The sequence below is a fragment of the Argiope bruennichi genome, chromosome 5 (assembly GCF_947563725.1).
Source record: "Argiope bruennichi chromosome 5, qqArgBrue1.1, whole genome shotgun sequence".
Lineage (NCBI taxonomy): Eukaryota > Metazoa > Arthropoda > Arachnida > Araneae > Araneidae > Argiope > Argiope bruennichi.
This window is the reverse complement of record NC_079155.1, coordinates 48,080,811-48,369,168: the sequence shown is the minus strand read 5'-3', so window position 1 is coordinate 48,369,168 and position 288,358 is coordinate 48,080,811. Positions and strand designations below refer to the sequence as shown.

Here is a 288,358-nt window from a genome sequence, read left to right as displayed (position 1 = left end):
ATGTATCGCTTCATTTTAAAGATTATCTTTACTGCTAAACTTATTTTATTTCAATTCTTATTTATAAGTTATAAAAGTGTCTTTTAAAATTTTATGCTCAAAAATAAGATTATAAAATTTCAAAATAGTTTTTTAATCGATGCATTCAATCTTTACAGTAAATAGAATTTGCTGTAAATTAAAAAAATATTAAATACTTTTTAGTTTCTCTCTTTATAATTTATCAGAATTTTCTTCTATTTCTGAAACAGATTATCTCTCATACAGCTTAAATTTAATTCCTCTTCATGACCGAAATAATCTAGGTTTTATTTGGAAATATTTGTAAGCGAATAATTAATTTCTTCATTGATTTAGATTTTCAGACAAAATTCCAATTAAATAGAACTTTAGACGAAATTCTGTTATTTATTAATGCAGACGATGTTTTCAATGCTTTCATAGCATTTCATGCAAGAAAAAATGTTGACTTCTTTTTTGATTTCGGGAAATTCTTTTTATCAGAACGAAGATCATCTACTTCATTCTCCTAATTACAGTGACTCCCAAAAGTGTTCGTACACTAAAGAAATTTGCAGAAATTGTTTTCTATACTTCTTAATAAAGCATTTTATTAGTTGGTTTTTTTTAATTAGCATCTTTAAGAAGTTCTTAATAAAGCTGAACAAATATTTTTATAAAAAATCAAGTAGTATTGTTCTAAAAAATAAATAAATAAAAAATGTCACAAAATTATAACACAAAAGTCTTCGTATATCAAAACCTTATTTATTTAAATTCATCATAAAAATATCTTTTGCGGCTTATTTTTCTTCTAATTGAAAAATACACTAAAATTGTTTGATTTCAGTATTTGATATCACAATTATTTATTCTATTTACTTTATTCTTAGATATGACGCGCATTCGTAAAGAAACGAGTTTAGACGTACGAAAATTAATTATATTTCATTTTAAAGCTGGAAATCAATTAGAGGCATTGCAACTATAACTAATCTACCTCATTCAACGGTGCAAAGCATAATAAAACGTTACAGAGAGGGAAAAAGGATTGCAAACAAGCCTCGTAATGGTCGCCCTCAAATTCTGTCAGCTAGAAGTCAAAGAAATATTGTGAGTAAATTTCTAAAAAATCCACGTTTGAGTGCAATAAAGTTTACTTCACAATATAATGAATCAAATGGAACTTCTATTTCCTGTGAAACTATTCGTAGAATTCTTTGGAATGCTGGTATGCATGGCCGCTCTGCACGAAGAAAATTCTTTGTAAGTCAGAAGAACAGAATTGATAGGCTTAAATTTGCCAAATCTATGATAAACCAGCCAGAGAGCTATTGGAATCGTGTCTTATTTGCAGATGAAAGTAAGTTTAACATCTTTGGATCGGATGGGAGTATCATTGTATGAAGAAAAAAAAAAAAAGAACTTTATACCAAGAATTTAGTTGGAACTGTAAAACATGGCGGTGGAGGTGTCATGGTTTGGGGGTGTATGTCAGCGGCTGGAGTAGGCAATTTAGTATTCATTGATGGTATAATGGATCATAGAGTTTATATAAATATTCTCAATAATAATTTAAAAGTGTCAGCACAAAAATTGGGCATTTTAAACAACTTTGTGTATTACCAAGACAACGATCTTAAGCACACGGCCATGAATGTTCGTCTTTTTTGCCTCTATCATTGCCCTTAAACCCTTAAAACACCAGCTCAATCACCGAATTTAAACCCTATAGAACATATTTGGAAAGAATTAGAGATGCGAATAAGAAGTCACGAGATTAAATCGAAAATTCAACTGAAAGCAGTTATGGTCGAAGAATGGAACAAGATCGGTGCAGAAGTAACCGACCGTTTAGTTAAATCTATGCCCAAACGTTTAAAAGCTGTTATCTATCTATATCTATATTTATAATAAAGCTCAGTGTGTGTGTGTGTTGGCGCTCTACAGGCCAGACCGTTTGACATACAGCTACCAAATTTGGTACATGTATACCTTGGAGGTTGGAAATGTGCACCTGGGGTTTCTTTTTTCGAATTTTTAATTAGAATTTTAATTTTTAATTAAAAACTAATTTTCCCGCCAAAAAAATCTTCCATTTTCCCCACCGCCAACTTTTCCGCCAAAAAAATCTTCCATTATCCCCAGCGCCAAACGAGAAAGGCTTCAGTTTTTTTTTTTCTCCCAACAGTAATGAGGCTAGGGTTAAAATTTTTCAGGCGGATTATTTCAATCGGTTCTGTTTATTTTCTTAATGTTTGATGCATTTAAAATTAAACATTGTTAATGAATCAATCTTTCAGATTCATTCTGAAGTACTTTTGAATTAAAATAAAACAGAATAAAGGAAATTAAAAATTTCTAATCCGCATAGCGTTACCCCAACTGGCGTAGAAAAAATCACGTATTTGCGTTACGTAACCGGCGAAGAAAATTCACGCATGCGCATTCTGTTCTGATTGTTGCCATGACAACGTTATCAATGGATGATACAAATTATTTTTGGGTTAGTTGCATGCTTTTGTAAGTAAATTGTATTTATGTTAGTTATATTGTATTTTTTGTATATGCTTATAGTTTTAAGTACATCGTTTTTTAAGTAGTTTTTTTAAAACCTGTTTTCAACCGTTTATTTTAAACGATTGGTTTTATTTTCTTAGTGTTTGATGCATTTAAATTTAAACATTGTTAATTAATCGATCTGCTCATAATGAATCTAAGAAAATTTTTTGACCAACTCTTGAGATATTACATAAATTAAAAAAGATATTCTTTAGTGCCCATAAAGTTTAAACGCTGAGTGACTCTATTTTCAGTAATCAGATTATAAAAAAATGCTTTGTTTCAGTAAAAAATATTATTATATTAATTGAAGATAAATTCTTTCCACTTTAATTTAAAGCATAAATTCTACGGGTGCTAACAGAAAATGAGAGAGATACATATTACGTTATGACTGAAGGCCTTTATAATATTATGAATGAATTATATGATAATCAAAATTTGAAGTTTTAAAATATTTTGATGAAGAAGCTATTAAAGTAGAAATTGCATAAAATATTTAATTATCAAAATTTTAACGAACATTAAGATTGGCGAACCGGCTGGTCGCCAAAGGCGGCTAGTACTTATAATAAAGCTCAATGTGTGTGTGTGTGTGTGTGTTGGCGCTCTACAGGCCAGACCGTTTGACCTACAGCTATCATATTTGGTACATGTATACCTTAGAGGTCGGGAATGTGCACCTGGGGTCCCTTTTTTTAAAATTTTAATTAGAATTTTAATTATTAATTAAAAACTAACTTTCCCGCCAAAAAAATCTTCCATTTTCCCCACCGCCAAATGAGTAAGGCTTCAGATTTTTTTTTCTCCCAAAAGTAATGAGGCTAGGGTTAATATTATTCGCCGGATTATTTCAAACGATTCTGTTTATTTTCTTAATGTTTTATGCATTTAAAATGAAACATTGTTAATTCATCCATGTTTCAGATTCATTCTGAAGTACTTTTGAATTAAAATAACACAGAATAAAGGAGATTAAAAAATGTATAATCTGCATAGCGTTACCCCAACTGGCGTAGAAAAATTCACGCATTTGCGTTACCGTAAAAGGCGAAGAAAATTCACGCATGCGCACTGTGTTCTGATTGTTGGCATGGCAACCATTATCAACGGACAATTTAAATTACTTTTAGGTTAGTTGTATGCTTTTGTAAGTAAATTGTATTTATGTTAGTTATATATTTTTTGTATATGCTTATAGTTTTAAGTACATCGTTTTTTAAGTAGTTTTTTTTAACCTGTTTTCAATGATTTAAATTATTTTTAGGTTAGTTGCATGCTTTTGTAATTAAATTGTGTTTATGTTAGTTATATATTTTTTTGTATATGCTTATAGTTTTAAGTATATCGTTTTTTAAGTAGTTTTTTTAAACCTGTTTTAGACCGATTATTTTAAAGGATTCATTTTATTTTCTTAGTGTTGATGCATTTAAAATGAAACATTGTTAATGAATCGATCTGTTCATGATGAATCCGAGAAAATTTTGTTGACAAATTCTTGAGATATTACATAAATTAAGAAAGATATTCTTTAGTGCCCATAAAGTTTAAACGCTCAGTGACTCTGTTATCAGTATTATATTATTTAAAAAAATGCTTTGTTTCAGTAAAAAATATTATGATATTAATTGCAGATTACTCATTTACACTTTAATCTATACTTATAATAAAGCTCAATGTGTGTGTGTGTGTGTGTGTGTGTGTTGGCGCTCTACAGGCCAGACCATTTGACATACAGCTACCAAATTTGGTACATGTATACCTTGGAGGTCGGGAATGTGCACCTGGGGTTTTTTTTCGAATTTTTAATTAGAATTTTAATTATTAATTAAAAACTAACTTTCCCGCCTCAAAAATCTTCCATTATCCCCAGCGCCAAACGAGAAAGGCTTCAGTTTTATTTTCTCCTAACAGTAATGAGGCTAGGGTTAAAATTTTTCGGCGGATTATTTCAATCGGTTCTGTTTATTTTCTTAATGTTTTATGCATTTAAAATGAAACATTGTTAATTCATCCATGTTTCAGATTCATTCTGAAGTACTTTTGAATTAAAATAACACAGAATAAAGGAAGTTAAAAATTTCTAATCCGCATAGCGTTACCCCAACTGGCGTAGAAAAAATCACGTATTTGCGTTACGTAACCGGCGAAGAAAATTCACGCATGCGCATTCTGTTCTGATTGTTGCCATGGCAACGTTATCAATGGATGATTTAAATTATTTTTGGGTTAGTTGCATGCTTTTGTAAGTAAATTGTATTTATGTTAGTTATATATTTTTTGTATATGCTTATAGTTTTAAGTACATCGTTTTTTAAGTAGTTTTTTTTAACCTGTTTTCAACCGTTTATTTTAAACGATTCGTTTTATTTTCTTAGTGTTTGATGCATTTAAATTTAAACATTGTTAATCAATCGATCTGCTCATAATGAATCTAAGAAAATTTTGTTGACCAACTCTTGAGATTTTACATAAATTTAAAAAGATATTCTTTAGTGCCCATAAAGTTTAAACGCTGAGTGACTCTATTTTCAGTAATCAGATTATAAAAAAATGCTTTGTTTCAGTAAAAAATATTATTATATTAATTGAAGATAAATTCTTTCCACTTTAATTTAAAGCATAAATTCTACGGGTGCTAACAGAAAATGAGAGAGATACATATTACGTTATGACTGAAGGCCTTTATAATATTATGAATGAATTATATGATAATCAAAATTTGAAGTTTTAAAATATTTTGATGAAGAAGCTATTAAAGTAGAAATTGCATAAAATATTTAATTATTAAAATTTTAACGAACATTAAGATTGGCGAACCGGCTGGTCGCCAAAGGCGGCTAGTAAAGAATAAAGGATATCCTACTAAATACTAAACATTTAGAAAAATTTAGAAAATTTCATATTTAGTGATGTTTTTTTAAAGTGTATGATCACTTTTGTGTCCTATTTTTGTGCAATTTTATTTATTGTCATTTTAAAAAAAATAATTTGCATCGTAATTAAAATTTATTCTTCACTGCTTTATTAAGAACTGTAAAAATATGCTATGAAAAAATTTTCATGTAAAAATAAGAATATATAATGGTAAATAATGAGATTTTTAATTGATTCTTGTTGGTGTACGAACACTTTTGGGAGCCACTGTATATTTGTTTGAAATAATGGTGAACTTTGAAACTCGAACGAATAAAGTTTTGCTTTTATTATGTATTCAGAACAACTGACAAATCAAAATGTTTAACAAGCTTTTAACAATTTACTAAATGCTTTCACTCGGGCAATTATTTAGTTTCTCCATTAACGTACTACAGATTAATTTATTCAATTAAAGTTTTTTATTGGTTTTAGGCTGCAGATGTTTGGAATTTTTCGAAAAATATTCGTGAGAAAGCTTCTTTACGAATTGATTTTCTAAGTAATTAAAGGATGTTATATTTAAAATAATATTGCACTTTAACAAAAACAGAAAATGTTATTAAATAAATTAAACATTAAAGAATATGAAAATATGAGCTGAAATTCTTAAATAAGAAGGTAAAATTACAAAAAAAGAAACAAAACTAAATGATGATTTTAAACACCAAACGATTTCTTCACTATGATGTGACGATGCAATTTTTCACGAACATCTGTCTCTTTAATTTTATCTAGTGAATATGAATGAAGTTTATCCTTTAACTACAATATGTCAGGAATTTTCAATACATTTCGTATTTGTTAGTCCAATAAATTTAATTACTTTTTTATCCAAAAAAAATATGCAAGCAAGTAATTAATTTCTTAATTATCAGAGAAATCCGCGAGGCACAATTCAGAAATATTTGTTATAACCTTTCTTGTTCTTATTTCATGGAAGAACAAAATAAAATGTTGACTTCAACTTTCAATTTCATGTGTTCTATTTTTCAAAATAAAAAGCTTGATCATTTGTTAATCCTGTAATTATTCTATCCTCAAATAACCTCAATTCTCGATGGAATACGACTCAGCGGAAATTAATTATTAGAATCTTTATTTAGATAATGTGAAAAATAAAACATGTTTCGGGCAATTTGCTAAATGCTTCTACTTAAGCAGTTAATTAGCTTTCCCCTTAATGTTCTAGGAATTCATTTGCATTAATTGAGATATCTAATGGCGTATTAAAGAGATATGATTATGTATATAAGAAAAATTACGAAATATTTCTTGCAACATTTTAATTGGATTTTTTTCTGTCATTTTAAGACTAAACAGCTAAGTAAGACTTAAGACTAAATCATTTTAGATTTTCAAGAGTAAAAAAGATTAAATAGACTATGGCAATTGTTTATTAAAGAAAAAGATAAAGAATTATTGCTCATGCCAAAATATAAAAACGACACTAGAAAGACATGTATAACTTAAATTATATTTTTGGAAAGAATGCATCAGATAAAGAATGCGTTATTAAAGGTGATTAACTAGTCTCCTCATTATTTATGTCTTCCCACTGTTGGCACCACCAACATCTAGTTTCTTGGAAAAGACAACATGAGGATTATGTAATTTTATTTCTGAATCAAAAGTGTCAATAATTTAATAAATAATAAGCATTTTATAAAATATTGGATTTTTAATAAATGTCATTACCTTCAGTTTTTTTTTTTTTTTTTTTTGTCATCTTTGTCATTTAATATAATAACGATGTTTCGAATATTATTTTGAGTAAATAATTGTTTCCTAAGCTTCATCTACAAAAATTAAGATTTTTAACAGTGTTTCCGACTCTTGTTACAGACACAAATATTTTGTAATTCAAGCGGTTGATATGTTAAAGTAAATAACTAGTTTGAAAAGTCAATTTTTAGCTAAAATATTAGATATGGTTTTATTCGACTTTTGAATTTTCAAGACAGTTAACTATATGAAACCGTCCGAATTTTGTTTCTGTGGTCGTTATTCGAGAAGATTTTATATTTGCATAAATTACATTTTACATTCATCTTTATATTTCCATAAATATTTTAATACTGTTTTACTTAAATATTACTTACATCTTTGTTGCACTCATTAAGTCTGTAAATATAATTTTCTGAAATTCTAAATTTTGATACAATTATTTTACATGTGCTTTATAAATTCAAATACAACGTATATTTTTATTAAAATTAGAAACAATAATTTCTCAACATATTTAAGTTCCTGCAATACAGAATAAGTAATCTAGTTCTTTTTTAAGAGATATTTTATTTATTTAAATGCTTTATAATGAGACAAAAATTGACAAAAATCGTATTATTTATTAATCAAACCCAAGTATTTAGAGAATAAATCCAAATTTGGTTTATTTCTTACGTTAGAAACTAAGCAATGTATTTCTTATATCATTTGCAATCCTCTTACGCTGTTTTCATAACGCTCAAAACTAGAATATTTTGACTTTATACTTTTCTATAATAAAAAAAAAAAAATTCTTCTCTTTTTTTTTTTTAATTTTTTAATTTTAACTGTTACATTTTATTTCATAAATTTTTCTTTCTGTCATTTTTATGAAAAAATTCAAATATATAAAATTTTTACAAATTCTTCTTGAACGAAAATATTATATTTTACTTAGTTGATATTTTTCAGCAAAAATCCAACGCCACTGCTTTGAATCTTATAAATAAATGACGCGAAAAATTTATGTAAAATTCAACCGTAAGAATTCAATGCAGAAACTCATTTATTAATCTACAAAAAGTGAAAGTGATTAAAAAAAAGTGAAAAGTGATTAAAAATGATTGAAAAAGTGATTAAAAATCTTTAAAATATTTTTTTTCCTTTATATTGAAGAATTCGTATTGAAACAAAGAAAAACAAATTCAGCAAAACTATATTATAAAAAAAGAAAGAAAATATTCTTTCAAATTCTACATTCCTTTAAAATAAAAAAAAGAAAAGAAAATATTTCAAATATCTTTCAAAACTTCGACACAGAAATATAATTTCAAAGATGTAAATTCCCTTACATCTGAGCTATTAAATACAGTTTTAAACTTTTTATACTATTTTAAGATTGAATTATATTTCTCTACTCGTCGAAAGAGGGGAAAAGTGGTAAGAAAAGGAAACAAGAAAAACTTATAAAATTTTATTTCAGTCTCTTCATGTCCTCGGAGTTTTCGTCAAATTACCCCCTTTTGAACTCCGCCATTATCTTTTAAAGGGATGGAAAATTTCATCTTTATTTTCTTGTTTGTATTTGGTCTAATACTCCAATTAACGGTCAATAATTTTGTCATTAGATAGTCCTTTGCATTTCATTGAAAAGAAGCGGAAGTTTTAGAACTCATGTTGCCTACTTTTCCATGAAGTCATTCTTTTCTTCGAAAAACGAATGGAAATGGGTTACAGGCACGTTCTTCATGCCAAGATGATGTTGAAGTTTTTAAATTTTTTCATGTACTTTAGAGAATGTCAGTCAATTGTTGTGATTTTTTTGAATGGAGATTATCACATTTTTGTTGCAAGTTGATTTGTGGCTTGTCCTTCTTATACGAGAGGTCGATATCTAAATTGTCTCACCTCGTATAGGACACCTTCGCTTTACTCACCGTCATCTTCTTTTTGATGAGAGACAACCAATTTGTCCCGAATGTCGCTTTGATTTTATAGTTGTACATATTTTGGTTGGATGCAGTTCGTTTAATACCCATTGTCATTATTATTTTAATTCATTGTCTATCGATATTCAAGACTTGGTGGGTGAAAAACACCACCCGAATATTTTTAACGTTTTAAAATCTATTTGTTTTTATAATCGGATCTAATATATTTTACATTTGTTTTCAATTGTCCATTGATTTCGAAGTTGTTATATTTTTCATTTTATTTTGTATCATAATATTTTATGTACTTTCTTTTTTTCTTTGTTCAATTGTTTTGATATTTTAGTAAAAATTTGTATCTTCTGGTCTTAGATTTTACCATTTAATTGAATTTAAATTTGGCTTTTGCGCCAATAAGCAACAACAATAACAAGCTCGTGGAATTTAATATTGAAAGCACAACATGCTATAATAAAGTATTAATCCAGAGGTGATAGTAAAGATCGGCCATGGTTCTCTCGCTCCACAGGTTGATATTCTGCCAAATTTTGCATACCGGGTTCCAAGATGGCCCCCCAGATAGCATTGGCTGGAGGGAAAAGAGAGATACGGGGTGTAAAGAAGCTAGGGGAGACAGGAGAGAACGCCATGTCCAGTTGGCTTGTGATTGTTGATGGTTAAGAAAATATTTCTTAAATTACCAAAGCTGTGCATTTCACAACAATTAACCCATGTTCATAATGTAAATTTATGTAATTAAAACTATAGCCTAGAATCTGGCACTTGGCTTTTATTAATGCCGACAGGCAGTTGGCCACATATACCTCAAATGACAAATTAACAGAACGGTCAACCTGCACCGTCGGAAAACGCGGGAACTCGTCATAGCTGGACGGGAAAAACTTTACTGTGATGAATTTGTGTTATCTGTTATTCAATATGTGACGGACCCTATTAAATAAAATGCTATGCTTTAAATATTCATATTTGATGCGAAGTGCGAACTACAGCATAAAAAGCTGGCATAAATTTAATAAATACCCTTAAAAGAAACACATGGCTGTCACCCCTCCTCTTCTTTCCACCTGCAGTGAGGAGAGCTTTGGCTGCTTGCTTAAGGATGACCATTCGCAGTGTCTCCATGCTATTTAAATCCGACATTACTATGCAAAACCAGTCACTTCGTCAATACAGAAACGGTTCATGATTGGTGTGGCGTAGAAGAAAAGGTTAAATATGAGACCCTCCCAAAACTCCATCACTCTGCACTATTTCAAAAGAGTGATCAGTGAATTGGTGATGTAGGCGAGGCTTCAAGTTCGTGGAGGACAACGAAGTTGTGATATACTCTAGCAAGCCGTTCATCTAGAAATCTCGATGTGAACTGTTATGAAGTTCTCCTAATTAATTGGTCTAAGTAGATGGCATAAAAAACGGAAAGAGTCGGGTAACCATTAAGTGAAGTAGATAAAAGGCGAAGGATACAAACTGCGGATAAACGCCATCAACAGTTTAGAGAAATATTAATCATCACTGGAAGATAGCATAAAGATCATGCGCAGATGCATAAGCCGAGAGTGTAAGAAGAAGAAAACACATCAGATATTCGAATGCAAAACAAATTTCTGTCTTCAAAACTACGATAAAGTACCTCTGATGATAGACCATCATCAAGTTGTGTGATTATCCATTTCTTGAACTCCAAGTTATTTCATTATTTTTATTTGTGGTACATCATAGTATTATTCAAAAGAATTGCAGTGTTACGGATTATTAAAACTGGCTTTGTAAATAACAATAGGAAGAAAAATTATAGAAGAAAGATTAAAGTTTTATTAGAGAAAGTTATTATTTCTATATACGACTTTCTTTAGTCAACATCAACGTGGCAACTCCTTTCGCTATCATATAATAACTTAAATAAACCCTGTATAGTACACACCTACGACTGTTTTGAATAGCCATGTATGGTATTGTGGTGAAAGTTATAAGCCAGTTAACAGCTACGCTACACGGGCAATTGATTTTGTATTGTGGTAATGTTACTGGACTACGAACCACAAGGTCCTGGGTTCTATCCTCCCTCATTCCAATCCGCAGCATTGATGACCTCGGACAATGAACCTACGTACCTCTGTTGTGGCACCATCTACCCACAGCAACCCAAAGTCATCAGACTCACTTGTCGCAACAACAAAAAAAAAAAGGCTGCAGCAACACAAAGTCGCCAGACTCACTTGACGCATCAATTACACCCGCTCGCCAGAATGCGTGGCGCTACTCAAATGGGTACAGGCGCATTAGAATCTACAGCTAATATATCACCACTCAACAGTCTCACCTTCGACTCACTGGAGGGAGAGTTTGTGGTGAAAGCTTATAAGTCAGTTAATAGCTACGCTACATGGGAAAGTGCTTTTGAATTGTGGTCATGTTACTGGGCAGCGAACCACAAGATCCCAGGTTCTATCCTCGCGCATCACAATCCGCCACAGTATTTACTTGTAACATTCATCCAGTATGAAATACATATTCGAGATTATATGAAGTATAACCAGCACTTTAATTACAGCATTTTAATGTATCTCAAGCAAGAATAAATGTTGTTGTTCGTTACACACCTTCGAAGTTTCACTGTAAAGAGAAACCAGTAATATTACTGAAAGGAAAAGACATAATTAGATGATACGTCAAAACATGAAATATTATTTGAATAATCCATGGTGTGAGATATTAAAATTTTAAGGCTTCCTTTTATTTGAACACTTTTTGGTAGAAGGAAAGAAGTAAACATAGAGGAAGTAAATGAAATTCTAGCCAATGAGAGTGGCTCCCAGAAGAATTTTCGCATACACTCCAATAAAGGTATTTGCACATTATGAACTACTAGCATTGGCGAGCAATGTTTACTAAAAAGCTTAAAAGTATGCAATATTGGGGTGTTTTTTTGGCGAATAATTATTGAGATGTGTCTAATATAAAAGTACCAGAAAACAGAATATACATTTTGTACGCCTTCTTCTTACCAACTAAAACCAAAATTTGACTCAGTACCAAAACTATGATGACAAATTCACATACCGAATTTCTTATATTTAAATCATTGCGCGTTTGACTTACCACATTTAAATGCTTTGTGAAAATATAGATTAATAGAGGTCAACCTTAGACAAATGTAGTTTAAAATTTACATAAATATTTACACTTTAATAGCTATTACTGCAAATCGAATTTCATTTACTTAAATTGTTAAATTTTTGAATTAACGAATTTATATACTAATGAAAATACATACCGACAGAAGGTCAACATCTCGACCGATTTGGCTTCAAATTATACATATTTTCATTCTAGATATTAGATATGTGGGCTAAATATCATAAACTATCTAGTTTTTTTTTTATTTTTTAGTTATTGTACTAATTAATAACCGAACAGCCAATTGATAAATTCTTAATGGATTTCATTCATAATTTTAAAGAAATCTACATATTTGATGTAAAAACCCCATAACAAATTCCATCTTTTAGCTTAACCCTTCAAAGGACCATTTTTTTTTTTTAGTCATATTATGTTAAAATATCTTTAGGCTTGAAATTAGAATTAGAAAAGGGATTCATTTAGCTTATTAGATAAATTTAATTTGATTAATTAATTAATTTGGTTAATTAATAATTAAGTAGCAAATCAAGACATATCATTTTGTCTGAGATAAAGAACTGAAACATCTAAGTTTCTGACTTACTAAAAAAATTTATCGGAACTTATGCCAACCTACATAATTTCATACAAAGATTAATAAATTTGGTGGGAAGCATACTTTCCACGTCCCTATAAAGGGTTAAAGTGTTTTGAAATTGTCATATTCACAAATATATATAATTTCGAAAATATATTTTTCGGATTCAGTACAATCTTGAGGTCGAATTTTTTGCCATTTACAGAGTTCTCTTTCTGTGTACTTCAAATACAGGAAGTAAAATTTATTATTTCATTCATTTCCAATACAACTTCATATTTCCTCCTTAAACTAATCCTCTTATTCATTTCTTTATTCTCAGAATAATTATCTATCTCTACTCGTTTGCTTAGGTGATCCATTGCTCAAAATCAACAGTCACTGCTTTCACCAAAAAATTATATTTTATATCGCCATTGAAAGACTCACAATAATTTCCTTCGAATTTTTGTTTTTGATTTAAATCATCCATCCCTTTCTAAAAGAGGAAAGTAAAAAGTGGTTTGAAGAAAAATGAAATTTGTGACCCAGAATGTCATTTTCCCAGATGTCTGCATAAACTTCGTTCAGACAATATCTGCTGCTGCTCAGGTGATCTTCAAGATATTCTAATTATTCTATTTCAGTACTCTAGAAGTAATCAGCAAATAACTTCGCTATGTAAATCTAGTTTCCAATATTGTTATGGATCGCTCAGGGACAGGAAAATTCAATAATAATGTTTTCACAATGTACTATTTTTAACTTAACTTTATATTTTTGTTATCATCGTCTATTGAATTATGAAAAGTAATTTTATTAAATTTTATTGTTTTTTTTATATATTTAATCTAAAAGCCATCAAAAATTTATTTTTCTATTATTGAAGAATAGTGGCTTTCATATTTTCATTATGAAAAGAATTTCATACATGCACAGCACAGACTTTTAATTTTCTTTTTTATATGCTGACAATAAATGAAACCTCAGCATCAAAGGAGAATTACTTGGAGACTGAAAAAATTAAATTGCGTGTACGCCGGTGTGTGTGTGATCTGTATGGAAATGAAATATGAAATACCTCTCTGTAACCTATGAGGCTACCTCATCTTTGATCATCAGTTTCAATTCTTGCATGTATTCTTAAAAGTAGTGTAAGTGTTATTCTGCATCAGATTATTTCACCTTATTGTACATATTCACTAACGGCAGAAATCCTGATTGCTGAAATTTTGCAATCAAGTTTCAGGATTTAAATTCGATTATAGTGATGACCATATTTGGAATCCCTTAGGGCTTGATGGATCGCATTGTCATATTGGGATAATTATCCTAAATTCCCATCCATACGACCGAATAGATGGAATATCTTTTCATAAACCATTCTTCAGTTAGAGTTATTGGAGCTATAACAAGTGAAATCTTACTATCATAAGAAATTATTTCCTATAACAAATTGATCTGACTCTGCATGTTTTTATTGCAACTCTTTTAAAGTATCTCCTTATCTTATTCACTCATAAATAGCATAGAGACGAAAAAAGTTTTAGATGTGAACACATCTGCTGTCCATTCAGATCTCCGATCTTTTTTTGGATCTTGTGAATCACTAGCCACAAGGTACCTGATAGCACAAAGTTGAAACGAAGGATCTTAATTGTTCGCAGTGCTGTTGTTTCTTATGGCACTTGCCATGAACAAGCCCGCTGTTTACGAAGACAACGATTTTAAGCCGGTGGTGGAGCGTCTCTTGTTTTCATAGTAGCGCCATCTAGGGCCAAGAGAACGACTTAGCTACAAGCATATCACAACCCTTTTTACGGAGGAGACTTCATTCACGCATTTCATTTACAGACCGTAACTTAGACCTGAACCAGAGAACGATCATCCCTCATCCAGTACCCCCAGTGGTATTACTCTCGACGTGGAGGACTTTGTGACCACGACAGATTTATACGTGCGTCAGGCACCAAGCACGCGGAAAATCGTCGGCCGTCGGGGTTCGAACTCGCAACCTAAGACACGAGGACCCAACGTACTACCAACCAAGCTATCCCGGCCCTTGTTCTCAATTTGCTACCAGAATTTATTGCTCTGTTAAAAACTTTATTATTCTTACATTATTGCAAACTTGAAACAATAGTTATTATTATTTCAAAACAATTGCGTTACTTCGGTCCATTTTTTTTTTTTTCCTTATTTGATGTAAGCAACAACATTTTCTGTTTTATTTCGATTGAAATTATTTATTTGTGCATAACATTATCTCTATCTTCTTCGATTCATCAATGAAATTTTGGACATTTTGCTTCAAATTTTAGATAATTTTAACACCGTGTGTTAAAAATGCATGTGTGACATGCGAAATAGTTTAATACTCATACAATTTGACATCTAATATTAAATGCGTTTTTGTTGCTTGTGGAGCTTAAACCTTAATCTTTTATTCAAATAGTACAGAGAAACCTTCAAGTGTAGTCTCTCCAAAACTTTCTCGTACTTCTCTAATGAAGGTATTTTTTTTTTCTTCTTCTTTCACATAAAATTTCGAATTTTGGGAAAGGCTGCAAATGCCTTGCGTGACATTGGAGAAAAAAATAGTTTCAAAATATTGTCCTCTGGTGCCAATTTTGACACCATTCAGTGGCAATTTTGACACCATTTTACCTCTGGTGTCAATTTTTTACTAAATCTATCGTGTAGTGGCATTTCTAGTGATTAATCCCTAGTCTACGGTTAAACAAATTTGTATATTAACCCCACTTTTTTTTTAACCGATTGACACCAAAATTTAACATTGGACTACAACTGTAGTTCCAAGATCACATACCGAGTTTAAATCATTAACTCTTCGCGTTATTGTGTTTATATACATAAAAATTAGAGACCAATTAACAGTCAATCCTTTAATAGATTTGGTTCAAAATTTCGTAAGAATCTACTCGAAAAATGCTAAACCTATGAACCAAATTTTATCTATTTAGCTCTCCACGTTTAATAGTTATCTCATTCACTTGTACTCAGACATTCGAGTATGCATGGGCCGAGGTGGCATGGTGATAAGATCTCGACTTCGGAACCAGAGGGTTTCAGGTTCGAGACCCGATTCCACCAAAGAACCGTCTTGTAAGGGGGTCTGGTGCACGTTAAACGTCCAGGCCAAACGTCTTACCCCTGGTGTGGAGAGCGGTGTGCCAGCTCTCGTGTCTCCTCGTCATCTGACCGCGGTTCACAATCACGAGGTCCGTCTCAAAATTGCCCTAGTGTTGCTTTAAAATGAGATGCTAATATAACGAAATAAAATTCGGGTATGCATAGTTCCGCTCAATGGATTTCGTTCAAAATTTTATAGGAATATATAAATTTAGTTTAAAGGCCATATTTTATCCGTCTTGATCAAAGTGATTTTGAGATCGCATTCACAGATAGACAACATAATTCCAATAGACATCAGAAGTGCAAAATTTCAAGTTAGAATTTTTTTACAATTACAATTCCTCCTTTGTTTTAAATTTCTTACACACGAAAAAAATAATATCATGAATTGAGCATTAGCTACTACAGGCTATTTTTGACATCATTCAGATCTCTAACATTAGAAATTTATTTTCCCCCATTATATATTTAGTTTCTTCACAAAAGAAAAGTAACTTTAGCATTCCATTTGTAAGGTTTTCATAAAAGGAAAAAAATATTATTATTCATGAATCTTCTAGTAAAATAATGTAATGCTGATATAAAAATAAATAAATTTGAAAAATCGAACATTCGTTCTGGCATAGAACAATTTTTGTCGAAAAAGATTTTAACGTTTATTTCTGAAATCGTGAATAACGTCGTATTCTTGTTCATTTTTATTCTTATTCTTAGTTTTTATGGCGACTCAAATAAAAGAATAAAAGAAAAAGAATGTTTTTATAGGATTATGTTATGCAATCCATAAGATAATAAAAGTCTTTTTCAGTTTTCTTTTTGAAAAACGTAGAAATATATATATAAAAAAGAATTTTCCAACAAGTCTTTCTATTTTATTTTAGTAATTCGCATTTAGAATTTTTTTTTCTGAATATGCAGTGTATATTTTGCTCTAAATTTGCAACATAAAGAAGCAAATGGTAAGTTTTATATTCATTTTTGACAAAAAAAAATTATGTTCTATTTCCTTTGGAATCCCAGTTTGCTTAGAAATTTTCGCCAGATCTAAATAGTACAATAGAAAAATTTTTAACCGCAAAGTTTGACGTCATCGTTATCTTTTAAAGATCTGCAAATATGTTCTCTGTATATATTGTTCTTTGTCAAATATTTAAGAAAAAACTTTCCTTTCATTGGAAAAATATATTGTTTCTCTTAGTCTATATAATTTATGGTTAAATATTGTCATTTCGCAATAAGTAAACGACGTATCAGATTAGTAAATTTTTATCAAATATGAGTACAACATCATAAATTGATAGTTTTGAAATTTAAATGTACCTAAGTCATATCACTGATTCTCCGATCCAACCGAAGGCACACGGATAAATAATACTGAATGACCGAACCGCCGCAACAGCAACACTGACAGGAACTGTGGTTTAGTCCTAAGGGCCTTCACCGGCCACGGTACAACCCTTCCAGAAGGAAGAACGTCTCTTCATCGATGGGAGGAGCTAGACCCCCACCTTTATGTGTACCCTCCAAGGTGGCGAGATCCAATCACCATGTCGGAAGCACCTCATCTCATTTCGAGGTGTCCCCCGGGTGGTATATACCTAAGAATAAGAGAACTACATATGTAGTAAAAGATTTGAATAGAAAAGAAAATTACGATTATTCAAATAACAGCATGTTCCAACAAGTGTAATTTCAAAAGCTATTAATAAATAAATAATTTTGCATAATCATCATAACTTGATTACACATAAGAATTCAATTTTCCAGCTTCGAATCAGGTTTCAAAATAATTACAAATTCGTATTGCAGATTAATTAGCTATGCACTAACTTTTTAAGTTAACCTAAATTAACAAAAACATCCTAATACATAAGAGAAATGAATTTAATAAAATTTTTAGTTGATATTTTCTCGTTTTATTTTCACATAGCAAAGATTATAGCGTAAGAATTATTTTAAATAATTAAATTATCGAAAATCTATATCAAATAAATTCTGCAAATACATCTAAATAAATATTTACCTGCATTTTAAAGCTCTGCAATGATGAAAAATACTGATATTATATTACAAATACTTTAATTTTACGGTACACTGTATTTTAACTAGATTTAAAATAATAAAAGGAATACCACTCCATTTAAATATAGGCAAGAATAAATAATGTTAAGAATATATAACTAATACGTTATTAGTCGAATAATGTAGAATGACTTTGACTTTTGAAAAATAAAGTACATATCTATTTGTACTAAGTACAAAAATGTGTGTGTCTGTGGGGGGGGGGGGCTTTACAAGTCAAATCCTTTGACTTAAAGCTATCAAAATTGGCATATATACCTTGAAAGGTAAGAATGTATACCATGGAGCGATTTTTTTTTTTTGAAATTTTAATTGGAATTAAAAATTTAGCTGATTTTTGGCGTTTTTCCGCGATAATTTTGAAAAATATTATTGCTTTTAGATGAATTTTTCACGGTTTTAGAATTTAAGAAATTATTTTTATAATCATGAAAATTTAGTTCTTAGAATTCATCTTGAATTTTGACAAATTTCAACAAATATTTTATGCCGAATTTCCAACAATAGATTACATTGTTATCCAGAAATGATAATTGTTTTAATGTGTTTTATGAAACATTTAATGGCAAGAATTTTTTTTTTCAATTGTTAAAAACTGAACGGGAAAGTTTTTGCTTAATATCAGCGTACTTTGCAAAAATAAAAGTACTATTGCAGTACAGCGAATACTAGAAGATACATGAACATAGAGCATACATGAAATAGAATGCATATCTAATAAACATTGCAGTTGTTGCTACCATACACGTTCTACATGTTCTGAATTTGATGCTTGTACAGAAATTTTTGGGAATTAAAACGCAAAATCAAAAGTTAGGTGTGTAGTTTTGTCAAACTAAATAAAAAGTTCATTATTTGTTTCATACTTGAGTATCCTCTTAGCCGATGCAGTTCGAAAGAACTGCACCGTTGCCCAGGGAACACCACGTGGAGGAGTAATTGCATTTATATTTTTAATAAGGATATGATGTTATGAGATTGATTTCCATTAGAAACTTTCACGTAAAAATAAGCAAAACTCAATCAAGACAATTAAAATAGAAGAGCTATAATGTCAGACAATTAGATGGAATCAAGGAAACGAAGTTGTATCCAATTTATTTATTTGAAATAAAATATAACCAATATTCCCGGTGAACTAACTAGTCGCCTGAGGCGACTAGTAGTGAGTAAGCACAAATATTACACAATAATAGTATAAAAATGTACACAGATAATGAGATCTTGCATTGCAGATTCTACATTCCCAGGCATATTCTTGAATAAGACATTTATTGTTTGAACTTAAATAAACTATTCTCATCCTGCACCAAACTTGTAATCTGCTCCCCAAATCTCTCTGCTACATGCAACAATATCCCCGAGTGAACCCTGGAGGGGTCAGGGAGCTCGTTAAATCCGGATACGTCTAGGCTGACGATGACGGAAGACCTGCCCGGACTCTTTCAAGGTCGCTGATGAAGTTCAACTATCCGGCAATGAATATGCGGGTCAAACATCCCTGTTGCTTCTCAGCCGGAGGGGTTAATGATGACGCTTCTCCGCTTTAATCCGGGAATGAAAGTGAAGGCTTTGTTGATTCTTGAGCACGATGAAGAGGCTGTAATAGAGGAAATGTTGATGCTAACGAATGTGGTTAAGTTTGCTTAATATCTGGTGACATTGTTATTATTTTCCGGAGTCGAGACTTATTCGTTGGGTCAAACGAGAGTAGAGGGAGGTTAGAATTGTTCCGGGAAAATGTAATGTAAACAATCTGCAGTCGCATCTGAATTGTTACAATTTATTAAGAGTGTTCGATGTGCTCGTTATAGATTAATATTAAACTTAATCGTCATAGAATAATAATAAACAATAATAATTATTATAATATAAAAATATTATAAGTATATTATTTACAAGCAGGGGTTTTAGATCAGTTGGTATCCAGAGAATATTAATTTTGTTTAATTTCTACTAAATCTTTTATGCATAACTTGTTGATTATAATCTGTCTATAAAGTTTTTTAAGCGATAAATTTTGAAAACCCATAATGCCATGTTATTTTAATATCTTTATACATATTCCCATGGTCTTATAGACGCATTGTCTTCTGCTGTAATGTAACTTCAGATCTTATTTCTCATTACTTCATGTTTCTTTACATTATTAACACATTTTTCCCAATTGACTTCACATTTTTTGCTCCCATGCTCCAATGAAATCGTATCTTTCTGGTTAATCCATTTCTAATTGCACATTGTCCTTTGCTGTAATGTAGCTTCATTTTCTGATTTCTCATTACTTCACATTTCTTCATATTTCCATTTATTTCACATTTGTGTACATTTTAATTTACTTCACATTTTGACACATTTCCCCCACTTTTTTTGTTAGTATGACAACATGGTGTTGTTGAAATCTTCAGTTCTAGTTAATCTATTTCAAATTGCGCATTTTCTTTTCCTGTTACGTAACTTCAGTTTTTGAAAGATAGCAACAGATAATAAGCAGAATCTTTTTTCCTTCGCCTACAACAGCGAAAGAAATTCAAGCTATTAAATATTTGATGGTACAGTGAAAGCGGAATACAGAAATACTGTTCGTCAATGGATTCTGAAACAACCACATTTCGACTATTCCATCTCATTAGGGGGGTGAGACGCGAAACGATGAGCACATTTCCTGTATTCACCTTTGACTTTGGATTTCCCTCATTAAATACTTTTTAGTTCAATTTTTTTTCACGTATATGTGAGTGTTGTGTTATTTCTGACAGCATTTTATTTTAACACAAAATTTCGTATTGATATGGCTAGTTCAAAAGGTAAAAAATGCTTCAGGAGTGGTATGAAGAACATTTTACATAATATCATCAAAAATTGTGACCAAGAAGCAAAAAAACGAGGAATTAAAATAGTGCCGACAAAATTTAATAACATATAAAAAAGAAGCGATTTAAAATAAAAAAGATCATCAAAAGATTTTGTAAAAAATAATTACCAAATTTTAAGAACAGCAAATTTTTATTTATTCTTTATAATTTAATGTTTATGCCTCTTACATTAAATAAAAATTGTTCTGAAATATTTTACTGTGTATTAATACCTTCTTCCTTCTGAATTACTAATTATCTATAATGGTTTACGTTTCATAAAACCGCGAGTCTTGATTGTTAAATGTAAACATCTCCTCCTTTCATCTTTCCTCTCACCCCTACTTTGTCGAATTAAACCCATCCTAACGCATGCGCAAAAGCGCGGAGGGTTTTACAATCCGTTGGAAAACAGTATTTGTGAATTTCTAAAATGTTACTCAACGTTTTTGATCTACATATCATTAGAATATGTAGTTAAATATTTGCGAGTTGATTATTTTTTCACTTTATACATTGTCTCATTTTTTTCTGTTTACTTCTATTATTCAATTACTCAAAAATAATTACTTGTAAATATTTAACAAAAAATATTTATTTGTAAATATTTTTAGTTACATATATTAATGATTCTGTATTTGCTGATCAAATTATCTGACATTACAAACTGAAATCAACATCTTTTTAAATAAAAAGGAAAGATTTTCATCAAAAGTCAAATACATGTAGTTATTTTCTGCAAAGAGAGCTTTTTTAACTACTTTTAGACTTAAACGAATTGGTATATTTCAGAAATAATTTTCAGCTCAATATTTTTGAAAATTATTACTAATTAAACGTATTCTAAATTATATAATGATTGAATAATAAATAATTAACATTTAATTGAAAATATTATAAATATACTATGGCCCCAAATGTGTTCAGATTAATTTTTTATGTTTTTGAAGCATCTTTTGTAAATTAAAATCTATATATTATTCAATAATATCCGTCCTTTGCAACCAATTACTTCTCATGAATTTAATGGCTTCTAAAAGTTTCAATTAAGTATTTTATGTAACTTGACCCTTGTTATGATCTTTTTTATGCGTAAACAATTTAAAGTAAAAAAAAAAATCAGATTCTAGTATTTTGGAGATGAAAGTTTTAGCCATAAACAGTATTGAAAATATGTTTATTTTGAAAGTGGTGCAAGTCCATCTTAGATTGAAATTATTTTTGACGGAATATATTACGGCAAAATTTAACTCCGATTGCTATATGGTGAAGCAAATGTGGCCGTTTGATATCATGTCTGAAATCTAGGGTGTTTCTATCTATCTATCTTTGATAATGAAAATCGGTGGTTGTACAGTGTTTCATAAATAACATAAATAATAAAAAGTATATCTTAATTTTCTGTATCAATAATAATAATATTATTATCGATAATATTATATTCGATAATAATAATATTAAAAATAATATTAATAATATTATAACTATATTATAGTTAAACAATTCACGATTTCTCCATCGGTATTTTTATTTCTTTTTAAAACCGCTTTCTCCAGAGATTGGGTTGAAAATAAATATCCGCGTTTCATTTCATGTATTAAACATTTATTATATTTTCGACAATTTCGTATTATTTTATAATAATCCTGAGGAATATACAAGAAACTGGTTTTCCGGATTGCCAGTACTACCACTCCAAAATCACGATCGTTCCGAAAATTGAATGTACTGATAACAAATATTTGTGATCAACGATATTTATTTCATTGTCACTGGACTCATCAATCGGTGTTGGAAGTAAACATATTATTATTGATACACAAAATTAAGAAATACTTTTTGTTATTTATGAAACGCTGTACAACCTTCGATTTTCATTATCAAAGATAGATTGATAGAAACGCCCTAGATTTCAGACACGATATCAAACGGCCACATTTGCTTCACCATACAGCAATTGGAGCTAAATTTTGCCGTAATATATTCGGTCAAAAATAATTTCAATCTAAGATAGATTTGCACCGCTTTCAAAATAAACATATTTTCAATACTGTTGACAGCTGAAACTTCCATCTCCAAAATACTAGAATCTGATTTTTTTTTTTTACTTTAAATTGTCTACGCATAAATAGATCAAAACAAGGTTTATCTATAACTTGCAATGTCTAAATATTTTTTTAAAATGAACTTACCCCACTTTCAAAATAAAGGGCTCATATGGATCTAATTAGATGCAGACTTGATGTAGCCTAATTAGATGCTGTTCTATTTAGATTCGGATACAATTAGATGCAGGTCTAATGTGGGCCTTATTAGATGTAGATTTGAATATATCTAGTTATTTACAGCGTAAAATAGATGCAGATGTAATTAGATGCAGATCTATTTAGATGCGGGTCTAATAAGATGCAGTGTTATTTAGATGCGGATATCATGCGCGCTTAATTAGATGCCTGACTGATGCTGGCCTAATTAGATGCAGACCAGATTCCGATCTAATTAGATGCGAACCTGATGCAATTTAGATATGGATCTAAGTAGATGTAGATCTGATGGGGGCCTAAATAGATGCAGACTAGATGAAGGCCTAATTAGATGCAGTTCTGATTAGATGCGGATCTAATTAGATGATAGATCTGATGCAGGCCTAATTAGATGCAGATCTAAATAGATCTAGTTACATGCAGTTCTAATTACATGCAGGTTTGATTCGGGCCTAATGAGATGCCGAGCTGATTCAGATTTAAATAGATGCAGTTCTATTTAGATGCGGGTCTAATTAGATGCACACGTTATACAGATCTGATAAGGTTCGGGCCTGATTAGATGCAGGTCTGATGTGGGTCTAATTAGATGCAGACCTGGTTCAGATCTAATTAGACGCAGATTTATTTAGAGACGGGCCTTATTATATGCGGATCTGATGCCGGCCTAATTAGAAGCAGGATTTATGAGGGCCTAATTAGAAGCAGGATTTATGAGGGCCTAATTAGATGCACACCTAATGCAGATCTATTTAGATATGGATCATATTAGATGCAGACCTCATACGTGCCTAATAAGATGCAGACTTGCTGCAAGCCTAATTAGATGCAGTTCTATTTAGATGCGATTCTAATTAGACTCAGATATAATTAGATGTAGTTACATATAGTTCAAATTTGATGCAGATCTAATTAGATGCATGTTTGATGCGGGCCTATTTAATTGCAAACCTGATTCAGATCTAAATAGATGCAGGCCTAATTAGATGCAATTCTATTTAGAAGAGGATATAAATTGATGCAGATCTGATGCGGGCTTTATTAGATGCAGATTTAGATATACCTAGTTACTGGCAGGTCTAAATAGATGCAGATGTAATTAGATGCAGGTCTGATGAGGTCTTAATTAGATGGAGACCTGATTGATATATAATTAGTTGCAAATCTATTTAGATGTGGGCCTTACTAGATGCAGTTCTATTTTGTTGCATATGTGATGCGGGCCTAATTAGATGCAGATCTGATCAGAGATGTACACTTGATGCTGTATTATTATCGAAACACAAAATTAAGATATACTTTCTATTATTTATGAAACACTGTACAACCACCGATTTTCATTATCAAAGTTAGATGGCTAGAAACACCCTAGATTTCAGACATGATATCAAACGGAAATATTGGCTTCACGATACATCAACCGGAGCTAAATTTTACGGAGCTAATACGGATCTATTTAGATATGGATCTAACACATGCAGATCTGAAGCCGGCCAAATTAGATGCAGACTTGATGCAGGCCTAATTAGATGCAATTCTATTTAGAAGCGGATCTAATTCGATGCAGATCTGATACGGGCCTTATTAGATGCAGATTTAAATATATCTAGTTACTTCCAGGTCTAAAAAGATGCATATGTAATTAGATGCAGGATTTATGCTGGCCTAATTAGATGCATACCTGATTCCGATCTAAATAGATACAAACCTCACGCAAATTTATTTATGGATCTAATTAGATGTAGATCTGATGTGGGCCTAATTAGATGCAGTTCTATTTAGATGCGGGTCTAATAAGATGCAGTGTTATTTAGATGCGGATATCATGCGCGCTTAATTAGATGCCTGACTGATGCTGGCCTAATTAGATGCAGACCAGATTCCGATCTAATTAGATGCGAACCTGATGCAATTTAGATATGGATCTAAGTAGATGTAGATCTGATGGGGGCCTAAATAGATGCAGACTAGATGAAGGCCTAATTAGATGCAGTTCTGATTAGATGCGGATCTAATTAGATGATAGATCTGATGCAGGCCTAATTAGATGCAGATCTAAATAGATCTAGTTACATGCAGTTCTAATTACATGCAGGTTTGATTCGGGCCTAATGAGATGCCGAGCTGATTCAGATTTAAATAGATGCAGTTCTATTTAGATGCGGGTCTAATTAGATGCACACGTTATACAGATCTGATAAGGTTCGGGCCTGATTAGATGCAGGTCTGATGTGGGTCTAATTAGATGCAGACCTGGTTCAGATCTAATTAGACGCAGATTTATTTAGAGACGGGCCTTATTATATGCGGATCTGATGCCGGCCTAATTAGAAGCAGGATTTATGAGGGCCTAATTAGATGCACACCTAATGCAGATCTATTTAGATATGGATCATATTAGATGCAGACCTCATACGTGCCTAATAAGATGCAGACTTGCTGCAGGCCTAATTAGATGCAGTTCTATTTAGATGCGATTCTAATTAGACTCAGATATAATTAGATGTAGTTACATATAGTTCAAATTTGATGCAGATCTAATTAGATGCATGTTTGATGCGGGCCTATTTAATTGCAAACCTGATTCAGATCTAAATAGATGCAGGCCTAATTAGATGCAATTCTATTTAGAAGAGGATATAAATTGATGCAGATCTGATGCGGGCTTTATTAGATGCAGATTTAGATATACCTAGTTACTGGCAGGTCTAAATAGATGCAGATGTAATTAGATGCAGGTCTGATGAGGTCTTAATTAGATGGAGACCTGATTGATATATAATTAGTTGCAAATCTATTTAGATGTGGGCCTTACTAGTTGCAGTTCTATTTTGTTGCATATGTGATGCGGGCCTAATTAGATGCAGATCTGATCAGAGATGCACACTTGATGCTGTATTATTATCGAAACACAAAATTAAGATATACTTTTTATTATTTATGAAACACTGTACAACCACCGATTTTCATTATCAAAGTTAGATGGCTAGAAACACCCTAGATTTCAGACATGATATCAAACGGAAATATTGGCCTCACGATACATCAACCGGAGCTAAATTTTACGGAGCTAATACGGATCTATTTAGATATGGATCTAACACATGCAGATCTGAAGCCGGCCAAATTAGATGCAGACTTGATGCAGGCCTAATTAGATGCAGACTTGATGCAGGCCTAATTAGATGCAATTCTATTTAGAAGCGGATCTAATTCGATGCAGATCTGATACGGGCCTTATTAGATGCAGATTTAAATATATCTAGTTACTTCCAGGTCTTAAAAGATGCATATGTAATTAGATGCAGGATTTATGCTGGCCTAATTAGATGCATACCTGATTCCGATCTAAATAGATACAAACCTCACGCAAATTTATTTATGGATTTAATTAGATGTAGATCTGATGTGGGCCTAATTAGATGCAGTTCTATTTAGATGCGGGTCTAATAAGATGCAGTGTTATTTAGATGCGGATATCATGCGCGCTTAATTAGATGCCTGACTGATGCTGGCCTAATTAGATGCAGACCAGATTCCGATCTAATTAGATGCGAAACTGATGCAATTTAGATATGGATCTAAGTAGATGTAGATCTGATGGGGGCCTAAATAGATGCAGACTAGATGAAGGCCTAATTAGATGCAGTTCTGATTAGATGCGGATCTAATTAGATGATAGATCTGATGCAGGCCTAATTAGATGCAGATCTAAATAGATCTAGTTACATGCAGTTCTAATTACATGCAGGTTTGATTCGGGCCTAATGAGATGCCGAGCTGATTCAGATTTAAATAGATGCAGTTCTATTTAGATGCGGGTCTAATTAGATGCACACGTTATACAGATCTGATAAGGTTCGGGCCTGATTAGATGCAGGTCTGATGTGGGTCTAATTAGATGCAGACCTGGTTCAGATCTAATTAGACGCAGATTTATTTAGAGACGGGCCTTATTATATGCGGATCTGATGCCGGCCTAATTAGAAGCAGGATTTATGAGGGCCTAATTAGATGCACACCTAATGCAGATCTATTTAGATATGGATCATATTAGATGCAGACCTCATACGTGCCTAATAAGATGCAGACTTGCTGCAGGCCTAATTAGATGCAGTTCTATTTAGATGCGATTCTAATTAGACTCAGATATAATTAGATGTAGTTACATATAGTTCAAATTTGATGCAGATCTAATTAGATGCATGTTTGATGCGGGCCTATTTAATTGCAAACCTGATTCAGATCTAAATAGATGCAGGCCTAATTAGATGCAATTCTATTTAGAAGAGGATATAAATTGATGCAGATCTGATGCGGGCTTTATTAGATGCAGATTTAGATATACCTAGTTACTGGCAGGTCTAAATAGATGCAGATGTAATTAGATGCAGGTCTGATGAGGTCTTAATTAGATGGAGACCTGATTGATATATAATTAGTTGCAAATCTATTTAGATGTGGGCCTTACTAGTTGCAGTTCTATTTTGTTGCATATGTGATGCGGGCCTAATTAGATGCAGATCTGATCAGAGATGCACACTTGATGCTGTATTATTATCGAAACACAAAATTAAGATATACTTTTTATTATTTATGAAACACTGTACAACCACCGATTTTCATTATCAAAGTTAGATGGCTAGAAACACCCTAGATTTCAGACATGATATCAAACGGAAATATTGGCCTCACGATACATCAACCGGAGCTAAATTTTACGGAGCTAATACGGATCTATTTAGATATGGATCTAACACATGCAGATCTGAAGCCGGCCAAATTAGATGCAGACTTGATGCAGGCCTAATTAGATGCAATTCTATTTAGAAGCGGATCTAATTCGATGCAGATCTGATACGGGCCTTATTAGATGCAGATTTAAATATATCTAGTTACTTCCAGGTCTTAAAAGATGCATATGTAATTAGATGCAGGATTTATGCTGGCCTAATTAGATGCATACCTGATTCCGATCTAAATAGATACAAACCTCACGCAAATTTATTTATGGATTTAATTAGATGTAGATCTGATGTGGGCCTAATTAGATGCAGTTCTATTTAGATGCGGGTCTAATAAGATGCAGTGTTATTTAGATGCGGATATCATGCGCGCTTAATTAGATGCCTGACTGATGCTGGCCTAATTAGATGCAGACCAGATTCCGATCTAATTAGATGCGAACCTGATGCAATTTAGATATGGATCTAAGTAGATGTAGATCTGATGGGGGCCTAAATAGATGCAGACTAGATGAAGGCCTAATTAGATGCAGTTCTGATTAGATGCGGATCTAATTAGATGATAGATCTGATGCAGGCCTAATTAGATGCAGATCTAAATAGATCTAGTTACATGCAGTTCTAATTACATGCAGGTTTGATTCGGGCCTAATGAGATGCCGAGCTGATTCAGATTTAAATAGATGCAGTTCTATTTAGATGCGGGTCTAATTAGATGCACACGTTATACAGATCTGATAAGGTTCGGGCCTGATTAGATGCAGGTCTGATGTGGGTCTAATTAGATGCAGACCTGGTTCAGATCTAATTAGACGCAGATTTATTTAGAGACGGGCCTTATTATATGCGGATCTGATGCCGGCCTAATTAGAAGCAGGATTTATGAGGGCCTAATTAGATGCACACCTAATGCAGATCTATTTAGATATGGATCATATTAGATGCAGACCTCATACGTGCCTAATAAGATGCAGACTTGCTGCAGGCCTAATTAGATGCAGTTCTATTTAGATGCGATTCTAATTAGACTCAGATATAATTAGATGTAGTTACATATAGTTCAAATTTGATGCAGATCTAATTAGATGCATGTTTGATGCGGGCCTATTTAATTGCAAACCTGATTCAGATCTAAATAGATGCAGGCCTAATTAGATGCAATTCTATTTAGAAGAGGATATAAATTGATGCAGATCTGATGCGGGCTTTATTAGATGCAGATTTAGATATACCTAGTTACTGGCAGGTCTAAATAGATGCAGATGTAATTAGATGCAGGTCTGATGAGGTCTTAATTAGTTGGAGACCTGATTGATATATAATTAGTTGCAAATCTATTTAGATGTGGGCCTTACTAGTTGCAGTTCTATTTTGTTGCATATGTGATGCGGGCCTAATTAGATGCAGATCTGATCAGAGATGCACACTTGATGCTGTATTATTATCGAAACACAAAATTAAGATATACTTTTTATTATTTATGAAACACTGTACAACCACCGATTTTCATTATCAAAGTTAGATGGCTAGAAACACCCTAGATTTCAGACATGATATCAAACGGAAATATTGGCCTCACGATACATCAACCGGAGCTAAATTTTACGGAGCTAATACGGATCTATTTAGATATGGATCTAACACATGCAGATCTGAAGCCGGCCAAATTAGATGCAGACTTGATGCAGGCCTAATTAGATGCAATTCTATTTAGAAGCGGATCTAATTCGATGCAGATCTGATACGGGCCTTATTAGATGCAGATTTAAATATATCTAGTTACTTCCAGGTCTTAAAAGATGCATATGTAATTAGATGCAGGATTTATGCTGGCCTAATTAGATGCATACCTGATTCCGATCTAAATAGATACAAACCTCACGCAAATTTATTTATGGATTTAATTAGATGTAGATCTGATGTGGGCCTAATTAGATGCAGTTCTATTTAGATGCGGGCCTAATAAGATGCAGTGTTATTTCGATGCGGATATCATACGCGCTTAATTAGATGCAAACCTGATGCTGATTTAGATATGCATCTAATTAGATGTAGATCTGATGTGGGCTTAATTAGATGCAGACTAGATGCAGGCCTAATTAGATGCAGTTCTATTTAGATGCGAATCTAATTTAGATGATAGATATGATGCAGGCCTAATTAGATGATAGATCTGACGCCGGACTAATTAGATGCAGATCTAAATAGGTCTAGTTACATGCAGTTCTAATTAGATGCAGATCTAATAATATGCAGGTCTGATTCGGGCCTAATCAGATGCGGAGCTGATTCAGATCTAAATAAATCCAGTTCTATTTAGATGAGGATCTAATTAGATGCAGACGTGATACAGATCTGATTAAGTTCTGGCCTAATTAGATGCAGGTTTGATGTGGGTCTAATTAGATGCAGATCTCATTCAGATCTAATTAGATGCAGATTTATTTAGAGACGGGTCTTATTATATGCGGATCTGATGCCGGCCTAATTAGAAGCAGGTTTTATTAGGACCTAATTAAATGTACACCTAATGCAGATTATTTACATATGGATCATAATAGATGCAGATCTCGTACGTGGCTAATAAGATGCAGACTTGCTGCAGGCCTAATTAGATTCAGTTCTATTTAGATGCGAATCTAATTAGACTCAGATATAATTAGATGTAGTTAAATGCTGTTAAAATTTGATGCAGATTTAATTAGATGCATATCCAATGCGGGCCTATTTAATTGCAAACCTGATTCAGATCTAAATACATGATGGAATAATTAGATGCAGTACCATTTAGAAGAGGATATAATTTGATGCAGATATGATGCAATCCTAATTAGTGGCAGATCTAATTTGATCTATTTACTTGCAGTTCTGATGGGGACCTAATTAGATACAGACCTGATCCAGATCTAATTAGATGCACACCTAATGCAGATCTATTTAGATATGGATTTAACAAATGCAGATCTGAAGCAGGCCAAGTTAGATGCAGACTTGATGCAGGCTTAATTAGATGCAGTTCTATTTAGAAGCGGATCTAATTCGATGCAGATCTGATGCGGGCCTTATTAGATGCAGATTTAAATATATCTAGTTACTTACAGGTCTAAATAGATGCATATGTAATTAGGTGCAGGACTGATGCTGGGGCAATTAGATGCATACCTGATTCCGATCTAATCAGATGCAAACTTGATCTGATCCGATAATGATTCCGATCTAACTTCACGCAGATTTATTTATGGATCTAATTAGATGTAGATCTGATGTGGGCCTAATTAGATGCAGGCCTAATTAGATGCAGTTCTATTTAGATGCGAATCTAGTTAGATGATAGATCTGATGCATCTAATTAGATGCAGATTTAAATATATCTAGTTACTTGCAGGTCTAAATAGATGCAGATGTAATTAGATGCAGTACTTATGCTGGCCTAATTAGATGCATACCTGATTCCGATCTAAATAGATGCAAACCTCACTCAGCTTTATTTATGGATCTAATTAGATGTAGATCTGATGTGGGCCTAATTAGATGCAGACTAGATGAATTTCTATTTTGATTTGGGCCTAATAAGATGCAGTGTTATTTAGATGCGGGTATTATGCGCGCTTAATTAGATGCAGGACTGATGTTAGCCTAATTAGATGCAGACCTTATTCCGATTTAATTAGATACAAACCTGATGCAGATTTAGATATGAATCTAATTAGATGTAGATCTGATGTGGTCCTAATAAGATGCAGTTCTATTTAGATGCGAATCTAGTTTGATGATAGATCTGATGCAGGCCCAATTAGATGCAGTTCTAAATAGATTTAGTTACATGCAGTTCTAATTAGATGCAGATCTAAAAATATGCAGGTCTGATTCGGGACTAATCAGATGCAGAGCTGATACAGATCTAAATAAATGCAGTTCTATTTAGATGCGGATCAAATTAGATGCAGACGTGATTCAGATCTGATTTGGTTCGGGCCTAATTAGATGCAGGTCTGATGCGGGTCTAATTAGATGCAGATCTCATTCAGATCTAATTAGATGCAGATTTATTTAGAGACGGCCTTATTATATGTGGATCTGATGCCGGCCTAATTAAAAGCAGGTTTTAAGAGAGCCTAAATAGATGCACACCTAATGCAGATCTATTTAGATATGGATCATATTAGATGCAGACCTCATTCGTGCCTAATAAGATGCAGACTTGCTGAAGGCCTAATTAGATGCAGTTCTATTTAGATGCGATTCTAACTAGACTGAGATGTAATTAGATGTAGTTACATGCAGTTCAAATTTGATGCAGATCTAAGTAGATGCATGTCTGATGCGGGTTATTTAATTGCAAACCTGATTCAGATCTAAATAGATGCAGTTCTATTTAAAAGAGGATCTAATTTGATGCAGATATGATGCAAGCCTGATTAGTTGCAGATCTAATTTTATCTATTTACTTGCAGCTCTGATCAGACGCAATTCAGGTAGGGACCTAATTAGATACGGACCTGATCCGGATCTAATTAGATGCACACCTGATGCAGATTATTTAGATATGGATCTTACAAATGTAGATTTGAAGCAGGCCAAGTTAGATGCATACTTGATGCAGGCCTAATTAGATGCAGTTCTATTTAGCAGCGGATCTAATTCGATGCAGATCTGATGCGAGCCATATTACATGCAGATTTAAATATATCCAGTTACTTGCAGGTCTTAATATATGCAGATGCAATTAGATGCAGGACTTATACTGGTCTAATTAGATGCATACCTGATTCTGATCTAAATAGATGCAAACGTGACGCAGATTTATTTATGGCTCTAATTAGATGTAGATCTGATGGGGGGGGGGGCTAAATATGTGCAGGACTGATGCTGGCCTAATTAGATGTAGACCTGATTCCGATCTAATTAGATGCGAACCTGATGCAGATTTAGATAATGATCTGTTTAGATCTACATCTAGTGTTACTTCAAAAATTTCGAAATACAAAAAAATACTTCAAAAATCTTCCTCCAATAGCGAATCTGAGCATTCTTCCTTGTGGTGCACCTTCGATCATACTAAATTTTCTATGCTGATATAACGCAGTTTTTTTTAATTCAAATTCTAGAGATTTTTCTCATTTTCTCGCTCCACTACAATACTCGCTTAGTCGCACTTTTGAGAGTTCTAGTGCGCAGTGTTCCAGGCAATGGAACACCCCAAAAATCGAAATGATAAGTAGAATCATCACGAAATTCAATCTATGTACGCCTATAAATCTAAATATTTTATGAATAATTTATTTTGTTTGAGTTTAAAATAGAAAGGGTAGTGCCTGGCACGGGTTAAAAGTCTGCACAGCACATATATACACACATTCATCTTTATTATTAGTGATTGAGAAAATGATGGTGATTGAGATAAAGACATAAAATTATCCTCAACTATGCCAAAAATTGCTCGTGGTAAAAAGAATGTTGCAAGTATTACTACAGAACTTTCAAGTATGACTTTAGATACGAAATTATAACGAAGGAAGAGAATTGCATAAAAGAACTGAGTGGGGAAAACAGCTGAATTTAAATAATACAGCAAAAACATAATTACTGAAATAATAGTTACAGAAATTTTATATACAATTATAAACCAGACGAAAGCATGGATATATTTTTAAACAATAAAATAATATTAAAGTTTTTCAGCTAACAAAGTTTTGAAGAATTATTAATTTTGAAGGTAGTCGCTATTGGTGAAAGCTTACTAAACTCTTAAAATGGCTTTCTTATATCTTCTAGGATCATAAGCAGGCAAGATAAATATGAAAAGATAAAATATTAGACATTTAATATCTATAATCTCTATAAAAAAATTTTTTATTTTGAGCAAGAAATGAAAAAAAAAAACGATTACAAAAAAAGAGAAATAAATAAAATGTTATTTCATTCCTACCAAAATCCTGAAAAATATCGTCGACTTAGAGATATTTTTCATTTCGAGTAATGAAAAAGAAATATAATAAGCGAAAAACTTTTCAAACATGAACTCTTTCGTCATTTTAAAGTTTCTTCTCTTTCATTTTCTTTTTCAATGTAAAAGAATGAAAATCAAGATTTTATTGCTTCTCGTAGATGAAGAATCTTAAATTCAGTCTTCTAAATTTATCAAAACAATTCTTTTTTTATCCCATTGCTTTATTTATAGAGATTTAATACACATTCGCAAAGAAAATATAGAAATAAAAACATTTTTATTTGCACCTGCATTTTAACAAAGGATTTGTAATAACAAATATTCATCCATTTGTGCATCTTGAAATCGCTTTTCTCTAAAAGAGTCCCTAATTTCACCATTTCATAGACAAGCTGCCAGAGTTGTCGCCCCAAAACTTTCTCGCATATACTCTATTAAAATTATTATACCACAGTACACCTTGCATGGATTTAGCTTACATATTATGAAATATTTATATTTGGCATAAATTTAGTATTTTTGGCGTGAATCCTTGGCGAGTCATTTTACGATTAAGACCTAGTACGCGGTTACTAACATTCGAAAATCGAATCAGTATTTTAGATGCGCTTATCAGAATCGATCAAAACAAACATTTCTTAAAAAATTATACTTATAGAACCAAAATTTTATACCAAATTTAATATATTTAATTCATTGCGTTTTTGAATTATTGCGTTTAGACGTTTCTGAAAGTACAGACCGACAGACGGTCAACCCTTCATTGTATTTGCCTGAACATTTCTTAGGTGTCTACACTTAAATGTTAAATATGTACGACGAATCTTATCCATCTAGCTCTCTTCATTTTATAGTTATCGTGTTAACTTATATTCGAACAACTGGACAGACAATTTTCCTCTAAGTGGATTTTGCTCAAAATCTGCAAATTTGGTGTAGAAAATGTATCAAATTTCATCCGTCTAGCACAAAGCGTTTTTGAGTTATCTTTGTCACAGACAAATATTTTCCGGAAACGGGTGTTTTGAATTCAAGAAGGTGTGAAACGTGTAGATTCGTCAAGCTCTCGACTTTGAAGTTTTCGACGATTACCATATTTCCTCTATACTACGTATACGAGAACGTTGTAGTTTCTAGTGGCACTTGTCATAATGCAATCCTAGTGACTTTAAAAGTCAGCGATTTTATGCCAAGGCTGCGTTTCTTGTTTTTTCAGTAGCGTCATCTAGGGCCAAGAGTACGACTTAGCTACACAACCTTCATGGACTTCATTCATGCATTTCATTCACTTATCCACAGATCACAGTTTCGATCTGAATCAGAGAACGATCACCCCTGATCAGTACCCCCCAGTGGTATTACTCTCGACATGGTGGCCTTTGTGACCACGACAGATTTATACGTGCGCCAGCTACCACACACACACACTCAGAGAGTCTTCGGCCGGCGAAGTTCGAACTCGCAACCGAAAGGACACAAATCCAACGCCCTACCAACCAGGTTATCCGTGAAACTGGATAAAGGGATAAGTCACTGGAATATCTGATTACTTTTATATTGCGATTTTTCAAATATTTGAAATTTTGTGGCGTAGTGCAATTATTATTGATTCTAATTAAAATAACGCAAATGAATTGTACACAAATCATGGATTTGCTGCATTCTGTGCATTCCTGCTCTCAAAACCAAAGAAAGCATTTTCAGGTTTGGCAATAAAATATTAGACAACTTCTTATCAGTTTTATCTTAACATAAGAAAAGCCATTGAGGTTATGCTTATTTGTAAATTAACTACCTGCTTCTAAATGATTGCGCAGATTTCAAATAAACTTTATACACTTAAAGTCAAAAGAAAGAATGCTGACAATTTTTCGAAAAGCAAAAGTTAATTAGGATCAATTAAATAAGAATTAATCAAAAAATTTTTCTTGCAGTAACTTCGAGAAAAATAATTCTACAAGAAATATTTCAAAACCTTTTCAATGATATCAAATCGTTTTATAAGTAATTGTTTCTTAAATCTTTATTAATTCATTCAAACTTTAACGCAGACGATTTGAAATATGTCAACAATAAAATTCTGATTCTACTCTATCATCATTTCTAGTTCATTTCTCTTTCATATCTTCTGGAAATTCTTTTTACTAATTTAAAAGTTATTTAACAATGCCTTAAAAAATCGAAAGAAAAAATTGACTTACCTTTCATCTTCAAGCAATTATAGATAATTTAATCCCAAGAGACGTCAATTAAGTGGTACCGTATAATAAAAGGATTATATGTATCATAACAATTTATACAGACTTACTTTTTACATGCAAAATATTATATATGAAAGTCTTTTAACTCCAAGCAATGTCTGGTATATCAGCAAGTAGAGAAAGTTAAATAAAAAAATGCTCAAAAGTTTTCGAAAGACTTCATTACCTTTCATTTCGAGCTAATACAAAATTGCAAACGTTCACGGCGGAATATCAGGAGCTATTAAGTTTTTTCTGAATAGCTTCTTATGCAGTGTAGATATAAAAGATTTTATGTAGAACAGAATCTTGCAGAATTCGGGTATGTCTACCGCGTAAGAGGATTTGCGCATTGCATAAAATGAAAATTTAATGAATTTTTGCTCTGCCATGTGTCAGATTTACAACTACGAGTATTGCTGGTGAGGTGTATAAGTATACGAAAAATCTCCATGCTTTAGATTTTTCTGTATTCCAAAAACATAATTTTGAGTTTCTATCTTTGAACACGATAATTCAAAAATTTTTTGAGCTATAGCAATGGAATTTGAACTATTTCCTCAAAACGTCACTCCCACAGTCAAACATGGAGTAATTTCAGTCCTTGTATCTGTAAAAGGTGAGGGAAATTGAGCTTGTATCCATGTATATCCATATCGAATGAAATTTATGAACATATCAAAGAAAAATTTAAAAAGTGCATAAAGGCTGAGTTTAGAAAATCAAAGTTTATTTCAATATTAGGAATTAAATTTATTTTTCAGCAAGTTAATTACCTCAAAAGTACAAATGAAATTATAAAGTTTTGTTCTTATACAATTGTAAAATGTAATGCATTTAATCCCCAAAACAAATGTTATTAAAATTTTGTTACCTGAATTTTAAAAAAATCTGTTAATAATCTCCATATTTAGGAATAAAGAACGTTTAGAAACTGTACTGCGAAAAGAAAGGGCAAAAATAACCCCTCAGGTAATTTAAATTCTGTTTAACTCGAAGTCTCGTCATCGTTTAGAAACTATTTTCAAAACAAAAATATATACTACAAAATATAAATTCATATTATTTTTTTTACATAAATGAATTAAACTAGCTCCATATTCTATTTTGTGACTATGAAATTTGTAGCTATGATATAAAGTTTATGTTAACAAACCTTGTTCATACTTATAGATTTTTAAATGTTTTTAATAGATTTTTTTTTACTATTCTATTATCTCTTATGAATGGAATTTATTATAACATTTTAGCGAATGGTTTCAATGAAAAAAAAGTAGTGCATATTCAGTTTTGAGAACTACCATATAGTGACTAAAACGGACAAATACAAATTGATTAAAGGATTATGTTCCAAGATAAGATTATGATTCTAAAAAAAGATACCGCTTAAACTTGAGATTTCGTAACTATAAATGCTTTACTTTCAAAAAATAATTTTAAATTCGCAATATATTTTTAAAATAAATTACATTTCCACCCAAATATTTATTACATTTTATTAAACAATTGCATTCATTATTTTCAATAATTATTTTGGAATTAAAATAATTCCAATAATCTAAACATAAAAAGTAATCCTCAAAGAAGATTTTTTTTACTATTCTATTATCTCTTATGAATGGAATTTATTATAACATTTTAGCGAATGGTTTCAATGAAAAAAAAGTAGTGCATATTCAGTTTTGAGAACTACCATATAGTGACTAAAACGGACAAATACAAATTGATTAAAGGATTATGTTCCAAGATAAGATTATGATTCTAAAAAAAGATACCGCTTAAACTTGAGATTTCGTAACTATAAATGCTTTACTTTCAAAAAATAATTTTAAATTCGCAATATATTTTTAAAATAAATTACATTTCCACCCAAATATTTATTACATTTTATTAAACAATTGCATTCATTATTTTCAATAATTATTTTGGAATTAAAATAATTCCAATAATCTAAACATAAAAAGTAATCCTCAAAGAAGATTTTTTTTACTATTCTATTATCTCTTATGAATGGAATTTATTATAACATTTTAGCGAATGGTTTCAATGAAAAAAAAGTAGTGCATATTCAGTTTTGAGAACTACCATATAGTGACTAAAACGGACAAATACAAATTGATTAAAGGATTATGTTCCAAGATAAGATTATGATTCTAAAAAAAGATACCGCTTAAACTTGAGATTTCGTAACTATAAATGCTTTACTTTCAAAAAATAATTTTAAATTCGCAATATATTTTTAAAATAAATTACATTTCCACCCAAATATTTATTACATTTTATTAAACAATTGCATTCATTATTTTCAATAATTATTTTGGAATTAAAATAATTCCAATAATCTAAACATAAAAAGTAATCCTCAAAGAAATTTAATTCATGAGAATTTATCAAAGTATTTAACTTTATAACAAGAAAAAAATTGAAAAATGGTTCATAAAATAAATGTGTGATTAAGTGGGAATTTTTTTCGTATATAAAATTCCTAATAATTAGATTAAAAGGGATTGCGATTTTACTTTATACCAGTTAATTAAGTATTCATAAATGAGAGGCTTAAAAATATTATGTTTTTTCTGATATGGACTGATTACCTACATTAAGTTCAAAGAACTTTAATTTTTATCTTCAGGATTTTAGGAATATGCGCGAGAATTAAATTTGAATAATGATGGTATGAAAGAATAATTCTTTGTTGGCATTAACTTTCACTTAATTCTTAAATTAAATAATTATTTAGAAGAATTAAGAAAAGTATTCTGAATAATATACCTATATGCATATCCTTAACTGAGTGTGTGATACTTGATGCGCATTTACTTTTTTTAGAATTCCGTTATTTTTTTTACTTCTTAGAATTGAACATATTTTGAATTACTAATTCAACACTTCAGAACAAATTTACATTTCTTGGATAGCCACGATAAGACTTAATTAAGTACTTAAATATTTTAAATATAAATATTTTATTTTAAGTTCAAATAATTAAAATCTTATTTTCGAAGAACTACAATTTAATCCTATTTTAATTATACTAATAAAAGATTTTATGATAAATATTTAATTAGAAATGCATAATAAAAATGCAAATACCACTAATCATCTGTATTCCTGTATTTATTAATGTAGAATAATTACAAGTTTTTGCTCTAAAACAAAGTTTTGACTCTTCAAGCCGAAAAAAAAAACAATATTAGAATTTTTGTTTTTGATGTTATTGATATTTCAGTTCTACGTACTGTTTTAAAAGCAGATCAATGATAATTTATATCATTTCTTTATTCGCTCACTGAAAAATCAAATTTAAATTGGACGTTTCACGTCCAATTTAAATTTAATTCACGTTTTAAATTGGAAATATCTACAAACGGATAGTTATTTTCTGTATTAGCAGAGAACTCCATCAGGAATTCTATGATTTAGTGAAATCCATTAACGCAGACGATATTATCTGCACTTTTAATTGTAAAATTGCTGTTAACTTCAACTTTGACTTTGTAGTCATTTACTTTGCGAAACAAAGAAGTACAACATTTATTATTCATGTAATTATTTTAAAAGTGTGCTTTGAATCCCTCTGGTACAAGGTTCACTTTAGATTGATTAACGAAATTAACAGCAAAAGACATTTCGCATATTTTTTAACAGCTTGGTAATTGCTGTTATTTAAATCGATTGTGTAGCTTGTCTGCCAATGAAAGAAAAAATGAATTATTTGTATGAAAATATTAGAAATCCGGTGATACTAAAAAGAAGAATCACTTTAATAAATTGAAATAATGGTGATGAATACCATAAAATACAAAAGCCCTGTCATAAAAAAAACTAAAAAGCATCATAAGTATGATTACAATTCTTAATTATTTAAGAATATTTCAAATCTTTGCATTCAACTCACAATTTCACCATCTTTGTTTTAAATACCAAATTTTTGATAAAAACAATATTTTTTTCCTTTTTTATATGCTGAAAAAAGTGCATTTTAGTGAAGAAGTGCAGGGATTAATTGCCAAATAATTCTCCAAGAGTAAAACGATAAATTCAGAATTCCAAAAATACGTACTTTTTTATTATTATTTAGACAAAACCGCTATTTGGTCCTGTTGGCAGATGATATTTACGTAATTAATTCTACGTATTCAAGTAAAATGTCATAAATAAAATTTAGAAAAACAACATTGGTAAAATGATATTTTTAAAATAAACAAATTTCAGTTTTGTTTTTAAAGTCAATTTAATAGTCCAATAAACAATCGTTGTACTTTTAAAATAAATATTTTTTTTTACTATTTCGAATTTGAGTTTTATACATAAAATTATTGTTTATAATGCAATTCAAGTATAAAATTGTAATGGCTCCTTTCAATTTTAATCTCAAATTTCACTTATTACCTTTCCTAATTAAAATATATTAATTGAAAACTAGGCAGATATTTGTGTTGCTTTTTTCCTACTTCAATTACAGCATTTATTACTTTTTTAAAATGTCAAGATCTGATTCAGTTTTCTTCTGCCCTAAAGATAAAAGGGCTAAAATTAATTACATTTTTAATTGAAAATACTCGCAAGCGAGTAATTTATATCTTCATTACTCTAGAATCCCACTAGGAATTCTATTATTTAGAGAAATTCATTAACGCAAACGATGTTTTTAATAAAAAAATAAAGCAATAAACAAACTGTTAACTTCAACCTTGAATCTGGCCTTTTCAATCTTTTTTTTAAAATGAAGAACGGCAACATCAGTTATTCCTGTAATTATTTTTCGAAGAGACAAAAGTGAACTCCAAATCTCGATGGAATAAGTTTCGATTTAGACTAATTAGGCGATTCTAATAGAATTGACAATACGAAGCGATTAACATGTTTTTAACAATTTGCTAAATGCTCCCACATAGACAATTATTCACCTTCTGCGTTAACGAACTAGGAATTAATTTTCCTAATTGAAATTCTAATAGTTCTGAGAATCCAGATAAAAAGAAATTCCGGAATATATGCATTGAAAGTGTTCTTAACAACTTTTGATTCTCTCAGTGATTCAAAACCTCTTATATTAGTGTAAGGAAAAATTTGATACTGTAAATTAAAACAGAATTAAATTCTCAACATATCAACTTGAAACATTGGAAGATGATAATATATAAAGTGTAATCAAATAGTTAAATTCATATAGCATTGATTTTCGGCTATAAAAATGGTTTAAAGAATTGTATTTTATGCTATTTCAGAGAATAAATGTATTACTGAACAAATTAAGAAATCTAAATTTTATCAGCTCTCTAATCCATTAAATAATATGTAGTAAAGTATTCATGACGTTTAAAAACACCAGCATGAGTCTTCTTGAAATTTTCTCGTATGCTATGTATACTTCTATGTTATTAACCATATACTATTTATACTGTAATGCATTTAATAGCTATGAAATAACTTAGAATGTGATTTGTCGATTAACAGCAGGCAGAAAATCAAATGCATATTTTAGAGCCTTTTCTCCGACCAAAAATCAAAATATGCCACAGAACTTAATTCTAGTCACAAAATCACATATAAAATTTCATATATTTAAGTCAATCCATTTTACATTATCGCTTTTACTTGCTTGTGAAAGTATATACAGAGAGACGGTCGGCAACTTTACAGATTCGGTTCCAGATTTGAAGTATATCAACACTGTAAATGCTAAATCTCTGTTCTAAATCTTATTCATTTCGTTCTGTAATGTCTTGATCTAGACTGATAAAATAATGAAGCAGAATTTCCAGACAATTCTTTGTTTTACAGCCCTATATATACAAAAGAACAACTTGTTCTAATCTTGGTAAAATAAATAGTTATTTACACCTGTAGTAGGAGACACAACAGTCGAAGTAGAAGGTTTTTCTTGAAACTCGGTTCTCCATCAATACGGAGAAACAACACCACGGGGAACTAACAGGGTGTTAGTCAACACGACCACTCCAGGGGCAGTTCTTGGACTCCGAACTCGTGGGCGTAATCCAACAGTCTGCCTGCAACTCGTTTCTTCTCTTCTCCTAAAAAAAATCTCCGCACTTTATTTCGGTGACAATCTCCGCCTCTTAATTTACATTGATCATTGGAGCTCTCTTTCGGCCAATCGAGGTTCAGCAATATGCTCTCTCAGCGGCGCCAGTCGGTCCTGGGAAGGTCCTTTGTGTGATCCACCTTTCATAACTGACTGTTCTGGAACACGGAGTTATCATAGTCCTTTCACAATGAGAAACATTTAGCATCCAGATGTTTGGACACCCCTTTCTCTTTGAAGGTACTCTCAATATCTCTTGGACGAGGAATCCCCATATGTGGTCTTTCACTGTAATCGCTAATGAACAGATGCGAATACACCCAGGTTGAAAGATCCACCATCTGGCTATGTCGAAGAGTTTAGTAAGTAACAGTGACGACACAGCTGGTTGTAAATATCTTATCAGTACTGGGAAACGGGGAATGTTACAGTTCTCTTCATTTTGTAGTAGGTAAATAAATAAGGTGAAAAAAGCAATTTTGAAAATTTTTTAGAATTATGGAAAACTTTGCACAGTTATTAAATTGGTATCACTAATAAGAACAACTTTTTAGATTTTGGAACAATAAACAACCACAAAATTTTAACTTTTTGTGTATTTAATATTTTTATAAATTATCGGAAAGAAGGCAAATTTTATCTTGATTTTCAATCAATTAAAACCTTTATCAAAATTTCAAAGATAAATTGCTCCAAAACATGCAACTTATTCGTTAGCTATAGTTGAAACGGTCTAGTCTGTAGAACGCCGGCACACACATACATTCGTCTTTATTAATAGAGATTGCCTGAAATTATTTTGTAGTTATTTGAATCGAAGGACTGTGATGAAAAAAACATATATTGAATTAGAACAAATTTATGCTATATTTTTGACAGTTTTTGTTCTGATAAAGAAATAAATCAACAGACTTATATTTCAGTTCTTTAAAGTTTCGGTTTCTTCCCTGTAGTTTTGTGGAATAAGAGAAAATAATATTTGCCACCAATTATATAAAATAAATAATATGAAACAAAATAAAATTGCACATAACCTTCAATATGATATTTTGGAAACTCGAAATGAAAAAATATATCATTACCATCTTTCTCTTTTTACATTTATTTTGATGAAAAAGCTTAAATAAGCATAGAAATAGAGAAACAAATAGTTCAGAAATGTCTTTATAGTATTATGTAGCGGAATTCAGTGGGAAGAAAAAATGGCAACTGTCTTGTTTTATGTCGGCATTAGTTACTTTTATAAGAGAGTGTGTATTGTAAAAAACAGCTTTTCATGCTAGCTAAATATTCCATTTGTATAACTTCATAGAAATAGTTACCTAATGTTTCATGTTTTTATCGTACAAAGATAGCTCTTTCTTTCCAAGAAAGCGGAAGAATATAGTATGTATACGTTTGTTTTAAGCCAGCTGATTTATATTTATGCCTTAGAATATTCTCAAGAATTTAAATTCTCCAAAAAAAAAAAAAATGTTTGATTTATTTGTTTATACCTAACTCTTTCTTCCTACATGTGTAATGTTTTATTCAGTTACGTTTCAGATAAAAACTACCATATTTCATTCAAGGTTTAAAGGCTTATAGGCAGGATACTATTTGTAAATTATGTTATTCATCATGTGACATGCATGATAGAAAATTAATCCCAACCTTTCCACAAGACATGTTTCTAAACATAGAATTACCAAACTTGCTAATTTCTAGGGTTCATTAGTTGTCCACTAAGAAAAAGTTATTCTAAATTTTATCTAAATTGTTGATTAAAATTAATAAAAGTAATAAAATTCTTCCTCAGCAATTTCAGAACATATTATTGGGCATAATTTTTACTCCACTTTAAAATATAGGAAGTTAATTTTCCAATCATATCAATTTTGTTATCAATCAATTCTTTTCCAAGATTTTAATAAATTTTTAAAATATTTTTAATTAGCTCGATATTTTCAAATAGTTTTAAAATTCAATAATTTTTATTCTATTAATCTTAGCTTTTCATAAGAATTCAAACATATTAACATACTTGAATTTTGTTTTACTATACAAAATTTTAAGACTTCCACTTTATCGCCATATGTACAAAGAAATTCGCAAATTCCTAAAAACATTAACGAATGTCCAGTATATGACTAAAAACTTTTTTTTTTGTTTTATTTCTTTTGACGATATTGAATTTTGACAGTGAAAACATATTCACTTCTGCTCCCGCATCCATTTTATATGGTACTTTCGATTTATCAATGAATTATATTTCATTTCCATAACTCCATTAACAATCGAATCTAATTTCATTATTTAATTAGCATTTGTACTATGTTTTAGTAGACGTAGAGCATTTTCTAAATGCCTAAATCGTATTACACAGCGAACATTTAGTTTTATTTCTGATTTATCTTTTTTTTTCCATCTCCATGATTAACGATGTTTTTCTTTTCGCGGTCGTTTATGGTAGAAGTAATGTTTGAATTTCTTTTTCCCTTCGAATTAATGGCAGATGTTTCGCGGTGACTCATAATTTGAATTTCTTTATTGTCATATTCTTCTGCTCGGCAGTATTGCAGCGCTTTGTGCACTCTCGTATCAGAGTCAATTAAAAGTTTTACTTTAATAGTAATATCTTTTATATCAGAAATCAAAAGGTTTCTCATTAGGTTCTCTTCTTTCATTTCAAAAGCGCAATTTTTTCTTAGACTTTTAAATTAGTGACAAAATAATCAACAATATCGTTTTTCCTTATAACGTAAGTAAAGACTTTGAATCTGTCAATAACAGTATTTTTCTTAGGTGGGAAATAATCGTCAAAACTTTTTATTCGTACATCGAATTTTTCTGAGTCCGCAGTACTTAAAAACAAAAATGCCAAGATATCCTTCGCCCATTAGGCTTAACAACAAATCTACTTTTAGCCTTTTCGATTTGTTTAGTTTTCCGAAGTTTCTAAATATATCAAGAATATACAGTGGCTCAAAAAATTGAGAGTACACCTTACGTTTATTTGATAAATGCGACTTTCAATATAAATAACACATTACCGGGAAGTGCAAACTTGTTTTTATTTTTACACATAACAAATGGTTTAATTTAGAGTAAAAATAAAGAAAAATCAACAAAAAATTTCTAAATTGAAAAGTTTCAGAAGCATTTTAAATAAACATACGCAGAATTTTGCCTCAAAAAATTGAGAATACACCAATGAAATTTTTGTAATATCACGCATAGAAACAAAGTATCACTATTAAATTGCATGTCTTTTGGCTCTTATAATGGTCTTTAAACGTCATGGTACCGATTCGACCCATTTTTGGTGGTATCTGAAGATATTTTACCCCATTCGTCTTGCACCACTTGTTTTAAATGGGTTTTGTTTCTAATTTTGTATTTTTGAACCACTTTTTCGAGTATGACCCGCAAATATTCAATGGCATTGATGTCAGGGTACTGTGGTGGTGTGTGTAACTGTTGCTTACAATGAAAAAGACATCATATTTTGACGTTACGTGCATTCTGTTTTGGGTCGTTGTCCTGCTGGAAAATGGAATTTCCATCTAAACCCAAATTTTTAACACTTTCCTTTAGATTGCTGCTACCATATGGTTCATCCAACTTGTTGCAGAAACTTTTCAAATCATAGACAGAAGTGTAAGTGCTGAAACTGTGGTCAATGCCATTAAACAAGCTGGATATAAAAGTAGCATTGTTAGAGAGAAACCGTTCATCAGCTTGCAAATTTAGAAAAAGCAATTGAAGTTTGCAAAAACTCATCAATTGAAGACCAATAACCTTTGGAAGAAATCTATATTTAGCAATGAAAGAAACCTCAACATTTTTGACAGTGACAACCATCTTACTGTATGGAGAAATCCTAATACTGCTTTGTATCCAAAAATTTACGTCCTACAGTTAAACACGATGGTGATTCCATGGTGATTTGAGGTTATATGGCTTCATCCGGGGTAGGAAATTTAATTTTTATAGATGGCATTATAAATGATACGGTTTACTTGGATATACTTCGCAGAAATCTAAAGGAAAGTGCTAAAAATTTGGGTTTAGATGGAAATTTCATTTTCCAGTAAGACAACGACCCAAAACAGAGTACACGTAACTTCAAAATATGGTGTCTTTTTCATTGTAAATAGCAGTTACACACACCACCACAGTACCCCGACATCAATACTATTGAATATTCGTGGGCCATATTCGAAAAAGGGGTTCAAAAACACAAAATTAGAAACAAAACCCATTTAAAACAAGTGGTGCAAGAAGAATGGGTAAAATATCTTTAAATACCACCAAAAATTGGTCGAATCGGTACCATGACGTTTAGAGGCCATTATAAGAGCCAAAAGACATGCAATTTAATAGTGACACTTTATTTCTATACGTGATATTGCAAAAATTTCATTGGTGTATTCTCAATTTTTTGAGGCAAAATTCTATGTATGTTTATTTAAAATGCTTCTGAAAATATTCAATTTAGAAATTTTTCGTTGATTTTTCTTTATTTTTACTCTAAATTAAACCATTTGTTATGTGTAAAAATAAAATCATGTTTGCATTTCCCGGTAATGTGTTATTTATATTGAAAGTCGGATTTATGAAGTAAAAGTAAGGTGTACTCTCAATTTTTTGAGCCACTGTATATTTTTTTTCAATTTCTTCCAATTTTCCTCTAAATTACTTTCTAACTTAAAGGTTGAAGGTATTGGCTTCCATCTTAATATATATAGGAAAATTGCCTTTACAGAATAATCTGTGTTAATTCCAAAGCTAAATTAACTTCAATATTTAATTTAGTGCCACCATGTAGCATATTGTCTTCTACTTGAGATATTAACACTTAACGCACCACACTTCATCTCTAGAGCTCATATCCCCCTCTCCCTTTTCAGTTTGGTATAGATGTATATGAACTTTATTCAAAAAGAGAAACGAAAAACTGCAATCAAATGGAAAGAAACATATAAATGACAAAATACGAATAATATAACATAAAAAAAATCGGTATAAACTAGAATGATAAATATTTCGAGTACAATAAAACTGGATGAATGAACATGATAATGTACAGCATGGATGAAAAAATAAAACAGTTATAAAAGTTGGTAATTGTGGGCTCTTTAAAATTAACATTAGGACCACATCTCTAGACGAAGAACGCGGTTTATTCTCAAAAAAAATTTCAGTTATGCCAGACATTAGGTATAAAGCAGTTAATAAATCTACTGTTCTGTTACTCGATACACTTTTTAAAATCCTTTTATCTCTTTGCCTTTGCTTTTAATTCACATTCAATGAAAATATTACTTGTAATTATGTAAATATTTATCTCTCTCTTCCTGAATGTTTGGTTAAGTCTTAGTGCCAGAGCACTTTAAATATTTATCTTGCGCGGATCCCAAATAAATGCGTTATTTGACTACAAAATTTGGCAACATCTACAGCAATGAATGAACAGCATTGTATCCGTTTCCAAACGAAAATCAAACAATTACGATTTGATCTATACCTTTCTTCAATTAGTTAAGAATCACAATGTGCTTTGAAAAATCGTTTGGGACAGTCTCTTAAGTTTTCGAAAAAATATTTCGTTGCAACAAACAGCATTATTTTAATAAAGTAATAAAAATGAAACTAAAAATAAAGTTCTAAATTTAATAACAAAAAATACAATTGCAGACGATATTGTTTTGTAATTCCATCTGCTAATAATAAGCATATTTTTACATTCTCGCATAAAACGTTTACAACTACATAGCTTTCAACAGTTGATTTGATATGTCAAAATCATTATTGTTAAAATTTTTTATCTTGTAAGTTCCTCAAATTTTACACATAAATACAAAAAAAAAATTTATGAAATAATTATTTTAATATTTAATTTTAATTCAATAAAAAGCATGAAAATAATTTCTTCCTCAATAACATTGTGTATAAAGGAATATAAAAAATAATAAATATTAAAATATTTTCAAAGGACGCACTCTAACAGTGGATTAAAAAGTTGAAAGTAACTTTTTAATTAAGAATCTGAAAAATCAAAATAAAAAAAACATTAAAAAGCGAAAGTTCAAAACAATAAAATAAAAATATTCTCGATTAATAAAGAAAAAATATTAACTATTTCATTAAAAAATTCGATTACATTATAAAGATAATTAAAATTCTAATAAATTTAGTATATTTCTATTGGCGCCTCATATTATTATTATTTTACCTTCTGAACTCCGAAATGTTGATAAAAAATTAAAACTTCTTTCTGTTTTATAGCACACTGATATAACTATAAATTTTTGAACAATTTATTTACATTTTTTTTTTTATCTCGTTCTTTTTGGTAATTTCTAAGAAAATAAATATAAATTGTTCGCAAACACTTAAAATTTCTCTAAAACTTTTCCATCAGTTTCGATCTAAGACTTTAATCCTATTTTATGATTTCATTTTATTTTCAGACTCATTGGTAGTAACTAAAAAGAATAAAGTAAAGTGGGGGTAAAGGAAACGCAGGGATAAATTCCAAAATAAATGGAAGTTTCCTCAATTCATCTTCTTCATATCCTCGCATTTTTCATTAAATTATCTCTTTTTAGTTCTCTCCGATCCTTTTGGGGGGAAACATTTTAGTTTGCTTCCTTATTGTTTTATCAGGTCTGCTGATCAAAATTCACGGTCAATACTTTTATTATAAAATATTCCTTTCAATTCTTCTAGAAATCTTAGAGAGTTTTCTTCGGTTTCTTGTTTTTCAGTCTCCACTTCAATTAATTCTTTCCTTTAGAAAATGGGGTCGTCCAAGTTAGCTTTGAACGATTGAATTTCCAACCTTGAAGGCATATCTTTCATGCTTGTGTTAGATGTTTGTTCTGATGGCATTTTCCGTTGCCATCAGACAATGTTGAAGAATTTTCCACTGTTTTGTCAGAATATTCAAGAAGCAGTCAAAGAATTTATTTTTCTCGCTCAAGAACATCTGTATTTTTTACGTTGCCAGTATGAGAGAGAGAAAATGATAAAGCAGATGTTATTATTATTACTGATGCCAAAAGATGAATTTAATTGTAAAGTACTTTTATGAGATATTTGATTTTTACTGACTGAAAAATTTCAACTAAATTATAGTTCCTTAAAATATTAATCATAATATATTTTTAAAGAATTTATTCTCTAACATTTTCTCATTCTATTTTCTTTTTCATTATATAGCAGAATTTTACCAACATGTCTTCTAAGACATTTTATATTTATAAATAGAGAAAATGCTATGATAATAAATATTCTGTTAATTGTGAAATTAAACTTTTGCCAAATGTATTAAGTTAAATATAACACGTTAAAATATTTTTAAACCCCAAAAATCGGCTGATGTCCTCAAACTCCAAATCAGATGGTATATTTTTGTTGTAATGTATTATCGTAATGTAAATTAAAGCCATTATGGTTACGTATGCATGTTCAGCATTTCTTTCTAAGCAACTGAAACCAACAAATTTTGTGCACTTAATATAAAAGTTAAAAAAATCAATTAGTCACAACTTAATAAAAATTTTACTTTTTACCATTTTGAACTATTCTATCGCTATTTTTTTTTTTCATTTCTCTTTTATTTTAATACATGTGTTTTGATCATAATTTTATTGATTCAGAAGCTATAATTTAATTCTTAAAAACAACTCTGAGTTTCAAATGAAAGCAAAAACAAACTTTTGAGAACAAATTAGGTAAATGTTCGATTATAGCAGCTGCGTCATTCTGTTAGGAACCGCGCAAAAGCATCACGAGCAGAGGAATAGGAAGACCTAAGAGAGCATAGTCTGCAGCAAATGTGATATTTTAAAAATTAACAAATTATTGAATAATTACAGACGATTTTGAGCAAAATTTGTATAACTGATTTAACTAATTTAAAAAAGAAGTAAATTATTAGTGATTTTTAAAAACTGTTTGCTTTTACTGATAGTCTAATCTTGATTTAAAAATTTCAGATGCTAAAATGATTTTGTATATTAAATGTGTTTTTTTTTTCAAAAGTCACTCTTATGTTAAAAAAATTTTTCAAAGGATTTTCATCCTGAGCAATGCTGGATATATCAACCAGTATTGGACAATGTTTTGTAAAGTCAACCCTAATTATTGTTCTGAATATTATGACAAAATCTCATTCGTCTGATTATTTAGTTCTCTAATAAAAAAGATGACAACACACTGATCTAGATAATCTACATTAGTGGATTTTAGTAATTAGTCCAACAAATATTGCATAAAAGTTATAACATTCTTGTTGACAATTTTAATGTATTGGAGTAGAAGATAGCTAAATGGACTCGACGATCTGTGGCATTTTATAAACATAATACAAGTTTTAATTTGTAATAATTGAAATGATCAGACTGAGATATTCTGAATATCATATAAGAAGTTTGAATTTAGGAAGAACTGTTCTCTCGCTCTTTATGTCTACTTATATACATATAACATATATTATTTCACATTCTATTTCCACTTTTAATGTTGACTTACAAATTATATATACGTGTGAGTGCGTATAATATAAATATTCTAATAATTAAGTAAGTATATAAAACTTAGGAACCCTGCAATTACACTTCGTAATATCATTCTACTTTTTTATGTTTCATAAAATTTGCATTTTTTTCTAATTGCTTCGGTCTGCTGCTCTTTTTAGAGAAGAACACAATGCCTGTTGCCTTTAAAATCGATGATGTCAGTAGAAAAACTTAGACTATTCTTAATTGACCCGCATTAATTTCAGTTACCTGATGAATTATTAATAGGCTTTTGTTGCGATTTGTTATTTTTTGTTTCTTTCTCTAACATTGCTTTATGTTATATATAACACAAAGAAATGGCAATAATAAATAAATAACTGCTTCTGGTGCATAGAGATTATAAATATGCCGTTATATAAGTAGACAGAAGAATCAACGTCAACTAGAATTAAAAATTAATCACTGAAATCATTAGATAAAGCAAGATAATAAAAACTTATTATTTAAAAAAGTACCTATTTATAACTTATATTAACATCTCATTAGCAGATTGTTTACATATACATAGTTACAAACTTCCGAGTCTATTATTTAAACAGCAAGGGGTATAGATATAAACCTTTATATGCATACCATGATGATAATGATAAAAATTGGCAAATAAATTATAGAAAAACACTATATTTAGAAAATTCAGAAAAAAGGCTAGTAAAATATTCCTAAGGAAAGAAAATATTACTACTTTGAACTAATATAATCTAGTTATGTGGGCGGGTTTCTAATTAGGAAGAGTAGGCAATTGCATAGGACATCAAGATTGAAAGGTAGGAGGGGCGCAAGCAGGTAGTTAACCCTTTCGGGACGGGAGACCTGTATCCTAAACGCGTACGCTAGGAGCTTACGCGAAAGGAATCATTCCCACAGGACGGGGATTTTACGTCGCTAAGCCTAACTTTGTAAAAAAAATCACAAAAAATAAAGTTTAAGTCCTAACGTCGTCTTTTTTCTTACCTTTTTAGATTATTAGTTCATTCATAACTTCATGTACAAATCGCGTTTTCTTGCCATAATAAACTGAAACCAAAGCTTCCCATAATAATAGAGAAATATGCGAAATATATCCGAAATCTACACAAAATAAACAGAATTTACGGTAAAACCCAAAACGAACTTATTGCAATTATATAGCAATAACAAAAAACAAAAGAAGAAGAAGAAGAAAAGAATTCAGAGCGCAATCAGAAACGCAAATGATTCTATCAAGTGGAACGTTATACAACCCAGCTCTGTTTATTTAGATTACTCTTACCCCCTCCCCCTCCCCAGCAATAGCTGATGAGTAAAATACCAAAGGCTGAATATGAGCAAACTGAAGCTCAGGATACTAAAATTATATTTATTTCAAAAGTAATGGACACAGGGGACGTTTAAAAATTGTTCCAGTTTAGAATGCATATATGCATCACCGTCCCATGAGTTCGATTTCCAGAAATGCACGGGTGGGATGCCCGGCAGTGAGGGACGTTTGCTAGTGATGCATATATGACACGCACATCGCGAAAGGGTTAAAAAGCATCATTTTCTTAGTGTTTAATTATAGTAAAAGATGCAAATTCTATGAATGAATAAATTAATAGGATAATGTTATCAAATATAATTGATCAAGTGCCTATGTTTCATGTACTTATCTATTAAAATATATACTTAATTATATAATATCAAACATCTGCTTCTATAATATTGTGTACAAACATGACTGCCACACAAATACGATAGATAAAAATAGATACAAATAGATAAATAAAAACAACTGCAAATTTACAACGTTTTTCTTAAAATACTTAACTTAAATAAAAGATTAATATTTTTTAAATGATCTGAAATTTGAAATAAAATTACCATTTTATTAAAAGAGTGGCCCATTATGTGCATTATGCAGAGCCACAAAATGCATAAATCCGCCACTATCTGGTTAAAAAATTCCTTCTCCAGATTCAGATTAAAATTGCTGAATTAGGTGACATTTCTATAAATATTGGGCCAATATCATTCTTATGAATTGTATTTTACTTTCATCTTTCAGTAATTAATTAAAAGTTCACAGTGAGATAAAAAAATTTATACTTAAATATGTTATTTCCAAAATGCTTGATTTGACTTCATAGAAGTAATGCATATTTTAATAATCTTTATAATAGAATTAATAGTAGTGAGTTTGTAAATTTTGGATGCATTATCATAATTCCAGACATGATATTAACGAAAAAATTCATTTTATTTATTTAAATATTAAATTTTAGGTTATTTCGACTGTCAATAATTAAAACTAAAAAGTTGCTGAATCTTAATAGTTATCGATTTTTTTTTATCTCGGTAGTTTTTCGGTTAGAATAGTGCACTTTATAGGTTTATCTGATGGTATATTTGCGGAATCACAACATGAAGTTTCAGTACTGCGAAAGAAAGCGTGCAATTAATAAATGGATTACAGCGATCATTACGTTTGTAATTGCACGATGATGCAATCAGATTCAACTCCAAAAGACATGTCCATTAACACAATTAGCAAGACAGGTCTAAGGCATTTAAAATAACTCCTCTATAAAGTCTATCACAATTTAATGTTTAAAAGTAATTAATTAAGAAAATCTTTAACATCAAATTACTCATAAAGCAAACAAACACAACCAATATTCCTGGAGAAACAAAACTGCCTGCTAAAGGCACCCAGTAAGCAATAAAATGTTTATAAACGCTTTAAAACACAATACTGTTTATTTTTAAATCAATGTGATTTCAAGATGCCCACACTTTTTTTGATATTTTAAATGAGAAAAAAAATAAAAGTTTGGAACAGTAAATAAAAAAAGACAAGTCGAATAAAATTAGACGTTCTGAAATGGGAATGAATTGCTGCATCAACTGACAGAGAACCTCAATTTCAATTTCTAACAGAGAAAAAAAAAACTAAAGTTTCTGAGAAATGAGGAGTTCGTGTTCTGAAAGAAGCTTTCGCTATTGTTTTTCTTTTCTTTTTGCTAAAGTAAAAAATGTCTCTTAAAGGCGCTGACATCTTGCGGAAGTTTGGAAAAGACTTAACGGAGTATTCATTTATTTTCTTCTTTTCCTTTTTCGGGTTTTTCAAGCGTGAGAATACTTTGCTGTGAGATTATAGATTTTAAAAGATTAATCTCTTACGTTTTCATATACACTCGATCTGTTTATCTTTTTCTACTGATGGTCTTTAGAACTAATTGAAAATATCGTCTGAAAGTTGAAGTTAAAGTTACTTGGAATCCTTTTACTAAGAGCAATTATTTTTCAAAGGATATATAAAACGATCCTTTTAAAGAATTATTTCTTTCTGGATTATAAAAGTTAGCTTTTTGATGTTTGTAATGGATGATAGAATTGAGAAGAAATGTTAAGGAAGTGATTGAAATATATGTGGTGAATTTTACGAAATGCACTATAAAAAGGAAATAAGAACTTTTTAATTTCTAGTCACGCATGCACAAAATATTTTTTGTGCGTGCTTGCTTAGAAATTGAAAAGTTCCCTTTGTCCAATCGAGTGAATTGCACCTACAGTTTTGAAACTGGATTTTGAAATATAAAGTTGACATTTTTTTAAATATTTTTTTGCTTTTTAATGATTATTTTAGCTTATTTGCATAGTTTCTAAAGATGCAAAAAAAAAAAAAAAATCAAAGACTCAAATAATCGGGTTGAAACAATAATTATCTTTTTAAATGAATTCTAGTCTTAACTGTTTTTAAGTAAGTCTTCAGAATTTTTTTAATTAGACAATTTTTAAGAATTAAAATTAAAATTCTTGCATTCGATATTCTAATTTCATTACCTTTTGCAAATTTTATGGTAATAGCCGAAGTATTCCTTCCTAATTTAAAATAAAAACAGACAAAATACTTTTTCTTTTGATTTTTTTAATCAAATTTTTTCCTGTTGATTTCAATTATGTTTTTTTCTTTGTTAATTCGTTTCCAAAAACTTGAAATATCGCTTCTCTGTTGGATTTTTTTTTTTTTTTTTTTTTTTTTGTCATGAGTCGTTTTAATTTTGGATTGGAAAGGAATCAAATAAGATTTATTGTTCCAAAAATCATGAGAAATCAAATAAACACTTCTTTAATTTCATTGCCTACTTTTTTATCTTCTGATCATTCCTTCATTTTTAATTATTGGTTCAAACTTATCGTCTGCATTTCGTAAGTCATATCATAGCGGAGAAGAAAAAATAAATAGATAAAATCCATATTGTTTTCCCGTTCTTTCATTTTCATTGCTTTATTTTAATTTCCGGTATTATATAATATGCCTAGGCATTTTGTAGAATGCCAGCGTTTCATACATTGCAGGTAACATATACAAAAATACAATCAATCTATCCTTCGAAAGAATTAGTACAAATTAGGAATTTATCTATAAATTATTTAAAAATCATACACTATATTTACTCTTTTAGCATTTAGATGTTTTTAAGTTATTTTTTTCACATACAGATTGAGATACATATCACCTTTGTCGCCACATTTGAGACCAAGCCTTTGTCAGATTCTGTAAAAATTTTGATACAAATTAACAATTTTTGTATTTAAACTATTTACAAAATTATTTAGTTCATTGAAATTTTATAGTTAGTATATACAGAAAAACAGACTTCTATTTATTGATTTTGTGCAGAATTTATTTAACAGCTACCGAGCTGGAATAATCATCAAATTTCATTCCACAAACTTGTTCCATTTGCTAGTTATCCACTTGATAGACTGACACACGGACAGGTAGACATAATTCAAACAATGATTCAAACTATTTTCTCTTTAAGAAATCCAAAACATTGAGATTCATCTAAATTTCAGAGTCGTTAAAATGAACAACTTTAGATCAAATTCTTACTTTTTGCAGAATAACAAAATAAATAAATCACAGAACATTCAATTAATTATTGTAACAAGATAAAATGATATCCAAATATAAAGCAGACATGGTACAATTCGATTTTAACGGCGACCAAAAAGCACGAAGAAAAAATTTCGCCAAATTATATAAATATACTCAAGTGGATCTATATCATATGCTATATAATTTGATGATTAAAATCGCCAAATTGGCGCACTTTTTTCTTGGCGATATTTGGTCGTCGTTACAACCGACAAATACCGCAAACGATATTTTAAAAACTTTATTTAAATAATAAATAATTTTTTGTGGGTTACATTATTTGATAAGAAATAAAAAGAAAGATTTTTATCTATTTGTATGATTGGCTTTATTTATTCTTAAAGGAGAAAAATATTTCGCATTCTTTAAAATTAAATGATAAATTTAATTAAACATGAATTGATCGATAATATTACCAATTAAATTAACTCCCTTTTTAAAAATAACTTCTGTTAAAGCGAAACCTTCCATGATTTTGGAAAAGGGCAGAATAAACAAATCCAACTAGTTGCTGTACTAACTGCTTCACGCACAAGCAAGTGTCTTGTCATTATTAAATTACCCCCGACCTTGAGTAGGAAACTGGCTTTATTTCCCCAACACATTAGTGGAATTAGGCTCTTCAGGGGAATGGAGTGGTGTTTGTACAAAGCCAACAAAGAACTTATTACACTTCTGATTAGCTTTATCAGAGAATTAAGAGCTTGGTGTCTACCGAAACCCTATCTTAACTCATAATTAAAAGAAATGGCGCGCTGAGTGGCTGGCAATCCACTAGAAATGTCCTCTTTTTTTGGTAGGACAACATGGTTTATTTTGGTTATTTTTCTCTTGGAGAATAATTGTTTAATCTAAAAATAGAATAAAGTAGAATTGATAACATTGAATACTTTTCTGGTACAGACTGATGGCAAATATCAATTGAATTCTTATCCTTTACAATAGGAAATTACAAAGAAAAAAAACAATGGAATAATCACAAAAAATTTGAACTCGAGATTTTTATGAAGTTTCTCGTTTCACACTTGCCTGAATCTGGGGAACACATTTTTAAAATCTTATCTGTCTGTCTGCTAACACAATAAATCAAGAAAGCAATCAGCTATAGGCATTTGGTATCAGCCCTTTTCAGAAAATTTTCGTACTTCTCTATAATTTTGGACGATATCTGTTTATAAGGAATCTTTTTGCTCACCTTCTATTTTCATGTGAACAGAAAAATTCAAATAAAACTAGCTGAAATTTCTTTAAATATGAGAATGACAGTCTTTCAGTTTGGTGGTCAGTTCTTGCTTCCCATGTGGGTTCATTAAGGCTGAAGAGAAAAGTTACTTCCAGTTGTATGGTGGAATTTTACAATAGCTAATGATGGGTGCGGTTGCAACGATGATTATTCAACAATCTCTAGTTCCATCTGTCGCCCGAAAATAATTCTGTTCTCGTACCGATATATATGTCAGAGGTGTCCAGATAACCAGAGTGCATCCCACTGGTAGATTCAATTTAAACTTAAATTGAATCTACTAATGGAATGCGTTTAGATAATCTGGACGCATTCTACAAAGTTGCTGATTTGACCGGTATTCTTTAAATAGTGGATTGTTTTCTGGTTTTCTAGACGCATCTTAAACACATTTATATTTCATTTTAAACACATCTAGACACATCTATATTGCTATAAATCTGTAATTATCACTGTCCTGCATTGTTAGTAATATCGTTGAATAGAGAGATTTACAGATATACTTAATAGGTACTTAATGGATGCTTAAAGGTCAGTACATTGACCCATGACCTTGGCGATAAAATTGATGAGCATTTGGCGACTTAATGACGAATCCCGCCCATTTGGCAATAAAATGAAAGTTCTGGAGAATACAAGAATTCTGGTGATATTTTTATTAGATGCTACATTCTAGTAATTTTTCTAGAAAACTCTATTGCCTGTTGAGAAACTATAAAAGGCAAATCTTTCACATGAGAATTTTATCTTTGAATTATATATCACAGAGAGAACTCTTCAAATATTTTAGCACAATAACCCAAGCGCTAAACTAAAGTTTGAAAGTTAGCGATAGCCTAATTTTTCCTTTAAATTATCTACACATCGTTGTGTTTGTCCTGTTATATAGTTAAAGAATTTCTATTTATATACGTGTTATCGAGTGCAAGTGCTATCTTTTTGCGCGCCTTTCTTTTAATCAGGACGAAAACGTAGTTAGTTTAAGATCTTGTTGAATTTCTTGCGTCATGCATCCGAAGAGCGAATTTTCGTTTCAACATAACCTGCACACTTCATTACGTCTTTCAAAAAAGCGGGAGTGGTTTCCACCGGCATACAATAGTTACGAAATATTAACTTTTCGTAAATGATTAATTAACTTTTAACGAAATATTAACTTTAGCATTTTTACAAAATTTATCGCGTTATCCTTGGCGAGTTTTCTAGCGATTAATCCCTGGCATGCGGTTAATAGAATCCCAACATCTAAATTCTGTTTTAGTTGCTTTTTTCCAACCGACTGAAAAAAAATTAACACAAAATCCCAAACCAAATTTGATATATTTAAGTCATTGCCTTTTGAATTATAGCGTTTGCATTTTTCTGAAATTATAAAGTACAAACAGTCAATTTATAGCTGGGTTTCGCTCAAAATTTAATAGGTGTCTATACTATAGATGTTAAATCTGTGTACTGAATTTTGTCTATCTGGCTCTCTTCGTTTTGTAATTATCATGTTAACAGTATTAAATTCGAATAGCCAGACAAACGGACTTCCTCTTGGAAGAATTTACACAAAATTTGATAGAAATCTGCAAACTTGGTGTACAAATCGTATACCAAATATTCAACTATCTAACTCAAAGAGATCTAGCTCGTTCTTGAGTTAGCTTTGTCACAGACAGACAAATGGATAGACATTTTCCGAAAATGTATTTTTCGAACTCATGGAATAAAATAATGTCAAAATCTCAAGTTCGAATTTTTTGACGATTACTATTTATTCTCTGTATTACGATTACGATATTAATCATTATTATACTGTCTCTATATGAGAAAGAAAAAAATTCCCACATTTTTATCCATTGGAAAACTCTATTTTTACTTTATCATATTCGAAGTATATTAGTAGAAAATATTGTAATTATCAGAAAATATTTAGATAACACTTTATAACAGCTTATTTCATATTACCCATTAACTTGAAACATAAAATAGTAAAAATGGTAACTTATGAAATAGAAATTGCCAAAAGTGTAAAAGTAAATATATTAAACACATATGTATAGCCAAAAATCTTGATATAGAAGTAAATTGGCAACTGAGAAGAAAAGGACAAATATAAAATGATTAAAGCAACAAACTATTTGTTGCCATCTCGAATTTTATCTATCATGCGTAGAAACGTGATAAACTAATTTAACCGACAGTTTAAAGAATATAATTAAAGTTAAAAATGCTTCGAAATTTTATATAAAAAAATCATATTCTTTATAAATAATCAGAATATAAAATATCTGTCATCTCATTTTAGCTGCTTCGTAAATCATTATTTCAATTTTCATCAAGATAAAATGAAAAATTTCGATGTCAAAAAACATTATGATCTTTGTGTCAAACTGAAATTCTAGAAATGTTTCGCAACATCAAATATTATGATTATGGGACAAAATGATGAAATTCTATCTAAGGTTTTCGATATTACTTTTATCTGTTTATTCTAAGCAAACTTACACGAATTCTTCAAAGGAAGTATTTGTTTAAAGTTTAAAAGTAAATGAAGAAAGATGAGATCTTACTAAAATATCTTCTCGATTTTCAACGAAAGAAAGATATTTTCAGCTAAATAATGCTTAAAGTTTCCTGGAAATTTAGTAAGTCTATTTATTATTTTTGTTAGTTTTTGGTTGGAAAACTTGATACCTTTAAATATTGAAATATGGATTCGAAGGAATCTTGTAAAATAAATCTTAAGATATTTCTTGGAATATAAGTAAATGTTTCTCAGAAATAGAGGTCTTTTAAATACCCTTTTTTTAACCTGTGTATATTCAAATATTATTGAGAACATAGAAGTAATTTATCATGAATTTTAAATGATCATAATAATTTTTGAAACTTTTATTATATGTTTACTGGAAATAAATTTTAGAGTAAGTTTGAATGAATTAAATAAATATATACAGGGTGGTTATAATTAAAGTTACCCTGTTTAGACCTACGTAGTGTCCGCTCTAGTTGAAGGTTGTCGAAGAAACTTGATATTTAGGTTGTATAGATCATGGGGAAAAGAAATCGGCAATAAAAAAAATTAGTTCAAATTTCGGCCGATAGATGGCGGTTTTCATGTCGATAAAGGCCGTTATGCAAATTTAGAGTAATTTAAAAAGTCATTACTCACTGCCGCAAGAAGTTTTAAGAAATTTTACAACTGCCTGGCCTCCGCGTTTTCCGGACTTGAATCCCTGTGATTTCTGGTTGTGGGGATTCCTGAAAGATCGTGTCTGTGGAGGAAGCATACGGACTCTGCATGAATTGAAAGCACGTATAACACGTCATATTGCTGCAATTGATCGAGAAACCCTTCGTGCCACTGTTGAACACGCCATAACACGTTTTGAGCATGTGCTTGACGTAAATGGAATGCACATTGAACGTATATTGTAATTAAATAAAGTTTTTAAGTTCCAAATTGTGTTTTTTGTTTTTCATGCGCCGCCTTCTCACCTGGCCGTTGAAATTGGGACTAATTTTTTTTTTTATTGCAGATTTCTGTTTCCCATGATCCATACAACCTAAGTATCAAGTTTCTTCGACATCCTTCCACTAGAGCGCACACTACGTAGGTCTAAACGGGGTAACTTTAATTATAACCACCTTGTATATTAGAAAACTGATGTTGTGGTAATTAGCAATTTTACTAGCATTTAAGTCATTAAAAATATGATTTGATCTCTTCTAACTAAAAACTCTTTTCTTCCATCTTAAGTAACACTAGCCGTCGTTGGCGACTGGCTGAAAATCCAGCTGGTGTGTAAGGATTATTAGTTGTGCGAGATTCCAATTAAACCTCTTATTAATATCTAGATGTCCATAATTCCGACAATGCAGAATTTTCAAGCATCAGATGTAATAGTAACTACAGACATGTTATTACTTTCTCGTATACGTAGTACAGAATAAATACAATAATAGACAAAAAATTCAAATTCAAAATGTTGACGAATCTCCAAGTTTTAGGCCTCCCTGAGTTTGGAAATACAATTTTGGAAAATGTCCATCTGCCTGTGACAAAGATAAATAAAAGCTCTTTCAGCTAGACGGATGAAATCTGGTATACGGTCTTTCTATCACAATTGCAGATTTCTATCTCATTATGAGCAAAATCCGTTCGGAAGAAATCTATCTGCCCGGCAGTTCGAATATAAGTTACAATGATAACTAAAAAACGAAGAGAACTAGATAGATAAGATTCGGTACACAGATTTAACATTTATAATGTAGACGACACCTGTCAAATTTAGATTCAATGCAACAAAGGGCTGATTATCTAACGATATTTATTTTCAGGAACAAGTAAATACATTAGTTCAAAAACGCAATTACTTAAATATATCAAATTTGGTATGGGGTTTTGTGATTACAAGTGCAGTTTTGTGTCAAATCGTTTTTCAATCGGTTAAGAAAAAAAGTGTCTAAAGCACAAATTCGATTTTCGGATATTAATACCGCATGCCAAGATTAATCGCCAAAAAGCTCACCAAGGATGACACGATAGATTCAGCAAAAATCCTAAATGCTTTCCAAAAAATAGTAATTTATAAAACTATTGTACGCCATTACCATGCAAGCCTTGTGTGGCAAGGAAGTTTTGTTAGAGAGTATGCGAGAAAGATTTGGGGAGACCATTTCTGTTAATTTTTATAGCTGTACACATGTTTAATGTGAATTGAACATTAACCGCTAAAAAGCCGTTAAAAATTCAAGTATATGCTTAATTTATTCCAAATTGCACTCGGTCTTTTGCATGCTTTTTTCACGTGATTTCATTCTCTGCTTCTTCATATAAACTATGCAGATAATTATCAGAACTTTTCTTCCTTAACTTTCTACAACGGAAGAAAATCGTGTCATTAATTATTTAAAGAAAAAAGAAAACCGATAAGAATTTCATTGCAACGAGGAAATCTATTGTGGCATTAACAGAAGAAAAATTTATTTTTAAAATTGTCAAAATTCTTGAAACTGGAATGATACTGATGCTCTTAAATATATAATTTTTATATTTTAAGCATTGTGAAAATCAGTAATGCACAATAACATTTTCGGGAATTGTCACGTGAAAACGGTGGAATCCCATTTGATTTTTGATTAAAATTTTTAAAAAATTAGTAAAAGATATATATTTTTATCCTCCAAATATATTTGCTCTACGGTTTATTACACTAGCCAAATTCGGCTATCCAATTGAACACCAACACATACAAATGCATATATTCTCCTTTAATATTACTAATTATTGCGATCACACATGAATTGGAGGAATACGACAGAAGAATAAATTTATCTGCAGAATTCTACGAGAGCAAAAAATAATATTCTGAAAAAAGAAATTTTAAATAATTAATTGTACAAATTCAACATTTAAAGAAATATTAAATCTTAAAATTTAATTGATTACAATTATACTTTATTATAAAGAATCATGGGAAGTAAACTATCAAATGCGCAATGCTTGTAGTTCTGGTACTTTGGTACGGTTGGAAGTTGGACGAAAAGAAAGCCAGCTCAGTGGATGCTCCCTTTTTCTCTTAACATTTGTAATATATGATAAGCTTAAAATACACTATGCCGTTGTTTTAGTCACACTTTTTGCAATATGAAGAAAACACTGATGCATGAAGAATGCCCATTTGGATTTTATATGGCATTAAGTTTACCTTTCACAGCAATGCTAATCAAAATTACTCCATTGACCCTCATGATACATCGAATACGGAATGTTAATCAAGAAATAACAAATCAATAAATATTCCAAATAGTAAGGCAAAACAAGTTGGCAGTGAGTACAACTCAAATATATCAATAATTTTATATCTGATTCAAGAGAATGTTTATGAAAATTATTTAATAATTTTGTTGGCGCCAATAAGTCAGCAGAACGCGCCACTTGCTAATTTTGTAGCGCCATCAAGTGGTGAAATGATATAACCTTTTAGTGTATGTTGTGAGTGAAGGGAATAAAGCAATGGAGATACAGTCCAAGTTTGTGTTTTATTTATTTGTGAATGAGTTTTCTAAAAAATTGAGCTATCGTGGGTCAATCGATGGTCCGTCGAGCCGGAGATGACTTTGCATCTATTGTATAGTGATTCATTATTTGAAATGTGTGATTTATTAGTGGAGATATCGTCGATGATGACGAACTTGGTGTGAAAATACCAAGAATGAGAATTCTGTTGTTGATAACTAGTCTCGAGTGACAGCAGCCCCAGCAAAGAGATCTGGGCAATATTATCCTTTGAGTTATTAACTAATTAATTTCTCGAGATTAAGTTAATTTTGTTTTTGATGAGTTATAATTAATTTCCCGAGACGAAGTTAATTTTGTTTTAATGAGTTTAGAATAAAATTGTGATAATATTGTTCATTTGAATTATACATTTAAAATGGCGGGTTTAGCAAAATTAAAGAAAGATGAATTAAAACTCGTTGCCGAGGAGATAGGTTTGGTTGTTGCGGAAGGCATGAAAAAGAGTGAAATAAAGCGTTTAATTGAGGAGAGTGATGTGTTCAAAAATGACAACGAAGTTGTTAAAGATGCTGTAGATCGAGTAATAGGGAATAGAAACCAAGAATCCGATCAGGATAGTTAAATAGAACTTGTTCGGTAAATATTATAATCTGAATCTGTTAATAGACATTTAGCAGACGATTCCTTTTCAGACAATTTATAACTGCTAGTATTTTTATTTTGTTAAAATATTATTAAAAAGTAAAAGCAAACGATTTTTCCTTTGATAAACATATTTTGTTAATATTATTTCGTTTATTTTTTGTATAATAGCTGATGATCAACTGTAAACCTTATGGAATCTGGCAATGTTTGTAATATACGCTGTTATGTTGAAAGAATAAACGAGCCGATGGAATTCTAAATTGCTTGGAGTATTATTTTAGTTTTTAAGAATTTAAGATGCTCTGCAAGCTATAGTTTGAAGCTTAAGAAAACGACTAGTTTTCTAGAAAGCATGCAAAAGAACTAGAGCGTCTTAGATTAGAGAGAATTAAAATAGAATTACAATTAGCGCAATTAAGGGCAAAATAGTACTCAGACTTCCGTTAATGTAGAGTGTAAAACCGAAGCAGAAGAGTCATTGGAAAGCTTATTAAAGGCTGTGAGAATATTGTGTATTAAACTACCGAGCAAAGCTCAAGATTGGGGTTTCTTTTTTACTTCGTTAGAGAGAGTATTTAGTACTAAAAAGATTCCTGAGAAGTGTAAAGCAGAGATTTTATTAAATTTATTAGGAGGAAGAGCTTCTAATATCCTAATTTATATTGCTGAGAAAGATTTAAATAATTGTGAAGAAGTTAAATCAATTGTACTAATAGAATTCGAGCCAACAGCGCAAGCGGTTTTAGAGAATTTTAGAAATGCTTCTAGAGATAACGAAACTCATGTGCAATTCGCGTCACGCTTAATGACGAGTTTTGAATATTATTTAAAATTAAGAGGTGTTACAGATTTCGAGTTTCAATAGTTTCGGATAAATTATTCCAAACGCTGGACAAAGAAACAGCACTCTTATTAATATTAGACAAAATCAAAAGTGGTTTACACCTCTCGAGTTAGGAAAAGAATGTGATCTGTATTTTGCTTCCAAATGCAAAATCATTAATGAGACGAGAAAAGGGCAAAATTATAACAATAAATTTAAACCAGCATCAAAAATATTTTTCAAGGAGGTGAAAAATAAAAATTGTGATCTTATGTCTAAAGAGTGAGAATCATCCGTTGTATGCTTGTCCTCAATTTAAGAGACTTTCGGTTCCTGAGCGCGTTGAGGTAACGAAAAATAAATATCGCCTAGTTGCAGCGTTAAAAAGTGTTCGTATAAAAATTGTTTCTGTGGCAAGGCTCAAAATAAATTAATACACTTTTCGAAAGAAGCAAAAAATGTTTCGTCTTCGAATGTTAAGGTGCCACGATAAGGGTTAATGCAAGATAGATATTCGCAATGGCAGGAAGTACGGTGCCTTTTGTATAACGGCTCACAGTGCTGGCTCATGAGTCAGAATTGTATGCAAAGACTAGAACTCAAAAGTGAAAAAATAAATAAATCTATTTACTGTATTAATAATGCCTCGCTGGTAAGTTAATCCCAGAGTTACGGCAACTGTGACTAATAAAAATAAAAGTTTCGAAAGAAATATTTCGATGTTAGTGGTATCAAAAATAATAGATATAATCTATACTTATAATAAAGCTCAATGTGTGTGTGTGTGTGTGTGTGTGTGTGTGTGTGTGTGTGTGTGTGTGTGTGTGTGTGTGTGTGTGTGTGTTGGCTCTCTACAGGCCAGACCATTAAACCTACAGCTACCAAATTTGGCACGTGTATACCTTGGAGGCCAGGAATGTGCACCTGGGGGTTATTTTTTCGAATTTTTAATTAGAATTTTATTTAAAAATTAAGCGATATTTTGGCGTATTTCTGCTATAACTTCCGAAAATATTACCGCACAAAAAAGATTTTTACATGAAGTTAAAGATCAAAAATTTATCTTTTAAATGATACCAATGTTTTAATCTTAAAATTAAATTTCTATTTTTAATGAATTTTTAAATAAATATTTTAACTATATTTTTCAACAATTTTTTTCGTACAAAATAAAAATAAAATTTAAGCTGCACGAGCACGTTTCGCATTCATGGGAAAAAATTAGCTTTTTTCAAAGTGTTGCCATCCCATCGATTAAAGCTCCAATTAAAAATAAATTAATCCTTTTTGGAAATGAAATCTGCAAAAATATAATTTTCGGCGCGTGTCTGTAGGAAATGAAACAAATATGAAATAATATTTTTTCTAAAAAATAAATTCAAGAAAAATTATTTTATGATCTTTTACACTCTCTATATTATTAATCCAAAAAATCAGTTTTATTTTAAAGCAAGTTTTGTTTAATATGAACAGGATATCCATTCAAATCAGAGCCACACAATTAATTTGTAAACCTTTAGTAAGACACAGATCTGCTAAAATGGTCTAAATGGAAAATGATTATATTTTATGTAACTTGATTCAATAAATGCTCTAATAAATAACGAATATTTGATTTTACATAAGGCTTCTGCTGTGGAAATCACGAATAACAAAATGTTCTTGAAACACTAATATTTTAAATAAAAAGAGTAATTTCCAATCAACTAAATCAATCACTTAAACTGACTGATTTATGAAAATTTATATATCACTATTCAATAAAAAAACGATAATTTTAGATTTTCCATCTATCGTTTCAAAGAAAATACGCCAATCAGCGCGCAGGTTTCTCAAGATTAATTGGCCTAAGATTATGAAAATGTTGAGTTTTTCTAAATTTTTAACATTCAAAACTTCATAAATAAGTCTTAGTTGATCGTGGCAAATAGAAACATTCATTCATTTATTTAAAATTTGGTGTGTCCAGAATATTTCTCAGAATCTGATACCTTACTCCGTTAAATTTAGACTTCATAATTTTTGAAATATATTTATAGGCCGGAACAAAATATTTTTATTGATTTCATTTCAATCCTTTTGAAAGCAAAACTAAAAACTGAATTTTATGCTGAATCTGAGAAATTTTTGTTGAATTATTGTTTGAGATATTACATAAATTATAAAAATATTTTGTAGTTCACATAAGACTTAAATACCGAGCGATTCTGTTTGCAATACTCATATTCAATAATAATAAAAAAAAAAAAAAAAAAAATTATAAATAAAATAAAAAGCTTGGTTTCATTAAAAAATATACTAATTGCAATTTCAGCATTTCCACTTTAAATTAAAGTTGAAGTTTTATCGGAAATGACAACACATTAGGAAAATATATATAGTAAATTGAACGAAACGATCTAAACAACAGTATAAGTTTGGTACGACTATCAAAATTTGAAGATTAAAAATGTTTTGTTTGAGAATCTATTAAGAGACCAGTTACTTAAAATATTTAATTGAAAATTGTAGCGAGCGGTAATACCGGAAACCGGCTGGTCGCCAAAGGCGGCTAGTACCAAATAAGATGATAGATATGTGTGTACAGATTCCAGAATCTATTGACCTTGCGGATCCTAATTTTAATATTCCGGGAAAAATAGATATTTTAATTGGCGCTGAATACTTTTATGAAGTAATAAAGCTGGGAAAACTAAATGCTAAAAATGAGAATTTGACGTTACAGGACTCTATATTTGGGTATATTGTAGAAGGTAGCGTTTCGAATTCAGTTAAATTAAATTCTAACTATTGCGGTTTAATATGTGGAGCAGAAGAATTGAAACTTAAGAAAATTTGGGGAGATTGAGGAAATAGGTAATAATTACCTAAAAGTAAAGAATGCTATTTGTGAGGAGCATTATGCGCGAACACATAGAAGAGATGAGACAGGAAAATATACTTTGGCGATGCCATTTAAAGAGCACTGGTCATGTCTAGAGAGTTCAGGATATATTGCTCTAAAACGACTCGAATCGCCGTGGACAAGCCTGTCTAGTGACCAAAAATATCTGAAACTGTATTCTGACTTTCTGAAGGAGTATGAGGAGTTAGGCCACATGAAGGAGATACAAGATGAAAGTGTTGAACCTGAAGTGACATATTTTATGCCTCTTCATGGTATCTATAGGCCTCAAAACAGCACAACTAAAAACTACATACCGTATTTAATGCGTCCACCTTGACTGCAAGTGGAAAATCGCTCAACTGAATTCAGAATCCAGGCGGAATGATTCAAGACGATTTATTTACATTGCTAATTAGATTCAGAAAGCATATATTTGCATTTACTGCAGATATCCGTCAGATGTACCGTATGATTAATATAGATGAGAGTCAAAGAAATCTCCAAAGAGTTTTATGGAAAGAGGGAGCTAATGAGCCCGTAAAAACGTATCAGCTAAATACGGTTACTTACGGAACGGTTAGTGCTCCATATCTAGCCATGAGAACACTTAAACAAATTTCCATTGACGAGAGAAAAAACTTTCCAAGTGCTGCAGCAGTCTTGTGTCATGACTTTTATATGGACGACGTTTTAAGTGGAGCGAGTACATAGGAAGAGACAAAAACTTTGCAACATCAACTTTTTGGCATTCTAAAAACCGCCCAGATGTCATTACACAAGTGGTGGAAATACTTCTGAGCTTATTCCTGCTACGGAGAAAGAGTATGAGTTTTCATCTACGGATGAAATTAAGACTTGATCCAACGAGAATGCAACAAAGTGATTTATGGTGGTTTCGTCCTACCTTTCTCCAAGAACTGGCTGTGAACTTTCCTGGTGATTGCGACGACATCCACGATCCATTGGACAGTTCTGTGCAGAACATGGACATTTCTTCTGAGAAACTTTATTTAACAGAACTCAAGAATCCGACTAATTGCTGTTTAGTTTCAGCTGTGGACTCATCATTTTTAGATAATATACTTAGTGTGTCAAATATGTTTTATAAAATAATTAAAAACTTAGCCTTTATTTTCAAAATTATTAATAATTTGAGAAACTCGAGCAAAATGTCAGGTCCTTTAACCACTCAGGAACTACAATTAGTCAAGTTAACTTTAGTCAAACTTGTTCAGGTAGCTGCCTTTAATTGTGAAATAAAAGGTGAAAATGTTAACAAGAGTCGGGTAAGTTGCTTGAACCCATTTCTATACCCAAACGGTGTCTTACGTGTTGGAGGAAGATAAATTAATTCTGATTTGTCATATGATAAAAAGTTTCCCATATTACTTCCAAAGAATCACAAATTCACTTTGTTAATTATGCAATATTTTCATCTTAAATATTTACATGTCGGTGCGCAAACATTGTTGCGCAACAATATTCATCTATAAATCTTTAAGATACACAAAAACATTTAATTTTAAAATCTATAAAGCTCAATGTGTGTGTGTGCGTGTGTGTGTGTGTGTGTGTGTGTGTGTGTGTGTGTGTGTGTGTGTGTGTGTGTGTTGACGCTCTACAGGCCAGGTCATTTGACATACAGCTACCAAATTTGGTACATGTATACCTTAGAGGTCGGGAATGTGCACCTGGGGTCCCTTTTTTTGAAATTTTAATTAGAATTTTAATTATTAATTAAAAATTAACTTTCCCGCCAAATAAATCTTCCATTTTCCCCACCACCAAATGAGTAAGGCTTCAGTTGTTTTTTTTCTCCCAACAGTAATGAGGCTAGGGTTAACATTTTTCGGCGGATTATTTCAAACGATTCTGTTTATTTTCTTAATGTTTGATGCATTTAAAATTAAACATTGTTAATTAATCCATGTTTCAGATTCATTCTGAAGTACTTTTGAATTAAAATAACACAGAATAAAGGAAATTAAAAATGCATAATCTGCATAGCGTTACCCCAACTGGCGTAGAAAAATTCACGCATTTGCGTTAACGTAACTGGAAAAAAAATTCACGCATGCGCATTATGTTCTGATTGTTGCCATGACAACCATTATCAACGGATGATTTAAATTATTTTTAGGTTAGCTGCATGCTTTTTTAAGTATATTGTATTTATGTTAGTTATATATTTTTTGTATATGCTTATAGTTTTAAGTACATCGTTTTTAAAGTAGTTTTTTTTAATCTGTTTTCAATGATTTAAATTATTTTTAGGTTAGTTGCATGCTTTTGTAATTAAATTCTATTTATGTTAGTTATATATATTTTTTGTATATGCTAATAGTTTTAAGTACATCGTTTTTTTAAGTAGTTTTTTTAAACCTGTTTTCGACCGATTATTTAAACGATTCATTTTATTTTCTTAGTGTTTGATGCATTTAAAATTAAACATTGTTATTTAATCGATCTGTTCATGAAGAATCTGAGAAAATTTTGTTGACAAATTCTTGAGATATTACATAAATTAAGAAAGATATTCTTTAGTGCCCATAAAGTTTAAACGCTCAGTGACTCTATTATCAGTAATCATATTATTTAAAAAAAATGCTTTGTTTCAGTAAAAAATATTATTATATTAATTGCTGATTAATCATTTTCACTTTAATTTAAAGCATAAATTCTACGGATGCTAACAGAAAATTAGAGAGATACATATCACGTTATGACTGAAGGCCTTTATAATATTATGAGTGAATTATATGACTATCAAAATTTGAAGTTTTAAAATATTTTGCTGAAGAATCTATTAAAGTTGGAATTGCGTAAAATATTTAATGGTACGACCGGAGTTTAAGTGATCCGACTACGTTAAAAACACTGGTTTTCAACCACATTGGCGAATTCTTCTTTTATTATTATTTCTTGTAGTTCTGGCTTTCGTCTTTCCAAAATAGTATCTTCTAGGAAAAGGAAGGTCTGATCTATCATCCAGGATAATTTTAAACAATTTTTTAGCTAAAATATTTCTTTAACTTCAATTTTCTTAAACTTTAATTTTTATAAAAATTATCCACCTTTAACATGATATATCAAAAACTAATAGAGGTATTTACATAAAAATTTCAGCGTGTGTTTTAAATACTGTGGGCAATGAAATGAACCAAAAGTTTTATTGTTGGTGAAATACTTTTTCATTTATAGGTGTTTTTAGAAAAATTAAGTTCTAAATTTATGGAAAAAATGTATATATACGTACATTTTTACCCATAATTTCTTTGCATCTCAAAATGTTCCTTAGATTTTGGTTCATTTCATTCATCATTATATTCTATAACTTGTGTACAAAGAAAAATAGGATTGCTGCATTACAATTTTGTGTAAAGTGTTAACCGTTTAGATTAAATTTCATTAAAATTTACTACAAATTTTCCTATTTCTCAAAATATATTATATTTCCAAATAATTTTTTTTGTATATATAGTGTTTATAATTGACAATACATCTAAAAACCATAAATAGTTTTTAAAAAATCCAATTTTTCAAAAATATTGCTTCGAACGTAGTCGGCTACCTTAATCCCCTGCTTGGCGCAATTTTTAAAAATCGCCAACAACGGCTTTGCGAAATGTTCAAAAGCAAAGGAGCAGATGTTCAATTATAGTGCATAATAAAGATTGCCAGCTTTGGCGCGTTATCGCAACTTGGCGAAGAAGGGGGTTAAACTCCGGCTCAACCTATTTAATTATTAAAATTTAAACGAACATTAAGATTGGCGAACCGGCTGGTCGCCAAAGGCGGCTAGTAAGTAATAAAAACAACAATTTATTTACAGATACATAATGAAAAACACGAAGTTGAAGTAATAATATTTTTAACAAATATCGCAGTGTGCCAAACGATTTATCTGTAATATGCATGCGAGTTGAATCGGGAACTGAAACTTTGCCAATTGGTTCATAGCAATTCCGCTTTGGATTATAAACAGGAAAAAAGTTAAAACGGAAAAAAAAATCAGTAAATGTTACTTCTTGGGTCCAAACATCTAGTTTAAGAACTAGCCTTTTACTTAATGCCGGAATATAAATGAATAGTGTCCATTATAAACAAGACAACTGAAAGCAAAAAATTCAAAATTTAGTTAATTAAAAAAATGCTAGTAATGCTAGAATTTCCCATTATATTGAGTCGTGAAAAAAAATTTCTATCTTTAAATATTAGGGAAATGTTATTCTCTGAAATATTTATCTATGTGCCAATAGCTAAAGTATCAGTTTTCTTTTTCCAGTTACAAAAAAAAATTCTATTTTTAGGAAATCTTATATTGCTATTTATCTGCGAAGTTCTATTCTTATTCATTGCCGATATTTTCGTGTTCCATTCTGTTTAGCGAAATTTCTTAAAAAAGTTAAAAGTTAATTTTCCACTTTCAAACACAATTTTTTTTTCGTTGAACTTACCGAACTAAATATATATTTTTAATGGTACTTGTTTCCTTTTTTCTAAGAGAAAATAAACCTACAATTTTTTATGTGTTAATTTATCCTTGGTCTTAATGGAACTAAGACATTCTCGACAAAGAAAATTTTCAAAATTAGTCACAAATAAAGGGATTTTTTTTTCATTAATAAAATTTTATATCCGACAGAAATTATGGACATACAGAAAGAATGTTTTTTTTTAATTATAAAACAATAGAAAATATTTTTTTTAAGATATTTACTTTGAATGAGTGCTGTGAATATGCGATAACTTTCAAATTCATAACCACAAATCATTTTTCTTAGAAAATGTAATTCTGTGAAAATCACTCCAAGATTAGCATAATATATAAGAATAGGCTTAACAATTATAGTAAACATATTTTCATTTAAATATACTAATAACAAAAATTTTTTTTAAAAATAATAAATGCCGTGTAGCTTTATAATCTAAAAACACATAAACATATATGTATATGATATTTTGCATGATAAATAACCTCTAACGGCTAATACTATTGCTCAGAAAAAAATAAAAATATGTTTAATGGATATACAATGTTTGTAAATATTAGTGTATAAAATTTCATGTGATTATAAATAATAGATTGTATTTATGGGTACTGGAATTCAAAAAAAAAAATTATTTTTTGAGAAAAAATCTTTTTTTCTGATGAGTTATATTAGTTTCGTTGTTAAAAAATAATTTATAGACTTTCTACTTTTCAAAATTATACAAATTATTTATTTCTGTAATCAGTGAAATGCCGTCTATTTTTTAAGACTTAAACTGAAAATCGAATTTTTTGTAGGTGCAGATGGGCCCAGTTCCCTTAATGATTTGATCAATTTTGCAAAACTTGTTTGAATTTACTGCAGCATTTTCTCATGAAAATAAATAAAAAAAAAATGTATAAAAGTGGGCATAAAATATTGCGTAATTAATGCTAAGCAACAAGTTGTACTAAATGTGGGAAAGTCAGATTCGTAATTTTCGATGTCTAATTTTCTCCCATAATGAACTAAATAAAATATAGATGGCGTGGTGTGAAGGATAGGATAGAGAAAATTTCTGCCTGCTCTCCTTGTTATCAGATTACTGTTTAAATAACGAAATCCATCACAAAAGAATTCTCTCTTAACTTCATACAAAAGTATTAATTTATCTAAGCAAAATTAATTGTCACCTAAAAGTTGCTTTTATCATGATCTAGCTGCCTTTTGTGGCTAGCTTGTATTTTCGGAACATTGGTTTCTTTACCTTTTCACATAATTTTATAAAATATATTTATTTTAAATTTCGTTTTGTGTTGTTACTTATAGTACGAAGACAGCGATTTTAAGCCAAGTTTGTACAGTAGCTTCTGAGGGTAAAGGCCCCTGAGTACCCGAGGGCAGAAGTCTGACTTCTAGCTCCTATGAAGATTACACTCACACGAGTGTGTTACACACACTCGTTTGCACAACCTCTTTTTAAAGTGGGGCTCTTTCACACACCCACAGATAGAACACAGGGTAAAAACCAACCATGCCTGAACCACTGCTCGAACCCCTACCCTCGCTCTGCCCCTAGTAAGCTAAGACGCCTGTTCGTTTCTTTATTTGATATGAATTTAAAGGAATCTATCTAGTATAAACTACTGCACATGCATATTAAAATGTTTATATACCACTGAATAAAAGCGGAAATGAAAATCTTTTTTCAAAATCAATGCCCAAAGAAAGTAACTTCTTATTTGAATTTTAACATGTGTAAAAGTAAGAGGTTTGAAGAAATAATGAAAATTGTTTGACTGCCACCATAATAATAATAATACCACCATCGTTGCCACCGATATAAAAACACTTTTAAAATAAGAGAAAGAAATTGAACGGAAATGAAATTGATATCATTGAAAAGATAAGTATTTGAGTTTTAAGGTGCTGTGAAAATTACTTTTTGAAATAATATTTTCCAATGGCACAGCTGAATGATTTCCAAAAATTGGTGTAATCATTAATTAATTTATTTTTTAATTAAATTTTGGTCTTTGAAAATCTATCTTTGAGATCACATGAGCGAAATTTCATTCAGGTCAGACGAAATTTATAGATTTACGTAAAACACAAGTTAAACGCATCTCTCTCTCTCTCTCTCTCTCTCTCACACACACACGCACGCACACACACACACACATATATATGACATTTAGCAACTCTTTATAACATAGATTTTCCCGAAATTATGTACATACTTTCAATACTTTTCCTATCAACAATGAATGTCATTTAGACTATAGTTTCAACCCATGAGTTAATGTTATAACGACCTTCCAATGTAGGGAGTATTTTGATCAAATTCCATCCTTATCCACTCATTCCCTTCCGCCGTTCCAATTCATCCGTCCTTACCAACCCTCACATAAATGAATCTCATTTTATGAGAGTACTTGAAAAAGAATGTTTATTGCTCAAACCCTGAAATGTATAGAGCAATCATTAAAAGAGAGTGCGCTCAAATATCCTCTAACATGATCTACAACGTTTGTAGTACCGTCGTTAAGCATTATCAACAATTCCTGAAAAATAATTACCGACAATTCTATCACTTCTAAAAATTAATGATATAATGCAAATAATGAATTCACTGGAGTTACAAATATATGGTATTATTATTATTTATTTATTCTTTAGTTATTCAAAACTAGCCTCCTTTGATGACCAGCTTGCTCGCCAAGATTGCTTCATTTTTTTAGGTTATTAAACTATTAATACGAAAAGCATTTTTTAAAGTTAGTTTATTTAATACGTCTTAAAAATAGGACGTTGAATAAATAATTCTTCAATAAATTATTGTAGGAAAAATTAAAAGTGTATATATTATGAAACATATGCGGAGTTAATTGATGAAAATCTTATTTTCGGAATTATTACTTTTTTTTCTATCATTATCACTTTTTTCTTTCATTTATTCCGAAAATCCCATTTCGGAATTAATGATAGAAAAAAGTAATTTTTATTTTAATTTTAACATTAGTAAAACCACACGATGGAATGTTTTGATAGATGAGTTTGAATTTCATAACATTAGCAACTGAGAAACGCAAATGAAGTGATCATTACTATTTTTTCAAACCAAACTAAAATAAACCTAACCAACATTAAAAGCATCGTAAAATTTTAAATCAAACCCAAGAATTTATTTTTAAAAAAAGAAGAAAACTGTATAGAAATGAATTCGGTATCATTAAAGAAATATTTTTTGCATTCTAAGATAATGCAAAACCTTTTTGGGAAATTAATAGTTTTGGAAGTCATCTATTTCCATTATGTATGTAAGTCTATAAAGAGTATCCATAGTGATGGTTAAGCCTATTTGAATTTAAGCCTCTATTATTTAAGCCTCTGGCTGAATGAAGTGTTTGACACGGCGAGTAGCATTTATAATATAATAATTTTATTCAATTAGCAAAGTGCAGCTGCAAAAACGCCGAATAAAGCAGTGTATTTGTTTGTTTGTTTGAATGAGGGGGATTTAGGGATTTTTAGCTACAAAGGCTGTCATCCCAGCGTTCAACAATATCTTCAATCAATAAATGTCAAAAAATTTCAAGTGTTGAAGGAAAATATGGAGAGAGAGTTTATCTGCAAATGCTTTGCTCGTGAGTTGTTTGAAATTACAGCTTGAAAGAGAGTTGAGGCCCAACTTCGACCACAGGCAACGTCTGATGCTTGAGTATTTTCGGCAGTGCAGTAAGATATGATCCAAATTATTCAAAGAGTGGCATGTTTCGCAATTTGGTTGATTCGACAGGTTAAAACGATGTAGAAGGCCAGGTGTAATGAGTGTTTTGGTAGATATTCTAGCGCAAATGATGTCTTCTCTTCTATTTCTTGTCCATTTAGCAATATTTTTTATGTCTGGAATTTCACCAAGAATTTCATAATATTTGCTCTGTCTATAGCTGTCTGTTGTTTTTCTTTTTGAGATTTGTTTGATGCGTGAGATGATGTCTTCCGATGCGATCCATTCAATGCATGGGCTGATTTCTGTAACTGATTTTGCGATCAAGTCCGCTTTTTCATTCCATAAAATTGTCGAATGCCCAGGGATCCATAGAAAAGTAATATGTTGGTTAATCTGAGATTTTTCCACAATTTTGGCCACAATTTTATGAATAATGGATGGGGATTTATATGAAAATTTTTGAAGTGCTGTAAGAACTGAAAGACTATCTGTAAGAAGAAGTAAATGTTTCTCAGGAACGGAAAGATAGTCCAGAGCCTGGCAAATTGCAAGAGCTTTAGCTGTAAAAATTGAATTGATGTTGTGGGTTCGAAAAGCAAATTGAGACAGATCCGAAATGCCAGCGATTGAAGTTAAGTTTTGTGATTTCGATGCATCAGTTGCGATAATGAAACACTGTTTGAAGTCCTTTTGAAGCGTTTCTTGAAAACTGCCATTAATAGCTGAGTGTGGGAGAGATTTGTTTTGAAAAGGGTATTTTGAAATAATAATACTGCAATTTTCTCTTGGAAGTTGCAAAAAATGTTGATCAGAAATAATGCGATTCCAATTAATGTTTAGATCAGAAAAAATTTTATCCAGAAAAATTTTGTCCTGTTCAATAAGAGCAAGATTGAAATGTTCTAAATCTAATTTGTAGATGGCGGAGAAGGAACTGATAGAAATCTGCTTAATGAGAAATTGTAAGGATAAACGTTTGATTTTTTCACTGAGAATTTCCTGATTGGAGATGTAAAGGAGAGCTTTATTTGGTGTCCACTGTAAAGCAGTGTACTGAAACTTTCGTACATCTATATGTTTACATTTCATTGCTGCCACTCCATAATAAGTAATTAATTCGATTTCTGTGCCACGTACATAAATAGGGATTTTTTCAGACACCATATAATTTGAAAATGAATTAAGTATTTAGAGATATTCGTGGCAATCAGCAAAATATCTTGATGAAATTTTATTAAATTAAACAAAAAGGAAATACATTAAATATGAAACAGAGAACATTAAATATGAAACGAAAAGGTTAAAAAAATTAAATTCTATATATTCATCTATTAATATCTTAAAAGAACTATTAATAAAGTACTTTGGAAAGAGTAATGGCAATTGATGAAATATTCCTTGACTTTTCAGCTAGCTCTTGGCGAATTCTCTTTAATCTTCCAGCACCATAAAATGAGAGAAAACAGATGCTTATAATGATTGCGAAAACATGAATCATTAGTCTTTTAAATTCTGTAATCTTTCTGAAAAGCCTGGTAGAATTACAGGACGAAACGAAAACAGCAGAAAAGGAGAAAATAAATAGAAATTTTCAAAATAAATCCATTAAGACTTTAAGAATCTCCCACAAGATGTCAGTACCTTAAAGAAATTCATTTTATTTCGATAAACAGAAAAGAAAAACATAGCCTTAGTAGCGAAAGCTTCTTTAAGAACACAGATTCCTGATTTTTTTCAATTGTTATTTATTCTCTCGAAGTTAGAAATTATAACTCAGAAACTTCTTCAGCTCATAAAATTTCTATTTTTCGAATTTCCCAATAAATCTTTTTTTATATTAGAGGAAGCTTCTATTGGACAATTATTTATTTTATGTAATGAATGGTAGTTATTATTTAAAAATATCAGTTGAAAAAAGTCGTCTGCTTCTAAAAATAAGATTTTTATACTTAATCACTTTTGGTTATGAAATATTTAAATTATTAACTTTTTTTCAAATTAAATTTTTTGCTTCATTTTATATTAAATATCTAGTATTTCAAAATACCGGAACAGAATTTTCTTTATATTTCAGAATACTAAATAATTAAATAAAAGGATGATGAAATTCTTTGAACTGTTTGAATTAATTTTTACTCCATGTTGTTTCTGGATTCTATTTTACTTAGTGCTTCAATTACTTAAAAGGTAATTGAAGCACACACTAAGTAATTGAAGCACTAAGTTTACGGTGTTCAGGAAATTTTTATTTCCTGAACACCGTAAAGGTAATATTTATTTCTCTCAAGATTTTACAGTCTCATTAGACAGAAAGCCCCTCATTAAAGAGCAATCTTTATAATTGAAGCTTACTTGAATATTCAAAATTGATGAAAGAACTTCAGGAACTCGATGATCAAACCTCAGAATATTTATAAGACATTTGACCGAAAAGAAAATTCAGAAAATTTTAAATAATCTCTCCGTTTCTCGACATTTCATGAACATAAGCATCAAATTCACCAAAAAATAACACAAAAGAGTCTCGATTACTTACGTAGAAAAAGAAATCAGTCGGTGGAAAACCTTGTTTCAGTTGTAGTGTATGATATGATAGCTGCCCAGAAAATACTACATTATGTACTACCATTATTAATTTTCTTGTACCATTTAACTCTTTTGCCCATGTGTCGTACTTGCATCGTCGAATTGTATTTCTGAATATACAAATTTAAAATAAATCCTCCATTGCATAATAATTCGATTTAAAAAAAAATATGTGTTATACACTTCAAGCGTATTAACTCGTAAATGTTGAGTGTTGCCTTTACACAGCATATTTAGTTTGTTTTCTAAAATATTATGGGAATATAATTAGAGCTCTAACCCTGTTGTTGCCAATATGCATGGGATATATTTAGAAAATATCATTAAATCAATTTACATGTTCCTGGCAACGTAAGTGCTGATGGAAAAAAAATTTGTCTCCGTCTGTATGTTCTTTTTGTCTTGTTTGTACAACTAAGAGTGCCATCTTTTTTCCACCTAATGTTGAATTAAAAGTTACTATTTGAAAATAAGGTACATAAATCAATATTTATCACTATTCATATATTTTTTCCCTTAACTGTGTATTGCCGATTAAAAACAAGTTGTTACTTAGCCATAACAAAAACTAAAAGTAAAATATTTTTTAAAACAATTCAACATAATTTATTCGAGAAATAAAAGTAAAAAAAAAAAAATTACGCGATTTTTAAAAAAATAAACATTTAAAGGTTCATTTCAAGTATATAAAACGCTAGTGCATTTCTTATTAATTATTTTCGAATGACAACAGTCAAATATAAACAATCCACCACTCGAAAGTTTTCAAACATCTTCATTGAACGTGTTTGCTGCTGCTTAATTCAATACTTCACTTAGTTACTGGAGCTGCGAAATATTAGAAATGCTTTGAAGAGAGCTTGCCGTGTCACTGGAACTTACATTTAGTCAGAGGAAAGAAGATATAAAAGAAATTAAATTAATTAAAATAGGAGTCAAACAGTAATTTTAATCCAGTGCAGAAATAGACTTTTCACTTTAAAAATAATTATTTTAATTTGTCAACAGCTAGTTGCCCAAGGCCGTTTTATTAGGTAGTGGGACAGATGCGTACAACCATTATATCAAATCGAAAACATTTCAAACCATTTTAATAATTCATCAAACATTTAATAGCGTTATTTTTTCCAATAATAAAAGCTAAAGAAAAATTATTATCTGCGCAGATTATATGAGGAATGCAACATTGACGTCACAAAACCGCAAAAACCGGCATAGAGCTGGAAGATATATTAGCGTATAGTTACATCTTTAATGACATTATGACGTCATGGGAGTCAGCTCCATTAGGAATGTTCACGTGCATAATGAACAGAACAGATTCTGAGACTGTTAAAACAGCACGGCTCTAATGTAAATAAAATTTGATGCTTAAAATGCATTTTTGAGGAAAGCATGTGTTTCAACTTTATGCATAAGAGATTTAATCAAAATTAAATACAACCAGCATTTCTGTCAAAACAATTTGTCGCCAAAGACAGCTAGAATTTAAAATAAAACAAGTGACCGTAAAGTGTAATCGCTCCTCAACAAAATCGAAAAGGATTATTTCAGGTCTTATTATAAATGGTGCGACTGTGTCATCCGAAATAAATGGTATGTCTATGATCAAAGCAATCGTTTATGTTATGGATAGTGTACATGAAGTTTAAATAAGAAAAATAGGATCCGAAGTCATTTTTAAATAAATAAAAAAGAAATCATGATTCAGCTCTATTTACATTGAACTCTAAACGGCATTTCTTATTTCATCCTATAGGAAAGCTAGCAGAAAATATGTGATCAAAGGAAACAACAAAAAAGCTAAACAAATACTCGAATCCTTTGATGTATTTCTTTGAAACCCTCACATTTTTCATTAGACTTCCCCCCGTTTTAGTCCTTTCCCTCTTCCAGAGAAGCATTTTATTTTTGCTTATTTGTTTTTCTGGTCCGCTGCTCAAAATTCACGGTCAATACTTTTGCCATGAAATATTCTTTTATATTACTTTTGAAAGGGTCTGGAGCTCCCCCCCCCCTACCCGGATTCTTACTTTTGCCTCAAATCGTTCTTCCCTTTCGGAAACGGAAAGGGAAGGGGTAGCTGAAGTGAAATGCAACGCCGGATGATAGAATTTCGGTGCCTTAAGGCATTTGAAGCGCCTTCACGATGTTTGTTCCTATGTCCAAATTCTCCGTCGCTATGTCGGAGATTTCCCATTGTTTTGTCTCGGCGCTCCTGAAACAGTCCGTAGATTTCTAAGTTATTCAAATAAAAACATTTTATCTTTGATGTGTTGTTAAAGAGAGAAGAAATTGAACAAAAGAAATGTTTTTACTGTTGTTGCTTTTATTTCTTATCGTTTCAAATCTGTAATATAGCTTCTCTGCTTAGTTAGTTTCATAATAAGAAAGATAATAGATATATCAATGGGCGTTGAATAGCTGTAAAATCTATAACGATATTGATGATCGTTTGGTAATTTGGCGACAAATTTCATGACCTTTATAAAAATAATTATGGTTCTGGAAAATACAAGAAATTTGGCAATACCTTTATTACAAATCAAGATCTTACGATTCTTTCAGAAGATTCGATGCCCTAATTGAGAGACTATTTAAGCTAATACTGTCAGAGAATGGAATGGGTTCTTACTTTGGAGTTTAATTTCGGAACAAACAGTTTAATTGTTATCAGAGCTCTATTTTGCTATATTATTCTTTAATTAGCTTAATATTATTTGCTACTTACATGTGTGTTGTTTTTTCTGCACGTAGTATCTTTGCGATCTTTGCTGTTGTGTTTTTCTACCTATATTTCGTGTTTTCTTGCGAAATAACGCATTTTATTTGTCGAATTTGCTAGTCTTCTTGCTTTATATCCATGAGACACTTTTTTTTTCCATAACAATAAGTTTTTGTTATCGTCCTATGCTAACCCCCGGTGGGGGGCACCTCGAAATAGGGATGAGATGCTTCCGGCATGGTGGTTGGATCTCGCCACCCTGGAGGGTACACTAATAGGTGGGGGGATCTGGCTCCTACCATCGATGACGGGACGTACTTCCTTCGGGGAGGGTTGTACCGTGGCCGGTGACGACCCTTAGGACTCAACCACAGTTCCCGCCAATGTTGCTGTTGCGGCGGTCCTGTCATTCAGTTTTATGGTTTAAATCCGTGTGCCTTCGGGCGGGTCGGAGAGTAAGATGGTTGACTTATCGTCCTATGCTCAAGGGAACTGAGAAAAAACGCAGATATTTTAATCAATTCATATGCTTTTATATTTCATCGGAAAAAGATTTCTGCAGGGTGTTTCTGGAATCATGAAAACAAACTTTAAGTATAGATCAGATATAAAGGAAATAAATCATTCTTATAACAAAATAAGTGTAGCATGGCTCTTTTTCTTCGTTTGAAAATCCACATTTAAGATTTTCAAACGAGGACAGTCAATTAAACAAAAACCAACTAGAGTAGTCTTTCCAAAACTTTCTCGTGTACTCTCTAACAAAGGTGTTATGCCACAGAATGTCTTGCATGGCATTGGCGTACAATAGTTACGAAATATTAACCTATGGCTTAAATATAGCATTTTCACTGTATCTGTTGTATCATCCTTGGCGAGTTATTTGGCTGTAATCTCTGGTGTATGGTTAATTGCATATGAAAATCAGTCGTTTCTCCCATCAGATCGTAACAAAAAATTGACCCAAAAGGTTTTAAAGGAGATTTTTTTATTGCAATTGATATACATTTAAATGTTGCTATCCATACAATGTATTGTTTCTTTATTATAATTTCATATTTCATTTCATCTGCTCTTGAATTTACATCTATATTATATTCAATTTTTTTAAATTTTTGTCCATATATAGAAGGAAATTGTATCCATTTGTAATTGGCATAACTGTATTGATTGGCTCTGTTTATCTTAAATCATTTTCCCTTAATTATTTAAATGACCAGCTGGAATGGTCTCCTCAAACCTTTCTCGCATACTCTTTAATAAACTTGAAATTCCAGAGAAAGCCTTACATGGCATTGGCGCACAATTGTTATGAAAAAATTAACTTTTGTCATGAATTTAGCATTTCCACTGAATCTCTCGTTTCTTCCTTGGCGAATTATTTGGCGATTAATACCTGGCATGCATTAATAATATCCATAACTCGAATTCGTAATAACATAATTTAGACACGTTTTCCCTACTGATTGTAACAAAAAGTTGACACAAAATTTCTCTTGAAATCCAAATTCCCATACCAAATCTGATATATTTAAGTCACTGCGTTTTGAGCTATCACGTTTTCATGTTTTTGAAAACATAGACTGACACATAGTCAATCCATAGTTGGATTTGGCTGACACTTTGAAAAATGTCTACACTAAAGATGTTAAATCTATGTACCAAATTTTATCTATCTAGCTCTCTTTGTTTTGTAACTATCGTGCTAACTTATATTCGAAACCCTGACAGACAGACTTTCTCTAAACGTATTTTACTCAACATTTGATAGCGATTTACAAATTTAGTTTTACGCCTGTATACCAAATTTCAACGGTGTGTTTTTCGAACTCAGGTAGGTCTGAAACGTGGAAATTCATTAAAATCTCGAGTTTGAATTTTTTTTGGCGGTTACTATATTTTCTCTATACTACGGATATGAGAAATTAAAAATACAAAATAATAAAATAATCAAGAATAAAATAGATTTGCTTTTATGAGACTTTGATATAATCAAACGATTTTCATTTATATTCACACACAAGCACCACTGAATATGAATTAAGACAACTTCAATGAAGAGAACACAAAAAGAAGAGGAACACTTTTTCATTAAAGGAAAAAAAAAATTCTTTCCAGGCAGACGCCATATTTCAACATCAAGAATAAATGAAGACGCTTGCTTCCACACATACCAAAGGCAAAAATAAATCCAAAATTTCTTGTGGTTTCTGAAGTCAGCCTTTAACAAAGGTTAGGAGGCCGGTATTAATCATTCCGCTGGTTCGGCGGAATAGAGATAGCAACAGAAATGACCTGACATAACATATTTTTCTAGGGGGAACAGTTGATTAAACACGTCACCGTCAAAGGGGAGCTATTTGTTTGGGCCTGTTGCCATCCCCTGCGTAATTATGCCTAATTATGATGGAGGCTGCGTGTGGCAGGGAAGGGGTATAAAGTGCATCGTTTTAATTGAGGTTTCCGATGTAAATGAAGGCGGGAAAAAAGGTTCTTTGATATTTCTAATGATCTTCATCTCATTCTGGAAGGATTACTAAATAAGGAAGTATTTGTTATTTTTTAATGAGATAATGATTTTAGACTGGAATATTTTCTCTAAATTGCGTAATGTGAAACTTCGTTGCTCGTAGGGTTATAACGTTCTTTTTGGAACTAGAGCAATCAAATTTGGCTCATAATCATTTCTTTTTAAATAAGAACTCGCTAAAAAATGCTTACAAAATTTTAATTAGAATTTTCAGTTTTTCACCAATAATATATCGTATATGCATGAAATCTGAACAGATTTAACTTTTAGCCCTTTCGCCGTCCTCTCGTGCATGAGAAAATTTCTCCCCAACGGTTCCTCTGTTTTCTGCCGCATGTAGTGTTGTTTTCTCTGTACAGATTAGTATATAACTCTGCATACTAAAGGTATTATATTAGTATATATACTCTGAATACTAAAATATATTAGTAAAGATATTACTGTTCAGATTAGAACAACAAAAAAAGAACTGAAACAAGTAAACATTTACAAAGTATTTTAAACGTTTAAAAGTTTTGAAATGTAGAAAAACGCTTGAAGCGCGTTACGGTCATCCTGCAGAAGTTTCACTTGAACGCGCTAGACTCGTTATGGACGACAAAGAGGTTAAATTTTACAAAAGATGCAATTTCAAATTCCCTTTGGAAACGGAGATTTCTTCCAGAGAAAACTTTCATGTATTGCTCTCTGTAGTTACTTATAAATGCTCGTGAAAATTCTTATTATTTTCTTGCAATATTAGCAATAAAGCATATATACACACTGAATAATACAATGCAACAATTCAGTGAAACTATCCATCGGTTATTACTTTAGAAACAGATCTGCTCTCCAAAAGAAATTAAATTTATCTTAATTGCTTAATGGTACAGCATACGTGTTGGATCGAACGCAACTAATAACAATATGTGCAACATCCTTACTTTCAGTAAGAATTATAAAGTTAAAGTGTGCTGTTCAAAAATATCTATTATCTTTAATTCTCTAAAAAAATATAATGACTGGGTTCTTCAGCCACTACCACTATACCTTTCTTTTTGAGTCTAAAATATATCATCAATCATCCTGTATCCCACATTTCTAATATTTTGAGAGATACTACAAAATAAAAATTTTGCAGCGCCCCCAACTTTAATAATTTAACGACTTTCGCCAATCAATTTTACCAATTTTCTGACATTGCTAACTCATCAGAATACTTTATATTCATTGTTTAAGTACAATTTCAAACGGTAATTTCTTTTGATGGCGCATAACTTGATATTGGTTGGTATTATTACATCATATTACTCAATAAGGTACGTAGTATTAATAATATGGTGTTATTATTAATACTATATAGGATAATCGAATATAGAATAAAATCTTGTATTTCATGTATTGACTTTTACATTACTAAATATATGTTTCTAATTTTATCGCAAATCTGTATGTAAACTTGTTTTTGCTACTCATGAAAAATTATCATAAAAATTTTATCATACATTCACTTAAACATTAAAACGTTTTTTCATTATTGTCAAGAACAATAAATAAATCCAATGAATTAAATTAATGCACTCCTAATCTCTTTTCCATCAACTCATTATCGATAAACAAAGGAAATTTTTAAAACGTAGGCTTTAAACAAGAATTACGCAGTTACAATATTTTTATAATAATGCTCTTAATATTTTTACTTTTTCTTTTAATTAAATATTTACAATTATTATTGCAATATAAAAGGAAAAAAAAACTGAATTACTGTTTTTTTCTCTAATTACAATTACAATTTTTAAGCACTTAGTTTTTTTTAAAGTACTCATTTTTATAAAGATGTTACAACAAACTGTGCGTCGAACAAACCCTATCAAAAAATATTTCCTAATATTTACACTAAAATAAATTTTCGCTCATCATAGGAATACATAAAAATTATTAATATATTTCCATCAATGCATTTCTATTACACATTTACACTATACACAAAGTCATTCGCATTTTCTATGAGAAAAAGCTGTGACTGAACTTTTCAGTCACTACTTTTTAATAGGTGTCGTTGTTTATAAAATTCATTGGAATTTTCTAATAGAATTCTCTAGAGGGGAGGTTTCGAATCTGTGATATGCATACCCTTGAGAATATGCAACAGTGGGTTGAGAGTGTGTGTAGGGGGGGGGGCTATGTTGGCAATGATGGAAAATACAAAACATAAGAAATTAAAATAGAAAAAGAAATCGCAGAATTTTGTTTCAGCTAATTCCATAGATGAATGAAAGTGAAAGTTGTATTATTTCGAAAGTTTATACTCCCGCTGTGAAAAAACATTATTTATTTATGGCAGTTTTTATTTATTTGAAATATCTGGTGACGTGAGATTATATCCGTCTCATGCCAGCTCAATTTTTTAAAATTCACTCTAATACGATGGGAATTCGGTAGCTTTTATCTAAATATAAATTGAAATTATTTCAAAATTTGATTTTATTTATGTTGCATTGGACTTGTACTAGCCGCCTTTGGCGACCAGCCGGTTCGCCAATCTTAATGCTCGTTAAAATTTTAATAATTAAATATTTTATGTAATTCCTACTTTAATAGGTTCTTCATTAAAATATTTTAAAACTTCAAATTTCAATTCACTCATAATATTATAAAGGCCTTCACTCATAACGTAATCTGTATCGCTTTAATTTTCTGTTAGCTCCCGTAGAATTTATGCTTTAAATTAAAGTGGAAATGATTAATATGCCATTAATATAATAATATTTTTTTACTGAAACAAAGCATTTTTTTTTAATATGATTACTGAAAATAGAGTCACTGAGCATTTAAACCTTATGGGCACTAAAGAATATTTTTATGTAATATCTCAATAATTTGTCAAGAAAATTTTTTTAGATTCATCATGAGCAGGTCTATTAATTAACAATGTTTAATTTTAAATGCATCAAACACTAAGAAAATAAACAGAATCGTTTAAAATAATCGGTCGAAAACAGGTTAAAAAAAATTACTTAAAAAACGATGAACTGAAACTAACATAAATGCAATTTAATAACAAAAGCATACAACTAGCCTAAAAATAATTTAAAGCAAGTCCGCTTCAGTTGAAAATAGATGTAAACAATCAGAACACAATGCGCATGCGTGAATTTTCAACGCCAGTTATGGTAACGCACATGCGTGAATTTTTCTACGCCAGTTGGGGTAACGCTATGCAGATTAGACATTTTTAATTTCCTTTATTCTGTTTTATTTTAATTCAAAAGTACTTCAGAATGAATCTGAAAGATTGATTAATTAATAATGTTTAATTTTAAATGCATCAAACATTAAGAAAATAAACAGAATCGTTTGAAATAATCGGCCGAAAAATGTTAACCCTAGCCTCATTAGTGTGGGGAAAAAACCCTGAAGCCTTACTCATTTGCCGGTGGGGAAAATGAAAAAATTTTTTTGGCGGGAAAGTTAGTTTTTAATTAATAATTAAAATTCTAGTTAAAAATTCAAAAAAAGGGACCTCAGATGCACATTCCCGCCCTCCAAGGTATACATGTACCAAATTTGGTACTGTAGGTTAAACGGTCTGGCCTGTAGAGCACCAACACACACATACATTGAGCTTTATATAAGTATAGATAGATTAGTCAAGAAAACCAGCGGCAGTGGTCTCTCAAAGACTTCCCAGCATATTCTCTAAAACACTTATGCTAGAGAAAGGATTACATGACATAGACTTTCAATAATTACAAAATATTTACCTTTGGCTTGAATTTAGCATTTTTACTCAATCTATCTTGGCGAATTATTTGGCTATTAATCTCTGGTATGCGTTAAAGGTTTCTCAAAATCGAATTTTCATTTTAGAGACGTTTTTCTCAACAGATTGAATAAAAAATTTGCGGTTGTAGTTACAAAATCTCATACCTAATTTGATGCATTTAAGTCATTGCGTGTTTCAATTATCAAGTTTGCATGTTTCTAAAAACACATAGCGCAGACAGTCAATCTGTTGTTGGATTTGGCTCAAAATTTGACAATATAGCTTCTAAACCCGTGCACCAAATTTTGTCCATCTTGCTCTCTTCGTTTTGTAATTACCATGTTAACTTATATTCGAACAGCTGGACTTCCTCAGCACAAATTTTACTCAAAATTTGATAGACTTTGGGGTAAAGATCATACGCCAAATTTCAGTTATCTAGCTCTAAGCATTTTTGAGTTATCTTTGTCACAGACAGACGGACGGACATTTTCTAAAAATGTGTTTTTCGAAGTCAGGTAGGTCTAAAATGTGGAGATTTGTCAAAATATCGAGTTGTAATTTTTTTACAATTACTATTTTCTCTATACTATGTATACGAGACAGTAATTAGTCAGATTGGAAACTGCCGCTTCAGGTAAATTCAATTTCAGCAGAAAACTACTGGGATGGTCTACCAGAACTTTATTGTATATTATCTAAGAAATGGTCTCTTCCCCCTCTCTACCCGGCATGAAATTTTGGACTTTCGGTAAGGCCTCGAGCATCTTGCGCTGCGAGCAATAATTAAGAAATATTGATATTTGGAGTAAATCTAGCATCTTTATTGAATGTGTCGTTTATCGTTTTCTTTTCTGGCGATGTATTCTTGGCATGCGATTAAAGCACAAATACCAGGAAGCTGAATTTTTATTTTTTATACCTTTTTTTTTTTTCTGCTCAGTTAAAATCAAAATTCCATGTAGAATACAACCGTAATCAAAGTTATCACATACCAGCTCTCGTTTATTTAAGTTATTGCATTTGCATGTACATTCTAAAGTACTAATCAACAAACAATCAACATTTTGACAGATCTGTTTTAAAAAAATCTACTCTTTAAATGCTAAAACTGTGAAATACATTTAATATGTCTAAGTCGTTAATTTTTTAATTATGTTTTAAAATTTGCTAAAAATAACTGAGTTAGAATGCCGAAGCTGGACATTTAGTTTCAGTTTTTAAAAATTTTTTCGGAAAATGACTAACATTTAAAAATTTCTCGAAGTTCAAAACATATCGTCAGTTGTCGAATCTTTTCGTTTTCCCAATTACTTTTTCCCTACAATATTTAGAAACAATTCTGAGGATATATAGCTGCGAAAAATCATCCAAGGAAACAAAACATTGGATAAAAAAAATCTATATTAAATTTTAAAATTCGGGCTTTGTGTTGCATTAAGTCACTATTACGAATACAAACTGTGTGTCAAATTCTATGACTGTAAGTGCGATATATTTATCTGGACATCGTAGATACACACAACACATACAAAAAAAAATTTCTTTCTATAAATATAGATAATTTGGTTACTCTATTTACTAAAATAAGGTTACAATTTGTGATTTTGCTTCATTTTTTTTTACTTGCTTTTGGTAAATTCTCTGACAATATTATCATAATTTAATTTTTCAACTAACTTAAATCTGACAGATAAAATGGTTAAAAAGATAAATCGTTTTAAAAGAAATAACAAATTCCAAGTAATTTTTTTTTATCTTGTGAAAGGTTTTTCTATAAATATGATGGCAAATACTAAGGGCAATATAATTTTCAGAGCAGTAATTTAGATAAAAGCCAAATAAACTGTTCATTAAACAAGTATTTATTGATTTACGCAGCAAATATCGCAAAACATCAAAAGAATTCATTTATACAACAAACGCCCATACGAAGACATTACATTAAATGATTAATTAAGAACATGAAAGTAGGTTAAGAACAGCATCAGAAGGATCTTCAATCTTATATAAAACATGTGACGTCAATGTCTAGCAGCTGGTGCATGCACAGTTTTGGCAGCTAATGGCAGATTCTACTTTAGGATAAAGGGGGTGATAGGAGAAAATGAACATTGATATTTTACAGTTTTAGTATTTCTGATCCGAAATGGTAAAACTTTACAAAAAATTTTAATATCATTATACGTAACAGTGCAATCAGTTTTGTCTTTCAAAATTGCATTTAATTCTTTACAACATTTCAGAAAATTATTTTCAATTTGTTAAGGAATTCTATCAGAGTTGTATATAAACAACATGTTTTATGCTCATGATAAATTCGAATCTATTTTTGAAATAAATAATAACATTTTCTGTTTTGATTACGAATAATTTGCACTAATTAGTTAGCACTAACTATTTACTTGTATAATGAAACTCAGAACACAGAGCTTGCCTTTGGTTGATGAATGTCAAAAGTGCGCCAATCGTTTTAAAATATTGAAATGTATTTATACTTATATTAAAACAAAAAAAAAGCATCGTTCTCCTGCAAAATTAGTCATAAGATGCGGAATTATTTCATCTTCGACACACATACACCCCTCCTCGAGCCAGCTTTAAGTCTGCAGAAATTCATATTGGTACATGAGAACATGAAAATAACTTTTAAAGCATTTAATACATTTTAAGACCTTTTCAGTTTATATGGACTTTTTTAATACCTTTTAAGATCCTGGTTCAGAAATTTTCACTCTTTTTTCCACGTATAACTCAATTTTTTTGTAAGTAACAAGAAAAAGGAAGTATTTAAATTCAGACCCTATTTGTAAACATAGATTTTTTTTCCTTGGCTCCAAAACAGGTAAATAAGTAAAAAAATGAATAAAAGCTAAAGTCAAATATATTTCCTAAGAAGATTTTAATTAACGTTTCCGATTACAAACTACTTTCTAAATTAATTACTACTTTAAAATTAGAAAGGAATATATATATTTCTGAATCTCGTGACCAATAGTTCTAAAGTTTTAATTAAGGCACTACTTAAAAACCAGAAACATAAAATTATCTTTTATAATTTATGTAAATCCATATTATGAATTATCGCTTATAAAACGGTATATTTATTAAACATAATACATTATTGTATCTTATTTTTCCTCAAATCTTATAATAAAAATGTCTTCCTCTCAAAATCTAAAGCAGCAAAACACGAGCCTTCAAAGTTTTCCATAATTTAGCCCGAGGTCTTTTACCAAATTTAAAAACGAACGCTTTTAAAATTGTCATCTTCTACGTCAACTAGACAAAGCAAAACAAGTCCTTTGAAGAAAAGGAAAATTTTGGAAAAATTAACTTGTCCCTTTTCTCCTCCTGTTCCTGTCACTTCACTTCCTCACCCCCAGCCTCGTGGACGTACAAGGTCATTATTTATTCCTGATCGGTAATTAATGAAATTAATTCCCCTTGAAATTAGCGAGGGGCTTACAGGGGCTCTCACATCTTTGCCGCTTTTTCAAAGATTCGCCCAGCATCTTTAATCCCTTCAGACTCAAAAATGGAGCTGTTTTTAATCTAAGGCTTTCCGGTCTGCTACGAAATTATTTCTACTCGAGAATTTTGGGGGAAAATATTTTTGCGAATACACAGCCACACTCTCCTGAGATGCACGCTGTCGATGCTTCTGTTTTCAGTAATGGCTTTTTATTGACGATGGATTTTGAATCATAAATTTAAATTAGTTTTAAACCTTAATTACTGTCTTAAAATCTCGTTGCTTCACATTTTAGAAGAAAGAAGAATTTTTTAAAAAAATATTTCCCATCATCCGTTTAGTTTAAATTCGTAAAAATATGAAATGGAGAAAATCGTTTGCAAAAAAAAAAAAAAAAAAAGAAAGGTTCTTTAAAGAACAGATTAAGTATAATCCTTTACGTTGAATTGTTTTTGGAAGTCAAAGTATTCATTTTTAGGCAGCAGTAAGAAAGTTTTTCCTTTGAGCTTGTTTCAGGAAATAATTTTTTAAACATTAATGATTCGAGTTTTTACCAGGATTGTTATCGCATCTTTCATCTTTGCTTAATGCCGTAGAAAATGATGAAAGCCTGAAATCCTGGATTTTTTAAAAGCTGTTCTTGTTTTTCGCAAAAGAAAACGAAATCGATAGGTAGGAAACAATTCGTTTCGATTTCAATTTAAATACTTATAAATAATTTAGAAACTACGTAAGTCACAATGATTTAGTCCTTTTGTTTACCTTGCAAGCTTTTCTTCATTTGACTTTTAATTATTTTTTGTGATAATAACAGCCAGCCGTAGTGGTCTTTCCAAAACTTTCTTGCATACTCTCTAATAAAAGTGCTATCCCAGAGAACGTCTTTCATAGCATCGGCGTACCATAGTTATGAAATATTAACTTTTAGCGTGAATTTAGCTTATTTTTGATTCTACCATGTCATCCTTGGCGAGTTATTTGACACTTAATCCTTGGTAGGCTGTTAACAGGATTCGAAAATCGAATTTGTTTTTTAGATGCGTTTTTACCAATTGATTGAAAGCAAATTCCGCTCAGAGGATTGCAAGTGTTTAGGAAAAAAAACTACACTCTTAATCATAAAATCACATACCAAATTTGATTTATTTAAGTCATTGCACTTTTGATTTATCGTATTCACATGTTTCTGAAAGTACAGACCAATATATAGTCAATCTGTTGCTGGATTTGGCTCAAACTTTAACATGTGTAAATTATAGCTGCTAAATTTGTGTACCAAATCTTATATATCTAACTCTCTTCATTTAGTAGTTATCATGTTAAATTATATTCGAACTGTCAGACAGACGGATTTCCTCTGAACTGAATTTGTTCAAAATTAGATTGAAATCTACAAATTTGATATAAAGATCTTATACCAAATATCATCCGTCCAGTTCAAAATGTTTATGAGTTATCTCTGGCACAGACAAACAGACCTTTTCCAAAAATAAAATTGATGCTTAATTAATTTTGTTTAATCGCTAATTGGTGAAATACGAATACCATAAAGACATTTCCAGCCAATGAAATTATTGGTATTTATTTAAAGAAGGGAATTATTTTTTTCAGCCTAAAGCGCTTTCAATTGGATAGAAGATTTATTAACTTTGATAAGGTTATTTTATTTTAACAGAACTATTTTTCATTAGGTTTTACATAAAGTTCAATAATACTTAAATTATTTCAATGCACTAAGCAAATGTTAAATATTTAATGTTTTTTCTAATAAACTATAATAATAAAATTTTTAAGTATAAAAATATTGTGAAAGTAACAGCTAATTATCAGGATGAAATTCCACTTATCTTGCTATAGAACTACATAAGAGTAATATTTATGGTGATTAGACAAAATATAGAATAAACCTTTATTTATTTTCCGTATACGAATTATAGATGACAGAGAGTAGTCTTCAAATAAATTAATTACTAGATTTCAGCGAATCTTTACATTTCAGACCACTCTGAACAGGAAAAAAGGCATATTTGAAATTACTTCTGTCTGTCTGCGAGTATGATAATTCAAGAATGGAAAGAATTAAATAGGAGCTAATAAATCTCCTCGTTTTAGCTTTAATTGATTTATTGAATGGTAAAAAAAATGCTGTGGATGTCCTCGCATTTATATTTAATTTCTTGCAAACGATAATTGCTGATAAAGAATTTTAAAAATTGATTATACGTTCATACAAACCATCGTCTGCAAATAAATTTTATATCGTTTGAGTGAAAAAAAATATTATAATTATTTTTTAAAAGAAAGCAAAATTTATATTAAATTAAAATCGTCTGATCTGAAAATAAATTTAACATCTAGCCAGCTGCGATATTATAATGCCAGTTGAAAATCATCTTTCGTGAACAGTAGATCCATAAATACAAATAAATTTAATATTCGATCTCTCAAAAAGTGGGCTTTGCAGATAGATAATTTGAATTTTATAATTTTTGTGGATATTTCAAAATCTTTTTGAAGCATGCTCACATTTTTTTTTTTTTTAATTTCGATGTTTTAGCACTTCAGCTTTGTTCCAATGCAAGAATTCTACTATGTTACAATTCTCATTTTTTCCACATTCAAATTTAAATATTCATAAAAATATATTAAATTTATGTTACTTCTGCATTTATTTCTGGATTTAATGAATTGCGATTATTTTTTTGGTGAGTGCTTTAAGAAACATATAATAGTTTTCAGGACTCATCAGTTCGTAAGACTCATTGAATATTGAAAATGTCATTTTTCTAAATCTTATAACTGTCGAAATTATCACCAAAATTCCTTAAAATCTTACTGAGGTGTTAATTTCATGACGGCAGATTGATTTAGAAAAAAAAATGACCTAGAAAAAAAAAAGATATCAATAATGGAACTTTTTCGTGATAGTAGTTAATTAACTATGAATGAATTACTAAATAGATTAACTCAATTAATCAATTTGTTGATTGAAACCACCATGGGCACCAATTTCATGAAGATGCAATAGTAAATAAAAAAATTACAGAAGTGTTACATTTTTTTTTCTGACGACTGTGCACATGTTTAACATTAAAAGCATAGATCCATATCAAATTTTGGAACCAAATCTGGCAAGGAGTCATCGCATGTCCGTCTGTACTTTCGCTTTCGTGTAAAGGTATTTCAATTCAAATCTCGGTAACATGGATATATAAATTCAGTCCAAATCTGTTAATCACATATCAAAATTATAGATTTTTTTTCACAAATTTAGAATCAAATCCCTCTAAAGGTTAATAATTTGTCTATCTGTACGTTCGTAAACCATTTACAAGCGATAAATAAAAGATACAAATAAACGAAATTTGATGTATGTCATCTTGTTACTAAAATTGTAACTCTGAAATTTTAGCTTCAGTTGGCTAAAAAATAAGCATTCCAAAATGCATATTCAGACTATACTCCGAAGCAAAAACTCTCGTGTGCTGGACTCTCAAAATAAAGATGTGAGCACTCGTGTCTTTCACAGCCTTATTCAAGGCCTACAGTTTTATGCCAGGAAAAGACGAGGATATAATATTTCTTAACAGATATACAAGCTTCAGAAAGATTAAAATTTCATTTAGCATCTAGCCGATTTTTGATATGTGAATGCCTAATAATTAAACTATTATTTTTATTGAATCATTATAAATTATTGTTATATTAAAATTATTATTAGTAAAGTTATAAATTAAGACCCACTTAAGGTTATAAAAATGCTTCAGAAAGGCCTAAATTTCATTTAGCATCTAGCCGATTTTTGAAATGTGAATGCCTAATAATAAAATTATTATTAGTACTAAATAATTATAAATGATTATTAAATTTAAATTATTATTAAAATTATAAATTAAGATCCAACCAGTGTTAGGAGATTCTCAGCGAGGAAAGTGAATTATATATGAATATGCATTCCCAAAGCTTCCATGATTCAGCTCCAGGTTAGATGATCCTCCAGAAATCAAGAGCTACCGAACAGAATTTCATAATTCGTATTTTATGTCAATTCACTTCCTCGGGTGCAACATCATCTCAATTATTTACTGGCGACTTTCGGAGCATTAAGTGCAACGCTATTAGCGAAATTGCTTTTGCACTCAGTGCCCAAACAGTGCACCGTTTGTGATATCACATATAAATCCTACTGACTCGGGGGAAGACACAGGATAATGATAAGATGTGTCGTATATTATGCACTAATAACTCAGGAAATTCTTGAAATTATTCTGTTAATTGGTCCCTTCGGAATTAATCCCGGAGGAATGAAAATTAGCGAACTGAATACATTAAACTATGGGGAAGATTTGCTGGCCTTACTTATGGTTATTTAATTCGGAGGCAATTAACTTTTATTGACCACATTCTTGAATTTGAGCAGAGGTAAACAACGTCGGTGTTAAGGGGTTGAAATAATTAACTTTAAATTAAGCGAAATTAGTTTTGTTATATAATTAAATATTATAAATACTTTACTTACTTATATAACATTTTTAGTACTATAAAAATAATATATTTGAAATATTTGATATTAATAAAACAATAATTTTGATATGAATCAATAATAATATTAATATCTTAGTATGAACAAAACCATTGTGGCTATATATGTATGCAGAAATTAATAATGTTCCAATCTCATATAATCTATTTCTAATTAACTTGACCGAACTCAACATAATGCTGGGTTTATACTCGGCCAGTTATAAGACGGCCAGTAGGCAGCACATGTGCAGAAATTCTGAAAAATTCGGTTCTGTCAACGGCAAGTAATTGCCCCAACGGGCCAATGTGCCGCTGTATTGCATTTTTTCTTACTGCGCACGCGTTTGTAGAATTTGGCTGCTTTTTTGGCGTGAAAAAATTTATTATTTATCATCGATCAATTCTAACATTTTTTTTTTTTTTTTGTCCTTTGTTCTTTCTGATAAGAATTTTTTTAAAAAATTTTATTTGCCATTTTTCTATAGTTTTCCAAATTTAGGTATGCTGACTTTTTATTTTTTATTTTACCATGTTTTTTTTTTTTGTGTGTGTGTGTGTAAATATCCATCATTTTAATACCATATGCAGTGAAAAAAAAAATTCATGGAAACCAAAATGGCAAATTATAGCCAAGCATGGAATGCCTGAATCCATCTTATTAATTGTGACAAACATAAATCAGTCCCTTTCTGCGCATGCGTTGCCTATTTATAACTGGCCGAGTGTAAACCAGAAATATTGTAAGCTAAATATTTAAGAGAAAAAATACTGTCAATTTTATGAAAAGCAAAAATTAATTAAATATTCATTTAATTAACCATTAACAAGGAATTTTGGCGGTTTTTTTTTTTTTTTTTTTTTTTTGCAATACCCTTAGAGCAAATTATTCTTCAAAAAATATATTTATACCATCTGAAAATTTAGATTTTTATCGTTTCAGTGATACCGATTTCATCTTCAGGTAGGCTTTCAGCAGACGATATCAAAATAAAAAAATAGAGAGAGATAACTCCGTTGCTAGGCAACAATGAGATTTTAGACTACTTTACTTTTATTTATTTATTTTTTCTTTGTATTTCCGCTGTTTTTAAAAATATTTATAGCAATGTTTTTAGAGACTTTTGAAGAATTCTAAAGTTTATTTATAAAAAATGAAATCACGGAAAACAGAAAGATTTTGTGTTCATAATACCTTCAAAGCAAATTATCCTTCAAAAAATATTTTTATATTATCTAAAAATTTAAATTTTCATTTTTTCAGGGATACCAGTTTCGTTCTAGTGTAATTTTTTTAAAGTTTAATAAATAATTGAATAAATGCAGACGATATCAAAATAAAAAAAAATTATTGATAAGTCCGTTACTAGGCAACGATAAGATTTTCTTTTATGTATTTTCTTCTTGGTATTTCCATTCCTTTTTAAAACATTTTTTCAATTACTGTTAGTAGTTTTAAAAGAATTCTAAAGTTTTTTTATTAAAAAGGAAATCACAGACATAGAAATATTTTGTGTTTATAATCTTTATATATAAAATTGAAAAATGCGCTTATTTACAGTGGCTCCCAAAAGTGTTCGTACACTAAAGAAATTTGCTGAAATTGTTTTCTATACTTCTTAATAAAGCATTTTATTAGTTCATTTTTTTTAATTAGAATCTTTAAATAGTTCTTAATAAAACTGAATAAATATTTTTATAAAAAATTAAGTAGTATTGTACTAAAAAATAAATAAATAAAAAATTTCACAAAATTAGAACACAAAAGTCTTCGTACATCCAAACATTATTTATTTAAATTCATCATAAGAATATCTTTTGCGGCTTATTTTTCTTCTAATTGAAAAATACACTAAAATCGTTTGATTTCAGTATTTAATATCACAATTATTTATTCTATTTACTTTATTCTTAGACATGACGCGCATTCGTAAAGAAACGAGTTTAGACGTACGAAAATTAATTATATTTCATTTTAAAGCTGGAAAATCAATTAGAGGCATTGCAACTATAACTAATCTACCTCATTCAACGGTGCAAAGCATAATAAAACGTTACAGAGAGGGAAAAAGGATTGCAAACAAGCCTCGTAATGGTCGCCCTCAAATTCTGTCAGCTAGAAGTCAAAGAAATATTGTGAGTAAATTTCTAAAAAATCCACGTCTGAGGGCAATAAAGTTTACTTCACAATATAATGAATCAAATGGAACTTCTATTTCCTGTGAAACTATTCTTAGAATTCTTCGGAATGCTGGTATGCATGGCCGCTCTGCACGAAGAAAATTCTTTGTAAGTCAGAAGAACAGAATTGCTAGGCTTAAATTTGCCAAATCTATGATAAACCAGCCAGAGAGCTATTGGAATCGTGTCTTATTTGCAGATGAAAGTAAGTTTAACATCTTTGGATCGGATGGGAGTATCATCGTATGGAGAAAAAAAAAAAAAAAAAAAAAAAAAAAAAAAAACGTACAACTTAATACCAAGAATTTAGTTGGAACAGTAAAACATGGCGGTGGAGGTGTCATGGTTTGGGGGTGTATGTCAGCGGCTGGAGTAGGCAATTTAGTATTCATTGATGGTATAATGGATCATAGAGTTTATATAAATATTCTCAATAATAATTTAAAAGTGTCAGCACAAAAATTGGACATTTTAAACAACTTTGTGTATTACCAAGACAACGATCTTAAGCACACGGCCATGAATGTTCTACTTTTTTGCCTCTATCATTGTCCTCAAACCCTTAAAACACCAGCTCAATCACCGGATTTAAACCCTATAGAACATATTTGGAAAGAATTAGAGGTGCAAATAAGAAGTCACGACATTAAATCGAAAATTCAATTGAAAGCAGTAATGATCGAAGAATGGAACAAGATCGGTGTAGTAGTAACCGACCGTTTAATTAAATCTATGCCCAAACGTTTAAAGGCTGTTATAAAGAATAAAGGATATCCTACTAAATACTAAACATTTATAAAAATTTAGAAAATTTCATATTTAGTGATGTTTTTTTAAAGTGTATGATCACTTTTATGTCCTATTTTTGTACAATTTTATTTATTGTCATTTTTAAAAAAAAATAATTTGCATCGTAATTAAAATTTATTCTTCACCGCTTTATTAAGAATTGTAAAACTATGCTATGAAAAAATTTTCATGTAAAAATAAGAATATATAATGGTAAATAATGAGGTTTTTAATTGATTCTTGTTGGTGTACGAACACTTTAAGGAGCCACTGTATTTCGATGTTTAGATCTTGTACAATTTTACATTCTTTGACGAATTCTTCGAAGTTATTTGAAAGGATTGCAGTTAAATATATTATCGTATATTACAAAAAAATCTCGCTTCAAAATATGTACTGAATTTAATAAAATAGCAAGTAACAAGAAACTCTGTGGAATATTCCTTCCATTTTACCCCTTACTCTATGGAGAATAAAAAAAGAACATAATAATAAAACATAATAATAACAAAAATAACTGCCCGGATAGTTATTACTCCGGTCTTAATAAATAATTTTTGATTAGATGATAAACCTTATTAACTCCTTTGAAATCAAGAAAAAGAGATGGACAATATTATCTTTTAATTGTTTTCAATATTCAACTCTTAGAACAAATTTATGGTGGAAATGTAATTTAAATCACAAATTAATATCGTCTTGCACAATGTTTCTCTAAAAAGATTTTTTTTTTTTAATTAGCGAAATCTACAAATTTTTTTCAGTCATTGGAGATTTTTGACGCACTATGTTATTAATTATGATTCTTGACATTAGAGGATGACCTTTTTTTGCTAAAGATCCCAATTAGTAAAACAAACTATCATATATATGAGCCAAAGTATCTTAAAGCTATCCTTTTTTGATTAGTTTAGCATCTTTAAAATGATATATGAGCCTAGATGTATTACCAATTCTATGAAACTAAATCCTTGAAAGAGAAAGAGAAATTATATACGCCAAACGATACTAAAAGTGTTTTTATCCGGAGTATTTTGTATAAAATAAGCTTTTGCTTTAAGAATAAGTTATTTAAAAAGCCTTTGTTTACGGATGGTTTGGGATTTTAATAATATTAATTAAATAAATTCTTACTCTCACATACGACGAATAATTAAAATTTTACTCTCAAATATAGAACAGTTTTAATTAAGTGAATGTGGCAATTAATTAAACCATAGTATAAAACATGGTATAAAAGTATAAAACATAAATATTTCCAAGGATCGCCGTGTTCTTTAGCTAGTTAATTAATTAAAAAAAGACGTTATTGGAATAAAAATAAATTTAGATTTTGAAAAGTTTGCTCAATAGTAATCTTTAATTTTTATCTATCTTCATTGTACTAGGTAGCACAAAATACTTACATGTGGGACTCTGAAAATAAAAATTCCAACATTTGTATTTGTTATGGTCTTGCTCATAACCATAATTTTTATGCTGGGGAAATATGTATAACACATTTATTAGGAAATATGCGAGAAATCTTTAGCGAGACCACTCTCACTAGTTCTTAGTAATAACTGTAATAAAACAATACATTATATTATTTTATTTTGAATATCTTTTTAATATCGTAATGCTTATTAGCTCTATGCTGATTGATTGCTGCAAAAATAATTAAGGTTGTCTGAAACAAGGAAGTTGAATTATGAATTAGTATGATTTCAGTCATTTCTTATCAACTATTTCATTTGACGCTCGTTATTTGACACTTTAATCATATTTTTCACAGAAAATGAGCATAATTTTGATCCAACCAGTTTACCTGATTAAACAAGTAGAAAGAGGGGGGGGGGGGAAGAATTTTCAGTACAGTTCATTTTAACGGCGATCAAAAAGTCCAAAGAAAAAATTCTCTCCAAATTATCAAAATATACTTAAGTGTATAAATATCTAAGCTATATAGTTTGATAATTGAAATCTCCAAATTGGCAAACATTTTTCTTCGCACTTTTTGGTCGCTAACCGATAAGTATCGAATATTCACAATTCTTTTCTTTATTTTCATGAAAGGATTCCACCGTGTAAGACATCGTTGGTAGAGATTGGGAGACATCCGTTATAGAGGTTGATTTTCGCTTCTTCGGTAAATAAAATAATAATGTGGGGAAGAATTACCCTCACTTCAATAACGGGTGATACTTCTGTCTGAGGAAAGGAGGCATAAGCCGATCGTAATGAGATGCTGTAATGCGTCACCCAAAATGTTCGTTTCAAATTTCGTGGCGAATCGATCATTCAAATTACTACATACATAACTTCATTTCAGTTACAAAGAGGGAAGAAAGCTATTTATGACTATAAAGATATGCACAGAGTTTATGGTGTTAATGACATATTTAATTCATATGTCAAAATTGATTTACAAAAATTTCAGTTCTACTGATTTGTGATTAAAAAGTGACTAACTCAAATTGATGATGACCATATGATTACCAATGATGACCAAAGATTCGGATTATTATTATTCAATACATGAAATTATGGAAAGACTAAATTAATTTTTCAACATTCAGCGGGAATTTTTATAAATTAACAGCTATAAAAACTTTGTATTTGAATGAAAAATTAATTAAAAGAAACTCAATGAACACAAATTATCAGATCTCTACTTTTCCCCCAAATACAATGAAACCAACCATCCATTTATAAAGTGAATGATAAATGACGATTGCTTGTCATAACATCAATAGAAAAAATCTCAGATAAACCATGATGAGATAGTGAAAATAGTTCGAAAGCTGAATTATTTCAAAAAAAAAAAAAAAAAAAAAAAAAGATTATTCAGTTAGTTTGGAATTATTCATTGTTGGGTTTTTTACCCATGGGTAGTATATATTATAAACCTCCTTTTAATAAGCGTCTCGATTTAATATAATGTTTCAATAAATTTTATAAACACGCTAATGATTTATTTTAGTTTGATTATTTAATGTGGCAACTTGGTGTAAATTGATTATATTTTTATTTATTTATTCACTAGTTGTCTTTTGTGACAGACTGGTTTGCCCATTCTGATGATTTCTAAAATGTTTAATGCAGCTTGCTTTCAATGATTGTTCATCAAAATATTTTTAAACTTAACATTTTAATAGATATATAGCTCATACTATTGTAGAAAACTTTAAAAATATAGCTCATTCTATTATGGATTTTTTTAAATCTTTAATCTACATCTTTATAAATGCAAATTATATTAGGTGCTTGATTTTAATAAGCTACATTTATTGGTAAACATGCGAAATATCTATATAAACGACAATGGTTTTGGGTTTTCTCAATTTACTATTCCTTTATTGTTATCATTTTATAAATTTTCCATTTAGTCTTATTGAGTTATTCAGTGTATAAAGACCCCAATCATGGAACGCTCCAAATTGCCTTTTCGACATTCATTGCTTTTTGTGTTTGATTTGAAGAAATCTGCTGCCGAAGCCCATCGGACACTTTTAGGAACTTATGGCGATGCTGCTCCGTCATATCCCAATTGTCGGTTTTAGATTCATTGATTTAAGAATGATCATTTCAATGTAAATAACAAAGAACGGCCTGGAGGACCAAAAAAATTCGAAGATAATCAGTTGCAAGACTTATTGGACAAAAAGGGGAAAAAGTTGAACAAAATGATGGAAAATATTTTGATTCATATATATATTGTACCAATTTTTCTCAATAAATACCTTTTTGAAGTGAAAAAAATGTTCAAAATACTTGCAAGCACCTAATATCACAAGATAAAATGACATTGTTTATTAATAGAGGCACTTTAAAATGTTTTCAACTTTGTCTGCTTTTGAAGTTTAATTCACAGCAGAAGAAAAAAAATCAAAAATTTTATTAAAAACGTAATTTATGCTGAAACTTTCTCAACATGGGAAGAAAATAAGCTGCATCTTCATATATTCAACTTCAACAAAGGGAGAAAAAAAAGCCAGAACGAAATATTAGTAGCAATAATGAAAATTATTTAAATTTCATTTCAGCATTGAAATATATTGTTGAAAAAGACGCTTGAAATAACGTTAAATCAATTAAAAATAGAAAACAATTACTCTATAAAAAATGATATCATAGGAAAGATAATTTATGAATTTTACAATGATGTAAAACTTATTTTTGTGCTGCAAAATTTTCGGAATTTATTACATTCAAACACTAAAATTTCGCTTAGTCTTTAACTAGTTAATATTCTACTTAAAATTTCAAAAAAAAAAAAAAAAAAATCGCTAAGAGTTTTACGTATTCACCCTCCAAAATAAGTAGGTTGCACTGGGTCAAACGGTCTGATTTATAGAACAATAAATTCATCTTTATTATTTAATAGAGAAAAGATAGCGATAGATTAGTGATACAAAAATGTTTGCCTCAAATATATTCTTTATTAATATCTTCCAGGCAAAATACCAAAATCTATTTTAATCGCGCTATTTTTCATCATTCCTTTATTTATTTAATTTTATTTCTTTAACTCTTACTAACATACATCGTTGAGTAAATGGTATTTACTAACAAAATCATTTACATTATTTTTTATGCGTATACAGTTTAAGATATGCAGCAGAATTTTAACCAATAGAACAATGAATACTTTACAGATTATACTTGCTGTTACGGCTTGCAGCTGTAGCGGCTTTTCACATTGCACTGCTGGGATTAGCAGGGGAAAAAATAAAAAGAATTTTCCCTCTTTTTTTTCTATTATGCATGTGCTTTTCCCTATTTTACATAAGGTACGGTCTCTTATCTCGGTTAATAGGCAGGTCGTTAAAATGTAATTATAATTCATCACTGCATAAGCCGAGCGCTCGCGAACAAATGATCCGCACTAATGGGCGACTGCTGCACGTTTCACTTAGCTGGATCTGCAGCCACTAGAAATGGAAGGAGGGGGGTAAAAAATAAGGTATTTCATTCCACAGGGCTAACTTTGCAACAGAAGAAAAGTTCGGTTTAGAAAATGCCGGTAATAAATATTCTTCGTTCGCTGATATGTTGTGCTTTATTTTATTGGGGAAAATCGGTGATCATAAAATGAAAACGATGTTTTTTTTTATGGAATAATAAATTAATGTATTGTAAGCTGCTATGTTTAGAAAATCACGTGTAGAAGGCCAATTTTGATTTTGTCAAAGGGCATAACGATATTGTTAAAAATGTTTATAAAATATGTTCATAGGAATAAAAAAATATGATGATAAATGAGTTTGATATGATGAAAAGGAGAAAATAGTTTGAAAGTTAAAGTAATGTAATATTTATTTAATTTGAATAAGAATGCCATTTTAACACAATGTAAGCAAATGCTGCTGTGTATAGAAAATCATGTGTAACAAAGGATATCTAATTTTGTCAAAAGATAAAAAATAATTAGAAATGCTTATAAAATGTGTTCATAGGAATAAAATGAATATTATGGTGCATGAGTTTGATATGATGGGAAAAAAAAAAGATAATAGTTTGGAAATTACAGAAATTTAAGATTTATTTAATTTGAATTAGAATACTCGTTTAATACAATGTAAGAAAATGTTGCTGTGTATAAAAAATCCTACATAACTAAGAAAATTTAATTTTATCAAAAGATAAAAATAGTTAAAAAGCTTATAAAAAGCGTTGATTGGAATAAAATGAGCAAATATAAATGAGTTTTATCTGACTGCGTAAGGAGATACTAGTTTGGAAATTACAAAATTTAAAGTTCGATTTGAATGGAATTCTAAATTAGCACTATAAGCAATACCGATATGTATAGAATATCCCTGATTTTTTTTAAATTATAGCCAGTCACCTCGTTCCTACAGAACTAAGCCATATATACAGGGATTCCTCCAGATTCATCTGCCGTCTCATTTCCGATTAATCTTAATTTAATTTAATCTAATCCATTTGGTCACTGCAGCCTTTCTTGTTTTTTTTTAATTTATCAGATTTCTCTATCTTAAGAATATTCCTGTTGATGGAGAAAATCTTGTGAAAGAATAAGACAAAATGATCGAAAACGCTTATAAAATGTGTCAACTAGAATTAACTAGGCAATATGATGATTTTTAGCTTGATTTGATGGAACAATATGTGGACGTTTTGCCTAATATTAAAATTTGATTTGATTTGCATGAAAATACTAACACTGTTGTATATAGAATAGCATGTGGATTTTTTTTGCACAAGAAGAAGCGACAAGCACAACACAAAATGAGGGAAAGCTGATGAAAATTTTATCCCTGTGAATATATACTGTGAGATTTTAATAGGGATTTCCATCACGTGTCAATCACAAGTAAGGGAATCATAGGGATCTTTTAAAATAATGTGCTTAGTTGGACAGTACTTTATCTTTTCACGCAGAGTGTGGGAACCGCCGACCAAAGCATTTTCACAGCATTTCACGCTGCATTAATTAAATAGAAAAAGTGCAATGGGATCAGGGAATAAGAGAATATTTTAGAATGAAGTTAATATGAGCTAATTTAAGAGAAAACTTTTGAAATTAATTAAGTTTAAATTAGATTTTAAAATATCATTATATATATATATATAGTGCATGGATTTAAAGTGACAGAATTAAGAAAAATAATTAGATAGGTACAGAAATTGTTTCCATTTGAGTGTTTTTGAATCAAAACATTTATAAGCAAATATTCTTATGTATAGAATATGTGCATGGTTCAAAAAATTTAATTTTGTCATTATATATATTGAAGTGTATTTGAAAAACAATGATAAAGCTATGCATTCACTGAAATAAGTAGTTTGGTAGTGTTTAGATTGATTTGATACAAAATTATAAGCTTTTGATTTGGAAAGTGCAGAAATTAAAATATCATTAACATTTTAAATTATTAATAACGTGATTTTTTACAAAATGAAAAAGAAAGCGAACATTGTTATTTATTTTGTCAAAAAATTTATTTCAATAGGTTTTTCTGAATCTGCAACAACACTGACCATTTTGAAGAATCTGCCAAAAATGGATTAAGAATAATTTCAAGATACAAAATGGATAATATCTGCCTAAATAAAAAGTCATTCGTAATAAAAATTTAGTTAAAAAATTTTCACCTTTACTATTAATAGAGAAGAATGTTGTGTTGGGGCAGAGCTACCAAATTTGGCTTCGATATACTTTGGTAGGGTGTAAATGTACATTTGAAAAAAAAATTAATTTAATAAGAATTAAATTAGTTATTTAATTTTTAATATAGATGCAAAAAACTTACATAAAAATGGGGAGATTGAGTGCATTTTTATATATGTCTATAATTTGGAAATAAAAAGCATTTATTAACATTCCAGCAAATAGATAGTTCTGTCTTTGAAAGTTTGTACTTCTGTAGAGAATTGGTCAAAAATTAAGCACATATTTATGATTTAGGTGTGAAAATCCTGCACTAACATTTATCTTCCCATACAGAAAAAAAAAAAAAATAATCTTGATATACCATTGTCTGATTATTACAATTAATAAATATGTAATCAAGTTCTATTGTCATAGTATTATAAATTTCAAATTAATCTCCCAGTGTTAGAACTTTTATAACAAGAAAGCAATCTTTGAGAATTTCAAAAAACATTAAAAATAAAATTATGAAATTTAAAAGGTAAAAAAGGACACAACATAAATAGAACTTTATACTTTATTTTTAATTAACCGCCTCTGACGACTAGCTGGTTTTCTAGAGTTAATGGTCACAAAAATTTTCAATTAAGTATTTTAAGTAACTTGTTCTAGATGATTTTTCAGCAATTTATTATTAAGCTTCAAATTTTAATAAATCTAAAAAAATAGTAAAAAAATTATCTAAAATAGTATATGAATTCATATTATTTAGAAGATTTCTGGCAAATTATCAGACATTAAAGTCGTTTTGTTTTAATAAACTTACATATGCTCCGCTCAATGTGTACATGAACTTTTCTAATGGAGTTCAATCTCATGACATCATAGCGCTATTAAAAACATAAATGTCTGGTCATCTATCTTCTAAATTTCATGGCATTGTACGTTCAGTTTCTTTATCCGTCTCGTAAATCAAAGATATTAAACAAAAATCTTCTTTAATTTTCAATGATGGAAGAAAAGCACGCGATCAGATAGTTGATGAAAGAGTAAAAACAACATGAACAATTTATTGTGGAAAATTAAGAAAAATAAATAAATAAAATAATTTCATGATTATTAAATTATCATTAAACCGATACCATTTCTTTTAATCTTGAAATGTAACGATGTGAAATTGCTTTAATTAGTGTAAAAGTCTTTTTTCAATAATTTCGGAATTTATCGCTAAAATCTCCAAAATTCGGCTTAATTTTACTTGCAGAGTGCCAAATACACAGACATTCATCTTATTATTAGTATAGATTTCAAATTAATTATATAATCTTGTTGTATTTAACTCTCAAGAAGTGAAGAATATTATACAAATAGTCAAGCTCAATTATTATGCAATTATTCCATATAGACATTCAAAAACAAATTTTTCATCATTTATTAATTCTTAATTTCAATGTCATTTATCAAATAATTTTATAATAATCGATTTATCCTTATCGAATTCCTAGCAAAATATAATAACTATATTAAATAATATACTTTAAACTGTAAGTAAATATTAAAATAAAATGACTTAAAAAGCAAAAAGACTAAAAAAAAAACAACAACTTAAGTCGAAGAAAATGGAAAGAAAAAAAAAAGAAAAGAAAAAAAGAAGAAGAATAAAATTGTGTGAATAATGTTCTGCATTCTATATTTCATTCTTTGCATATCTTATTTTTCCATGTGCAAGAAACAATTTATTTTATAATATAAAATTACAAACTTCACAATTCAAAACAAAGATTGTTTATTTATTTTGTATAACAATATTCAGTTTTCCACAATCAAGCTGTGATTAGAAAGAAGAACAAATGCGATGACATTTTTAGCTAATATTTTCTTTTCCATTAACAAATGTTATTGAAAAAAATTATTAAATGTTTAAAAATCAAGCTTTAAAAAATTTATATCTTGAAAACAAATTATACTGTAGAATAAATAAAAATTCATAAAATAATCATGTTATGCCCTCTGAAATAAAGACAGGCACTAATATTACAATAAAACTACAAAAGTACTTATCAGACAATCAATAAATATGAAACTTAACTGAAAAAGCATTTTATAAAACCATACACAAAATGGAAGCCTAGAAATTCTAAAGATGAATCTATAATAAAATATCACAGTAATTTTTGTTCTGTTGAAACTAGTAGAGAACAAACAATAAAGTTTATAAAAGATATAGAAATGCTTTACAAGAATTATAAGCTTTACAAGACAATTAAAGCAAATAAATATCAGTAAACACTGAAAGACAGATATATAAAGAACAAAATAGGTAAGAAAATAAACTAAGCTCAAACAATGCAGATAAAAGGTTTTAACTAATAATTATTTGCACAAAAATACCAACATGAAGTTTACATAAATAATATTTATTTAAATGTAAGAATTTCAATTTTAATCTTGAAACAAACTTTTGAAAAATGATTTTTGAAAATGGTCGTAACAAAATAATTTGCACATATTTTATCTGTTTCTAAGCAGAACCATATAAAAAAATTTATTATTGTTAATCATAAAGCTTTTCTTTTGATAATTTAAATTTCATTGCTAATATATTTTTAAAAAAAATTATATAAAAGCTTTCAATTCAACAGCATGAATAATGAATAAAAATGTTTTACAAATTTTTTTTTCTTCATACTATTTTATTATTAATAACTAATTTTTTATGTAAATATGAAATCATTTATTTAAGAAGAAAAATTAGTATAAAAACTAATGCAGCAGAGAAAAAAAAATTGTATAAGATATAAACAATGCAGAATATATACTTAACAGATTTAAATATTTACAAATCCATTTTTTTAATATTAAATAAATGCTACAGTAACCTTTTATAATTAAAAAAAAATGCTAGAAATGTTTCTAACCATTATATATAATATTCATATTTGTTCTTAAATAATCCGATAATTATTCTAAACTACTCCCCCCCCCCTTCTATTGGCACTACAGACAAAAGCTTGAGTTCATAAAAAATTCATTTGTTCATTTATTTATATTTAGAAATGATTTCAATTTGCAATTCATTTCTATTTTTTTTTTGCACATATTAAAGGTGAATTAATTTGAATAAAGAACATTTAAATTATGAATCATGTAAGCAGATAAAAATGTGAAAAATCTTACACAACCAACTATTAAGGATATAAAAATTATGTAGATTTATACACTGTTACATACTAATGATCTATATTCTAAAGAAAAAATTCTAGTGAAAGCATGTATTAAATTTTGATTATCTTGCATTATTTATATTTTTATATTGAAAGAGATACTAAAAAATAATATAAGATTTAAAATGGGTTGTGTAAGAAAATAACAATTCAATTTTTGAGAGCTCATATAAAGATTCACAACCATTCATCTTTGAAATTTAGGTTGATAGTTAGCTAACAGTATTGAGCCATTGTCACTGATATATCATATTTAAGTTCACATAAATTAATAGATATGTAGGTCTAATATCTGTATAATATACATTATAAGCTGCTTATATTTATTAAGCTGCTTATTCTAATATCTTATGCTAATTATTTTCTGTAGACTTCTACACTATAACATAGAACATTACTAACATACAAGGTATTATATCATAACGATTTGAAGATTCCAAAAGGCAATATTTACAGAAGATATATAATAAAAGCAGAAAAGAAAAGATGACTAAAACAGCATAAGACTCAAAATATAATGTCTATGACAGCAAAAAAGCAAAAAGATTATTCAAGAATGAAGAAAAAAATAAAGGAAACTTTTTTCCTAACACAGATCATTAGAAAGTTTTTAGAAAATGTTTCAAATACATTAACTTCCTTTTTAAATCATTATATTTTATTTACAATCCAATCAATTTCAATAGTATAATTCATTTTGATTATAAAAATTCACTATAAGTCTTAAATATTCAAGAAGTACATAGTACATAAGAAATTTCGATTAATGAATAAGCTATCAATATACAGGAATTAATTAATTAATACAATAAATACTACAAATATCTCTAAAATATTATAATATTTTCAGAAATAAAGAATTATTTCCCCTTTATTTTGGTATTTTTATATGAATTTCTTATTTGACAATTAACAATCATACTTTTTTATTACTGCATCCCATTCACCCATTTATTAAATAAACTTCAATTGAGTTAAAATGTGTCACTTAAACTTAAAACACTAAACACTTAAAAATATACACTTTAAATATATATAATTGCCTGAGCATGGCCTGCAAAAAATATATAATAATTTATGTGCAATGCTTGCTGTAAGATGCATAAACATGGTCATACAAAATTGAAGAGACCAATATGACTAGATATAATTTAAACTTATTATCACAAAACTTAGTTGCTGCTTCTTTTTCTATTTAAATGATATTTTGTATAAATTAAGTGTTAATTTAATTATAACAGCCAAATTAAACAAAAATAATAATTTTTATTAATTTTTAATAATAACAGCCCAATATTAATTAAATTGTAACAGCCAAAGTTGTTTACATTGGCATTATCGCCAAATAAAACTTAAAATCTGAGTGATTTTTTTTTCTCTCCTGAAAATTATAGCATTAAAAATTTCCGTTTCTCTTTTTTCCCCTTTCCCCCCTCCCTACTAAGAAGCTGTCAAAATTAAATGTGGCAGAGAGTTTCTGAAATATAAATTCTGCATGGACAAATATGTTGTAAAATTATGCTACACAAGCCAATTTGAAATATGCCTGCATTTGAAGTCTTGTCTACTTGATATAGATAGCAACATAAAGATATACATTATATGAATATATTTCTTTAAATATAAAATATAAAGCAGTCTAATATTAATAATATGTTACAAATACCAGCTTGCAATTATTATTCTTGACAACCTACTTGGGGTAAGCTGGTGGCCATGGGTTAGATCATCTCACAAACATTGTCAAGAATTATTTAATACAAATAGTCTTTCACAGATAGAAACATTTATAGAAATACAGTTCAAGAAACCAACTATAAAATTATAAATATCTTATTTCAAACTCTAAAATATTATATTAAATTTCTTTTCTCAACTAAATACCAACTATTTATAAAAAAAAAATCAAAATAATTACATTACTAAAGATACAAAATAAGAAAAAATATTGAAAATTTACAGGAATAAATATAATAAAGTATCACAAAACAGAAGAATAATATTTTAAGGAACTATTAAAAATTTTTCTAAGTCTAATTTAGATTTCAAAATGTTTCCAACATTGTCTTCAGCAATGAATGATACCTCCTTGATATCATTTGATAAGTTCTGAAGTAAGTCAGATTGAGTTAAATCAACTGACTCAGTTCCAACACCTGCTAAATATTCAAGATGACCAATCGAAGTTCCTTCAGAATCTCTGAATTCAACAACACGAATCCCATTGGGCGAAGACAGAGTAGTACTATATAGAAAAAGAGATATATATTTATTATTACACAATATAAATAAATTTTTAAAGAAAAATATATTAAATTATCACTAGATAGTAATAAAAAATTACGTAGGTAAAAATGCAAGTTCTTTTGCATAAAGTTTTTAATATATTTTTTTAGTTTTAAAAAAGTCGAAGTAAAGTTGATTAAATCAATTCACAACTTTAGTTAATATATATATTGCATTTGTTAATTTTATAAGAAACAGGATTTTAAGGTAACAGGATTTATACATAAAAAAATGTATAATATATAAAATATAAAACTGAAAGCAAAAAAAAAAAAAAAAAAAATTCACAATAGCCAATCCAAATTTAAAGGAATTGAATAGCTACAATTAATAGTAAATATGTATCCAGAATTTATTAAATTTAGTGTTCATTCATTATTATTAGTTTATAAGGAATATTAAGAGCAAAATATATTACCCTTTCATAGTAATTGCCCCTTTACTTTGAGAGTCAGCATCATTATTAAACCACCTACAAAAAGATATGAGAGAAAAAAATTATCATATGAAATAATAATTATGAGTAAAATTTAGAGAAATAGAGCATATCTATTTAATAGTAAATACTTCCCACAAGCTAGGTTCATAATAAAGGTTCATAATTACTTCTTAGTATTTAACAGAAAAGGATTATTACTTTTTTTTCAATAGAATTTGAAAGGAATTAAAATAAAGAATAATGTAATATTTTTAAAGATTAATAAAAAAAGAAGAATATTTTGAATAATTTTATTATAATTACTGTGCAAAATATTTTTGACTTAAAAATTTTACATTTTGGAAAAGAAGTCAAAATTTAAAGACAAGTTTTAAGCTGAAATACATTTCAGTTTCATGTGTATTAATATAAAATTTATATTGTATTTCTAGATAGTTATTGTAACAATAATAATAAATTGGCTTAATCTGATAACATTACAAAAATTGACAAATATATATATATATATATTCTATAGCATTTTTAAAACTTCTCTATGTGCTTGAATATTACTTGTGCATCAACTAACCATATTTTTTAAAAATAACAAAATTAAATTTAAATCTTTTGGACAATTTAATATGATGCAAAAATGAAGTAGAACCCGTAAACATCTCAAGTGTCCCCAAAACTCATATGACTTATTCTTAAAATAGAAGATGCCATTTCATTCAATCAAAGAGAAAAATAAATTTAAAAAGTTGAATTTCACTACATTTTAAGTTAATGTATTTAGAATACTTACTTATGGAAATGTAGTATAAGTGCAGATGATCTAGTCCAATAAGCCCCACCAACATGCACTGCAAGTTTCTCATCAGAAGATCTATCAGGTGGGTTTGGAATTCGCCATGGCCTCTCATTAACTATTTTTAAAAGATATTAAACAATTTTATTGTAATAAAATGTTTCTACATATATATAAATAAATAGGAATAAAGAGATTAAATTAATAAATAATAAACAGAGCATAATGAAAGAATACTGATTTGATGTTTAATGAACAAAGCTATCTTTATTAACAGAAAATATTTCTGATCTGAATATTATTTTTGATACTCTGAATGCTGTATATTAACATAAAGATATCACAATATTTTGGGGCATCTTGTACTGACAGAAATTTTAGTATATAATATATGTTGTTATATACTTTTCAAAAGATAATAAATAGTATACAAATATGGTCTCTCGAATACTTTCATCACCATTATCTACATAAACATGTCCTTTTCAAACAATTGGACTTTTACAGCTATAACATGTATTGCAAATATAAACTACTTCTATGCATTCAACACATATTGTAAATATTATACTGTCACTTTATATTCATTTTATGTAGCTCTAAATAAATTTACCAATAGATACACTTTAAAGGGTCAAATCTACTTTAATATGCCTCTTGAGTTTGTCATTAGTATAGTTCCAAAATAATCAAACATAGTAGTTATTCTAACATAGCAATTGTTGATTTGTTTCTTATTTTTTGTATCATTGAGCTGTAAACTTGCTATATTAGTTGCTTAGTATTTTGGCACCTCTGGCAATGTGAAGGGACTCAGATAGAATTTAAGTTAAGCACATTTTAATTCAACATAAAACACATTATGTTCTATAAGTACACATATTATATATCAACTGCTTTTGGTAGCTAATTTTTCACCAACAAGAGAACCCGAATCTTTCATCGAATTTACCAAATATAATTTGATATTTATCTTATAACTTTAAAAAATCAATTCTTGTATATATGTAAATGTATTTATTTCATGTATCTCAGAAATGACTCTAATGGTTTGGATCAAATTTTATATTTAGATAAGATTTTGCTTTTTAAGTTTATCTATATAAGCATCTTCCCTAAAAAAAATGCAATTTTACATTAAAATAAAAAAAAACATTTTTTATAACTAACTATTAGAATAAGTATATTCAACTTCCACTTCAAAGTGTGGGCAGTGCAGTATAGTCGTCAGAACAATGCATTGAGGATCCTTGGTTCAAATTGGCTTTTTGCTTTATTTTTTTACTTATGTATTTATATTCAATATTTTTTTTCAAGTTAATCTATATAGGTGACTTTTCTAAAGGGGGAAAAAACCAGCAATTTTATACATAAAAAAAAAATGTATCATAGAATTTTATTTAAAGATACTACATACAAAAATTGATGAAATAATAATAATAAAAAAAATTTAAAATTCATAGTCTTTGCAGAAGAATATGAAAAAGCATAATCTTCATTTCTTAGCATGAATTTCATTGCAATGTTCCATATATATATATATATATGGAGCAACAAACTTGGCAACCTTATTACGACTTGGCGATGAATTTGGGGACAAAATATATATTACTGGAAATTTTGAGAATTTTGGTGATTCAGCCAATAGGAACTGAGATACGCCTAATTGGTCCAGCACCTTCTCGGCCATCCTCCCCGGAACTATAAAAGGCCAGCAGTCTCAAGCTGCAATCAGTCGTACTTGGCATCAGGCCTTAAGATCAGTTCCAGAGCGCATCACAGATGACCACGGAAATGGATTGACAAACAGGCATTCTACAGACTACCATTTTCCATGATGAGCCCCTACCGGGGCTAAGCGCTTCGTCAACCCAACTCATAGGCTGCAATAAATCGTAGTTGGAGTCTTGAAACGAGTCGTTGAGAGGATAATGAAGCAACGGCAGAATAATCCAGCGTTGTGTGGAGCTCAAGCAATTGCTGAACTGAGCTGTGTACCGAGTCCTGGTGTCTATTGTGGAAACAGAATCGAGTCCTGTGAGGAGTAGCCAGTCGTGGAGTAGGGTGTTGGCCATTGAATACAGCTAAAGTGAAAAGACAGTGGAGAATTGCAGCCGTTCGGAGAGACAGTAGAGTGAAGCTGCGAAGATTTCCTCTCCTGCTGAATTCTGTCTAGCAACATTGTATGCTGTGGTTGTTATTGCTAACTATTACAACTTGTGGGCTACTGTGTACTGTGCTGTTCGTCTCGGCTGTATATTTGTCGTCTTTGTATTCGTGCCCTTCGTGTTAATAAAAATCGCCGTCGTTCGTTATTGAGGTCTGCTGATTGTTTTCACACCATACACCCACTACAAGTGAACCGTGTGAATTTACGAACTTAATAGTGAAGCGAAGTTTCGTAACAATATATTATATATATAATAATGATATCTTTTAATCTTATTTAAATCCTAATTAATTTCTTACATTCTAAAATATTCTCATTATTTCCTTATCCAATTCCCATTTTTTTTATTTAATTAACTCTGCATGCATTATGTAAAACTGCTCACTTCAGCATTTTCTAATGCTCTGAGTGAAGGGTTAAAAATCCTTAATGCTTTGAACATTCTTTTAAAGATAACAAAATTTCCCTTTCCCAAGACTACACGTGTCAAAGAAATTCTTATCAAAATCTCATAGTAAAATCTCTGAAGGGAGAAATTTTGGACTCTACTAATCCAGCGTTGTGATATATATATATATAAATGCCAAACTTGGTAACTTTATACCAAGCTACTGTTACTAATATATATATGCTGGTGTTTTACTATTTTTATCAATAGAATACCAGCAGATACACATTAGTTTTCATGTGTAGTAGAAAATAATAATAATAAAATTTGTATGATATAGCAATATAATAATTTTTATATTCACACAATTGATTAACAAAATAAAATATTCTTACTAGAGTTCTCGTTTATACAATTGTTGTTTTGCTCAGAATGAAAATCCACACTCTCTTCATCGTTTTTATGGGGTTGATTATCTGAAACATCCATACTTGAAGTTGGTTTCCATGAAATTGGAGATGTCAAACATAAAGGTACAGTATGACTGTGGATAGAAGATTGCTAAAAATAAAAATAAAGAAAAAAAAAATAGATTAAAAAGACATTAAAACTTAAAAAATTAAAAACACTATTATAAGAAAAATTTAAAATAAAAAAATCAATATTATAGAACTTAATTATAGAAGAAACAATGATCAGACTTATTTTTTATAAATACATTTGAATAAATATATGCAAAATAAAATTTAAAATATCAGTTCCAAAAGCAGATGATTTAACAAAGGGAAATAATTAATGTTTGGAGAGCAAAGTAGGATATAATCAAAAATCATCTCTAATACTCCAAACATATAGAAAAAAAAGTGCTACTGATAGATAGATAAATAAATAAATTATTTCAAAAATATAATCATTAGAAAAACAGAAACTATAAATGAAGTTCAAAGAAGTTGTTGATGTGTTTCTGTCACCACAATATATCATGATTAAAATGACATTTTATCATGATTAAATTTTCTTTTATAAATCAACATATTAATTAAATATAATGAATAGGTAACATTTAAAATTAAAAATGAATTAAAGAAAATTTTTACACTCAAAATATGTTGAAATATAAGAAGAAAAAGAAATAGTAATGAAAGATTTATATTGTAGTATGCACTTTCTTTTTTTAAAAAAAATATTTCACAAGAATGATATCAACACAAAAACACATAAAAATTATTAGTATAAGTAGGGGGAAAAATGAATCATCATTTCAACAAAACTTCTTTATTTAAAAACTTTAACTAAACATTTTCAAACTTTATACTAAGAAAACTGGTATAAAATTTCAAAACCTGGAAATGTGGATTGTGATCCTTTTGAAAAAGGTGATCATGATAAAACATGTCAATGATGAAGTACTTGTGAATGTCATCAAATCCTCTTCCCATAATACCACCATTTGTATGTCCAAGATCAAAAGTGTGACCTAACTCGTGTAAAGTTGCTCCAAGACCAGTAGAATAACATGCCCAATACCAACCTCTAAAATAAAGTTCCTCTGTTAAAGAAGTATATGTAAAGTCAACCACTTAAAAAAAAATGTTTCTAAAATTTTATGGATCATTAAATCCTTTTTCCATTTGAGTAATTGAAATATTCTTTACTTTATTACTTAATATTCTACATCATTGAAAAGAAAATTTAATCAAAATGCAAAAAAAAAAAAAAAAGTTTTATGAATTTAATTAAACAGTATTTATAAAGATAAAAATCAAATGAATACAAAAATTTAGGTTAATTAATTTTTTCACTATCAATCCATAAATAAACAATGTGCAAAAACACCTATATAAATTTTCTGAATCTATATAATAAAATATAAAGTATACATTGTATTAGAGAGTGGAAAAAAAAATTTAATCAAAATGCAAAAAAAAAAAAAAAGTTTTAAGAATTTAACTAAACAGTATTTATAAAGATAAAAATCAAATGAATACAAAAATTTAGGTTAATTAATTTTTTCACTATCAATCCATAAATAAACAATGTGCAAAAACACCTATATAAATTTTCTGAATCTATATAATAAAATATAAAGTATATATTGTATTTAGAGAGCGCTAATGCTGCTACAACTAAAACACAAATGAACTTAACCAAATTAAAATTAGAAATAAATATTAAGTTAACACCAAAGAATCAAAAAGAAAGATTAAATGAATCCGGCCCGAAGACTTTCTCAAGGGTCACCCTCAGGCAAGGATTCCAACCAGGGATTTTTTCTGTGAGGGGTCTGACTTTTGTCCAACAAACTGACCCCTCGTGACCCGAAAATCCCAGAAAATTGAGGTTTTGGAGATAAAATTAGTATCACAAGATTAAAACAAGTAAAAACATTTGCAAAAAAACAATCCAAATAAGACCACAGCAAATCAAACCACAAAATACATGGCAATAGAACCAAAAATGTAATATAAACAAAAGGCAAAATACTTACAAATTGAAAGTATAATTCCGAAGAAAATTACTTTAGGTTAAAACTTGCTATTGTAAAGGCACTTAAAGCTATATACGCCTACCACGTTTCGTCATGATATTATTAATTGTTACCCAAAAGATTTAGTTTTAACTCAAACAAACGGAAATCAACTTAAAGCTAATTATTTAGATTTAAATGTAGAAATTGATAATGGAAAAACTTTGATAGGTATTTATGATAAAAGGGATGAATTTAACTTTAAAATAATGAAACTTAATAACTACCATTTTAACTTAAACTCTAAAATTTTCAAAAATTTGATATTTTCACAATTTAACAGGATTAAAAAAAAAATGCAATAATAAAAGTTCTTATATTTTAGCAACAAACAATCTCATTAAAAACTTAACTATTGACGAATTTCCCAAAAACTTTTGCAATATAGAAGTTTTGATAAGAGAGGGTCTGTTTAATTTCTGACTTCCTCCAGTTTGTTAGCTTTAAGTTTTAACTCAATAGATGGCGCTTCAAGTTTGATGACGATGCATTATGACGAAACATGGTAGGCGTATATAGCTTTAAACGTGGAAAAATTAAAATTTAGTTTAGTTTAACGAAGTGCCTTTACAATAGCAAGTTTTAACCTAAAGTAATTTTCTTCGGAATTATACTTTCAATTTGTAAGTATTTTGCCTTTTGTTTATATTACATTTTTGGTTCTATTGCCATGTATTTTGTGGTTTGATTTGCTATGGTCTTATTTGGATTGTTTTTTTGCAAATGTTTTTACTTGTTTTAATCTTGTAATACTAATTTTATGTCCAAAACCTCAATTTTCTGGGATTTTCGGGTCACGAGGGGTCAGTTTGTTGGACGAAAGTCAGACCCCTCACAGAAAAAATCCCTGGTTGGAATCCTTGCCTGAGGGTGACCCTTGAGAAAGTCTTCAGGCCGGATTCATTTAAGCTTTTTTTTTTTGATTCTTTGGTGTTAACTTAATATTTATTTCTAATTTTAATTTGGTGAATTTTTTCACCTTGTCACATTAAAATACCTTCTCATAGTATGAAATACAAATTTTTAATTCTGGAATCATCAAAATATAAAAATTAAATTGTTTTTTTTCCTTAAACTACATTTTATTGTTAAGTTAATTCACATTACTATGTTTCAATATTTTTTATTGTCAATAACAATGAATTATCATTTCATATTTTCATTTTATAGTTAATATTTATTTAAAGAATAAAAAAAAAACTGCAATAGAATAAAAGCCAATTATCTTTCAGGAATGACTATAAATCTGAAGAAAATCAAATCATATAAATGCTAGTTTAAAACATTTTATAATACAAAAATTTTAGTATTATGACAGAACATTTATTCTGCCAATAACATATTGAAATTTTCTAACAAGAAAAAATAAAATTTCTACTTATTTAATAACTGTATTAGATTATTCAGCCACCAGCAATAGAATTTTCTATGCTATGAAAAAAATCCTTATTTTTTTAAAAAGTAGTTAATTAATCTCTTGCAGCAATTAAAAGAAATAGTCTCAATGCTAAGAAATCTGGTTTCACTCAACATTTAAAGGCTTTTCTACAATGGAAAAAAAAAATGACTTAGACTTAAAGCAAGATAATTTCAGCAATACAAATATATCTCTGAGATTACAAAAAATTTGACAAGAATAAGGAAAGAAAATATAAATTATGCATGCAAAAAAAAAAAAAGCTTCTCAGATCTAATTAAATAATCTCCTCTTAATTACATCATTTAGGATGTAATAAAATTCAACTTGCATTTAATTCAAATAACCAATCTGAATACACTTTTGTTTCCTTAATTTAATTATCACATTTTTCATATGCAATCTTAGAAATAATAAAATACATAAACCATACACCTAAGCCAATATATATATAGCTTTAATATTTAGTTCATAGTATATATAGATATGATAAGGTGATGATAATCTCTTGGATCCAAGTACTTCACAAGACTTTCTAATTTCTGATTCAGTAATTGGACAAAAAATAAAATTCATTGATAGAGTTCAAAGATTTGTTTTAATAACATAAACTGAAAATTTTAACATTAAAATCATATAGGTGATATTCAAATCAGATACATTTAGCTTCTCATATAAATCATTATCTCATATGATTTCAATAAAGAAATTACCTGTTTGCACTGTCATCCATTAAACTCATTCTATCAATCTTCCTTTTATCACCAAATCTCCATGGAATTTCTTGAAGGCTTTCAGGCCAAGTGTGTAAACATCCTGATCCAAACAAGGCTAAACCTCCTCCACCTAAAGCAACCTGACCTTTTGTCAGAGCCAGAACCTCCTTATGATTTAAAGGAGGTGTATTTGAATTATTATCATAACGAGTAAATGAAAGAAATGCTAAGAATTTACATTTATTACCAATTCTCAGTTTGGAATTCATCAATTCTATAGCAAAATGTGACCATAATTGTTCCTCGTTTAATTTGTATGCCTCTGCTAAAGACAACGAAGAAGTAAAAACATGACAAACCACTTCATCATTTTCTTCTTCCAAACGAAAAGTTTTCCCACTAAGGTTATGCTCTTTTAATTTATCTGATGTAAAAGTTTGCAGCATTTTTCCAGCAAGGCCTAATCGTCTGCAAGCACTATTAACAGAATTATCTTCATTTTGAGGAGCTTGGAATGTGCCATCACCGTCTTTGCACTTAATGTATACTAAGCGAATAAATCGTTCGCACTTTAAGGGTTCATAAATTAAATGCAAAAAACATACAAAATTTTTGTGTTGAAACTTTATTCTATTTTCACCAATTTTTAATTTGACAAGAATTTTAAACCTTCCATTAATAACAGGCCAAATGATGGACTCGGAATTGGACGTTTCATTTTGGACGATAATTTTACTATCTATGGCTGTTAGAATTTCTCCTACAATCAAAGGTAAAGAAAAATTTAATACATCTTTATCACAATAATTAATTATTTTAATGGCCATTTATTATGGGTTTGCACATATAACAGTGATACAGTGAAAATTCTTTGAAAACAGAAAATAAATTCGCAATCGCAGAACGAATGACAGTGAGATACAAAAAAAAACTTCTTAAATCATAGTATTATCATCGGTTATAGCAAGGCGATGACACATTTATCTAAAAACACTCTGTACTAAAAACCGTGCGAAATGAACTGTAGCAGACGACGAAAAAACAACTTTCTATTTATAAATAAACTGTTTTCATTTCAGTTCAGTTCTTCCTTTCAGTTTGAATATTTCGTCGTGGTAGAACCACATTTTTATTATTGGAGCGTGATTGGGCTATCTATCAAAAATAGAAGTGAAGTGAAAAGAAATTCAGTGCTGTTGTTTTCATAGCTGCATGTTTAAATTTTTTTGTTATTTCTATAAAATTCCTGTGAGAAAAGTAAGTGAATTATTTATGTTTTAACTTGATGTAATACTATAATATTGCATTCCATTGTATGTTGTTTACATAGCTGTCATTCTTATTTTAATTTTTGTTGGAAATTCTTTCAAGAATTCTGATGTATATAGTTATGATTTTATGAAATTTTTATTTGCCATTTAAATGTATTAATTCGTAATGTTTTTATCTATCAATATAATGTTATTATTTTAATACTTTTAAGATATTGTGCACTCTTTTTGTGTATTTAAATATTAATAACAACTTTGCCGGTATGTTGCATTTGACAAAAAAACATGGACCTATGCACGCGCAAAGAATGATTTTAAGAACTTAACGTATGCAACAAAGAATAAAGAAAAAATATACTCTAGCAGTGATCAATATAACTATAATTAAGCTAATTTTTGATAAAATATCAAATTATAATTTATTTTTTCATGCAAAAGTCTTGACTATTTTGTAGCAATCTCAGTTTTGTATTGTTGCAGGAGATTTTTATAATTATGGATAGTTTATTAATTATGAAATTACTTAAAATTGTAAACAATAAATCATCTAAAATAATTTCCTTCATTCAACAGAAACTTATTTCCCAAAATTTAATTAAGTCTCTTGAAATAATATAAGTGTACTAGGGTTTACCAGCATCCCAGGAAATGAAAAGATTGAGGTATTTATCAATTAACGGTGAAAGAGTCAAACCTCGCCAAATGTAGCACGTAAACCAAATTGGCATTGCACCCCTATGAACATTGTTTTCATCAACGAAATTATTGCCTTCACTGTTAATTAATAAGTTCTAAAATTGATACCTTAGCAAGTGAAAAAAATTTGCAATAGATATATGGTAGTGTAAAATTATGAAACAGATATCTCTAGAACATATATGCAAATATAGCAATTATTTTTCATATTTTGAAAGTATCTATCACACATCATTTCTACTTTTCATATAATTGAAAAATTGATGTTTCCCTGTCATGATTTTGCAGTAGAACCTTTTCCATTAATGGAAACTATAAATTTTGATTGATATTATCTCCTAGAGGTGACAAGATATTATATCTAAAAACATTTATGAATTTTTCCTTATTCTTTTCTTTCAGTTTTTGTTGCAAAATATACTGGAGAAAAAATTGTCTCTAACAAATATTTATTGCAAATTTTGGAACCATTAACATATTTGTGTAGTTATGTTTTTGTGCCTTTTAAACACTTGGATTTTTTTTCTCCCCCGAACAAAACTTTTGGACCTCATTATTTTTATATTATGTATGAAATCATATGTACTAATTAGTATCCAAGTTTTCTGGTCTTAGTTAAAGTATGAAATAAACTTGAAATAAAGTAGCCAAATAGCAAAAACAAATTTTAAAACAAACAAACCAACATAAGTACTTGAATAAAAATAATTTAAATTATATTATGATATTTATAGAGGTCATTTTATCTTCATATTAATGGTGACAATCAGTTTTACTTCCATTAATTACTTAATTTTCCCATGGGTGCCATGTGTTTTAAATATGTTTTTATGTTATTTCCTGAAATTATTCTTCTTTTGTACTGAAAGAATACATACCCCCCCCACACAGTGTGCTATGTAGATAATCCTTACTTTCCTTTAAATTTCTTTTGAGTTCCTTGAAAGCTCTAATTCCTGACATACTGTATTATTTTTATTATTTTCTAATCAAATTCATGATTGAAAAATACGTTGCATTTCTTTGTATGCTGTACATGAGATGTAATGGTTTATCATATCTGTTTAAATATCCATGATACTTATTTCGTCCTCTACATATGTTGTTGCAAATGAAGTGTCTTCATATTGGTTTCTATTAGATTATAGAATTGACTACTTGCTTAAATATTATGTGTTATATTTGACCACGTATTGAAAGTATGAATTTATCCTCAAATAGCATAATTTTATATTAAAATATGATGTAAATATTTAAAACTGAGCTGCACATATAAATATTGCTCTCCTGAAATTGGAAATGAAGCATTATATAAGCAGTTCAATATATATATATAAATTAAATGGTCGGTCTTTGTCTTCTAGAAAAAGTACCTTTAATATTTCATTTCTACATTATATAAATTCAATTAGTGTTTAGTCTCACTATATATATATATATATGTGTATATTGCTCACTATATATATATATATATATTGCTTATATATATATATATGTGTGTAATGTTATTTTAAACTCTTAATTTAATCCAAATTAATTTCCAAAAATTTATCTTAATTTAGTCCATAGTAATTTCATTCTCTTATTTCTTGATCCAATTCCACTTTCAGTTTAATTAATTCAACTGAAGCTGTCTAAAAAGTACTGCGCCATCAATCTATGTATCAAATGAAGTGATCTCTTCGGTGCCCTTGCCAAAGTACCAAAGGTCACCACGTGTATTGAATTCACGCATGAATGGAAATCCCATGTTATATAAGACTAGTGATCATTTGTTTCGTCGCTTTTGCTTTTTTTTTACTTCTGCGTTTGTGCCGCACTGTGGCGGACATGCCTTGTCCATGTCTCTGCTTGTAAATAATTATGCTTTCATGAAATGGATATTAAAATTTATTTAAAAATATAACATGCCTCTTCAATGTCTTCGAGCCTGCATTCTGCTTCAACCAAATAATATATATATATATATATATTACAAACTTTAAATATGTGCTTAATATTATTTAACTTCTGATTACTTTTGTAATGGTCCCACCATTTTTCTTAAAGAATGGTTATTTATAATTTTATTTATATATGTTCTCATGTTATTTCATAGACTTGTGTACTAGAAATGTTTTCTAAGAATCCGTTTCGAAGCATACTTGAACGTTTTGTATTATTTTCTATTTATTTTGATTAATTATATTTAAAAATATGTATATTATATGCCACATCTAGATTGTTGTGTTTTATAACGGGAATGAGTGTTTTGCAGACATTTGGAAGTTATACTTTGATTTTTAATTTCTCTCTCTCTCTCCCCCTCTCTCTCTCTCTCTCTCTTTTTTTTTTTTTTTTTTTTGTAAAAAGTGCTACATTAAGAAAAACTATCTTAAGTAAAAACTATGATTAAGCAAATAACAATTAAATATGCCAGCAAGATTGTGAAAGTCTCATCAAAACTTTTGCTATCTTATAAATCAAGAAATCATAGCTGTGAATCAAGAATCAGACTTGGCATATTCCTGAATTTGCCAAGTAAACTCAGGGGCCATTATAAGTACTCAAATGTTAAAATTAAATAATATTTATACATTCTTGCATTTTTCATAAAATGAAATAATTTTTTAAACATTATTAGACCGTTTATTCTTATATATAGAACTTTCTAATTAAGTGAAACCCAGTAATGTTAGTAATAAATTTATAGGTCAAGATTATCAAATATTCTGTTAACTCTAGAATTACCAGACCAGCCAAAATGATGGTTGATCCCTCGTAATAGTAGTAGTGTTAAGATGGTGGGTTGGTATTATAGATGTATATTCTTAGTGTCGAGGAGAGACGATAATTGATAAGTGACAATTACCTGAGATGCTAATGTTTTTTTCTCCGTCAGTTATTTGAAGCAAGATGGGCATTTTTAGCATGTTCAAAATTTCTACAAACACCTTATTTATACTTCATATGTGTTTTATACTTAACATATATTTTTATATATTAATATTCTTTATGAAAAAAGTAGTAAATACTTTATAACTTGGATTCGGGAAAATTCATAAATAAGCAACTTAATAAATTTAATAGCAAATAAAAATGTCCATAGGATCCTAGAAGTCTAACATTTGTAATTTAAAAAGAGAGAAAAAAAAAATAATGTTTTTGCTTTTCACTAAGTCTATTAGATACCTTTGTTTACTACTTAATTTTGTATATATATTGCACTTCAGTTTTCGTAACATGTTCTATTTTAATTAGTGATCAAAATTCATTTTCTAGCTATAAAGCAATTATGGATGCTGATCTTTATGATGAATTTGGCAACTATATAGGCCCTCAACTTGATTCAGATTCAGAAGATGAGGAGGAAAATTATGAAAGACAAGAAACTGAAGCAATAGAATACAATGAAGTATGTTTAATACATTTATTAAGTGGGTCATTTTCAAAATTCGGTGCCATTTGTTGTCCATGTGAAACATATTTTTTTTTACAAGATGTTATAAAGTTTAAATGATTTTTCTTTTTACCATGCTTTTTAGCAGGCAATTTCCAGTGGAGAAACAATAAAATTAAAATAATTCATCTGATTTTTTATTTTTTTTTTCTAATAAAGAAGTTGAGAGGAAACAAAAATTCAGCTGTCCAAATCATAAAACTCAAAATGTTTTTTGCTGCATTACTTTTCAAAAATTAAAATTTTTATTCTGACATATTTTTTTATTGTGAAATATACTTTTAATTATGTTATAAAGAAGGTTTTAATAACCTTTTAAGAAGAATAGATGATTTTTACCAATTAAATACAGCTGTCCAGACATTAAGTCATGTCTGTTACCATACAATATTTTCAAAATTTTAAGCAACAAGATTGAAATTTTGAAATGACAACACTTGTATACCAGTGAAACATGTTCTAAGAAAGAAATGCAAGCAGCCATCTTGTATGTTTGATGTTTGATTGAAGAAGCTGAAGCCTTTTTGTGTTAAGTATTTTTATTGCATGTCATGTCTGTTACCTTAATATTTTGTATAAAATATATTTATTTATTAATTTATTCTACTGATTAATTTAGATTTTTAGGTTTTTAATTTTAATTAAAATTTATTTTCATGTTTTTATGGAATTATTTAGTTTTCTTAATTTTTGTACTTTGAAATGTCATGTCTGTTACTGGTCATGTCTGTTACTCTATATAGTAACAGACATGACAAACTTGGTAACAGACTTGACATGTTTCAAGATTTGAAATATGGTTCAATTTTTGGGTTTGTTTTGTTTAAAATTTAGTTGATATTTTAGGAAGAATTTTTTAAGGGTGGGGGAGGAAATAAATGTAAGTTCTTACTTTTTAAAAGTGCATATTTGTTACAATTTTCATTTTTTCTCTTATCTTCTTTGTTTTTTATTATCACATTGTATTTACTGAATTGATTGATGTTTGCAATGTTATCAAATCATTTGCTTTATTAAACTTTATTTCTGAAAATTATGTGTGCAAACATGCTACAGAAGTGCAGGCATTTCATTTCGGAGGATCGAGAAAGCAGGCAACTCTGCATACTAGCGTTTTATATCTAAGAAACCAGCATGAACCAATTTCGTTCTGCACAATTTCTGAATGTTACGACCATGGTCCTGCAGCAATTTCGGCTCACCTTCAGCCAATATTCAACGAGCTTAAGAGAATTTCCCCCGAAGTTGAAATTATCCACTTTTTTTCTGATGGCCCTACCACGCAATATCGGCAGAAGAAAAATTTCTTCCTTTTGAATGAGCATATAGCAAATAATGGTTATAAGTATGGATCATGGTCTTTTTTTGAGGCTGGTCACGGCAAGGGTGCTGCTGATGGAATAGGGGGAGCCATTAAGAGAGCTGCTGACAAAATAGTTGCACATGGGACAGATATACCCGATGCAAAAACTCTGTTTAATGTTTTAATAAATAAAACAAACATTCAGCTTCATTATATCTGTGAAACAGATGTAAAAATGTTTAAAAAAATAATTCCATCTGATATTCCGGTTTTAAAAGGAACGATGAGCGTACATCAATTTTTTTCTTTTGGGAACGACTGAATGTTTTTTAGGGATTTAAGCTGTTTCTGCAGACAGAAAAATGTCTGTGACTGTTTTATAGTTAATGTATTTGCATTAAAAGAAAATGAACAAGAAAGCACAGCCATGGCAATAAATAACACAGAAAATAATTGTAAATCTTTTTCTTCTCCTTTATCCAACAATTTTCAACAAGATATTCAAGAAGGAAGCTTCGTACTTGTAAAATTGGAGGGTAAACGATCGATAAAATATTTCGTTTCAGAAATAATCGACATCCAGGACAACAATTTTACAGTTAAGTATTTAAAAAAAGTCAGGAATCATGCAAAGTTTTTTTGAGAGGATGATAAAGAATATAATATTGAAGCAGAGGATATTGTAATGAAACTTCCAAATCCAAATCTAACTGGATGCTCTTTTCGCCAATTACAATATTTGATGTTTGATGCGGATCTCTCCAAATATGATGTTGAATAAATAGCATTGTAATTGAAGAAAATACTAAAAAATAAAATGTGTACACGTTCCAATTCTGTATCTGTGAATTTCAAATAATATATACATATTTTTTTTTAAAATTTTATAGTAAAAAGTTATGTACTAAAAGAGAAACACATTTTAGCTTAATTCTACCTTTCAAGCTATACATCAAAATTTGGCTCCTGAATTTATGTCATGTCTGTTACTCAGTGTCATGTCTGTTACCATTTCAAAATTTTCCTTAAAAAGTTTAAATTGACATAATATTGCTACAATTAGAGTTACATATTGATAGACTCTGCCTAGTATATATAAGAATGACAGACATTTTGCATTAATTGTTTTTTATAGTATTTTATATTAAAAAAATCCTTGTAAGAATTCTATATTAGTAACAGACATGACAAACAAAAGTATAAAAATACCATAAGAAATATTTTTTTATTCAAAAGTCTTTATTATATGGGTAAAATGACTCTATACTTATATTAAATATAGCTTTACTTTATTGTACACTGAACTTAAATACAAAAATTACAAGAAAAATGTCCGGTAACAGACATGACAATTTTCATCATATCTGACCAAAAAAACATCAATTAAAAATATATAAAAGAAAAAATGTATCAAAAATATTCAAGTAATATACAGAAATAATGTCTGTTTAATAATATTAAGAAAAATTTACTAATTAAAATTTTTTTTATTTTTGTCTTTTCAATTTCCAAATGGCACCGAATTTTGAAAATGACCCAAGTATGTTAATGCAGTATTTATACCTAAGTTGTTGAAATAATTGCTTTCTTATTTTAAAGATATAAATAGTTAATGTGCATATTTTTCAAAGATTTAGTCATTTATTGTAATTATGTTTATTATTATTATTATTATCAAGTATTCGGAGATATGCAGTACATATACTGTTTATAAACCTCTTATTGTTTTGTCTTAAACTTTTATTGAAATTTGATTCACTTGTTGTAGAGATACAGTAAAAAATGATTATGTAAATTCTTACAACAAATACTTATATTATTGTAATCATTCTTTAGCAAGTACAATTTTTGGCATTCCTTTCTTTTTAAATCTCTTTAATATCAGTATTTTTAATATAAAAATAGGAAGAAGAAAAGATCTTTAAAAAATTGAAAGAACAGATATTAGTTACAAGGCACATAAAATTGTTATATTTAAAGTTGTAAGAATATATTTTTAGTCATTGCTCATAAATATATTAAAGCTCCTATATCTTGCTTTTAATTTCATTTGTTTGTCTGTTCACTTGACTAGTTCACTATTTTTGGCAATTGTTGAACGTCTTATCCTTAGCTATTAATCTATCCAGCAGATATTAGGTCTTTCTAAGATATGCTCACTGTACTGCATTCTCTTACGAAAGTTTTTGTTAATTGCTTACCTACTTTTTTTGTACTCAATTAGTTGAATCCATTTGAATGTTTAGTTATAGAATGCATCTTATACTTAGCATTCAAAGTATGATGCTTCATACTAAGTAGCTTTTTTTTTTTTTTTTTATCTGATTAGGAAGATGCTATGGATGAAGGACGTGATGAGGATGAAGTTCCTCAATCACAGATAGTTCTCCATGAAGATAAAAAGTACTATCCTTCTGCAGAAGAAGTTTATGGGCCAGATGTTGAAACTATAGTTCAAGAAGAAGACACTCAAGCTTTAACTGGTATTATACTTTAAATTTTTAATGTTTTTTTTAATACCAATTTTTTTTTTTTTTTACTTTTATAGATATTTTTGTATATTCATTTTAATCTCATTGTGCTTTAGTAAAATAATCATTTTAATCTTTTTTTAGTGTATAAAAGTATTAAGCTTAAACCAGTTTTATTAATTTTTTAAATCAATAAAGTTATTTTTAAGTTGGTTCTTTAACTGGAGAATTTCTTGAAAAGGTTAAGAAATTCTCTGTTGTTAAAACTTGTGATGAGATTTCCAACCCCCCAAAAGTGTCAGCTAAACTACCTGAAAGAAAAGGACTATACCAAAAAACTATTAATGATATATATAAAGGCAACTCATTTTGAAAATCAATATTGTATATCATACTATGAAGCTGTTTGAAACAGATCCATTTTGCTTTGTTCTTATTGTCCATGTTATCTGCAACAATCAAATTATTTAATTTCTCTACATGCTTTGGCTCTTTACCTTATTGTATTTCCTTTGCTGTATCTTGTAAACTAAAGTATTTTTCCTTTGTTATAGAACCCATCATTGCACCTGTGAAAAAGAAAAAATTTTCATATGTGGAACAAGAATTGCCACATACTAAATATGATTTAGAGTGAGTTCTAATAATTTTTTAATGATAGTATGATTATAATTTCTTTTTAATATGTTGTTGAAGTGTTCAAAACATACCTTAAATTAACAATGTCTTCATTGTTCTAGATTCTTAGCAGATTTAATGGATAACACTGATCTCATTCGTAATGTTGCTTTGATTGGACATCTTCATCATGGAAAAGTAAGCAGTCACGTCTAATTTTCTATGATATAATTTTCATTGGAATTGTATACAAAAATTATTAATATAAGCGGCTTCAGACTAGACATGTTTTAATGTTAAGCATTGCTGATTTTTCATAATGTAAATTACTTACTGATTTAAGAAACAAAGTTATATTTTATTGAAATAAATTTGTATTCATTTATTTATTGACATTTTGTTCCTCTTTCGTAGACATCATTTGTTGATTGTTTAGTTGAACAAACTCATCCTGATTTAAAAGCTCGAGAGGGAACAAACGTAAGTTTTGTTTTGAATAGCTATTTTTTAAAGGTTTTTTTTTTATGAAATTTATTTCTTTCATTAATTTCATCTCTTTATATGTTTTTCAGCTAAGATATACTGATACTTTATATACTGAACAAGAAGTAAGAAGGTTTTTTTTTTTTTTAATTCTTGTTTTTTTTTTTTAATTTGTTGAAAATTATGTCTAGATGTAACTTGATGTTATTTTTTTAGAGAGGTGTAAGCATTAAAGCTACTCCTGTGACTTTTGTGTTACCAGACTTGAAAGGAAAATCCTTCCTTATGAATATTTTTGATACCCCTGGTAAGGGAAAGACTTTATCTTATATTATTAATTTTGTAACAATTATATAATTATTTATATATTTTATTGAAGTACAGGAAATGAAATTAATATCTGATTCTCCCAAAGATAAGTTTTATACAGAGATGAGCGATATAAATGTTAGTATCAAAGTATATAAATTTTATATTTAACATAAATTATTTTTACTTTTTTTAAAAATAAAGTTTAACTTCAATTAGTCATTTTAAAAGGTTTGCTTACTTTTTTGGCTTTTATTAAATTCAAATAAAAATATTATTCTTCAGTTATGTATGCCATAAGTTTTAAATTTGTCAATTACAGATTTATTTCATAGAATACATATTAATTATTCTATGTCACATATAAATCTGTATGCTATTTTTTATATATATATAATAGTTTTAGGCACTCCATTAATTCAAAGCATTCTAAACTTTGTATTTGTATTAAATAGGTCATGTAAATTTTTCTGATGAAGTTACTGCAGCAATAAGGCTCTGTGATGGTGTTGTTCTTTTTGTCGATGCTGCTGAAGGAGTAAGTTATTTAAAAACTTGAAATTGTTCTAAAGATGATTCAAATCATCATTTATTCATATTTGTAACCTTTTATTATTATTATTATTTTAGGTGATGTTAAATACTGAGAGATTGCTGAAGCATGCTGTTCAAGAAAAACTTGCTATTTGCATTTGTATTAACAAAATTGATAGGTTAATGTTGGAATTAAAGTTGCCTCCTCAGGATGCTTACTATAAACTTCGTCATATAATTGAAGAAATAAATGGCTTGTTAAGGTAAGTTGATGCATGTTTTAATTATTATCAATTTTTAATTATTCAGATATAATGTGTAGCAATTAGTGCAGGATTTCATGTAAATAAAACCTTAAAAACATTTTTTTTTCTCCTTACAATAGTTGTAAATATAAGTAAAAGCCATTTGTTGATTTTTTTTTTCTGCATATAAATAATAACTGAGAATTAAATTCTGTTTTTCTTGTGGATCTTATACCATTTCACAATCTCAAATGGTAAAAAAACATTCTTTATCATTTAAAATAAAAATTTGTAATTGTTCTCAAGAATTATGAGATATGGTGAGCATTAATATATATACAATATATCAATATAGTATTTAGGAGTATGATATAAATAATAGATGAAAACCTAATTTGTTGGTTTAATTGGGTTAAAGAATACTCCTTTATTATGTAATTAGCTTAAGTTCTGTAAAAATATTTTTTCTTTTTTTGCAGCACTTATTCTGACGAAAAAGATCCTATTTCTGTGTCTCCACTATTGGGGAATGTTTGCTTTGCAAGTTCACAGTTTAGTTTATGCTTTACATTACGATCTTTTGCTAACATGTATGCTCAGGCTTATGGAGGGTTTCATGTTGATGATTTTGCAAAGCGTTTGTGGGGTGATATATATTTTAACAGTAAAACGTAAGTATGAAATTTCTGTACAAAATTGTATTAAAGTAAAATATGTGACATTTTTAACATGCTATTTAAATTTTTTTGCTTTTTAAGTACCTGGATTTCTTTAAAAGCTTATAAATTTCTTTTAATATTATTAACTATTTAATCTCAAACCAAATTGTTTAAAATAGGTAACTAAATATTTCATTTTTAAAATGTTCATCCTTCTCTAGATGTTTTAAAATAATTTAATAAAAATGAAAGCATTTTCTGTTTTGTGTTGAAATAATTGAAATTGGAATTGGTTCATTTATTCCTAAATGTTTAAATTTTTCTGTTTTGTAGACGTAAGTTCACCAAGAAAGCTCCACACAGTTCAGTACAGAGGAGTTTTGTTGAATTTATTTTGGAACCTTTATATAAATTATTTGCACAGGTAGGTAGTTCATTTACAGAACTCTATAGTTTAGGAAAAATTAAAATTAGTTTCTTAAATAAATGAATCCTTGCTTTAATTTCAACACAATTTTTATTCTGCATGAATTTTATTGTTGTAATTTCTTATAACAGTTAATTCTACATTTATGCAATATTTTTCTAATGCTTTGATTTGCATTCAGGTTGTTGGTGATGTTGATACTGCTTTGCCTTCGCTGTTGGATGAATTATGCATAAAACTCACCAAGTCAGAAATGAAGCTAAATGTTCGTCCCTTGTTGCGATTGATTTGCTCAAAATTTGTTGGGGATTTCAATGGTAAATACATTTTTTTTTTTTTTATGATTAATACCTTGCGCATCTTTCCTGAAAAGTAGATTTCAGCTGTTTATGAATCAAATTTTATCATTTTTGGGATTTGTTAATTTTCTTTTAAGTAATAATTTTATAATATTCTAATATCTCATGCATTTTTTGTATGAATTAATTAAACTTAATTTTTAATTATTCATATTTTTTTAAATTTCTCATAACTTATTTTTGGTGCAATTTATTATTTTAAGAAATTAGCTTTTTTTTCCCTTCCAAGACCATGAAGTGGTATGGGACGCGCTAGGATAGAACCTGGGACCTTGTGGATCGCAGTCCAGTAACTTAACAATTATACCAAAACGATTGTTCGGGTAGAAGAGTTGTTACTGGTTTATATGCGATTCACCACAGTACTCTCCCTCCAGTGAAGTCGGAGGTGAGACGAACGATATGGCGTTGAGTGGTGATGTATTTATGTAGTAGCTGTTGTCTTAATGGGCCGTACCCTTATTTGAGTAGCGCCAAGCGTTATGGCGAGAGTTTGTGGGTGCTGATGCGCCAAATGTGTCTGGCGACTTAGGGTTGCTGCGTCATGTGAGTCTGACGACTTTGCTGCGCCAAGTGAGTCTGGCGACTTTGGTTGCGGGTAGATGGCGCCACAACAGCTGTATGAAGGTTGAAGGTTCAGCGTCCGAGGTCACCAATGTGCAGGTTTGGGACGCGTGAGGATTAGAACCTGGGACCTTTAAGTTAGCAGTCCAGTAACTTAACAATTATACCAAAACGATCGTTCGGGTAGAAGAGTTGTTACTGGCTTATATGCGATTCACCACAACCATGTCATGTTTGATTCTTGCTTTCTTATTGCTTTATCGTGGCAATGCAACTTTTAATATACAAAAATAGCAGTAAAATAATTTATATATAAACAAACAAACAAAAAATCGTATCTGGCTTAAAAGAGTTTAGTATTCATCTCAAGTTTTAAGTAAATTATGATAATGTTTAATTCTTTCCACTTATAGGCTTTGTTGATATGTGTGTTCATCATATTCCTGCACCGTCTAAAAATGCTAAACTGAAAATTGAACACATTTACACTGGCCCATCAGGAAGTGATTTAGCCGATATCATGGCTGAATGTGACCCAGAAGTATGTTGCATTTCATATATATGAAGAGATTTCTATAGTATTTTGTTATATTTTTGTATTTCATATTAAAAATTTTGCACTTTTAAAAGAAGACATGAAAGTAAATTCTTAAAAGAGTTTCTTTGCATCTACATTATTGACGTAGTAGTTAATATGCATCCCTATTTTCGTGTTGTTTAAATGGAGTAGCATAAATATTGCTGATAATTTGATTGCTCATGCAATTTTGCATGTAAATATTGTTGTATATTGTAATACTATAACTTGTTTGGTACAAGAAAAACTTCTTTATTCTGAAATTTTTGAATTAATTATATGACATTATTACGTTTTATAATCAGTTTTATTTAGTTTAAGAATACATCTATGTATTTGTTCAGAATGAATGGAAGGGAATGCTTTGGTGGTAAAATTTTGCCAAAAATATGTTTTGTATGAAATAGGTAATAAATAACATGAGAAAAATCTTACTTTTTGTATTAAAAATTTAACTCGGAATTTTCATTATATATATATGTAATGATATTTTAAAATCTTAATTAAATTTCCAAAGTTTTATCTTAATTTAGCCCATTTTAACTTCATTCTAAAACATTCCCTTATTTCCTGATCCAGTTCCACCTTTTTTTTATTTAAAATATTCCTAATTCCCTTGCCTAAATTGACGCATGTAAAGAAATTCCTATCAGAATCTTATAGTATATAATCATGGGATAAATATTTCATTAGCATTTCCTCTTTTCGCTCTTGTGTCATTCTGTATTTATATGTTCGTTGCTTCTGCTTGTGCATAAATTATGCCTCCCAAGATGGAATAAAAGCAAAGTTAAAATTCAAAGTGTCTTCTCTCTCTCCACCATTTCTCTGCAAATTATATAATGATGATAGATATGGAGACAAATTGTGCTTTGCATTTCTGAAGCAATAAATGAAAAACTTTATTATTAATCAGCATGCTGCATTTTCTAACTGATTTCTGAATGAAAAACTTCTTTTATCAATCAGTGTCAGCATGCTATATTTTCTGACTGAGTTATTCAGTTTTATAAATTCAACCTACACTGATTACCATACTGTATTCAACTCCCAAGTTAACGATAAATAGAGTAAAGGCTTTCTTTGAAAAACTGCGTCATTCTATTTCCTTTAAAATTCTACAGTCTGAAAGCTGTTTACCAATCATTGTATGTTTAGTAATTTACTAGATATCTATTATATTTATATTCAAAATCCATTTGCTTAAAGGCCTTTAATACTTTCAGGGTCCTTTGATGGTTCACACAACCAAGCAATATTCAACTCAAGATGCTACCAGCTTTCATGTATTTGGCAGAGTAATGAGTGGAACATTACAGGCTAATCAGGATGTAAGGATTTTGGGTGAAAGCTATACATCAACAGACGAAGAAGACTCAAGAATTATGACTGTTGGGAGATTATGGATATCTGAAGCTAGGTAAGAATTAAATTATTTGTTCACTTTGTAAAAAAGATATTTGTTAAAAGTTTCATGCAATTTTTTGAATTTTTTGTTTAAATTTGATTCATATTAAAATATATCTCTGGAAATTGTTTTGTGTGAAAATGTTATCTATGCATAAATATATTTATTTAAAAAAAAATTGGGTTCATATTTCGAGAATTTATTAATGTTTAGGGATAACATTTTTTAAGGATTGCTATTGTTCTAAAAACATCTGATACAAATATAGTTAGACCAGTGATGTACTTTTATAGTTATTTTGTAAGGAAGCTACCAAAATAAGGGTTATAAATTACAAAATGGTATGAATCAGATTTGCTAAACTTCAATCGTATATGAATCCAAGAAATAAAGCGTTTTTACTGTATAAAAGAATTCCTACAATTTATTATTTTTCAGATTAGCAATTATGAATTTCTAATATTTTATTCAGTAATGACGAATGTAATGCTAAAACAAATGTTAAAAATATTCTGCTTAAGATCTTATGTGATATGTGTGTTCATATGTTAAAAATGTGTGTGTGTTTTTTTTCTTTTATCATTTATTTGTTTGACTTTGTCATTACTATTACTTTATTTAATCCAACTATTTTTCAGGTATAAAATTGAAGTTAACAGAGTTCCAGCTGGAAACTGGGTACTTATTGAAGGAATTGATCAACCTATAGTGAAAACTGCTACAATTGTTGATGTGACTGAAAAATCAGAACTGTATATTTTCAGACCTTTGAAATTTAATACTAACTCTGTGATAAAAATTGCTGTTGAACCTGTGAATCCTTCAGAATTACCAAAGATGTTAGGGGGGTTACGGAAAGTAAACAAGTCATATCCTCTTTTGAGCACTAAGGTAATACAACTATGATATACACTCACACGGTTATATTCAAAAATACAAATGTGCATTTACTCATAAATTGCATTGCAATTTCTATTTTTGCAATAATTTAAACTGTGCATTTTTATTAGAAATATTATTACTTTTACTAACATATAAAAAGCAAACATTTTTCATGTTGTTTCCCTGATTCTTAATATGATTATCATAACTTTAAAAAAAAGGCAGCAAGCATCTAATGTCAGGGTCCATATCCCCTTCCCCTAAGATTCATATTTTGAAACCACTAAAGATATACCATATATCCATCTTATTTTACTTATATGCATTTCATATCTATATATCCATAAAAAAAAATTAAGATTTAAATATCTCACTACTAGTGTGATATAGATATTTGAAGTGGAAGTGTCAGATCCTATTTTCATCTGATCATGGGGTCAAAGTGAAGATATTCTACCCAGTCCAAGTAGCCCAGATGTAGTTTTTTTTTTAAAAAAAGCTTAATTAATTAATCAATCATGAAGGATCTGATAAATGAAGTATTAAAAATTTTTAATTACAAAGACAAATGCCACTTATTAGCATGTGCTCATTTTGCATTTATGCTCATAATTTGGCACAAATTTAAAGCATTTCAACCATATTTGGACATAATAAAAACTTTTAGTTTGTAGTACCCTGTGTATCATACATTCATGATCATAATTAAAGCATGGTATATGAGTAAATCTATTTTCTATAAGAATAAAAATAGTACATAGAAATCTCATTAAGTGCTTGTGTTTTTAAATTTCATTTTTCATTCTTTTCTGTTTTTAGATTGAAGAATCAGGTGAACATATTATTTTGGGTACTGGAGAACTTTATTTAGATTGTGTGATGCATGATCTGAGGAAAATGTATTCTGAAATTGGTAAGCATTAGTCGAAAAATTATTAAATAAGTTTTTTTTTATCAAAAACAAATTAATATTTTCATTAATTATTTACATTACACTTTAGATATCAAAGTTGCTGATCCAGTGGTTTGCTTTTGTGAAACTGTAGTGGAAACATCCTCTTTAAAATGTTTTGCTGAAACACCAAATAAGAAGTATATTTTACTTTCTTTTTTACCTTAATCTTCTGTACTATGTATAATAACTGACACTCAAAAGACATAAAATAACAATTTCTTAGTTTTCTAATCTCAAATTCTGATTTAAATCTTGGTTCTAATGACTATTCATTATTTTTGTGTAAATAAATTTCATCAGTTATTTTATTTTAAATTAATTTCTTTTCAGAAATAAGTTAACTATGATTGCTGAACCTCTTGAAAAAGGGTTAGCTGAAGATATTGAAAATGAAGTAGTGCAAATTAACTGGAACCGCAAAAGATTGGGAGAATTTTTCCAGACAAAATATGATTGGGATTTACTTGCTGCCCGTTCTATTTGGGCCTTTGGACCTGATACTACAGGCCCCAATATTCTGGTTGATGACACATTGCCATCTGAAGTAAGTAATGCTTTTTAGCAATTTTTCTCCATAATTGAGATATTCTAGGCCTAAATTTGATTGATTTTTAGTAGACTGTTTTATGGAAGGTGTTTCAAATTTTAAAAATCATCATATAATGCAAGTTTGTAACTCAAAATGAAAGTTCCATTATCCTGAAATTATAAAACACAAAGAAAGGAAATTAATGACTTTTTTTTAATCATCGTGTGAGAATATGATTTTGTTTTAGAAAAAATGTTTGTCATTTAAAAAAAAAAAAATATCTAAATATAATTATTGCTGCGTTAAAAAAAATAGTAATAAAATTTTTATGCTTCTTTAATGTACATGGGCTGAAATTTAATAACATTATATAAAAATGATTAGCTTCAGAAAATTCTGGAAGTTATCCATGCTTCAGTTCTTTTGATCATATTATTTTTTAATCCTTATCTTTGAAACGAGTCTACAAGTGTTTCTTTATTTTACCTTTTAAAATTCATCAAATTGTTGGGTGAAAAAGTTATCAATTCAAGAAGTGCAAAAATGAAGATAAGATGATTTTTATAATTTAACTGAATGAAAATGTAAAGCTAAAAAAAAATAAACATTTTATTCATTTTATCCTATTTAGGCAGTTGATGAAAAAGCAAATCTACATGAAAAATTATTAGAATCAAAAAAGAAATCAAAACAGAAATCTAGTTTTGATCCAGTCAAATATAAGCTTTACAACAGGAACATAAATGAAAAAGTCCAGAAACTTTTACATTTGAATTCTGAATCACAACCTTAACATCTCACAGAATTAATGTTTATTTTCCTACAGATAGGTTATGGAATAAAGCTCCATCTATTTTTTAACAAATATTTCAACGTTCATTTAATCAGTGCATTGAAAATTTAAAAAATATTGTTAGAAATGTCATACAAGGAATCTGTCCTCCTCATAGAAGAACATCAATTTCTTTTTTCCTCATATCTGAATTAAAGTATCTTAAACAAGAATTTTTTTCATGCAAGTAAATATAGCTATGACATGCAGATTGGAATTAAAGGGAACTATCTTAAATTTGAAAAGAAACTAAATATCACATGATGAATCCAAAATTGGTGCCTCTTTATTTGTAGCTGCATTTCTTACATAACATGAAATTTATATTAGCATTTTTCAGTAATTTATTTTGTACAAATTATATAAATTTCTTAAAAGTGAAGTAATCTCCACATTAGATATTGTGTTAGCTTAGGTTTAAAAAAAAAATTGCCATTAAGATTGTTATTATACTTGATTGCTTTTCATAAAAAGTACAGAGGGAAATCAGATAACTGTATATACCAATCATTAATGTTCCTTAATTGGAAAACACCCTCTGGTGAATATATGAATAAAATTATTTGATGATATATGTATATCTACAGCAATTTCACATCTTGAAACTTCATAAAAGACTTTGTGATATCTTATATACAAAATTTATTTTTTAATAATTTATAATGATAAGTATATTATATATTAACAATTAATTTATCTATCTTTTGCTGCTATTTAGGTAGATAAAAACTTATTAAGCATGGTGAAAGATAGCATAGTTCAAGGATTCCAGTGGGCTACTAGAGAAGGTCCCTTATGTGAAGAACGTAAGTAATTATTTGTTACTTAACACAAAATATTAAAATTTTTCATATATTACTTCTATATATATAAAAAAAATGTGAGCATTTCTTTTAATTTTTAAAAATATTTATCTTTTCAGCTATACGTAATGTTAAATTTAAAATTCTGGATGCTGTAATTGCTGGAGAACCAATTCACAGAGGAGGAGGACAGATTATTCCTACAGCCCGTAGAGTTGCATATTCTGCTTTCCTTATGGCCACACCTCGTTTAATGGAGCCATATTATTTTGTTGAGGTTCAAGCACCAGCAGATTGTGTCTCTGCAGTTTACACTGTTCTAGCTCGTCGCAGGTAAAGTTAATTTGTGAATGCCATATCACAATTTAGTAACTTTAGTTTTAATATCTACTACATCCATTGCATATATAGTTAAACAGAGTTATTACATGTGTTTGTTTTCCTCTGCATATACTTATCTGAAAGTAATAAACTATATATATTTCTCAAATACATGAGGCACAAATAATTTTAAAATTATTTTTTTATTTATAGAGGCCATGTTACCCAAGATGCACCAGTTCCTGGATCACCACTATACACTATTAAAGCTTTCATTCCTGCAATTGATTCATTTGGATTTGAAACCGATCTGAGGACTCACACTCAAGGTCAAGCCTTCTGTTTATCAGTATTTCATCACTGGCAGGTAAACAGGAAGAATTAGAATTGTTTTTATTATTTTCTCCAAAATTGTTTATCTCTTATTATGATTTCAATCTCTTCAGAGGATTCTAAATTGCACTTTATAAACATTTTTCTTTTGGCAAAGTTACAATAATGTTATATTCCTTTGGTTTCCTCCACTTAATACAATAACTGATAAACTAGTAATATGAAGAAAGAATATTTAATTCCTACTTAGGTTAACAAAGAAAAATTTTATTTTAGGTACTTTTTATTAAATCATCATCAAAAAAATTGATTTTTGCAAGAATTGAACTCGCATTCTTCACCTTCATGTGAAAAATACTGAAATCCTTGCATTTTACCGATTGAGCTACTGCCTGATGATTTCAATTTTCATTACTAAAACTCTGTTTAAAGTATTAATATTTGAAAAAACTATATTAACATCGACATCCAATACAAGTTCAAATACATTTTTTAAAACTTGAATGGATGAATAAAAAGTATTTTATTAACAAGACATATAAATATATATAGGGACAGTGTGAACTAATAGTAGGAATTTAAAAACATTAAGGTAAACTTTATTGCTCAATGTCATGTCACCAATCCATTAAATTTCAAAGGCAGAAAGCCATTCTTTGATCTACCGAATGGTAGTCAAACAAAACTACATCCATAATGTGTAGGCTTTTGATTTCTATTTTATATAGCAAGGACACATTTAATGTATATTACATTTTATTATTCTAAAAAATAAATCCAATTTGCAACGTGCTAACTCACAGTTGAAATTCGCCTTACTTTTATAAAATTAAGTTTTATTTAATACAAAAACAAATCTTGAAATCTTTTTTATGCTTACAGTTGACAATTAAGTTTAATTCATCATGAAATATTTTTTAAAAATTCATATCTGCTTATTTTTCTATAGATTGTACCAGGTGATCCTTTGGACAAAAGCATAGTCATTAGGCCTCTGGAACCACAACCTGCGCCACATTTAGCTAGAGAATTTATGATCAAAACAAGACGCAGAAAGGTACTTTTATATCCAATAATTTGTAAATGTAGAGTTATTTTATCTCAATGATTATTAGATTTTAATTGCATTAATTAAATTTTACTTTTCAGGGTCTTAGTGAAGATGTCAGCATCAACAAGTTCTTCGATGATCCTATGTTGTTGGAATTGGCTCGACAAGATGTTATGCTTAATTATCCTTTGTAAAATCATTGTGCTGTGAAATGCATCTTGTAAATAATCACAATAAATTCATGTATAAAGGTTTTTTAATACATAAGCAATTCAAAGTAATATATATATTAATCTGGAAATCAAATGATGCATATAAAAAATTGTTTATAAACAAGTACCGATTTACAAAATGGTAGATGATGCAATTCCATTTTTGAATAGGACTGTAAAGTGGAAGGGTATATAGCAATTGGTCCTCTCCCAAATTCCAATCATTTAATAGGTAACTACTTGGAGCTCAACCAGTGAGTCATCTGTAGTAGAAATATTAAACAAAATAAATGTTTTATAAACATGACACATAGTTTATTTAAAATATTGCTAATCCTAAACAGTTAATTCTTTTGACTATTAATAAATGATTAAAAAACTAATTAAAATCTATCCAGATTATTTCTGACAAAATTGATATGGTAATTTTCTCTCATCACTCATTTTAAATTACTCTAATTTCCCGAACTAATAATGATATCTTTGCTGTTGGTACTACAAACAATGAAATATTACATATCAAAAATTAGCTATTAGGCAAATGTTTTAAATTTTAACAAATCAGTAATATGTATTTAATTTTTGTTATTCATTTCCTTTTAAATAAATTTGTCATGATAGGTAGGTATAAATGATAATTTCCATTAATAACTCAATATATTATTTCTAGCCTTATTTAAAATATAAATGACAATTGGCATTGTATTTTAGCAATAAGATATCAATAGTGAGGGAGGATTCCCCCCCCCCCCTAGAATTCTTGTAATCAGTATGTTAAATGTCCTTCATGTATAAGATGAAACACAAATAATAACCTGATGCATGTCATAAATATTTTTTTCAAAGGGCTATTCTGCCATAAAACCAAGTCACTCCTCTGGCAGAAGGGGGAATACAAATTATTACAATGTCTAGTGATGAAAATGAGAAAATTATTTTATTATCTGAAGTGCAAAACTATACTTTCATAAGGTTTTTCCTTCTTTAGTTTGTAATTCCACTGAAAGAGTAAAAATTCACAAATGACAGTAACTTATATTGAAAATTCCTCTATTATAAAACCAATCCAAGTGTCATTCTTTCAACATGAAATATTTTTAACTGTCGTTAAAGAATTTCTCAGAAGGTTATTGATAGCTTAGGCTTCCAACTGAGCTTATATTTAAAAGCAAATAGAAAATAGACATGAATTTCACATGCACTATCAAAAAGTACATAATGTATTAAAATCCAAAATCAAACCCAATTTTTATACAATTATTCAATGCAATTAATTTTTTTTACAGCTATGCAACATTAAAATCAGTACTGTTTAGGAAATACATCTTAAAATGTCAAGATTTAGTTGCTTATTGCTAGTCTAAACTTATTATAGTTTACAATATCCAAGTTGCAGTTAAATAAAAGAATTTCATTACATTTAATAGGATATAATGAATATTAAAGAATCAATGTTACCATCAAAACTATGAGATTGCTTCAATAATTTTGAAATAAAATGTCAATTACACACTAAATGCACTATAATACTCTAATTCTCTTTATATAATTACCAGATGGATGTTGAAAACAAGTTTGCATGCAGCAGATTACTGACTACATTCTACTATATTATATATATCACAATTTTAAGTTGTGTTTTTGATATGTAATTAAGATGCATCAAATGGAAAATGCTAAGCTATTACATATCAAGATAAAATATTTTCATAAATGCAATAGCATTTTAATTGGTAAAAAGAAACATTACACAACCTTAATGAAATATTACTGTTTGCTTGGATTTTTCTGGTGCAAAAGCCATGGTTTTGACTGCTGTGCCAAACTAAGGAAATATTACTGAATGATCATATGAATGATCGAATTTCTGAGATGTGAAACAAAAGTTATGTTGATCCAAAGAGTGACTGACAAGGGGAGGGTATGGGGTTGAAATCTGTGATAGGGATGAGATTTAGTATAATGATAGTATACATTTAGAATGCTCATTCATGAAAATATTAAAATGCAATAGTCAGTCAATTTCGAGAAAATGGTCCTCAAACATTTGGTAAAGCTTATATACTGATAACTTGACTCCGTCCCGATGGCATGATTGTCTAGGTAACCGTATGCGGAAGGTCAGGGTTCAAACCTGGCAAGGATTTTTTTTTCTTTCTTAATAACTTTTATACAATTAAAAATTTACAAATACTCTTAATAAGTCTTAAATATTTATTTTGGAAGGAAAAAATTAATTACTGAAATACATAATACAATTAAAATTTTAAAAGTAAAAAATTATAAATACAGATGCATTTTTAAATTTAATTAACTATTTACAGATAATTTTAATTAATATGCTACTTATTTTTATGCAAGGATAAATGTTTATTCTTTTAATACTTAAATTATAATTTAATGTTAAAAGGAAAAATAATTAAAAATGTGATGGCTACAGATAATTTAACTTGCTTACATCATTTTCAAATTCTTGGATTTAAATAATAGTAAATTATCAATTCTAACTCAATGAAGCTGTATTTATATCAAAAATTGAAGGGAGCAGCTGATATTTGTTAAATAAGTAAGCAAACATCCAACTGCAGTAATCAAAAGAAATAGTGGAGAGCAGATGTTAATTTATTGAATGCGTAGGCAGATGGTTCAAAGCCTATACAAAATTCTTATTTAATCGAACATGATCAAGAAATAAATTTTTGCAAAGATAGTATAAAAATTCAATCAACTGTCATCACCAATATTTAAGATGATAAGGTTATGCATGGTACGCTGCCCAACTTAAGAGAGATATTTTGAAATGCAAATAAAGTTTGTTTTCCCATAAATCCCTTAAAAAAACCTTGCTCTTATGAACAATAATCATTTATCAGTTGTGCAAGATGTCAAAATATATTTTGTTTCTAATGTTTTTACTATAGTTACCATTCTGGTTCTTGTATATAATCGAAAGTAAATGTATATAGAATAATTTTTTTTTACAAAGCAAGTATTTATAATTAATAATTATCACCATTTATGTTATATTTAATACTATTTTTTTAAATATTAAATTACAATTTAAGTATTAAAGTAATAAACATTTATCATTGCATAAAAATAAGTAGCATATTAATTAAAATTATCTATAATAGTTAATTAAATTTAAATAATTTTATTTTGTTTAAAAAATGCATCTGTATTTATAATTTTTTTCTTTTAAAATTTTAATTTTATTATATATTTTGATAATAAATATTTATTTTGGATGAAAAAAATTAAAAACATATTAAATAAGAATATTTGTAAATTTTTAATTGAATAAAAGTTATTTTAAAAAAATTCCTAGCCAGGTTCGAACTTTGACCTTTAGCATACTAGACGATTACCTAGACAACCATGCCATTGGGATCATATCTGAACAGGAGTCAAGTTATCAGTATATAAGTTTTACCAAAAGTTCAAAGACCATTTTCTTGAAATTGACTGGTCATTGCGTTTTAATATTTTCATGAATGAACATTCCAAATGTATTATTAACTATCCAAAACTATCATTATACTAAATCTCATCCTGATCTCTGATTTCAACCCCGTGACCTCCCCTTGTGAGTCATCAAACTAGAATGTTACCTCCCACTCCAAACTCGTTCTCCAGAATACACAGTATGAATACTTAATGGAAAAGATTAGAAATCCAATCATGCATTTAGTGATGCAATTAATCTGATGTCAATTGAAATTGCTGTTACAAACCTAGATTGCAGTAGCATGCACAAACGGTCAGATTTGCACTTGCTGTATAACTACTAATTTTATATAAAAAGTACCACAATTCATTCCCACACACATCAGGTATGACTTCTGTCATTTCTTTAATGCATTAATTGTCCTTAATGAAACAGCAATGAAATAATTTGATAATTTTTTAATACAATTATCCTTTCTTTTCACCATGTATTTTGTTATAGTGTTTTCTTAAGCTTACTGTTCACAAGTTATCTGTGAAACAGAAATCAATTGCACATAAAATATTAGTTTCTACAGTTTTCTTATTATCTACCAGTTTTGACCATAATGGATGTGTAATTGAGTAAGGCAGTAAATTATTTGCATTTCTCAAGATAAACCTATGTGTCAAAAAGCTGGAAATTGCATCTGACTTTCAATGTAGTCTGCACAGCTAGCACGTTCAAATTAAAATAGCCACATATTATAACAGCTGCCTCAGCTTTTAGTTCACCCAAAACATTGGTTGTGTATAATTTCAATTAAATGCCTTGCACATAACAATATTCTTGACTTCCTCAAAAAAATGTTTTTAAGTATAAAACTATGTTAAACATTAAAGCCAAGTTATTTTAATAGAAAACCAGGTTATTTAAATTTTTGTACTGTTTAGATTATCTATATTTTAATTTCTCCTTGTCTTCTTCCGTACTTAATTTTTCACTTGCTTATTCCACATGTAAATTACTTAGATAATAAAAAAAAATCTTTCTTCTCTAATTTTCAACAATGGAGATAAAATGTTAAGTAAATTTTTAACGAACAATGAAGACATTGAATTTTGTTGCAAAAGTGTAAAATACTGTTAAAAATTATACAGAGCAATGTTTTTAATAAAAAATATTCAAAATCCAGGAAAAAATTACATGGTTACTAAATAGACAATATATATATTTAAATGGTGTAAAAATAATGGTGCACTGATGTGCGGTGATACTTTCAGTAGTTATATTGTGGGCTTCACTTTTAATTATTTTGTTTAAATCACTACAAGGTGGACATTTCAAATATGGTACAGCTAGGTCAAAGTTTTAAACTTTAGTCAAATATTTTTCAGTATGCCTTGCTGCCAATTGACAAATGTTCTCCTTTATTATTAAAAATTCGGATTAAGCATCTGAATGGAGGATACCAAAACTTATCTCTTCCTATTAACAATGTTTGCTTACATTATGTTTAAAATTTCTTCTTTGTTTTCCATTTACAAAATTATGTATATTTTCTTTGTATTTATTCAAAGCAATAGTATTCCTGCCTGATAAGGAGTGCAAATTGTATTGATACTAACTACATTTAAATGTGAAAAATTCATTAATCAATGACAGAAATATGCAGAAAACATTTCATAATTAAAAATATGAAAATTGCAATTAATGTAATTACTGAAAAAGTGTTTCATAATTAAAAGTTAGATACTGTAGTGTAAATAAATATACGATAGATTAAATTCTAAGTACTAGGTAGAATCACTATTTCAGCAATTTCAATCCTTTTCCAACGTGAAAATAATGTTTGCAGCCAGAATAGCATTAAAAATAAAAGATTAGTGTGCAGTAATATTATAGCAAATTTTTTATTGTTATGAAACAATGAAATATTTATTCAATAGAATATAAATAAAATATATCAATAAAGGAACTAATGGTTAAAAATGTCAATGGTTATAAAACAACTAATAATAGACAGAATTTCAAACATATGAATAGCTTCTGGTCAAAAAAGTATTTTGAATATGGAAGATTTAGTTTAGTGTATAAATCACAAACTAAATCTAATGGTAAATTTACAATGCTTTTAAATTATTCATCACTTCTATTGCATATAACTGTGCAGGAACATTAATACATGCATCAGTTATTGAAAAGAATTATATAAGCAAAAAAATTACATAAGCACCATTTTAAATCTTGATTAGATGCAAGTTGAAGGCACTTCATGCAGCAGCATTCTATCTCTAAAGTAAAAACAATGAATTAACATCATATTTTAATTGAATATTTGAATTTAAATTTGCAAGGAATAAACATGCAACTAAATAAATTCTGATATTACTAAAAGATATATATTAAAATACATAAAATGATTCTTCAAAGATCAGTTTAATAATGAATTCATAGACTAATATAAGTACACTAATAAAACAAATTCGTTAAAATAATCATATATTAACAAACAAGTGACAAAAAAATGACCATTAGAAGCAATAATTGATTAATCAGACAGTATAAACTTGGTATTATCCTTTCAACTAAATATTTTACCACAAAAATTAAATACAAAACTGTTATATAAGAGCTTCTAATTTAAATAATGCTCCTCTTCTAAGAGCAAAAAGAATTGGAAGAATGGAAATTATTCTATCTTGAATTCTGTTAACACTAGATTACATTTGAAAAATTAATCCTATGAAAATAAAAGCAGCAAATAAATAAAAATTATAAAAACTGAGTTTTTCCTCCCATCTTTAATATAAACATTCAATATTTATCTGATAATAATTATCTTACACTTGTCCATTAAAATAAAAATTCCAAGAGATGAAATCACATTGAGTCTCAAAGAAACAATTTACTTCAGCAAAAGATCCTATTAGAATTCTGAAACAATTTTGATTTCTTTAGATATTTTTGCTTGAAAACAAGGTACGAAACATTGGGAGTGGGGTGGGGCATTACAATGTCAATATACCTCCAATCTCAAAAATCATATAGAATATTTTCTTAATAAATATATGCCTTATAAGTTACTATAAAAGTATTAAATGCACTTAATACTTTTATAGTAACTTAAATGCTTAAAAAAATGTAAATATCTTTAATCATACCCATCCTCAAATACCATGCCTAAAAAAGATTCAGATGTATGATGAATATTATCAGAATTATGATAATTTTCAAGAGCTAGAGGAATAGAAATTGAAGGGAAGCATAAATTATAGAATACTGTTTATATTAATTGTCAATTAAACATAATCTGAAAAGGGGGGGGGGTCAATAAAAATACTGTAAATAATGTGATAAATGTAAGAGGTGAATGTAAAAGTCAATTAATACTGCAATTAGCATATAATATCAGATACAATAAATAGTCTTTTCTTATAACTTTACAGTAAATGAAATAAACTTAGGCATTTTGCAAACTAAAAACTTTAGAAAAGAGAGTAAACTATATTTGTTGAAATATTTTAAATGCAATTTTAATCATTAAAATATAACAGATTCAGAAGTACTTACAGCAGGATGCCTAGCTTCTTCTCTTCTAATAACTTGCTGAGTTTGTTTGTCACTAAACCTGAGCACAGCAGCAATTACTTTTGCTAAAGTCTGTTAAAAGAAAGAAGCATATGAATATGAAATTCTATAATTTTTGATAAGGAAAGAATGCTAGAAATTGCTTCTATCTTGTAGTTATTTTAGCATTTTATAATGAATAAGTAAATTCAGTATTTCAATTAAAGCTACTTCATTTCATTTACTTATTATTTATCATTAACCATTCTGAATTGTAATTATGTAAATAATATTCTCAAAGAAAAAACTTATTTTAGATATTTAATTATAAGAATTAAAATTAAAACTTTGGACACAAGGAAATAAGCTTCCAATCTGAAAAATCACTGCATTTAATATGAAGCATAACAAGGAGGGAAAATATATGTAATTATTTATGAAAAATTCATTATAAACAGATTGCAGTTTTAAAATAAATAAATGATTCTTGGAAAATAAGGGAATACCTCTTTCATTGGTTGAATATTTGTTTTGCTTAGTTACAATTAAAATTTGTATAATAATAATAATAAAAACATGATAGCATGCATAGATATAACATCCTTTCACAATAGTAAAAAAGTACAAGTAGAAAAACATTTCTCTTAAGCTGTAGCATCTTCTTTAAGCAATATTGTTAGTTAAAATTCATTTTTCTATATGATTATTGCATGCAAACAATTAAATATTGTAATTAATTACAATTAAGAATTGCATTAAATAAGCTTTAAAAGAATAATATTTTAATATAAAATAACAAAAAATACTTACAACTGGTTCTTTGCCCATCATATATTCATATATGATATTTTTCAAATACTGAAAATATTAAATACTATTAGAATATTTTCTTAACATTAAATAATAATTGTATAAATTTCATACATATATACATAATTTTTATTTTAAAATTAAATTCAATATAATTATCCAATTATCTTTGATTGCTCTGAAAATTTAAGTGATTTTTTAATCTTATAAAAAATATATGTAGCTAAATTTTAAGAGAAAAGAAGGAAGTTAATAAAGATGTCTATCAAAATGTGATAGGAATATAAACAAAAATCAATGTATTGTTATCCCAAAGTGAATAACTAACAAAAAGTATAAAACTAATAGAAAGTATTAGTATGAACATGATGGCACTATAAGAGATTTTTTTTTTTTTTTTTTTTTTTTGCAATAAAAAGCACTCTTATATGTAATATAACATATTTTCCATATTATTTCTATTCATGAACTAGGCTATTTTTTTCCTTCTGATCTTTCATAATAAATACTGCTGGGTATAGATAAAGTTATAAAAAAACTATATTAAATATGGGACTTAAATTTTTTTTAATTGGAAATGATATATGTCATGATTAATGTTCATGATATATTTTAACACTTATTGGCCTGAATATTATTTTTATTCTAAAATTAAAGGATTTTAAATACCTCAAACTCTGTTGGTTCTGGTATTGCTTGTGATGGATCTTTTCGGCTGTTATTTGCCATTGATACTGGAGGACTAAGGCGTAGTAGTACTTTAAGTTCTTTAATTTCAGAGCTAAAAATATATTATGTCAATCAGGAAATTCAATTAAATATCACTTATTGCAAATGTTAAAAAAAAAATTCACAAAATGAGTAAAACATAGTGATAGAAATAAATATATAATTTATTTACTAATATATAAAAACTGGGCAACAAAATGTGTTAGTTTTGCTTCTTTTTATGATATATGAATCATTTAAACGAAACTACTAAATATTTCATGAAAAGTGAATATCTTTTATTTACGCATCACAGAATAAAATTCATGTTATACTGAGAAGAATGAGATATGCACATAATTTTTAAGTGATACTACCAAATTACTATTAATTATTATTATTAATCATCAAAACACTTAGATTCAAATTAAAATTGCAAATTAAAAATACATCATAATAATAAATGGTTTCAAAATAGCTCTTATTTTCAAAAAATTAATAATAAAAACAATGCATTCCCCACAATTATAGTTAAAAATGTCCTTTGGTAAAAATTAAACAATATTATAAAAGGTACAGGTATTTTTTTCTTAAGATTAGTATGCTGAAGAAATAAAAGAAATAATTAAAGATGTTCTTTCAAAAAATGTATCCTTCAGAGAACTTTTAAATAAAATAAAATTGAGAAGTACAGTTTAAAAAAAAAATTCAAGATGTCCTTACTAGCGAATTATATAAAAAAAATCAGACTTTTATGAGACTTACTTGCACTTTGTTACTTCATTCTGTAATGTTTCTATCTGTTGTAGGTGTTCCTTGCATTCATTGCAAGGAACAGGACTAGAATTTTCCACACTCTGAAATAGATGAATAAATAGTTAAACTCTGAAAAATAAACTCTGCATGGGCTAAATAGGCTCTTTTAAAATTCATTCCTAAAAAAATCTAATAATAATGCATTGCTTATTAAAACATCAACTAAGCAGGACGATAAAAAATAGCCAAGTAAAAATCTTGTACTTCACCAAACAAAGATAATGACCATTTAATTACTTCTTTAATAAGATACCAATTTCCTACATTAATACAAAGGAAGCAAAAAATTGAGGTAAAAATTAAAATACACACAAAGTATTTTTGGGACTTGCATGGAAGATAATCTGAAAAACTGCAAATTTACCTCTTCAGGCACGGCCCAAGTATCATCCCAATCGGACCCTTCTACTGAAATGGGAGCAACATCATTGGATATCAAATGTGAATTTTCTGATAATCTTTTTATTGTAGACTGAAGTTCTTTCAGTTTCTTTTCTTTCTCCTAAAAGGATATATTGAGAACATATATATATATATGCATAAATATCTTTTGTGTTTTAATACAAGATAATTTATAATTAAGTTCTCTTTATTATAATAGCATTTCATATGAAATATAACAAATAATTTTATGCTTTTATATATGCTTAACATTATTTTAAACTAAACTATAAAAAAATGATATGGTTGATATTTAAAAATTAAAAAAAAAAATTACAAGAACAATTCTTTTTTTCAAATAACTTGCAGGCAATGGTTCAAAAACATACTCTTTTTCCCAAACTCTGTATGTTGGACTAAATCAAATTTTTATATTATATACATATATATATATATAGGGTTAGTTGAAAAATAATAGTAATGACCCTCTTTTAGAAATTAAAGCACTAACACAAAAATAATGAATGAATTTTTATCAGTGACATATATCTTACTTTATTTGATAACATTCTGATGCTGCTTAACCAGTATATCCTTAAGCCATAAAAAGTCAATGAATCAACAACAGTTTGCCACCTTTTGTGAAATTTCTTTATTCTGCATCATAGAACTTTTAATCTTTAACAACAAATTGAACTATAAATGCAATCTCACTGCATCATTATCATTGTGATTTTCACCATTCAAAAATTTATGAAAATATAAATAAAAAATTCGTCAGCATAAAGTCAAGACTTCATGATAGATGTAATATTTCTCATTCAAACTCCATTTTTTTAAACTCTCTAATGATATTACAATCTTTTATTATTATAAGAAAAACCATTTCTAATTGCTATGCAAATTCAGGACATATCTAATTTTATCAGTTTTTAACATTACACTTTGAAAACAAATAAAAATACACACTAAATTTGTAACTCCACCATTTGTTTGTTTGTTTTTTTTTGTTTTTGTTTTTTTGCAGTATTCGTTGACTTATTACGATTTTTCCACAATCTTTTCAATTTCTGTTAAGCAGTTCATATTCACAACTTTTTACCATTCATTTTAAAAATAGAATTTTTGTAACATTTGTGGTATAAACCCTAAATTTAACATTCTGTGTTCACTGAATTTTTTTCACCTAACCTGGAACTCAAGTAGCATGCTTTATGAAAAATTTATAAATGCTTATTATTAGTTTAGCAATGGATATTGAGTCTTTCCCTAATCCCTGAAGTAACTGAAACATGATATTGTTATATATATTGCCCAAATTGTTTATGGCAATATGATGGCTTTCTCTACGTAACTGAAACATTATATTGTTATATATACTGCCCAAATTGTTTATGGCAATAATCCAGTCATCATTAACAAGTTGATCAGCTGAATCTTTAATGAGGAAAAAAAGCAGATAAAGGTTTGATAAAATAGTTTTGACAAAAGACTTATATAAATCATCAACACTAAAAACTATGTTATCTTTATGATCATAAATGACTTTCTCTCTATGTAAATAAAGGGTGGGGGGGGGGAAGTTAAAAGTTGTCTTTTAGTCATTCCCTTTTAAAATCAACATTAAAAAGCTTCAATTAAAATGATGCATAGCTCAGGTCAAAAGATAGATTAATCATATGAATTACATTCTATGATTTAAGGAAATTATTCATGTGTAAATGTTTAATAATAATAACTTAAATTATATATATTTTTTAAAAATAATTCTAGATGAATAAAAAAAAGATGAAAATTTTTAGCAAAAATCATTTTCCCCCCAATACTGAAAACTTTTCATCTGATATTTCACATACAACAGAAACCATCAAAACAAAAGAAATATATTAAGTAAAAAAAAAAAAAAAAAGGCTTTAAAATAAATATATCAATAAGTAATGAATAATTTAAAAACATATTTAATTTTATAAAACCTTATTTAATAAAACAAATACCTGTAATTGTTCCTCATAATTATCTCTCATTTCATCTAAGGCACACTCTCTTTCAAATAAATTTTGTCGCAGTTCAGAAACTTCTTTTCGGTGCTCCCTCACTAACCTTTCCTCCAGATCGTGATTTTTTTCTAGGAATTAAAAAAAAAAAATTAATGTAAAAAAAAAACTGGAATTTTGTAAATAAAAAATAATATATAATTAATTCAAAAGACAATTTATACATCCAACATAAAATAAATAACAGTCTTGTAATTATTTTTAATAATTATAATGAATAATATATATCATGCTCTTACAAATAATAATTCTGAACTACATATCAGTTATAAGATACAAATATCAGAGCTTGAATATGAATAAATGCACGTACTTTGTAGTACCTGCATGCAAAATGGATTTTCAGAAATAATTGTGTAACACGAAGTATAATAAAACTATTCAATTCTCATTTTAAGTAAGGAATTAATGCTACTACTTCCAATACATACATTTTATTCTTGTTTTAATTTAATAAATATTTTAAAAAATTTCTAAAACAGAAACTTTGATCAATAAAATCGAAACAAATTGCAACTGGTGTTGTATCATATTTATGAATATTCTGTATATAAAGCTAATAATTATAAATTAAATGTAAAAAGATATAAAAGATACATTTAGCATATACCAGTAAAATTTTAATAAAAATGGATTTCAAACTGGAAACTCTCTAGCTCTGAAGCTAAAACCTGATTCTATCAATCAATATATAAAGATTATAAACACATTATTAGTGAATAGTATAACAAATGCTTCAATGCATCTCAGTATTACGCAAAGCTCAATAAAATTATCCAATTCTCAATTTAAGTAAGAAATTAATTCTGCAGAGTATTGTTTAGTTAATGTTTAAAATTAAATTTTAATCATACAAGTCAATTATACAATGTTGATTAGAATTATCCTCAGAATATCATCTTATAAGATAGATTTAGTTTTAGCTAAGCATAATGCTACACCAAATAGATACTAAAAACTTGTTTTGCCATTAATTATAAAAATATTATCCAATACTTTCTAAAATAAAAGTTTAGAAGTCACTTACCTAATAAATCTGAAACCATTTTATCACAGTCTTTATCTTTGACATCCATTTGAATGCAAAAATCTCTTACAAGGTGCTTTAATTTTGTCTCCATTTCTTCTTCCTTTGCTTTTATGGCAGTTTCACACTCTCCTCTAATTACTGCAATATAATCTTTTGAAGCAGTACTCTGAGGATCTGAAGACATCTTTTCAAGCAAAGTAATTTGCTTTTGAAGTTTTTCATTCTGGGATTTTAAGTTTTCTCTTTCTTTTTCAAAAGATGTTTTCAATTCTGTCAATTCATTTTCTACAGCTTCTTTATTTCTTTTCAGTTCCTCTAATTCTGAAAGTAGGCTTTTTTCACTTTCTTCTAAAGATTCAACTTTTTGCTTCAGCTCAACATCACTTTCTGAAGATTTTAAAAGTTCTAATTCTTTCAAAATGGCTGTATTTTCATTTTTTAATGCATCTTTTTCATTTTCTAACATTTTTATTGATGTCACTTGTTGCTCTGCTTGTTTTAGTTTTTCATTTAATTCTTCTTTTTCAGCCTTTAGACTTTCAAAATGATTAGTCTTCCCTAACAAAGATGAATTTTCTTCCTCTAACTTTCTGATTTTCCCACTCAACTCAGCTTCAATCTCTTTTTTCTTTTTCTCGGATTCTGAAAGTCTTTCTTCAGCTTTTGCTAGTTGATCCTTCAAAAGAGAAATTTCTTTACGGGCAGTTATTTCTTTTACCTCTGCAAGCCGATTACATTCAGATAATTCCTTATCAATCTGACTAATTTTTTTGTTTAATTTTTCCTAAAAAAGAAAAAGTCATTCTTAAGTCTTTGAAGAAACAAATTCTGTAATAAAAAATTGTTCAAATATTGCTAAAATATAACAGTAATCAGCAGTGATTACTAGAAGATAAACAGAATTATTCAAAGAAGTATATCTAAAATGTTAACAGTGCTAAAAAAAAAAAAAAAAAACATTATTCAAAATAAGTTGCAAAGATAGGAGATATATATATGCCACCTACAAGTCAGTTTCTTGTTGGTAATTTTAAATAACAAAATGCAGTAAATCATCAATTTTAAGAAATTAAACTACAACAGTATGCTTTTGAATTGTATTACCAAGAAAATGTAACGTAAAAAAGTATATAAGCAGTTAACTTTAAACTAGACATATAGCATCTAAGATTTACTAAAGATGAAGAACAAAAGAAAGTTTCATATAATTAATTATGGATACAGGAGGCAACATCTCTAAAATTAAAGCCTGTGATAAAATGCTTCAAAAAGTACTCCTTGTAGCGTTCCTTAAATCAGATACCACATCTGATATATAGATCAGTCAAAACATAACTACATATAATAAAAATTTAATAGATTCTAAATCATTATGACAACCACTCAGTTTCCACAATGAATGTAAGGCAATCAAACAAAGAAACCTTTTCTATCATCACTAAAAAAACCATGGCTTGCTTCTTAATTTTCTACAGATAGAAAGCAAATTAATGGTAGAAGATGCATATTATAATATATAAAATGATCTTTTATCTTGTTTTAACCCTTTAAAGGGCCATTTTTTTTTCTAGTCATATTATGTTAAAATATTTTTAGGCTTGAAACTAGAATAAGAAAAGGAATTCATTTAGCTTATTAGATAAATTTAACTTGATTAATTTATTAATTTGGTTAATTAATAATTAAGTAACTAATCAAGACACATAATTTTGCCTGAGATAAAGAACTGAATCATCTAAGTTTCTGACTTACTAAAAAAATTTGTCAGAACTTATGCCAACCTACATAATTTCATGCAAAGATTGATAAATTGGGTGGGAAGCATACTTCCCACGGCCCTAGAAAGGGTTAAATGTTCTGGACAGCATCCAAGTACTTGAATGTTGTTATATCATCAATATTATTGCTTTTGATAATATTTCTTTTTCTCAACTATTACAAAAACTAAAGTAATGGATAAGATTTTTTTATCCTTTTCAGACAAAACATAATTTATATAGAAATAGTGTTTATTTAAATTTAAATCAACAGAAATAATGAAATAACAGACACAATGCTACATGATGGATGTACAGCTGCCTCACACATTTTTTTCCTAAACTGGTTTTTTCCTAAACTAAACTGGTATATTTTGGAATATTTTATAAATAACTGATATATTTTATGTAGTTTTCTGAGTAATTAATTTCAAATCACCCCTCTTATGCAAGGACAAAATCAGTTTTTTGCGGTGGGATAGGGGCGTTCCCCTCAAAAGGTTGAAGGGCAAAACTTTTCCCTAGGTATTCAATATTCAAAATAATTACATCATCTAATTTATACAACCATGAGTAACAAAACAAAACAAAAAAAACCTAATGAGTAAGTAATCCATTCCAGTATAAAGTAACTTATCTAACTATTTGATTTATTTAAAGTATATCTAAGAAAGATGCTGATTAATAATTCTCTCTACAACTGTAGTTAAGTTTGGTTTAATTTATTTATATTAACATTCCATTTTGATGCACCATTTAGGCTATTTTAGGTCAGGCCCAATAATTTTGAGCCATGATCAGATCAAGAGGACAGCTTCATCTGACATCACCTCTATGCAAACATTTGCACAACACCTACACCCACAAAAGACTTCAATGGAATTGATGCTGACCCAATATGCTTAAATGGAGTACTTGAAGAATTAAGTCTAAAATTTGCTGATCCCAAAGTCAATATTTATATTAATGTTCTATTAGGGTTATTTTAGATCAGACCCAATAATTTTGAGCCATGGTCAGATGAAGAGTATAGACTCCCCTGACATCACCCCTTATGCAAACATCTGCACTACACCCACAAGAGACTATGGTGGAATTGATGCTCACCAGATATGCTTAAATGGCAGTGCTTCAATGGAATTGAGTTTTGAGCCTAGAATTTGCTGATCCCAAAGTCAAAATAATATTACCACAGGCCTCATATTTACTGCCAGCAAATACAATGACTCGACAGTGTATCAATGTGTGCATGCACCATAACTTACATAGAATTTTTTTCTACTTAAATCCAGAAATAATAACAAATAAAACTCTGACAATAATAACTAATATCTCTTAAATAGGATTCAAAATGGGAAAGCATATAAACTTTTTAAAGTATAAAATTAGCATTAATTTTAAATTGTATTGTTGTTTGAGGTATCCCTTGCAGTCTTCCCTATAATTATTCCAATATTATTTAAAGTTAATTATAAAATGAATACTTTGAATATTAAAGATACAACATTGTAAATGAACCAAACAATAATCAAAGCCCTTTTATAATTTCAATTACAATAAGAAAAACTCTCAAAGCATTCTCATGAATGGAAATAAAAACAACTCAGCAACTCAGAAACAAATTCTGCAAGACATATGTGATTTGGTATTAAAAATCAGGGTTTGTTTTTTTTCAAAAACATTTTTGACCTTTTTTTTTTATGAATAAAATAATAATGATTTTAAAGTTTCACTTAATATTTGAAAAACTGCAATTAAAAAGTTTGAAAGTGAACAATATTTTTTTATAATGCATTTAAAGAAACTAAATGTTTGATAAACAGCCTTAAACATTAAAATGAAGTCTTTTGAAATTATGCTCAATTATATTTTATGGACAAGAAGTTAATTTTTTAAAAATAAAATTCTGAACTTTTGCAACAATGCAAGTTTCTCAATCTATGTATTACAATCTTTACTGCTGTTAAATAATATTTTTAAAACTTCTTTCCATTTTTGGAAAGTAGATTCTGTGAAATATCTGTAGTTTACATGATAAATAAAGAGGGAATTTGCAATATTACAAAAGTTAGATGAGAGATAAACCAGACAACTGGTTTTTAATAGCACTATAATGTCATGGAAATATATATGTAGTGCCTAAGAAAGTTCATAAACACTACATATATAAGACAATTAATATTTTAATGTCTGACAATTTGACAGTATTACGAACATGAATTTATGTCTCAGAGATTTAACAGAAATTAAATGTAATCAATATTCCTGGCAAACTAGGTAGTCACCAAAGGCAACTAGTTCTGAACAAATCAGAAGTTTGCCTATGTTTCAAATTTTAAATTAAATATAAAAATCTGCATTTTTACATTTGAATGAATCTTACTTACAATTTCACTATTTTCTAGAAGTAACTGATTATTTTTTTCTTGGAGAGCTTTAATGTCTTCTCTGCATTTTGCTTCTGTGATGGAAACACGTTCTTGAGCCTGAATCATTAACTGTTCTCTTTCTTCTTCTAGCTTGGTAATCTTTCTCTTTAATTCATCAGTTTTCTCGAGGTTTTCTTTTTTGACAGCTTCAATGTTGGCTTTCAATTTTAAAATCATATTTTCTTTGTCTTTCATAGTTTCTTGAAAATTATGCAACTTTGCAACTTGTTCTTTATTAGTTGTCTCATATTTTTGTTGAATTTTAAGAAGTTCATCTTCTTTTAGTTTCAATTCTGATTTTATGGCACTTTCTTCATTTTGCAGCTTTTCTTGAGACTTTAAAAGTTCCGATTTTTCAGTTTTCAAAACACATTTTTCTTCTTCAAGCTGCAAGATTTGGGACTTCAATTCATCTATTTGAGTGATATAATTTTTTTCAGCATTTTCTAATTTTTCTTGAAGACATTTTAGGTTTTCATCATTTTGCGTTGTTAAACTTTCCTAGAAAGAAAATGTAAGCTCTTGAAAATAATTTATTTAACAATGTCACAATATTTGCATAATTAACCAAAATCGTAAGCATAAAAAACTAATTCCATTTAAAAAACAAATATAATATAAATTTGTAAAATTTGTACAGCAAAGAAAGAAAAATGTAAAGTTCATCATTACAGAAAGGAACTCTTCAAAAGAGATGAAAATATATTTTGCAACAAGCTTACATATATCATAGAAGAACAGATCAGCTTTAATTAACAAGTAAATAAAAATAACTATCATATACTAAAACTTCCAGTCTTTTTAGAACGTACATGGATTATGGTTAATAATCCAAAATAAGCAGCTTCTAAAAACCAATAAGTATAACACAAATAAGTACTTTTAATAAATATAAATTGTTTGTGACAAGACTTTTATGAATGAAGCAAAATGGATCTAATAATAATTACAGGTAAGATTTAAATTAACATCTTCTTTTCAAACTACACCGATTCTTTTAGGATTTCGAATTTCAAACCATTAATAAGAATAACAAGAGTGATATTTACGCTGATACTCATTCTCTAAATTCCCATTTAGGTCCACATAATGAATTTTAAATGGAATTGGATGTTCTTCAATACAAGAGCTGAAATTTAGCAACTAAATCACTGTCTCCCCAGGAAAAACAAGGAATTGTTAGGAAAACTGAGTAAAAATTAAATTGAAGGGGGGGGATAAAGTAGAGATTAAAATGAACTTTCAATAAATCCTTAACCAAAACACATATAATTGAAATTCATATCTTAATAGTAAAGCTCTATATACTTTCATGAAATGTTATTTCAAAAAGGATTGCTGTAAGAAGTGCTTACAAATAGGCTAGAAAAGTTTTTTCCACAATTACTGAAAAGTTAATCTGTTAGTCTATTAAGTAATGCAAATTTAAAAATCATGTTAATACAAGAGTGCATAATCCAAATAAATGCCTATTTTGAATTTTAATACTGTTGCCATAAGTTTAAACAAAACATCAAATTAGTGCAAAACTTTCTTCCTGTGAGAGTTATTTCATAAATATATCAATATGAAAACTGAATTATTCTGAAATAATAAGAAATAAAACAAAGGAATACAATTTTAAGTTTGTATAATTTACTTAAACAGAAATATAATTTATGTTATGAAGAAACTAGAAAATTCTTAAAACATTATTCATAATACAGTTCTATTTTCATTCTTCTATAACTATAAGTATCAGCACAATTACATAATGATATAAATATTAGCATATGCATTACATAATTATTAGAAATAGCTAGTGTCCATAAGCTCTAATCAAAATTGACTAAAATTCTGAGGGATGCATCACCTTTATTTTTGCTATAAATAATATGTACTATTTCAATAAAATAAAAAAATTACAACTAAAGAAAATCAATAATTCCCTTATTTACAACTTCACTGATATGAGATTTTTTTTTTTTTTTACATATATTTCTACAAATAATAAAGATGAATGTAGAAGTGTGCGGAAAGTGTACTAATGCGTAGAAGTGCGTGGAAATGGTCAGTGCACTTTACCTGTCCATTTGACATAGAGTCAATAAACTTGGTACATATGTACTTGGAAGGGTGGAAAATATGTCCGCCTCAGAGCATTTTTTAAAAACTTTAATTAGAATTAATCAAAAATAAGCAAATGTTTTGCATTTCATCATGGATAACTCAAAAATATTAAGAATACAAATAATTTTTACATTACTTCAAAATTAGAAAAAAAAAATAACTTTCAAAAATTCCAATTTTCAGCTTTAGAAACTTTTTTTCTATTTTTAATTATTTTTTTTAAATATTTTATTTTAAAACAATATATTTCATTGTTGATATGAAATTCAAATTATTTTCACTGTTAGAACTAATCTTTCATCCTGGCTATTTTCCCATTACTGATGATCAAGGCATGAAGATTTGGATTACTTTTCTATTAGCATATGCATATTGAATAGATTTCTATATAAGGTATGAGTTTGAAAAAGAATTCTAATAGTACTTATAATAAAAATACTCTTTTTAAATATTGGTGCTAACTGAATGCATAACGACTTTGTTAGTAAATTAAGAAGATGCACAGAAAAGAGTAAAGCTTTTAAAATAATGCAAGATATATCACTATTAAAATTTCAAATTTAAAAATATTTGATGGAGGAAGTCATTAAGACCATTACATAAAATATTTAATTAAAATTTTTAATAACTATTATTCTTGCCCAATCAACAGGTGAACAAAGGCAGCTAGTGTAAAAGTAAGCTATAAATTTTGAAATTATATTAAAAAGCAGCAGGACACTGATTAGCATCACTGACGAAAGAAAAAAAAATCTAGCTTATTTCAAAGTACAAGAAAATGAAAAAATACAAATACAAGAAGAAGTGTGCAATATTACAAGGAATAGATTCAATTTTTCTGATGATTGTTGATTTTTCTGATGACTCATAAGATGATTGCTCAATTACACTAACAGAATAACTGAAAATGCACAGTAAAAATGCAATGTTTATACAAAAAAATTGTTATTCTTTATACATATTTTTGTATCTATAGATCATGAGAAGATATTGAATGAATTCTGAAGGTTTGATGATTATCACCCTATTAGCTTGTACTCACAGAATTGTAAGTTTGCAAGCTTAATAAAAATATGAGAAACATCAGTTCTATAGATGAAAAGAAAAGAATTTTTTAAATGGCCAAGACCAATGTTTCAGTCACAAATGAGATAACTTCTTTAATAATTCAATAACACAGATGTGGTTTAATAAGAAATATGCTAGGAAAAGAAGCAACTAGAATGTTTTAATAAAACTTTGACAAAATAATATTAATATTAAAAATTTTGAAGAAACTAATCTTAATTTCCAATTCACTTATGTTTGCATCAACTTAGAATTTCATCAAATGAAGCAAGGAAAGAGAATTAAAACTAGATACTATTTTAAAAAAAAAATGCAGATAAAATTTATTGTCCACACATTTATTTCCTTTGAAAAAAAATGGGCAATACTAATGAGTAAAATTAATTACTATTATGTGGTACCTGAATGAAATCTCAATTATCAACCCAATCTCAATTCCCAACTGAAATTTGGCTTTTTTGCCAAAATCATGGTATGCTGGTGTATTAAACTAGTTAACTGTATTGCTTATACAATATTACTTATTTATACAATATTTACTTGAAAGCAAAAGAATATGGAGAGTTCAAAGTGTTCTATTTATTAAAAAAAATGAATCAAAAATTACATTCTCAAATACATTTAAAATAAGGATTTTATAAACAAAAATTTGATTAATCTACTGCAGAGAGAGAGAGAGAAACAAATTTACGATATAATTTTACATGAATATTTCACATTTGAAAAGTAAACATGCTCTAATTAATATTAATACAATATACATATTTTCATAAATCTAATTATGAGTTAAAAATATGTATATATTATTGTTCATGTACATATGCATTAAAGATCTGAAAAGTAATCATTTTTTACAAAAATAAAATAAACTGGATAAATACCTTTTCAGATTGGATTTGTTGTATTTCTAGTTCTTTATCTTTAATATTAGTAGAAAGAATATTTATTTCTGCTTGGAGCTCTTTAATTTCAGATTTCATTTCTTCAAATTTATTAGAATAATTCTGTTTATAACTTTCAAATTTTTCTTTAGATATCATCACAGAAATATTTGCATTCTTTTCCTCTATTTGCTTCAGGTATGATTTCAAATTTTCTTCTGCATTTCTAAGTGAATCAGAAGCCACTTTGAGTTCCTGCACAGTAGTATCATATTTCTTCTTCCATTCAGCAATTACATTCTTAGAGGCAAGAACTTTTTTAGATTCTTCATTTAATCTTTTTTCTGTGTCTTCTAATTTTGAAAGAGTATTGACTAATTTAGTCTGAGTCGTATTAAAATTAGTTTTGTTAGATTCAAGTTCTGATAATACAGTTTTTAAATTTAATTTCGTAGATTCGAGTTCACTTTCTAATTCAGATTTTAAATTTTCTTTTTCTTCAATAACTTTTTTAATTTTTTGATCTAATATGTTTACTTTTGATTCCATATCTAACAAATGGTTTTCATTTGGAATTTTTTCACACAGGTTTTTATTTACTTCTTTAAGATTAACAATTTCTTCTTTTAAAATACAAATCTGGGACTTCTGAGCTTTGCACAATGTAGTAACTTTCAAAAATTGTTGTTCAAAAGATTGCAATTTCATTTCATTTTGATTTAATCCTATAGTAATAGCTTTCATATTTTCAAACGATTTACTAGAAAAATCATTTAAGTTACACAAAACTGAATCATATAATGATTTCCACTCAGAAGCAGTCCTTAGTGCTTCTGAAGCTGAATTCTTTTCTTTTTCCAAATGCTGACAGACACCTTCATAATCTTTTGCTAAAGAATCATACTTGATGTGTAACTCTTCCAGGAAAGAAATCTGGTTCTTTGAATCATTCAGTTCTTTGGTAATTTTATTTACAGAAGAGTTTACTTTTGCATATTTTTCTTTTAAAATTTTTAAGTCATTTTCTGATTCCAACGAGGACGATTTTAATTTTTCATTTTCAGATTGTAAGAAATCATATTTAAATTGCAGTTCACCTAACAAAGAAACTCTATCCTCAGAATTCTTTAAATCATTTGTTACTTTATCCAAGGAAGTTTTCACTTCCAGAAGTTCATTTTGTAAAGCTTCCATATCCTTTTCTGATTCTTGCAATGAATGTTTTAATTGCTTATTTTCTAATTGCATAGAATCATATTTTATTTGTAATTCTTTTAGTGAAGACACTTGATTTTTAGAATTATGCAATTCACTGGTAACTTTATCTAAAGAACAATTCATTTCTGCATATTTTTCTCTTAAGCTTTTCACTTCATTTTCAGATTCTTGCAATGAATGTTTTATTTGCTTATTTTCTAATTGCATAGAATCATATTTTATTTTTAATTCTTCTAGTGAAGAAACTTGACTTTTAGAATCATGCAATTCACTGGTAACTTTATCTAAAGAACAATTCACTTCTGTATATTTGTGTCTTAAGCTTTTCAATTCATTTTCAGATTTCTGTAATAAAAGATACTGCTGTTCTTTCTCAGACTCTAAGGAATCATATTTAACCCGTAACTCCTCTAACAAGGAAATCTGACGCTTGGAATCATTCAGTTCATTTAAAACTTTATCTAAAGAGCAGTTCATTTCATTATATTTTTCCTTTAAGGTTTTCATTTCATTTTCAGATTTTTGCAACAAAGATTTTAAATTTTCATTTTCAGAGAGTGAACAATTATATTTATTTTCAAGTTCCTTCAATGTTGATTCATGTTTCTCTTTTAAGGACAATACAGCCTTCTCACTTGCTTCTCTCTGTCCTTTCTCTTTTTCCAGCTCATTAACTGTAACTTCATACAACTCAGAAAGTTCATTCATTTTATTTTTCATATCATTGAGATCATTATTATCTTTACTTAAAGACTGAACTTGGCATTCTAGATCATTTATTTGTGACAGGAAGACTGTTATTTCTTTTTCTTTTAATTTTGTTTGAATGCAACGCAAATTAGAACTTAATTTATCTATTTTAGAATTAAAAATATCTAACTTGTTTAAATCACCAGCCAATTTAGCTTCAAAGGTTTCATTTACAGCAAATATTTCATTCAAAACATTCCTCCATTGCAAGAGCATTTGATTATCAGCAACCAATTTGTTCAGTTCTTGTTTGTACTCTTCTGTTACATTAGACAATTTATGCTGATGATCTGTCTCTCTCTCTGTAAGCTGAGCATTTAGACTCTGAATTTGTTCATTTAGTTTTTCAATTGTTGCTTTAGTCTGATCTTTTAGATCGCTTAACTGAGCATTGTGCGTTTGCTTAAGGGAGAGCTCTTTTTTAATATACTTGTCTTTTGCACTTTTATATTTATTTTCCAAATCTTCTTTGCTTTTCTCAGATGTCCTTAACAACTCCTCTTTCTCTGTTAATTGTTCTTTCACAGACTCTAACAAATTCTTCAAGTCTTCGCAATTTTGAAAAGAAGCATCCAATTCTTCCTTAACAAAAAGAAGCTGTTCAGTTCTCCGCATTAATTTTGAGTTCAACTGCAAAACTTTCTCAGAATATGTTAATTTTGCAAAATTAAATTGCTCATGCAAGGAACACAATTCACGATTTATCATTTCAGTTTGAGCCGAAAGTGCTGCTATCTCAGACTTCACTTTGTTATTCAACTCCATTATATCAAATTTGTTGTTTTCCTTATTTTGATTTATTAAGTTACAAACTTCCTTATTATCATTTTCCACTGCTTTCATACTCCTTTCTGGTGATGGACTCATTTCTTGTGATTGAGTTTCAATACTTTGCAAAACTAAACTCAAATTATTTCGTTCTTCTTGTAATTCACTCAAAGATTCATGTAACTGAGTAATGTTTTTAGCAAATTCTATATTTAGAACTTCAAGCTCTCCTTTTAATTTTTGATTTTCCTCTATAAGCTTTTTAACAATTTTTTGCAATTCTTGGTTGTCGCAATTAGTTAAATCATATCCCTCTAAAGACGCCAGAATATCGTCATTTCTATGAATCTCAGATAACTCAGACTCTTTGATGTTTCTATCTGATATCAGATTTTCTTTTCTCCGAGTAAAACTATTTTCATTTAATAATTCAGAGTCAATGTTTTTTTTCCTATCTGCATTCTGTTTATGTCTACTTGATAACTTAATTAATTTTGAAAGTTTAGTAACTTTTTGGATAAGTTCATTACAAATAGTTTCATGCTGACTGATTTCTGATTTCAAACATTGGTTTTCTTTTTCTAGTGATGAAAGTGAACTTTCTATATAATTGAAATCTTCAATGCGATTATGGAATAAATTCAACTTTTCATCGATAGCAGTTTTTAGTAATCCGAATTCCCTTGATGATTCATCTAAAACATTATTGAGATAAACAATTTTTTCTTCTGCAACAAGTAATTTATTTTTCATTTCATCAGAATTAGCATTCAGGAAACCAACTTTATCAATAAGTGCTTTGTTTTCTGAACCTAATTCCAAAATCTCAGCTTTGTATTCTGTTAATTCTTTAACTGCATCTTGATGATTCAATTCGGTTAGTGCCAGACATTTTTGTAACTCTAGGATTTTTTCAGAATCATGTTCACAAAAGGATTTCAATTCTGATGCTAAATTCTGACATTTTGCTTGCAATTCCTTAACTTCATTTTTTAAACTTTCAGATTCATTTAAAAGCTCTTTCTCTCTTTTTTCCAGCAACTCAATCTGATGGCACAAAGAACTTTTGTCATTTACCAAATCATTTAGCAGATTCTGTTTCTCACTTAATTGATCTCTTAGAGAATCACAGGTTGAGCGAAGATCAGCTTCAGCTTTTTGATAAACTTGAAGCTTGTCATTTAATTCTTGATTTAACTGTTCTTTCATCTGTACTAATTTCTTATCACTTGATTCTTTTAAATCCAAATAATCAGCTTGTAGTTTGTCAAAGTTTGTAGAAGTGGTGTCTACATCCTGTTGAAGAAATAATTCTGTTGAGTAACTGGATGATGCAATATATTACATTTTTCAGTCCAGCAGACATTAATCATTCAAATACAAAACATTTTTAATGGCCTTCAGAGTATTGAAAATTTTAATCAGGCAATCTTCAGCTTATTTTTTAAATCGTAGATTGAAAGTAAAAAGTTAAGTAATCTTCAGTTTATTTTTTAATCAGAGGTTCTCAAAATTCTTTTTGTGCACAGTGAACTGCTCCAGTATTCTTTAACATCCAGTATTCTTAGCGTAAAGCTGAATGTAGTTACTTTAATTCTTCCAGCAAAAGAACCACATGTGCAGAAGATTCTTTAGAAAAGAAAACATTAAACATCTTCCTCATATACAAGATGTTTCTATTTAATTGAAAATAGTGATAAAGACATTAATTTGTATTCGGCAATTCAATAAATTTACAATATATTTCTAAATTTAATAATGATTTTAACAGAAAAAAGCCACAGAAAATAAATATATATATTTTTTATTATTATTTTCTTTAGATTGTGAAATTAAGCACATCCCCTCAAAAAATAAAGATAGACCAAACACAAAAATGTGATTTGCATTTTCTATATAATTTAACTGCAAACTCTTTATACTATAAAGAGTAAAAAACCATATTAAAATCAATTAGTATCATTGAAATAAACAATAGTAAAATAAAAATAAAAACCATTACAGTAATGGTGGTAGCAGATTGTGATGCTATTAATTTGTTGCCAGCCCACAATTTAGAGTACTGTAACAATATATGCAACATTTATATTTCCCAATATTACAAAAATAATAATTCATAGAGAAATATATCAGCAATATTAAATTTAAAAGAGATATAAACACTTATGATACAACATTGTTAGTGAATACAAAATTTAAAAAAAAAAATACATTAAAAAATTTTGAACTGCTCTATGTTAACAGTAAAAAGAAATAGTATAAAGCAAACACTTATACAGTTGGGGAAACATATGAAAAAAAGAATGATAATTCTGTAATGATTATTTGTTAGCAGTTAGAAATATAGCAAAAGTATGATAACAAGAATCTATTTTAAAAAATGCTTGGTAAATAGAGAAGGAAAAAATTCAAGTAAGGCCCGAGTGGTGGGGGAAAAAACAGAATATAAATACTCAAAATAACAACGAACAAGATATTTGAGAACCTCTGAATTGATGTTAAACTAAGAACTTATGTAAATCTGCAAAACTATTTAATGCTCTTTATTTAACAGCAATCATTTCACGTAAAATTATATTGTAATTATATTAATTACTGTTATACAAGCATTAAGTAACTATAAAATATATGCATTAAGGAAATAATTTTAAAAAGCTATACAAAGCAAGCACCAAATAACATATTGAAGAAAAAATTCAACATGGGATATGTAAGTATAAAATACTATACATTCATTTTCAAATAAACACAAAATAAAACTGCATAAAAAAAGAATAACACTCTAGTCTCTCTTTAAATAAAAGTGTTTGATGATGTCATTTCATTTTTTTAATTAAACCTTAAAAAATTAATAATCTGACACTTCAATAAATTAATAATTAACAATTTGACCCTCTATAACTGATTATTTCACAAATTCAAACATTTCTGTTGTCCAACATTTTAAGAAAGACAAATGGGAAGCATTAAAGGAAAATCAAATCATGGCATGCAGATATTAGTGATTTTAAACAAATGGTTATCTCTATTCTGAATTATATTTTGCAATATTTACTAAATATTGAATGATTTTTGCATAATTCAAAAAAAATTTTATGTTATAAAGTTAGGATTTATTGAAGATATATTTTTCCGTTCCTTTTTTATAATAATTTTTTATAATAATCTTGGTTAACTCAACAATTCTTTAGTCAGATATTTGCTAAGTCACACAAACTAATATATTATTTTTTAATTTCTTTCAACATTCTTTGCAATTTATAAAATTGTACTATCAAATTTACCAGAGCTATAACATACTCACAGTTTTTGTGCTTATAAGATCCATACATTTATACAAACAATACATCTATATATCATATAAATTTTTTGCAGATTTTATAGATATCTATGTACAAGATCCATAAATGATTAAAAAATAATAAGTGACTGTCTGAATAAATTTTAAACTAACAATCATTTAAATTTGAATACTTGACAAATAATTTGCTGTTATAGACACAAAAAAAATGCACATTGTAAATATGTTTATAATTTGAAACATTAAATACAAAAAAAAATGAATATAAAATTCCTCGAAAGTTATATCGAAACTAATCTTTATTATTATTATTATTATTGTTATTTAAAACATTTTACAATACTAATAAAGTTAGTGCAACAAACAGAATCCTTAAAAATATCTTGAGTTTGTTTTATTTTAATAAAATGCAAGTTTAATTTTGTTCAATTAATTCTTAACTTTCAATAAATACTTGGCCTAGGTAGAATTTTAAGTTATTCCATCATTAATTAAAGATGTTTATTTAATTTAAAACCAAAACTTCATTTTCTAAAATGCCCTTTTAAAAAATGTAAGTTTTCTTAGAATTTCCTACAAAAACACAGTCTCTGTGGCTTAGCATAAAATAAACAGAGGAAATTACATTGATAGTAAGAATCATATTAGAAAACTAGACTCAAATTTTATGACCCAAAAAAAATGCATAAATGCATCATGTTTACTATATTAAAATTATTCTCTAAAATGTCAATAAACAGTGTACTGGCCCCAGTTTTATTAACTTAGTATGAAATTTCTATCTCATGTAGGGGGGGGGAGAATATGTCTATAATTACATATAAAAAAGTAGGCCATATTTTTTATACTGTCTTCATTATATATACATATCAAAGTATCTATTAGTTTTAAAATTAAAGCTACAAAAAGAAAAATTTTAGAAAGTATTCCCCAGCTTTTATATTATATATATATATATATTTCATATATATTATAAAATACATATGAACATTATATTCAAAGATATACACATAAATGACATGCAAAAATTTAAATCACTTACTGACTGTAGTTTTTCCAAAGAATTCTTTAGGGCTGAATTCTCTTTTTCTAGCAGTTCAATGATAGAATTCAATTCTACAACATGTTGTTTTTTCTGTTTCAGTTCTTCTTCAATCACACTCAATTTCTTTCCAGAAGTCTCCTTCTGCAAAGAGTGTAACACATTAAGAATAAAATGCAAAACAATAATTCACAAAAATTAACAGTAAGCATTATTCAATCATATTTTGTTCATAAACTGCAATATTTAATAGACTAAATAAATTACATAGTTTTTTTTTAAGTTGGCTTAATTTTTTTTTTCTTGAAAATCCATTAAGTTGACATTTCGGATAACAATTTACATGTCTTTTAAAACAGTGCATATAGGATTTTGAAGTTTTGCTTAACATGAGATATATGAAAGATACAAAGTAGATCAATGAAAGTTTTACTTTTTCTCTATAATCTAAATTCAAATCGTATTATAAAATAAATATACAAATAATTTAATATGGAAAATTTTGAAAAGTTTACAAATCAATAAATTATGGGGGAAAACATCATAAAAATGCCAAAATAATTACTCGTAAAGATCTTTCTAAATATTTTCTGCCTTAAATATGTTCCACCTTAAATACATTTCATCAGAAATGCACAGACCTTCAAAAATTATTATTTTTTTTTTCTGGTGCTTAGCTATTCAAAAATTTCAATGCCTAATAGATATGTAAATGTCAGTGAATCTATGTATTTGTGTTGTTTCCAACTTAGGTATGAATGAATATATAATTAGGTGAATATATATGGCATAGTACCTATCTAGATAACTGAAAGTTAGAAAATAGATTTTAGATTAAAAGAACAATAACCACCAAATAGATTTTGAATGCATAATTGCAACTTGAAGTTTGATTCAATTATATAAAGCATTTACATCATAGACAAAATATTTATAACATTATATAATCTATAATAACAAACATTTCCTGTAAGAAAATGTATCAAATCTAAAAAAAGAGAAGAAAAACAGTTGTATAAGTGACATCTAACAAGGTTTTTGAAGACATTATCTAGAAAATGGTTAAAATAATAGATATTTTGAACTGATGGCAGAAATCAGCACCATTTAATACACAGTGAAAATGATAAATTTTAACCACCATGCATCTATGCATTGAACAGAACCCATATATTTTCTTTTTTTAAAAAGTTAATAAGAATTGAAAAGATAAGAAAAAGATATACATTCAGATAAAAATGCATTAAGAAGATATAGCCATGAGCAATCATAGAAGCATGGCAGAACTTTAATTTTCATTCTCCATGTATGAAAATTATGAGCTGTTTTCAGGGCTTATTATTTTCATTTAATTATTTAATTTTTGTTGCAGCCTTTTTAAATTTGAATAATTAGGAGTAGAATTAAAAATAATTTAAACTGAAAGTACTAACCTTTTCTTTTTGCACGTCTTGCAACCTTATCTTCCATTCTTCCTCAACAGCTGCTACTTTCTTAGCACATTCTTGCTAAAAATTAATTTTATTCAAAGTCAATATACAAATCAAAGCAATAACTATTCAAATCAATTAAACTGAAATGATTATAGATAAGTATGAGATTTTTATTTTAGTGCATAACTATTTAAATATTTTTTCTTTTTCTTCATGTCATTGAAACTGTGTTAAAAATCACTAGATTATAAAAATTATGAAATGTTAAATGCACTAACAGAATATACACAACTATTAACAACACCAAACACTTTTTGGACTTTTTAAACATTAATCATTTTAGTGATTAAAGATTCAACATGTAACAAAATAATAGTTTTGAATAGTCTCCATACTATTCAAAATGTATATTTAAAGTATTAATAATATAGTATTTTCAGATATTGAAATATAAAAACTTATTAAAAAGCCAATTTTTTACATTTAAATTAAATTAAAATCATTAAAATAGTTTCTCATGCATAAACTTAATAATTTTTTTTTCCATCTAGGAACTTAAGTCATTACAAGTTAAATCATTTTATACACTCATTTATCTCTATAATTAAAATAATAAAAAATGACTACAAAGATGCTTAATTTATTAAAATAATGGTTTATAATGTTTTATAAATAAGGCCTTTAAAGGTTTAAATATTTTAAAAACTGAAAATATTCTACACTAATAAAACAACAAAGGATATTTTGAAAGAAATATATAGCTAAATTAAACTGAATAAATCCAAGTACAGTCAAAAGTTATATGATAATTAAATAGTATAAACCTAATACAATTATTTAAGACTAATGATATAAGTTTAATAAATTGTTTAATAGAAACAACTATAATCAATAAATACCTGCATTTAAAATGCATTTATAAATTTAACAAAAACTGTAAAATCAGCAAAATTGACAGTTTATTTTTTTTAAAATCATTTAAATGCACCTTCTTATTTCATTCAAAATTTAATCAATTAAATTACAAATACTTTTAAACTCAAAGGGACTCCGAAAAATTTCATCATACTGTGAAAAACAAATTGACTGATACAGATATACCATCCATAATAAGTTATATTTCCACTGACCAATTCTAAAGAACAGAATGCAATCTCCAGATTACCTAATTTACCTGCACTAATGTTATTGCTGCACTTTTTCCACGAGCAAGTTCTTGCATCAGATTTTGTTTCTCTTCTTCCAACATCCTTTCTGTAGATTCCAACTGCCGTTGAAGGGAATTAACCTTTTCCTCCTGTTGCTTTTGCAATTCTACCACTTTTAATTTTTCAGTTTCATCTGAAAAAGAAATCTATATATTACTGCAATTATAAATCAACATTATTTTCATGAGTTGAATTAACATTAGTTTTAATAATTATTTATAGCACAAAACATTTTATTCAAAATTTTGCTTCACATCAACAGAATACAATTTAAAAAAACTATCAGTATTTAATAAAAGTTAACACTGAAACAAAAAAAAAAATCACTCGTTTATAATTAATAAAAAAAAAGTAACAAAATTTTGTTCAAACTGTATAGAATTCATAATATTGTTATAAAGGCAAATAACTAAAAATTGTTTGAAATATAAATCTTGCAAAAATTAATTGCATAATTTTTTTAATGAAAAAAAGAAAATCCTGGAAATTTTAAAAACATAGTTGCACTAAATTAAAAGAAAATTTAGAAAATATAGCTAGTCATGTCGGTAATAGTAAATGATCCCACATATACTCATCTACAAAATACTTCTATTTATAATAAACAATTCTTTAGTAGTTTATTCTTTATTAGATTAATGTTTGGTTTTGAAATGTGACAATGATATGGACAGCATTTCAGATAGTATTATCTTCTCTAATCTTCCATATCAGTAAGAATTCTTTAATGGCATGCTCCATATAATTAACATTCAAACTTCTGAAGTAAAAAAAAAAAAGAAAAATTCAATAATAAGACCTTAAAAAGATGCTTTATCAATTTGCAATCAGCGACAAATAAAGAATTTCGATTGTGGGAGTAATGCAGCATGCATGTTTTTCATATTTACTCATCTGAAAATTTTGTATTTGCACTTTTAAAAAAAAAGCAATATTTTTGAAATTTACTTTAAAATGAATTTTTGCTTTTTGAAGAAAATACGCACACACATATATATCCTTTTCTTCAATTTTAAAAATGAAATAAGATAAGTGTGGGGGGGGGGGGATTTAATGAAATCTTTTAAAAACTACTTTGCATTAATGGCAATTGCTTTTTAATCTATCTAGATACAAAGTATTTCTTTAAAAAAAATTCTTTCGAATGAAAACATCATTATAACGGCAAAGAAATTTTTATCAAATATATATATATATATAGATAGATAGATATACAAAAAATAAAAATAATAATTTAACTGACAAAAATTTAACCTATTCTCTGTTATTCTTTTTAGCATATGCAACTAGTTTACAAAATGCCTTTATGTTGGGGTGTTTTTTTAAGATGACATAGATAGAAGTATTAGCACTATCTAATAAAGCAGATCTTAACACAAAAATTATAGTACAAAATTGCTTGTTCATATTTCGCAGTATGGACTAAAGAGTACTGCTAGCTTCAATCACAGTATATGTAAATATATTTTTGTAAGGTAAGGTTATGATAAAGTAGCACAATATAAAAAACATAATTCCTCTGAAGTTTTTCACTCTGAAAGGTCTCAAGAAGGATTTTTACTAATTTCAATAAAATATAAAAACTACCTAATTAATTTATGCATTAAAATAAGTAAAACTGCCACAGTCCTGCAGTACTTTGCTTGAGCATAATTTAACTTTATTTGAAATACAAAGATGCAGCTTACATGCAGCTTGAAATTGCTTTGCTTCCTCTTCAGCTTTAATAAGTTGTTTTTCTTTAAATTCCAATTCTTCATGCATGTTCTTTTTAGTTTCAGCCATAGCCATCACACTTTCTTCTTGCTGATTTTCTAATTCCTTGAGTCGATCTTGCAATCCTTGCAGAATGAATTCATGTTTGGATTTTAGCTGCCCTTGTTCATCCTAAATAATCATATAAACAATTACAATCTGACTCACTGAAATTCATACTTAGAAATTATTATATATTTTTATATTAGAAAAAGAAAAATCATAAGGTATGATTTTTTATTTGTAAATATTTAGTCTAATTATTTCATAAAATAATTTTTCTAATCAAAATCTCCATAGAATAATTGCTTAAAAATAGAACAAAATGTACACATTTTAGTTTTGAAGGGGAAAAAAAATAATATTGTCAATCAAATAAAAATATTACAAATTTATAAGTAAAAATGAAACTCGTGAATAGATTGGTTACTTTAGAAATCTCATGATATAGAATAAAATTTCTTCATATTTTGATAAAAAAAAAATAATATAAAGCATAAAGTATGTTTTAGTAAAAGTTTTGTTACAATTAATAAAATAGCTGGTCTTTATTATTTAAAAACTAAGCTTTTATATGTAGAAAAATTATTTTATCATTAATGTTGCTACTCTTATTTAATTAGAATATTATAGATATTTAAAATCATTTATATGTATATGCAATATATATTTTATTAATAAGCAGTTTACTGCAATATATATTTTATTAATAAGTTACAAGATTTAAAAATGATGTGGCTCAAAAAATTTTTTTGTTCTATTAAAAAGTAGAGTTTCAGGTAATAAGAGGATTTTTTATAACAATTATTTTATATAAAAAGTTTTACATAGCCAATAGTATAAATGTTTTTTTAAAATGTATTTATTAAGTTGTGCATTTTCTTTTTGCACAAATAATTTCCTTTTTGAATATCACATAAAATGTAGCCAACAATAGTTGACTCAATATGATAATTGTAACCTTTGTTATTAATACTGGCTGTTCACAAATATTGAATCTTCAACTACGATTTTAATAAAAGTTTTATAATAATTAAATATAGTGAAAAATCTATATATCAAACTATTTGACAAATCTCAAAAAAAATTATAGAGAAATTTCAACGTACAGAAATATGCATGATAAATTTTTCATCATTCTCAAACCAAAAACAACTATGCATATTTTCTTTTTTTGGGTTTAAAAATGTTTTAAAAAATTATATACAATTTATTCAAAAAATTATTTAAAATTCAATCTGCACTAACTGGACCACTTTTTTTCTGTGGATTTAAATTTTATTTCATTTTGTACTCCTTTATCTATCTACCATTCTGTCTCCTATTTGAATTTCTATTTTAGATTTCTCTTCAGAGAAAATATTCACTGGAAAAACCCTAAAACTGAATATAAAGTAAAATTTTTGCACTAAGTTCTTTAAAAATTAGTAGATAAGGAGCTAAGAGTTGCATAAGGCTCACTATCAAGTGTTCACTGTTTCCTTTGTAAACAATTTCCAGTGTTCCGATACTTTTACATTAAGAATGAGTGAAACAGTTTTTATTTCTTCTTATTTAAAATGGTATTTCTTATGAATGAAGTGATGGGAAACTTTAATTGCAACTGGGTAAAAAAAATTGATATATAAATATTACCAAGATTCTTAAAATTCAAAAAAGTCTGATAAATGATAGCACAACATAGAGGTTAATAAAAATGAGATCATTTTCTTACTGGTAAGAATGTGATGATGAAATATCACCATCATTACCAACATATCAGCTATGAAGAAAAAATTGAATACTTTGCTTACAAAACTTTTTTAAAACTCAGCTTGGGAGGGTGACTAAATGAAACAATTTTTTTAAAGCCAGGACAAATATATGAGCTGAAAGATAACTTTATTATAAAAAGAAATACTCTGCCATAATAAAAAGAAATTGTATACAAACCTCCATTTCATTTAATGTTTTAACTTTTTCTTCAAGTTCTTGTGAAAGACTTTCATTTTGTTTTCTCAATAAGGATATTTGATCGGTTTGAGCAGTAATTGTTTTGTTAGCCTGATTCAGTTGGTGTTCAAATCTTTCCAGCTACAATAGAAAAAAATAAACAAGATCATAATACAATATTATAAATATACACATGCACTCATTACATGAACAAAAAACTATTAGCAAATGAACCAAAAACCAAACATTCAATCCAATTATGAAATACAAATATTCAAGAATCACAGACAGCTGAATGTTTAGATATCTAAATTATGTTAAATAATCTATTGGAATTGGTAATTGTAACAGTTAAAATTATTAATAGAAACTATTTAAAAATTTATAAGAATATTTTACAGCAACTAAATTTTTGTGACTACAAACAGTGACAATTAAAAAAACAATTTTTTTTTAAATTTGAAATGTTAATTTTATGTAAATTGCTCTCCTACTAAACTAAATCTTGAATCATAAAAAAAGAGGAGAGTAGCTTATTTATGTATTTAAAAAATTTAAATTGCATAAAAGGAAAACCAACTCTGGCCTTAAAAGAGCAAATTATTTTTATGTAATAGAAAATCCAACTTTGGTTTAAAATAGCAAATTATTTATCAACTATAACAAAATATTAGCTTTCCAAATTAGTTTCAATTTAATTCACAACTACTGAAAGTTACGTAAATTATTTTCTGTTTAAATTTGTATAAAACTTAAACGTTTTCACAAATTTACCCGATATAATTCAAATCACGATTTAAGATTATAAAAATAAAGTTGAACTTAGTTTTCTGAATCAAAAAAATTCTCACAGGTGTAATAATGAACCATTATTCCATGTAGAATCAATTAAGAAATATTTTTTAATGAAAAAGCACAAACAAAATTTGTTTCAACATCATGGGAAATATGAACATTTTTTCATAGTAATGGGGAAGAGAATTCATAATATGAACATCAATCATAATGAAAGAAGGATAAAATCATTTAATATCCAAAATACCATGTGAATACATATAGTTAGATCAAATCTGTTTGTGAAAGATCTGTTGGTTTGTTAGTTAGTTGAATTTAATATAAAAAAATCAGGTTTGATTATGTTGAATACCAAGGCTGTTATGCTTTGCCATGCTACATACAAGCTTTAAATAGCAAAAATCACATAAAACACACAATTTAAATAAAAGTAAAGAGTAACCATTCTAGGAAAGTACACTTTCACAAATTTAAAGTAAAAAGAGGAGTAAAATTAAAAACAGTAAGAAACCAGGGAACAAAACTACATAAAAAAACAAAATAATCAATTTATATATATTTTTAACTATCTAAAAGTCCTTTTTAAATTACCTAGGGAAAAAATCTAACTTTATAATTGATGAAAAATACATGAAATTAAAATCAATAAAATTCATCTTACAGTGTTACCACATATACTTAGAAAGAAAAATCCCTGTTTTTTTCCCAGTATATATATTCAAAATACGAGGAAATGCGAAGATAGCACTAATGCAAGTTATAATACAATATAATTTCAAGAAGAGTAAAAAGCAAGGAAAGAAATCAATAATTTAATATTTTTTGAAATAACGGTATATTAAAAATTTTTTTTTTATATTTACATAAAAAATATCTCTTTATTTATTATCTAGAATTTAGCAAAGACAAAATTTATATATTAAGGGGTGGAGGGATGTATTACCTCTTATCCTCTTTAATTCTAAGTTTGCACTAAATTAAACACTCTGATGAATTAAAACTCAAAACATTTTTTTATGATACAAATCATTTAATGATTATTTAACAAAATAAAAAAAAAGCAAAATTACTTTTTTTATTCATTTATTTTTGTTAATTCATGTATTTGGACATCAACTTCTGCAGATTTTTTCAGCTATTAGTTTCATGGAGCTAATCTTTAAAAAATAAGGTACGACAATTTTGTACAGCCAAAAATACAATTTTTAGCTATAATTCAATAAACTCATGTGCAAGTGACTAAATACCACCACTATGCATCCGCAGATTTAATGCTGCTATTTCCACCAGAGAAATGTATTATAATCTTTCACACTATTACAGAAGTCTCACGCACACTTATTAGCTGCAATTAGGGAATCTTATGAAAAAAAGAACAACTGTTTTACAAATCAATAGTGGAGTGATCCATACAAAAAAAGGGGGAGAGAATAGAAAAGGAGCAAGTTTCTGCATTACACAATCGCGAATGGTATTGCTTCGTTTTTGGAAGTAGTGACCACAATCTTTTATTTTTGCAATCTTTAGAGATCGGCATTTTTTAGATGATAAAAAAATAACTAAGAAAAATAAAATTCCCTGTATTTTCCTGGTTTTTATGAAAATTTTCCAATTTCCCTGCATTTTCCAGTTTTCCCGGTGATGTGGCAACCCTGATCTAATCAATTTTAGCCCCAAGAAATAATTTCATTATATGAAAATCATTGGCAAGAAATTCTTACTTAATAATTATATAGGTGAGAAAATGAAATGATTTACATCATATATATCAATTGAGTTTCATTAAAATTTAGCAACTATCTATACTTACTTTCTCTTTTAGAGAAGAGTCATCCGGAACACTAGCTGCACTAATATCAATCAATGTACCAGAAGAATCTGAATTTTGCTTTTCACTAACTTCCATGATTGTAGATTTCGCACTTTCTTTCAATAAATTTATCTAGAACAATAAAAAAAAAATCTATTTGTCAGATAAGCAAAATCATAATTTCAACAAGATAGAAAAATAATTTCTAAATATAATAAAAAATGTAACATTTTTGTGCACTTAAATTTTCCTAAATGATTTAACAAATTATTTTAAGACAAGTTGTAGGTTTAGAGGGCCTTAGCTCTCACTCTCAAACACACAAAATAGGTTTCTCGCTTTCACATATATGAAATATATAAAAAGTATTGTAAGTGTCAAAAAATTTGAACTTGACATTTTTAATCTCTCCAAGTTCTAAAAATACATTTTTGATATTATATCTGTTTGTGGACTTCATTATTCGAAATTGCTTCCAGCAAGATGAATGAAAGCTGATACATAGAATTTAGAAAATATTTGCAGATTCCAACAAATCTTAAGCAAAATTTATTGATAAGAGGTTCTGCCATTTGAGTACAAGTGAACTGGATAAATACAAAATATAAAGTGCTAAATAGATAAAATTTCTTACATAGGTTTAGTATTAAAATGAAAATTCTAATCAAATTTTGAATTTAATCGACTAAAAGGTTGATCGTCTCTCATTCCATATTTTTGTAAACATAATGACTTCAATTAATGAATTTTGGTATATGATTTTGTGACCACAATTATAGTTTTGTGTCAAATTTTAGTTGCAATAAATTGGGAAATATGTATTCTAAAAAAGGCGTCTTCAATATATATTCATAAGAGAGATAAAATAAAAAAATGCTAGCATCATGCCAAAAATCTACCTTTGAAACTATTATTTGCCAATGACATGAATGGCATTCATGGCCTTATCTAAGATTCACAGTTTTATAAGAGGAAAAGGGATAAGATTTCATTAGAGAGTAAGCAAAGAAGTTTAAGAAAGATCACTCATACTTTCTAGGATCTTCTAAGGCTATAAAACATCATTATAAAATAGAAATATGTATTTTTTATACATTGCTTGTATATTAAATTATGTGATCCCATTCAAAAAATAAATTTATACTTTGCAATGAAGTACTAGTCTTTCCATCCACTAAATTAAACTATAGCAAAGATATATATTTCATACAGCAAGATGAGTGAATGAGTATAATTAAACTCTGGACCCTTTTTATAATCAAAATTTCATGTTATAACTTTAATATTCATTTTTCAAATGCTAACATAATAAACAATATAATAAAAGCACAATAAATAATGACTAAAATTTACAGCAATGCTCAAACTATAACAGATTTTTTAAAGAGAAAAAGTTACCTGGGTTTCTAAAACTGTTATTCTAGAATCTTTTTCCTCTAGCATGAGCCTTAGATTTGCTTCTAAATGGGCTTTTGCCTTTTGTTCCAACTGGCACTGTTCTCGCAGTTCTGCCATCCGCCTCAATGCTTTATCTTGTTGTTCAATTAAAGTATTCTACAAATTCAAAGTAAATAAGAAAAATACACAAATTACATAATTAGTAATGATAATTAGAAAAAGACATACATTAATAAAATCTGCATCTTCTTTCTTACTAAATTAAACCTTATTAAATTTTAAGCAATCAAACATCCTTATAAGCATCACTGCAAATGATATTTTATGAATTTACATTTAGATTTGGAGTAAATTTTAATCATAATAAGTATTATAATTATTTCAACAAAATGCATTTTTCTAGAACAATTTATTAAAATATGACAAATATGCATTAAAAAAATACATAAGTAAATAACAAATGATAAACATACTTTGCAATTAAATTTATTGTTAATAGGGTACTCATCCAATATATTTTGAAATTCATTTACTCTGGGCATTTTAAGAGCAGAAAAAATTAACTTTCTGACAAAAAAAAAAAAAGTTTTATAATTATCAAATGTTGATGTTTTATTTGTCCTCTGGCTTATTTTATAAATAGGCTTAATTACAAAGGTAATAAAATAAACTTTAATACAAATCAAATCTCTGGAAGATAGCAATTTTAATTACAATAGTCAAACATTTAAAATTGAGTCAGATATTCCATAACAAAAACTCTATTTTTGACTTTTTTTTTACAGAATACAAAATTTTATTAAAAAAATCTAATAAAAATATTTTTAACATATTTTTTGAAACACTTACTTCAATTTTTAGTTTCTCCTCTCTTAATTCTTTGTAGTTTTTAACAACCTATAATATAAAATAGAATTTCAAAATGATGTGAATGATAAATGAATTTATAATTTTCTTTAAAATAATAAAAGAAGAAAAAATTGAAGTAATTCATAAAAAATTAATGCCCAAATGGAAAGATTGTAATTCATTACTTCATATAAAATATGAACAATCAAATATTTTCTTTATATAAGAATTGAAACTATATTCTATACTTCCTAGAATTAACACTAACTAAAATTTACAATTTCTTACTATTATTAAGCTTTCAATGTAATAAAAAGTTGTTTTTTTCCCATTATATTAATATATATATATATATATATATATATATATATATATATATATATATATATATATATATATATATATATATATATATATATATATATATATCCCCTTTATACATTTTATGGAACTTTTAATTTTTTTAAACAATAGCAAAAAGTAGATGAATACTTTGCTTCTAGATTTAAAAAAAATTTATTATTAAGCATTTTATCATTTTTTCAGCATTTTTTTAAGTGTGTGCTTTTATTTTTGGCACATAATTTTGTCATATTTGTAAAGAGCAATTTAAAGCTTTCAAAATAACCCAAAACATTCTCTTCAATAAAAAAAAATAAATCTTGCAACATTTTTCCTTATGTGTAAAGTTTACCTATAAGAATGTTAAACAGTACAATGTCAGTTGGTGTTTCATATGAAAAGGATCAATTTAATTCAGTTATAACTTTAAGGAAAAATTTAGAAAAATAAGTCACTTTTTTTTTGCCAATCTTGACCAAAAACTAGAAAAGAAATTTCAATTAGGGATTGTGCCATATTCTTTAGTTTAACCTATATTTTATCTTAGTTTTGAAGCAACACTAGAATGAACCTCAAAGTTTTGAACTAAACTTAGATGGCACGTATTGGCTAGTATACTCTTCTCCAAATTTCTACATGATATCAATGGGAGAACTGAGCTTAACAAATTTAAAATGAATCAGACCTGTTTTAATAGAATCGCATATTAATAAGGGCCTGCACCTCTTATATCAAAGAGAAACACCATAGTTGATATGTAAAAACACTACACAATGAATATGACAAAGAAGCCGCTTTTTCCCCCAAACATTATAAACAAAAAAAAAAGAAAAAGAAGAAGAAAAAAAAAAAAGAGGCATAATATTTAGCTTGTCATTTTGACATAAAATGAGATAAATGCCATCATGTTATTAAGCATTTTTCAAAAAGGTTTTAAGAAAGAATGCATTTATATATCTTTTATATTTCCAAAAGCTTAAAAACATTCAATGAATATTTCAGAATTTTATAAATATATGTGTTATTAAAATATTAGCAACATTTTAAAATGGAAACAAATATTTGGACGGAAAAAACACTAACCTCTACATATTTGTTTTTATACTTATAAGCTCTTGCTTTCAACAATTCTATAATAGACAGAAGTTGATCTTTAGATATCCCTTCCAGATTTAATGTTGGTGGATCTTCCCTTTCACTTTCTATATCTGATTGAGGGATATAATTTGATTTTGTTGGCCGATATTCCTGACCAAAGCCGAGATCAGATCCTGTTCCAGCAGGATGATCTCTCGAGCCTGATGAATACACTGAATGCTCATTTGTAGCTCCATTAGCAGAATCATTCTATAAAAAAAAATAGCCATTTAAAAATATTTGAAGTGTAACAGACCAAGAACCAATATATCATTTTAATATATTCTTACTCGTTTTTGAGGTGTACTTTGTTCACTAACAGAACCATCTTCATCTTCACCAATGCTAAATTGCTGTGAACTGGTTTGAGGCACTACTACAGAAGAACTATCGCTGAGTGTTATTAAATCCTATAAATTGAAATAAATATTTAACAACAACAAAATTATCACATACTACAACTTATAAAAATTTATGTTTAAAATTTTGTTTGCTCCAATTGTGCAGCTGGGAACAGATACATCTAAGGTTGACATGAATTAAGTATAAAGAAGAAAAAATCTTAAAGTGACTGTACTACAGATGTTAGTTAAATTATTAGTTTTCTTTATCAGATATTTGATGAGATTGTGATTTTTTTTATATCAGCATAATGTATAAAAAAACAGCTATAATTCAATGAGATAAGCTAAATGTTATATAGAAAGAATAGTGAATAATATCACAGCATTATAAAAGTTCCACAGCTAATGAAGTCGTCATTTTGAAAAAGCACTAAATATCATAGTATAAATATAATCTCCAATAGAGTTTTTATGTAGTGAGACAATACATAAATTGAATAAAATTTTAACACTGCTTTTGATATTTTACACTAAGAATATTAGAATAAAAAAAATTCAGTATAAAAATTAACATACTTCAGTAGAATTCCCACCAGCAGTTTTATTTTCTGCATCAGACTGCTTACCAGTATTTGTATTAAGCTGTGGAATAATTGAATTTTGTATAAATATCTCATTTAATGAAAACAATTTTACAAAATGGCACACATTTCAATTAGACTCTTACATTTTATGTGTTAAAATCAACTTATAGAAATTTTATGTTAAACATCGGTGCACAAAATGAACCTCATTAATGGGACTTTTACAAAATAATCTTAATTTACAAAAAGAAATGGAAATTTTTATGCATTTATATTAAACAAAATGTTATGAACGAAACTTCTATTATATATCTCTAGCCTTTTTTTTTATGTACTGTTACTTGCTGCTCATTAGTTTAAAACAATTTTCTCTTTCATTATCATTCAACATTATATGCATTCATTCCTGAGTACAGAACATCCATCAATAAAATTTGCACTGTTCCACTTATGGAATGATGTAATCAAACATAATAAATAAATTTTCATTATAGAAAAAAAAACATAATAAAATATATAATAACAAGCATATATAATAAAATTATAGCTTTAATCTGTCCAATTTGAAATGCTTAATATAATTTATTTTATTTTTCCTTGATTATACATTACTAAAATATCACTAATTTCTGATATTAAAATAATAAATTTTTAACAAATATTTACTGATAATTTGATCGCTCCCTCACACCTTTTACAAGAATGCGATTTCAGGTACCTTAAAGAACATAATATAATACAAAGCATGTATATGTTTTAAATTTTATTTGAAATAAATAGTAATGTAAGTGACTGAAATAAGAATAATATAAAATAAAATGTAGGAATAAATTATTATTCAAACAATTTTTAAATATTACATAAATATACATATTCTCTACCGAAATTAACGATTTTATATATAAAATATTTACCTGTCCTACTGGAAATTTAGTAGCTTCTTCAGCGATTCGCTCACGAAGACGCTTAAACATGTTCAAAAAATATAGTTAATGGGAAAACGAAGTAAAATTATGTTAATTATGAAAAAGTGTTTCCATTACCGGTCAGTTTATCATTTTGTATTTTATTTCAAAACATACTACACATCACATCATGCCCACATAGTTGCTATATAATCAGCCTACTTGCGCATGTCTGAGACACGTCAGTTCTCTGCCTATCATTTAAATTTGAAATAGACACAATTTTACACAATTTTTATAATTAAAGCGATGGTTTCAAATCTGAAATGCTGTATAATATTACTTTAAAGTGAAACAAAACACATTAAAAAGAATTCCAGAGTCAGAACTACAAACAGAAACTAATGTAAACAGACGAAGATTAGAGTAGTTGATGACTGTGTTCTGCTATTTACACTGCGCCCTCTGGTAGAAAGTAAATCACTATTTTAAACTTAATTTTAAATTTTTTATGAGTTTGAAAATTTGTTTTAGATTAAAAAAAACAATGCAAATTTCTAGTAAAAACTTTAATAATTATTAATTATGCAATGTGTATTCAAAAATTAAGTATATAGATGTAACTCAAATATACTTTAGTAGTTTGACACCGCCTTCTAAAAAACAAAACTAAAGAATATTTTCGTAGCTTATTTTTTAAGTCGTCTGATATTTCGGAGGATTCTTTATTATCGGAAGAAATTATGATCTACACTAATTTAATCATAAAATGGTTCTAGATTACTCATGGCCAAGCAATAAATTGTCGGTGTTTTTTGTGGCTGAAATCTGATGAATGAAAAAATAAAAAAAATATATATTTGGATCTATACCATATTAATGTAAACACGTGGGCCGAAAGATGCACTTGTATCTATCAGAAAAAATATTTTTTTAAATAAAATTAATGGCATACTGTTGCCGAAAGGATATTTTTAGAAGACTTATCACTTTCCACATGTATGTATAAATCTTCATTTCTTTTTGAACTGTAATATATGAAATGTTTAAAGGTATTTAATAACATGTGCAATAATAAAAATTGTAAACAAATTACGAAACTGGATCGAAGGAGCATTGAAGTATGCTAAGTAAGGTACAACTTCTTAAAAATTTTTAACAAAAAATTTAGGAAAATTCTTTTAGGAACGATAGAAATGATTCACAATTATCAAATGACTTAACTTTGAAGTCATTTAAAAATTTTATTCTAAAATTGTATTAAATAAAATATACATTTCATCCCATATTTTCAGATAAATTATAATTTATTACATGAAATACTGTTATAAATATTCTCTTAGAAGTTGAAAAAATGTTTGTTTCTAATTATTCTATCAATGTAATTTCTTTCAGAGTATTTTGAAATTAACTATTAATAACTTTTTCATTGCATATAATTTTTTATTATTATTCACTTCTCTCAATAATGGTATCTAATCGATGCTCTGTTTGGTTTTTGATGTACCGAATAAAAATCTGAGGTATTAAAATATTGAAGTAAGCCATTGATCTAAAATGAGAGTGATTTAAACTGGTATTCCTTTTATGGAGAAATGACTGACAGAGACTTCATTTCAAATGCATGGTATTTGTAAAAATAAAATTACTTTTAATTGAGTGATAAGTGTTTATATTTACATGAAAGAATGATTTTGATTTCTTTCTTAATTTTAAATTAAATGTAACTAGATTTTAATTTATTCAGTTGTATTACTATGTTTTAAATTGTTTTCAAATGATTTAAAATTAATTAATTTTTATATTATTGTGTGCTATTATAAATATTTTGTGTTTATTTTTATATTTAGAATCTTTGTTTTATTTTTAATTAATTATTTATCAAAAGTAAAATCTAAAAATTATTATTTTTCTCAGATTGTATATTTTGCAATTTTATGTATCATTTCTGAGGTATATCTTTATCCTGTTTAAAAGTAATTTTTTTTTTCTTTTATGCTCCCTTGGACTAAAAATCTATATAAAACATTACATGCATATTTTTTTTCATTTGCATGTTATTATTCTTAATTTTTTTTTTTTTTTTTTTTTTTTTGTATATACTTTTGACTATAAATTTTAGGAATTCTCTATCTAGGTATTCATTTCTGCTGATTATGTAAGGATTATTCTGAGTTAATTAGCAATATTTTTAAATGGCCCTGTTTCATTCATAATTAAATAAAAAAATATCAATAACAAAGAAGTGTGACCATTTCATTACTTTTAAATTTAATTTATACAAGCATGTGGAAGAACTGTATTGCTTACATTTATTTTATTTTGATTTCTTTTGACTATGTATGTTGATTTTTCCAAATTATTAAAAAGTGCATCCATATCAAAATGGTAGTTAAATTATTTTTTTTATCTTATATAGATATTTACTTCCTCTCAGTAAAATTATTTAAATATTTATCTAAATTTATAATTGATAAATATTTATATAAATTCTTAAAGAAATAAAACCTTTTTTTTTTTTTTTCAATTTTTACTAAATTTTTTGCTGTTAATTATTATAAAAGATTAATTATTATAAAAGGTTAATTATTATAAAAGAATATATTGAAATAGTTTATTAGCTCTTATTTTAGTTTTGTTAAATCAACTAAGTTACTTTTTCTTATGAACTGTCAAGAGAAAGTACATTTTATTTCTTAATTAATCTGTAATATGCGAACGAATTTAGGAATTATTTGAAACTGTTATTTAATCTCTTGTGTTGTATTAACACATGACAAATGTTTGTTTTTGAATTGACAGTAATATTATTAGATATTTAATTTGAAATACATGAATAATTATCAGAAGTAGTTACCAATAGAGATTTTTTTTTGCTCTTAAGTAATTTTCTATGTCTGTCTCATTTTGTATCTCATGTTAATTTCTATATTACTTTAAAGATTCTGTATTCTTTCAACAGGCATTAAAATCAACTGTTAGAGCAATTATTTTCTTTAAAAAAAATTTCAAAATTTTTTAAGTAATGACAAGAAAAGTATCTTACTCACTGTTAATATTTTTTTTTTCATTTGATTTTCTTGGTACATGAAACATCTTGGATCTGAAATAAAAAAAGTGTTTAATTTCATTTTATATTAATTTTTTGTACACATAATGCACCGAGAAACTCATTATAATTGTTGAAATATTTATATGATGCCATTTATATGGTTTTTATACTCGTATTCATTTATCCTTAAACATTTTCTAAAGTAATTTTAATGACTATTTATTTAACCATCTTCTGAAAGTTCTTTAACTTTTAATCACCTTTTTCTATTTCTAGGTTCATTTTGTAATTATTGTTTAAGATGTCATCTCCAAGAGTTCGTCGTAGAGGAATACAACGTTTGTATTCTGCTGAAGATGAAGTACTTGACAAAATTGTTCAAGAAGTATGTCTTTTTTCTTTTATTTTTCTCCCACTTTTCTACAGTCATTATCAAATTTTAATTTAAAGCCTTAGCTTGATTTTAATCTAAAGTTCAAATAATTTATCCCTTACCTTAAATTTCAAATTATTGCAGAAGATCAAGAAATTTCTCACTAGAAAACAAATCAAATAAGTAGTACTATATTTGCTTGAAGAAAATTTCTGATATTTTCTTATGTTTTCATAGATTATGGTCTTGAAGTATCATAAATAATTTATTAATTTATTTTGAAATCTTCTCATCATTCTGCAGTATGGAAATTTTAAATCAATCAATGATAGTTCATTATTGAAGGATGAAATAATATTAAAAGAACTTTATATTGTTATAAATAAAATACCTACAAGGATTTATTTTCTCAGAACATATTCATATGTTTGTTGTTCCATAGCCTTATTTTATTATGCCTCGTTCTCTTTTTTATATATATAAATATCATTAAAATTTTTAATTAATTTTCCTAAAGAGGACTGAAATTAAATACAGAAGTAGCTCTTAGTGTTTTTGATCATTCCACCATTTAAATTTTTTAGAGTTTAAGTTTTAATTAATAAAAATGCCTATTTATGTCAACTTATGAACTCTGTGTGTGTGTGTGTGTGTGTGTGTGTGTGTGTGTGTGTGTGTGTGTGTGTGTGTGTGTGTGTGTGTGTGTGTGTGTGTGTGTGTGTGTGTGTGTGTGTGTGTGTGTGTGTGTGTGTGTGTGTGTGTGTGTGTGTGTGTGTGTGTGTGTGTGTGTGTGTGTGTGTGTGTGTGTGTGTGTGTGTGTGTGTGCGTGCGTGCTTGCACTGCATGCTGTTTCATGTTTAATTTTTAAAATTAGAAAATAATACAAATATTTTTTATTTTGTGCCTTCCATAACTGCTGCAAAGAGCATCTATGTGTCCCTTGTCTCTTTTAAGGTTTCAGCATTACAGTTACCTATAAAAAAATAAGTTAAAGTTATATTACAAACTGAAAATTCGCTTAATATTTTTTTAAAATAACAGATCAGAAATGTTTATATACAAAATAGTTATTTCTAAACAATTTTGTGATATAAAAGTGCTTGATATTGGAAAGTACAATAAAAAAAATAATTCATTGGTAACATATGTTCATTCTGCCCTTAATTGATACAGTATAAAAATTATTAAAAAGATATCTGCCTATGTTTGTTATGGAATGAATTTTCATCTCTCAGTACATATTTGCTTCTGCTTTTCAGAAACTTTAAAGTTTTTTGTTTAACTGTTTTATTATTTTGTAATTTTGTCAAAATCTTATCAGGAAGAGCCAGATGGTTCTACAAGGCTTTCTACATTTATTGGGGCTTAGCAGCAAAATGTTACTGTTTTTCCAATTTCTCATTAATGAATTTTGCATTTTTTTTTCTGAAATAAATATAGGAGTTTAAATTTCTTTCTTAATAAATAATGAATGAACAAGACAGATTAAAAAATTCTTACTATATAGTTAGTTTAACTACTGGTAAAGAAGCACAGGGAAGGAAAGACATGATTCGTTCTCTAGTTCTCAAAAGTTAACATATCATAATGGACATTTTGGTTTTAATTAGGTTAGAGAGAAAGTACATAAAAATAAATTCTACGAAAAAATTGTAAAATATCTGTTCTGGCTATTCTTGTTCATATAGATTTATCAGAATGCCATGTTCTTTTATTATTTTTGTCCCTGTATTATTCTGTTGGAATGCTGACCACTCAAATTTTCCAAAATATTGTAATGCTGATATGAACTTCAAAAAATATTTTGAACTTGTATTCAATATTGAATGTATTGTCACTCAATTTTAATTTCAATCAAATTTTAACTTTAGAAAGTAAGAGGAAGATAGAATTGAATTCTATAAAATACCAGTCTCTGCTTGTTGTATAGAATGGGATTTAAAGAAATACATATATATAACAATGTTAAGTTAGTATCCTAAGCATTTTTATAAGAGGAGCCTTGAAGATAAAACACTAATGTATGTATGTTCCTTTTCAAAGCTAAATTCAATGACAGAAAAAAGCTATTCCTTCAGCACTAATCATGCACTGTCATATCATGACCAAGTCAATGATAGCAGCTAGAATGGATGTGGGTTAAAAAAAAATCATATTATACCCTTGACTGCACTGTGTTTTTCGCCTATAACTGGGAATAAATTACTTCCTTAAGCAATCAAATGTACTCTCTGCAATTTGTTCTTGGAGCTTTCTAACTCGTATAAAATATTAAAAACTTTAAATTCATTTCTTAAAACAATTGCAATTTTTGTTTAAATTCTTTGTTTAACTAAAATTAGTTGTTGAAATTATATTAGCAGCTAGCTTAGAACAGCTTTTAATACACATTACAAAAGACATTACAACATTAAGATATATTTTTATTAATCATCAGAAAATATCTTGTTTATATGCTTTTCATTAGGAGTATTATTTTTGTAACATGTGGTTATATGTTTCCCTATAAATTAAACTCTCATAGATGAGTAATAATTATTCTTTAGTATAAAAAATTTCTTTATATGCTAATTAACATAGATTATTTCCACACTTCCATATTATCATTTTTTAACTACCTTAAAATAAATTACACTATGCATGTTCATCTGTTCTATGATCTTGATTCAATGTTATGATTGTTAAATGTCATATTAATTTTCGAAATGTTCTGATAAACTTTTTAGCCGTAGAAGTTGTTTTATAGCTTAATAAAAATCTTTGAATGGCGGTAAACTTCATGAAGATTAAAACCGAAAGAAAAAAAATAGCTAATAAGTACTAAAGTCATTCTTGATGCTTTTGTTGTATTCTTGTGGTTTCTACTGGCTCGTAAATTTCGTACAACCTTGCTAGGTTGTGTTATTCCTCTTGTTTTCCTAACTTTTCATTTATCTTAGCATTTTGCGAAATGATCTCATGTTTTCTAAAGTTTGTACTAAAAACGGCAAAATTTTTTTAATATCCGCGGAGCAGAAAAATCGCTATCAGTTTTTATATTTAAAAATGCCACAGAATTTCCAAAACGAAGGCAATATACATCAAGTATTATGAATGTCTAATTTATTTCGCTATGACTGTGAAATTTATTTATTGTATTGATGATGCGTTGTTACAATTAAAAATGATTTCCGTTCTATCGGATCTATTTCAGTGGCATAGCGATAGTAAATGCCACGCCTTTCTGTTAGTTGATGTTTTTAACCCTAATTATCATCTCATGCCTTGCTAATGAGATGTGGCGTTATTGGGGGGTTTTTTTCCCCCTCTCATCCTTTTTCTCATTGTATTTAGTTTTTAAAATGAATTAAATGCGCTAACGTTTAATCTTCGCGATGCTCGAGGAATCTATTCCACACTTATTTTTCCCTCATTCCACTTATATATATATAATGTCTAGAAGGAAAAAAAAATCATAAAAATAATGAAATTCTTGAAAGATTTACCATAATTATTATAATTGCTAATTAATAGTTACTTTTCTACAAATAAAAGTATTTCATCATTGGGGTAAATTATAAGGAAATATTAAAAAAGTTATTATTTTGCAGCATCTGCCAAATATAAAAAAACATACCGAAATAAATGAGTAGTTGATTTTCCATTATATTGTAGTTAAATAATTAATTGTACTTAAATTTTTTAATAATGATTTAAATATTTCAATGTAAACGTTATTCAAATATTTTATTATAGTTCATGGAATTTTTACTTTATATATATAATATTGACAATTAGATTAATAACAATTTTTAACGTATCTGCTTGTTAGCCTATTGACAGCTTCCTAGTTGGAAATCTGTTAGTAAATGGATATTCCATTTGTTAACTTCAAATTATAATTAATCTCTAGTTAATTAATGTTCATAATGGATCACATTAAAAAGTAACGAGCACTAATATTTTTTAAATGTTCCTAACTGTATAAATTAATGGATTTTAATTATTTCATTAAAGATTTTTTATTCTATTTCTTATAGTTTTTGCATCCAAATACTAATTTGAATCTAGGATTTCCTTCTAATCCTGCACAATCTCGAACATTCTCTATCTATCTTCTCACAAAGTTCAATGTGCACGTGTCTAATCTATTTTGGTCACATCATTGTTATTTTGTTGGAGAAAGTTGCTAACGTTTCGCTTTTCTTTGTCTTCTACGGTTCCATTCTTTATGGCAGTTCTACGACTTCCGCAGACATCACTGCATTTAACTTGCTGATCAGTGCACTTCGAAAATTTCTTACCCTTCCCTGCTCTCGTCTTCTTCGCTAATCGGTTCCGTAACTTTTTTTTTTTTTTTAATGTGTGTGTGTGTGTAATAAAACATTTTTTTTTTTTTTCCGTGCAAATGAGCTGCGTTAACATAATTTATTTAAAGTACAGTTGGAAAAATTTGATATTATTCTGTGAAATACTTTGGGTTATAGGCAAATTTGGGTTATTTTCTATGCAATAATGCTCTGTTTGCACGTCTTTCAAGGAAACTAACGGGGAATGGCATATAATCGAAATTTTGGTAAACAATAATTAGTACAAATTTAATGCTACAAATGCAAATTTACTTATTAATTATAATTTTTATGTATATAATTGCCATCTGACTTGCTAACAGTCTGAAAGTATTAAATACAACTTGAGTAAAATTAAATACATTACACGCTTTTTTACTAGTTTTTTAAGTTTGAAGTTTTCCACTAGAATACATTGCGACTTAAAAAAAAAAGATTGGAATTGATTTTCGCCTTTTTCTTCATCGCCGCTTGAATTTGCACTAGATTAGTTTATTTTTTATTAATTTAATAACTGTGATTGATTCCAGTGTTATGATATCGATATCTTGGCCTTATGAGATCTTCAGCACCGAATACGACTTACAACCGAAGCTTTGCATCCTTTGTGTTATGTAAATAATGAAGTTAACTACAATGATAACAAATTGATCGGAGCTGTGATGAAACGACGTATAAATGAGAAACATGTAAACAGTACTTTATTATATTACAAATATTATATTAGTGATTCCTTCCATCAGCATCTGAAAGTATCATGCACCATGTATTTACAAAAATCTCTTTTTCCCCATAGCTGTGATTTAAAGAATAAAAAAAAGAAATACGTTACCAAAGATTTGATTGATGAAAAAAATAGTATTAAAGTATGTATATATTTAAAATAATTTGGAAAACCAAAGAATCCGTCCCAAACACAAGCAATGATCCGATTTCGCCAATTTTTATTTCATTGCCCCTATATAAGTCATTGTTTGTTGTCCCATTCCCCATTTTCGAGAGAAATCTTTAAAATAATATTTTACCATACATTCTGTATAGGGAAAAATCACGAGAAAGTTATCCTGTTTTAACTACTGATCCAATTTTGACAATTTTTAGTTCGTTTAATATCTTATCGTCTGCCACCCTTCGCCTTAATTTTTGAGAAATTTTCCTAAATAAAACTTAGACACAGCCCCAGCTTCAACAACTGGACCGATTTCTCCATTCTGCGCATTTAATTAATACACTAACTGGAACATTTTGCGCCCATTATTTTGCTAGTAGGATTTAGAATCGGATGCTCATTTGTGTGATGGAATATAATTCAGAAAAAATTAGTTGGCATTATCTCAATATTGCTATTATATGATCCATAAACGGTACCCTAAATTAAGATGATAATTTTATTTAAAAATTATTAGAGATTGGAATAAATTCACTTCAGCATAACCAAAATTGGTTTTTGCGCCATAAAACCTCAAACCTGGAATAAATTCACCTGATGTCTGCTATGTGATAAACATAAGTACGCATCTAATACTTAACTGCACATTATCTAATTTAATAAGGTAACAACCTTTTCCCGCCGCTTTCCTTTTTCAGGTTTAAATTTCTGAATTCAAATCACGCAGTACATTTAGCAAGTTGCGCATAAATCTGAATCGACACTATTAACATCATTATTTAATTTTAATGGATATTTTTTTTTGTTGTCAAATTAGAAAAAAAAAAAAATAAAGTCCTTAGAAATCATTTTTTATTTTCATTATTTGAACATTGAATGAACTGTATGAAGTTTTTCCGGTATGTAAACATCATCTTGGAACGTTTATTTTTCTTTTTGAATGGATATGTCGTAAAAATTAATTGCATTTTAAAAGGGCATGGTATTTTCATCGTAATAAATAACCGTAATTGTTTAATTTTGATAATTTTATTTATATGATAGATATTTTGTTTTGAATATCGATCAGCTGTGTATAAAATGATTGTATGCAATTTTACAGCATGAAAAACATTTCGTTATTGCCTTTTATTTCTACTGTAGATATGATAATATTGCTTTAACTAATACATATGATCTCTCCGATGAGCATTCAAATATTGAGATAAAACGTCGAATAATTAAACGAATTCTGATTTAGAGAACTGAGAGTATAATAACGGTGTTGTTTCTTGATTGACAGATTTATCACTGATGACATGTTGATCATGCAGGAGTCTATTATTCGTCAATCAAAGAACCAGGATTTTCTATTCGCAGCGGTGGGATCATATTTCCCGGACGATATGGATGTTGGGAACTATAATTTTTGTAGCTAATGTATACATACGCATTATCTAACTAGAAAAATGTATCGATTTTTGTTTGTTTGTTTGTTTCTCGTATTCGAAATATGTAAAGAGAAAGTATTGTAATTGCTTAAAAATTTGACGCCGAGATTTTGAGTGATCACTACGTCTTAGACCGAATCCGAAAGGAACATTTTTGCAATTATGTCTCTTTCTGCCCGTGAATATAGTTGTTTAAGCGTGTTTTAAACTACTTGGTAGAAATTTGTATGTGATTTTAATATCAAATTTATCGGGTTTTTTTTATCGAAATCTAGTCATCTGAAGTCTGTCTGAGATAAAGTGAACAAGATAACTGAAAATGTAAAGAGTAAAATATATAAAATTTAGTACATAATTTTTGCGTCTAAACTGCTGATCCATATCAAATTTTGAACCATGATCCGTCAATGGGTTGACCGTCTTAGTAATGTTCGTATGCAAAAAAGTCAGGGGAAAAGTTTTATCAGTTTCTTCTTATAAATAAAATTGTTAACTATTAGCGCTGATTAAATTTGAAATATGCCAAGTTTTTGACGTTGGTTTAAGCATCATTTAATACTTTACTGACCGGCAATTTCACCAGAAGTTATCATATGTCACCGGCTAATTTAATAGAAAGTGGGAAACGCGAGTTAACTCGTGATAATTCAATAGCCTTTGGGTTTGAAAATAATTTAACTCGTGAGTAGTCATTAGCGTGTTAAGTACCACAATAATTAGCGAAATTATAAGTAATAATATGCAAATGAATTTCATTTGCGTGGCGTTATAGTCATGTGACACATATAACTGCACTTGCCATTTCAATATTTTATTACATGTTGTTTCACCTTGTGTTATAACATCGCTCTCGTTTTCTCTTCTCCCCCCCCCCCCCCCGTGCGATGCTTAACGAATTCCCACGTGTAACGATGTACGTCGCATGGTCATGAATTGATGCAGCTGGTCACCATATCATTGTTATAAAAAAAGCATCGAGCATGCATATAAAAATTTAAGCTTCCTTTTTTTTTCAATAGAACTCCCCCCCCCCCTCCCCCTCACACGCTGAAATGAAACTCGATATTAATCCCAAACTACTGTTTAGCTCATGAGTAACATTTGAAGAGAAGACTGATCTCCTGAATATGAATTCGGTTAGTTTGCGTTTCCCTTCCGTAGTATTTCTTTGAAGGAACAAACCGTTATCATTAAAGAGTGAAATTCATGCAAAACGAATTCGACTGTATTTATTCAGAAAAAAAAAAAAAAAATATCTTGCTTTTTGCATGTAAGTTAACTACGGAAGAAATCCAGCTAGATAAATGAAATAAGTTAGTCAGATTTTTCATCTGAAGTATAGAACTACATTGAATTTTGAACCACATTTGACAAAGGGTGACGGTCTGTCGATGTTACTTTCATAAGCATATTAATGTAATAACGTAAAAACGCGATGACTGAAATATATGAAATTTGGTGTTTTATTTTTTGCTTACAATTGTTCTCTGTCAAATTTTGGTTTAATCAGTAGGAAAAAGGGCATCAAATATATTAGTCAGTTTTCTTTGACTTTTGTATTAACCAAATCCAAACGTTTTTTTTAAAAAAATCACGCATTATTAATTATTGTTCACCTGTGGCATTTTTTTTTTTTTTTTTTTTTTTTTGTAGAAGTAAAATTATAGAATATATGTGGCAAAACACCACAGTTAAATATTCCGGTGATTCCGTGAAAAATATTGTAACATTTTCTCTATCCATTTAAACAACTTAACATGAATTTATTACCTGTAACTGTATCTCTCGTGTTTTCCTGCACACGCATCCTGTTTTTGTGTAAATTTAACAATTTTCAATTTATTCTCTCCTTTGGAACAAGCTCACTTTCAATCACCAAGAAATTTTGTCTCTTAAAATTCTGATCCAAAAAAACTGTTTTTCATAAGCGCTTTCATCAAATTTTTCTTCGTTCACTGAAATGTTTTGATATTTATTAACTCTGACTCTGGCATTAGGGAATGACAGCATTTGCAGCTAAAAATCCAGATTTTCCATTTTAGTAATAATTTAATAATTCAAGTTTTAATCTTAACTACGAAAGCTGCATCATTTTTTGTTGGATTTTTGAATAAAGTTTACTATATATATTTTTTAATTGCGTTATACAACATTGATGGAATTTATTGAGCATACGAGATGTAGAACATAAAATTATAGGCTTTGCAAACATTCATTGATTTTCAAAGTTGCCATGCTATATAAACACAACAAACGTAACTAACTATACAGGTGCAAATAAAAAGAATTGCAGCGGAAAAAGAAAATGAAAACAATTACGAAATCAGTCATCAACTAAATACTCCCATCTCTTTCGGTGATCTGCTGAAGGTTAATTCATAAAGATTTTTTACAGTAAACTTGTTCCTTTTATAAGCTTCATAAATGTAATTGAAAATGTCCAAGAAGAAATCAATATATTTCTGTTTGAGAAATATATTGCCACTTCGAATTGCATTGTTCGCAGAATTTTCTTGAGTTGGGTCGTAAACTGTTATCAGTTTTTGTCACCAAGTTCATTTATCGGCTCATTCAACTTAAGATTAAGTTGAAAGTATTTCTGTGTAAAGGTAACGATCTTCAATTTATATGACTTGGTAAAGTATTAATTGGTGGTTTTCAGTTTTTCATATATATTGTAAATACAAAGGAAAAGCGATGAAATCGTTAAAACAATTCGACCTCTAGATTTTGACGATTTTTTACCTTTCAGACTTGTATGAGTACAAAATGTGCCTATCATCTATGAATATGTTAACTCAAAACACATTAAACTATAGGGATAATATTCAATATGAAATCTTAATACTAAATTTATAGAATTTTTTGGGCGAAATCCATCAAAGAGGAGTTTTTCTGTGCGTAAGCATTCGAATAAGATAACTCAAAAACGCTTTAAGCTAAAATAATGAAATTTTTTATATAGTCTTTAACACTAATTTCTATCAAACTTAGATAGAAATCCGTAGGCACATATCTATCTGTTTGTCCATATGCATGTGAACACTATAGAATAAAGACGTTCAAAGCTATATGGATAAAATTTTATATACAGATTTATCATTAAAACTGTAGATATGTTTTAAATTTTGGTCTAAATCTGTCAAAGGAATTATCACTTGTTCTGTATATTCCCGTGATTGTGAATTGATCACTCAAAAGTGCAATGGCTTAGATAAATAAAATTTGTTTTGACTGATTATAGGTCTAAATCAAATTTGAATTTATTCGATGGAAAGGAGATTGTCCAAAGTACAATTTACTTTTCTTCATTGTATCGGTACAAAACACACTGCATACTATGCGTGAGAATAAAGGGAGGAGAGCATTCACGTTTGCGAACATCCTTGTCATGCTGGGGTTTGCCGTTTTCCTCCCTCCCCCTTCCCGTTCTACACTCAAGGGATGCAAAATAAATTAGAAGAAAATCCAAAGGTGCTAGATTGTTTTAAGCATACAAGATAATCGAGATAACTCTGCCATTGGTTTAAAGGAGAAAATGCGTTGAGCAGTAAGCTTCAAAAGAAAAAATATAAAAGTTGATATTACGCTGCAATAATTTAAGCCTTCCAAATTTGGTATAAAATACTGGTAAAAAATGTACTTCGTTCTTTTTTGGTGGAGTCTAGTGGGTATTCAGGAGTTTCGGAGCTCCAGACAGTGCACAATATGAGGTCCCTCTTTTTATATGATGGTCAATTTAATTTCCTCTTGTCACATTTTTTAAACATATTAATAATTTATTTTTGATTAATCTTTTTATCTTTATTTTATTCATTTATTTATTTTTGCTTTATTAAACTTTGTGAAAACACATTTTATCTTTTAAGGCTTTCCGGCATCTACGTTTGCATACAGTATTATTGAAGCAAAGGTATGATGTTTATACATATTCAATTAATAAAGTGAACACAATGAAACATATAGGTACCTGCCCAATTATACATGTTATTCATTCCGTATTGATTCGATTTTATACTATCTTTATAATTTATTTTTTCATATAAATTCTATTTTTTACAAATTTATTTATTTGGCAATTGATAACCTAATTTTTTTAATCGACTTACTTGTAGCCCCTCTCAATCTGACGGCCTTGAGCACTTGCCTTGTTAGAAGTCCATCATCTGTAAAGTCGCACGATAAATGTAAATGCCTATGTAGTTGCACTTTTCTCATCAATAAACATCATGTTCTGTTTTTCCGATGAAAATGGTAAGGTTACACTGACTCATTATATTTAACGTGTATCGTGGGGTGTAAATTTGATGCCATGTAAATTAACAGTTGACCGGAAATTAAAAATTTGACAATAATATAGATTTAAATCTATCTCTAAAGAAAGAAATTTGCGTGTCTCCCCGTGTCCTGTCACAATATAGACCTGACCATTTAATCTAAAGTACCAACCTTGGCACAGATATACTTTGGAACATTGAAATGTATATTTTTCAGCAACTTTAAAACATTTACATTGATTAAAAACTAAGCAAAATGTTGGTGTTCTGCGGTAATTTACAAAAATGTATTGTAGAAAGAAAAAAAAAAAATTTTTTTTACACCGTTTTAAAATTAGAAGATCTTTTTAATTATACTGATTTAACTGTAAAATATTTCCCTGAATTTTAATATTTTTTTTTAATTTATCTATAATAATAATTTATTGTTTCATCTAATATTTAGTTGATTTTTTTTTTCTTCCATTTTCGGAAGATGAAAGACTCTATTAATTATCTTAGCAGTTTAAATGAGAAAGTAGAAAGTGAATTTTATATTACTGCCGAAAGTATCATACAGTTTGAAATAGATTACCCAAAAGTTTGATTTTTTAATAGACACGGGATTCGACTCCATTAGGAAGGTCCATATATACTATAAATAGAACAGATCTAAAGCTTTAAAAACAGGCAGCATTATTGTCTATCACAGTTTGCTTAAAAATACTTTTCTAAGGAAATCATGAATATTAAGTATGCATAACAGGTTTAATTCAAATGTAATACAATTGTTATTTTCTGCAAACCAGGTGGTTGCAAAGCGACTGGTCTATACTAATTATAAAGATAAATGTCTATGTACGCGCGCACGCGTGCGTGCATGAGAGAGAGCATTTGATATATAGCTATCAAAATATCTTGAAGAGGGCGGAAAAGTTTTTTTTTAAATTTTAATTAATAAAAAATTAAGCTGAATTAGTGTTTTTCCGCAATAACTTCTGTAAATATTACAAAAATAAATTTTACATAATAAAAATAAATTTTGCATTGTTTCAAAATTTTAAAAAATTGTCTTTTTAATGATACCAATTTAATAGTCATGAGAATTTTTACGGAATTTCGGCAATTTTTTAAAAATGTCTGATTTTTTTTATTAAATACTTAATCGCGCGATTTTCATCCATTGTTGAAAGCTTAAAAAAAAAAAAAAAAAAAAAAAAGAGAGGATTTTGTTTAATATCTGTGTAGATTACGAGACAAATTTTTTTTAAATGCAGTTTCAATATTACAAAATTTAGAAGATAGATGAACTGGATATTTTTATAACGCTATAATGTTACGGGGCCATCATAAAGGTTCTTGTACACGATAAACAGAACAAAGACGATTAAAATAATATGGCTTTAATGTCAGAAAATTACGCGGAATCATGAACTTGAATAACTGATATCCCTGTTGAATTAGCTGATTGCCCATAAATCTGTAATAATAGATAATGCACATATCAACTGTGCTGTTGCTTATGTGCTTTTCCTGATATAAATATTTTTTTAATTGATGCTTCTAAAAACTATCCTTTTTTCCCTATGCAATTTATTTGCTTTTCCTTGAAAAGGTACACACCGCAGCGAGAAATAAGCAGTAAATGTGTGAATTAATTTCCTATTTCCCTTACTCAAACTTTTATTAACACACTTTTTAAAAAACTTATTTAATCAATTCTATTTTGTAAGAAAATAGAAATGTTATGGTGGAATGAGCTGCGAAATTAAGCCTAGTTGACTTCTCCACTATATTATATAAAGTTTCATTTATGAACCAGCACCAGTAGCTGTATACTCACACAAGTCATTTGACAAAGTTTGTTCATTTTAAATATATTTACAGTTTAAAACAAAAAATATATCATTTTACTATGAAAGAAAACGTTTGTTATTTAATTGCAATGTCGTTGCTTGGTTATTTAATTGCAACGTCATGAAACGAGCTGAAACTCCTTTTTATCTATGGCTAACTCTTTACCTTTTTGCTTGTACCCTAAGTTCCACTGAGATAAAAAAGAAGTCATTATAATTTTTTTGCTGAGGTAAACTTCGTTAGTAAAAATTCGCAACCGTGGACGTCGAACTATTTGGCACTGTTCTTGATGACAGGTTGACGCCGTCAGCGAGAGATCATTATCGTATAAAACTTGGGCAGGTATCTTCGATGTCATTTGACAGAAAGTATTATAGTATTAATTTATTTATATTAAAGTACCTAAATTTATTTGCTTTGAATTCGTGGTGAAGAAAAAAAATAAACCACGTAAACATTAAAAAAAAGAAAACAAGGACCAATGAAATTGAATGTTAGCAGAAGTTCGTGTTTAGTTTAGGATTCTTTGAAACTCGTGCACTTTATTCATAGCTCTGTTCTTTATTTGCGAAATGATTAGTATCATTTTGAGTTTAAAACTTTGGAATTCTAAATTGTTTTTAAAGATATGAAATGGAATATTGGCATTTTTTAATTATCTGTTCGAAGTTGCCCATCTTAAACAGTTTCCATACCTGTGCAATTGTCTAGCGTATGGGAAATCCGTTAGCACTTAACTCTTGGCACGCGTTTTCTTTTCTTAAGCTGTTATCTCGTCGCACGACCGGCTCTTGAAGGAAGGCAATAATTCTCAATGAGTGGGAAAAAATATGCTTTTCCAGCAGATGGTGTGAAGACTCCGATTTTGCGTGGGTGTTTTTTCTGTCAACGGGGATCTTATCCTTGTAACTTGTGTAAGAATATTCTCTCCCGTCGCATCTTCCCTCACCTTCGTTGACTCATCCAGAGTGCATGATGCACCGGACAGACTACAAAACGTCTGCGACACTGTGTCTCTTGCAGCAAATGTTATCAGTGACAACTCTTGAGTGTGTTATCCTTGAAAATAGTTGCAGATAGAACAATTCAGCATTGTTCAATCAATGTTATGTTTACGTCAAGTTGCAAGAGGTGTTACCGTTAATTCTGAATCAAGTGTCTTCTCTACGGTTGAAACTTGTCTCCATCCAACGTTATGACGCCAAAAGCAATTGATCTTGCTAAAATAGTGATCCTCTTAATTATTACTGTAACCATGAACCATCCTGCACTTAATGAAATTTTCTCTTGACACCAAGACAAAGTTGAAGTGGTCTTGTCATAGTAAATTCTGATTTTTACTTTATAATGTTGTCTTGTGTGTTCCAAAAGAAATATTTGCCTTGAAAGCATCATCGTATTGACATCTTATTTGTGTTTATGTTTAATGTAACGATAGTGGCAATTTCTGATGTGTGTGCTATATATATTATCCTATAAAACTGTTTCCGGCGCTTTTATATTTTTGCTGGGCGTTATAAAAAAATTACTTCATCAGTGATATTGATTGTTTATTCAACGTTCTGGGTGGAATTATTAAATAGTTGTAAAAGATCAGAAGTAACAGAATTCGTGTTGTCAAAATTCCCCTCATCTGTTTATGGCCGCCAATGTTTGTTAAAAACGAAGTAATTTTCTGGATGGAGTTATGGATGATTTATTACCTGTTTTATTTTATGTCCGCAATTATAGGGTAAGTGTATTTTAAAAAATACATTAATTTTTATTTAGTTAAATCTTTTATCATTTGTTATCGAAGGATAGTAGTAATTGTTATTAATCATAGTTACTCAAGTAAGTTTTATGATATTGTATTACCGTATTAGAATAAATAAATTTTTTTCGCACAATTTTTTTCTCTCACAATTACGTTGTAACTTATATTTTTATATCGGTGTACAGCAATATAATATGTACCATTGTATATCTTGAAAGTTGACTTATATTACATTCTTTAATACATTATGTATGTAATACAAATTATTGTATTTAAACGTGTGAGTGTGCATGTGTGTGTGTAATCGTGGGCTCTTTTTAACCACTGCTTCTATATATCCGAATATATTTCTATGAACCTAATTGTATGGATTAGATGAGATGCGATTCTATCTTAACGAAAAACACGGTTTAAAAAAATCTAAATTAACAATCGTTATTTTATAGTTTGTTTTCATCAATTATTTGCTTGTATCATAAAAGTATTAAAAAAGGGGTTATTAAACATGGAATCGGTGATGTCTGTAAAATTTTATAGTGTCAGTTTTTGTCTCATTATTATAAGACATCTTTACAAATAATTTATTTAGAAATTCAGAACCACAAATTTTCCCAATGTTTTTGTTGGACATCAATCTGTTTTTATCATTATAAAATGAAATTTTCTTTTAAGATTAAAAATATGATTTTATTTGTTATGAACAGTCAGAAATTCTGAAGAAAGCATTCATTTCTCAATCATAGAGTAATGTATTCTTATTGTAAAACTTTAAATAGGCAAGCTTCCTTTTTACTGCACAAAATGACGCTTTTTTTTCTTTGCAATTCTAAAAATAAGCAGCAGACGAGTTTCATATTCTAAATGGGGCTATTTCTGTTTTTTTGCATTAAGGTAAACAGAATATTTTATTGATTATGAATTTGAGTTTTTCTTTCCTCCAGACTTCTAACATATGGAGTTCATCCGCTACTCAAAATATAGATAATTCCAACCTGAAGGCAACAATCTGAATTTCTTTCTTCTTTTCTTTTCCCTCTTTAATCTTTGATTTGCTTTCACTTGTATCATTTGGTTACTTAAAACACAGATTTAACTAAGCAATTATCCCATTACAAAATTTCATTTACGCGATAAAGCAAATGCCTTCCCTACAAGCAACATTTCTTCCATTGGAAACATAACGTTGCTCATTTTATAGTTATAAAAATCCAATCCAAAATAAGTATTCTTAAAATCATGGCTGAATATTTTTGGATTAAATTGGTCACATTCAACAGACAGACGTTCTTTCATAAAACATTTAATTTTTAGTTTCTATGTATTTTGTTATTAAGAAGCGAAATTTAGGTAATATAAAATTATTTTTCTTCGTGTTATTTTTGTGAGCTCCTTATTGTATAGTTGATTATATAAAACGATTTTTTTTAAATATTTTTTTTTATTTAATCAAAAATCTATTTACAAATATAATTGCGTATGTTTTCAAATCTGTGCTTTAATTTGATAAGTATTAATGTGGGTGGAAAAAAAATTAGCCGGTTAAAAAAAGTGTAATTGCACAAAACATGAATTTCGTTTCATTATTTTGTAAATTTCCGAAAGCATAATCTTGGGAGATTTTTTAATGACTTTTTACATGATTCTTTTATCACTAAAAGAAGATAACTATACATTTCAAATACAATTTTGTACAAAATGTAACCAAACTTAAAACAGTGCATATTGTTAATTTTAAAAAGTATTAAATTCTCTTTTTACTACAGCTATTTTCAGATGGTAAGAATAAGATAGATGTTTGTTTTTCTACCATCTGTCTATCGTCGAAAGAAATTGTAAACTTCGTTGGTTGCCAGATATTCTCTGAGCAACACTGGAACAAGTGCTATGCAAATATGCTTGATTCCATCTATTTTTTGTGGCCTTTTTAAAACTCTGTCAAAAGCAAAAATTCTGCAGACGATTCTTTCAACTTAGCGAACAAGACTTTCTGCTCAGTTTTTCAATAAATATTTTTCCTCTTATTTTCAAATGTTTATATTTTCTAACGGCTTCATAGGTAAACTCTTTGACATCTGATATATTTTATGGGTATATAAAATAATTGAAAACTTTATGAAAAGTTTTCATTTATTCAGACACGTGACCATTTTTAATTTCCCAATGCAATTAAGTTGAGATACAAGTAATATATAAAACAAAATTTTTTAAGTCAATTCCTACTTAGGTCAACAATTTTTTATTATTATTATTTTAGTTAGTTTTTATTAAATAATTACAAAATTGGTGACAAACTTGGCGACTTTGGTGACCAAATAGAAATTACTGGATAAATTTAATTAATTAATTAATATTTGAAAAAAAACTGTATTAACATCAAGTGCTATCCACTACAAGTTTAAAAAAAAAAATGTACTATTTGAACTTGAGAGGATGAATAAAAACTATTTTATGAACGATTGAAAATTTGAACAAGATATATATATCTATATATATATATAGAGAGAGAGAGAGAAAGTGAGCTAATAGTAGGAATTTAAAAAAAAAAAAAAAAAAAAAAAAGAGATTTTTTTTTTTTTTTTTTTTTTTTTTTGTTTATAAATAATTTGTTAGCTAAAATTCTATCCGTCATAATCAAAATAAATAAAAACAAATTTTCATGTAAAAAAAATATATTTTGATTAATTAATGTAATGTGCGGAAGAGTATGAGATATATGAGAAAATTGTATACAAAAGAATTTCACCGTTAACATATAAGCGTAAACATTTGTTTTTCGAAAAATGAACATAAACTTTATATTTCTAACTTTTGCGCGTCTCTCATTCAAGCCATTATTTGTTGCCTACATTAAAATATATCTTTATAAATTCATTTGATTATCACCATTGCATTATTTTCGATATTTCAATGTTATTAAAGGAAGCCGTTTAACATAGTTGTTTTAAAAAAATAAAGTGGGATCGGTATGGTATATGTGTCCACAATACGAGGGTGTTTTCTTTTTATTTTGGATCTGAATATGCAAACATTTGGATATTATCGCACAATGTGTACATTTCATGTCCAACAATCCAAAGCAAGATTGAGAGCTTTGAATCTGTCTACACTTGTAGTTCTACATAATTCTAGTCAAAATCGATAGACTTAAAAATAGGCTTTGCAAGACTGTATTGATTCTTCTATTTAAGGAAATAAAATTTTTGCTATTGAGTTTTGCCAATCAAAATCATAATATTACTAAATTTATTTAAAAATAAAATGTAAATTATATCTTAAGTTTTGTTACTGTTCCGAAAATTATAAGCTGTAAATATGTAATATGTTTATAACGCTTGCTCTTGTTGTCTTGTGAACAAGATAATTAGAGTAATTTTGTTTGGATTTTAACTGGCTTGGAATATGTTGCTAGAAATATAAAAATCTCGGATGAGTTTGTAAATGGTGGGATGTTAAAAAAATTTTTTCACTGTGATTTTTCGTAATATTGGAGATAAAAAAATAAATCAAATTAGCAAAATAAATGTTTTATTAAGACGAACAACTATTTTGTTTAAAATTTATTTTAATTCAGTATTTTGATTTCTTCAAATATGTTTAAAATTCAGAGATGCACTTTCATTTCTTGCCGACTAATACAAACTTTTGGCACTTGCTAAAAACTTCAAAGCTTTTCAATAATATACACTTTGTAACAAGCCTAGATTTGTATATTATTTTTATAATATCTGTACTTTGATATTATTTATTTTGTAATAAATATTGAATTGTTCGATAGCAATATGAACATAATCTATGGTTGCTTCGATATGTAATATTTCATTTCTACTTCATCGTAAACAAAGTATGGACATGATATTATAATCGTCAAAAATTTCAAATTTGAGGTTTTGGTAAAAATCTTCGTTTTGGACCTTCCTAAATCGGAAAAATATATTTTTGGCTTTATAACTGTCTATTAGTCAGTCAGTTTACCGTAACAAAGATAACTAAAAAAAATGGGATTTCATATACAACCCTTTCATCAAATTTGTAGGTTTCTATCAAATGTTGAGTAAAATCTGTTCAGAGGAAGTCCGTTTTTTTGTACAAATGGACTCAATAATTGTAAAACACAAAGAATTATGTAAATAAAATTTGATACGCTGTCTTAGTATCTGAAATAGAGATTCGTATCAAGTTTTGAACCGTGCCTATCAAGCGTTTGATCATCTGTCGGTCAGTACTTTCTCATGCATGTAAATGTAATAATTAAACGCAATGACTTCAATCAATGAAATTCGTTATATTGTCTTGTGACTACAACTGTAGTTTCGTGTCAAATTTCGGTGTGAATCTGTGTGCAAAAAGTATCCAAAATACGTATTCCCGAAATAGATTCAATGAAAATGGTAGTGTTATACCTGGATCTGTACTTAATAACTACTTTGCATGGCATTCACTAACACCGGCCATACCTTTTTTACCGAAGGAAGACAATAGAGAGGTTTTATTTTAATTATTATTATTATGTTTATTTGGGAAATCCGAAGTGAGTAAATACTTATAAAAATCGTGCCAGTTTGCCCAGATCGCTCTTACACATTATCTCTCACGCTGTGAATTTCTCATCGAAAATTTCAGAAGTCTCTATGGTTTCATTCTAGAAAATATCTCTGAAATTTGAATTGTTTGGTGTACGTTTTTATTTACTGAATTTTTATATTGCAAGATTTAGAATAAAACTCATACTTAACGTACTAACATACTTCAAAATTTTCTTTTCGTAAAGAAAGTGTTATTCATTCAACTAAATGAACTAAGCAACGATGGATGTTGTTGACATGTATATATTACTATTTTTATTCAGTTTGTTTTCATCTGATTATTCTGCATTTTTTCATATATAATTGATTTACTAAATATACTGCACATCACAATGCGCCGTCTTATTTAATTCAATAATTATTTATATCAAAATGAACTAGGACGCAATCTTTTCAAAGTTTACGGCATTTCAAGCCACTTTCTTTTACTCACATCAGTATTTTTTCTCGAAAAAGTTGATGGATACGAAACTTCTTTAATTACAAATAAAACCATCATCAATCATCATCATTTTGTTTTGAGAGAGGTATCCAGTGTATGGATTAATTGCACAGCTGTTTGATTATTTCATTTCTCTGTGCGTAGTATTTCCTTTCATTGCGTTTGTTATGAACGATAATTTTAATAGTTTTTTTAGAGCTCTAAAAAATGTCATATACTACTTCTATAAATAGTTTCGTAGAATATTGGTCTATTTAAGACAAAGAAAGGTCTTCTTTCTGTACGAGTCTCGGTAAAAAATATAATTTCATTCGCCTAATTAATTCATTCGCCTAATATGTGCACGAATTCATTGCTTATAAGAATAAAGTGCTTTTGCAAGCTAAAATCAAATCTATGAATTTATTGTTAAGCCGCTCCCTTCGTTTAATAGTTACGCGATTAATATAGCATAGTCTATTAAAAGGCAGCATGCTCAGCAAAAAGATTTGAGATGAAAATAATTCAAAAGCTTCGTGATTTTCTAATGATATATTCTAAAGATGAAAATGATTAGAAAAAAGATTTAAAATGAATTTTCATAATTTTTGACTAATTCCCACCTATCATTTGTAGTTATGTCTAGAATGTAAAAGGTATTTCAAGTATGTTACCTTTTAAACAAAAAAAAATGCTATCTAAATTTTATGAAAAACAACAAATCTTCTATAATTCCATCGAAAAAATAACGAAAATAACTGCAGGATGACAAAATTGTAATTTTATTATTTATTTTCATTTGAGACTTTTTAAATTGCTTTAAAACTATTTCTTTATAACTTTTTCTCATTTGTGTTAGAATTTTCTAACTTTCCTTAATTATTTATTGTTAAATTTTTCAAATCATTTTGCTGTTGAACGCTACTATTTTACTTGAATGGAAATTCGATGAATATGAAAAAAAAAAAAATCCACCTGAGTTCTGATTTAAATGGTAAGATCTATACATATATAAACATTTTAATTTTACATTTTCTTTAATATTTTAAAATACTACGCATTTTGTTAAATAAAATATTGAATTTTCATTCTTACTCATCAGTGCCAAAATTGCGAAAATTCAAATATAACTTTTTTTATGACTTCCCGTGTCCAAAACTTCAGGATGCTTCGAAGGATGTTAACGAATTATTTTCATGCTAGAATTCCTCAGCATGTCTCAATAACACAATACCATACCTTTCCAACGCCACGCTTAGATTTATGGTTTTGTTGCTGTAAGGCCAAAGGAAAAGAACACGCAAAGGGAATTACCATTGTTAATTTAAAGGCGATCATGGGATGCCATTTTTAAGTGAATTTTGCTCTTAACTTTCATTGTGGTGCCTTTTTACTCATCGTCATAAATTCTGTTTGAAGCAGAGCTTGGCAAAAGTGGTGGCCTTGTTTATGGAAATCCATATCTTAAAGTATATTTATTAGGACTTCATATCAGCGCCATTTCCATTCTGGGTGCCTCAATTCCTCTTGGCTTCTGCTTCACGTATAAAAGCCTCAATAAATTTAAGACATTAGCTTATCCCATTTTAATGTCTCTTAATACACTGTTAAACGAGCTTATTGTTGTCGAGGCAGTACTAAAATAGCAATTTCTGATTTGCAAAAGACAATTTATTTATTTTTTAATATTTTTTTAACTTTTCTTTTCTGCACTATTTAAGCCGTACTATTAAGCCTTTTATCAGCGCTGTTAAAGCCATTTAGTCAATAACGCCTTAATCTTAATTACGCATATTCATATATTTATTTTTAAGTTATGCAAGGAATTTATTTTAAGAAAATTAAAATATTATTAAATAGTAGGACATTTTTCATGCTCACTTGGGGTGGCGAAGAAGAAAACCCTTCAGTTCAGATTGGGTTCTCATGCGAGTTGGATTAAGAGATAGATTCTCCTCTCTCTATTAAGCAGGAGACGAAATTCTCTTATGGTTCACATTTACCTCCTATTAAGCGAGGGTGGGATCTAATATTGCAATTTTATAATGCTTTAATAATTTAATTAGTGTCAGTCAAATCATAATTTCATGTCTTTTTTTAGTTTTACAATAAACTTTTTTAAAATGAATACAATCCATTTACTGAGCTAGGGACAAAATAATAATAATCTATAAATTATTCTCTTTCAAACTAATCAGTGAGTTTAATGCATTCTTGTTAAATTGCAGTGACCTAGCGAGGGTAGCAAATGCCTGGGGCTTAATATAATTTTTTCACCTCCAGTCAGTGTCAGTGGTTTAATAAATATAGATGGCTACGGTGCTATGGTGTTGCTTTTTATGCTGTTTCATGGTAAGATGTATTATAAGTGATCTAATGTCTTGTCCCGAAAACGCCCCATAAAAGTGGCATCTGGGCATCAATAATCCCCTCCCTCAATGCTGTGCCACTGCTAAAGTATTCTGGTCACTTTTGTGCCATTTTTGAAATTAATGTTAAATTTAATGAAGAAGAAAAAGAAAACGTTTATTTTAAAACGCTAATAAAATTAACATATATGTATGTTTCAATTTCTTTTGCATTACTATGAATACGGAACATTATATGTCTCAGCTAAGGCGCGGATTTCTTCCTTTCACCCTTGTCCAAATTGCGTGAAATCATTAAGATTTCAACTACGGTGACATATTTTGGCATCAAAATTAAAATTCTATAAATACACATCTTACAGTTGCTGAATAGGTTCCAGCATTTAATTTTCGTGTATGATGTCCAATTTTATGTGAAGTTTGCCAGTATGATGGTTGTTATTTCAAAAGGGACTCTAATGAAAAACAATTAAATTGCATTAAACTTTGAAAAGTACAAGCTTGGGAACATTATTCGATCATTAACTTTTTGGAAATAAGCCACAAAAAGAATATTCAAAACTTTTTATTGCCCTTTCTGTGTTTGTTTTTTTTTTTTTTATCTAAGGGAGATTAGGGTGGAAATCTCTTCAACATTTTACTCTAACGTATCTCAATGAAGAAGGATTTATTTCTCGGTTTTCTACTTCAAATATTTTTCTGCTGCTCACTTATTTTTAATGCTATAATTTTAGCGTGAGCTGGAAAAAGTTTACAAAGTTGTTGACCAGTTTCACACATTAAATAATAGGTGAACTTACCATAATGTATTTTCGTTTTACTTGACATCATGCGTAATATTTCATTTCTACTTTCAATTTGCATCTACTTGCTGTTTTTTTATGAATAATTTTAACATATTTTAAGTTAACACGAGTTTGGCACAGCTTAGACAATATTGGCCTTATGCCATAAAAAATCAATCAATCAATCTACATATTTTAAGGAAATTCTCTTCAAACATTTTCTTATTGCTGACAAAATGTTTTCAAATATATTCTCTGCGGTTATAAATTTGCTACATTTTCGCTCAAAAACTACTTAATAATTCGCAATAAAAATCCTTCTAAAATCACCACTCTTTATCGCACGCCTATCACGTTGCAGCAACTTGTTAAGCAGTTGAAAGTTCCGAAAGAGTCGTAAGAAAACAGAAAACTAATATTTCTGGAAGCTGTGTTGAAAAGTGCCTTCTCCCCTTATCAATTTATATCAGTTGTTTAAGTACCCGGATGTGTTATGTATAACTTCATCATTACGATTATTATCTGTCATCAGATCGGAATTTCTCTGTAGATACTTTATTCGGATTGAGCTGACTTTTATGCTTATTCATCTTGTCTACTCCTTTCACGTATTGACTATTTTTTTGATAAATATAAACAGCGATTTCTTGACGATAAGATGAAAAAACAGATCGTATCGAAAGTATTAGTCTTGTTTTGGATAGTCTGAGCACTGGATGGGTAAGCGAAGAAAAGGGAAGAAGAAAGTATGGAACTTATTTCATTCTTTTTCTTATAGATATATCCATATGAAATAAATTTTATATAATGGAAATAACATGCTTCATAGCTTGAACTTATTTGTATTTAATTTTGTTAAAATTACAATGGATTGTTAAGTTTTTGAATATCCAACAATTTTCTCTTGAAAGTAAAATCCCTTGATTTCGGTGTTATGATTTTACCAATGAACTCGCGTTTTTACAAACTCATAAAGGGGTGCACATTTTTTTGGATGTAGAAATTTGTTTAAACCTTAATTGCATAACGATGTCGATCTGCACTTTTGTTAAAAACTTCATGTCGTCTCTTTATGTAACAATCTTTGCATAGTGTTTTTGTTTTGTTTTTAATTTTACCAAATCTATTTTATTGTTTCTAAACGCAACTAAAATCTTTGACAATGTATTTCTTTATCTGTGACAATTATCATTGTTGATGTGCGATCTGAATGCAGTATCATTTTGAAGGATATTACGAATTACGATTATTTAAATAAAAAGTAATAAAAACATACGGAAAAAATTATTTTCGGATAGAAAAAAGGTAAGAGTAACGAATAATATTTATATTTTTGCATATACTCATAAATTTATGCAAGAAGAATGTGCCTTTTTTGTGATGTAAAAATACATCAGTATGCAAAATCGGTTCTACTTAAGTTCACTAAACTTAGAAGGTATCTCATCTTTTACCGTCTATGGATGTACGAAAAGACTCCGTTGGTCACTAGCCTATATTTTCAAACTTATTGAGGTGTAAATTTACACTGTGTAATCGTACCACACAGTGGTCATATAGAAAATGCAATATTACTTTATGTTTAAATGCTAAAAACAATTATTTCATGAATTTTCTAGTTTTGTAATGTAACGAGAGGTATTATTTGTGAAGTTGATTTCCAATTTTCTTTTTGTATTAAAAATAAAAATTCATGCTTTTAAGAATTAATTATGCGACTGCAATTCATTAGTTCACAAAAAGACGAATTTGTTTTTATTGCTTTTACATCCAATTTATTATTGTACCAGTAAAAAAAAAAAAAAATAATCACTAACTGTGTTTTTATTTCATTGCATCAGCATTTTATTTGTATCGAGGTTAAATCTTTCAATACCATTAAACTAAACTTCTATCGTTCCATAATGGTTTCATTGAGAGGGTGCTCTTTGAAGCTCCTATATTTTTACTTTTGAAATGCATAACTTGAAACCATATAAAATAATCAACATTTTCCTTTGATAATTTAATATACGGTTTTTCTCTCAGTGTTTCCCATGATATGCTCATTACTTTTATGAGTTTGATGAAAAGAATACACATTCATTATTTTTTTAAAATCAACCATTTTTGAATTCCCAGAAATTTTGTTTTTCCTTCATTCATTTTTTAAAAAATTAATAGCATATTAATTGCAATTGAAAAGTAATTAAACTTACCTCTTCAACATTGTTTTAACGAATGTTTTTTTTTTAACTTATGAAATAATTTCTCATTCTTGTTTTACTGCTTATTTTTGAATATAATATTTATTTTTCATCATTGAAAAGCTGACACATATCTATAATATTTCTGATATCTTATATTTTTCGTAATAAGTTTTAATGAAGAGGGATCTATTTAATTCGAGATTTATACAGAAGTACGAAGTTTGTTGCTCAGAATAGCTCTAATATACAAATGACTTATCGCGACAGGTGACAGCAATCCATGCATCATAATGAAATAATATTTATGATTATTTCTGAACAATATTATAATTATATCAGCTACATTTCTTAAAATTGTCATGTATTCATAAATATTAAATTACTTGCAATATATGTAAGGTAATTATTACCATATATTTCATATTCATGCTCACATTTTCTGATCACAGAACATCATCTATTTATTCTCAAAATCTGAATATAAATTTCCTTAAATCATGCAACATATTTTCAAGTAGGTTTACGAAGAACGACATTGGATCTTTCGACTGCACATACTTTTATTTAAATTATCAGTACAAATAATAATAATTAAAAAAAATGTTATCTTACACTGAATCTTTTTCATAAAAATGATTCAATTTGTTGAAGAAAACTTTGAAGTAATTAGTAATTAATGCTTTATTATTTTCTTTATTTAAAACTCATTTGGCTTTGAAAATCAAATTACTTTTTTACAAAATAAAAGTTTTAGATGGGCGAAAATTAATAGTAAAAAAAATATATAATGTTTTGTATCATTTTTTAAACATGTACTGAAGTAATATAAAGAAGACAAAAATCTTTGAAGTAAAAATAAACTACTTTACATGAAGTGGTTCGGTTTCTTACGTTTGCATTGTCGAATCTGGTCACTACTCTGTTAAAATAAACCGTCTGAAATGTTATGATAATCTTATGTATTCGAGTTAAAATTAGAAGAAATTCTTTAATACAAGAAATGCTTGAAAATATAAATGTCTATTAAAATTATGCAATTAATCTTAAAATATATTTTCTTATATTATGTTCATTTTATAAAGTAAACTGATTTTCACGCACGCACACACATACACAAACAAACAAGCCCTAGAATTAATGAAAACATATTACAAGCTGTTTCACCTTGTGGCTAGTAGAAATTATTTGTGGTTTTGCTTCGCACGTTATGGGTATAATAAGTGAGACAATAACTGTTTTTTTTTAAATGTTAAATCCACTATTCATAAATTATGAATTTTGAATTCTCATGTTAAAAGAATAGCTTTAAGGAAACAAAATAATTATAAATCGATTCATTGGGTGGGCGGGTAGGTGGGGTCTTTATGAAACTCTGAAATATGCGTTATTTTATGTTATAAACTGTAACATAAAATAACGCAGTAATAGTTTATGTTATAAACTATTACTGAAAATTGATTAGGAAGATGAATAATCTTTGAAAGCAAATGTCTATTTTTGCTATATTTTAAACTATAAAAATAAAACCCAGTTAATTGTAAAATTATTTTTCAACAGTGACAGGTACTGAATTTGAACTCTTATAAACTCAGAAATACAAAAATCCAGTTTCATTTAAAATATGAAAGACATACTTTTCAAAAGTAATAATCAAAACAAAGAAATTCGTTTAAAATTAGTTCATTTCCTTGTTATTGTACTTTAGTGCTTTTCATTACTTTCCTTTCAGAAATGTGTCAAGTATCCGCAAGTTATTTTAACTGAGATTTATTTTATAGTGTTCCGATTTTATTTTCCTTATATCTGACTTCTTCGATTCATCTGTCACAGTGTTTTTAATTGCAGATCGAAATTCTATCTTTCGTTGGATGATAATTGCTTCCTTATAAAAATTACTTTTTTATCCTTTTTATTGTAATCAGTAATTTTTATTTTCCAGTTTTCTTCCCTTCTTGAATACATTTTTTTTTTCCGTGTGACCAATACTGAAATTGTTTCATTAAATAAAGTGATATTTTGATGGAAAAAATTAAGTCAAAAATTTTGTTTGATGTTTGCTATAAATACTGAGAGATACAAAACTGATAGGGGAAGAGGGAATAAAAATAATTTAATCTAGACATTTCTTTAAATAATGATGTTTTTGCTTTTCAATGAAAGAAATTGCCTCTAAAAGAATCTTATATATAATTTTGCAGATGTGTAGTCGTAAAAAGGAAACTTTTGAAATGTTAACTTTGATTTATTTTACCAGGAGCCATGTTATGTACAGAGAAAAGGCGATCAGATATGCGCTAGTCTACATCGCGATATAAGAGCGAAGTGACCGAAATTTTTCCCTTCAGTGATTTTACTAAGAGATTTTGGTGAGGATGTCTTTGCCTCATGTCGATTTGGGTGAGGGAATCTTCGGTGTCTTTGAAGAGTATGAATGCTAAGGATTTTTATCCCTTTGTTTCTGATGTGGGAAGCACGGAATCAACAGTTTTATTAAATGCGTGTTAGAATTAATTAAATAAAGAAGTGAGAAGTGGATTAGAAAAAAAGAGCGCATTTTAGAATGAAGATAACATGGGCTAAATTAAGAAATACGTGTGTGGCTGGTGTCCTCTTAACTGAATATAGAGGTTTTCATTCTATGGGTGCGAGTCAGTTTTTGATGGGTCGATAATACATTGATAAGATTCTAAATGTATTTGAGTCTTAAAACCTTCTTCAAACTATATATTAAAAATATAGGTTTATAAAATTATATTTTTTTAAAAAAAAATTCCTTTACAAAACTTCTTTTTAGTTCATTAAATCTGCTTGAAAAAAAAAAAAAAACGTGCCGAAAAAAAAAAAAAAACATGTTTTTAAATAATTAAATTCGCCGAGAATGAAATGGGTCGGTTTCTAAAATGTGGGTCGCAATATTTTAAAAAATGGGAACCTCTGCCATAATAGATTTAGTGCGCCATATGAAGAATTCAGTTATTTTTCCATGCAATCTATTTCCATCTAAAATGGAAATTAAAAATTATACATTAGAATTCACACATATATTTATATATTTTCTGTCTATAAAGACGGAAATACAATTATCGGTATAAAGAGTATGATTATCGTTATCTGCAGTATGAAATTTTCTAATACGTTAAATCAGTTTTGTTTCTCAAAAGGATTTCCTTTAATAGAGCATGTAATAATAATGTATTTCTAAATATGATCTGTGCAATAATATGAGCATTTTTGTGTAGAATGTGTTCTCGAGAGGAGAGTATACATGGGAGCACTGACACAAAATTTATTCTTAATAATTAGTCGTATTATTTTTGATTAACTGTATGAATGTTATCAATATACGTAACAAGTTTATTTAAGATTTGTACTATATTTTAATTATTCACTCTGAAAAAATTCGATTGAACAATTTCCATTTACCATGCTAAATTAACTAGAAATAAGATTGATGAAAACTAACTTCCGAAATTTAAAAGTTTTTATCTTTCGTTATGGGTCTTATGATGTGGTGGCAGTTAACGGTAAGATGGGAAACTAGTTAGAAGAGAAGAGAGATAAAATAACGTTAAATGTTGGCATATTTTTTGTAAACAAGGGATACATCATTTCTAATATACGCTTTTGGAACAATTGCCATGAATGTAAATGCATGTCATGAAAATATAGATGGCAACATTCAATTTTTAAAAAAAATGAATCTGCGGGAAATGTTCAGTTTGAAAATTTTGCTAAGCAAGTATTATTTAATCCAAAGAAGCATTTAAAAATGTTGATTTCAAATGCGATGTTGTTCAAAACAGCTGACGAGGAATTTAACTCTCTCTCTCTCTCTCTCTCTCTCTCTTTTTTTTTTTTTTTGTCTGTAATTATTTCAATGATACTCGCACATGATGTATGACTTCGTTTTTTCGGTTGAAAAAAGTAATGTGTATATTTTCAATGTTTCAAACTGTATATGAATGAATTAATAAATATAAACTGTATCATTATTCGAAAAAATTCCTTTTTTTAGTTTCTTCCTGGTGTAATGTCGATATTAGTTGTTGCTGTTTTTAAAATATGTTAAAGCCTAAAGTATATCTGTAATAGAATTTATTTCAACTTGATTATCCTCGTCTTATATTCTTTCCCTTTCATACAATTTTGTGATTTAAGAGCATCTACGAAAAAACGCATCATGCAGTTGAATGTTCAAACAATATGTTCAGTAAAAATACATTTTATATTTCATTCGCTCTGGCCTATCTGATAAAGGATTCTTTTAAGCCGGAACTAAAGTTCATCTGAACATGATATATTTCAGATTAGACTCCATTTTTTCGAGATTTAAAGTACACAACTGCTTCTATTCAAATAATATGTCTGATATATCCATTGTAAGATCTCATTTCCGTGCAGTGCTTTCCTTTGTAATAAAAGATGCCGACTGCATTTTGTATTCTCCATATTGATACCAATTTGATGGTGTCTCAGACAAAGCATTTTTTTTTCCCCTGATGCTTAATGATTTGCTTTTTGTGTGACTAATGCATAAAAAAAAATAATGTTAAAAAAAATCATGTTACAGTTACGCATCGAAGGAATGAAGGTTTAAGAACTGGTATAAAAACAGAATTTTTTTTAAATGCAAGTTTAGATTTCAATTTAAAAAATATTTCATCATTGATTTGTAACTTCATATTAATGCCGTTTTGCATTTGCTTTTTTTTTTTTTTTTTTTTTTTTTTTGCATTAAAGCCATTTTTTATACCATTTTGAAAAGCACCCTGGAGCTCCATTCGTGGAATAACTTTATTTCTCTTAAGTTATATATATATAATATTTGTTATTACTGGTATTGTTTTTGATAAAACCAATGTCGTATTGTATATTACTTTTGAAGTAGTCTCGCTTTATCCAAGTGAATAGCTTTTTGATGTAATTTTACTACCTATAATATGATGTGGATGATTGTTTAGCTTTGGCTGTGCATTAAACAGTAGTAAGTGGTAGTAAAGAAAAGGAAATGATAATGTCTGTATTGCTTTTTAGTCTCGATTATTTCTTAAAAATCTTGTATGTATGTTGTTGTTTTTTATTTCACGTTCGAAAACCTGCTGCATTTTATTTATTTTAAAATTCACGGCAACATACTCTGTTTACCTTAACATTTTATTATTTTCAAGATGCTTCAAGATAACATTGTTTGTAAAAAAAAAAAAAAAAAAAAATGTAGTTATGTTTCTTTAAGCAGCATTTCTTTTAGCGACATCAGATGATTTTCTGCTTCTAACAAATTACATTGTGAACATATAATTAAGGGATTATAAAAAAAAAAAGAAAGTCTTTTAAATGATTTAGCATGAACAGAGTATAAAATTGGGTACGTGCATTGTACTTTTGACCCTCAATTATTCCTGAATAAAATAATATTTCATTTTTTGAAGTCTGTTCTTAGTACACGAACTGAAAATTCAATCAATTGTTTATACTAGTGTTTGTTTTAAACAGCGAGACTCAAATATGCAGTGCTTTTTTCCCCCCTTCTATAAGCTGTTAGAGCAAATCTTAATTGCATTTGTTATATGCGAAAAGAAAAGAATTATAGCAGTATATTTTTATATTCTCCAACTTTTAAGGACATTTTGAGATCTTAATTTTAATGATAGTATGGTGTTATCGGTATATTAACTGTGTCAAAACTTCTTGGATGCTGTACATTGAAATTTTTTAACATTTATTGGGCGAAAGTCGGTGTAAATAACGCTAGTTTACGTCTGTAAAGAATGGGGTAACGGCCGTTGTGATGTTTTTGTAGTAGTAAGTGATGATTCTTACCTATCATCATTTACCCTATGCTATTTTGGTGCACGTACATCTATACTTAGTCCTTTTTGTGAATAACATTGAAAAATAATTTACTGAGATGCCACATATAGCTGCAAGTGAAATTCAACTTAACTACGTAACTGCATTTGTAAAGAGTAAGTGGATTGGTTAAGCAACAAGGGTATCCAGAACAAAATTTTTGAAATAACTATTTTCGCAACGCAAGACAGAAAAAGAATTCTATTTTTGCTTAGTCCAAATTTAATTATTTGCATGCAATTGATTGCAATTTATTTTATTTACTCTGATTTCCGAATTCATATATACCATTATTTACCTTTTATACCATTACCAACTTTAATTACATAAGTGCGACTAAAAACACTTTCCTGTTTCATGCACACTAATAGAGTTAAAGCAGCTTTAAGTTGCTTGTACTACATCATTAATTTTTTGCAGTCCTTTTCACTGTATTTCTAACTTGCCGCCTTTGGCATCAATTGATCGCTGGAGATAATGTATTTAATTTCAAGCTTCATGTGTATGATTCCGTCATTTTGCCAGGCATTAAAACTTGCCTCCTCTTGCCATTACTTTAATTGCCTCTCTTATATCTGTTCACATACATGAGTTTTCCTAATGGAGGCCAATCACGTGACATCAAAGCGCTGTTAAGAATATAAATGAAAGAATATATCATGCATCTTCTAAATTTTGTGGTACTATATTGTATTTTAGTTTCTTTATTCGTCTTAAATTAGCACAGATATTAACCAATATCCTTCCTTTCAACAAAGGGGGGGGGGCACGAATAAATATTTGATGAAACATTGAAAAGGATTTGATTTTCAAATCAACTATTGTTTAAAATGAGGCATGAAAGAAAAAAGATTAAATTTCCGAAATTCAGAGAAATGTGCATGATTATTAAATTAGAATCATTAAAGAGACAATTTTTAAATGGTGTAAAAATCATTTTTATTGTAATATTTTTGGAAGTTATCACGGAAAATACTAGAGTTTCCCTTAATTTTTATTACATTTTTTTTAAAAATCTATTCGAGATGCATATTTCCATCCTCCAAATGTATGTTCCAAATTCGTTAGGGGAAAGAATCTGACTTGTAGAAAGCCAACACACGCAGGCTTACACATATTCATCTTCCTTATTAGTACAGATAGAGAGTGGCAAAAAGCTATTTGTGGTTTAAGTGTAGACTGTCACTCCATATTCTTCTGTTTTAGGAGTACTACTTATTGTAAATGATTCTCACGTCGCGACTACTGGAAAAATTCTACATGCCTTCTCCTATCATAATCCATAGAATCCAAATTTATACATATATGTAATAATTTTAATTAATACGTTTCTTAAGATTAATTATTTCCTAACCACTTGAATTCGAAACCTTATGCTTTTGAATTGCGTGTAGTATTAGTTTTTCCTGGTTTCTCAGAGTTTGATTTCTATGGATTTACTGCCCAAAGTGCAATATCACATGAAAAGCGCATGTGAATTTGTTTCCATATCTTCCTTTCCTTGCTTTTTGTTTCTCTGTGTATTTATCTCAAATAATGCTCGTGGATTTTGACAAAGCGTCTGAAAATTGAAATTTTAGTTTAATCATCTTAAAGAAAGAAAAAAAATGCATTTAAAAAAGCCCTCTTTTTTTCCGTCCTAGAAAATTAATTGTATATAGTACTTTGCCAATACTACCGTGTGAACATGAGAACAGGAGTAATTTTGATTGGATCTGAATCGGCGAAACATTTGCTGTACGGAAGATGATAATCTCAGAGTAGTTCGTTGAACAATCATTCAGCTGGAATATGGAGATGAGGCGGGGGTGAGACGAAATTTTATTTTCGTTATAATTCGTTAACTATTGAAGATTAAAAGTTTATTGGAATTAAGTATAAGTATATATGCTAAATAACTTTTGTACTAAAACTGTTTTGATATTTGCATCCTCCAACCCAGAAGTTATAAGTCGATTAGAACCCTATTCATTAATTAAAACATCGCAATATACGTTTTTGTTCTGTTTTTATTCCGCCGAAGATAAAGAGCCTTGTGGTTGAAACATTTTTTTTTTTTTTTAATATTATGAATGCAATTGAAAATGAGATTTTAATACAGCAAATACAAAGAAATAATTAATTTTAAAAAAAATAGGTAATTTTAAAAGAAATTCAAAAATACATTCTGTATTTGTTCTGATAGATTGTATAACAAAAAAAAAACCATTTATTTTTATTCTTTAATTTGTCATTACTATGGCATACCCGTCATTTTACCGGAAGAGGCTAAACTGTAACGTTTAAATAAATTATGTAAAAAAAAATAAGCATTTATGATTCATTTTCGGCATTTTAACGAGACAGCTGAATCAAGTTGTTATTCAGCATTTTAATCAAGTTCATTCCAAAAATTTGCAGCCGGTCCATGAAGTTTTTCTTTTTCCGTTGGTCAGAATTTGACTTAAAAGGATTTAAATATAAGAATCTCTAACATATTCCATTTATATATATATATATATATATATATATATAATTTTGTAAGATGACTCTCCAAGCTACGTAATTAATTGAAGATAATTATATAATGTAATTTATTTGCAGGTGATATTTAAACATTTGTTTGACACTTTTGCATTCTTAGATATTTATATTAACACATTATATTTACATAGTGTTACACATTTAAATATGAATTTATAACTAATATGCTGGATGCTTCATTATTCAAATCCGTCTTAATATATCAGTTGATCAGTTTGTGCTATAGATTTATATTTTTAAAAAAAGGTCATAGTTGATGTTCTCTTTTCACAAATATTGAAGCTAAGTGGGTGGGGAAGAAAAGCAGCGGAAAAGCTGTGTTAGATCGGAATTCTGTATATCCTGGCAAAAATCCATGGAGCGAATCTACCTTTCTTGTCAAAATAATGAATGATCAGATAAAGCTGTCTTGCGTTACTTTTTTATAATGTTCTTCTCTCTATTACTCTTTCTTAGTTATTTGGGAGAAGAAAAAATAACTGCCTCTTAACTGAGTATGTTAAGTAGCTACACACTTATTTATTTTTAAATATCCTTTCCAGCAACTTTCATATAATCGTTTTAAGAAAAATGGATAAAAGATGTGATTCAAAATAAGAGATCTTAAAGTAAATACATCTATCTTGGCATAAGATACGAGGGAAACATTACAAATGGTATTGTAGATTGGTTCTTCAGATTAAAGACTTGTTTTAAATTAAAGGTTTTACTGTTTACTTACAAAAAAGAGCCTAAAACTTGAATTACACATATCGAAAATTAGTTTCTATTTTTTTAAGGCTCACACGAACTTTATCGCAATGAATTCAGTAATATTGTTTTGAAATTTAAAAAAATAATATGCATGAACTTATACTATGCTTTATTGCATATTTTTATCAGCTCAAACTTCCTTATCAACTTCATCTCCTGTCTGATAATCATTATTCTTTTAGCAACAGCAAGTCATTAATCACCACAACCTATGATATTTGCTTGGAAGGAGGGGATAAAAACGTTGGGAAGTTCAATAAGAAAACTGCCCTCTTTTTACTCTATGCTTTAAAAATAAATAGAACTAGAGGATGATATACTAATCTGATATTCATGCTCCATTTGACTTCTTTTATTTTTGTAGAAAGATCAATATTGCATAAATGCATTTACGACTTCAATATTACTCTACCTCGAATAAATACAATATTTTTATTAAACTGTTCATCCATATGAATCATTGGTTTTTAGCTACCTTACTAATTTGACTTCTGTTATTTGTTGAAAAGCTTTTATAATTTAATTTTGTTTTACTTTCTAATTAGGTTGTTTTAGCGATACAATTATTCAATTCATGATCTGTTATAAGAAGTTACGCTTTATTTCATGTCCTAAAATTGAATAACTGCTGCACTGTTTTTTTATTATTATTATTTAATTGGAAAGACTTCAGAAAACGTTGTTGGGAACCAAATTTTGTTGATTTTTAAACAAAAGTATCCTGATAATTAGAAAATAAAACAAAATTTAAACATTGTTTGAAATTTATATGTAGTATTTCTAATCAGCTTGAATTAATTTTCATTTAGCAATTTTTTCTTTAAACAGAGAGTTTATATACTTTAAATATTATTTTTATTCTAAAAATCCCCTCTTTCTCAACTTATACAAACTCTACGGTAATGCATAAAAATAACATAATAAATGTATAGGAGTTTTTACTAACTTCTGACATACTCAGTTTCTATTAAAAGACATTATTTGTTTTAATCCCACAATATTTGTTTCTTCTAAAAACTGGAGTGTTAAAAGAAAAATTAAAACATTGTGACTTCATAAATGCATAGTTCCCTTGCAGCGTATTTCCTCTATCTTCCAAAACTATGCTATATAAATCACTTCACTTTACCTAATTCCCGCCAACTTACTTTAGGGTTTCATTTCAAAGTTTCAATCAGTAAAGAGGGAAAGATGCATTGTCAAAAGTTTGACATGAGGTTAATGATTATGTGATATTGCTGTAATTAATTTTCAAAATCTACCCATTATAGTAAAAAAATAGTCAGGTGGAGCAATTACCCCGAAACATTCTCTCTACCTATAATGAAGATGCTATTACCCCCCCCCCAACCCACATAAAATTATAGCATTTGGATAAGGCCGTGGAATCCACTAGCGCTCAGAGTTTTCTTTTAAGAATACCACATATGAGAGTTTTGTGTTTCGTAGTATGTATAGTAAAGAAAACTGAAATTGCATCTTCACCCACCCCCTTTCCTCCCCTCCGAATGATGGAAACCAAAATTTGGCATATGATTACTGTTTTAATAACAAAATTGCGTACCAAATTTTATTTTTTTTAATTTAATGCTTTTACATGCTTGTGAAAGTACATATCGGCAGGCAATCAATCCCTTCATCGATTTTATTCTAAATTTTATCTATCTGGTTATTTATATTTTGCTGTTATCATGTCCATCTGTACTCAGGCAGACAAACAGATTTCCTGCTATTGCATTTCGTTCAAAATTTGGTTGAAATCTAGAAATATGCTGTAAAGGCCGTATGCCAAATTATATCCGTCTACTTCAAAGCGTTTTTGAGTTATTGCATTCACAAATAGACATTATGGGCAAATAGGCAAAAATAAACTTTAGAAACGTATTCACCTGTATTCGGACGTTTTCCTACCTATAGATTTCGTTCAAAATTGACTGAAATGTTCTGAAGCGTGGAAATTTGTCAAAATCTAGCAGTGAAATTTTTTAATAATTACAATACTTTCTCTTTGTATACTTCGTTTATGAGAAGGGGAAAAGGTACGCACTTGTTTGGTAGGGGGGGGGGACTTCTAAATCTTGATAGTATGTTTGTAAAGCCTGTTTATGAATATTGGTTAAAGACATTTCTTTTAAATAAATTATTTTAAAATAAAGCTTTGTTAATATTTCTAGATTAAATGAGATGCCTCCAGTGATCGCTGCATTTCTTTCAGTATTAAACGGCCTATGCAAATTTATTCCGTTTGCGGCAATTTTAAATTCTAATGAGAAATAAAAATCCAGTGCTCTAATATTTCCACTATTTTATCTCCCGAAACCGGATGATTACCATGTCTTCGACAGTTGTCAGCAACATTTCTCGAAAGTTATCGTTTTCTTTATCTATCTAGAAATGCATTACATGCTAAATAAAAAGTTGGGTGACCAAATCATATCATAAAGTTACGTTAGTGTGATTGATAAGGTGTTAAATTTTATGTATGTTCAGTCCCTTATCTTATCGTAATATTTAACAGAAGCTAATATTCTTAAGTCATGACGACTCAAAATAACAACTAGTAATCTTGGCGGGTAAGATTAATGTAATTCTAGTCCAGAAATAAGTCAATCGTGTCACACAAGAAATGTTTGATATTGTAATAACTTTCTCTTATACGAAATGATTATAATATCAAATAATTATATTATCTTGTAGATGAATCTTCATGTTTCAGATTTCCCTGAATCTCAAAAACACTGTCTTAGAACAATATCTCTGAGCAAAATAACTCTAAACGCTAAGAAACTTTGTATACGTTCTTTATACCAAATTTGTTGATTTGTATCTAATTTAAACGACATACATTCCGAGGAACTGCGACTACGAGTACCAATAACCACAAAACGTAAAGAACTGGATAAATAAAATTTGGTTTACAGGTTTAGGTCTAAAATGTAGATATCAAATTTTGAATTAAATCTATCAAAGGATTGACCGTGTGTCTGTCAGTATTTTTCCATGTATGTGAACGTGATTCAAGTCCAAAAGGCAATGACTTAAATAAATGAAATTTGGTCTATGATATTAGAACTATAATTGTAGTTTCGTGTAAAATTTCAATTTCAAAAAAGAGCATCCAAAATGTATATTATATAATCATAATAATTTTATACATTTTTGACGGTTCATGGTGTTGCTCACTACCTTCTAAATGTCCTTAATCAGAATGGCCAGCTGACCGGAAAAAGCGGAAATCGTTAAGGAATTCCAGACAATGGGAAAAAATCAATGAAATTTATTTTAAAATTGGATAAAATCAATCATTTACTGATAGTCAAAAACAGATTCCATCCACATTTCTGCTCATGCACCAGATTTGGGAACATTTATATTAATTTTTTAAGGGATAGAAATTCAAGATATGTAGCATCGACAAGGCGTTTTGAGATGTTCCTACAATTCTGGAGAACAACTCTTGTTCATCTGGATTATAGTGGATTCTGATTCAAATTGTGGTGGTTGTTCTGTGATTATTATTTGCCTTACTTTTACATTCTATGCCTTATCTAAAAAAATGTACTCCTTTACTCTGTTTCCTTGCATTATTTATGGTATTGCGATGATAATTTGATGATATAATAATTCGTTAATTCGGCGTTTATAAATCGAGTCGCGATTGAGGCTAGATTTAGCATTTACCAAAACAATTTAATTACAGTGAAAGTGGTTAAATTAACATTTGGAGCTACAGTGGAAAAGAAAAATTAACCATTATATTTAATTTATTGTGTGTGTGTGTGTGTGTGTGTGTGTGTGTGTGTGTGTGTGTGTTGTCCAAAAGTTTTTGCTTTTTTATTTCAAGACATTACATTTTCGACATAATTAGCGAAAATGGTTTTGCTTTTGCTTTCTATGGGAAAAAAGCAGCCTACTTATATGTAGAGGGAAAGAGAACCCCCCCCCCCGTCTTTCTTCCCTCAAATGTCAAATCGATCATGCTAAGAGTTACGCAAGTATGAATTTTGCAAATTAATATGCAAAACTATATTAAACTGGATGCAAAATATTGACCCATTATTATAATTCCGAAACAATTTACTCTAATTAAATATTTTACGATTGTTAGTTTCTTTCGCTTTTTGTAGATCTTTTTATTGAATTATAAAGGGCCGGACGTCATTGCTATTTCTTATGACATCTTTTTTCTTATTTTTAAACATTATGAATGCTAAACAACTGTTTACTAAATTTTTCATACGGACATATTATGGACGACATAGAATAAACATTATTACTAATATATATATGTATGTATAATATATTGGATTTTTTTAAATTTTGTGTTTTTTTAAATTTCCCATACATTCGACAAATACTCTATAATTTAAAAATAATATTAAACATACGAAGTTAATTTGTTTGATAAGTTAAAGGTAAATATTTCTCTTGTAATATAATTTTTTTTAATGGAAGGGCAACATTTTTTTTATATGTTTTGCTATACGAGGTGTATCCAGAATTTAAGTTCTGTTTCAAATTTTTGCTACAGGACCGTTGTGTTCATGATTTCACACATGCACGTGCGCTTTGCTGATTCATTGACAAATAATAGAAGTCATTTTTAAATTCCTGAATGGTGCATCGGCTGCATGTTGAGCATTTAAAATGTTTTTAAAAATTTAAGATCTCGCCGCATGCCTGTTGCGTTCCATCTTTCACTTTCTTAATGCAATGAGCACAAAACCAATTGAAATTCACTGTGAAATTTGTGCAGTTAACAGACAGAAAATGATGATTGATTCGATGGTAAGGAGATGGGTGCGACGTTACAACAGAAGACATGAAAATATTCACGATGAAAAAAAAAAGTGGGCGTGGGTCTCTGATTGATGATGATTTGTTAACAGAAGATGAAGGAGAATCAAAGATTCACCATTATGACACTGCCAATGTAATTTCCTCACATTTTCTTATTTACTTCATCATCGCAGCCGGCATCTTTCTATGACAAAGGTCAACTAAAACTCGTGTCCTGTTAAGATAAATGCTTCAACAAAGGTGGCAACAATGTTGAACAATAGCTTAAGCATTGCATTTCATTATGCAATAAAAATACTTTTCTATAATTTTTACTGCATAATAATAAGTACATTTCTAACAAGTACATTTGTTTCCTTTTATTTAATTCCTTCACTGAACTTAGTTCCTGGACACCCTTAGTATATGAAACCGATTCATAAAAAATTTACAAATTTATTATGCTATTTTTTTAAAATTTATACCTCTAAAGCATTTTTTTCTTTTTATGCTGTAAAAAATGATGATAAAGTTTATTTCCACTTTTTTCTGCATGTTACGGGTGAAGCAATTAACCAGTACGTAGATGTTTTTTTTTTTTTTTTTTTTACTATTGTTGGTGGATTAAAAGCGAATGCAATCTTAATGTTATTGATTTTTTTTTTTTAATGCAGATTTCATTTTGTATTTGCAAATGATTTTTTCTGTTAGTAGAATTATTGTTCAATTTTGATATGTGTGTTGGCAAACAATATGGATATTAGAGAACACAATGGAAGGAAACAAATCATTTCATTCTTCAACACTGTACCAATGCGCATGTGTTTTTGTACTGCGCATTGGCAGAGTGACGGATGTGTTTGTACTGCACCTGAGTAAATCTGACGAACAGTTCTGAAATATGATTAGTTCACTGAAAGTCGATTTAGGTCTGCATGCATCTTCTAATATTGATTATTATATTGGCTAAAAAAACAAAGAGGTGTTGTACATAATAGAAACTTAACTGAAAATGAATTTGTTTTCTGAGTTAATGCATTAATTAAATTTGATTTTGCATTGACTTTAGTTGAAAGAGTAGAACATTTTTTTCACATATGAGTAAGAATATATTGTGCTATAAATAAACATAGGAAAATAAAGCAACATCATTTTTAGGATTTAAGATACATCCAAAAAATGCCTAAGAAATTTCTTTTAAAAAAACCTGGAAATATCAGGAAAAATCAAGGAAATTCAAACAGCAAATATGATGGCCACCTTGATAATTTTATATAAGGGGAGATGGGGATAGAATGGGAATTAGAGAATATGTGAAAAGGCTTAGGAGACCACTGTCACTGGTTTTATGTTGTACTACTGATAAACTACTCTTGCTTAAAAGCAATATATTTGAAGTGAATATTTTTAAATAACACATACGAGTTTCAACGAAGAATTTTTCGAATGAAGGCTGTATAAATCATTGTTGTGAATTAAATGTAATTCTCTACCCATTGCTTATCGAAAAATGGGGAAATTCTCTGTCTGCTTAAAGAAAAAGGCTCAACTAAACCTGCTACGATTTCAGACAAACCATAGAAATCATTTTAAAAAATAGAACTGAGAAATAACGATAGAATATGAGCAGATATTTTTTTTTTTTTATTGTAGATCTGAAATTCGAATCTAATGCACATTTTCGCATATACGTTCATATCTTTTCCTTCCTATAACAATTCGAAATGTTTAATTATTATTTTTCTTTTAAATGTGTGCAAAAAAATCATTACATAAGAATATTCAGACATTTGTTTTTAACCTAAGCAAAATTCCACTTTTTTTGTTCCTCTTTTTTTACTGTCAATAAGTTCTCTTTTTGTATATAAAGGTTTAAAATGGTTTGTCTGAAACTTTTCAATCATTTAACATTAACATACTTGTATAATATCATTGAAAATATTTGAAAATGATAAAACGTATACGTACCTGTTTCTTATCTTCACATGGAGCACTAACTTTTTGTGATAGTAATTGCACAAAATGGATAATTAAACAATGGAAAATGAAATGCTCAGCAATCATTAGTAGAACTGAAATTGGAAAAATGTGTAATTCAAATGGCATGTCTTATTTTAGCATTTTTTTTTTATTATTATTATTATTAATCGAAAAATAGCAAAAGGAATTTTTACCGATTTATATGAAACTGAAATGCCAATTTTTTTCGTGAACTACAGAAATCCAAATTATTGGATAGATTTTCTTTGTTTTTCATACAAATGCGATCAAGAAAAAACGAGGATTTTGGGAAGTTTTCATTTTAATAACTTTTATTTTTTAAGTAATAAAATTTAAAGTTATTATTCACATTTAAATATTTTTTTATTGATTAAAGGCTTTTTTTTTCTTTTGTTCATGCGCAGTTTTGCGTCAGCAGATAAAATTGGCAATTAAGATTCGATAAATAAACGGAATTTTAAATAGCCAAATGTGGGGAGAGAGATGTTTTAGTGAAAAATGTTTTTCCCTTTTTGATATTGAAAAATGTCTTGAATTTTTCTTGTGAAAACTAATTGAAGTTTTGACTACTTTATTTTAACTGTCGATGGAGATTAATTGAATCTGAACGTGGTTGCTTACATATTTAACACCATAAACACATTTTTAAGTGTCATTCTCAATGCTTAATTGATTTTTGAACCATTCTTGAAAAATCATCAGTAGCTTACGAAAAAAATTCGTTATCTATCTTTTAAAGGCTATCTGTGATTTTTCGTGAAACTAAGTGGTATTGAAACTTTTTGGTGTAGCCAACTTTTTATTTTAATTGAAAATAATGTTTACTGCCTATAAAAAGATTATGTATGCCATATTATATAGAATTATCTTTTATATAATATTGAAAAAATTTGCTTTTATATTTTTTGAGTGCTAATGTTTAATATATTTTTATTTTCTCATATCGGTAACACCATCTCTTTTGCAATCGATTTGATAAATGACAATTTTCAATAAATATTTGTTATAAGTGCTTCATATTTTTCTTGTCAATTTAAGATAGAAGCAAGTTTAAAAAAATATTTATTAATGAATATTGCCTGCAAAAAAAAAAATGTTAGTTGGTGTTACAGATAATTTAATATGTTTTTTAAGCCATCATTATTTTTTCAGTTAGAATATTTAAGCTTCTCTTTCCTAATAGACCTAAAATTTTTTTAAAAAAAAAATTCTTTTGAATTTTCAAAGAAGATTTAAAATTTTAGTTTTGTGGCGAACAGTTAATGATGACTTAAAACTAAATTTAGCCGCATGATAATGTAAAAATATTTAGTATGTTAAAACGAAAAAATGAAAATCACAGTGAAATATTGAAATTTTAAATATACGCATTTCTTATGTTCAGTCAGTTGCGTATTTCTGATACATGTCTATGAGTGATTCTTCTTTGGTCCGAATGTAGCTTTTTCTGTCTTTAAAAACGTGATGCTTGTCGTTTTTTGGTTTTCTCCCGAGTGGAAAATTCTTGTGTAGTCGTGCTGTTTGCCCGGAAGTTCACTTTCGTCGTTCTGTTTGATAAACCTGCTTGTGCTATCATCTGTATAAATAAAATGTCATTTTACTTTTTTCTATTAGCCACAACTTCGATAAATATTTTTCGTTGTTCTCCGAGATATTGGGAAACTGGTTAGCAGGATTCATTCTCAGGATATTTTAAGTTTGATAGTTTTAATTGGCATTGTCTTTTCTGTCTTCTTTTTAAAGTTAAATCATGATATATTTTTCTCCTATGGAAAGAGATTTGTACTATTGTAATGTGTACAAACGAATTATTTTTGTTGTGGTAATGCCATACTGCATTTTTCGCTTTTGCAGCTTTAAATCTTGTGAATTGGATCTCGTAAGAGAAATTTAAAGTCAGCAAAACAATAGTAATGCCTGTTTCTGCTAGACACATAATTATTTAAGAGCAAAAAAATAGTTTTGTTTTTAAAATCTTTTATTAATATAAAAAGACATTTTCTTTGATATTATGTAATGAATTTCTTAAATTTAATTTTAATCTTAATTTATTTCCTCATTTTTATCTAAATTTAATTCACATTAACTTTATTCTAAAATGGCCTCTTATTTCCTGATCTAATTCCTCTTTTTATTTAATCACTTTTAACACACGTTCTAGAAAACTGATGAATTCAGCAGTTCTCACACTCCTAGTGAAGAGATAAAAATCCTTAATGTTTGCAACATTTTTTTAAAAAGTACCTAATTTTTTCTTTCCTAAGTCTATGTGTTTCAAAGAAATCCCTATCAAAATCTCATTGTAAAACCACTGAAGGGAAAAGCTTTGGTCTCTTCTGCTCTTGTGTCGCGGTGTAGACTGGCTATTTCTTACCACATATTCTTCCTACGTAAATTATGCCTGCCATGGTGGAATAAATCGAAATTTTATAATTTCTAAGGCTTCTTCTATTTGGCCACACAATTGCTAAAATATGCTTACACTTTTACCAGTGATCGATTATTATAAACTAGCTCTCATCTGCAGCCCGCTAATTTGTTCTTTATATAAATGATTTTAATCCTACTTTAATTTGAAATAACGAAAAGCTAAACAAATGCCATTTTGAATGATTTTTTTTTTTTTTTTCATATAACAAGATTGATCTCACCTTTTCACACTGTTATGACATGAAAAGCGGGGGAGAAATAAGAGCTCCGTATTTTAATTTCAAATAATGAAGAAAATGATAATATAATAAATAGAATTTTATAACAAAGACTATATTAGTTAACAAAATTTTTTAACAAAGAGAGATAAAGTTACAATTTATATTTTATATATTTATTATGTTGATATTTACTACATCACATCAGTTGATATTACAAATTATATTTTATATGTTGATATTTGCTAGTGCATTAAAGTGAGGTAAAAAAATATTATAATATTAAAACTAGCATCATTAAAGATAATTTAAGTCAAAATAAAAGAAAAAAAACTTAGGATAATTTGTATTTGATTTTTAACAAGGAAAAATATATTATTTAAAGATATGTTGAAAAAGTTAAATAGATTTGACTTCATTATAACAATGAAAAATATTCTTGTAAATCATTTAAAAAAAGGTAGTTGTAAATTTGCTAAAATTAGAAGAAACTTAAATTGATACTTTTAAATTGTAAGTTTATATTTTTGAGGCTATAATTTTTAATTTTAAAATTACATAAATTTGATCTTGTGCAGTAATATTTTCACATTATAGCAGAAAAATACCAAAATTTTACTTAATTTTTTTATTTATTAAAATTATGCTTCAGTTCTTTTTTTAAAAAAAAATCTCTCCGCTGTATATTTTCTTACTCTTCAAAGTATATTAATCCTAAATTTGGTGGGTCTAGGTTCAACTGTTTTTGTTGAGAGCTCAAAAATAGACATTCGTTTTTATTAAAAGAAAAAAAAATGAATTCTTGCACATTTTTAGTATACATTTACAATTTTAATTTTGTTAAACTATTATTAATACTTGGTAAATTGTTAACATAATGCTTACTTTAAACGGTTAAGTTAATGCATTTGAATTATTTCTCTTTTGATTAGAAATCATAACCATAGAATTCCAGGCCTCTACTTATGATTATCTATGTCTTAGTTTCCAAATATCAATAATTGTCATACTTCCTACTATATTTTATTTTATCTATAAAAAAGTTGAGAAGTGAAGACTTTTATTACAGAATATTGAAAGAAAATAAAACGCGAACAAATTGCCGTTTTGTAACCACTCCGAGTTGCTTATGAACAATCTTTTGTCTTTTTAAAGGCATGAAATCTCTCGCGAAGGAGTCTGTCCCATATAATAGCCACTCTTGCGCTTTTTGCGCGCTTTTCTCTATGACGTCACAATCCACTCTCATCATCATATTGTATTGTAAGTTTCTTCGCATACGCCGGCTTTCCTTCATTTGTTCACTTTTATTTGATGCCATGTGGTGGCAGCTTCCCCCTACCGGCAGAACGCTGATAAAACTGCCACTTGTTTATATTTCCCTGTTCAGTTTACAATTTCGCCTTAATGATACACTGCTTTACTGCCGCAGTTCGAATTAATTTATTCACCGCTGAATAAATCGGCACTTTCCTCTGTGACACAGATACCTACCAGAATTTTTATTTATTATTTTTTCCCCTGTTAATTTCATTTCAACATAGAGCCTTCACCAGAATGGAGAACGAAAAAAGCAAACAAACATATTTCTGTTTCATCTTCTGCAGAAGCTATGCATCAAGTTACTCAGACGGGTGTAGAAAATGATTGACTGAAGAACTGTGACGTTGGGTGCACCTAACAAACCTAAAGAGTAAAAAAAAAAAAAAATCCAAAACTGGATTTGCCGGTGTGATTTCACTTCCTCTGTTTTCCTTCATCTTCCGCTGGATGAAAACTATCTCCGATTTGTAATCTCAGCCTCACTTCAGGTTTCGCTCCCATACTGAGAGGTGATGCATCGGGAATACCTATATGAAACGTGCCTGAACAGCATTCCTGTGCTTTAAGTGCAACCGCGTTGGTTGCATCTTGTACGATTCCCTGCCCTGGCACTGCCTTATCTATATTTGTTTGTCCTAAGTGAAGTGGTGTATTAGTTGTTTTCATCGGCTATTAATCCAGGCCTTAAACTGGTTTTCAATAACTAAACAATTTGAGTAATTAGCTCATAACAAACATGGTAGTGTGTTTAAGAATTTTTCTTGGACTGGGAGATAAGTCTCCAAATGCACAAAAGAAAGTTTTCTGAGCTTGAGTTATCTCGATGTTGATAGCAAGAAAGCTATGACATTAAAAATACATATCTGTTTACGTTCGCTCTTTATAATCCAGATTGGGATGACGTAGAACCACTTAATACATTATCGTATGGGGATATGGTGTTCAACACCAATGCGCCGAAGAAAATCAATGAGGATGCGAAAAATTCTCGTTTCGCTTGTTGAATATGTAAGTAGACAACACTTTCATTTTATCTGATATTTTCCCGTCAGGAGATCATTTAATTTAATGTGTTGGTTTATGTCAGACGTGTGTATATTGTAGTTTTATATCTAAATTTTAAATATATTTTTATTTTGCAAATAGAATAATTTTATCAAGCCATTGTTTATGTTTAATAGCTATTTAAATGCTGATGTTTTTATATATGCATGTCAGCTTCTGTATATTGTTTTCTTCATGACGAGACATGCATGGCGAAAAAATTGTATAAAATGCCCGAAAGAACTGATATTAGGAACTTAGCTACTAAATTTAGCACGTATTTACTTCTTGGATAGAAAGTGCTCTCTAAAAAGTTTTTCCAAAGTTTTAATAAGATTTTTAATTGAAAATTTTAAAATATTTTTTCAATAACATTGATGCATATTACACCTTTAGTTTAAAATTTTTTTTGAAAAATAAACTTTTTTCTTTTTTTATTAAAAAAATTTATCTTATTTAATTAAATTTTTAAAATCTTTTAGCATATGTTAATTTAATATTTTGTTGTTTTATTTACTCGGTGGGTTTATGCTCGTACATTGAGATGATATTAAATAATTTTTTTAGACAGATTTAAATTTTTATACATTTTAAATCGTAAATTTGATAAATAAAACTGACTGACGAATCTAATATGAAACATTATCATTCTTCGAACTAGAGCTTCAACCCTCCCCCTTCCCGTCTTGAATCCACTGGGCATTAAGAAAAAGCATAGCAGCTACAACAGATTTTTTTTTTTTTTTTTTAATCAACTCGAGAAGGTTTACCAACAAGAAAATTATTCGTTGTAAGAAAATATTAACTTTAGCTCTCCGATCTTTTGACTTGTTAATATATAATTGTATTATTCAAAAATGCTTCAGTATTGAATCGTTAAAACATGATTTGTTAATTTGCTTTTAAATATTTATCATTTACTAATCTTGTTATCAAAATCTTTTATGCTAATAACATCATATTGAATGTCAAAATTGTGACATTCGATATGATGTAATGAACTTATGTATAATGACAGTTATGTATAAAAAGAAAACTGCATTTATTTCATTCATTCATTACTGATTCAAGGCCATGGCCAGCGGAAGCACCTTAAATTAAATATACTAATAATAATTTAATTGGAAATAAAAATCTAATAACAGTAGCTATAAAATCCATTACACTTTTATCACTACTAATTCAGAGCTATTAATTTAATTTATTATTCCATAAAATTCTCATTTTTCTTAAGCTGAATTTTCAACAGAAGAAAAAAAAAAAAGAGTCGCATTCATATTTAAAAACAATTATTATTTGAAGTTCTATGTCAGAAATGTCAGTATCATTAAAAGTTTACTGTTCCATAAAGTTTAGAGTCGATTCTGTCAGTTTGCAAATTAAAATCTCTGGATCGGGAATTATTTTTTCCTGTATAAATTATATTTAAAGCGACTTCTTGTGGCTTTCTAATGGTTGTTTTATGAAGTTCAGAAAAAAAAATTATTTGAATGCATTACATCCTAAAATCGTGTAATTCCTTTACATTAACTGCAATAAAAATTAGATGAATAATAGTGAATGAATAATTGCCCTTTAAAATTGCTATTAGCTTAATTTGATAAGTCATCTGAAAGAAAGGGTATAGTAGTACTTTCAGCGGGTATTTTCTTTTTATCTTGTAAACAGAGTACATAAATATTTCTAATCATCTTTCAAATATACGCGATTTCTTTTGTTTTACGAACGACGATAAGTTTCATCTGTCATCTTTATGTAGAAATGATAAAATGTAATGCATAGTTAAGTAATGAAACAAACTGATAATAAGAAGATAAAATGTTTGAATACGTGTATCATCCATTTACCTATCAACAGTACATGCTTTTAGTTGGGAGACATTCTATCTGCATTGTATTGACCACAAGTTTTATTATGTATTATTTCACTAAAGTTGGATATATCTAAAACGAATGCTTTTCCGACATCAACATTATTTCATGTACTTTGGAAATTGTGCTTATCGTAATTTTTTACATTAGGTGTTATAGCTCTTTTAATTTGGTATGTATTTTAATTCAGTTATAGGTACTTATTCTCATATTTACTTAAATATTTTCGCATTGATTAAATTTATTGAATGGCATTTTGGATTTAGCGTTCTATTCCCATTGTATATTGCATTCAGAATACTAGATCAAAGCATCTTTGTCTCCTAAAGGCGGAAGCAATGCTCTGTTGAGTTAAGTGCTTCAAAATTAACTCAAGTATGTGTTGAAAGGCACTCATGTGTGTGTACTTGCATTGTGAGACGATGTAAAAGTGGAGTATTAAAGATATGTATTCATTTGAAAATAATAAAAAGCTTCTATTTTCTTTCCGTGCTGATAGACGATTATTCCTTTACTTCACGACGGTATTGTTAGCTGTTCCTTTCAAATGCAGAACATAAACGCATAAATTTTGTAAAACGAACAAAACATTTGTTGGGTTTTGTGTTTCTTGGATTCAACTTTAAAGTTACAGAAAAAAAGCATATTTCTTGAGATCAGTGATTAGGTATAGTTAATTTATCTTTTGTAGCAGTAGCATAATAATATGTTTCATTTATAGTAATGATGAAACGTTTTTTCGGGAAATATGACTTAATCAATCGTTTTTCTAATTTGTTTATCAATCTGCAAACAAAATATAATAAATCTGTAAAATTTTATAACAGTATCGAAAATAAATTTTTGATCGATGATTGACTGAAAAATTTTAAGAAATTTTAATTAATCTATGTTTTTAGTTACCAATAATATTGTTAATCCTTTTTTGCATGATGATGGAAATTTCCATCATAACATTTATTGAACATAAAATCGTACTCAAAACAGGTTTACTGTAAATTTGTTGTTGCTGGCAACTTTTTTCGCGACTATTGTGTAATAAGGAACGTAGCTGTCAAATCAAATGTCACAATCATTATAGTGGGTTTGAGCTTGTCATTCCGCTGTTTGTTGTGGTTGGAAGAAACGCGCAGTTTCTTGAATATTTTTTATAACTAATCTGAGATTTTTTTTTTTTTTTTTTTTTTTTGCTAATAAAGACAATAATGAGTGAAGAAATTTAGAGGAGAGTGGCAAAGATTTTGTACCGAGCTTTAACATGTAAATTTGCATGATAATGAATATTTTTATCATACTGTTTTTTTATGTATTTTATATTATATATTTATACTTTGATTTTTTTAAAACATTTTCCCTTTAATCTAGAGCATGAATTATATCACCCTCATTTATTTCACACAAAAAGAAAAAATCATGCAAAGAAGAGCTAAATAGACAGCTATGTGTGAAATATATGTAACGTTTGTTGCAAGTGTTATTAATTTAATTAGAGAAAACTGTAATTTTAAAAATGTGTAATGTGTTTTCGTTAATATGATTTCTCGTTCCATTATTCCAGTTGTATTATCATGGAAATAACGTTAAAAACAATCACGCCACTAAATTATTTAGTTTTTCCTTTTTCCTCGCATTTTTAATAATATTTCCAATCTCTTTACCGAGTGAATCTCAAAAATTTTCAACTCTTGAGCCTTTGGTGAATTTATATTTTTATCAAAGCGCTCTATGCAAAACTTAGTATTTTTTATTTATTTATTTATTTGCAATTTAGTTAATCTATATCTATACTTATAATAAAGCTCAATGTGTGTGTGTGTGTGTGTGTGTTGGCGCTCTACAGGCCAGGTCATTTGACATACAGCTATCAAATTTGGTACATGTATACCTTAGAGGTCGGGAATGTGCACCTGGGGTCCCTTTGTTTGAAATTTTAATTAGAATTTTAATTATTAATTAAAAACTAACTTTCCCGCCAAAAAAATCTTCCATTTTCCCCACCGCCAACTTTTCCGCCAAAAAAATCTTCTATTTTCCCCACCGCCAACTTCAATTTTTTTTTTCTCCCAACAGAAATGAGGCTAGGGTTAACATTTTTCGGCGGATTATTTCAAACGATTCTGTTTATTTTCTTAATGTTTTATGCATTTAAAATTAAACATTGTTAATTAATCCATGTTTCAGATTCATTCTGAAGTACTTTTGAATTAAAATAACACAGAATAAAGGAAATTAAAAATGTATAATCTGCATAGCGTTACCCCAACTGGCGTAGAAAAATTCACGCATTTGCGTTACCGGAGCTGGCGAAGAAAATTCACGCATGCGCATTCTGAATGTTGCCATGACAACCGTTATCAACGGTTGATTTAAATTATTTTTAGGTTAGTTGCATGCTTTTGTAAGTAAATTGTATTTATGTTAGTTATATATTTTTTGTATATGCTTATAGTTTTAAGTACATCGTTTTTAAAGTAGTTTTTTAAACCTGTTTTCGACCGATTATTTTAAACGATTCATTTTATTTTCTTAAAGTTTGATGCATTTAAAATTAAACATTGTTAATGAATCGATCTGTTCATGATGAATCTGAGAAAATTTTGTTGACAAATTCTTGAGATATTACATAACTTAAGAAAGATATTCTTTAGTGCCCATAAAGTTTAAACGCTCAGTGACTCTATTATCAGTAATCATATTATTAAAAAAATGCTTTGTTTCAGTAAAAAATATTATATTAATTGCAGTTTAGTCATTTCCATTTTAATTTTAAGCATAAATTCTACCGGAACTAACAGAAAATTAGAGAGATACATATTATGTTATGGCTGAAGGACTTTATATTATTATGAGTGAATTACATGACTATCAAAATTTGAAGCTTTAAAATATTTGATGAAGAAGCTATTAAAGTAGGAATTACATAAAATATTGAATTATTGAAATTTTAACGAGCATTAAGATTGGCGAACCGGCTGGTCGCCAAAGGCGGCTAGTTATTTATATGTCCTAAGTAAAATTAAATAAAGCATATTTTAGATTAAATGAAAATTGATAGAGACTATTGAAAATTGAATTATAATAAATATAATAGATAATCGCAAGGGGGGGGGGGGCTATTTTAGTGCTTCTCATTTTCTTAACCCGCGGAATTAAACTAAACTCATATATCCTTTATGCAAGCAACCGCTGTAAATCCGGCTTTGCATAAAGCAGAAGTAGCAAATTTAAATTCTCTATAGAACTTTTACAATTAGAAATGAATATTCACATGAATTCCAAAATTCATTTAATTCCATGCTGCTAAATTTTAATTTTATGAATTGTCATAAGCATCTTATAAAGATTATTCTGTCACAGCACATGCAGATGAAGCAATGTCATTAAATGAACCTTGAATCCATACAAGGTTTATATGTGTACTCATTTTGTAACTGTAAATGGCGATACTTTTGCAATTTCTATGCGGTAAGTTGTAATAACGTTTCGCAAATGTGTCGCTACCTATAAAATTTAATTAAAAACTTATTTTTAATAAAATCATAAAATATAGATAATGTTTCTTGGCGTCGCTGTGAAAAAATCAGCATTTTCCAGGTCGCATTAGCACGCAACTAAGCAATCACTACTTTCACCTATTTATAAAAATGCCATGTGTTATATACTGTTTGCTTACCTTTTATTTGCTTAATTCCGATGTAATATGAATTCTCTTCCGCTTACTTTCTTTGTTCTTTCTTGATCATTAGTGAACCACCCATTTTCAACAGGTGAGACTGAAACAATAGACGAAACATTTGTGTCAGTAATAATTAACTTCGTGAGAAAAAAGTATTCATACATTATTACATTCGTTGTAGTGAGATATTTAAGGTCATTTGATTTCAATAAGTTCAGCTGATTTTATTGTATTTAATTTTTGAACTGAGTGTGCGTCATATTATTTTTCGTCATGTTATATTTAATTAAATTAAATCTGAAGAACAAATATAAGTAGTAGAAATTATTTGTGCTTATTTCAAAGGATCTCTCTCTTTCGCTGTTTATTTATTTATTTATGTATTTACTTATTACCATTGGCAAGAAATGGTTGAGATACTTTTTAGACTTATTTGTGTTTCCTATTTATGCTATATCCCATATCAAAAATGAAATAAAAAATCAGTTAAAAATAAAGGAGGAATTGTTTGCATTCTATTCAGCAATGCACTCAGGCCCGATTAGCATTAAAATTAGGTGTAGCAACCAAGGATAAACCAAAAAACTGAACTAGCTTTATGAAAAATAAGTGAAATTTTTCAAATTAAAATAAAATGCCACTGTTCAAGATGACAAGCGTAAAAAATTAATTTCAAAAATAGCCAGCGGGTCTCCCTAAATTTCCTCGCATACTCTCTAATAAACTAATCATGCCAGAGAACGCCTTACATGACATTGGCGTACAATAGTTACGAAATATTAACTTTTGGCTTGAATTCAGCATTTTTACTGAATCTATCGTGTCATCTTTGACCAGTTATTAGGCGATCAGTACCGGCATGTGTTTGTTCTTTTGATACGGTTTACTCAACTGATTGAAACAAAAATTCGACTCAAAACTGCACTTGTACTCATAAAATCCCATATCAAATTTTATATATTTCAATCATTCCTTTTTTGAATTATCGTGTTTGTATGTTTCTGAAAATACAGACTGACAGACAGTCAATCTGTATGCCGAAATCAATCTTAAATCTGTATGCCGAAATTTATCAATCTAGTTCTCTTCGTTTTGTAATTATCGTGATGACTTATATTTGAAGAGACGGACTTCCTCTAAACATATTTTATTCAAAATTTGATTGAAATCTGAAAATTTGGTATAAAGACCATGTACCAAATTTCAACCGTCTAGCTCAAAGCATTTTCTTTGTCACAGACAGACGGACATTTTCCAAAAATATGTTTTTCGATCACAGCGTGGTGAAAAACGTGGCGATTTGTCAAAATTTCGAGCTTGAAATTTTTTGACGATTATTATACTTTTTCCTATATTACGTATACAAGAAAGTAAAAAGGATAAAAGAAAACGCATTTACTGGGACAGTTTTGGGAGCCTAAGACTTTAGAACGATTTTACCCCGCAGAGTGTTAACACACAGTAAGCATGATTCCAGAGTTTTTTTTTTTTTTTTTAGGCCTTAAATTTCTGTCCCATTAAATGCGTTTCTCTTACAAATTAAATTTCTTTTTCGACCGTACAAAAGGAAAATGACTTCTAACTGCAAAATTTCTTGGCTGGTTAGATAAATGTGTTGCATCTCTAATTGTGAAATTACCCCGAAGCGTTCGGGGATGAATCTTGATCTAATATCAGAAGTGACACATCTCAGACGCTTCCTGATTTTTATCCACTTGGAGAACATTTAAGCTTTAACCTTCTTCACAAACAAGATGTATTTCTGTGGAAACATGATCAATGGCAAGTTTCTTGATCAACAGATATCTGTTCTTCCAATTCATCTGGGGCTTATTATTGTTATAACTTAAATATGTTATTGGTTTCTCGATCAAAGCATATTCGTTAAAATAAAAGATATGAATTATTATTCAAATTCATTTTTAATCCATAGCATTTTTGAAGAACTGAATTTAGATGCCATTCCTGTCTAGACTGTACTCATACAGTATAAATATTATCTTGCCAAAAAGAATTAATGCTGTTTTTCGCAGCGTGAAATGCCGATTTAAAATTTATCATAATGCTTGCTGTTTGCAGACTTGTCTCTGCTGTTTTCTATGCTCTTATCTTTACTTACTAAAGCCATTCCTCATGGCCTGTTGTGATACACATTTGATAAAACTGCTCATTACCATCGGCAAAACAATGTAAATTCTTTCCGCATTCCTGTTCATCGTACGGTCTTCTTCCTATCTGGTGTCTATATAATCTCGCTCCATACAATAGACCGTGAAGCAAAGCAAGCGGGTATTCAATTTACTGTTTTGCTGTGTTTGTAAAGGTTGAATAATCCCCGTTTAGTATGCGCTAAATGTGCGGGAATGTGGTTTTATCAATGGAGATAGAATGACACGTGATTCACGTTCGAATTCCGACCTTCCTGTTTAAAGTCTGCTTGTGTCGTTTTATCGTCTGCGTCTTGATAGGCAGTTTGGAATAATAGAAAAGAATTATTTGGAATTTTGGTAAAGGCGAATGATGAATAGAATGTGACAAGATTTCTTACTCTGAAAGATGAGATAGTGTTCGTGCCCTGGATATATTAATGGATCAAATCATTTTTTATCTGAATGGCAATTGACACAACTGTATGCTCACATGTATGGAAATAAATTAACTCATTTATTATAAGACTTCTAGATATGAAATCCACATTCCTTTCTTAATTTTTTTTTCTTTCAGAAAATGAATGCCAAGTTAAAAGAAATCTTACTATAATCACTTCAAATTAATTCCGCAAGAAATTTTACTTATCTAGAATTGAACAAATAATTAAAATTTCGCGATTTATACGCCTAAATGTTTATGTAGATTACAAAAATAATCCATGGGCAATATTAACCCAGTGCTAGAATTTCAACAATTTGGGTCGAAGTAATGGTTTTTAGAAGCCAGATATGGATAAGATATTTGTAGTGCTTTTCATATACCTAGAATGTAAATTTCATTTTACATTCTTTTTTGTAAAATAACATTATTTATAAATGTTTGATATGATGAAAAAATAAAAGGGTGGGGTTATCAACTTTTTTTGTTTAGTTCTGTAATGCTGGTCTTATATGTCACTACATGAGTGGCCCTAGGAATTTTAGCTCTATATGGAATTTACATACAAGTAAGAAAGTTCTCGCTACCATGGCGAACAAAAATGATGTGGAGGCCGAGTTGCCTCTCCCCCCCCCCCCGATGGTGGGACGTACCCCTTAAGTGAGGGATGAACGTGTGAGCCGCTTTGTAACAGGAATATTTTGCGTCTATTTCAGTGCCTGATTAAATGTCTTGGCGTTCAGTCATTCAGATCATCTCTTGCTATTAGCAAGTTCGAAAATACTTTTCTTGTGTTGAGTATGTTGCTATAATATATGTTGAAATTGTAACTGTTACTATTTTTATAATGTTGTAAGTATTTTTACAAACTAACCTCTGCAAAAAATTGAGTAAATATCAAACATCAAAAATTGAGAAATATCAAGCAATTCAATGTTCCAGCAGTCAAATTCTAGAAAACGTTTTTAAACATTTAGAGATTTTCATTTTCTTTGAAAACATTTGATATGCATTTTCACAAATTAGATTCGAAAACTATTTTTTATATATTATTAGAAAGAGGAAATGTTAAATCCAGGTTTATTTCCTGACTTAAATTTAAACTTTTTAAAGAAACTTGACTATAATTTCTCGAATCTTCGTAATTCTGGACTTCTAGAATTATCAATTTAATAATTATTTGTCAAATATTATTATTAGCAAATTTCTCACGCAGTTTATATATATATATATATATATATATATATATATATATATATATATATATATATATATATATATAATATGTAACATTATTTGTTGTGAAGCATGATGCAGTTTGAAGACAGTGAAGATACTTTTAATTTTTGTGACGTCGTTTTATTTCATTTTGAAGAAGCAAGCATATGTACAAGCGATGAGCACACATAGCGACACAGAAAAGGAATGAGGAAAAAGCTCTTGGACATTTTATCCCTGGTCTTATATAACCTATGATTTTGATAGGGAAAATATTTCTTTACAGTGCTAATGTATTATGAGATTTCGATAGGGATTTTCGTTACACGGGTGGACAAGGTAGGGGAAACACAGGGAGATTTTAAAAAAGAATTTGCCTGATCAGCGGTATTTTATCTCTTCACGCGCAGTGTGGGAAAGTTAGATTTTAGCTGATTCAACAATTTAACAAAGCTTCTCTTGAATTAATTAAGTAGAGAAACTGGAATTGGATCACGAAATAAGGGAATATTTTTGAATGAAGTTACTAGGGACTAAATGAAGATAAAATCTTGGAAATTAATTAAATTGAAATTAAAGTTTAAAATATCATTACATATATATAATATGGAACAACTAAAAGTGCAATTAAATGCATTTTTATCAAACAAATTTATCTCATCTTGGTTTTTTTTTTATTTCAAGCATGTATAACTTGCTGTACTTTCTTTGTTTCATCATTGCTGAAGCACCTTTTATCACCATCATCCGTTTATTAATATTGAATTTTACTGAAACAGTGAGAAACAGCTAAAGTAGATTCATTCAGATGTAAATATTAAACTAATGTTTCTCATTTTTTTTATTTATATGTATAAAAATAAGGAAAAAAATAGTTTAACAGACAGTTATTTGTCCCAATTACCAGAAACATGGTTATACCAAGGTATGGCTAGACAATTGTTTTTTTTTATCCCAAAATAATATAATTAAAAAAGCGAGTCTTCTTTGATTGTTGTTCTATAAAAACGAGTATTTCACAAATTATTGTGGTCTACCATTAATCTTTTGACCCTAAAATTCTAACTAAATTTCTATATTTCACTTTCCTTACTCTACTTTTTTATGATATTAAAAAGTATTAATCTAAAATAAAATCAGTTCCAAAAATTCATCCATTTTTAAATGAAATCTTGTATCAAGGAGAAAGATTTCGCAACTATGTGGAAAAGAAAATGTAAAATATGTTATATAAATAAGCCGCTGGAAACCTATTGGCTCGCAGGGATTAATGTTTGCTATAAATTTCAATTAAATATTTTGTTTAACTTCATCAGAATTTCTTTTTCAACAATATATTTTTAAATTTCAAATTTTGATGATCATCAGACTCATACTATTCTAGAAGTCTCACATCGTTCTGTACATTGTTTAAGGAATTTCCCTAATTTACTGTCTGTGCCTTTATACATCCAATTACATCGCAGGAAAGAAAAACAGAGTTTAAAAATGAGTATAATTTACCATTATTGGATTCTGTAATTAGACCTTAATTATAAAAACAATAAAAATTTTATTTAAAGCATGCCTTTTATTGAAACCTTTTCAACCTAAGAAAATAAAATCGTACTTCATGTCTTGGTCATCAAAAATAGAGAAAAAGCCAAAATGCAATATTGCCGTTAAATATGAAAACAGTTTCGCTTCAATAATGATTCTTATCCTTACTTAGGCTACTTATCATTACATAATTGCAAAACACTCATAACATATTTTTTAATTAATTAAAAAATGGAGCATATTATGCGACAAAAAATGGTAACATTGAAAATATAAGTTTTTGAATTTTTTAAATGATGTTAAAATTATTTTTTGTTATAATGTTTTCGGAAATTTTTGAAAAAAAATATGAAAATCTGACTTAATTTTTAATTAAGTGAACTTTCAAAAAAATATCCCAGAATGCAAATTCCCCCTCTCCAAAGTATATTTATTTGGACCATGTTAGATATGTTTATCAAATAGTCTGGTCTAAAGAGACGCTACAGTCTCTTTATACTCACACAGTTTCATCTATATTATTAGTTAAAGATAGATTGAGCGAGACTTGGCATTTCTTGTTACTTCATATCGAATCCAGTGACTCGAATCGAAACTGTTCGGGGTTGTTTTTGTTGTCATTTGATGAAATTACTACATTACTACATGTTTTTTTAAAAAAAGTAATAAAAATATTCATGAAAGGAAAGAAATAGCAGTATGACAGCATAATTTGGTCATAATTTTCTAAGATTTTCATCAGAGACGAAAAGTAAATGAGAACGTCCTGTTAGTCAGATCTAGATCAGTGTTATTTTCCCAAGTTTCATTAAGTCTTCCTATTTTCGAGTAAAATTTTGCATTTCACTCTTCCATGGTTAATTTTATGTTGTTATATTTTCACAGCTTTTAATTCGTGTTGTTGATATCGAATTTTTTTATTGATAAAAAAATGGTTATGTATTTAGCTGTTACTAAAATGTTATCTAATTTTTATCTAAAGGAAATAATTAGTTAATAGAATTGTGCAAATTAATTTATTAATTAATTTCTATTTAATATTTTTATTCTTGTTTAACTTTTTATTATTACATATTAAAAGCTGTTATATCAGTAGCGAATGTAATTGAATTTTTAATTTGTATGAATTTCCTAAAAACAGTCTTTATTATTGATATATGTCATGACTCATTAATTTATCTCAAAACAAAATTGTAGAATTTACTAAATTTACTGTCAATATATTTATTTGATTTTTTTTTATTATTAATCCATTTCAATTTTCTTAGAATGCTCAGCATTTTTTATTTTCTTCTTATAATATTTTACATTATTGTTTATTCATTCCTTTCACTTATTTTATAAATGATTCTTTTATCTTTCTAGAATTGATTTGTATTTTTTTCTCATAAATTCAAATTTAGAATTCAATTATCATTTTATAAATTAATCAATAATTTTATGGCAATACTTATCATGTTTATCTTCATTTAAAGAAGTAAACTTTCCCATTTAAAGAGGGGGGGAAGGTCTATACTTGATGTTTTTTTGCTTTAAAATGACAATTCTAATAAAAAAAATACAAGAAAAATCCGTCTGAAACTGTTTTCAAATTCCTGACTGATAGTGATTATTGAGCTTCGGCTGGTTTTTCTTGCAGTTGTTCCTATCTGCTTAGAAGTTAGAAAAAAAAATCAATTAATGTCTCGTAATGACAAAACAATAACTTCCATTTTACCCTCTAGACTCTGTGAACTGTAAAATTTACTCTATGAGAGTGTTTAAACGAATACCTTGAACTTCTACTTTAATGTGCTTCTTCATTGCACTGAATCATTTCTGCCTTAGAGGACCTGTCATACGGAACGCAGATTATCTGAAATTTTTATTGCCTGGACTCAGTGGCGTAAAAAAAGATTTCGATCGGTCGAAGCATGACTGTGACTGCGTAAATTGGAATAACCTTCGTAAGAATCCCTTTTAGTGCTAAAAGAATGAAAACTGCAGTTGAAAGGGGATAAATTATGTTTTTTAAATAGCATTGAAATAGCCTTTTCTTTCAAGTGAATTCTGCAACAAATCTTTTCCTGTCAACACGACAGAATTCCTAAAATAGTATAGATTATGTAAAAAGCATTGCTAGATGTTAAACAAAATTACATTGTTATAATTTTTTTTCATGCCCTCTAAAGTTTATTACTTTCTCATATATGTAGTATAAAGAAAATATAATTATCAAAAAATTCGAACCTTAGATTTTTATAAATCTTCGCGTTTTAAACCTCCCTTAGTTCGAAAGACGCATTTTTTGGAAAAATGACCGTCTGTCTGTCTGCGACAAAGATAAATCAAAAATGCTTTAAGTTAGACGAATGAAATTTGGTGTAGATCTCTACACCAAATTTATAGATTTCTATCATATTTTGTGTAAAATCTGTTCAGAAGAAGTCCGGCTATTCGAATATAAGTTAATACGATAATTATAAAATGAAGAGAGCTAGATAGATAAAATTCGATATACAGCTTTATCATCTATAATGTAGACACCTGTCAAATTTTGAGCGAAATGCTGTAGGTCTGTACTTTCAGAAACATATGAACGCTTTAACTCAAAAACGCAATGAGTTAAATATATCAAATATGGTTTAAGATCTTTTTTTTTTTTTTTTTTTTTTTTACCACAAGTCAAATTTTTGTTTCAATCCGCTGAGAAAAACGCGACTAAAACTGAAAATCGATTATTGGATACCATTAACGGCATGACAGGGATTAATCATCAAATAACGCGCCAAGGATAGCACGATAGGTTCAATAAAATTGCTAAATCCTCTCCGAAAATTAATATTTCGTAACTATTACGCGTCAGTGCCATGTTAAAGGCATTGGCATGACAAGTTTATTAGAGAATATACGAGAAAATAATGGAGAGTCCACATCCGCCGTTTTTTAATTTAAAAAGCACAATTATTTTGCTTCAAAAATAATCAAAAAATTGTTATAAAGGTCTTTTGTATTTTAGGCTGAAAATAATATGGAAAATTAATCTAATATGAATAGCAGTTGGCAAAATATTCCTCCTTCCAAAAGATCGAAAAATAAGCACCCATATAAATGTCACTGTTCCCCTAAGAGAGATTTCTATTGAATTAAAAATAGGACAAAAAATTATTTATATTTGTCAAGTCATATTACCGATTCTGTTGTCTGAAGATAGTTTTGACGTTAGGCTATGGCGACAGCGGATCTGGGGAATATTAACTCTTTGCACTCGGTAAAATAATTCGATCCACATTTATTCACTTAAAACAAGGATTTGTTCATTGCTCCGAAATATATAATTGTTTTAATTTATATTTTCCGGAATTATTTTCCACATCTTCTTACCATTTTGCAGGTATTTTTAACAATTAAAATTAAAAAATAAACAAATAAAACGTCAGAATAATGAACCCTCTAGAATGCTGAGGGAGAGTCATCATTCGAGTGCATCTTTTAGGACTAAACGTCTTCCATTTGGTGTGGAAAAGAAATGTTTGATACCGTTGATACAGGTTCTTTGTCATTAGGCCACGATTCAAAATTACAAGATCCGTCCAAAACTTTCCTTAATAAGGCTTCAAATTCCGACGTTCATCTAATTGAACTAGCTGTCAAATATAAAAAAATGCGAAATTCGAACACATAAATAGTCTCCAAATGTATGTTTAAACAATGGTATCAAACTGTCCATCGATATGCCCCACTACAAATGTCTTCGCTCCCAGCAAAGAAAAAAATATCAATTTTTTAAGAAAAATTTTGTAACATAATTCTGAAATTATTAAAAACAGACACATACATAGAATATATTTTTTAGGTATAGAATATGCAAATGGGGATGTTCGAGATCTAGTGTTCAGATTTAAAGGCAATATTCAATGAAATGGGAATGCCTGAATTTTAATATATATTTTTGCAATCGAAGTTTGAAAACACTCAAAAATCGGCATATGAAATTATTTCATTATTTTGGAAAATACTTATCGGTGCGAGTATTTATTTTCATTAACGAAGAAGAAATAACTTTCTTGTTAGATCCAAAATTACTTACATTAACCATGGATAAATTTTGCAATTTATGATTGCTGTCGCGAAGATGATTGTGTCAAATGAAGAGGTGATAAATATCTTATCGGTTTTTTTTTTTCCCTTGAATTTTATCTTTTTTTTAACTGTATATTTGAAATAAACCTTTTTTCTATCAATTTTTCCTCTTTTCTTTCGATTTTTTTTTTCCTGCTTAAATTTTCTAGTATTATATAACGACAAAAGGCATAAAATTTTATAAACTTGTAATAATTTTTCAGAAACTTGAGGGCTTTATACTTTGTGAATATAGGAAAGGTAAGAGAACCAACAAAAATTTGTATAAATGACGATAAATCGTTAAGAACGTGGATATTAAAACCGGATAAGGTTTGTTGAAAAAGAATCCCTGCCTCATGTTCTTCTGCCTAGAAGCCATTGAATTAATTGAAGCAGAATAAATCATTTGTATTTCACTCAATTATCTTGCATAAAAAAAATATTTGAATAAATGAACTTTGAGGCAGTATTTCAGCTATTTGATTAATGAAGTAACTTTAAATTACAGTTTTAATAAAAAGCCAATCTGAAGTTATAATATCTGTGATATTGTGCAGCATAATTTGAGATGCAAATGTGGTAAATTTTTCATGAGTCAGGAAGTCGAATAAGTTTGAAACCTCTTGTCTTTTGCTTGCATTTTTATGGCCGATAGGAAATATTTTGGGAAATGGAATTATACAGAAAGCAATTGTACTGTCACCTTCGCACCACCATCAATTAAAATTGCCTCTCGCAAAGCCACTAAGAGTTGAATATTCTGGCTCCAGTTTCCCAAAGAATGCATTATATTTCATTTAATGCTTTATGCTGTGTTGCTAAACAAGTGAAGTTCATTTTATCATACAAACCACATAGTAAATGTATTTCCTGAAAGCTGTTAAAACAAATTAAATTTGAGAGCTTCCATAATAGTAAAAAAAAGGAAGAGGCAGACGTTTTAATTGTCGCTGTCCTTCATAAAAACATGACACTAGGCGTGTCAAGAAGTTTCAGAACCGCAGAAGAAAGAAATTAGAATAGCTGTTCTTTCCAAGGTCCTTGTTATGTGTCTATTCTGTAATAGTGCAAAAGCTGCATAACCTTCTGATGGCTTTATTTAGTTGTTGGCATATGTGAGTTGATGACCAAATATTGCTCTTGTGTTTGATGTGTGTGTGTTTATGTCCATGTTGATTTACAAAATTCTGAAACTCTCTGTGGGGAATAAGGTTAGTTTTGTTATAAAATTGCTAATTTATTTCCTTGTCTTATTGCTTTTCATTTTTTATTTTCTGTACTTTCATTTCGATATAATGAATTTCTTCCCTATTGAAGAATGTTCTTTGTGACAGATTCTTAAAATGTCTGGAATTGACAACATCTTGCATTCGAACAAATAAATTAATTAGATAACTAAAATTTGCTAGATAAATAAAAATAAGAAAAATGTATTTATGTTTCTGTTTCCTGTTTTATTATTTTTCATTTGTATTTTCTGTGTGTTCTTTTTGATATAAAGAATTTCTTCCTTATTGAAGAATATATTGTGCTTATTCTTGAAATGACAGAAATTGGCAACATCTTGCATTCGTAAAAAAGTAATCGATTAGATAACTAAAATTGATTAGATAAAAAGAATGTATTTATGTTCTGTTTGTTTCACTTTCGATACTTATTGTTGTGATTAAGGTTTCGAAAGAGGTTATATTTTCTGTACTGGTGAATTTCAAAGTATTTGAAAAAAATATATATTTTTAAATATTTGGTACTTTCTCCTTTCAGTATTTTGTTTAGAATAGTTAATGTCCTGAGGAATTTATCATGAAATTTTTAGATTCAAGATTTTGTTTCTGGAAATTTATCTTTTAAAAAAAAACTACAAATATGATTTAAATTTTCAAAATTAGTATTTAAAATTTGTTTAAAATTTAATAGCTTTTGGAAAATTTCGTTGCAATTTGTAAATCATAATTTATGAAAAGATTCGAGATGAAGTTCTGTCAAAGTTGATATCGCTTTTTTTGTACTCATTATTAATGTGAATATATACATGCGTTGTAAAAATTTATTGTATTTTAATAGAGTCTTTTCATTTTCTAACAACTGTTTAAAATTGAAGATGAAATAAATATTGACTTTACTATTAATCTGTGTTTCACATTTCTGGTATTATTGAATTTCGAGCTTTCTAAAATTTTACAATTGTTTATGATACTTGATATACATATATTCCTTTCTCTTTCCGTTGACCTTAACCTCAACTGCGTTTTTCGGCATCCTTTATTAAGCATTTGATTAACATAGGTATGAAAGGAATATGAAATGAAATTAATATAAATATAATAAGTTTTACAAATGAAAAAAGTGAAAAATAATGTTAATAAGAAATGAAATGAAAATAAATGTTAATAAGTTTTACAAAATAATTTTTCAATTCTTTAATGGAAAGTTGCACTATAATCCTAAATTATCATAGAAATCTAGTGAATGCATATAGTTAAATAACTTGCAGTAGGGACTTTCTGATCATAAATTTGAATAGCGTGAACACTTATGATATCTGTCTAACATGATTGTTAAGTCTTCGACTGATTTACATAAGAATAAACTTCCCTTAGTTGATTTTTAGTATGCTATACTAATAAATATGTATGAATAGATTAGATTCAAATTGCGTTACTGCTAAACAGGATTATAAAATATATGCTATTATTGAATGAAATAAGTGTTTCGATAGCAATTTATTTGTTATTGTTGTTGTCCATCATAAACTAAATATCAAGTTAGGGCTGTCATTCATTGGATTCCAATTACTTTTAATGATTAGAAAATATAAACCAATGCCGGACGGCCATAGACTTCATTGTAAATGTGCGAATTCGTGAATACAAAATAATTTAGAATTAGAAGAAATGAAGATTGTATTTCGGAATATTATCTTTTATTTATCAAATTACAGATTATTATTGATGTATTTTATTCATTTTATAAATTTATTCCATTAAATGATCACACTTGTATTCCATTTTGACGATATAAAATATTAAACTACAAAAAGAAAGCAAAATTGCTTAGGATTATTATTCCATCAGATTGAAACTGATTTTATTAATCTGGAAATATTTCTGGATTGCAGTCTATGTCTGTATTGAACTATTGGAGAAGTCATTATTTGGTTATGCGATCCATTGAATTCATGTTATTTAAGTTTGCTTTTGTTAAAACGATTGAGATTTTTAGAATGATTTACTGATATATAAATAATATTGCCTAATAGTCATCAAAATTACAAGTAGACTTCTTTGTATAATTATTATAAATCGAGCAAAACCAAGATCGATTTTCCTAATTCGTCTACATTTAGGGGGCATTAATATTTCAAAATCTATTTATTTCAGTAAATGAGTTATTGGAATTATTAATGGTTCTTGTTATTCACGCCACTCGTGTTTTTGTTCTTTAGTTTAGTTTATTGATTATTATACGTATGTACTAGTTATACCGTTTTTATGTTCTCGAGGCAAGTTTTAATTTTCTTTGATATCTATATATTTAGAAAGGAATTTTAAAAATGGAAATATTCCAGAATAGATGAATAAGAGTTCATAAAAGATAGAGAAATAATTTTTACTTTTCAAATAGATACTCAAAAATATTTTACAGTCTTACATACCTGCATTTTTCCTTATTTCATTGACAATATTGATGTTAAAAAGAAGAAAATCTAAACTCAATTCGTTTTATTTTAACTTTCATCATGATTTATTTATTCCTTTTTTCAACAATTCCATATTTAGCCTTCTTATTTATTCTTTCAAAATTTAGTACTACATTAAAATGCTTTCAATAAACGAATTCCGATTACTTTGGAGTTATCAAATTTGAGCCTAGTATTTCATTTCATTTGAAAATCATTATCATTGTTTTTCAAATGTGCAAGGTATTGCGTTTTCTCCGATTGGGATAAAAATAAATGGAAATTAAGTAGAAAATCCAGTCAAAGTATTGCATTAAAATTTACCGAACTTTCGACTTCTTGTTTACGTAATTTCTTTACTTCAGATTGTTAAATACTTTCAAATATATAAAAAAAAATCCTTAAAAATAAAAATAAAACATAGGTTATTTTTGACATTTCTCCTGTATTATAAATATATATAATATATTTAATCTTGAATTGACCTCACTAACTTCTTTTTCATCGGGCATTTAAGTTCCGTTCGTAATATTATTGTGAAGTACTTAAATACCGCCATGATATATAGAATGTTCGGTCCTAGATTTGATTAATTTTTGAAATTCGATACATCAGTTCCGGTTGCCTAAAACGACATATATAATAAAAAAAAAGTTGATGATGCGAGTAATGGATTCATTTGTACGATTACATCTATTAAATACTCCTGAATATGATGTTAATGCTTTAAAATTAACACAATTTCAAGTATCAATAACTGATATTATAGTATTAAAATTCTTTAGTTATTTAAAATGAAAGAGAACTTATTTTTCTCAACTCTTGAGGACTTCTTTTTTTTTATAACCTCAAAACACTAAAAAAAAAAACTTAATTATTTTATTTGCAGGCACCCGCTTATGACTTTTTACATCAAGTTGAAATGTCCTTAATATAGTAGGTGAGAGATGCCTTTGTAGAATACCAAAAAGATTAGATTGCAGTAGCTCCCTATCGGTCATGTACTATATCTATCGTTACAAAATGATAGAGAAAATGTGATGAAATAAGTATAAAAACTGAAAATATATACTTCAGTCCATTTAACAGAATGAGTCTTCTGTGGGATTTAATTTCAAATCAATGGTCCATAAAAATGTTGAATCTGCTTCTCTGTTATTAAATATATCATTAAATGAGAGACTTTAATTTCACATACTTAATGTGGACACATTTTCTCGTTCTTTTCGCAATTAGAGCTTTCTTTGATAAATATTTGCTTTACAACTTGTCTTTCAACTGGGCTGTGTGACATCTCCGGTTTGGGAGCGGAAATCGTGGACTTGGTGAAAAGCTACTGAATCCTGAATGTGGCGCACATTAAATCTGTCGTGAGTCAAAACATCCTCGCATTAGTAAACTGGGATTGTTTGGTAAACAAAGTGTTAGATCTAGAAGATTTGTGACGAAATCTGGGGAGATTTTGTGAGTGTTCTCAATTGTTGATCTACCTAACTTGATTTTAAAAAATTGTTCAGTACTTATTACTCCTCTTTTCGATGAGGAACTGAATGTTATTTTCACTTACTATAAGATATTGTTTTCTAGTGCATTAAGCTTATATATTAAAGAAGCTTTGTAACACTTTTGCATTCATACGTTCACTTTTTTTTTTTTTTCCCCAGTCATATTTTTATTTGAAACTGTCATGTTATAACTTTTGTTCATGTTTTGTGTTGGTTTTGAAGGTGTTTTCTTTTTTTACGACATTTTGGGTAGTCCGATTGTAAAACGATCGTGGCCAATGTTTTTCACAAGAATATCCTGTAAAAGTATTTGTAAAGATTTCAAAATATTTTTTTTACAAGATTTTCAAGCACATATAATTAGTAATGCAATTTCTGAAAATAATCAAATAATGTAAATGTAAACATTCTACGTGTTGTCTAGAAGAAATAAAAATCTTTTTTGTTATACTTTTCTCCGCTTTGATTGTACATCTGCTTTATTATATTTCATCTAACGATATATTTAAATCTGATTTTTAGTCCATGTAAATCTTCCGATTCTAAGCCTCTCCCAAAATAAGGACATGTTTGGGGTTTGTAAGTCGAGGAAGAACAGCTTCTCATTTCCGGCAATGAATAATTTATCATTTCTCTATCGAATAGTTTTAGTAGTTAACCTTTTTCTTGTTTACTTTCGGTCATTATTTTAATTGAAAAAAAGGATCTGAATGCAAGTCTGTGCGTTTATTTAAATTTGTTCAGCTGATGTTATTTTGACTTCTTTTTAACTTAAATATTGGTATCGTTTCTAATATAGTATATATTACTTGAAAAACGGTGTATTTGTTGATTTGAAATCACCACACATTTAGTATAGCATTGCAAAATTTTACTCTTGTATTCTATAATATTTGAAAGCAAGTTTATTGTTTTAGAATTATTATGTGTTTTTGAAGATTGCCGTTTTTTATAAATTATTCTTATGAAATTCTGCTTTTAGGCCGAGGCCCGGCTTGTGGCGAGGCGGCAGGCTAGAGCCGAAGCTAGGGAAATACGAATGCGGGAAATTGAAAAGCAACAAAAGGAGGTGAGAATGTTTCTTTTTAATACAAAATTTATTTATTATGTTTGCAAAATCCGTAATTTTTTAAATAATAAACGGGAAATAAAAGTCGTTGTCATTAGTGATAAATGCGTGTCAATATAATGGAATTTGTATTTCTTGGAATTAAAAATAAGAATTACTTATCATTGTTAATGCTACAAATATTGTGATTACATCTTTTCCATTAATTAATAAACATTTTTTCATTTTATCCCCGAAGATTATTCTTCAATTGAATTCGTTCCATTAAAGATGTTATTAAAATGCAACAACTCAGGTGTGCAATATCTGATCGGCATTGTGTATTTAAACAATAACATTCTTCTTAATATATTTATGCCCTATTGTTTATAATTTTTTAACTCGAGCCTTTTTTATTTGATGAAGGGTATTATTAGAGTTTCTTAAATGATATTGTCAGAAAAAAAAGAACTGTGTGCCAATGAAATTTTGGGTGGTTTATTAAAATGCCCAAATTCTGAATTGAATGTACAGATGAGCATTTATTATGATTTATGCCTTTTCTTACAAATTGAAAATATTTTCCAGGCAGAAAAAAATCACACTGATCAGTATGAAGATCACATTGATGAACCTGCAAGACCTCCAAGAGGGATCAGAAGTGACAATCGAGATGTATTATTTTAAATTTACTGCTTAATACTAAGATTCCTATATGTACCATTTGAATTCTTGACCAATTCACCAAATTTATCTCGCTGTTTGTTTGTTTTTATATTTAGAGAGCTTCGTCCTATGCATCTGTTGGTTCCGATTCACGTCGAAATAGTGAAGAGTTTCCTGAAACGATTGGAAGTAAAGAATACAAGGTATTTGTTTGAAATATTATTTATTTGCATGTTTCCATTATAAATTGTTTTATATAATTGTAACAAAAATTGAAAATTACCATTTGATACACCAATATGGTATAAGAATACTTTAATGCATTTTGTATCCATCCTTTGTAGCTTCTTACAAATCAAGTGATGGAACTGGAAGAAAAATTCAAAAAGGCTATGGTAACAGCTGCTCAGTTGGATAATGAGAAAACTACATTGTCTTATCAAGTAGATACTCTTAAAGATGAACTTGAAGAATTAGAAGAATCTAATCTTTTAGTTCAGAAAGATTATAAAACTGTATCTAGAGTAAGTATTATTTGCTGCCTGCACATGGATTATTTTCTTCCTCTCTTTCAGACTTTAAACATGTGAAGGGTTTAATCTTTTCTTCCTATTTCACTTATCTACATATGGTGTAAATTGAACATCTTATATCTCCGATTCTTCAATTTGACATTCATGACCATTCCATGCCATGTCCGATTTTCAAAATTTATTGGCAACTTGAAAAATTTATCATAGTTGGTTTGGCATGGACTGAAATACTGGTTTTACAATTCGTACTATTTTCCTTTTTGTCCATTTCCATTCATTTGTTTGGGAAGGATATTCTCTGAATGAATTTGGAAAAATAAAGGCTGGAAGAAATTAGGAGGGGGAAAGTTGTATTGTATTCTTTTAAAGTTTAGGGGATTAGAATGAATATGATGTGTTGATATGAATAATTGGCTTAAAATGAAGGAGGGGCGAAATGGAATGTTGTAGAGTGCCACTGCTTCATTATTGGCATGATGTGAAGTGATTGTGAATGACCGACTTTAGAAATATGAATTACTTATGGTATGTTAGGTTTACTTAAAGCTAACATTAATTACTAATCTAATATTTATCCCCATGCTATCCAGAAGATTTAACTTTGAAAGTTTAAAATTTTAAGAAAATGCCATTTCGTTAAGTCTGCATTTATCTTTTGAAGATTATTAAAGATTTTAGACTATGTAACATGTGTATTATTCACTAACAAATGTATGGTTATTCTAAAGAATTTTACTTTTGTATACTGTGATTGCCAATTCATTCATTTTGTATGTTTTTTTACGCTACTAAAGCCTTACTAGTTTTCTGTAGCTTGATGGAAAATGTTGCACTATATTCTATTCTGAAATATATAAGCAAGTTGCATTTGAGAAAATCATAGTTTTACTACTACTTTCAAAAAAATTTTAGAAATTTTATTACAAATGAGTGAATATAGTTTGAATCTGTGTATTCGATGTTTTCTTTGAAATAATTATCCAGTGCAACATTCATTCTTGCCACAACATCTGATGCCTCCATTGCTGCACCTCTTTGGAGCTTGGGGCCCTTTAAGCAAGTGATTTAGTAGAGGAGATCAGGGCCATAAGCTGGTGGTGAAATTATTAAAATGAAGTGGGGCAAAAGTCCAATTCCAATTCATCTTCTAAATTTATTGTGAGCATTGATGTTTATTCACCATTATGACAATAGCAGAGATTTTTAAGGATGAAAAGTTTTCAAATTTTTAGTAATTAAAACTTAGCACAATATATTTTATAGAAATCTAATGCTTAAAAAATTTGTATACTCACAAAATTGATGCTTTCTTCCAGAATTTTAATTAATTTCACTTTTCAAAGGTGAATGATAAGCTAACCATCGTTAATTATCATTGTGTATTGTAATTCCATATCTTTGATAATTAAAAAAACCTTTAAACATATTATTTGCTTTATTTTGCTGTCATAATAGTAAATTTAAACCATAGGTCAATTGGAAATGTTAAAAGATAATGTCTTAAAATATCCTGGGAAAAAGATATATCAATATAATATTACATTTTTTCCTGGGAAACATATCCAAAAATATAATATTATATTACATATTCTGGGAAAGGGATGTATAATATTATATTTTTAAGCAATTTATTACTTATTTTTTACTTATTATGCTATTTCCATAATGCAAGGAAAAAAACTGTGCCATAGTACATATTCAGGGCTGCCGCGTGGGTACTAAGCGCCCTTGTTCAAATTGAAATTTGGCGCCCCTTTATGGGATTCTGTTGCACTCTTATAAAGTGCTGCAAATTATATGTGAAATACTCTTTTATAGTATTCAAAATTTGACTTTCGAACTGAAAAGCTTTAAAATTATAATATTAAAACACGTTTGTCTTATTGTTTATTATTTTTTATTATTACTTAAATTATCTTATTGTTTTTTACTATTTCATAAATTTCAAAAACAAGACAAGGATAAAACTTTTTTTAAGTAAAATATAAGAATTAGAAAATATATTTAAATATGGATTCTCCTAGCTTTAGCAGCTACAAACACTCGTATCAATTCCTTTATTTAAATATGGATTCTCCTAGCTTAGCAGCTACAAACGCTCGTATCAATTCCTTTATATTTAATTTATCCAAAATTTCGCTGTCTATGGATATAATTGACAAGTCCGGTATGCGCCATGGTAGATCGCATGTAGTTTTTCATAATTTTAAGTTTTGAAAAACTTTGTTCTCCAGTAGCCACCGAAGCTGAAAGGGTTCAAGAAATCCGTAAAGCTATTCCAATATTCGGAAATGTATCGGTAAGATTGTTTTCATAAACATCGGTAAGATTGTTTTCATTTAAAATATCAATAGGTGGCATATCCTCTTTGGTAAAACATCGCAAAGATAAGGTTATTGCCCGTTAATTCACGGGCACACTCACACGGTGGTGCCGCCATCATCATTACGAAAAAAAAAAAAAAAGCAAACTAAACAACGACGTTCAGCCGCAACAGCTTCACAGCATATAAAGAATAAATATATTCCGATACAAAGCATTCCCAATTCCTGTTGTTACATGTTACAAATTCTTATATTTTTAACACGTTCCGTGTGGTAGCACGAACTCTACACGGAACGTGTTTTTATTGTTCGTATCGGCAATCAAATTTTATTTTACACAAACGAAAACAACCCGCAGGAACGAAAATAAAAGTAAAACTAAATTAAAATATAAAATTAAAATTAAATCTCATTTTATTGCTTAGAAAATACAAAACATGCAAAATTGCTAGCGTATAATTAACAACTTTTATTTAAATAACATTAAATTAAAAAAAACTATAAGTACTATAAATTTTGGCGCCCCATGGTCCAGGCGCCCTTGTGCGATGAACAATTTTGCCACCCCTACGCGGTGGCCCTGTACATATTTATAAAGCACATAGAACTTTAAAGAATATAGGTTCATTCTCAATCGTTGAGAATGAGCATAATATGCATATGAAATTTGTTAGAACAATGATATTGCTTGAAAACTCTACCATTGAATATTTTTGCATAAGCGTGCTTCTGATTTCAAATAAAATAATATTTTATGTAAATGCTCTTTATTGAAATATGTATATATATTTCAGTGTTGATACTTTCAATTTTAGATATCTTTAAAAATAATTATTCATCCAAATTTTTATTATGCTTATTTTTTAAAAAGAGGCATTCTTTTTTAATTGATCCTTTTTTTCTGTTTTTAGAACTACGAATTATTAAACAATGATTTCAAGGATCTCAAGAAGCAATCGGAACTTTTAAAGGAATGTATTCGAATGAGAGATGAACTAATAACTGTGAGTATAAGCCTTGTTTCATTTTTGTAACAGCCATTTTGTTTTTTGTAGCTATTATGTGATTTAAAACATTCATTAAACCAAAATCTATAAGAGAAGTAATATTGTGGTAAGCATCAAAATATAGATGTTGTAGATCATTTAAAGCTAACTTATTTCTTAGTGTTTAGGATTGTTGTATCAGCTTTTTTTTATTTTTCAATACAAAGATTTTTTTAAATTCAATTTCTATATGTTTTTTGTTGCAAAAAAAAAAAAAAAAAAAAAAAAAAAAAAGTTTGTTTTATTAAAACGTTTTTTTTTTTTTTTTTTTTACCCATTCACAGAAAAGTAACATCAAATTATTTTTGATTAAATTATCCTTTGACTAATTGAGCATTTATAGTTTATGTGATCAATTATTGTATGAATATATTATAGGAACATGGCTTAGTTTTGGTTGGTGGTGAAGAAGAGGAAGTTAAAGATGATGATGAAGATGAATTATCTTCTGATAATAAAAAGAAATCAGAATCTGAAAGGGAAAAGCGAATTGCTAAAATGGCTTTAGTTTCTCAAGCAGCAGCAGATATTTTAAATAAAGCAGGATCTGGAACTTTAGGTATTTTTGAGTTTATTTTGTTAATTTTTTCTAATATAAATATTATGATTTTTACAGAAAAAAATTACATTTGATGTGTTTTAGGAGTTTTATAAGACATAATTCTTGATTTTTTTTAAAATATACTATTATATTATTATTGCATTTATGGTATATTCTTAATTATGAATTAAAATTTACTGTTTCTTTAAAGAAAACATTATTTCAATTTATTAAAAGCATGCTCATCTATAGAACATGTCATCTGTAAATGTTTAAAATGTCATCAAATTAACTTTTAAAATATTTTTTAAGGAATTGTACTTTTTTTTTTTTCATTCATTAATATGCAAGGGTATGATTGCTGAGGAGTAAATAGGATTAGAAAGCCAGGTTTTGAGTATTTTTATTGCCTAATGTGCTTATACTACTTTTTTAAAGCTAAATATGAAGAAGAAACAAAAAGTATAGATTTTGGATGATTACTACATTTGTCATACTTCTGATGATGAGTAGAAATGAATAAGTAATATTATGCCTTGGGAAGAATTTACTCTTGCAATGGCTTTTTAAGAAGGGCCCTAAAATGTAATAATTGCTGCATTCAAAATTGCTAATCAATAATAATAATAATCAAGTTGTAAAAATAACTATTTTATATTAAACAATGAATAATTTTGTGATTTTGTATATTTTTTTTATCTTTGATTAATCAGCTAAAAAAATAATTTTATTGATTAATCAGTCATTTTTCCAAATATAAATCATCATTTGTTAGTGAATGTGGATTATAAATTATGTTAATTTTTTTAAGCTAAGAGTTCTTGCAAAATTTCATTTAAATTAAAAATTTTTGTATGAAATCTTTAACTCTTTTTTTCTTTTTTTTTTTCAGATGTTCGGTTAAAGAAACTTGCCGAAGAAAAACAAGAACTTCTAGATGAGGTACAACTTTCTGATTACTTTTTTTTTTTTTTGTTAGAACTTTAAAATTTTATAAGATATCAGCACTTCAAATTTATTTAAAAAACTATTAAGTACACATTCTGTTCTAAAAATTTGTAGACTTTAGTAAAATATTGACTTTGGCATAACAGAAACAAGTAATATATAAATAGAATTTTTTTAAGTCAATTCCAACTTTTGCAAGAATTGAACTCACATTCTTCACGTGAAAAATACTGAAATCCTTGCATTTTACTGATTGAGCTACCACCTGTTAATTTCAATTTTCATTACAAACTGCTAAAATTCTATTTAAAGTATTAAAAATTAATTATTTTTAATTATTAATGAATTAATATTTGAAAAAACTGTGTTAACATCAAGCATCATCCACTACAAGTTTTAAAAAAATGTATTTGAACTTGAGTGGATGAATAAAAAGTATTTTATTTATGACTGAAAATTTGAACAAGAAAAAGAAATATATATAGGGAGAGTGTGAATTAATAGTAGGAATTGAAAAAAATGCACCAAACACGTACAAACACACCAAATATGAGAATTTTATTCAAACGATACGCAACTTGCATTCAATAAAATATTTAGAAAAATAATAACTTCTATCTCAATTATGTAACAAAATGGACACATTTTATAGACCAAAAGTTAAAGAATATATGACATTTAGACAAAAAGTGACAATGTTAATGATACAAAGTTTTTAATAGTTTTGAGTCTTTACATTTTTCAGTATGAAACTGAACCATATTTACCCATTCACATAATTAAAGTTTTATTATCTCTAGTTCCAAGTTGTACCTTGCAATTGCATTGGCTGTCTTCAGAAAATTCAATTGCACTGAATAAAATTTCCCACCATTCTCATATACTTCTGAAACATAATGCCCCACACATTCTCAATTGGGTTTATATCAGGGTTGATTGATGGCCTCTAAAGAATAGTATCATTTTTATTTTTGCATTTTAATAGGTGTTTTTTTAGCATTGGAGATATGGATGGGAGAATTATTATGCTGATTTTCCCAAAATCGTTTCCCTCTTAACTTAATAGCATAAGTTGATTTTCTAGTGTTTCAATGTATTTAGGAACATTCTATTGGCCATCAAATATACTAGATCCACTTAACCATTAAAACCAAAAGCCATCTATCTATCAAGATCTACCATCAGAAATGTGCCTGCAGAAAATGCTCCTGGGTTCTTTTCATAAATCATGGCAATATTTTATATCCATGTCAGATCCATTAAGGCTCCTTTTTTTTTTTTTTTTTTTTTTTTTCTTTCTCCCATCTTTGAGAAGTGCAAATATCCATTTATCACCATATGATATGTATTATGTGCCCATTATAATCTCCTAATAATGTGTGGTAGCCTGTGAGCTATTTTTGAATAGATCATATAACCAAATTCTATAATTTGTCTGTGAGCAATGTTCTTTGACATTTGCAACTAGGAAACCCGAGGAATTTCATGAACTGACATTTTCTGGCATGAAGCCATTCTTTGTACCAATCTATCACTGTGAATATCTATTGCATGTTGTCTTCTTCGAACAAGGTTTTTGCCTTATATGATGTCTTATAAGTTAATACACGATAGATTATACTTTTAGAATGATTTTAAAATTCTGGTGTTTCCTTAACAGTCTTATTGAGAAGTTCAAATTCAGAATTTGACTTGTTTCTTTATTAAAGAGCTGCAAAACTTTAGACATCTTGAAATGCAGATTATCTTTTTCCTTTTCTAATAACATATCTATTAGGCTTTAATTCTTTGTCATGATTGCTGATAACATATGTGCATAAAATTGTACTTGTCTATAAACTTTTGGGACAAATTATTTCAGTTTATTTTATTATTTAAAAACTGGTTTAAATATATGGGTAAGAACTGCTGATTTTTCAATTAACATAACATATCTATACAGTAAATTACTTCGAAATACAACATATATAACAAATAATATAAGCAAAATATAAGATTCTATAAACTTTTGAGACAAGGTATAAGTACTATTATGAGCAATTGATGTTAATTCCATTAGGTTACAAAATAATATTTTAAGTAACTTATTTAGTTCCTTATAATGAAAAATAAATGCAATTAGATGCTATTTAGCTATTAATTTGCATTCAGTATCTATGTCTTAAAATTATATTTCAAAATAATAATAATAATAATTGTGCTGATTAATTAAGGTTTATTATGTCATCTCTTCATATTTTATGATTCCTGATAAACTATAACCCTTCACTTTTGTCACAATAATGATCAGTGGCAGAGCAGTTATTTATTAATATATGAATGCTTTATATTTGCACCTTGTAAATCTTGTCTTCTTTTATATCATCACTTAATTTCATCAAAAAATTAAGCCATTTTCAAGTTCATTAAAAAATGGAAAAAACCTTTCTCTTTGTTTTGCAGATTTATAGACTGAGATTAGATTTAGAAGAAGAAAGACAAAAAGCTTACAAACTAGACCAGTTATCACTGCGAAGCACTGGAGTAAATGGTCCTGAAATGAAACTCATGGAAGTACAAAGTAAGCTCAGAGGAACATTTATAATTAAAGAAAGCAATTGAAGTTGATTTTTAAGCCTTTATAAAGTATTTAATTGTTTATATGAAATTTTAATCTGGTAGTGTTTTGTTAAATCAATTTTTTTTGTTATATTTATAGCACTATATTTATACACCTTATATAAATGCATATATATTTATACATTATATATATATATATGGAAGTATAATGATATTTTGAAATCTTAATTTAGCCCATAGTAATTTCATTCTCTTATTTCCTGATCCAATTCCACTTTCTCTATTGAATTAATTCAAGTGAAGCTTAATAAAATCTGAATTAATTGGTGAATCAGCTAAATGTCAATACTTTCACACACTCGGCATGTAGGGACAAAATATCGCTGATTTTACAAATTCTTCTAAAAGATCCATGTGTTTCCCCTGCTTTTTGATTGACATTCATTGGAAATCCCTATTAAAACATCACAGATAATAAGACCAATGATAAAAGTTTATCGGCTTTCACCTCATTTCTTTCTGTGTTGTGTGTGTGTGCTCATCGCTCCTGCTTGTGCATAATGTGTGCTACTCCAAGATAGAATAAAACGGCGTAAAGAAATCGAAAGTCTCTTCGAAACTGCCTTCTGATTAAAAAATGTTATGTTCATATATATATATACATGGGATGTCTGGCTGTCCATACCTTTTTATTTATTTTTTATTTGCCCTTAGATATAATTATAGGGTAGTGAATACAAGTTGATCTTAATTAAAATATGAATATTTAGAACTCATTTGCAGGGATATTAATGAGCTGAATATAGCACTATTTTGAACTCCAAACTATTTAATTCTTAAGACAATAATTTATAACAGAAAAAAAAAATTCACATTTTTATCATAGGAACAAATTGGTAGCAAATGTAAACAAAATTTGGACAATAAGGCTGAATAAAATAAACACAAAATATGACTAAAGAAACATTTTTATGTGATAATTAAATTCGATGGACATTTTAATACAAAAATAAATTTTAGGCTCTTACTTTTCTTCTTTAGTATTTACTGAATTTTTATCTATCTATTATTCACTTTGTTGACTTTTCCTCACAATTCAAAAATTATTCTTTGCAACTTTGCTTCTTTAATTTCAAAATTTAGATACAAAATATTTCCAATGTCTCTTTGAATATTCTGAACCATGGTTATTTTGAAAAATCACTGTATTGTTTACAGAATGCATCATGTGTCTGTATCAATCAATGTGATGTATAATGTTGTATGATCCTTATTATTTCCAAATTTTAGTAAAGTTCTTTTAAATGATTCAATAAAAAAAAAAAAAATTCAAAATCAAGCAAATGACAGTTTACATAATTCTCATTTACACATCTTTTGTTGCAAAATACAAACCATGTACCTTAAAAAAATGTAATGAAGGATATTTTTGTTTTAAAATGTTCATTATATATTTGTCAGTTGTATGCCAATTTCAACCTTCATTGCCACTAGTACTCCTAATAGTGAAGAATGTAAATTCATGCAAAAAATTCGATTTTCCGTAGTATATAATTTGGCATAGCAATTTCTCCTACCCTCTCCTTGTAATCAAGCTTTAAATATATATGTTACAGTGAAAACCCGAAATCAGTCAAAACGCAAATTAACTAGGAAAAACGCATTTTAATTAAAAGCGCTAATAGTGGACCAGAATTCACTAGGGAAAATGCGTTTTAACTGACAGCACTAGGGAAAACCCCTAGCATTGAATAAATAAATAAAGCAGAATAAATAAATCTTCTCTAGTTATTTCAGGTGTTGTCCAGTTAAAACCATATAAATATAGATTTCTTGCTTGTGAAAATTTCAAAGCAAGTGCAGTGGTCTAGCTTTAATTATGCTGGAATGTGTTTGTGCTGTTGATTTATATACAATTAGTGAAGAAAATGTTAATACTTTGTGCGGCAAAGAGCATAAATATTGAGTATAAAATATATTTCTAAAAAATAAATTTTTTGGGCAATTACAATTTTTTACATTAAAAAAAAACAACAAATAACTTTAAAGCTATGACACAAGATGAATACAACACTCTCTCATCTGAGGTTGAAGAAGCAAAATCTACCGTTAGCAAGACTTATGCTCAGTACTGCAGATCAAAAAGATATGATATTCTTGAAATGAGTGTAGTAAGAAAGTTGGTTTCTTCAAATGTGCCCATAAATTATTATTTTCCAGTTGAACAATTTTTTGATGCTATGAATTTACACATGTGATCATAGGACATGGGGTTAGAGACAGACTTGAAATTGAAAATTTGCTAACATAACTATTAAGATTATATAAAAAATTTTATCGATATATGAAACATGTCAACAGAAAAAATAAGGAAAGAAAAGGTATGGTTTCTAAACATATTATTTACTCATAAATTAATATATGCTGCCAAGTGGATTTGATTGATATGCAATCAAAAATGAATGGTAGATAATGAATTTAGATTTATTATGATTTACCAGGAACATTTAATAACGTTTGTGTTACTATGACCACTTCAGAGCAAAGGAATGGAAGAGGGTGCTTTCTAAATATTTTATATCTTTTAAATTAGGGACTCTTTGTATACTGCAATCTGATTATGGAAGAGAGTTTGTAAATTCCGTTATAGAGCAGTTATGTACGTATTAGTCAAAATTGAAGATTGTTCATGGAAAACCTTGGTACAGCCAGTCACAGAATTCAGTTGTGGGGGGCCAACAAGGATGTAGAAAATATGTTGGCTTCCTGGATGAAGGATAAGCAAACTACAAAATGATGCAATAGTCTCCATTTTGTCTAATTTATGAAAAACAGAGTTCTACATTCAAGAATTAAACAATTTCCATATAAATTTATGTTTGGGATTGAACCAAGAGTTGGAATGACAACCACAACCTTGCCATAAGATATTATAGAGATATTGAAGACGAGAATGAACTTCAGAAAATTTTCGAGGACATGAATACAGTAAGAGCAAGAAAATGAATAAGTACAATTAGGGGAGCACATGCTTGCTAGTAAGTTGACCAATATTTTTCGAATCAGAGAGGAAGCCAAAGAAACTTTTAACGAACCAATCCAAACGAATGAAAAAGATCACCGATTTAACACATCCTGAGTTTTGATTTGAGGTAATGTCGTTGTTCCCATTCCAGAAGTTGATAAAGATAAAGCTGATTTGCAAAATCTCATCAGTGTAGTGCTTGAAAAAAAATCAGATGACCTGTACAAAATTGGCACTAAAAATAGAGCTCTGAACAAACTATATTCGAAGTAAGAAATGATATTTAAACTTAATTACTTCAGTATTTATTCAATAGATATATGGTTATTACTTATATTAACTTTGTAAGTAATTATGCAGTAGACTACAACTAACCAGAGTACAAGTTTGATACAAAAATTTAATATATTCACTGATTTTGAGATCTCAATTCAATGTATCTCAGCAAATTTTCTTGAGTCAAGAATGAGTTCCAGATCAGGACATTTCGCTGAGAACAGCAGCAAGAATAGGAACTGTAGGAATTGGACAAGGGTTCGCCCACTGCTCTTGTAAAAAAGATTGTTCTTCAAAGTGATTCAAAAATTATTTCTGTATGGTATCTCTTTGCAGTTCTAAGAGTTTACAATTCAGTTTTCCATATCAAAATAAGTAATTTGCAATAACTGTACTAATTAAACTATATTCAAGTAAAGTATTTTTTTTCAATGATAAGTTCTTTTCTCAAACACTGTATTAGTAAATATAGTTTAATGCAATAATTTTGGATTAAATTATACTGTCTAACTAATTATTCAAAACACTAATAAAACGGGTTCTTCCTAGCATTGTCAGTTAGAACGCGTTTTCCCTAGTTAATTTGTGGTATGATGGATTTCGGGTTTTCACTGTAACATATATACTTTAAACATGGTCATCCTATACATGATAATTGGTATTAAGCTGGTGGGAAAAAAAAGGTGTCTTTTATCCATTATTAATGTAGAAAGTGGATGTTTCACTCCTAGTTTTACCTAAAGCATCGTGCATTAAAAAATGTAAAGTTCTTTATCAGATTAACTTGTTTATATTTGATCTCAACCATCAGTTGATATTTTTTATTAGTTATATAACCAATAATAAGAATCATATTTACTTTCCTACATACAAGTGCAACACTTTTGGCCATATAGTGTATTTTTAGTAAATTATGGCCGCTGTTAAAGGTATTAATTGCCATGCATATAGCATTTAACTTGCATTTTTTTCTGATAATTGGACATAGTATAATAGATAAATCAATGACTGTTTCTTTCAAAAATAAACAAAAATATTTTGGAAAATATTCTAGTGCAGAAGATGATGTGATGATTTTGTTTTATTATTTTATAAAATATTCCATGTTAGTGATTTGATCTGTCAGCTATATCTCTGACACTGTTTTCAATTTTTGATTTTTAGGAGAAGCCAATAAGCAAGTTAATGATTACAAGTACAGATTAAAGAAAGCCGAACAAGAAATTACTACATTACAAAGTAGTGTGAGTATTCTTTTTCATCAATATGTGTTTAACCTTAAACTTTATTTGGATTTGAAAAATAATTTATTGTTTTGTATTATAGGTATCAAGGCTTGAAGGTCAATTAAATAGGTTTAAAAATCAAGCTGAAGCTGCAGAGACCACCGAAGATGAACTGAAAGCTGAAAAAAGAAAACTCCAGAGAGAGGTAAAAATTATAAAAACCGTACTTTACATGTTATTACTTCAGTTTGGTTTCATGTTTACAAATTTTAAATGTTTAAACTTTCATTACAGAATTCTGAAAAGGCTATATTTTATTATTAAAAATATTTCTGATGACAGATTTGGAAAGAAGAAATTTTATTTGTTCTTTCTTTGCAAGAATAATTCCATGCATGTATAATTAGTTACAGAAACCAACTTAAGGTCATCTAACTGTCTGCACAAGACACTGGAGATTGCATGGGATGAATTATCAAATTTATTTTAAATTAATTCCTGATGCAATAGAATAAATATCAAATTTCTTCTATTCCTATAACATTTTCAAAGAAGTGTTATAAGAATTTTCTTTGAATGTAATCTGTAGCTTTAGAATGGCTTATTATCATTTTATTTTCAAACATTTTTCAATAAGTAACTTTTTCAAGCATGCTCATATAATTTATATTTTAATGCTTGCCAACATTAGTTGTTAAAGTGAAAATGGAAAGTTAAAAAAATAAACAGAAATTTTTTTAAATATATTTGTTTTGCAGAAAAAAATGTAACTAATTATAATAGGCTTTAAGATTTAAACCATATTTTCAAAATTACATGTTCTAATACAAATAAATGGAAAAGTAAACTTATCTTAGTCAAGCATGATTTGATTAATTTGAAATGCTATAAGCATTCATTTTTGATTAAATAATTTTTCCAGTGACAAATTTTAGTGTTTATATTATTTTATTAATAAAATATTAAACATTATAAGTGAAGTTACCTTTAAATTTTAAATTCAAATCATATCTTTATGAATATATAAATCTATCTATATAAGAATGCTAATTGCAGAAAAGAACTACTAAAAAGAAAAAACTACTTATATAAATTTATTAATTAAAGAAATTATGATTATGTTTTTGTTTTAAAAAAACTAAAATAGTTTTTCTATGTTTAAATCGAAATATTTATATTTATTTGATTTTTATAACTTATATTTATATTAATATTTTATAACTTCAACTATTTTAAAACTTGCAATTTAATTAAATTAAAACTTTTCAAATTTTAATTTTGTCCTTTTATTTTTTTTAGCTGAGAGAAGCCCAAGCCAGAATAGAAGAACTAGAAACTGCCAATTCACATTTACAGAAGAGAATTGATAAGTTAAAAACTGGAAAAAATGCCCTTATTAAAACTTAGTGATATCAGAAGAATACTGAGAAATTAGTGCCAATGGAATTTAACTATGATCTGTATTTCAGAGATAACTTTGTGACGTGCTTCCATGTATTATATTATAGTACAGTGTACTATAATTTTGAAAGGTGTGATAACCTACCTATCTTTGTTTTTAAAACAATCATTATTAGTGCCTTACAGTTACTGTAAGCTATATTTTAACATACATTAGAAATGATGTACTAGTTTTGTACAAAACTAAAAGTGGTGCTTTTATAATATTGTAGTGAGAAATTAGCATAAATAGTCTTTTACAATCATAAGACACTCAATTTTTTAAACATCTAATATTTTGTTGCATGTAAAAATTGTTGCTAAACATTGAAACTCTTAACAACTACTTCATTTTGAAGTCTCGAGGAAATTTTATGAAAATGTTATTACTATATTTCTAAAAGTAGTTTTGCAATGTTGTTCCCATTAAAAATTAGTTTCAAAAGTTTAATGCAATTCTAACCATATGTTAGGAATCGATAGATTGAAGATGTTTATCGATATGTTATTTTTTTAGAATTTTTCTAGAAAACAAATTAATATTTCTCTATATACTATAGATTTAACACTGATGTTGGAGTTATTACAGATTATTAAATATCAAGAGCTTCTACTTAAATATGCACAAATGTTTATATTTAAAAGTCAGGGGATTTATTGTAAGAATTATTTTGTAACAAATGCATATTGTATCTGTTTTTAGAACATAATTTTCTCAAATGATTATTACAATTTAATTAGTTGTACTTTCCACTATTCATTTTTTAATTTTTTTTTTCTTTTTGAAAATATAAAATTGTGAATATTAAATAGCCTAGGATTTCAAAATATTTTATCTTAAAAATAATTCATTTACAAATGTGATTTTTATTTTCTTCTCCCTTTCTTTACTTTTTAAGTTCCTGAGATGATGGGACGCACGCTTGTTTGTCAATAAAACATTGTTGAATTTTTGATTAAACAAGTATGATTGGAGATCTGATTTGTGTTTAGTTTCTTAAATATACCTATATTAATTGAAAATTAGATTACTTTTATACTAATTTTACTTATTGCAATTTGATTCAAAAGCTTCATAAAATATTAATGTTTTTTTCTTGTCTTAATAGAAAAAATTAAAATGTTTATAAAATAATAGTTAATTCATTTTTTTTTCAGAATGAATTCTAGAAATTTTTTCATTGTTCTCTTTTATTTTGAACATCTTTTATGTATTTATATTATATCAAACAAAATAATTAAAAAATCAATGCATTATTATTTATTGCATGCTGATGCAAGAGGTTGGGTAATGTGTTGGACCTTTTTGTATTCTAGTCAAACTCCAGATATTTTGAAAGTTGTGGTTAGGCTTAATGAATTATTAAAATATGTATGTGTGTTTATTTAGGTTAGTACTGCATGTGTATTATGAAAAAATTTTAGGTGATATTCTTTTGTAGAAAAATGTATTATGCTCATAGGAAAATTGTATTCAGAATTTTAATAAAGTACTATATTAGTTCATGCATATAAATTTGAAGTCGGTTTATTATCAAATGATTTTATAAATGTTGATAAAACGTGAACAGTGTGCATTATTATTCTTATGCAGTGGAAATATTGCATATGAAAACATTATATACTGTTACAGAAATGGATATTAACTGTCTCATTGTTAAAATTTTTTGAATTTTATATGCATTGCTTTTGATAAACTCTTACAGCTCTCTATTTACTTACAGCAAGCTCTGTTTTGAATTGGATAGCCTTTTATATAATTCTAGTCAAAGGTATGGTGTTAAAGATTGTTTGGAAATTATCTAATGCATATTTTATATAAAATATCCCAAAAAAAGTTTTTGTTAAAAGTTGCTTTTTCTATGATAAAAATTCAGTATCTTGCTGTGTTCCTTTTAGTGAAAAAAAATTCATCATTTAATTTTGATTGTTAGAAATAACAGTGTATTGATGCTAAAGCTATACAGAAATAATGGTTTATTCTGAGAAAACCAAATATGGTTAGTTATAAATTTCAGCTGTATTGAAAAAAAAAAAAAAAAAAAAAAAAAAAAAGCTTATCAGGCTTCACTACTAGTGACTGCAAATATAATTCATCTCTGACTAATCATTAAACGACTTTTGAGGCCATTTTAAATCATTTGCTGGACAGATACACTTGAATCATCCTTTTTGCCAATATAGTATCATTTTAATAAAACTGAGGGGAAAAAATGATTTAGAAGTATTAAGTCCTGTTTTTACTATGAGTGGCAAATCTTGATTTGCTCAAAGTTCATAATAGTGATCGACTTTTGAGTTCCTCGATTATGGCAAACTTCAGATCATTATGGCAAACTTCAGATCATGTTTGTCAAACCACATTTCATGGGAACAAGGCCTAGGATCTAGAGATATTGTAAACCAGATAGTAAGCTCTCTTTTTGCCATTCTAACATTCAAAAAAAGTTTTATTTAAAAGTTTGAGTTGATGTTGAACATTAAATTTTGTAGGATTTGAACAAAAAGCTTATATTAAAAAAAAAAGAAGAAGAAGAACTTGAAAAAATCTGTATTGAGAATGCAGCACTTTAGTAGCTAATTATATGGTTCTCTAAATATAAACCATTTCGATACTTATGTGAATGTACCCATGTTATGAAAATAGGAAATGTCGCCATAACATTATAATTAATGAATAATGGTTAAAATTTTGTGTCCTATTACCTGAAGAAAATGTAATTAAAACCATTCTTTTTTATGTATATCAAAAATAGCAAAAAGGAGCATGTTGTGCTTTTATATGTATAGATGTATAATGTTATTGTTTGAAGCGAGTTATGTTTTTAATATTAACAGCTTTTATACTCAGTACTATTGGAATGTTTATTAACTACTAAAAATATTACGCTTTGATATGTTTTTTTATTATTTAATATTTATTACTTGTACAGGTGACATTAGTCTACTGTTTCAGTTGGTTATTTCAAAACAAGAATAAATTTATTTGCTTTATATGTTGTCATGACTTTGTGCATTATTTTAGTGATAATGTTAAAAAATTATTATCTTGCATTATATTAAATAATTAAAAATAAGCAGAAACAGCTTTCTTATCTTTCAGTTTCCTGCAATAGAAACATAGCTAACAACAACATTAAGTGGCATATAATTCACTAGTGTAATTGATGAACTGGTGAATAAGAATGAATAATGCATGGTACGAAATTTCTTTGTCATATTGCAGTTTTGGCGATTTGGAATATAGATGCCCATGTTGCCAGTCTTAGAGAGCACCATCATGACAACTTCTTAAACTGAAATGTGAGGAGCTGATGAAAAAATACCATACACAGGCTATGTCGTATGTCTTTGCTAAAGCAATAACTACTGGGAACAAGATAATCATCCTAAGTGTCACATACACTCCCTATGTCACTGTATATTTATTTTAAAAATAAAATTACTAATATTTTGTTTTAAGGAGGAGCATAGGAGCTTTGATCCTCTCCTTGTCTTTCCCATTCTCATCTTTATACCATTGGATTGATCTAATCTGTGCCAGTTTAAATCTCATAATCAATTGCTATACGGTTTCCATTAATGACTAGTTTTAAATTGAACAAAATGTTGCAAATTTTAAAATATTTGATATTAACTAGAACTTGCATTAGAAGAAACACAAATTATGTGATATTTCATTTAAAAACAAAATGAACTTACACCACTTTCAGTAAAAACTGCCCAATTGTATAATAATGCAATACTAGTTTTAATATAAATAGGATTTATTTCAAAACTGTATTGAACTATGTAATTGGAAATTTGTTAAATTGTTTTTGATTAAATTTTTTTTTAAATATTCTGTTTCCTTTTTTAGCTATATATTTTTTTTTTATCTAATGGGCAAATATGACAAATAATAACTACAACACAAGCATAATAATTAATTTTTGTGCTTAATTTTTCACTAATAATTAACAGTAAAATGAAATTATGTATAAAATAAAGATATGCATTGCTTGGTTTACTTGGTTAGTTTGCATTGCTTGGTTTACTTGCTCCTGCAACTATATATATTAGTCATAACTAATATATTTAACAGAAAAGTTATATATATAGTGAAGAAAATGCAAAGATCACAGCTTGAATGCTGCATTTAGTATTCAAATGACACTCTTTTTCCATTCTTTTGATTTTAGTATCTGTTAAAGTACTGTCCATTCCAAAGCTAAATCATAATGAAAATGATTAATCAATTCAGCATATATTCAGCTGAAATATTCTAGAAAAATCGTCGGCACTCAAGTCCTAAAAGAGCTACCACCAAGATACTTATTTTCTATGGACTCTGCCATTTTTTGCGAAATTCAAAGACAAGCCTGTCGCCAAGGCCTGGGTTTAGTGACTCGGATACTACATTCAGTACAGATAAAACGATCTCTATCACCATGGAACAAACTGTCCTGGAAGGAAACATTACAAATTCGTTAAAAACATTTTCCTAAACAATGACATCCTTATTTAAAGCAAAAGGAAATATTATCTTCTTTTCGATGCTCTCCGAGACGTAAGAGTGTTCGAAAATAATTTATGCCTTTAATTTCTGATAAAGAGCTGCCAGAAATATTCAGTTAAATAGTTTCATTTTTATATTAAATTCTGGTAACATATATAAAAATTTAAAATCACGAAATAAAAAATATATCCATTTTTGATTATAACGTCTTGTTTTAAAAGATTTTGATGTCTTTTTCTTTATAATCCAATGACATTTCTCCCTCCCTTACACAATACATACGCAAACAATTATCAGTAGCTGTCTCATATATCCGAGCATCCACGGTATTTGTTTCCTAACATCGTTGTTCACAATTTAGTTGCAATATTGTTTGCAATTTAGATATAAAGAAAATCATAGCTCGCAAGCTTCTGGTCTCTGTTCTGAGAACGTTTCCGCATCGATTTCAATGAGTATTGCAACTTGGCAGATGTAAAACAACGTGTTGACACTTCGAAGATTTTCCTCGTAAATATGATGAAGATAGCACGTGGCCGTTGAAGTAATTATGACCGTATCAGGACCATATCTTTTAAAATGAGAACGTTAATTTCAAGAATTGCGTTCTCTATAGAGCGACGAAAATCCTCACGATGTGGCAGTAGCAACTTTCCACGAAGCTGAAGTTATGACATCGCAATCACATTCGATCTTTGTCCTTCGAAAAGGTCATTTCCACAGGTATAAAAATTACCTTCATCACAAATGCTCGATATTCAACAATATTGCAGAATTATATAATTCCAGAAGTGCAGCAGCAAAATGTCATTTTATGGATGAAATATGGTGCTCCTCGCCATTCATCCGTCATCTGTGTTCGACAAGTAATGAAAGTCATCTCATGTAACTCTTGGGTTCAATAAAAAAATCTGAGTGAAATTATTATCAAATCTGTTAATGGTCGAATAGAATAAACTCAATTTGGAGATCGCATCTCTATTATCGCAGGATCACACCTCTATTTCACATCTCCGCGATGTTATCTAATATCATAAATGCCAAACAATATCATGAACAAATAGCCAGAGTTATTAGATAGAATATGCAGAAGATGTAAGTAATGATCATAATGTCCAAAATATTGTAACCACTGGCAATGGATCCTGATTTCATAGGTAAGATCCAAAAACCAAATTACATTTACACCGGGTAATCAACCAATATTGAAAAAAAAAAAAAGTCATAAAAGTATTCATGTTGACTCTCTTTAAATTTATGAGTGCATGAATTATCACATACGCTCCAAACGGCATAGACATCACCAAACTGTACGATTAAGAAATTCTGTATCAACTTCATGACGCTGTGATATGTAAGCGTCTTGCCGTTTGGTCAGTGGAAAACTAGCAGCTTTCTTCATATTTGAGGCTGTTTCTTGGGGGAAAAACAGCTTTTCGGGATCTTTCTGCTTTTTTTCCAAACTGAAAGTATTACCGAAAGGGAAAATAGTTCAGTTCAGAGAAGATATCATACAAAATGTACATTAGTTGCATTGTATGCAAAAGATTCGTTCCAGCAGCTACTACCGATAGCGGTAGAAACGTTGGAAGAAGTATGTGGAAATTACTTCGAAGAAAATTAGTTGACTTACATTTCAATGCAAGCATTATTTACGATTATATGTTGGATACTTTTTGAATAAACTTCGTATACTGAGTGAGAGGTTCAATAGCGAATAACTCTTGTAAACTTATTCGCAAAATAAATCTGAGCGGTGAATTTCACAAGCTTCTATAAGAATTCGATCTTAAATATCAAATGATTTTATGTACATTTGAATCAGATTGTCGAATAATCAGAATAGACATTTATGCAAGAGATTTAAAGCCTTTGAAATATGTTTCAGATCTGTGATTCAAATTGATAGGCAATCACCAATTTACATGAATTTCTTCTCTGACCGCATTTCTACTTATTTCTAACAGGCGGACGCTTTTCTAACATTTACATTGCGACATATTTGGTCATTTGTGATTCACCATCATGCAGATTATATACTAAAATCCCAGTGTAGAGGAGACACAAACTAAAAGTTACAAAATATCAACCAATACTAGAAAAGCGATACACCTTGGTTTCTTTAAACTGATTATTCAGTTATGGATTTTTAATATTTTTATAAGATATTAAAGTTGTGATACATAGATTCTATGCAGTTCTTTTCTCAAAGTGCTCGCCAAAGATTATATGGCAAAGCTCAATGGTCTTTTAAATATTAAAATCCCGATTATCTGGACCTCAATCAACCAAATTTTCTGTTAACCGTTCTTATTCCAAAAAGTCGAATCATGTTTTTTTATATTTTACTAAAGTCGGGGATTTTTTTTTCAAGAAAATTAGCTATGGAGATGATTTTTACAATAAAGAGATTTATACGTGATTGTGATCAGGGGGAGATTTTTTTTTTTAATAAGTTAAGAACTTATTTAGATAAGAAAATAAAAATGCAGTTTTTCAACATTTATTATTTTTGTGAACAAATCTCAATGATTTTTGGAGAAAATGGCTCTGAAAATGAGCCGAAAATTTCGCGTTGTTGAGCGGGTCAGACTGTTCTTTTGAGAATAACTCTAAAAAAATCATAGGGGAAATGCAAAAGAAACAATGAAAATCAAAAACTTTCACGAATCCCCTTATCAACGATCGATTTTTTTTTTTTTTTTTTTTTTTTTTTATATCAGGAATGGATCTTTTATAGTTTTTATGTTCGTAAAATATGTGGTAATAATTACAGATATACTTTTATAACATATTAAGCAAACAAATTTGGGAAATCGTCATGAAAGTCATGATTTAAAATTTTATCTCTGTCAACCGAGTTTTCGATTATCTTAGGTGATTCCATTACCAATCAATTAGGATAACCGATGTTCTGTTGTTTTCAATTTAAGTTTCACAACACAAAAAATTTTGTCTATAGTTTTGTATATTAGGGGTTTTTTTAAGACTTAAATTTATTTATTGAAATTAACAAGAAACTTCTGAAATTAGAGTACAGTGAGTAATACTCTAACTCTGCTGTATCTAATCGAACATCATTAAGTCCATTCATGTAGAAAAAAGCATTAATTCAAGCTAGCACATAAAATTTTTGTATCAATTCAAAATGCGTCCTCAATACTTTCAGGGATTTATATGAAAATGATCTGGTTTCTGGAAAATAACACAAGGCTTCAATGTTATGGCCAAATTTTCATTGTCCCGGAAAAAAAATCCGATTGCCACACAAATGACAAGGATACAGATTAGTTACATAGTTTACAGACTGTAATCCATTAATTTCTTTTGTGTGGGGTGAAAGATGTGTTCAGTTATATTAACACCCCATTTTCAATGAATATGAGAGCTATTTTAATCAATCTTAAAATTTTGAATTGCATTCAGTTAACGAAATATGAAATAAAGAGTGAAGCAAAATTTAAAAGACTAAAAATGCCAATTAATATGTTAGTATTCAAGTGAATTCCCTCATACTGCAATTAGAATATCTATCTACTTGTTTTTTTTTTATTAAAACAATGTAGCACCTAAATGTGTAAATAAAAACAATCATAAATATTTTACATATAAAAAGGAACACAGGCAATATTTATTCAAAATTTAAATGCTACAATGGAAAAAAAGGAAGTCTCAAAGAATATAGATCATTTTATATCTTCGGGGTTCCAACAAAAATGCTTATTTTTATCGAGATTGTCCAGCTTCTGCATTTGTTCAGATGTTAATGAAAAATCAAAAATGTCCATGTTCTCTTTTAACCGACCTAAATTCGATGTTTTGGGAATCACACCTGAAATATGCATGAAAAACATATGGAATATAATGAACATTTGAAAAGATAAAAAGATATCAATGACAATTTCAAGAAATAATAATAATTATTGTTATCGTTGCTTACTCATCCCATGTTGTACAGCCCATCTTAGCAACACCTGAGCACATGTTTTGTTGTGATATTCAGCTATTTTTATCACAGTTGGATCAGATAGTAACTGTAATGGACACAATTAAAAAAAATTAAGAAACATACATTTAGCTATTTCATAAAAATGATGCAAATTCTAATTGATTAAAAATTTTGTATAGATGATTTGAGCAGTAAATAGAATGCAGCATCAAAATAGAAATCTAATCAATAGGTATCAAAATCGTGGTAACTGCATCTAAACCTCTATTAATAACAAAGGAAAATTTGTGTTGGCATGCTACAGACCAAACTGTTTGACTTACAACTATTAAATTCGGCACATATATCAAATATATTTGGATATTTTGGTTGATAATAATTAAACTGCATACCTATGATAACATTGTTTAGAAGAATAAAATTTCCATAATAATAAATTACATATTAAAAATATTGACAATGATTTTTTTAAAAATTCAACATTTTTATTAATAATACTATAACACATTAATATAAATGTGATTATGTTGAAAGCAACATATTAAGTCCAATTTAATTTGTTTAACATTCTGTTTCAAAATAACATAAAAATTATTATGGAACTAAATTATTTTATTTATTCAAATGAACAAGAATGACATATAAACTACCCCCCCCCCCTTCCACTCAACACCAGTGATAGGATATAAGAAGAATTTAAATGTTTAAGATCCACAAAATATCAGATCCTTGGCAGCATTAGATTTGAACCTACAATATCCCAGGCTTTATACTGCTTTAATCTTAAAGATGTTTCAAATTTCAGTCCAAAATATAGTAGCATGTTTTAGGATCAATTTGTCTATCTTTATTTTATTTTTAATATCTAATCTTAATTTTAAAGCAGCAATAAAGTTCTCACAAAAAGGGTATATTTAATGATATCACAACACAGGTGCGTATAAATGCAGTAATTAAAACAATAAAAAGTATAGCTGGAAACTATAATAAAAAATAATTTTTCAATTTATTAAAATTAGAGAAAAATTGTATGTAAATCTGACTGAATTTTTTGAATTTTATGATGATGCAAAAATAATATTCTTTGAAGTTATTAAGGATGTACATTAAAATTTTGATAAGTTTTAATTAAAAATATTGCTACAGATTTAGAAACCTTTTTCTTAATGAGCATTTACTACCAAGAAATAATCAGAATCAAATTTGGTAACCAGAAATCCAAAATTAACTATGTAGAGCATTTGAATGATTTTTAATCATGCATGTCATGATGCATGCCATAGTTTACAAATAAAATGACATTCTATAAATATTGTCAAAGCTAAAAGATTATAATTTAGTTTAAATTTCCAGTAATAACCATGAAAAATAGTATATTTAAAACTATATTTTACTTCTTTGCATCCAGATCTCGATCCAATAGAAGAATAAGCTTGAACATGAATCCCTTCTTTTGCACAAAATTCCCTTAAAGACTTCTGATTAAGGTAAGGATGAACTTCAATCTGAAACAAAAAACAGATAATGAAATTATTACTTAAATTTCAAAATCCAATATTTATTTTCAATTACAATTCAACTTTTATAATTTTATAGGCAACTTTTTATAATTTACTCTATCATTCACAATTAATTTATTTAAATTTTCCTTCTATTCATAATTAAGAGCATTTATGAATAACAAAGTTCATACTGAAATTAAAATAAAAGATATAACATAATAGTTTACAGTATTGCTCAGCTTTTACAATCCCAACATTTACATTATATTTTGTTGGTCTTCTCTGATTCAATGTGTTCAAAATGTATTAAAATCCCCAGGATTATATTTATAAAATTTTAAATTTACCACTATTTACATCATAACTGACCTATCGAGGAGGGAAAAAGCAAAGTAAAATGGTATCATAACCAATGCAAAACACTTCATGTAACCACAGGCATTATTTGTAGAGTGGAGAAAATAATTTTGAGTTTTTATTAAAAAGGCATAGTAATATCAACAATTAATTTTTAATCTGTGGATTAATTTCAAATTAGTATTAGAAATAAAAAAGAAATACACCATGATATTAATAAAAGAGCCTTTCTGAAATCTTTACCAGTTTTTACCTGTGGTTAATTTCCCTAACATTTACATCAGAATTCATTTGATTCCATGAAAAAGTGTTAGAGTACTATTTTATGGGAAATTTGTGTAATCTGTAGTTTTATGTTAAAAAAATAATTAAGCAATGGATGATATCCACAACAATTCTGCCTATGAGTTTAAGTTTCATACCAAAATTTTTTAAGTGAAGACCATAAAAAAACACTATGGATTTATAGATTTTTTTTTTTATAAACAATAATAAAACTTACATTTGATTTGTTTTTAAATCTGAGAAAGAAAAACCACTGGTTAAAAAGTTAGAAGATAAAGATATATAATTATTTTCACATATATCCAAATAAGAGCTTATAAAGTGTTTTCTAATAGCACAGAATTTAAAAAAAAGAAAACTAGTAATAATTTATTTCAGCTCATCAGAAGTGATATTTATACATTATTACTTAAAAGTAATTCAGGACAATTCTATTAATCATGCTTTGCTACAATATGGGGGGGGGAGATATTTGAAATAATCACTATATTTATTTAAAATTTAAGCTAAAATTATCACAGTTTGGTATATCCTAAATTTTTTTAAACAAAATAATGTTATCAAGGTAAGAATTCAATCTTAGTTTCATCAATAAAGATCAATTAGAAAAAAAAAAGCAATACTTTTTTAATGCATATTTTCTTTATTTTAAAAAACATTTTATACAAAAAAGTAAAAGGAGAAAGAATAGTTTATAATACTTATCATTCACAATACAGTGTTTAATATATTTAATTTAGGAAATTCTTAATCTTGAAATGAAAGCAGTTGAAATGTGATAAGAATTAAGCCATTTTCTCCACTTATTTTTATTATGTAATACAATTTTAAAAATAGTGAAAATTATGAAAATCATTACAAAGATTTATTAATTATTATGCAATTTTTAAGCTAATCAACAGAAGTTAAATGCAATACCTGTAAAACAGCAGGTACAACACTACAGTATTCAAGTAGTTCTTTTATGTGCTGTATGGTGTAATTAGATATTCCAATAGCTTTAAACTTACCTATAAGAAATTTATTTTTAAAAATAATAACTTTTGAAATAAGAAAATATGTAAAAAATTAAACAAGATATATACATTGTTTACAATTCAACAACATAACTTCAAAACACTATATAAAATGCTAAATGTCAAAATATGTGAATACTAAATTTCGAGATATTCAACAAAAATAATTTACTTATTAATTATGACTATACATATTACACAAATATTTGACCAATTTATAAAGAATGGTAATATACATTATTATTATTATTGAGAACAATAGTAAACATGCAAGAATAACAAATGCATGCAGAAATAGCATATTTTGTTGACTGAAGGATAATCATCAATATTGCAACTGTAGAATAAAATATAATTGTCTACAAGAATGCCACAATTATATTACAAATACACAAATAATTAAGGGATATGTATGCAATTAGTGTAATGATCAGAATAAATAAATAAATAAAATGTTGCTTTTAACAAAGCCAAATTATTATTAAATTTTAATATAGGAGTTATTACATTACAACATTCATCATTAAGAATCCTTCAAACAATATTACATTTCCTTTACCACCAGTAAGAAGACAACTAATCACAATGGATTTGAGATGAATCTATTATATTACGGATGCTCTTATTATATTGCAGGTATCTTTTGTAGAATTCAGTCTGACTATTTCCCCCTCAACTCTCTAGTCCCAAAATTGAAATTCCACCTGTATGTCATCAGATTAAAATAAAATACATATATATATATATATAAAATTTCCTGGAAAATAACTATGAAACTAGACAACCATTAGATAACTTCAGATGATAGAATGCTTCTTTCATATATCTGCAACTATGGTTGTTAATGTAATATTTATATTGAATTTTATCACATTTAAATGCCACTAATAAATAAATATTAAACTTTTGCAAGTAAATTTTGGAAATGTAGATTAATGATATTCAATATAAACAAGTGTTTTTTATTTAAAAAATAGCATGCAAAATAGTACTTACAAACATGCCATTTTTATTGTGATGAGAACACTAAATTTTTTGCAACCTGAAATATATATCACAATTCATTTTACTGAAAAATGTTTTCCTTACTGTGAAAATTACCAAACCTTTTTTAGATCTTGAATATGAATTTTAGAATTTTTCATTGCCCATTAAAAATAAATAAAAAGAACTATAGAATAAAAATACCATGCATAAAATGCTTTAGTAAAATAAAAAATATTTAAATTAAACTGTAGAGGGGAGAAAAAAAATACTTTCAAAGTAAAATCAAAATAGTGCATTACTTAAGCTCAATTCTGACTTAATGAACAAACTATTGTATAGAAAATGTTACTGCATTTAATAAATTACTCAATCATTTTCACTTATTAAATAGATCAAAAAGTTAACCATCCACTTCCTCTCTTGCCAAAGCATACTGTATCACATTATAAAAAAAAAAAAAAAAAGCTCTCTTTTTGGATAGCAGCAAAAATATGCACTGAAAGTTGCAACCTTACAATGTGGCACTGGCATATTCTTAGTAATTTTATTTTGTATAGATGTTGTAACTGTCTAAATGTCCATTTGGCCTTATCAAAGCAAAAATAAAGTGATATTTCATTACAAATTTTATGTTTTCAAAAAAACTGATATCAAATGAAAAAAAAAAAAAAAAGATTTCGTAGCAATTGCAGAAAGTAGAAACAATTCATAATGCTTAAAAATGTAATCCTCCCTCCCACAAATATTTCTAAAAAAAGCGAAATGAACATTGGAGAGTTAAAGCATAATGAACATTAGAATGTTTATTTTGAGAAAAATAAACATTAATTTAGTTGAAAATAATTTTGCTTTTCTGCAATTTGATAGAGGAAGAAATTACCTTCTTTGTACATTTTTTCTAGTTCTAACCAGCTTTCCTTCCTGAGTTGAGCATTCATGGGGTTATCAGTCTTAATTCCAGCAGAACCGGGCCAGTGAATCAGGTACAAATCTAAATAACTAAGCTGTAATGAATCAAGAGAGGAAAGAGCAGACATTCGAGCCTTCTCAGCCCCTAGATGAGTTGGGCCTAAACGAAAGGGGGAAAAAAAAAAGTAAATTTCAGTTAAGAAAACACCCATGGATTGTTTGAGATCAACACTTTTGGTTATTATATGGTTTGCCAAGATTATTAGTTATTTTATTTCCATTAAATCTCATATGCATAATTTAATATTTATAATTACCTCAATTAAATATTTTTAAATATCAATTTGAAATATCAATTGCACACCTAAGTTATGTTATTTTAATGTTTTTACACCAACCTGATGGCGCACATAAACTTCCCTAATGGAGTCATCTCAAATTATGACATATTTACATCTAAGCATAACTGTCCAAGTCATCTCGCATTCAATAACATAGAACATGATATTTTCATGTTTTTATTTTTTCATGTAAAATGTGCAGTAGACTCCAACATTAAAATGGTTCAGAACATTAAATTTTTAATATATGTGCATGCATAATAGCATGTTAGCTGGATGAAAACATGCTGATAAATAATTAAAGGAGAATAAGTACACTTTTCAGTATATTACTCAATCTCATATAAAGCCACTTTAATAAAATGCACTCTACCATACATACACACAAATCAAATGAAATCAGAAAGTATAAAATTATCACAACATTGGCAAAGAGTATAAAGCTATAAGCACAACCTTCAAGCCTTGACTTTTAACAATGGAAGAAAGACATGGAATTAAATATTCAATGACACAGTGAAAATAATTGGAATTTAATTACAATTATCAAAACTATTGACACAAATCATGCATAAAAGTACTTTTAAAAATGGTCGAGATGGAAAATGTTATTATAATCATTAAAATGATAACATTCTAAAACAGATGAAAAATAATATTTGTGCATAAATAATATATAATTGTTATTTTAGAAGAAATTATTTATTTTTTGGAATTAATCACAGAAAAATTCCAAATTTTTGTCTAATTTTTAATTAATTAAAATTTCACAGAAATAACTCGGGCGTACACAGAACACCTACAGGCATAGATTCTCCTTAAATATCAGAAGAGATTAGTTAATTTTAGTAAATGATTGGCTGCCTCTTTTATAAAGAATATTAATTTGATTATGGAACATGTTTAAATTTTTTTGTAAGCTGAAAGCATTAATTGTGAAGGTGTTAAGTTAAAGTGTTAAAAGACTATGAAATGAGTAGAGGAAATCAAAAGGTGAAAAAAATGTAAAAACAGAATGATTAAGCCAAGTATGTTTTGCATTTTATGAAGAGTTTAGGTTCTTGTATACAACTATTAATAAAGAGTTAGATAGAATGAATTATTCCCTAAAAAATGAGATTAGACAAAGATTCTTTTAAAAATATTTGCCACAGATAATTCTAATTACAATAATTAGATATCATTTAGAAAATTAAAAAAGAATACATTTATGTAAAAGCTATTATTAAGAATTTACAATGCAATTTTATTACAGAATCGTGAAATCAATTTCTGAACATATTCCTTGATTATAATGTTATTTATCAATCAATTTATTTATAAATATTTGCTTGCTTCATGATTTTATATGACTTACAAATATCATAAAAAGTTGGTACCTAATTTACTAGTAATAAATACATCATCTCGATGAACATTATACGACTCTGTCTTCTTCAAAACTTGACCAATAGAATTTTCGTTCCTGTATACTGCAGCAGTATCTAAAAGACAAAAATAATATTTTTTTTTTGTTTCAAAATATTATAATTACATAAATTTCAAGAGAAACTGATTTCTGAGAGAAAGCTACTTACTGAACAGTAACAATTAAAAGCAATAAACATTATAAATTATAATAATGCATAATAAGATAACAACTTAATTAAAGTTATTTTAAATTGTAAGGGAATATATAGAAGACCGAAAAAGACTTCTGAAATGATGAGCAATGACTCCATATAGTTTATGAAAATTTTAACAACAAAAATGTCTGCCAAGTTTTAAGCAAAAGTATATTCTGTTATAGTAAGTTTTGTATTAGTAAGCAAAATCAGTAATGAAATCTATCCTAATTTAGAGCACTTTATTTTTTCTGCATAAAAACATTCAGCTAATTTTTAAATACTTCACAATATTATTTTCTTTTCAATTTCTAAGCAGAATTAAAGCTGTAGATCATTTTGTATCAAATTAGTGCCATAATCAAATCTTAAATACCTTTTTAATAAAAATTAATCAAATGCATAAAAAGTTTTGAAATCACAATTTATTTAAACTAAATTGATTATCCTTTACATAACATGATGAAACTGGTAACAATTTTATTAAAGCCTACAAAAAGTTTTTCATGAACAGAAAAACTGAACAACTTTTCATTACCTATTAATCTATATCCTTGTCTCAAAGCAGCTTCTGTAATAGCCATTACATCAGGAGATTGAAGAAGAAATGTTCCCACTGTAAGTAAAATTAGAGAGAGAGGGGAAAAAAAAGCTATATTCTTTAAACAAAAAACATATCAACAAATAATATATAAACAATAGATTAATTTTAAGTGTGTTGCAGCTAGATTTAAATCAACAAACTTGAAATTTCTTTAATGCAATAACTGGCAAAATTCCATCCAAAATAATGCCCATTTGGTAGGAATTTTAATGGTTAGTAAATATTTTGCAAAATTTAAAATGAGATTATACAAAAACCTTACTCTAAATATTACAGTCAAATTCAAACCCCTTGCTGTGATAAATGAGTGATTTTTATTCTCTCTATTAAAGATAAATTTATTTGATTTTCTGATCCATATAATCTCTACACATTTCAGAATTGGTAAATCAATTATACACTTCTAAAGAAGTAGCATCATAATCTGTAAAGCTCTCTATTCTCATATATCTGCCTTGAAATAAAATCATTGTAAAATTGCTAACACATTTTTTTGGGTTCCTGTTTCCTTTTTATTTTTACAAAATATATATATGTAATTATATTTTAAAATTTTATTTAAGCTGAATTAATTTCCAAAGTTTTATCTTAATTCAGCCTATATTAACTTCATTCCAAAATATTCTCTTATTTCCTAACCCAATTCCACCTTTTTTTATTTAATTAATGCAACGGAAACTCTGTAAAAATACTGAAATCAGCAGTTCACACACTCCAAGTGAATGGATAAAAAACTGTCAAGCCAAGCACAGTTTTTTAAAAGACATCTAGATTCCCCTTCCAAAATCGAAATGTGTAAAGAAATCCCTATCAGAATCTCATAGTATGAACAACAATGAAAAGTAATCTGAGTCAACACAAGTTGTAAGTTCTAAAGTATCACAATATGCACTAAAATTACAAGATGATAGGAATGAAAAATAATGAATAGTAAGAAGCTTAGATTGATTTTATAAATCATGTAGTATTATGCTGTATTCAGAAAAGTGTAAGAGGTCAAATCTATAAAATTTAAAATTACATAATTTTACATTAGAACAAAAATTTGAAATGCTGTTATATTTCATGACAATCCAAAAATATTATATATATGTAAAAAACAAAGTAGTTCCAAGAGTGGGGAGCAAACAAGGGAGGAATAGTAATTAAAAAAATAGCAAATCATGCATCGATAATCATATTACAGGAACTCAAAAATTTTAGTAAAATACAATAAAATACTCTTAACAATTGATAACATCAACATATAGCATACTTTAATAAATATGCTGAAAAACAAAAAAACAATTCAACTGCGATATATTTTCATAGAATCGATACGTGTAGCTGTCACAGTTATAAAATAGGGAAAAATGAACACGAATGTAACATAATGAAATGTTTCATTAAAATGTTAAAATTGAAGAATCTGAATTCAAGATTCAAATTTAATACATTATAAACTCACATCCTAAAACAGGCATTTGTATTCCATTATTCAATCGAACACAATTCATTTTGTTTATTGTTGATGTTGACAATCTTCAAGTTCCGCAATGACAGTTTCCAGATTCACTCAATAAACTTTGTTATGGAGTTAAGAAAATGAAATCGCGAAGCTCTTCAATCCGATAAGGACACTTTAAATTAACGTTACAATAGATTACAAAACAAAATAGATTTTTAATTTTTGATTTATTGTATATTGTCACTTATAATTAAGTTAGTAAGTAGGATTTGAATTTCAAGTGAAAGATTCAGGACATTTTTTTTTTTTAGCTTATCATTTGGCAATCAGTTCACAATTTTGAGCCGGAAACCATTTACTGCACTTTGGATTTAAATTAATATTTTAACAAAATACAACAACTATCCTGGGCTGATAGCTTTTGTTTGCTAAAAATCACTTTACCCCCCTCAATCAGTCATTCATTCAATTCAACAACTATAATTAATAGGTGAAATTATTCTGTGTAAAACGCTTATTACTCTTCGTAGCTCTAGAGCGGTTCGATAACCATATTTAATTTGAGAAAATAAGCATGCCTAACAGAATAATTTGAGAGAGAGGTTAATTTTTTAAAGTATTTAACATTTATAATATTTTTTGGTGCATTGAATTCCAGATCAGTTTCTAAAATTATACTTATCTGTTCCACAATATTATCGAATTGTACAAATTCGATGACAGTAAAATTTATAGTTTTCTATGCACTATAGAATATAATGAGCTACCGTCTTGAGCTTGAAAGAAGTAAGGGATTTGGATTTATAGGAGAAGCTACCATCTATTGATTGAAAAAGTAATTTACACTTTAAAAAATAACTTTTGATTTTGATTACGATTTTTAAATGTTTAGGTTTTTATTATCATTTATATTTCAGTTTATTTCGATGCAACTTTAACATTTATAGTATTTTTACAGCATTGAAAAGCGAAGTTTTCAATATTATCACATATTCATTCCGTCTCTAACACTGAAAACACAGAATATGCTAATGTTCAGTATCAGGATAAATATATAGATATACAGTGGCTCAACCAATTGAGAGTACACCTTACTTTTAATTGATAAATCCGACTTTCAATATAAATAACACATTATCGAGAAGTGCAAACAAGTTTCTACTCTTACACATAATAATTGATTTAATTTGAAGTAAAAATAAAGAACAGTCGGCCAAAAACTTTTAAACTGAAAAATCTCCGAAGCATTTTAAATAAACATATGCAGATTTTTATCTCAAAAAATTGAGAATACACCAATGAAATTTTTGTAATATCTCGTATAACAAGAAAGTGTCAATATTCAGTTGCATGCCTTTTGGTTTTTATAATGGTTTCTAAACGTTGTGGTACTGATTCGAGCAATTTTTGGTGGTATCTGAAGATATTTTACCCCATTCTTCTTGTAACATCTGTTTTAAATGGATTTTGTTTCTATTTTTGTGTTTTTGAATTACTAATTCGAGTGTGGCCCAGATATATTCTATGACATTGATGTCGGGGTACTGTGGTGGTGCGTGTAACTATTGTTTACATTGAAAAAGACACCACATTTTGACGTTATGTGCAGTGTTTTTGTGTCGTTGTCCTACAGCAAAATAAAATTTTCACCTAAACCCAAATTTTTAGCATTTTTTTTAAATATAACCTTTAGATTATTACGACAATATGGTCCATCCAACTTGCTGCAGAAATTTCTCAATTCATAATCAGAAGTGTAAGTGCTGAAATTGTGCGAAATATGATTAGACAAGCTTAATGTAAAAAACGAATTGGTAGACAGAAACTGTTCATTAGCTTGCAAATTCAGAAAAAGCGTTTGGAGTTTGCAAAAACTCATCAATTGAAGACCAATAACTTTTGGGAGAAAGTTATACTTAGTGATGAAAGAAAAGTCAACATTTTTGGCAGTGACAGCCATCGCACCGTATAGAGAAAGCCTAATACTGCTTTGGATCCAAAAAATTTACTCCCTGCAGTTAAACATGGTGATGACGCCCCCATGATTTGTGGTTTTATGGCTTCATACGGGGTGGGAAATTTATTTCTTATAGCTGGCATTATAAACCATATCGTTTACTTGAATATACTTCGCAGCAATCTAAAGGAAAGTTCTAAAAATTTAGCTTTAAATGGAAATTTCATTTTTTAGCAGGGCACGACCCCAAACAGAATGCACGTAACATCAAAATGTGATATATTTTTCATTGTAAATAGCACTTACACACGCTACCACAGTTCGCCGACATCAATATCATTGAATATCTGTTGGCCACACTTGAAACAGTGGTCCAAAAACATAAAATTAGAAACAAACCCCATTTAAAACAAGTGCTGCAAGAAGAATGGGGTAAAATATCTTCAGATACCACTTAAAATTGGTCGAATCGGTACCATGACGTTTAGAGGCCATTTTAAGAGCCAAAAGTAGAGATGCATAATCCACGATTTTTTGAATAACAAGTAATATTGCAATTGTTATTTTTAAATATGCGTTCCAAATATCTGTTATTTCAATCATATTATTAATTAAAAATTATTACTTAATATTAAATATAAAATTTATTAATTGTAATTAATACTTAATTTACTAATTTAAGTAACGTGTGATTGAATTAATTTATCTGTTTCAGCTTACTTCTTAAATTTTATTTTTTTCTCAAAACTATTTATTTAATTTATTTATTAGAGTGAACCATTTTCTGGAAAAGGTGAGTTAAAAATATATGTCATTTCTTTAAAATGTTTACTTTAGTCCTATATTCTACCAATAGATGGCGACAGCAGTAAACAGAATACATGTAATCAAAGTCAATCCTGTCACGAGCAATTAAAAA

At 28.4% G+C, this 288,358-nt stretch overlaps 5 protein-coding genes across 11 annotated transcripts; 2 read left to right on the top strand and 3 right to left on the bottom strand.

Moving 5' to 3' along the window:
• Nucleotides 1-108,988: 108,988 nt before the first annotated feature.
• On the bottom strand, nucleotides 108,989-120,107 carry LOC129969495 (uncharacterized). Its single transcript, XM_056084095.1, has 6 exons — nucleotides 119,067-120,107; nucleotides 115,753-115,942; nucleotides 114,805-114,970; nucleotides 111,849-111,969; nucleotides 111,044-111,097; nucleotides 108,989-110,584 (listed from the first exon to the last, which is right to left on the bottom strand). The coding sequence occupies exons 1-6, from the start codon at nucleotides 119,894-119,896 to the stop codon at nucleotides 110,344-110,346; spliced, it is 1,602 nt and encodes a 533-aa protein (XP_055940070.1). The 5' UTR covers nucleotides 119,897-120,107; the 3' UTR covers nucleotides 108,989-110,343.
• Nucleotides 120,108-120,244: 137 nt separating this feature from the next.
• Nucleotides 120,245-140,392, top strand: LOC129969249 (116 kDa U5 small nuclear ribonucleoprotein component-like). Its single transcript, XM_056083714.1, has 24 exons — nucleotides 120,245-120,326; nucleotides 124,298-124,430; nucleotides 128,108-128,261; nucleotides 128,804-128,882; nucleotides 128,990-129,065; nucleotides 129,282-129,347; nucleotides 129,440-129,475; nucleotides 129,567-129,657; nucleotides 130,115-130,197; nucleotides 130,290-130,456; nucleotides 130,918-131,109; nucleotides 131,431-131,521; nucleotides 131,706-131,841; nucleotides 132,861-132,988; nucleotides 134,251-134,444; nucleotides 135,071-135,323; nucleotides 136,134-136,227; nucleotides 136,316-136,406; nucleotides 136,600-136,813; nucleotides 138,349-138,436; nucleotides 138,553-138,766; nucleotides 138,968-139,121; nucleotides 140,037-140,144; nucleotides 140,237-140,392. The coding sequence occupies exons 2-24, from the start codon at nucleotides 124,311-124,313 to the stop codon at nucleotides 140,330-140,332; spliced, it is 2,925 nt and encodes a 974-aa protein (XP_055939689.1). The 5' UTR covers nucleotides 120,245-120,326; nucleotides 124,298-124,310; the 3' UTR covers nucleotides 140,333-140,392.
• LOC129969248 (golgin subfamily A member 4-like) lies at nucleotides 140,377-183,410 on the bottom strand. Of its 2 annotated transcripts, XR_008784479.1 has the most exons (23): nucleotides 182,971-183,410; nucleotides 182,049-182,114; nucleotides 181,419-181,538; nucleotides 181,075-181,338; nucleotides 179,650-179,697; nucleotides 178,801-178,956; nucleotides 177,403-177,534; nucleotides 174,798-174,938; nucleotides 172,799-172,997; nucleotides 171,077-171,243; nucleotides 169,903-169,977; nucleotides 168,470-168,613; nucleotides 161,391-165,422; nucleotides 157,291-157,833; nucleotides 153,144-153,930; nucleotides 152,057-152,187; nucleotides 150,046-150,183; nucleotides 149,631-149,722; nucleotides 148,827-148,938; nucleotides 148,158-148,205; nucleotides 147,351-147,440; nucleotides 146,014-146,071; nucleotides 140,377-140,613 (listed from the first exon to the last, which is right to left on the bottom strand). XR_008784479.1 is itself a non-coding variant. In XM_056083712.1 (22 exons), exons 1-22 carry the CDS (start codon nucleotides 183,028-183,030, stop codon nucleotides 140,587-140,589), a joined length of 7,572 nt encoding a protein of 2,523 aa, XP_055939687.1. In that variant the 5' UTR covers nucleotides 183,031-183,410; the 3' UTR covers nucleotides 140,377-140,586. The 2 variants fall into 2 exon arrangements, 1 of the variants encoding a protein (XP_055939687.1); XM_056083712.1 differs by lacking the exon at nucleotides 146,014-146,071.
• A 225-nt stretch (nucleotides 183,411-183,635) lies between these two features.
• Nucleotides 183,636-270,977, top strand: LOC129968775 (leucine-rich repeat flightless-interacting protein 2-like). Of its 6 annotated transcripts, XM_056083012.1 has the most exons (13): nucleotides 183,636-183,960; nucleotides 186,290-186,398; nucleotides 253,334-253,420; nucleotides 253,988-254,074; nucleotides 254,182-254,268; nucleotides 254,410-254,589; nucleotides 257,834-257,926; nucleotides 258,347-258,527; nucleotides 259,402-259,451; nucleotides 261,900-262,017; nucleotides 266,482-266,561; nucleotides 266,644-266,748; nucleotides 267,843-270,977. In XM_056083012.1, the coding sequence occupies exons 2-13, from the start codon at nucleotides 186,315-186,317 to the stop codon at nucleotides 267,948-267,950; spliced, it is 1,260 nt and encodes a 419-aa protein (XP_055938987.1). In that variant the 5' UTR covers nucleotides 183,636-183,960; nucleotides 186,290-186,314; the 3' UTR covers nucleotides 267,951-270,977. The 6 variants fall into 6 exon arrangements, with proteins under 6 accessions (XP_055938987.1, XP_055938991.1, XP_055938992.1 ...); XM_056083016.1 differs by lacking the exons at nucleotides 183,636-183,960; nucleotides 186,290-186,398 and adding an exon at nucleotides 200,459-200,878; XM_056083017.1 differs by lacking the exons at nucleotides 183,636-183,960; nucleotides 186,290-186,398 and adding an exon at nucleotides 209,695-209,806.
• A 5,104-nt stretch (nucleotides 270,978-276,081) lies between these two features.
• On the bottom strand, nucleotides 276,082-285,618 carry LOC129969664 (glyoxal reductase-like). The gene is made up of 8 exons (XM_056084319.1): nucleotides 285,483-285,618; nucleotides 283,970-284,047; nucleotides 283,207-283,311; nucleotides 281,458-281,646; nucleotides 279,493-279,584; nucleotides 277,825-277,935; nucleotides 276,422-276,515; nucleotides 276,082-276,313 (listed from the first exon to the last, which is right to left on the bottom strand). The coding sequence occupies exons 1-8, from the start codon at nucleotides 285,529-285,531 to the stop codon at nucleotides 276,168-276,170; spliced, it is 864 nt and encodes a 287-aa protein (XP_055940294.1). The 5' UTR covers nucleotides 285,532-285,618; the 3' UTR covers nucleotides 276,082-276,167.
• Between the last annotated feature and the right edge of the window lie 2,740 nt (nucleotides 285,619-288,358).

What these genes read in the sequence shown, in the direction of transcription:
- LOC129969664 (XM_056084319.1), bottom strand. Translation starts at nt 285,531, where the DNA reads ATGAATTGTGTTCGATTGAATAATGGAATACAAATGCCTGTTTTAGGA. An exon ending in TTGTACCTGCTGTTTTACAG is followed by an intron (nt 277,936 to 279,492) that starts GTATTGCATTTA and finishes TTTTTGTTTCAG; the next exon opens with ATTGAAGTTCATCCTTACCT. An exon ending in GGCTGTACAACATGGGATGA is followed by an intron (nt 276,314 to 276,421) that starts GTAAGCAACGAT and finishes TGCATATTTCAG; the next exon opens with GTGTGATTCCCAAAACATCG.
- LOC129968775 (XM_056083012.1), top strand. Translation starts at nt 186,315, where the DNA reads ATGTCATCTCCAAGAGTTCGTCGTAGAGGAATACAACGTTTGTATTCT. An exon ending in TTGAAAAGCAACAAAAGGAG is followed by an intron (nt 253,421 to 253,987) that starts GTGAGAATGTTT and finishes AATATTTTCCAG; the next exon opens with GCAGAAAAAAATCACACTGA. An exon ending in AGCAGGATCTGGAACTTTAG is followed by an intron (nt 258,528 to 259,401) that starts GTATTTTTGAGT and finishes TTTTTTTTTCAG; the next exon opens with ATGTTCGGTTAAAGAAACTT.
- LOC129969495 (XM_056084095.1), bottom strand. Translation starts at nt 119,896, where the DNA reads ATGGCCATTAAAATAATTAATTATTGTGATAAAGATGTATTAAATTTT. An exon ending in TTGTATAAACGAGAACTCTA is followed by an intron (nt 111,970 to 114,804) that starts GTAAGAATATTT and finishes TTTTAAAAATAG; the next exon opens with TTAATGAGAGGCCATGGCGA. An exon ending in GGGGCAATTACTATGAAAGG is followed by an intron (nt 110,585 to 111,043) that starts GTAATATATTTT and finishes TTTTCTATATAG; the next exon opens with TACTACTCTGTCTTCGCCCA.
- LOC129969248 (XM_056083712.1), bottom strand. Translation starts at nt 183,030, where the DNA reads ATGTTTAAGCGTCTTCGTGAGCGAATCGCTGAAGAAGCTACTAAATTT. An exon ending in AGGAGAAACTAAAAATTGAA is followed by an intron (nt 178,957 to 179,649) that starts GTAAGTGTTTCA and finishes TTGAATTTGTAG; the next exon opens with AATACTTTAATTGAACAACA. An exon ending in CAGAACCAACAGAGTTTGAG is followed by an intron (nt 148,206 to 148,826) that starts GTATTTAAAATC and finishes TAATATTTTCAG; the next exon opens with TATTTGAAAAATATCATATA.
- LOC129969249 (XM_056083714.1), top strand. Translation starts at nt 124,311, where the DNA reads ATGGATGCTGATCTTTATGATGAATTTGGCAACTATATAGGCCCTCAA. An exon ending in GAATATTTTTGATACCCCTG is followed by an intron (nt 129,658 to 130,114) that starts GTAAGGGAAAGA and finishes TGTATTAAATAG; the next exon opens with GTCATGTAAATTTTTCTGAT. An exon ending in ACTGTTCTAGCTCGTCGCAG is followed by an intron (nt 138,767 to 138,967) that starts GTAAAGTTAATT and finishes TTTTATTTATAG; the next exon opens with AGGCCATGTTACCCAAGATG.